The 288,358-nt window shown below is 46.3% G+C and overlaps 1 protein-coding gene across 1 annotated transcript; it reads right to left on the bottom strand.

Annotated features, from left to right (window-relative positions):
- Window positions 1–54,652: 54,652 nt before the first annotated feature.
- On the bottom strand, window positions 54,653–251,463 carry LOC138299508 (G protein-activated inward rectifier potassium channel 1-like). The gene is made up of 3 exons (XM_069237781.1): window positions 246,297–251,463; window positions 109,468–109,684; window positions 54,653–55,722 (listed from the first exon to the last, which is right to left on the bottom strand). The coding sequence occupies exons 1-3, from the start codon at window positions 247,008–247,010 to the stop codon at window positions 55,112–55,114; spliced, it is 1,542 nt and encodes a 513-aa protein (XP_069093882.1). The 5' UTR covers window positions 247,011–251,463; the 3' UTR covers window positions 54,653–55,111.
- Between the last annotated feature and the right edge of the window lie 36,895 nt (window positions 251,464–288,358).

Below are 288,358 nucleotides of genomic sequence, written 5' to 3'. Positions count from 1 at the left end.
ATAGTAGTGTGTTTCATATGTCCTGACAGTGAAATATTGCTAAATTTGTTTTTCACTGTTGCAAGGCCTCTCATAGGTTAACATGGGGGCTACCTTTAAATCTGATTAAAGTGTAGATTACCTTTGGGAGCGGATGGACATGTGGAGTTTGGGGTCTCTGAGCTCACAATTTAAAAATACATCTTTTAGTAAAGTTGATTTTAAGATTGTGTGTTTAAAAATGCACTTTTAGAAAGTGAGCATTTTCTTGCTTACACTATTTCTGTGACTCTGCCTGTTTGTGGATTCCCTGTCTGGTTCAGTTTGACATTTGGGCTGGTTGCACCTCACACTAGATAGTGACACAAAGGGAGCTGGGGTGTAGTCTGCATTTCCTGATGAGCCATCTGTGCTAGGAGGGCGGGGAGGTGTCGTCACTTAACCTGAAAGGGCTGTGCCTGTCCTCACACAATGCAGTCTCCAACCCCATGGGGAGTGTCTGGGGCCTGGCCTGGGCAAGACCGGATTTCACATTCAAGAGAGACTTTGCTTTGAAGTAGGCCTACTTCAAAGGAGAAATTGGGTATAAGAAGGGCACCCAAAACCACAAACTTTAGAACACTTCTGGAAACCAGGAGGAACCTCTGCCTGGAGAGGAGTTGAGGAAGAAGAGCTACCCTGCCTGTGCTTTGTGTAGCTATCTTGCAGTTGCTGCTTCTGGCAGAGTAAGAGGGCAAAGACTGGACATAGGCCCTCATTATGAACATGGCGGTTCGGCCCGCCATGCCAGTAGTGGTGGCTGAAGCCGCCAGCCGGCATGACGGGCCGAACCGCCATATATTAAACATGGTGACGGCCGCCCTGCGGATAATGTTTCATTTTCCGCCAGCCTTTTCCTGGGCAGTGCAGGGGCCCCGGTACAGAGCCCAGTCACACAGGTCACTACCCGATTTTCGGGCAGTGATCTGCGTGACGGGTGCAACTGCACCTGCCGCACGGAGGCATTGACCCGTCAATGTCGTGGCCGAGCCTTTCTGTGAGCTGGCGGGCGGAAACAAGGTTTCCCCCGCCGGCTCACAGAAAAGTTCATAATGTGGCCGGCAGGGTTCCGGGGTCACTGGCGGTCAGTGTTTTGACCGCCAGAATGAACATGGCGGGTGTTTCTGCCGTATTCATAATGACCGCCTTTGTGTGCCTTCTATCCTGTGAAGATCTCCAAGGGCTTGATTTAGAGCTTGTCTCCTGTTGTTTGAAGTCTCAGGGACAGCAAAGACTTCTCTCTTCCAGCACCTGGAGTCTCTGGAGAGACTCCTACTCTGCCCTGTGGTGCCCATCCAGTTCCTGGGACCCTGAAAGGAGAAGCTGGCAGCCTAAGAGGAAGAAATCCACGCAAGAATGCCGTGCGGGGAAAAGATCGACGCGACTCTGATCTGCGGCTGAAAAATTTACGCGCTGCCAGCTTCGCGGGTGCAAATCAACACTCGCCTGCAACGTGACCAAAGAATCGACGCACGGAGCTGGAGAAACGACGTGCAGCATTGCTGATGGAGGCTGGTGAGATTGCAACCCGCGCTGCATGGTTTTCTGATTATCGTGTGGCTGAATTTCCGACGCAAACACCGCTAGGCGTGTAAAAGCAACGCACGGCCTGCCTGGACCCGAGAGTGCTGACTGGATCGACGCATCGGTCTCCTGCGGAGAGAAGAAATGACGCACCCCGAACCGATGAAAGGAGAAACAAGGCAAGGTCTCGCTCTTGAGGGAAATCAACACATCGCAAGCCCTTTTCGATGCACACTCGCCCGTGCGGGGTTATTTGTGACGCACCCAAGGTACATTTTCACACTAACAGTGTTAGTGTGTGTTTTAAACTACATAAAGACTCTTTTTGCTTTTTAATTGATAACTTGACTTGTATATTGTCGATATTTGTCATTTTTGTCTTGTTTTGTTTAGATAAATATTTTCTATTTTCCTAAATCTGTGTTGTGTCACTTTGTAGTATTTTCATTGAGTTACTGTGTGTGTTGGTACAAATACTTTACACCTAGCACTCTGAAGTTAAGCCTACTGCTCCTGCCAACCTACCTAGGGGGTAAGCTGGGGTTAGCTGAGGGTAATTCTCTTTTACCCTGACTAGAGTGAGGGTCCTTGCTTGGACAGGGGGGAAACCTGACTGCCAAAGACCCCATTTCTAACAAATATATACTGTATTAACCCATGCCTATTATTGAACGGTATCTGCCAGACTTGTGCCAATTAATATTCCCAGGATTTTTCATTGAGGCGTTGTCCTGAGTCCAGTTCCCATTTTGCCCTGGTGGCAGACAGCGAGGCCTTCTTGTTTTCTGTTGCTTCTGAATACATAAATAACACAAACCATTTCATGTCCCCTTTTTTTCATTTTGGTTAGCACTTTATATTCCGCTGGCAGCTGCGGGAACAATTGCTCTCTCTCCTTGGCTGCATGTCAGAGCCTGAAGTGTAATAATGCTAATGGTGTGCCTTCACCTTTTGTGGTGAAGTGTCTAGTGATATGTAGCATCTGTCCATGAGGAGATCGCCTAAGGTGGTGAACTGAAGGGGGCTGAGGTTCCTTTTGCCCCAGTTTCTAGTGCAGGAGGTAGCACAGGCTTGTCTCTAATAGGAAGAAGTGGTTAGTATATATGTTGCACATGGCTATTGAGTCACCAAAATGCAAAGGACCTCTCCTTTGACCCCAGTGGCATTACAGGAAGTGATATCACATGACCTTTGACCTGTTGTCCGGTTCTCAACTGTCTTTTTTTAAAATCAAATCTCGCTCACCTTTGTTTATCACCTATTGCTGTCCCTTTTTCAATCCTCCTGCCTCCCCGTTCTGTCAACTGTCTTCCTCACTGTTCTCCTTATATCTCAGACCCTTTCCTGTCTCTCTCACTGATTTTCTCACTTGTTCTGTTTATTTTCCACCTCTCTTTTACCTGCCTCTGACCTCTCTTAGTCTCTTGTCAGTCTTTTCTCACCTGGCTCAGTATCAGCTCTACATCTTTTACCTCTTCTTCTCCCCATCTGTCTTTCAACTGTTTTTTCAACCTGTCTCTGTGTCTTTATTGTAAACCTCCCTCCTATTCAGCTCTGTCACTTCATTGCCACTCTTTCAATTGTCTCCTGTCCTTCACCAGTCAGTTTCTCTCCTGTGTCACTTCCCTGGTCTCTTGTCCTTCTAACCGGTCCCTTTATTGTGCCTCTCTCTCATACCCACCTTCCCTTCTCTCTAGGCCATCTCTTTCATCATTGTGCCTATTACCTCTCTCTTCCCTCTGCCTCTCCTTCTCTCCCAACAGACTCTTTTCAGAGTTCTCTAACCTCTCTCACCTGTCTCCCCACTCTCTCTCAACTGCCTCGTTATTATTTGTCCTACCTGTTGTCCATGAGCTTTATCTTCCTTACAAGTCTCACCCACACCCCTCTCCATTGCCTATACTACCTAGTCTTTTATAACGCTTCTCACACCTATCTCTCCCCTTCTTTTTGTCTCGCTTAGCTCTGTTTCTCATCTGTCTCAGTCTTTACCACATGCCTCATACTGTTGTCTCCTTTCTCCAGCCTTCGCCTTTCTTTGCCTTTGAGCTGTCTGTTTGTCATTTAGGTGCCTATCACCTATCATCCTCACGCGTTTCACTCTATTTCACACCTGCCCGTATCTCTCACACCTATCACCTCTCTCTGGTGTCTCTTTAATCCCTCCACCCGTCTCTGCCTTACACACGCACTGTGCTTTCTTCTCCCAATCTCTCTTGTCTCTCTGTAGTGTCCTCTTCCTGCTCTTCATTTATTCCACTCACACCCCTCAACGCATTCCCCCTCCACCCCCCTTCTCCCCCCCAACTCTCTCCTGCCTTTCTTACTCACTTTACATGATCAGGGGCAGCACGAGGCACATCGTTATAAAAGGCCTCTGCTCCAGTTGCATCAAGAAATAATAAATCTGCAAGTTTGCTAGTTTCCCCTGAGGCTAGGGATCACAAGCGCAGTGCTATGGGTGGCAGGAGGCAAGCCAGGGATCGCAGCTGTGACCTCTGGTGACCCCTAACTGATGTCCTTGGTGCTGCAGTCACTGCACGCAGGCTATAGACCATGAGTTACCACAAGTTGTGTTATTGTGGAGAAAATGTTGTTTTGACTCATGCTGAGCCCTGGAAGGCAGGAACCTAATGCGGCCTGTTGCCCCTATCATATACATTTCAGTAATGGTGTTTAAATTGTCGCAACAATGTTAGCTTAGTGGTAATGGTGCATTAGTGGCTCTTGAGTAGATTGGAATCTGTTTGCACACCTTTAGAGCTATAGTAACTTTAGAATTGTACTTTATCTTACTCTTATGTCAATGTGTGTTTTGTATTACCATGGCTCCAACAAAAATAAGAGTCGCAGATGTCTTCAGACAGGTTTGTGAATTGTGTTTTGTAGTACATCATTAGTACTGTTGTAGACCTAGCTTATGTACTACAAAATGCAATTTGTGAATTGGACCCATGGAAGTTAATCAGTGTTGCCTCATCGTGATTCATTGTGTTTTTGAGATGTTAAATAGTCCCTCACGTGATACAGTGCAGGCACTACATAACAGCAGAATAATACACCAAACATCCAAACACATGAGGTGCTCTGGGTTGACGTAAGGTCACAATTTTTTTTTTAAGAATTGGGAATGCAGCAAGGTGCACTGTGAAGACAGACCTAAAAAGTGGCATGAATGAAAAGAATGAGGCCCTGATTCCAAGTTCGTCATAACGTAAAAGTAGGTGCTGTTTATCCTACTTGATGAATTCTGATACCCAAGGTTGCATTACGTGTTATAAAGAGCACGGAATCTAAGTATTTGGTGGAATAACATGAGGATTTCAGTGCATAACAGACCAAAATCCACCTTGTGGTAAAATGCCACTGTATTCAACTAATAAATTATGGTAGGTTTGACCTACCGATATTTAAAAAGGTTGAAGTAGTCAAGTAATTATGGGATGTCGTAATTCGCACTAGCACACAAAACAAGCATTTGCAATGCAATGGGTCTCGCGTTTGCTACTGTTAATTAAATCAAGTGGGTTAGTTGGGGAGATCCTTCTCTGTGGATTTCTTAGAATTCCCGTGGGACTGGAAGCTGGACCAGAATTAAAGGTGCAGTTTAATAAGGCCTGACGTTGCACTGAGTGGCCCCGGAGAGCGTGTCCTAGATGTATTCTTCTCTGTAGACAAAAAATCGAAGGTGAGACAGAGTTGCTGGAGGGGGTGAGGAGAGAGGCAAGGAAATATACACTCCTTCAGAACTGTTTCTGCCTTTGGGATTTTGGCCACTAAAATCAGACCATAACAACAGTGTTGCTTGGCATTGTCAAGGTCGGGCGTGATAGCTCAGAGGCTGCAGCCCGTCGTTAAGTTCAGTCCCCTTTTTCCGACGCACGAAGATTATCTGTCAGAAGTCAGTCTGACAGACACTTCATGATCTGGTCAGACAGCCAGGCTCTATACATGAGCTATATTTGCCCGCACCTGGCAGCACTTAATTTGAGCCAGTGTTTGCCAGTGGGGGACACAGGCACTTATTTTTGGAGACCAGCACTTATATCTCTGCATCAGATATTCCCCGAGAGCAAAAGAAACAAAATAACACAAATCAGAAGACAGAGAAAGACAAAGATGGGAAATGCCATCACAAAGGGAGGGAGTAGATACTTGTAATAAGTCAGACAGAGGCGCAGGGAGTGTATAGTAGTGGATTAAAGAGGCTGACGTTTAATTACACGAGGTGTGGATTTCTGATTTGGCGTTTCGACACCGGTATTCTTTTATTTACAAATTAAGCACTCGTACCTGGCTGCCTGAGCGGAAATTTGCCGGGCCTGGTTGGCATGACCTCCTCAGCTCGGCAAAGTCTCCTCTGAATCTCCCCTCCATGATGAGGGAGAGTGTCACTGATAGACTCAGACCTCGTTGCTTCAGTTTTAAGCCCTGAAGTGCCCAGAGCCAAGTGCCCATCAGTGAAGCTTGTCACAGAGTCGGATGAGCTCAGCAACTCTCACTGATCTCCCTCTGTGGCGAGTAAGGGACTGTTGCTTCCTTACATTGGCTTACGGTCAGCCAGTCAGAGTAGGCCGCAGTCCCGATCCCCAGGAACCACCGAGGCTTCCCTCCTGCCACCTGAAATGCAGTCATGAAAGTTTTTTTTCCTAATGTTGGATGCATGCGTTCATGTGTGTATGTATGAATGATTGTGTGTGCGTGTGTGCATGGCTTGAATGGGTTTGTGCATGTGTATGTGCTGAGTGTGAATATGGATGTGAAAGAGAGTGTGCATGTATGTGTGCTTGCCCCACCTCTGCTGCACATTAGGGGCACCAGTAAAGTTGTCTTCCATTTTATCCTGGTGGAGAGAAAGATTTTTTGAGTTTAGTTCTCCAGAGCTCGGGATATAGCTGGGGAATTCTTGTCCAGCACACTTTTTCAAACTTTTGTAGTTACACTAGATTTGATGCTCCATTAAAATTCTGATTAAATAATAGTTTGAAACAAATCACATTGACATGGCTAAAATGAATGATAACAAGGGATCGTGCTGCCCTCCAGTGGCTATTTGTCAAAGCACAGATGGTTCCATTTTTATCAACAGCCCTGATTACAGTTGTGTTTTTAGGTTGAGCATAGCATCTCGCAATAGATGCTTTTCCGCTGTGTTGGTATGTATTTGGGCTTTTAACCATGCCCACCTCACACCCATCACTATCACTATCAGTCATAAATGGGCTTGCCTTTCAAAAAACAATTGTTTTCGTTGGTAGCTGCTTTATATTTGTCCGTCATTAGGGCGGTTTTGTTACCACCTTGGCCATAGACCCTGTTAGGTGGATAACTGCACTTTTGCCAATAACTTTGTCTGCAAGCGAAAGTCTTTTTCCTTTTGTCTCTCTCTTCGTGCTCACGGCAGCTCTTTGAATTGGCTTGCTTATGTCAACGGTTTTACTTTTAATTTTCAGTTTGTGTGGCAAGAAAAGTCCAGTTAGGAATTTACAACGCTAATAGCTCTACCTCGAGCAAGCACCTTTGGCGCTGGAATGTGGCCAGGCCCAGAGGCCAACACTCCATAAGCACCCAACCTTACACCGTGCACGGCCTTCGTCCGTGTGCAGCGGATGTTCCCCGTAAGACTTGGCCTGCAGGCAGACCTGACGGCCAACCCCCTAGCCATCCAACCCCATGCTGTGTATGGCCCTTTGGCCGTGGGCAGTGGAAGTTGGCTGCGACCTCTCTGGGTGTCAGAATAGGTGTGAAAGGGTGTATCAGGGCTGAGAGTGGCTTTGAGACTCTCTGAGTGTGAGAGTCCGAACATCAGTGTTTCAGTGGGTGTGTCAGTGTCTGTGCAGGTCTGTGAGTGGGTGTATGAGGCTTTTCAGTGGGTCTGTGAGTCGGTGTGTACGAGTCTGAATGGGTCTGTGAGTGGGTGCGTATCTGTCTGAGTGGGTCTGTGAGTGGGTGTGTGAGGGTCTGAGTGGGTCTGCAAATGGGTGCGTAAGGGTCTGAGTGCGTGTGTGAATGGGAGAAACTGATTGAAAGAGAGACAGAAAGAGAGAGAGAAAGTTAGCGAGAGAAATATAGAGTTTTTTAGACTTTGATGTATGATATATTTAGAATTAGATATTTCTGTACAATTAAAAAACATGTATTTGTCATTTTTAAAATGTAATTCGTTTGTACTTTAAAAAAAATTAAAAAAATAAAATAAGAAGAGGGAAGCGAGTCTGGGTGGACTCAAACCCTGAGTACTCAGTGTGAAAGTCTGCAACCTTCACACTGAGCTATAGATTTTTTAAATTATTTTTTCTAGCCCTTTATGGGTTATTTGGGATGGCGAGGGAGCCTTCAAGGGCTCCCCCGCTGTCCCTCCCTATTTATTTATTTATTTATTTATTTATTTTATGTTTCACTTTTTAAAATTGCCTTTATGGGCTATCTGGCATCGGGGGAAGCCTTAATGCTTTCCTCACAGTGCCATTGCTTCAGCAAGCAGGGAGCTGCTTTAACAGCACCTCCCTGCTTGCTGAAACATTTAATCTCTGTCCCCTGCTTTACAGTTCCTGCTGTCAAAAACTGAAGTGTTTGCTATGACTTGGCTGCAGCTGCAGAGCTTGAGCCAAGCCACAGCAAACAGCTATGTCCCAGGGGTGGGCAGAGCTGGCCCTGAGGGGTGGCGGTCCCTCTCCTACAATTATAGCCCTGGGAAGGTGGTGATCCCCTGGGCTAAAGGGGGTCTGAAACGGACCCTCTGTAATCCTTTTTACATATGCCCCGGGGAGGTTGTGATCCCCATGGTTGCGTGGGGAGGGCTTGCGGCCCCCCGCAAACCAATAAAATGAAGCCCTGGGAAGGTGGTGGCCCCCAGGGCTTTGGGGAGGCCGATGGTCCTCCTTCATACAATTGACACATTTTGCCCTATATATACACATTTGGATTTTCATTAATTTCTCTAAAACTACTGAATGGAATTACACCAAAACAAAAAAAAACAAAAAAAAAGTTGCCTTCTGGACCAGGACCTACTTTTCTGCCAAATGTGGTGTAATTGAATCCATTAGTTTCGGCGCTATCGCTGTTCAAGATCCCTATGGAAAAATGAATAGGTAAAACGTGTTCTGGGACCCCCCTTTTTCCCTGCCCCTCTTCCCCAGACGGATCACCCTGAAACTTTCAAGACACCAGCTGATGTGACTGGCAATTTTATTTTGTAAAGTTTTGTGAAGATTTGGCAAGCGGCACCAAAGATATAGGCAAGTAAAAAAAAGCTTTTTTTATAAAGAAACTATGTCCTAACTATAACTATCTAGTGGTGACTGCTACTAATATATGCATATATATATATATATATATATATATATATATATATATATATATATATATATATATATATATATATTTTCCATCAATTTCTCCCTATCAAAGAGAAAAGTGCCAAACTCCAGTTAATGGTGAAGTGAGGTATTTTCATTATAAATCACAGAAGCAAATGTTCTTATAGTTCTGCCGCGTTTCGGTTGTCCATTGCAGCCTTAATCATAGATTCTCCTGTTGAAAAATACCACATGATGTAGCCTTTCTTTTATATCGTGCCATTAAAGACCACTTTAACTTTTAAGTCTTAAATGCAATTGAAAGTTTTTAAATTTCGCTGCCGTAGTGTCATTATTTATCCCATAAATCAAAGAACACTGTACATCCATTCTTATCCTCGAGTTATTGCATATATTTCTGCTTCTCACTTTCATTGCTCCGTTTCCGTGACAATGTTACTTTCATTATTTAGAGTGCATAGCAATAAACATCTTCCAGCTTACTCGGAAAGTGTCTTTGAAAGTCAAATTTCATTTTGAAAACACACTGCAGCTGATTTGATTTTATATACTTTTCCAAACGTATTTCAAATGGCCTGCGCTTTCTTTCCGTGCCCCACCACCACAAATTAACCAGTGAATGGGATACCCATTCACATCCCTTGCCCAATTTTCATTAAATAAGCAGTTATAATCCATTACATGGTCGGAATTTCCATACCTTACATTGTTTGACATACTGAAAAAACGGGCGGATCCGGCTCAAACAAATTAAATCACCAACACATTTCTCCGTATGAGAGCCTAATCCAGACAGGGCGGTCACAGCACAGGAGGGACGGAGCGCCCTCACAAAAACATTCCATCAATTTCTCCCTATCAAAGAGAAAAGTGCTGAACTCCAGTTACTGGTGAATTCACCAATTATATTTTTGTATTATATTGTATTGTAATAGTATTTATATAGCGCTTAATACCCCTGACGAGGCGTTGAAGCGCTTTTCGGCGAGTAGCACGCTACTCCAGAACCCAACAAGAATTAGTGATGGATTAGTATCAGGAAATATGAGTACAGTTTTAGTATTAGTAAGAGTTAATTTGAGCCGTGTATATGAGAGCTTGTTAATTAGATTGACTGGAGTAATGGAGGGGTGGAGGAGGAAAGAAATCCAGAAGTGTTAATTGGGAGTATATCCCTCATTTACTCATCCCAAAGGCTTGGGATGAGTAAAGGGGGATGGAGGAGGGAAGAGTCTGTGGAAGGGTTAGGAAGATCATAGTAGCAGGGTGAGATAAATGAGGGACAATTTAGTTGGGTTGTTTTGGAGGTCATGGTAGTAGAGGGATGTTTGGTGAGTTAGATGTGGAAGCGGAGGGAAGAGCTTAGGCAGAGTTATTTAGGAGATGAAAGTAGTAGAATGGATTTGGGATGAGTCAGAGTGGGAATGGAGGATAGATTGATAGAGACATGACATATGACAATGGGTAGATAAGTGTGATAAGATGAGAGCAGGGATTCATAGATATCTAGTATAACGATCCACCCAGGAGCCATGCAATGACCCACGAACATGCCAAGCACAGAACAACATACACACATACATACATATATACATACACACACACATACATACATGAATTTACACACATATGCACATGTATAAGTACATACAATGTATAATCAGAACCATGGGTAAATATACTTAGTCAAACAGGTTTAAAGAGTGTGTGTGTGTGCATTTTATTGTTATGACATAGTATCAATACATATTTTCTAAAGAACTATACATAACTAGAAATAGACACATAAACAGAAAAAAAATATTTAGCAACATAGGCATATGCAGTCCATAGTTGTTTGAAAATGGTGGTTATGAAGGAAAGAGCCAACTCTTGAGTAGTTTTCTGAAGACAAGAAAGTTATCTGTGGCTCTTATAGTTGGGGGTAATGAATTCCATAGTTTGGCTGCTTGAACGGATAAGGATGTACCACCTTTAGTCTTTTTCTTGTATGGTGGTGTTCTAAGGCGGGTTGCCAATCTTGAGCGGAGGTTTATTTGTTGGATGCATTTGGTTATTTTGTTTCTGATAAAAAGTGGTCCTGTTCCATGTATAGCTTTGAGGGTGATACAAAGCAGCTTGAAAGTGCATCTTCTGGCATCAGGTAATGAGTGTAGTGCTCTCAAGGCAGGGGAGATGTGGGCTTGAGGCTTTACATGTAATAGTAGCCTAGTCAGTGGAGTTCTGAATAGGTTGTAGTTTTTTTCATAATAGATAGAGATGATCCATGGTAGAGGCCATTGGCATAATCCAGTTTGGATAGTACAAGCGAGATAGTAGCTTGCACCTTGTGTGGAAATCTGAGGTGGGGGAAGATGTGTCGTAGAGTCTTCAAGGTGATGAAGCTTGTTTGTGCTAATTTGTCCACTTGGGCATTCATAGTTAACTTGGAATCCATGGTGATTCCAAGGTTTTTAACTTCCTTGGATAATTGAGGAGGTGGTCCGAGATCGTCAGGCCGGACGACAGAGGGTCATAATTTTTCCAGTCACCACATATGAGTATTCCTGTTTTGGAGGTATTTAGTTTGAGATGGCTCCAGGTCATCCACTGATCAACGGCTCTGAGGCAACTGAAGATTTCTGAGTTTTCAATGTTTTTGGGGCATTCTAATTTAAGTAGTATTTGTGTGTCATCTGCATAGTTGTAGCATGTGAGATGAAAATCATTGATGAGTTCTGGTAATAATATCATGTAGATGTTGAAAAGCAAAGGTGAGATGATTGACCTTGGGGGATCCCTGCTTTTGTGAGGTAGGGCTTGGATGAGAAGGGGGGCGAGTAGATGATATTAGATCTTTTTTGAAGATAGGAAGTAATCCAGTCGAGAGCAGTCCCTTGTATGCCGGCTTCTTGGAGTCTTTGAATTAGGGTGTCATGGTCAACCGTATCAAAGGCAGCCGAGAGGTCCAAGAGAAGTAGTGCAGCAACTCCATTGTGGTCGACTGTGTTTTTAAGATCATCCCAGATTGCTATGAGTGCCGATTCAGTGCCTCTTCCTGGGCGGAATCCAGTTTGGAAGTCTGAAAGTATAGAATTGTCTTCAATGAATTGTGACATCTGGGCGAATGCTTCTCTTTCTAACAACTTGCCCAGGAAAGGTCCATTTGTGATTGGTCTGTAGTTGTTGGGGGTCTTGCGGGTCTTGGTTTGTTTTCTTTAATAACAGTCGTATGTATGCCTTTTTCAGGTCTACAGAAAAAGTTCCTGTAGTTAAAGAGTTGTTGATGATTCTTATTACCGGTGTGGCAGCAGAAGTAGATAGAAGAATGTTCTTGAAGATTTGTGGTGGGCAAGGCTAAGAAGAGCAACCGGAAGGTCTGCTTGCTTTGACCAAATCCATAAATTCACTTTGGGATATTTATCTCAAGTAACTACAATTCATGTTCTGAAGTTGATATACGACACGCCCCCTGCCATGCACAGTGTTGTCATTAATGATGTCATTTCAGATGTTGCAGTGACGTTATCAATAATGCCATAGAGCAAGTTGTGAGTGATGTGAAATGTGAGCCAATTAGTACTGCATGGTGAGGGCGGGAGTTATAGCTACTTAAGGGCACAAAGTATAGTTACAACTGGTGAATTTCTGTGGTTTTATTTGTTTAAAATGGTATGTTTAACTGACATTTTCACCTAACTATAATGTCCATTTAATCAGTGTTTTTAAGTAAATTTTAAAGGTTTTTTAATGTACATTTTAATGTATATTGAGATTATTACAATTCCTAACTGTGAGGTTAAACCTTTGTTTTTTCCAGTGAATTTTTAATTTTTAACATAAAGTAAGCTGCACATCTCCGCACAGTGTGGGGTTAGATGCCCACCCCAAGGCAATTCCCTAGGGGTCTGCATATCCATAAAATGTGTGTGACCCCCCTCCCTGCCCACATGGCCAAGGAAGTCAGGATATAGCTACTATGACCCCTTCTATGTAATTGTAAAACATTTTTCAAGGACTCGGGGACCAAGGCCCTGAGTCTTGAGATGGTGGGCCCAACATTATTTTTCAGGTTGCAGCCAGCCAATGGGATCCTGCGGTTGGTCTTTCACATCCATGGATCCAATGTGATTAGTCGCGGTCAACCAATTAGAATGTAGTAGGATCCACTGATAAATTGGGAAGGATCCACAGGGTGAAATATGCATACATTTTAAACCTTAATTTCTCAAAAACTACTGAGCAGCTTCATACCAAATCACAAAAAACACGCTTTTCTGGACCAAGAGCTAGCTTTCTGCCAAATTAGATGTAATTCTGTTCAGCTGTTTTTAGTGGCATCGCTGTTCAAGTTTACTTTGGAAAATTGCATGGGAAAAATGCATTTTGGGACCATGGGGAAAACCCATTTTTGACGGCCATTGCTTGATGGCCCATCCCAAAAGTGAGAGGATTAAATTATGGGAAGACTTTTTTGAGTCTTGTTTGAACATTGCACTCAAAGTTACACAAACATACGCTGAAGGAACAGTGGTTTAATTAGTGTACACTCATAGGCCTGGCAGTGATAGTCCTGCTGGATCCATCTGTTCTAACCGAAACTGCTGGCTATAGGACAGACTAGCTTTAGCAGTAAACGGAGTACAGATTTTGTTCATATTACAATACTGGGTAGCAGGCAGATTGACATACATGGCACAGAAATACCATGGATAGCACTTGCATGCCCTTTGTGAGAAAGTGGATTATTAGTTTGGGTGGATTGTAGTCCACCACAGATACTAATGATGCCAGTAAAGATTACATTGATTTAAACCTGAGATCAATCCCTGGTAGCTATGGTACAGAGCAGATGGGCATAACTCGAGAAAATGTATAAAGCATTTAGAAGCACAAAAGCAGTTATAAAGCCAAAAACAGAAGATAATAAAATTTTCACTCAAAGTTATACAAATATTGAATATTTTAGTGAACACGATGACACCAATACAATAAAAATTCAATAGGGGAATCACAGATATGATTTGTAAAAGTTTTAGATACACATAGCACAGAAAAGCACAAAGCGCCAACCGCGGGCACCTTTTCATGCTAGACTGGGACAAGACTAAGTTTTAAGTCAGACCGTGATGGAGCACAGGCTGAATACCAGGACTGGGCTGGTCCCAGCCCCGGTCAAAAAGTTACCTTCAGACTTAAAAACCTTTATTGAAAAAAAGTTGGTAGATTGGATTTAGAATAGTAATATCTGACCAACTTTTCCCAGTGTTTGTTAGGTTGAAGTTAGAATAGTACATTTTAGTCCCCACCGAATGTATTAGCGTTATTTCGTTGTAGGATTTCAGTTAGGATAGAGTATTTGAATTGTTTTTTACTTATTTAAATATTTTGAGCATATTTAATTTAAAACTACATATTTCTAAACATTTTAATTTATTTTGCATTATGTCCTGTTGTCTAAAACGATTTAATCTATTTTCTATTTTTAGTGTTTTAAAAATGTATATTTTTTCTTAAATATTTTTCAATATTATTTATAATTGTTAAATAAATGTAATTCTTTAATATAAATGAAATATATTATATAATTTGCTTTAAGGAATTTTTTATGTGTTTCATGCATTTACTGTAATTTATCTTTTTTTTAAACAAAAATCTGTTTATTGAATTTTAGATACACTAAGGACAAGTACCAGTCAGGGAAAAGAGTTTACAGAATCATTTGCATAAGGAGCCATAAAAATGGACCCCAGTATGGCACAAGTGAGCTAGAAAAGAGGGACACAAAGAAAATAGCCATCAGGAGAGGTCAAGGGTACAAAGTCAACACAATTCAAACATGTCGTTGAAGCAAAATCAATGTAAAGCATGAAGTGGGATATACTGAAGTCTCATCATATGTCAACATTAAGAAAACAACAATAATGTAGAACCTGATTTCCCCACGAGGTGTACATCTGGGAACAGAGGCATATGGATTACAATATGTCAATCATGCAATCCCGTATTAAGCTGTGCACATGCAGGTAACTGAGTCCATGTTAGATCTACTTTAGTGCTCCAGTTCTGTACTGTCCGTACTGTCACATAGAAAAAGAAATAACTACTAACCCAACAAAGAACAGGGAAGGGGGAAATAATCCACTGCTGCTGAAGCTAGATGGGGGACTACACTGCCAATTGTAAAAGAATCAAAGGCAAAGCGGCTGGTTGACCTGAGGATCGCTCATAGAGTTGAAGAACGCACAGCCTAGGTGGCTGGAAGCAAAGGTGTTCTAATTTTGAGAAGTATTCAAGGAGGGGTTGCCATAGTCACAGGAATTTCTTATCCGTGAAGGAGAGCTTATGCTATAAGTATTCCAGTGCCATTGTGTGCCAAAGCCTAGTGAATCAGGAGGCAATAGGAAGGAGGAGCAGGGGACTTCCAGGCCAGGGCAATCAATTGTTTGGCAGCACCCGTCATATGACAGATTAGATGCCAATTAGAGTGAGTTAGTGCCTCAAGCGTGATTGGGCATAAGTCTAAGATAATAGTTTGCCAGAATAGGTAACCCCAGGGTGCCCTTAATATGGCTTAAGACTTCTTTTAAAAAAGAGTGAATTGTGTACACATCCACCAAATGTGTTTAAAAGTACCATCTTGTCCATCTCCATCAAGTAGTAGGAGCTGTGGGGAACATTGAATGCAGGTGGACTGGAGTGTAATACCACTAGAGCATTATCTTGTATGCTGATTCCTAGTGGTGTATGCTATGATGTGTCTTAGGGATTTCCCACCATTAAAGCTCCCACTGTTCCTGCAGGATATCTGTGTCACCCTCTAGTTCCCACCTCATCTGATATGGGTGTCTCGGCAGGATTGTTGGAGGACACTGTAGGTCCTAGAGACTAGGCACCTAGAGCCATCAAAGTGGCGGGCCAGGTTCTCAAAAGGTGTGAAGGGATGTGTCGCTCCCTCCAGATTAGGGGGGTGAAGTGCCCAGAGGTGGAGTTGGAAGTATTGATGTCTAAGTTTGTTGGGTATATTGAATTCAGATATGCATTGTTCAAATTATTTAATTTGTTGACCCTAGAACAGGTCCCACAGTGTCCTACATTCAGTGTTCTCCCAGGCAGAGAGGGAAGACAGAAGCAATCCTGGTGTGAACTCTGGGTTGAATGCAATGGGGGTATTTGGGGAGGAAAACGAGGTAAGGCCATAGGTAAGCGCAATTCTAACCCAAATCTCCAGACCAGTCCTAGTAGGGGTTGCGAGGTAGGCACTATGATTGCGGTGAGATTTGGCTACCAAGCCACGTCTCAGAGAGACCTGCACGCCACTGCTCGGTCCATGTGTAGCCAATGTTTTTGGCTCTCTCTAACCACCCATTCGGGAATAAACCTTAGATGTGCCACTTGGTAGTAATTGAGAAAGTTGGGGTAGGCTAGGCCTCCCTGGTTTCTGGGCAGCATAAGTATGTTATTGGAAATGCGGGGCTGCTTTCCATTCCAAACAGAGGCACAAATATCCTTCTGTAGCTGGCAGATATCCTCTGCTGTAAGGACCTGGAACAGATAGAATATACAAGGTCAAATGTTCATTTTGACCACGTTAATCCAGCCCAACCATGAGATATGTAACGGATTCCATCTGCACAGGTCCTCTGAAATAACCTTACAGTAATGGGGCCAGATATCATGAGTCCAGGTCTGCAGGGAGTTTGTGATATTAAGCCCCAGGTAGCAAATAGACTTCATGTCCCATTGAAAAGGAGCCAAGTCCTTTAAAGCTAGGAGGAGCTAAGGTAGTATAGTGAGGTTTAGGACCTGCAATTTTGACAAGTTAATTTTATGTTTTGAGGCAAGTTCAAACACTTGCAGTTTTTGCACGACGACAGGGAGGGTCAACTTTGGTTTAGTCAGAGTCAGTAAAAGATCATCTGTGTAGAGCAGAACTTTATGGTCCTGGCCGGCTAAGGGAATGCCCAGTGATGTCTGGAGTCTGGCAAAGGCGATTCACCATGGGTTCCACAACGGGGCAAAAAGAAGAAGGGACAAGGGGCAACCTTGACGAGTTCCCCGCTGTATCAGGATAGAGGCAGTAGAATGGCTGCTCACTCTGATGTTAGTAGTCGGGCAGTATGAGAGGCCAGAATTTTGCTGATCATGGCCAGTCCCAACCCAATTTTTAGGAGGACAGCGCATAAGAAATCCCAGGTGACACTGTCAAATGTCTTCTCCGTGTCTAACAACAGGAGATGGGCAGGGATGTTATGCATGTGCACCTTTTCTATCGGGTGAACAAAACTCCTGGTGTTGTCAGGTCCTTGTATGAAACTCCCCTGATCAGGGTCAGTCAATCCCAGCAGGAGGGATTCTAAGCAATTGGCCAGTATTATGGTATGTATTTTAGCGTCATTGTGCAAGAGGGATATAAGCCTGTAAGAGGATCATTGAGCGGGGTCTTTGACAGTCTTAAGAATGAGTGATATTTCGGCCACTGATATCGTAGGTGTAAGGCCAGTGATAAGGGTGAAAGTGTTAAATAGCAGAAGCAGATGTTCTTTCAAAGAGGGGGAGAAAATCTTAAAAAAGGAAACTGGCGGTCCATCCGGGCCCAGGGTCTTCCTTACTGACAGCCCAAGGGCTTTTTTAAGTTCGGACATTGTGAAAAGAGTTTCCAAGTCTTGAGCAAGCTGGGAACCCAAGGTCCTCTATGTACACTCCCATAGATAAGCCTGAATAGTCACTGGATCCTCCCACACCAGCAAAGAGAACACAATAATAGTCGTGCTTGACAGTTTTTCTAACTGTGTAACCTGAGTGCACTGTGTGGAGTTTAGCAATGTGAGAGCAAGCATATTGGTGTCGGAGGAGATGGGTCAACAGGGTACCAACCTTGTCCCACCCATTGTAATACCATTGTTTGAGAGCTAAAGCGAATGTTCCACCTTATTGACCGTATGTGCCCGTAGCTGTCCGCATAACAGCGCAAGTTGTTGTTTAGTATGCCGTGAGGCTTATCTATACCCTCCAATGTTCTAATTTCATCAGTTAGCTAAGTCTCAAAGAGGTAAGCCTCACGGGAGCATGCTGTTGCTATGGAGGTAATGACACCCCACATTGTTGCTTTAAATCCATCCTATAGCATGTGAGGAGGGGTGGCAGGTAAAACGTTGAGTTTGAAATATTCTATGATCGCATCATTGATAATAGCTCTGTCTACCAGGTCACACAGGATATGAGGTGGGAGTCTCCAACAAGGGGAGGCATCTGGAGCCCCTGTCCGAGAGGGACAGGTCAGTGCAATGTAAGCATGATTGGAGATAGAAATATCAGATATCTGAGCAGTTTCCAAGTGGTCTAGGAGGGAATGTGTAATAAATACATAGTTGATGCACAAATATGATTGATGTGCATGCAAATAAAAACAATAGTCCTGCATGTCAAGGTGCAAGTAGCGCAAAGCATCTACTAAACCTGAATCTATGATTTCCATCTTGAGCTGAGCAAACATAGCCACCGTACCCTGAAAATGGGCAGGTCTCCTATCGAGCGCTGGATCCCATACCAAATTGAATCACCTCCTAGTATTATCTCACCCGGGGCCAGGCTATGATGGTCATTAAGAATCCCTCGAAGAAAAGAGTCTTGTGACTGGTTTGGGGTGTACAAGTTAAGGAAAGACAGGATATTGTGTCTCTTTTCTATTATCACCAGCAGGAAGAGCCCCCCTGGATCTCTGACCACCCTTGTCAATGTAGTTACAAAATCCTGCCTGAAAAAGATACCCATTCCTGATGTTTTGGTCTCAGTGTGCCCCCAATATTGGGATGAGTATCTGGGATGGGACATGCAGTGACAGTCTTCTCTGAGTGAATGGGTCTCCTGCAAGAAGATTATGGGGGTCATTCTGACCTCGGCGGTAAAAGGCGCTTACCGCCGGTCAGAAGACCGCCATAACACCGCCGGAAAGCTGCCACGGTCATTCTGACCCACAACGGCCAAACCTCCAAAAATCCGACCTCCACTGCAGGCCGCCACATCAGCGGGCAGCGATAAACTGGAGATGACCAAACCTCCACCGTCACGCCAACAGAAATACGCCCATGCCATTTCGACCCACGAATCAACGCGGCGGGCTTTCCAACGCGGTATTCCATTGGCGGTACACACCGCCGCGGTCAAAATACACACACAGCACCAAAACACAGGCACATTGGACAATTACAAATACACACACCTGATACACATACACAACCCACTCCCACACAATCAATCAACTATAAAACACACCCCCACATCACCCACAAACCCCTACGACCACAATTACTGAGAGAAGGAGAGAGAGACACAGCAGACAATCCATAGCAATACACACTGAGGCACACTACACCATCACACACACCACATAGTAGCACAAAGCACCACACACCAACATACTCATCATCACATACACCACCCCACACCTCACCCACACCACCCCATGGCACCCCAAAGGCACCCACGCTTTTCGGACCAAGAACTCCGGGTGATGGTGGAGGAAATCCTAAGAGTGGAACCCCAGCTCTTCGGCTCACAGGTGCAGCACACCAGTATAGCTAGGAAGGCGGAGCTATGGCAGCGGATCGTGGACAGGGTCAACGCGGTGGGACAGCATCCCAGGAATAGGGAGGACATCCGCAAACAATGGAACGACCTACGGGGGAAGGTCCGATCGATGGTCTCCAGGCACAACATCGCGGTCCAGAAGACTGGCGGCGGACCCCCACCCACCCCTCCCGAATTTACATCATGGGAGCAAGAAGTCTTCAACATCCTCCATCCTCAGGGCCTCGCAGGAGTAGCCGGAGGAATGGACTCTGGTAAGTCCAATCTCAACTACTATATCCCCCCCACCCCACCAGCATGCCAACCCACACCCCCACCCTCACCCCCAAACCCCCAGCACACATCCTCCCTGACAATGTCTCACCAGCACAACCCACCAATCCCAACACCAACTCCTGCATGCCAACACAATCCATGGACACCCATCACCCAAGCATGACCACTGCACTTACCCCCCCCCCCCACTAACTACCCTCACAACACCTCCCTCAAGGGAATGCCTGCACTGGGGGACGAGGGCACCCATAACACGCACGCCATTGCACACACAGAAACAATAACCAAACTCTCTTACCCCATGCAGGACCCGAACGCCAACACACCAGCCAGGAGGGTCCAGAAATGTCCATCCCTCCCCCGGAACAGGCCCACAGTGAGGACAGCAGCTCTGTCGACACTGAACCTGATGACCAGCCCGGACCATCGGGGACCTCTGGGCAGTCGGTTCCCCTCAGGCAGCCACAGGCCACACCAGACCCGACCCCCTCTGCCAACACCAGCACAGCTCCCACCCAGCGGGCCCATGCCTCTGTCTCTAGGACACGTCAATCAGCGGTGTGTCTGCCACTACAGGGCACCCAGGCTAACCCAACACCCCAACAACAACAGGGACCTGGGGGCAGTGGGAGCGGGCACACCGTCCAGGAGACAGAGGCCGGGGGAAACCGGGCAGCTCGGAGGGCTGCTGTGCGACAGGGGGGGGAGGAGAGGCCCAGGGAACCCACTCTCCAAGAGGCCCTCACCACCATCATGGGGGCCTACCACCACTCCCAAGAGACGATGGCGACGGTACTGGCCAGGTTCACGGAGATCTAGGCACAGCAGGAGGAACGCTACATGGGGTTCAGGGAGGAGCTGAGAATCATCGGGACCGCAATGGGGACCATCGTCCTGGCCCTCAACAGGATAGAAGACGCGTTGCGGGACCATGTGGCACCACACAGGGCCCCTGTCACTAGCCTGGACCAGGAACAGCCTACCACCTCCGCCGGCGCAAGAGGACAGGAGGCCCCAACACCACGACAGGCCACCAGAACCCCACCTCCTGCTGAAGAACAACCACCCCGTAAGAGGAGCCTGAGATCCAAAAAAAAGACAGAGTAGGATGTCAAGACCCCCGCCAGCAGGACATACCCCCTGAACTCTTCCCACTGTCCCACATTGCCACCCTGTCCAACCATGAACTGCCTCTGCCCCATCCTTCCACAGGCAAAAGGACAATGCACCTGTGAGACTGAGAACTGGACTCTGCCATGGACATTACTCCACCCCCACCCATCACCCTTATAATCACATGTACCAATATCTAGCACTGTAAATAAATCACATATTGCACACAAATCAGTTTGGAGTCATGCTGTATTATTAGCAAATGTATTACATATTACTGTTCAATATCTGTTCTGTCAATTAGTGATGACAACATACCAATGTCAATACGCTGTAGTTCATGGGCAAACCAAGCAGAAGTCAGGCACTGAGTCATACAGCACTGAGAAGGGAAGGGAAAAACAAAAATTACCCAAAAAGATCTGGTGGGAACTACAGAAAGTACAGATGCAGGAGGCTATAAGCAATTGTGAAATGGCGTGGGTGATTCTTACCTGGGTGTTACTGGAAATACTGTTGTATCACTCTGTCCCTATTGTCTGTGTCGTCCTCTGAGTCTTCCTCCTCTTCACTCTCCACAGGCTCCACGGCTTCTACAACACCACCATCTGGACCATCCTCCTGCAGGAAAGGCACCTGGCGTCGCAAAGCCAGGTTGTGAAGCATACAGCACACCACGATGATATGGCACACCTTCTTTGGTGAGTACATTAGGGATCCACCGGTCATATGCAGGCACCTAAACCTGGCCTTCAGGAGGCCAAAGGTTCGCTCAATCACCCTCCTAGTACGCCCATGGGCCTCATTGTAGCGTTCCTCTGCCCTTGTCCGGGGATTCCTCACTGGGGTCAGTAGCCACGGCAGGTTGGGGTAACCAGAGTCACCTATTAGCCACACACGTTGTCTCTGTAGCTGCTCCATCACATAGGGGATGCTGCTATTTCGCATCACATACGCGTCATGCAGTGACCCTGGGAACTTGGCATTTACATGGGAGATGTACTGGTCAGCCAAACAGACCACCTGGACATTAATCGAATGATAACTTTTTCTGTTTCGGTACACCTGCTCATCGTCTTTTGGGGGTACCAAAGCCACATGGGTCCCATCAATGGCACCAATGATGTTGGGGATATGTCCAAGGGCATAGAAATCACCCTTCACTGTAGGCAAGTCACCCTCCTCTGGGAAAATGATGTAGCTCTGCATGAGTTTCATCAGGGCAGACAACACTCTGCTCAAAATCTTAGAAAACATAGGCTGAGACATTCCAGATGACATGGCCACTGTGGTCTGGAATGACCCACTTGCCAAAAAATGGAGGACTGACAAAACCTGCACCAGAGGGGGAATCCCTGTGGGTTGGCGGATGGGGGACATCAGGTCTGGCTCCAGCTGGGCACACAGTTCATGGATAGTGGCACGGTCAAGTCTGTATCGAAGTATTATATGGCGTTCTTCCATTGTCGACAGGTCCACCAGCGGTCGGTACACGCGAGGATTCCTCCTTCTCATCCCAAGTCCCAGCGGACGGTGCCTAGGAAGGACAACATGGAGCACAGAGTCAGGCAAACCACAGGTACGTACAGACAGCTTGCACAGTTAAAGAATGGCAATGGGTTGAAAGGCGTGTATGTGTGGCAATGCAAGGCCTAGGCCTGTGTGTCGCAGTCAAAATTAAGCCATGTAGGCCCTTGAAATGGCGGCTGCCTGACCTGTGAAGTGGGACAATGGGATGTGAGGTCAATGCGCTGGCGGGGCACACCGTGGCGGTAGGCGGTCGAAGACCGCGGCGCAAAGCCGCATTGGTTAACATTGAAGCCTATGGGTTTCAGGAGCCAATGACGAAGTGCGCCGGCGGTCGCGGTACGCACCGCCGCGGTACGCACCGCCGCGGGCGTGACCGCCATTTTCTATCTGCTTAATCACTCGAGACCTGATCATCCACAGAAGAGGACCTATACTGCAAGTGCTGCTGTGACCTCGGTCTGGAAGATACAATGGCTGCTGCGACTGGGGAAAGGGCCCCTGCCTTCACGTCTGAAGAGTTGGAGAAGCTCGTGGATGGGGTCCTCCCCCAGTATGCGCTACTCTACGGTCCTCCAGACCAACAAGTGAGTACACCGGGTGCACATGGAATGGGCTATGCCTGTGTGGATTGGGGTGGATGTAAGTTGGTGGGGTGGGGGCCGAATGAGGAGTGCAACGCCCGACAGATGAGAGCATGTGCCATATGGCAAAGTTGGAGGGGGGGGCCAATCATATCTAACATGCAGGTCATTGATGATTTCCTCCTTTCCACCCTGTACATGTCAAATAGGTCAGCGCCCATCAGAAGATCGAGATTTGGCGTGCCATCGCCAAGGAAGTCCGGAACTTGGGGGTCCACAACAGACGGGGCACCCACTGCCGCAAGAGGTGGGAGGACATCCGCCGCGGAACAAGGAAGACCGCAGAAACACTGCTGGGGATGGCCTCCCAACCTAGGAGGGGTGCCAGTCGCACCATGACCCCCCTGATGTCCTGGATCCTGGCGGTGGCCTACCCTGAATTGGATGGGCGCTTTAAGACATCACAGCAGACACAAGGGGGTGAGTATCAGCACATTCTCCTATCTTTCTGCGCAGTGGAGGCGTATGGGTGGGGGAGGAGGGCTGTGGGTGACATTAGGCCAGGGCGCTTTCTGTAGTGTAGTCCTCTCCCTTAGGCATGGCCATGTGCCCCCGGCCCCCACCTCGGTAGGGTGACAAGTACAGCCATTGAAGGTCCAGCATCTCCCATGTGCGCGTTTGACGTCTCTTGGCCTGTTGTCTTAGTCAGTAGTACTGAGTAGTGTACCCCGAATGCGCGGCTTAGTGCATTAGGCACCTGTGTCTGTCCTCTCCGCCAACGGTGTTGACATTGCATGCACTCAACCTGGTCTTCTTTTTTCTCCCCCCACCCTTTCTCTTCATCTTCTTGTGCATGTGTGCATTAGCATCATCAGGCGGAGGAGATTTGGCATCGGAGCACGAGGGAGCTGCAGGACACAAGGCCCCGGTGGGCCCAGGAACAGACACCGAGGGCACCAGTGATCCGGAGGGCGAGGGGAGCACCACGACGGGGACCGCTGGTGAGAGTAGCGAAAGCGACACGTCCTCGGATGGGAGCTCCCTAGGGGTGGCGGCAACATCTGTGCCCCCCGCCTCTACAGGTACAGCCGCCACCCAGCGCACCAGCCCCGCCCTCCCAGCAGCCCCTCAGTCTTCGCTCCGTGCCCGTTCGCCCAGGAAGGCGCGCGTCTCCTTCGCCCCAGGCACCTCAGCCCCTGCCCCTGTTGCCCCTGCTGCCCTCAGTGCGGAGCTCATTGACCTGGTAAGGACGCTCATTGTTGGGCAGACAACCCTTTTGAATGCCATCCAGGGTGTGCAAAGGGAGGTGCAACAGAGCAATGCGTACCTGGAGGGCATTCATTCGGGTCAGGCTGCCCATCAACGAGCGTTCATTGCTCTGGCCTCAGCACTGACGGCAGCCATTGTCCCTGTTTCCAGCCTCCCTCTTCTTACTGCCTCCAGCCTTTCTCTGTCTCCTGTCCCTCAGCCTATCCCATCCACACCATCAGACCAGCCTGCACACACCTCAACACCCAAGAGCAGCTCATCCAAACACAAGCACCACAGATCCCACAAACACTCACCCAAGCAACACCCAGATTCAGACAAGCCAACAGCCACTGCCACCCCTGTGTCCCCTCCTCCTCGTCTCCCTCCTCCCTCCCTGTGACGTCTACACTCACACCTGCATGCACCCCAACATCAGCCAGTGCTTCCATCCCCACCTCACCCTCCAGTACAGTCCACACTCGTGCAGTCACCACCCCCACTGCCATTTACACGTCCCCTGTGTCCTCTCCCACTGTGTCTGTCACCCCCTCTTCCAAGACACACAAACGCAGGCAGCCACCCACCCAACAGCCATCCACCTCACGACAGCCTACAGCACCAGCACCTTCACCCAATGACAGCACACCTGACTCTCCTACAACCACCTCCTCTACCTCCACTTCCATCTCCACTTCTCCTACCCTTTACCTTGGCCCTAAGAAACTTTTCATGGCTAACCTTGACCTCTTTCCCCCCGATGAGCTCCCCCATCCATCTTCAAAGAGTCCCAAGAGCACCGCAGCCACCACCAGCCCAGCTTCGGGTGTCACTGTTGTGCATGGGTTCTGGAGCCCACCCTTTGCCAGCAGTGACACATCGATCAGCAGCAAGGACACGTCCAGCCCCCCCCCCCCCCCCCCGGCAAGAGGACCCGCAAAAACAAGGGCCGCCGTGCGAGGACCGACAGGGCTGCCCCCAAGGAGCAATGTGCGGCCACTTCACCACCCACACCATCTAGGGGAGGCAAGGGCCCGAGAGCCCCATCAAAGGAGCGGAAGGGCAGCAGGAGCGCGGAGAAGGTGGACCCCACATGCCACATCCCAGCTGGGAAGGAGGACACTAAGGAGGCCAGGAGTCCGTCCCCGAAGGGTCCAGAAACGTCACGGTCCGAGGGCGACTGAGCAGGGAGTCCAGGCCAGGTCTGGCTCCCTTGACCTGCTGGATGAGCACCGCTGAACAGGGCCCGCCGTGGAGAAGAGCACCGCTGAACAGGGCCCGCGGTGAAGAAGAGCACCGCTGAACAGGGCCCGCCGTGGAGAAGAGCACCGCTGAACAGGGCCCGCGGTGAAGAAGAGCACCGCTGAACAGGGCCCGCCTTGGAGAAGAGCACCGCTGAACAGGGCCCGCCGTGGAGAAGAGCACCGCTGAACAGGGCCCGCGGTGAAGAAGAGCACCGCTGAACAGGGCTCGCCGTGGAGAAGAGCACCGCTGAACAGGGCCCGCCGTGAAGAAGAGCACCGCTGAACAGGGCCCGCCGTGGAGAAGAGCACCGCTGAACAGGGCCCGCCGTGGAGAAGAGCACCGCTGAACAGGGCCCGCGGTGAAGAAGAGCACCGCTGAACAGGGCCCGCGGTGAAGAAGAGCACCGCTGAACAGGGCCCGCCGTGGAGAAGAGCACCGCTGAACAGGGCCCGCCGTGAAGAAGAGCACCGCTGAACAGGGCCCGCCGTGGAGAAGAGCACCGCTGAACAGGGCCCGCCGTGGAGAAGAGCACCGCTGAACAAGGCCCGCCGTGGAGAAGAGCACCGCTGAACAGGGCCCGCGGTGAAGAAGAGCACCGCTGAACAGGGCCCGCCGTGGAGAAGAGCACCGCTGAACAGGGCCCGCCGTGAAGAAGAGCACCGCTGAACAGGGCCCGCGGTGAAGAAGAGCACCGCTGAACAGGGCCCGCCGTGGAGAAGCACCGCTCCGCTGGGCCCTTCTTCTCAAGCACCGCTCCGCTGGGCCCTTCCTCTCAAGCACCGCTCCGCTGGGCCCTTCTTCTCAAGCACCGCTCCGCTGGGCACCGCCGTCTCAAGGACCGCTCCGCTGGGCCCTTCCTCTCAAGCACCGCTCCGCTGGGCCCTTCTTCTCAAGCACCGCTCCGCTGGGCACCGCCGTCTCAAGGACCGCTCCGCTGGGCCCTTCCTCTCAAGCACCGCTCCGCTGGGCCCTTCTTCTCAAGCACCGCTCCGCTGGGCCCTTCTTCTCAAGCACCGCTCCGCTGGGCCCTTCTTCTCAAGCACCGCTCCGCTGGGCACCGCCGTCTCAAGGACCGCTCCGCTGGGCCCTTCCTCTCAAGCACCGCTCCGCTGGGCCCTTCTTCTCAAGCACCGCTCCGCTGGGCCCTTCTTCTCAAGCACCGCTCCGCTGGGCCCCGCCGTCTCAAGCACCGCTCCGCTGGGCCCTTCTTCTCAAGCACCGCTCCGCTGGGCCCTTCTTCTCAAGCACCGCTCCGCTGGGCCCTTCTTCTCAAGCACCGCTCCGCTGGGCCCTTCTTCTCAAGCACCGCTCCGCTGGGCACCGCCGTCTCAAGCACCGCTCCGCTGGGCCCTTCTTCTCAAGCACCGCTCCGCTGGGCACCGCCGTCTCAAGCACCGCTCCGCTGGGCACCGCCATCTCAATCACTGTTTATGGTTCACTGTGCCCACCATGCCTCCTCCTTGACCAGTGGAGACTGTCATCCACCTGATGGACCAGTGGGCAGCCCACCCACTGTAGAGACATTGAGAGACTGTGGCTTTGCACTCCCCAGGATGGTACAGTGGGCATGGTGGCTCCTCGTGGATCTGGCGTCGTGGACTCATGTGGCTGTGGTGCACCCCCCTTCCCTTCCCCCTGAGGTGCCTGTAGTTTTTACATCTGATGCCCCTGCAGTGTTCTCTCCAAAGGACTCAGGTCTCCTGTGTGGGCTTTGCCCTTGTTTCTCAAAACTTTGGCCCACGGACATGATGATTTCGTAGGATGTGCAGGACTTGTTACTTCAGTTATACACTGATGTGTATGTCATTTGTTTTCTTGTGAATATCTTTCATGGTTGTACGATATTTTTCAGGACCTTTTTGGTACATAAATATTTATTCCAAATTTGATTATGTCCTAGCATTTTTCTGGGGTGTTTGGGTGGTGTCACTGTGACTTGTTGCTCTGCATTGATGTGTACATAGTTGGGGGGGAGGGGAGGTCGCATATGTGTGTGCCCGTAACCTTTCGTCCTCCCCCCTCCCGTGTGTCGTAGGTGCAGTACTCACCGTTGTCGTCTGCGCCGGACTTCGTACTCGTGGTAGATGAGAAGGTAGACGAGAGCAGGTAGGATGTTTAATTCGGGTTCCATGCTGTCCTCCTTCCTCCTGGAGTGCGTAGTGGTGAGCGTTTTCCCGTTCGTAGTCTGTTTCCGCCGTGTTTTTATCGGCGGTGCTCCCGCCCCGGAAAAGGTGGCGGATTGGTGAGTTGTGATAGGGTGGGCGGTACATTGTCTGCCGCCTGGCTGTTGGCGGTGACCGCCGCGCTGTTTGTTTGTACCGCCGTGGCGGGCGGAGTGTTAAAGTGGCTGTCTGTGTTGGCGGTTCCCGCCAGGGTCAGAATTCCATATTTTTTACCGCCAGCCTGTTGGCGGGTTGGCCGCCGCTTTAACACCGACCGCCAGGGTTAGAATCACCCCCTATGTCTGGATTTTGTTGGAGGTGATAGCGCCATATCTGCTTGCACGTATTTGGGGAATTAAGCCTCTTCATGTTTAGGAAAAGGAGCTTCATCCTAGTTAAGGTCCCTATGTGTTGGTGCATAAGGAAAGAAAGAGGGAAGATGCATCAGTATCAGAGTGGCAGGTGTCTCACAGCAATCAGCAAGTCGGGCTAATGGGAGTAGTCCCCCTGAGTAGAGTTCTTTCCCTCGGGCATCCTAAGGATACTGTGGGAGAAGCGCATTATGAACCAAAGAAGTACAAACGGGTCAGCTGGGCTCAACACAGTGAGGCTCTCCATCCTCAGACTGGCGAGAGTATCCTCAATGTCCTCAGACTGTCACCTCTGGAGGAGAAACTCCCCAGCAAGGGGTGAGACCAGGCAGGAGATCAAGAGTAATTGAACCACAATATGAGTCTTAGCAATATATTTCGACTGCACAGTCCAAAAATACTACAAGTAGCACCTGGAAGTCTGGCTCCAAGGCTGTTGGCCCTGCTAAAAAAAAAAAAAAGGGAAGGTAAGAATAAGACAACAACATAATACAGTGCTCCGATTAGGAAGTGAAGGTCTGAGACATCCCACTTAGGTAACATTAAAGTGTCTGGGTCAGCCAATTGGGAGGATTCCTGCTTCATCTTCTATAGGTGGGAGATAATGTCATCTTTGACTTTGCGCAGAGCCGTCGCCTTAGCCTGATGATCTCTACCTCTTCTGTCCACTGTATTCCAAGTCAGGTGTCATCGATCTCCATCTTCCGAGGGTGCAGGTATCTGGAGACCCCTGTGGTACACCCAGTAGGTGATGGGCTTCAGTTAATGAGTGGACATGCTGTTGTTTGCCACTAGCCTGGAAAACCAGATTGAAAGGATGGGTCCACTGGTATATAATATTAATCTCCTGGAGTTTCTATGTTACTGGCCTGAAGTCTCTTTGTTTTTTAAGAGTTGCTGGTGAGGGGTCTTGAAAGATCTGCAGAGTATGGCCCCCAGAAGACCAATTCAACTTTGCTCAGGCTCACTCTAAAGAGTGCCTCCTTGTTTTGGAAAAAATGTACTCTAGTTAAGATGTCAGGGGTGGCATCAGGTCTGCCCGCCATGCAGACACATAATGGGCTTGGTTCAGAATCAGTGCCCAGTCTCTTTCACCCCCTCAAATAGCATGGAGTAGGACTCTTGTAAAGACCATGATATCGTCCTCATCTGCACCCAGGGGGATACCCTGGAGGCGGATATTGTTTCTGCTGCTGCAATTTTCTAGGTCTTGTTTAGCTTGGAGCTCAGTCTGTTGGTCTTCTAGGGTGATGACATGGAGCATTAGCATTTCTTTGACTTCCGGGCAAGAGCCATCGTGCACTCTAGATCATCGATACGTGTGGCCAGTTCTACTACATCTCTGCAAAAGTCCTGTATGCAGGTTTTGAAGTCTGTCTTCAAGGAGCCAATTCAATGCTTAATATCACTGAGGAATATCACTGAGGAATTGGGCCGTGTAGTGCTGAGTGATCAGTGGAGCTGCAGAGGTTGGAGGGAGGGTCCCCTTTGGTGTACATGTTCAGGCAAGAAGATCTGGACCACAAGGAGGCCACTGAGCTGTCTCTAGAAGATTTAACCATTGGCATAGTATCATGAGGTCAGGCAACTGATGAATGTCACCAGAAGGCTGAAGAATTCAGTGCTAGACCACAGCCCAGGCGGGTCCAAAGGACGTCCCATGGAGAGGCATCTTAGGTGTTATAGGGGACCCAAAAGTAATGCTATCCAATGTCGGGTCAGAGAAGAGCGCCGCTGCACCCCGAGGAACAGATCCAGTGATCTATGCCACGAGCGGAGGGGATGGGATCCACAGCAACCTGGGGTATAGCGAATGGGAGGCACACCACTGCCTGGGCAGCATGAAAGGATGTCCAGGTCCAGGGGCCCCTGCGTATGTAACCACAGAGCGCAAAAGGCCTCACGCCACAGTCGTGGCGTGGGAGGCAGCAGCCACCCCATGAGGTCAGCATGAGTCCCAAACCAGGCACACCCCTCTCAGACTTTTTAGAAGCGATGCGGCTGCTCTAAGCAGTCTCTTCCTAATATGTAGGCTGTGCCGCTGAGTCAGTCCGTGGCATGGCACTCTGCTGGGCCCCATGAGCAGCAGGCCTTGCTCCTCTTATGTAGGTTCCCCATCACCGCAGGCGAGAGCAGCACACATCCATGGGGCTCCTGGGGCAGCAAGGCAATGCAGGGTCACTTTATGGCAAGCTGAGGTAAGGGCCCCAAGCCCCACTGCAGGGCGTCCGGCAGCAGAAATGTATTTATTTATATTTACTAATATCATTTGGACATTTAGGACTGAGACATTTTAGCCGCAATAGCTTTGTATTATACATTATAAGTATGTAAAGTCTATATTTTTTTGGTTGATACTTCTACCGTGATATATTTATGTGCTCGTTATTTTATAATACAGCCAACTCAGCTGGTGATCGGCATCTCTCCTTTAGCAGAGAAAGAATGAGTGGTATTTTCCTCGTATTTCTGAGCTACCAAGTCGGATGAGTCACAATTATGTGATGATGGAGCTAGCAAAAACTGAGAATATTGTGGTCCAGGCTCATTCATTCATTTCGCCATCTGACAACTGGCCCATGGTCCTTTATCCTTCTTTAGATTCTATTATGTTTCTAAAGAATTTTGGAGTCTTAAAGGTCTGCAAGTTTACACTAGTTTATAAAATCTCAGGCATGTTAAAATCGCCGCATGTCAACATCTATGGAAAGATCCTATCATTTCTTCTTGAGTCATCAACTACATGTTAGAAATGTGCTTGTATTTTTCAGACACATAATGCAGGCGCTGTAGCTCTTTTGTTATTCCTCAATTCCATAGGTGCCATTTATAGCACCTTTGCAGAGTGACTCTCCAGTTGTGACTGTATCTGGATACTGGGATGAGGTGCCTCCCTGTGCATTGGATCTTAACATTTGCTTCCAGTGTGTATAGGTGTCAACACCCAATCCTTGTGAACGCAGCATGGTACATAGGGCACTACTTAAATAGAAACGCCTTTTCCATCCTCCCATTAAGCCAAAGTAACTGTACGCTCTACCACTCGGGTAGATAACTATGATCTGCTGCCTATGACTCAGTCGTGGTCTGGGCACGTAGGAAAGTGCACACGGGTAGATGGGAGGTTTCATAATTTGACAACAGGAACTGCTGGTCCTTCCATTTATGGCTGATTGATAGTTATCTGGTATTCCAGCATTTCTGGCAGTCTGATTGTGGGTGAGTTTTCTGTTGTATACTTCAGAATTGCAATGGTGCTTTGGTATGGACTCAGCTAGGTAGTGGGATGCTGTTGTTGGTATTCTATTCATGTTGTCATTGGAATGTTTTAGTGGCAGTTGCTGTGTGGTGTTTGACCTTGCGCGTCACAGAGTTTTGCTTCTGAATAAAACTGAACTTCAGTCAGCATCCTTGTGTACCCTGCTGTTATCCACTACATTTTCCCTCCCATTTTTTTTAGCGTCAACAAACTTTATTCCTCTCATTTCGCACATAAGTCAAACACTGGACATCCAAATGCAATTCTTCCATACAGTTTCCAAAAACTAAAGCAATGGTATTCCAAATTGCACAGGTCTCTTGCAATCCTTGATACATCTACATTCTGCCCCGTTACGTCACATGCTGGTAAAATCACGAAGACCCTATCCCTTCCTCATTGGAATTGTGGCATTGCAGTATCACACACAGGCCTGTTGCCAAGAGGTCAATACTTCATCCGAGCACTTTTCACATAACTCAGTCACAAACAACCCAGGGTAAAAGACATTTCAATGGACAGATTATACAAAATAAGGAGAAAGCTCGAACTCATTGCTTCGGTTGCCTGTTAAATTGGATTTATTAAAAGCAGTTTTGATCACAGGAAAAAGTGGACAACAGTCCCTATTGGCATTCTTGAGGAGAGGAGCTTCCGGAGGGGAGTAATACACGTACATTTTTAGTTCACGACAGAACTTTCTAGAATACGATCACATAGGTCTCATTTTTGCTTCTCAATCAAGAAGGTGCAAGCATTGAGTAATGAGAGTAGAGAAATTTGGAGCAGCTGCCCTACCAAGTCTACTTGGGAATGAGGCGCTTATAAACATAGCTGTTTGTTAAAATTCATGCTTCCGATGCCGAGATACAGCGTCTTTCTGCAAAGCAAAAGAGCTTTTGGTTAATACATTACAAATAAGACCAGTAGTGTAACAAAAGGTGAGGGGGCCCTCCTCCCCGGGCCACCATCTACCACTTTGCTGAGGGGGCCCCCTGTCCCCACCCGGGAGCTGTGGGAGCCTATGTTACACCACTGAAGATGACTACAGCAGACTGTACACTGAGTCAGGTAGCATTATCAAAATATGTCAGTTCCTTTTTTTATGATCTGGATAACCCTTATTATTTTCACAAATACAATATATTCCGTATGCCAAGTATTTCTTGTTTTCCCCTTTAATTTAGTTCAATCCATCGACAGAAGAAGTTGAAGGGACAGGGAAGGAGCGAGCAGAGGAAGGTCCGCAATGAGTTTAACAATCTTTATTAGGACAGTTGACTCCCAATTCAGAAAATAAAGAAGATGGCAGCAAGAATCATAAGGTCAGGTTTCAGCAATTTCATTCCACAGCCGCTGATCCAACTTCTCAATCCTGGCCACATTACCACCATTCTGATTATTATCAATAGTATGCAGCTTCTGGTACCCACACTGACACTGCCATGCCATTCATTGCAAACTACTCCTTTAGCATTTGATGCTAGCTGAATAGTGGAGGTATTTGTGTTGCTTATTGATGGGTCACTCAAGATCTTTAAGTATTTTATGGTACACGTTTCTTTCAGTTCATCAATGACATTGACATGGAAGTCATTCAAGAGGAAACAATCATGGGCATCCTTTCCCCCCTCTGAGTTAGTTGGTATATGGGATTAGATTCAGGCTTGATTAGACCACTCCTTCCTCCCCGGGAGGACGCAGAGGGTCAGACTCCCACCCTACACTTGCAGATCCACAGGAGTCAACTATGGAGTCCCCCAAGGATCCTCACTGTTCAATGTATTCATGGCCCCTCTTGCTGCCATCATCAGAAGCCACGGTATGAACATTGTGTCATATGCCAATGACACACAACTCATCCTTTCCCTCACCGAAGACCGGAAATGGCCAAAAGGAACTTCCACTCAGGAATGAAAGCCGTCGCCACCTGAATGAGAAAAAGCTGCCTCAAGCTCTACTCCGACAAGACTGAGCTCATCATCTTCAGAAACACCACCTCAGCTTGGGATGACTCCTGGTGGTCCACATCCCTCAGTCCCCCCCACTGCATCGACCAAGCACGCCCACAACTTAGAAATCTTCCTCGACTCCTCCCTATCCATGACCTGCCAGGTAAACTCTGTTACCTCCTCCTGCTGGAACACACTCTGCAAACTTCAGAAGATCTTCAGATGGATCCCAGCAGACTGTCGCAAGGCAGTCACCCACACCTTAATCACTAGTAAGCTCGACTATGGCAATGCCCTCTATGCCGGCATCTCAACCAGGAACATCAAAAAACCTGAACTCATCCAGAACGCCACCATCAGACTCATTCTGGACCTCCCTCGCTGAGAACACATCTCCCAACACCTGAGGAGCCTCCACTAGCTACTGGTCGAGTGGCGAATCACCTTCAAGCTTCTCACCCACACGTACAAGGCCATAAACAATGAAGGACTAGCCTACCTGAACCACCGCGTCTCCTTCCACCCCCCCGCTAGATCCCTCTGCTCTGCCCAGATGGCCCTGGCCATCATCCCTTGCATCCGCAAAATTACGCCGAAGGACGATCTTTCACCTACACTGCAGCAAAGAGCTGGAAGAACCTCCCCCTGCACCTCAGACAAAGCCTGTCACTCACCATCTTCAGGAAGAACCTCAAGACTTGGCTCTTCATATGAGGCCCTCGCCTCCTCCCCTGCGCCATAAGAGTGAGTGAGTAGCCGCGATTTACAAATATTGATTGATTGATTGATTGATTATTTCAGGATTTCTCAATGTATACCAGTAGCCTCCCACTCTCTTCTGTGAACAGTTAGATGATGTGCAAGTTGTGAAGAGGGCTGCCCACACTCACAGAGAAACAAACAAAGGCAGGGTGCCACTTCCTAGCGGGGTCACAGATTATAATCATGGATCAGAGTATGGGGTACAGCATCTTAATCTCCTTTAGGCTCTGTAGCAGGAAAGATTTTCCTCAATCTGTGGACCCCTTTTAAGCAGGTTCTATGGTTTCTTTGCAGTATGATGTGTGGATTCAAGTCGGCAGACCTCAATAGTTTACTGCTATGTAGGTGAAAATGATAACTGTTGAGACAGCAAATAGTTGTTTGCAGTAAATTAATATTACATCATCAGACAAGTGTATATTTAGCAAAGCTGGAGACACAGGCTAAGTAGAAGGCAGAATCATGGGTGCGCCATTCCTCTGTCAGGAATACGCAGCTTACTTCGTTCATTGGTTAGGGTCTCATTGACATAAGGGCTAAGGGTAATGGATAGGGCTACATCAGACCTGTTTCAGAACATAGTTTTTAAATTTGGTTTTTCAATTTTCTGTTGTATCGTTACACTTTGCGTGCTGATTCAGGTTGATAAGCACAGTGAAATTTTGTTAAGTGTGCAAGGCCTTGCACGGTTTTTGATATGCAGATGACACAATTCGACACGTAAAGTGACGCTCCGGTGGTGCTAGGGGATTATAAATATGCCCCTTACTTTGGACCAATAAATAAAAACAAAGACGAGTTTAAATCGAAAAATCTGTATGACCTGTCTGATGAGCTAGTCCTAAGCTGGCTTCCACTAAGGTACCTTTCAGAACAATCCCCTGTCTTACCTTTTTTTTTATCATACCCTGAGTTTTTTGAGTCAGACCCGATCCTTCACAGTTTGGTTTCTCTATCAAGCAGGGGTAAGCATAGAGTTGTGAGAATTGAAAAATTTAGAGCAAGTGGCTTTCAGACTATGCATCGGAATGAGGCTCGTACACACTCAGCAGTTATTGGAAATTTATGCTACAGGTACCAAGATCCAAACTCTGGCCCAGATGTACTAACGGTTTGCATTGGGACTGTGTTGCTTTTGTAACGCAAACCCGAAGCAAACCTATCCAAAACAAATCAGAATTTGCTTTGGATAGTTTCTAAAACGAACACAAAGTTGTGCAGTGTGCTGCTTTGCATTCTAATGAAAACACACATGGGTCTTGATGCAGATTCCTAGAAAGAATCATAAACAGGGATTAGAGCCAAAATTCTCTGCCTCCTGAAGTCAGGCGCAATGAGGAGAAGTGTTTTCATTCCTCCTCGTTTTACCTACTTTACTTACTTTGCATTCATACAATGTAGGAAACGTGTTCAGGGACAGTTTTTGTATTGGTGGGGTCCACTTCCGGTACAAAATACTACTCCGCACACACCTGTGCACAATGGCACAATGGTGTGTGTTGGTGCATAGCAGCCAAATGTGCATCAGCGCAGAAAGAGAGGAAGAGCACCACTTCTGATTACATACAGCGCTTTTCTGCTCTTTCTCATTCAGCCACTGCTTTAGTTGCGGCGCTGCATTGCGTTACTTTCTAGTAAATCTGGGCCCCATCTCATTGTAAGACAAGAGCTTTTGGTTAATGAACTAAGCAAGCTGTAATTAAATTAAGTAGCAAAACTATAGTTTCTCAAACAAAATGCTCACTTATGCTTGTATGTGGCATTAACCATCAGGATCATGTGCATCACTGCACCTTGGGGCCTCCTACAGCAAAGATCTTAGTTGTCAACACAACTCATACTTCACAGTGTGCTTATTCCTGCCGCTATGTAACCACCCACAGAATCCAGAGATACAACTTGAATCTGCTAGAACATGTTCTGGCAGAAAAGCTTCTTTAATTTACAGAAGCGGTGTTCAACTGTCGCTTCTCGTCCCATATAGCCTGACCCATGAGCCCAAGCTGCCTTACGATTCCTTAACCTAGTACTTGCTGACACCTACCACCTCCAACTGCACATAGTCGGATAACATTGCCAGGGCATTCCATGGACCACCTCGCCATGGGAATCGAATGCTGCAACCTGCCAAGGTTAAAGCACCAGTCTAAACACACCCCACCCAAATTCACTAATGTGCCCCCACTGCTGGCCTGAACTTGTGAGGCACAGACATACTGCTCCCTCTCCGGCTATTGCACTTTACCAGTACCCAAGCACCTGCACCTCCCTGCTCTTTTCCAGAGGAAGAAACAGAAGAAAATCAAGCTGACCCCAAGCCTGCACACACCCCTACAGGCTCATGCTGTCAGTTCAGTCCACTGACAACTTCAGAGTATCAGTCCAACACTGAGGCCATCATCTTGGCAGTCCAATCTAAATTCCCTAAAGTCTGCCCCTATTTGAGAATGTTATAGAGAAGCAACCTCGTTATAATTCCACAAATATTCTACTTCTCCTATTCCCATGAAGCGTGTCCTTCGGAATATGGCAGTAGAAGGGGAACATCACATGATTCTCTCACATATAGGACAGGTACCACATGGGTAGCTCACTCACTAAACAGGGAATGAGAGGAGTCAAAGGACTATTGTACACTGAGCATAAGCACACACAAACATACAAGAAGCACAGCACACCCAGAAGAAATAGAAAAACCTCTAATAAAATTACAATATTCTCGTATAGGGTCATTAGGATCATGAAACCCATCTACCTAGCATGGTATGGTTCATCGGTGGGTTCCATAGCTAGCACATCAGCACTACTGTTTACTTGTACAGCCTCCTTCTTATGGGTTCCCTAGTTGTGGTAATGTTATGTCTCTTATTCCAACATTTAAGTTCTCCCTTTGTTAAACTCTCAGATCTATATTACAATATTGTGTGGGTGAGCTATAAATGTTTTGACTGGTGTCTTCAAACCACCAGATTGGGAACAAAGGGTAGAGCAATGAAGCCTGCGTCCCTTTTATGCCATGATTTGGTGCTCGAACCTTGCCCCCTTGGGGCCAGTAACTTCCTCAGGGCTACAGGCATCTTCCCATCAAATATTGTGGAAACGTCCCTGTTCATAGGGCATACTAAGCAAGGGCATTCTTTATATCCTTTTTAATTTATAAGCAGGGGAAACACCTTCATTCTGCAATGGAAAACCCCCTCCTACATAGAACAGGTACACCTAGGGCAGAAATAGTCCAAGCGCCACCCTGGCAGAGGACAAATATTGGTAGGGCAGCAGCAGTGAAAGCTTTCCCCATACCAGGACACATACAATTCAGGCAGAAGCAGAGCAAGTGTTGCCAGTAGCAATGGAAGATTCCCTCTCTCACAGACGGTAACAATTGCTCTCTTTTATTATCCGCAGAAAAGACGCAGTAGGGCAGACTAGTACAAGCTTTTATCACTCTCAGAACATGTACAGTTAAGGCATGCTGTCTAGAGACAATTCTCTGCAGCGGGTGCTTAACTCTATGAGGGGAAATGTACATGGATGAGTTGAGTAAATTATGCAATTTCAGACACCATTCTCACTTAGTTGATATTCCACGTCAGCATCTCGAAAGACTAAAGTTTTCCACATATTGAGAAGTAGCTGTTTAACCATAGGTCATTTTTATTTGGATCAGCCCAGATAGAGTAACTGTTCTATATATAGGCATACAGGTGTCAACCTCTTCAAAAAGGTTTTGAATGTGCATGCACCACGTGCTGTGCAATCCCAGCATTGGTGCTGCACCTGCTAAAAATGTTGAGGGTTGCCAGAGTTAACATCCCATGTGCAGTAGTTTTCCAAGTATTCATGTATGCCAAATGTACCACAATTCAAATGAACTCTGACTTGTGGCCCATCCTCCTTCAACAATGTTTCTGCACATGTAGGTTGCCTGCTTTTAACACTTCCTCATTCTTTAGGACTTCAAGACATGACATCAACCTTTACATATTGACTATTTGCTTGGCACACTTCCTACTGAAACATTGCACGGAGGAGCTGCAAACTCTACCTGTCCTCAATGTTGCGCACTTTGTTGACCTGGAAAATTGCGGTTGTATATTCAGTGTTAGAGAATGACCCCTGCAACTGTAACATGTGGCCTGTGGGCAGCTTTCGGTATATGTTTTACTGTCCACAAGACCATGTTTTCTTGTAATCTGGCCCTAAACACCTGGCTAGGAGGAGCTGAGATTTTCTTTGTAAACTTTCCATGCTCCTTTTTGTGGTGGGGTTGTGGAATATTAATACTGAGTGCATGGTTTATTATGACTTTGGCTGAAGTTGAAGTCAAATTATTTAATTTCTATAATAACTACAGTGAAGATTCCAGCCACCACAGATAGTCTATCTGAATCTAAGCTAACTACCAGTCATTGTAGTAAAGTTACCCTGTTCTATGCCAATGTCATGAGTCCATCAGCGGACGTGTTGGTGAGGGTAGACTTGCCAGATGTTACTGCGAGGCTTGGGGCAAAACTTTAATGTGATGCTGTTGGATGCCTTTTCCTTTCCGGTCTGGTATGATAAGCAGCACCTTCTTTTAAGTATTAAAAAACAACAATGGCAAAGCCGATAGATCTCACCTTCATAATGTGAGTGCTGAGCTTGTGTTTTTGCAATGTTTGTTTGTAAGGATTGAAAAAAGTGAAATTAAAAAAATCTGAACACTGGAGGAACAGCAATCAATCAATCAATCAATCACTGCATTTGTAAAGCGTGCTACATACCTGCGAGGGTCTCAAGGTGCTGGGGGGGTGGGAGGGGGGTGCTACTGGTCGAAGAGTCAGGTCTTGGGGAGTCTTCTGAAGGCCAGCAGGTCCTGGGTCTGTCGTAGGATGGTGGGGAGAGTGTTCCAGGTCTTGGCGGCGAGGTAGGAGAAGGATCTGCCGCCGGCGGTGGTTTTTCGGACGCGGGGGACTGTGGCGAGGGCGAGGTTCGCTGAGCGGAGGCTTCAGGTGGGGGTGTGGAAGCTGAGTCGGTTGTTGAAGTAGGTGGGTCCGGTGTTGTGCAGTGCTTTGTGTGCGTGGATCAGGAGCTTGAAGGTGATCCTTTTGTTGACGGGGAGCCAGTGCAGGCCTCTCAGGTGGAGTGTGATGTGGCTGCGGCGGGGGACATCGAGGATGAGTCGGGCCGAGGCATTCTGGATGCGTTGGAGTCGTCTCAGGAGCTTGTTTGTAATTTCTGAGTAGAGGGCGTTCCTGTAGTCGAGTCTGTTGGTGATGAGGGCCTGGGTAACAGTTTTTCTCGTGTCGAGGGGGATCCATTTGAAGATCCTGCGGAGCATACGGAGGGTGTTGAAGCAGGACGCGGAGACGCCGTTGACTTGCCTGGTCATGGAGAGAGTGGAGACGAGGATGACCCCCAGGTTGTGTGCGTGGTCCGTGGGTTCCGGGGCTGTGCCTAGTGACGTGGGCCACCAAGAGTCGTCCCAGGCTGATGGGGTGGGTCCGAGAATGAGGACCTCCGTCTTGTCTGAGTTCAGCTTCAGTCTGCTGTCCTTCATCTAGTCCGCTACGGCCTTCATTCCTCGGTGGAGGTTAGCTTTGGCGGTGTGGGGATCTTCGGTGAGGGATATGATCAGCTGGGTGTCGTCGGCGTAGGAGATGATGTTGAAGTTGTGTTGTCGTGCGACGTGGGCGAGGGGGGCCATGTAGATATTGAACAGTGTCGGGCTGAGGGAGGATCCATGTGGGACGCCGCAGATGATCTCGGTGGTTTTAGAGCGGAAGGGTGGGAGGCGGACGCTCTGGGTTCTGCCGGAGAGGAAGGATGTGGTCCAGGCCAGGGCCTTCTCTTGGATACCGGCGTCATGGAGGCGTGCTGATAGGGTGCGGTGGCAGACCGTGTCAAAGGCTGCTGATAGGTCCAGGAGGATGAGGGCGGCTGTTTCTCCTTTGTCCATCAGGGTCCCGATGTCATCAGTGGCGGCGATGAGGGCGGTCTTGGTGCTGTGGTTACTGCGAAAACCGGATTGGAAGGGTCCAGGATGTTGTTGACTTCGAGGTAGCGGGTCAGCTGTTTGTTGACAATCTTCTCGGTCACTTTTGCCGGGAAAGGGAGCAGGGAGATGGGCCGGAAGTTCTTGAGGTCCTTGGGGTCCGCCTTAGGCTTCTTCAGAAGGGCGTTGATCTCGGCGTGCTTCCAGCTTTCTGGGAAGGTTGCTGTCTCGAAGGAACAGTTGATTGTTTTCCGGAGGTGGGGCGCGATGGCTGCGCTGGCTTTGTTGAAGACGTGATGAGGACAGGGGTCCGATGGGGATCCGGAGTGGATGGAGTTCATGGTTTTGATGGTGTCTTCGTCGCTGACGCTGGACCAGACGGTCAGGCGACTGGTGCGAGTGGTAGTCGCAGGGGTGGTGGACTCAGTGGTGGGTGCGGGGGGGTCGGGGTTGAAGCTGTCATGGATGTTGGTGATCTTGCGGTGGGAGAAGGTGGCCAGGGAGTCGCACAGGTCTTGAGATGGCGGGATGTCGTTGGTGATGGAGCTGGGGTTGGAGACTTCTTTCACAATGCTGAAGAGCTCTTTGGTGTTGTGTGCGTTGTTGTCTAGGTGGTCCCTGAAGGCGGTCTTCTTGGCGGTCCTGATGAGTTGGTGATGTCTGCGGATGGCGCTCTTGAGGGCTATGTGGTTGTCCGGTGTTCGGTCGTGGAGCCATTTCTTCTCCAGCTTCCGACAGGTGTGCTTGGAGATCCGGAGGTCCTCAGTGAACCAGGCGGCTTTCTTGTTGGTGTGGTTGGTTGTAAAGGTCTTGAGAGGGGCGAGGGTGTTGGCGCAGTCATTGATCCACTGTGTGAGGTTGGTCGCGGCGGTGTCTGGGTCGGTGGGGTCGGTGGGTGGTCTCAGGGCGAGGGCGGTAGTCAGTTGGTCCTCTGTGACCTTGCCCTAGCAGCGGCGTGGTAGCTGTTGGGTGCGGTGGTGTGTGGTGGGTTTTCTGAAGGTGAAGTGGATGCATCTGTGGTCGGTCCAGTGTGGTTCGGTGGTGTGGTTGAAGGAGACGTGAGGGCTTGCGGAGAAGATGGGGTCGAGCGTGTGTCCAGCGGCGTGAGTGGGTGTCATTACGAGCTGTTTGAGTCCGAGGTTGGCAAGGTTGTCGATCAGGGCGGTGGAGTTGGCGTTGTTGTTGTTCTCGAGGTGGAAGTTCAGGTCCCCGAGGAGGATGTAGTCCGTGGAAGCGAGGGCGTGGGTGCTGATGAGGTCGGCGATGGTGTCACTGAACTGTGGGCGGGGTCCGGGAGGTCTGTAGATGAGAGTTCCTCTGAGGGTGGTGTTGGGGTCGGTGTGGATCTGGAAGTGCATGTGCTCGGCGGTGGTGAGTGTGTCATCGGTGTTCGTTGAGATTTTGATGGAGTCTTTGTGGATGATGGCGATTCCTCCTCCCACTCCGTTGGTGCGGTCTCTGCGGGAGATCTTGTAGCCCTGTGGGATGGCTATGGCGATGTCTAGTGCTGAGGTGGCGTTCAGCCAGGTCTCCGTCAGGAAGGCGACGTCGGGGGTGGTGGAGTCTAGGAGGTCCCAAAGTTCGATGGTGTGCTTGCGAACGGAGCGGGTGTTGAGGAGGATGCAGCGGAGGTGGTTGAGTTCTCTGGCTGGTGGTGTGGAGGGTTGGATGCTGGTGAATCTGCAGTTCCGGCAGGTGAAAGGCCCCTGGGTGCGTTTCGGGGTGGCCCGGTAGCAGGGACGGTCTCGTCTGGTGTTGAGTGTGTGGAGGGTGCTTGCGTCGTAGTGCAGTCTGACGTTGCGGGGGGTGCAGGTTCCAGGGGTTCTGGTGCTGGGTGCGGTACTGGCGCAGACGGGCGCAGACGGGCTTGCCCTAGGCGCGCCCGCTTTGCGGCCTCCATATGAGGACAGAGGGAGGGAGGAGCAGCTGGGAGGTGGGAGCAGGGCGGCCAATGGGAGTGAAGGGGGCGGGGCAGCAGGGGCTCAGCAGCAAGGGAAAAACCCGGGGGAAAACCCGGAGAAAAAACGGCGGGAAAAGACGGCGGGAGAGGGACAACAGAGCACAGGGGTACAGAAAGCAAAACACAGGGGCACAGAATGAAAAAACGAAGTGGCACAGAAGCCAAGCGCAGGGGTACAGAAAAAAGGGAGCGAGTAGTCAGGCGGCAAAAGCGGCAATGGAGGTTCAACCCACAGGGGGCTGCGTGGCAGATGGGGGAAGCGACCTGCCTGGTGACAGGGTCAAAGGTCGCTCTCTACCACCGCTTCGCGGCCTCCATATGAGGGCAGAGGGAGGGAGGAGCAGCTGGGAGGTGGGAGCGGGGCGGCCAATGGGAGTGAAGGGGGCGGGGGCAGCAGGGGCTCAGCAGCAAGGGAAAAACCCGGGGAAAAAACGGCGGGAAAGGACGGCGGGAGAGGGACAACAGAGCACAGGGGTACAGAAAGCAAAACACAGGGGCACAGAATGAAAAAACGAAGTGGCACAGAAGCCAAGCGCATGGGTACAGAAAAAGGGAGCGAGTAGTCAGGCGGCAAAAGCGGCAACGGAGGTTCAACCCACAGGGGGCTGCGTGGCAGATGGGGGGAGCGACCTGCCTGGTGACAGGGTCAAAGGTCGCAAACATATATCTTATGGAATCTCAAAACTGTACATTGTATTCAATGTTTTTAATGTTTGTAAATGGCATGGCTTATTTTTCAAATACTTTTCATGCTTTTCACACAGAAAACTCGGAACAGAATATCAAGAGAATAAGGAAAAGGCATAATGCAAGTCAAACACTTGCCCACGCAGAATTGACTTTTCCCAGGATTCAAACACTTTGTAGTAGCCCACAGTGAAGATTTAAGGTCCCTCCAGCACACCTTCCACCTCAGACGTCAGCTGAGTAAGTGCAGCAGATGGTCCTTGTGTGCCAAAGCTTGTGCTTTCATGCAGTGTGTGGAATGCATAAAATAAAATAAGAACAACTCTTAAAGTTTGCTCTTGAGCCATACTCATGCAAAATTATCCCTATTTATGTGCTTTTTCATACAAGCTGGCAGGGGTCAGGAGCAACACAGCAGGAGGAGGGTGATTATTCAAGGGAGGCAGCAGCACAGGAAGAAGAAGGCTGAAAAAACATGCACTTTCATGGAGCTCTGAATGAAAAAGAAAACACGAATTCCCAATATGTGAGCAGTGGAAGGAAGGCAGTTAGTAAACCAAAAGGCTCATAAAAAGGATATGCTCCAGGGCAGAGACAGACAAAAAAAAGGAAGACACGCCATCAAATAAAAAGCAAACAAATAAGAGTGCAATAAGCCCAACAAATGCAAGCACATTGTAAGTTCACAATACGTCTTTCACAACAAGATAGCTTGCACTGTCTGGAGAGGCAAGTCCTAAAAATGTACTTCAAGGAAAGAGAAAACATAGTGTCTGGTGCCCTCTAGTGGTGTACTTACAGAAGCGGTCTTATTAATGAAGAATTTGGTAGGCTTGCTTGCAGTTAAAAATCTATGAATACATGTTGCTGAGAGAGAGGGAAACCTTGAAGAGCATAACACCTGGGGCATAATGCCCCCCCTTCCCCACCTTGCGATGACCCAGTTTGTGGGGCTGTGTTTGTGTACCACCTGGGGAGGCCATCTCACCGGTAGAGGTGTAGATGCTGTACTAAATGTCTGCTAAACTAAATTCATCTCAAGAAGTTCAACCTCTTGATACTAGGTGCCTGGTAACAGGTGTGGTGTCTACCAGTCAAGGTATATTTTTTTCTTGATGTGTCTTCACCAATGAGTAACACTATTAATCAAAGCACCCTTAGGTTCGCTCATATTTTTTCTTAAATTGAGATCAGATGACGAATATTCAACAATTTCAGGTGTTGCTTGATGAAATAGAAATCAACATAGGTCATTCATTTTAGCTTCTAAATTTAGCCGAACCGTCTTTAAAGGTGGTATTCTTCTAAACGTATGACTTCACAGATGGAATTTAAGAACAATAAAATATCTCAATATTAAAAACAAAGCAATAGTTTTACAGAATTGTAAAGGACGAAATTGGAAAACACTAGAATAAAACAACAGAAAGGAAAGAAATAATCCGAAGAGGCAAGGTACATTTTAAAAGAAAATTTGACAATGTTGGATTATTAAAATTGTTGTCATGTTTTCATGATTGCCAGTGTATAGTGTCCCATTGAAATGTCAGTACTGAAAATACCATTGAGAGTTTCTACCACTTAGGAATAAGGGACTATTATCCAAGTCACGGAATTTACATCCTTACCAACCACACAACAGAGTGAGCGAAGATAGTGGAGATTGAGCTCTGCATAGTCACGCATCCAGGAAATATCTTTTGAGATCTGCTTCTAGGCACCGATGTGCTGTTGCCAGATCTGAATTTCTTGTGACGGGGGTTATTGGACTATCATTGTGCCAATGGGGGAGACCTTTTCTAAATATGAGATTGAGGGAGCGGGAAATAATAAGCCACACTGCATCATGCATTGCAAATGATGAATTAAATGGCTGACTCAAGGAGCTATTGACATTACATTACCACTAATGAATTAAGTCCTTGACCCAAGGAACTATTGACATTGCTGAAAAATGGAAATGTTGAGAATCTATCATTAGCTCAACTACCGTCGATGACCTTGTGGTGGGTTTGGAGAAGATGAGAATTGATCGTGTAAGGTCTTGTGGCCTAGGGTAAGAAAATAAGTCAACAGCATCGATGACATCTTGTTGAAAGAGAATTGATTAAGAGTGCCATGATATGCAGGCGCACAGGCAGCCATGATGACATGCGTCATGCCCAATCACTATCAAGGCGCTGAGCCGATAAGTATTATTCTTGCTTATGGAAGTTGTCATCGACCAACAACAGGCTGTAGAAAAAAAGCGCGCAGATGATTGGGCGTTTGCTGAAATTGGCTACCTTTCCATTAATGGCTGACCTGCATTAAAACATTGTGTAGAACATCAGAAGATGACGAAGCGCCAAAAACACAGCTGTTGCAAACAGCTGACACCAGCTGCACATGTTCTGTTCATTCAGATTGTTCCTGGGCTCCTGCCATGGGATGTTTAACTGAACAGTCTTTAATTACGTGGCCAGGTATAATGTTTACATGCAGGAATGTCAGTAACAAGTGTAACGCAAAATGCAAGAAAATAAACTAGACTCCACCGACCGAATACAAAATCTGCCTGCTTCTAGTTTGAATTCTCTTAATGCATCCCTCAAGCACTTCAATAGATGTTGCGATGTAAGGGAGGTTTCTAGCACAGATCGTGCGCGTTTTTTTAATCCACGCTGAGTAAATACAGCTAAACATGCAGCAGGGCGTTTCTTTCATAAGCAAATGCGTCATTGCACTACTTCTAGGGGGCACCTAAAGGATTTCTTATTAGCTAAACACTGACCTTCCATGGAAAGAACGTTTAAGGTTGAGCGTTTGTTTTGCTGAAGGAGCTGCTTTCACATTCTGCTGGCAGTGACGTCAGGCCGCTAGCATAATACAGTTTTACATAAAATTCGTTCTCAGTCAAAGGTCAGATAATTCAAGACAAATGTACTTTTAAATGATCTCCTTGAGGAACAGAAAAAGAAACCTTTTTCCCCTTTATAAAGATACTTAAGGATGACACCTTCCACGTGCCTCACGATAGATTAAAACAAGCATCTGCAATACACTTGGTCTCATATTTGGCCGAGTTAGAGCTATTAGCCTTGTAAAGTCCTAACCGGACTTTTCTTGCTACATAAAATGATAATGAAAAGTAAAACAGTTTCACATATGCGAGTGGATGGTCTCCATGAACCTCAAGGAGACACAGAAAAAGAAACAGAAGTTCACTTGCAGTGAAACGTATCGGTAAAAGTGCAATTATCCATGTAACTGGCAAAAGTAGAATTATCTATGTAGCCAGCAAAAATAGAATTATCTATGTAACAGGGTTGATGTCATGCAAACTGCTCCACTACTGCCCAGCAAGACCGAGCTGCATAGGAAATAAAAAGAAATAGCTCAGAAGCCATTTAGAAAACATGGAGCCTCGTATGTTTTCAGTAATTTACTGGTGTGCTCGAGGAGGACTAAACACCGGAAAAGGATTGACGTATTCATGCCTTTCCCTAATGAAATCAAGCTAATTATAAAAGGCAAGCCCACGAACCAACCAAACTCGTGGGCCTGGTTAAAAGGCCAAAGAGAGATTACAACAGGGGCCAGAGTGCTTGCGCGTGCTCGACCTTAAAAAGAGTCCCCCCACTATACTTTATAGCAAGTGGAAAAAAGAAAAATTAACAGCAGGAGCCTTTCTCATTGGCGGGAAGTAAGAGAATCCTCCTTCCCGCTCCAACTCAACTCACGACTGCCTAGTAGACCCCTCCACAAGGCCACCAAAGCACACCCAATGGCTCTTTTTCCCCAGCTTAAACCCATACACTCTATGTTGGTTGGCCTTGTTACTGTCCCCAGAAGCTCCCGCTTGTCCCCACAGCAGTGGACGAAGTGTATTAAAGTCCTAATAGGACTTGTCTTGCCACATAAATTGAAAATGAAAAGTAAAGCGGTTGACATCAGCAAGTCAATTCAAAGCACCATGGCCGCCATGAGCGTGAGAGTTATTGCCTCCCTATGTGAATGTCTAGAAAGGATAGCAGCTGGGATGAAAAGCAAACTGAAACCGGAGGAGGGGCCATTACACGCTGTAACAGGAGAAAGCGGGACTTAGTGTGATGGCCAACAAAAATGTCCACTTAGTGAAATGGCCTGAGAGTGAACTCAGCACACAAAAGAGGGACATTTCACAAAATGCACCAATAGAAATGAAGCATTTAAGACAAGCACAACAAAGAATGAATAGCAGTAGTGGGCGTGGTTAAAAGGCCACAGAGAGATTAAAACTTGCCAGAGTCCTTACATGCTCACTCCTAAAAAGTATAGGAACTCTGATGCTGTGCACAAAGGGGCGGGGTAAGTAAACATGGGGCGGGGTTAAGTTGATGACTAAAAAAAGCCCAAATATTCTGTATCGGTTTGCTGTATTTCACCTTCAGGTAACTACATATACAATTAGTCACAATGTATATGAAAAATAAATGCAAGTTAAGTTAATCAGTGGGAAACACATTATCATACATTATGGAATCATTTAAAGCACTGCACAGGTCTGCGTCTGTAATCAGGGAGTAACTGGTTTGAGTCCTGGTTGGTGCAGTGGAGACTATTGACTTGTGTATGCTTAGTGCTCCAAAACCCCAGAAAGTGCTGGTAATATGTATGTCATTATTTTAAGCTTGCATTACACACAGTCTAATATAGGCTGCTACAAATTGCACAAAAAGGTTTAAGATAAAAAAGTGCTTCCAAAATAAAATTTTAGTAATATCTAGATTATACCATTTTTTATAACTGTCATTCAAAAGCACACATTTCAGCTGGTAACTCTGTTGCAATACCACTTAAACATCTGTGTTATCAGGACGTTTCAAATCATTCCATCAATTAAAGGCAATACTACTTCCAAACACCATTTACATTTGCAGATTAACCAGTTGTGCTCATTTGCATTTCTTTCAGACAAACAGCACCATGGGAAGAAGGCTTGTTTAGCTGTTCACCCCTCCATTGATTTCACAGCACGGGAGACTCCCTGCATTACAGTTCAACTGAAGCATTTCAACTCTCAGAATTAACCATTCCGGGACAGTTGTCTTTTTGCAAAAAAGTAGGGAAACAGTTTTTCATAAATTAAAAACATATGGACACGTTGTGCCTTTCAGATTCCACCCATTTTGACCACTGCCCCACAGGCACCCCCCCCGATTGTTGCCATACAAAGCACTTCCGTCCACTTGTCCCTCCTCCAGAAATCCCCTATCAGGATCACCATCCAGTTATGTGGCAGAGAGGAATAGTAGCCTGGGGCAGCAGCAAGAGTTGGAATGAAAGCTCGTCAGCAGACAGTACATTTGTTTTGCAAATCTTGATGCCATGTTTGTGTGTGTTCACAGGTATGTATGTGTTTGTGCATTCATGTCTGTGTTTGTGTGAGTGTGTGAGTGTTGTGTGCACTGCCCAACCTAATGAAATCTGTCCCTCAATCATGGTAATTTTTGGGAAATTGTGGGGAACAATGGAATGATGCTTAGTTCCTACCCTGATAAATGCTGATCCACAAACAGAGGTGGTAATTCTTGGCAACTTTTGGGCATGTATGAGTTGACGCCTGTAGCCCATGCTAGTCAAAAGAAAGCAGTTGCACGTTGCACCATGATTGTAATTCTTGGCCACCTGTGGCATCTTTTGGACGATACGCCTTGCTCAAAGGCTGATCCTTACATAATGGTGGTAATACTTGGTCACATGCGGTCATGCATGACATGATGCTTAGTCCTGGTAATATGCAAGTTTTGTTATAAAGAAGGCAATTACTGGCCATAATGGTGCCCAATCCTGCATAATATCTTCTTTGGCACACTTATTGTTGGCATCCTTGATACAGTGACAGTTGTGACTGCAAGGTGGTCATTCCTGAGATTGTGAGCTTGATTGTCAATCACTCCAGCTCTAATGCTGGGCCCCATGTTGCATTCCTTCTATGGCATCAGGCCTGGGCTTCCAAGTAAAGGCCAGAAGGTTAAGTAAAAAACAGAAGGTTAAGGGTGTCTTCCTTTTGTGTCATTCCCTGTTTGGCCCTGTTATTGTCTAGAAAGAGCATTTGGACAGAAATTCTGCTTTGCATATCATTCCCTGAACCTATCCCTACTCCATTCCTGGTGAACACCACACATTACTAATTAAGGGGGTTACCAGTACCTCAAATGGGTTGCTTATCTGTTGCTTTTCATTTGCTTCTGGGTAGATGCCATATAACTCTCCTACATATATGCCAACAGACCTGAATCCGACGGGAGGCTCCCAATTTTTTAAGCCCAAAACATCTTTATTTTACCTCTTTCCTGCCTAAAAGTGCCTCTGTTCCCATTTAAGTCACATAAGAAAATAAATTCCCCTATTGTTTTTCAAAAACTCCCTCTTTGCAGCTTGGAAATGTTGGCATGTATGTACCCATGATCATTTAACAGTGTTCAAAGTACATTGCTCGTCTGTTGCCGTTCATTTCTTCCTGGATAGATTTCATATAACACTCATCAGGTTGGGTCCTTCAGGATAGACTCTGTATTATTTTCTAGTACTCAGTGGTGTAACATTGTCTCTTCTAGGCTACTTCATCTCTGTTGCCCCTGAGCAGTTGTAGAAATACAACTTCTTGGTGGTTTGAAAGTGCCTCTAAAGTGTCACTCGAGTGTTGCCCCACAGTAGAATCCATATAATACTAATTTCTTTGCAGATTCCATATCATGCTCTTTGGTGGTTTAGCGATGCCTCCAATGGGTTTCTCCTCCGTTTTCCATAAGCACACCCCCATTTAAAACTTACTGGTTGTTTAAAAGTGCCTCCAAAGAGTCGTGCCACTGTCTCCTATAGGCAGACTCCAAGCAATACCCTTTGAATCATACACTTCAAATGGTGCCCATGAACTGGATGGTAATGAAAGTGCGTAGAAATCTCACCAGGGGTATGAAGGGATTTATAACTAAAGCAACCGGACTTCCCTTAAAAGTGCTTGAAGCCTACTTCTCAATACAGTTACAGGCTTATGTATGCAATATTTATATATTGTAACCTAGCCGGAGGCAGGAAAGCACTATACAGTGCCAAAACACAAAGCAATCCATTCAGTGAATGTATCCCAGGGTAGGGGGGGTGAAGCTGCTCTATAGGAGAGGGGCCTCCCAATGTATTCTTGCATAGTGTTCCAGTTCTTGGGTGCTTAGATATTAAAAGGCCTGTTTCCTGTTTTGTTTTTGTTTTTTTTCATTTACATTTCTTCGTGTTTAGTCTGGAGGTGCTCTGGCTTCCAGTGAATCAGGAGCCACTGGTAATTGTCAGCTTGTCAATCACATAGTTAGGCATTCCCATAGTGATTGCTTTGTGGACAACATGCTGGTCTCGGAGGTGGTGTGTGCCAGTTGGGGATGATGAGAATGAATTTTTTCAAGCCATGATGAGTCCTGCTTCAATGTGTAAGGTGCCTTTCAAAGGGGCCAGTGTGACTCTGAGAGGACTTGGAGCAGGGTGTCTGCACCATCCATTGTGAGATTACAAGTGACTGAACTGCCATTCAGAAGTCACATTCTGAGAGCTGGTACCAGGTCCTGATGGTCTTATTGACTATGTGTTCCTTGAAGGGCATATCAGTATACAAATTGACTTCAAGTGACTTGGCGTTGGGTGCTAGCTGGGGCTTGAATCCATCCATGTTTATGTCATTGAGCCAGATTTGGACTAGTTCAATGTTGTTTTGGGTGAATATGAGGAATCTGTTCTTAGTGGGTTTAGTTTCATGTAGCAGCTAGACATTCAGCTCTGGTTGCGGTGCTTGAGATGTTGGATATTTTGGAGAGAGGAGGCTTAATTTGAGCCGGTGATTTCCAGTGCTCGGCACCAGGACTTAATTGTTACCACTGCCACTAATGGCAGACTGCACATACACTGTTTGTCTAATTTAGAGATTAGCACAACAAAAGTTGTTTATTAATTCAATACACATTAAAAATGACTAATGCCTGCTGCCCATGCCAATCACTTAGCTTTGGAGGCCTGGAATAGTCTGAATTATCACACTTGTAGGAGTGTGATGAAAAGCAGTTGTGTTGGTACTGTCATGGGCAGTGCTGGCAGGGGCACACTGTTGTGCAAGCTGCAGTGGCCGCCTGATGAGAGCTCTGCACTTTTTTTTAATTTTTATGAATCAAACCCTGAATGTAGTTATATTGTGGCCAGCTATGATATGATAATGTCAAGGCTGGAATGCAAATACGATTGAATACATTAAAATTCAAGCAGGGTTTAAAATGAGAGGACCACTGCAAGTGAAAGAACATAACAATATAGAATTTTCACTAGTGCATAAGGTTAGCTGACACTCAATCCAGGCGTAGGAAGACACTTATTTATTAATGTACAGATTTTTTAGAGAAGTTTGGGAATCCCAGAATCTAATGTATTTGTGAACGCTTGTTTTAAAAATGCATAATTTCTGAGCTATGCCACAATGGCAGAATTTGTCCGAGAGCAAGAACTGCTTTCCAGATATTAAGCAGGAGGGGTCTAGAAAAGACCACAACTGATTTGTGTAGGTTGGGTAGATTTCAACCCAGTGCCTGCCACAGCTTCTAATACGTGAAGGCATTGATTACCTCAGGGAGGAGAGTTGAGGTGGTAACTGAGTTCATCAGTGTCACATGTCTGCAGTGGGGTCCACTTCGGGATTAACTCTAGTAGAGTTATACAGCAATGTGAAGGATTTCTGAGAGATTTCTCGAAAGATTTTGGGATCACACAGTGGTAGAGCATCCCTACTGTCCAAACCAAAAGGTTCCAAAATCTCAGACTGTCACCAATTCTTGCTACATCATCAAGCACTCCCCATTTGGAGTCACAAAACATGTTCTTTCAGTTGATTAATCACTTATAGTTAATCCACCTTCAGCATTCCTCAATTAGGCCTGGGCCTTTATTCATTTGCAGAGATCCAATTTGGCGAAACTACATCCGTTATTGAACCAATTATGTTTTTTTGCAGCTCTGTACCCGTTCATTTGTGGATGGGACATAATGGGGCAAAAAGTGGAGGCAGTCATGTTGACCCACTTCTCTGTTCTCATATCATTTAGGTGTTAGGAAATGTGATTTTGGTGATTGCACAGCCATCACCAGCCCCACCATCAGGAAACTCACTGTCCAGTCCTGATAAAGGCAGGATGGTATCACAGGAACCATCCAATATAGGATGAGCTCCATGACTCCATATGTGTCAGTGTTTTTCCTGTCCAAGACAGTCATGTAAATTGTGGTAGCTCTGTTATGTTATGTTATGTTATGTTATGCTATGAAGATTTATAGAGCACACTGTCACTTGGGAGGGTATCCTGGTGCTGACTAGGTGTGAGTCCAGTCAAACCTAGGGCCAAGTGGGACCAGTTGAAAAGCCAGGTCTTCAGCTTCTTGCAGAATGCAAAAAGTAAGGAGGAGGCTCTTATGTGTAGCCACAGGTCATTCCATGCTTTAGGAGTGGTGTAGAAGAAGTTTCGACCACCAGATCTGGAGAGAAAATACCCGAATGTAATAGGCGACACTCCCTGCATATGGAACAGCGATTATGGCCCTCATTACGACCATTGCTGCAAATGCCGCCTACCGCCACGGCATCGGCCACCAACATACCGTCACCGTGGCTACCGACCATCCATGCCATTATGACTGTAGCTGGAATTCCACCAGATGTCTGGCTAAATTCCAGCTGCGGTCATGGCAGTGGACGGCAGTAAGGTGGTACTGCTGCCAGCAGCAGCGCCACGCCAGCAAAACACCGCCTACCTGTTCCATGATACGGCTTGGCGGTGCTTTGCTGGTGGATGCTGCTGCTGGCAACAGTGCTGCGTCCCGTCTCCTGCTGGAGGACCCCCTGCAAGCAGGTAAGTCAGGCTCTCCAACAGGAAAGGGGGGTGGGGAGTGCTGTGTGCGTGTGTGGGGGTGTGTGCGACTGTGTGTGAATGCGTGCATGCGTGTGTAATGTGTGTGTGCATGAGTGGGTGTGTGTGTACGTGCATGTTGTATGTTCGTGAGTGTTGCTGTGAGTGTGTATGAATGTATGCATGTGTGGGTGAATGTGTGTATGGGTGTGTATGTGCGTGTATGTGTGGATATGTGGGGGGGTTGAGAGTGGGAGGGTGGGGGCGACTCTGGGGAGAGGGAGGAGGGCATGGGAGACCCCTATCAGTGGCAGGGAAGGAATTCCCTGGCACTGATAATGCCTACCACCATGGTTTCCGTGGCGGTACAGAAACCACGGAAACCATGGCGGTGGGCGGGGTCAAAATGCCATGGGCGGCCGCCGTGGAGGTCGGTGTGTTGCCTTGGCGGTTTGGCAATAGTGGAGGTAGGTACCACCAGCCTGTTTGCGGTATTACCTCCACTATAGCACCGACCGCCAGGATCGTAATGACCCCCTATGTCTTTTATGAAGAATGACCCACTCTATGAGAACCTGTCTTTGGGAATTACATATAGGCCAATAGGTCGGTCAGGAAGCCCAGAATTTTAGCCCCCCCCACCCCGAATCAGGTCGTACTGTGGAAAATCTATGTTGGCTTCACAGTCGAATGGCCCACCGAAATTCAAATGAGGCTCTTAGTTCCATTTGGTTTTAGTAAACACTAATTGGTGCAAATTCATATAATTGTCTGATGTTTGTGTCACAGGAGCCCAGATTGGGAGGGGGGAGCAATACAATAGGATATCCAAGCCAAGTACATGCCGTTTGCCTGCTCTGAGGTCCGAGATCAGAAAAATACCACTGGTATCCTTCTCAAGACCCTGATTGGCTCTTCATGGGGAAATTTGAATAGATCATAGTCCCTCTCAAGAGGCATGATTACTTTGAAGTAGCCTGAAACAACACTGGTCCAATGGAAACATGAAACTGAGGGCTACACAAGGACTGTCAAACAGAGGCATGTCAGACTGTCTATATGTTGATTGACCCCATTAATTTAGCAGTAGCCGTCATCACTGTTATGCTGTGTTATTGGTTAAATGCATGGATCACAACTTGTGGACCATAACAGCTGGAGAAAAAGAGGTTTCACTATTGATCAGCATTTGAACTCTTCTGTTGATGTGCCAAATAAAAAAGGGATTTTCTAAGTAACACTTCTGGTTGGACATTGATCTTTATTGGTTAGGCCATGATTTCTTGACCGCATCTGCCACGGAAGAGTTTAAAAAAACTGTAGAGTGTAGAACCATTGCAGATCTAGCACTTAAGAGCATGGGCAAGCTGGCGAGTAATAACAATACGCAGTATCAACTATTAGTGGACCCCCAAAGAGCATATGGAAAAAAACGTAATTATTTTATTGGTTTTACAGTGCTGAGAATGTGTTGTTCTCTCATTTCTTGATAGATTCTAGATCCTACTCTATGGTGGTTTAACAGTGCCTTCAGTGGGTTTCTCCTCTGTGTCTCCTAGTTACACCCCCACACTGTCTCTCCTGAGGAGACTCCAGCAACACCCCTCTCAGCTCTTCCTTTTGTTTGCGATTTTCAAGTCCGGGCCTTCAGTTTACCTCCCCAGTTCTTTTGCTTATTCAGTGGTTACCTTTCTCTTCTGATCTTCGATCTTCCTCTGGCTCCTGTCTTTTGGTTTTAGGTGCACACACGCTCTTGTTCCTCCAATGTTTTCTCTTATTACGGCAAGTTTATCCCATGTAGGCACAGGGCTTTAGAAAACACAAAACTAGCTACAAAGCAACAGATTGCTGTACAAAGTTGGCAGGTTGAGGAACACAGGTGAAGTGGATGTTTTCTCCTCGTCCACCATATACTCAGTCTCGCCCCTATTCTTTGTGTTAGTTTGGTCCTCAGCTCTGGTATGGTCAGTTCTTGTCTATCAATTTGATCTCGACCATTAATTCCTTTAACGTCCCTCTATTCTACTCTTGAATGATCATCAAGGCTTTTCTTGAACACTCCCCCCTCCTTTCTGCTACTTTTAGTCGTGAGTGTTGCTTGTATTAATCATTTTGTTTTTTTTGTAGTGCTGTATTACACTTTGGAAAAAGCCTTATAAAAATTCAGTATCATGAAATAGTAGAATAAATCAAATAACAATGATTTATTTGCAGTGAGAAACATTCTTTATTAGAAATCATAATTTCATTGATCTAAATTCAAATTAGGAATTTCATGTGATGCGTGTCAGATTTCGTATCTTTAAAACTAAACAGTACATTCGTAGTACTGAATTTCATGCATTTAGATTTTTTTAAAGATATCTTTGGCAATCATTCTACCATGTCGGCTCCTTGAATGCCTGACATCTTTCTCAATAGCACAGCTTTGTTAGGATGTATTGCCTTATTTTTTCCAGAGCTTAGAAGATATTGTAGTATATTTAAATTTCAAGCATGGTTTTGTTCTCTTCTTTGTAGGGTGCGTAATCCAAGCAGGCATAAGAAAACTGAGAATTAAAAATATTACGAACAATCCCTTGAAACGTCTACAGTATCACAGTAGCAGCCATAGTCAAGCCCTAGATTAGATTGCATTTCTATTGCGATTGCTAGGCTTCCCTTAGGCGAGGCGGCTGGAGTTCATTTTCCGCAACTTTGCAGGTAAATTGTCCTCATATCGCGGCCCTATGGTGAGCAATCCTTGGTGCTTGTTCGGCACCTGGAGGTCACCAGTGGATTGTGTCATGCAGTCTGATTTCACTTTGAAAGCTTTCAGTTCGAGCCTATCCCCACCATCGTTACTACAGGGGATGGAGTTGAGCCGTTGAATTTTCAGTGGGAGGTCTCCCGTGCTGCAGGCCCGCTCAACGTTGCTGAAACTCATGCGCAGGAGCTTTTTCTGCAAGTCGTCCTTGCCGGAGCTCATCTTTTGCAATTTGATAGGCAACTGACTCCCCCGTTCCCCAAGAATGTCAATGCAGCCTAGGGAGCCTAGCCGCCCTCGCCCGATGTGGCTGCTGCCGATGCGTGGGGTGCTCAGAGGGGAGGGGAGAGCTATTTTGTCTTCCAGCTCCTTGACACTGTAGGAAGGTGTAGGAACTTCAAAGGTAGCATGGAACTGGGAGTAGTCCACACGGAAAAAACCTTCTTCCAAGGACATCACAGGGAGGAACCTGTGGCCCCAAAGGACCTCATCTTCTGTGTAGGATGTCCTGGCTTGGCAAGTCATTCCTAAAAAATAAGATCAAGCATTAATGGAGAATTTTGTGACTAGATCTTTTTAAGCAACACGCATTTCCACAACAAAAGGAATAAATTCTCAATTTGATGGCTGGAGGTGGCCTATCACTGAGTGAAACAGCAAGGTTTCCCGAATAGGCTACTGTTACCAGTCGCATTCAATCAAATGTCAGATTTACATAAGGAATCTATTATGGCAGTTCTCTATCATGCCTCATCTAAATTCCATTTCTAAGACAAATTACTTGTAATAGGTTCATGTCAGGTCAATAACACAGTAGGAGACTGATTTACAAAGAACATTGTGTAATTTAGGACTGGCCTAGATCGGTAACTAGGTCTAACTTACTCTTGCGTAGGTTACACCATAAGCCATTGAATTAGGCCAGGGTACTTTAAGCATTCTTAAGTTGCATTTGTGGGGTCCTTCGGGGTGTGTCCGGGAAATCTCATACAGATGTGAGACACATCCACTTAGCTGTAACTTTTTTGAATATTACAAACATTTCCAAATGCATTTCGAACACTTATCTATATTCTTAGACTGCCACTGGAAGCATCAGGTAGGAAGGAACACCATTTACCCCAGATTTTACATGGGACATGGAGTTAGAAAGAGTAAGCTAGGGAAAATATGTTTAAGCAAATGAAGAAAGGAGTAATGCAATTAATTTAGAATTATGTACATTTCTTAATCCTACATTTGTGTATATTACAAATATGCATGAAATAAACTGTCATATGTACCTTTTTATTAATGAGCAACAGACATTTAGAACAGTTCTTTAAGACAGTGGTACATTGAACATGAGAAGGGAAAGTTATTGAATGCTCCAACAGATGTACCTGAAGAGCAGACGTAGGCCTCATAATGGGGCAGGATTTTTCACACCCAAGGAAGAACTGATGTTGGGGAGCTGGTAACTCCATGTGTGGGGAAAATGCAGCCAATTATCAGTTGGCGCTCGAGAGTCCATAAAGAAATGAGAAATTACCTGGGCAATTAGAAATGTTGGGTCTGATTCCCTTGGTAATTTCTTGTATTTTCCTAGATTTTCACACAGAGATTTCTGCTGGTTTCAGCAGCCATAATCTCCACGTAGAAGTACAAAACATATTTAAAATGCTTTAATTCTGATGGGTCAGATAACAATAGTTAAGGGCTTTACATCTTAATTATCAAGTGCACATAAACTGGCAGCCATCATGTACACAGTTATAAAATTACAAACACGTAGAAAAATACAATTTGCAAAACAATATACAATCCCTTGCAATAGAGCCTAAAAAGAACTCCCGGTATCCATTACATGTAAGACAATGTGATAACGACCAACTGTTAACAGCCTACTACGTTTAACAAATTCTTTTCACAATAAATAAACTAGGCATACCGCGCTTGTCATAACTTTTCATAATAAACAGCCCAGACCTATGGCAATAGATATAGTGTTTCCTAGTGCACCTATCAGGCCTCCAACTAGTCACCATAACTACCTCAGGCCTAATGTTTTGATCGTGAGCTTTTCCACAACTCAACTATCACGCACACAGCCATAAAAAGATATACAAAATTATAATTGGCTATGCAAAATACTAGCTCTTCAAAGCTTTAGAAGGATTCTCACGGAGCAAATCTTCTATATCAACAGATTGTCACAGGAGGTAACCAACACCAAAACCATTGCCTACTAGAGTAATCTGTGAGGTTCAATGCAACAAAATACTGATCTGTAGGTTTTATTATTGAGTAATAATCCACCATTAAATGTCTATGGACTTTAACATATGCTTGTTACAATGCATGTATCAGGCCAGCTTCCTTATTTGAAACTTTTGATAATAGTCAAATGAGGCTTACAGCCATAATTATTTTGCCACCACAACCAGTTCTGTCTGGCTGTACTGAGTATAGGCTTTCCTCAAGCCTCTCTTCAGCCCTCATGAAAGGTATTTTTTTATTTTGATCATGCTGTCATACCAGGCTTAAAAAATAATTGAGTGTGTTCCTGCCCATACCTAGAATACTCATTGAAGCAGTACAGCAGAAACGTCATATTTATTTTGCACTCATGAAGTAACTTAACATCAGTTCTTCCCTCTCAAATTACCTTATCAACCCAACCCAAGCTCTCACCCTTTCTCACATTGCCTATTCATACTCCCCATAGGAGGGATTAAGTTAGTAGTCACACCTAAAGCAACAGAAACTGGCACAAGACTGCCAGCCTGACTGGTCACCAGATGAACAAGTGGAAACTAGATTACTTTGAGGCGGCTCGACTGGCACTCCATGACAGCATGCTTGACCTTCCAGCGTGTGCACTTAATATGCAAACTCATTCATACAAGCTTGCACAGATATTGCAGAAAGTGGTCTATGACAGGCCACACTTCCCTAAGATACACACATCTGAGCAGGTCCCATCACCACCGTTTCAAACCCCAAACTCTACAATCAATGCTGGAAATATAATAAATATCCTCTGGGAGTGCAGTATCAGATGCAAGTGTGAGAAGGCCATGAGCGTGGAGAAGGGTGGAGCAGAGATACAATGGTGACACGCATCTGATAGGGTGCATACGTGAAATGTCCTACAAGAACCCACCATGTCACCACTACATTTTTACTTACCCATCTGAACATTTGTCAATACTGGCATTATTACAGTACTTCTTAGCAGAGCTGCTATACTGAACAATGGCCAGAACCAGCACTTCTCTTTGCCGCCCTGCAGTATCACTAATGGGCAAGACCAGCCTTCTGCTCGTGGAAGACATTTACGCATTTTCGGTGTCTGGCAAGGCTATGCTTTATGTGAGAGACCCAGACAGGAATGAAACTGGCAGACAGGCCACCAAAAGGACCTCCCTGGGTAGGGCAGCTCTTCTGATGTCCACTATTGGACGCAGTGATAGTGGAGCTAGGTTAACTCGATTGTAGGTGAGTGACAAGAGGTGCAAAAGGTGGACAGATGGGGCAGCCATTTTGTTTTGCATTTTTATATCGCAAAGTCGATCCAGAGGTGTCGAAGCACGTTACATGAGCACCACTTGCATTACTCAAGGTCACATTATTTTATTTGGGTATGGGGCGATTATGTGATGCACCCAGAATTACAGGAAGTTGAGCCGATGCGAGACTCGATACGGTTCCCCAGTTGAAGTCGACAGCTCTGGCCAAAACACCACATCCTCAACCGCCAACTTCTAAATGAGGGTATATATAATTGCAACTGTCCCCTGGATTTAGGACTTCGACATTCAGACATACAGAAATAGCATATCACAGTTCAAAGTAGGAAAGCAGTATATATGTATATCAAAAGACACTATTTTAAAACCAAGCACACTTAATATTCTTTCTTTTTAAACAACGTCATAAGAGAACTATTCCATATTTAACAGTTTCTCTAAACTTAAATTAAATCACCCAAAAAAGAACAGTTCCATCAATGCCATTAATTGTCATCAGTCCACAGCCATTGTGCTGTGTAGTGCCTTTAAAAGGCAGACCCAGATAAGGTCACATTGTACACGTCTGCTTGGCCATCTGCTCTGAATGAAGGAGATTTTCTTCATGCCAAAGCTCTTGGCTGCTTCACAGTCAAACAGCTCAGTTTGCATGGGAGCAGAGCCATAACCAGGCTGTGCGAGGGAAGGAGTGGCACTGCTGCAGGGAAAGCCTCTTTCCTCTTCATAAAGGACACTACCCCACCAGCAGCGGCCGCCGCAAATCTCATAGAGGGGGGTGTGGTGGTGGGGGGACAGGGATGGGTGGGGGGGGGGTTGTTAGGGAATAACAACTAATTAAAATAAAAGACTTAACTCTTTCCGTCGCAGCCTCCATCCTCTCCTGCGCCTCGTACGTCCTTCTTGCCTGTTCTGGTGTCCCAGTATTTGCTGGGACACCAGAAGAGGCTCCCCAGCAAACCTGGGGCTACTTACATGCTATACGTAGCATGTAAGCAGTGTCAGGATTGGTCTGAGTGGCAGTCACTGCCGCTCAGACACAAGCCTGGGGTTTGCACAGTTTCTCCAGCTCAACTGTGCATGCAGCCGGGTTGGAGATAAGTGCCATATATGTTTGGCCCGCCTCAGACGGCCAGCCAAACACACATGTGCACTTAGTGCACTCTCACTTCCTCCCACCTCCCGTGGCACAAGCCCTGTCCCTCCCTGCACTGCTGTGCCAGAAGCAGAAAAAGAAAACAATAGAAACTATCATTTTTTTTTCTGCTTCTGGCACAGCCAGTGGGCCAACGCTCCTTCGCCATAGTGAAGGAGCTGTCCCTGTACCCCACTTTCTCCTGTTTTATCCATCATGGTAACTGCTCATCACAGTTGTGACTCTGGCCTGGGTCAGAACTGTGGACTCAGGCAGGAATGTGTCCCTCGTCTGTAAATAAATTAAACAGGATGCTTCAGGGACAGTGCCATTTTCCTGAACTACATCCAGGTGCTTTAAGCCAGAATAGTTCAGCCGTGGGGCTTAATTTGTGTTTTTTGCAGGTTTTTTTTAGCATCAACTTCGCCGAAGCACATTAGAGCAGTTTATATGGGTACCAGATTACACTACACAAGTTCAAATTCATATTTTGATTTGACATGGGGAGATTAAGAGATATACCCAGAATCACAGATTGAACTGATGCCCGGACTTAAATTTGGTTCTCCATTTCCAAAGTAAGCAGCTCTGGCCTTCCCTGACCTTCCTCATAAGTTATTCCTGGTTTGCCTTACTTGGAAGAACTATCAGAACTGTGACATTTCATGGATGGTTACAGTGCCCCTAAAGAAACGTGGCATGTAGACTGGAAGTCAGAGCATGTTCTTTGATGACATCATGACATTTTAACTGCAGGTTTTTGTCTTTTTAGGGTCGAGCCTGCGTCGCATGCGCTTGCGCATGCGTTTCGCTTGCGAGACGCTTTAGTAGACAGAAAAGGGCTCGGAGCCCCGTCCATGTCACGTCAGTGTCTTTCATTGGTTCGAGGGCTTGCCTTTCAAAATCAGCTTGCTTTCATCAGTGGAAGGCACGCATACGTCATGCGTTTTCCGGTGGTTAGCCCTCCTCGAGCGCAGCGACCAAGTACTGAAAACATGCGAGGCTCGCTGTTTCCCGTCACGTTTGTGGACTACTTTTTATCTTTTTTCTGCAGCGCGATCTCGCTTGGCAGAAGTCCAGCGCTTTGCATGACATCGACCCTGTTACATAGTTAATTGCACTTTTGCCGGTTACGTAGATAGTTGTACTTTTGCCGATAGGCTTCACTACGAGTGAACTGTAGCAGTGCGATCGCGCTCTTTTTTTGCATTTAATGTGGCAAGAAAAGTCCAGTTGGGAGTTTACAACTGCTAATAGCTGTAACTCGGAGAAATGCAAGACCCTATTGCATTACAAATGCTTGTTTGTCTGGGAAGCAGTCCTGTTTATTTTTATGATAGGCTAGGGTTAGTCACTAATTGCGCTTGCAAGTCCATTTGTTTTACTTAGACATCTTCATAACATTTTGTTGGATTTACAGCTTTTGTGTTCTTAAAGTAAAGTCTGAGCCTCAATAAGCTTCTTACACCAGTACCAAAAATACTAACTACTGTCAAAAATATTTGCCATGCAATATTTTGCTTTGCATAACTTTTAAGTTCACCACTTAGAACACAAACAATTTTCTGATTCTTGTTTAGGTCTCGCCTCCTACCAGACAGCACAACTTATTTGTTGGCCAAAAGACCTATTGTCACTTTACAGTGTGCTAAAAGCTGGCCCCTTCATTACCATTGGTTGGCTTTAGTGACACACTCATATGCTTGCTTTTTATTCGACAGCTTGTGTGGGCTTTACCTACTCGTCTTGTGTTTGTCTCTTGCCTGGAGCATGAACGTATTACTTGTGTCCTTCCACTGCACACTTTGAAGCGCTACTTTTATTCTTTTGTTTTAATGAGAGTTCATGCGTTTTCCAGCTGTTTCCCTCATTTTCTGCTCTTTCCCTCTGCTATAGCCCATGTTGATCTCTCTCTCTCCCCTTTGCTGTCCCCTGCCACCTTCTGCACTGTGCTTGCCCTTGTGTTTCCCTCTCCTTCACATTGCTTTCTCGCTCATGTGCTTTCAAACACATAGCTTCACGTTCCTCTCTCTCACTCATGTTGCTTCCTCTGCCCTCTGTATTCCTTCCTTCACTTGCAACCTTCATGTTGCTTCCGCCTCGCACCCTCTGTGCTATGTTTGCCCTTGTGTTGCGTCCTTCCCCGCCCATGCCTCCCGTGTTGTTCCCTTCACCCGTGCGCTTTGTGTTGTTTCAACCCACTTGTGCCTCCTAATAAGAAAAGTAACTTTTGCGCAACTTTTAAAAACTGTTTTACTTACAGATCCACATCGGATCGGTATATCAAAAGTTAAAAAAAACACCTGGGTCATTTTGTATGCATGCGTGCTAACAAAATGCGGTGGGCGGGTGTGTCATAGAGTCTTTTTTGTTTACTCTTAAGACATGATTCACAGCATTGGGGATGAAGTACAGCATCAGTAAAAATCATTGGCAATGGCAATAGGTCCCAAAGACGAGACCTATTGACATTGAGCTTTACTTGAGGGTAAAACGTAACTCTGCTGTAGGGTACGATTACAAAATTCTAAATTGTTGTAGTCCTAGAGGGTTCATTGAGGAATTTTGTTTCTTGGACAGCTGGAGCACACAAACACACACACTTTCCCAAATATTACCAAACATATCTACTAACAAAAGCTAGACCTATTAGCTTTGCCATTGCAATTTACAAAGAAGTGAGACCCATTGGCTTTGCCAAAATCTGTTTTGCTTTTATAGCTGGAGGCCCTTGCCTCCCACCATTCTCTTTCCATGAACCTAGCCATTTGCTTTTCGTTTTATCTTTAATTCTTCTTGTATGCTGTCCTGAGCCATAAACCTACTACCTACCCTACAAAATGTATCTGTACCATTCATAATTTCTTATTACAATGTTTCTGTTCTGTCATTTTTATTAGCTTGAGATTTGTGTATCCCAGGATTTTGATCCTGAAAAAAGTATTTGTCACCCTCAGGTATAGCCACATGGTTGTTGATGGTCCCACCTCTGCACTCACTACTCCCATGCCACAATCCACTTCCAAATCACAGATCTCCCGTTCAGGATGGTTTTTAAAATTCATCTTTTCTAACTATTCACTATTCATGAGACGCACCTCTCAGCACCTCCCGCTCCCCCCGCACTCCTGTCCCAACCACTCGCAGCCATTGCCATGCGCCACCGGGCCTGCAGATATCTAAAAGTGACATATTTTTAATGCGACTGTGGCTGAGAATCAAAGCCCATATTTATCCAAGTAAAGTCTCACTCTGGTCCAAAATGTACAAATTAGATCCATCAAATGAGCTCTGGCTCCTAATCAGGGATATAAAGCACCATGAAGCTGCAACTTTAATCTAACACAATTAATACCCTTACACCCCCATCTGCTTACTTTATTAATTAATAAATGTATGAATGATCGGATTTATAAAGCGCACAGCTACCAAAGAGAGTGTCCCGGCGCATATTCCAATATCTGGGTTAGTCAGTAACAGAAAGCACGTCTCAACTGAACGTAATATGGACATCTCCATCTACTGCATCAAAGCACAAAGCTGTGAAATGTAAACGCAATAGTTCAACCCTGACTACACCTCTGGTAAAGTTCGATAAATTATGATATAGAAGTAAGGTGGATTGTACTTAACTATGACTCTTGCTTTGAATTTACTTTGCCATTTGTATACAGCTACAAAAATGGTTTGATGGCATTTGATTTACGATGGATGACATTTTATTTCTAATATACACTGAAGAAGAAATCGAGATTTTCCCTAGTTGTTATATTGTTCATAATGAATAATCCTTATTATTAAGGAAAAAAGTATTGTAAAGGACCACTAGATGGCACTATTACACTTTCATTCTTAATACTATGAACGAATCATCCCTTAGACTTTGATTAAGAGTTAGGTTGTAAAAAGCACCCAACTTGCACATAGGTTAAATACCAATAACACAGGGTTCGGGTAAATAACACATTTAATAACAGATTATGAGTTTATACTTTGCATTGCAGAATCTTTATTTAGCACGTGTTTCAATCTGAATAACTGTTATTTTGAGCATGTGGTAAATATTGCACCCAATAAATAGTACGTGCACAAAACATCAGGAAGTGCCCATTTTCAGGCACTGGAAGTAACTATAGTGAGGAAATTAAGCAATAACGACACATAAAATGACAAAATGATTTTAGGACATCCCAAAAGTACACCAACGACGCCTTCCTATGTGTGAGTATACAGGCATTCATTTTATGTGGACAAATCACCTTGAAACAAGACAAACAGAATCCACTGCCATCCTCAGATATCAATCAGTCATCACAAGCAGAAACTTGCCAGACTGTTGCATCCTGAAACGACATTCAAGGTTAGGGATCCTGAGCTGGAGGACCTCGCCAAGGAGGTGTGAAGACACCATGACCGTCTAATGTGCCATGTCATGCTGAAGATGCCACCAAAAAACACCAATAACATGCTTGTGGAAGGAGATAGTGGAAAAAACAATACTGAATTAACATGTCTATATGATACTGAGAACATTAAAAACAGCTTCTTAACCTTGAAATTCTAGGTACTTAATCAAGTTGCCGAGTAGGCACTAGAGCATAGATACTGGTGGGTACTTCTCCACCTCCACTCTAAATCAAGCTGTAGGAATAAAAAATTAAGATCATCCTCGCCATGTCTTCCACTACAGACATGAAAACAGGTCTTGTAGTCCGAGGAATCCAAGGTAAGAGACATGAGAATTGTAATGCAAGTACATGTGGTTGTTAAAAGATGATGGGAGGTTGATTTGTCCGCCTAGTATTCTAAAGGTGATGTGTCACTACAGTATGCGTAATGCTGTTTCTCTTCAGGACCATGTCATTGTGGTTTCAATGCCATGCTAAAAGAGTGACAGAGAAATGCCAGGGGATCCACCATATATGTAATGATGAAAATATGTTTTGCATGTTGCCATATCTTCTGGCTTGCATGCTGACTCATGGTTGAGGATTCCAGCCTTACTGTGTCAATCATGGTGTTGCTGCACCATTTGACATTACTGGTCAGTGGCCTGGTGTCCATCCTCAAGCTGCATGGTTTGCTGCAGCAGAATATAGATCTGGCATTGCATGATATAGCTGCCCAACAGTACTGCATCTATGGTAAGGGTACTGTGGAATGGAAGTGTGAACTGCTGCAATCAAACTGTACGAGGTTTACCTGTCCATAGCTGTTTATGTAGGTCTGGCCTCGTGCGCAGGTGTGTGTGGGATGTTATTTTTATCAGCTCAGTGCATGTACTGTGGGGCATATTTACAAGCCCCTACCATCGTCTTCACCTCCCTATCATAATTTTTTTTACGCTAAGGCAGCATTAAGGAGGCCATTCCCCCTGCCATATTTACAAAGTGGCACAATGCATGCATTGTGTCACTTTGTAACCCCTTGTGCCACATTTTGCCTCCTCCAGCAATAATGTATGAAAGGGGGGTGTTCTCCCACAGGGAGGCCCAAACAATTGTCACAGTGAAATTTACAAGGATTCACTGCACCATTTTTTCCCTTCATTTTTAATGCCTGCACAAGGCAGCCGTTAAAGTGACACTCCTGCATTGGCTTACGTGCCTTCCTGTGCTTTGCTGCACTAGCGCCAACATTTTTGTCACTAGTGCAGCACAATTTTGACGCTGTTGTGGTAACAACTGCCATGGTACACCATATTGTAAATATGGAGCAACCATGGCGTCATTAAGGGGCACAGGGGGGTGCAAGAAAAGTGATGCATCGAGACCGATGCTCCACTTTCTTGTAAATATGCCCCATGTGTTTTAGTATTTTGTGTTGGTCTTGGATTTTTTTGTATTGGTTTACAGCTTTTTTTCATTCCCTACAATCTCCAGAATTTTACCACTTCCTTTTGACTGGAAGATATTTTAAGGCAGTGTTTTCCACTGGTTTTAAATTATGTATCTTGCTTGTAATTGGTGTTATTTACCAAACGCTTTATTTTACAGATGTGGTAACTATCACATACAGAAAATAGCATATGTTACATTGCGCCAAATAGTGCATGTAGACCACAGACGTCGTATTTAGCATGTGCTTCATATCACACGGGTTTTAACTCATGATTAGACCATTTGTTAAAGTAATGCGCTATTTACCCTTGCGTACATTAGTTACTACTCTCTCTAACGCATAATCAGGGCCTCAGTATTTGAAATTGCTTTGGCTGGGTTATCACTGCAGAGTAAAGGCAATAGATGAAACGTAGATTTGTAATTTCTGATGGATATGTCTAACTAGAGATTCCTCTCCTTCAGAATATTCCCCGAGCACCACACTGGATTCAGAAGCTTTTTCAATAATACCTTAATTCCTGGGAGGACTTCAGCCGTGACATTGACCTTTTGAGGGAGCTGCCTCAGGAGCAAGAGTGAGTCAGCTCCCTTGACTTGGAGTGGGAGCAGGACTCACTCCTGGCCCACAACTACTTTTTTTGTTCAGCTGTTCAATGATGTACAGCTTCACTTCTCAGATTGCCTTTGGTTGCATGAAGGCACACTTGTCCCACAGCTTTGATTTATGCCCCATGCTCAAACCCCAGAGACCCACCTTGCGCGGGTCTGTGACTGACTACTGTTTTCAACAGTCTCAGGATGGTTTAAAACCTGTTGTCTTAGAAGGGGACATTGTTCTATAGCACACAGGATTATTATCTGTTTTAGGAGTTGGGCAGCAAAATTGGGAGCAGAGCATAAAGAAAGGTTCATGTCCGAGCATAGGGTGGCACTTATATGTGGCTCTGCTTAATTATTTTCAGAGCCAGCAGGGATAAGCATGATGCTGTCACCTAGCAGCCCATTGGAATATTGCTATAAAAGTTTCCGGATGGAGTCTGGTACCTGTGAAATATTCTAAAGGTGATGAATCTGCTGTGAGATAGTGTCCACCACCAAGAGAGTTACCGAAGGTGAGTAACTTGTACTAATCCCCCAAGAAAACACCCACTCTGCATCTTCAATTGTTCCAAACCAAAATTTAAAATACGGTCATATTCTAGGACAAACTTGACTTTGACAGCTCAACTCTGGGTGCTGTTATAGTCCCATCCATATTTAGTAATAATAATAAGATATGGAATAGCCATTAGACATCATGAGCTCTATACAAAGCAACAAACTATATCTCTGTGGTGAGATCAGTTTACCGATGTAAGAAACATAAGTTGCTGAGACACACCAAACAGAAGTCAGCCCTACAGAGTGTAAGCCTCTGAAAACGAATGCCTTACCCAGATAATTTATTTTACTATGTGTAATGTCTTGTATTGCAGCTAGCGGGGTGGATCATTGTGTCTGTTCCATAAAACTATGTACAATATTCAGGTGATCGGAGTAATCCTGGTGAGGCTGACAGACGTTTATCCTTCCGCTGTTGTTGTGTAGCCATTTTAGCTATAGTTTTATACACATTATTTTAGCAAACTAGACCTGCCACTGTGCACTTTAACCTAAATATTTTTTATTTTAGCTTCGTTATATTTTAACAGTAACCAAATTTGTGGTCTTGTTTTATTTTCTCTATCTAGCTTTTCTTCACCTAGGTCAGCTCTACGTTCTTAAACAAGACATTTCTTTCACTCTGTGCTTTTCTGAAGGCTGCAGTAAGATAGGTTGCTGGCAAAAGTAGTACACTTTGTCTCCAATGTTCACAGAAATATACACACTGTTCCATGGGGATCCTTTCTTGGAACATCAGCTCTTTTATTACAAGAACACTACTTTGACCCATGTATGTTAGAGTGAGATTCCAGCCAGATGACCACGACTGTATGCTGATTGCTGATTGCTTCACTGCAGCTGCTTATGTAGACTACAGGCGTCTTGCTCAGGTACGAGGGATGATGTCTTCCCAGGCGGTTCTGAAGGGCAGAATCAGAGCCTAACATGCTGTGCTCTAACATAGCCTAGGTAGGAACTATCTCTACAAACTCTAGTGACAATATGGCAGCTTTATTCTTGTGTTTTACTCTCCTTGCCACACTTTTAGTCTTAAAAAACTAGTTCTACGGCATTGTAAGATCTTCCTGCATTAGCTCCCTCTCTCTCTCTTTACACATTTACTTAAAGCAACATCATCCAAAAAAGGACGTTATGTTTATGTACTAGGATGAGTTACTAGTCAATGTTATACAGAACGAAACGTAAGATATTTATAGAAAACAGAGTTCAGGAGAAGAAGCAGATGATTACAATCAAACCACTCGAAAACGCCCACTGCTCATGACCCAACACATGACATTACAGATGGCTTGATAAACAAAGCCATCAAAGACATAACTGGTGACGTCGTATGTGATATCACCAGTGGTATGACTGACGACTTTAGTGACGTGGCTTTGTGCTTCATCTTACATCGAAAGAAAAGGCCGCAGAAACGTGTACATGCATCAGATGTTCTCACAGATGTTCCGATAAACAGAGGCTGCATGTCTCTGGACAGCATCTGGATGTCCTCACAGAGATACTGTGAAGAAAGGCAGCAGTTTCACTAATGAAATGTACCCAAAGATAGTGTGTTGTGTCAAGCCTTAAGTACCACTATCAACAAGTAAATACACCTGAAAAGCTCAGGAGAGGAAAGGCTGCTGCTGTTCGGCTCACAAACAGACATCCTCATAGGCATTAAGTGTGGGTATAAACCTGTCAGACAACTGTAATCTGGCTGTGTCTAAGAGAAAACAAATTAGAAATGGTTGGAATATCTGAAAGAATCTGAGGGACAAATTAGTATTTTGGCCTGCCCCATTAGAGATAACCGAGCCTCAAATATCTAGACTCCACTAACCGAGTCATGTTTCAGCCTTATTGGTTTCAGTGAGGCGCAGCGATCAGCATCTGGCCATACTCTCACTGTTAGGGCATCTCACTGAGGTGAACAGGAGGAAAGGGAACATGCCCCTGGCTGCGTTTAGATGATTTTGATGCACTATTCCTATCCTGTGTGCCTTAAGGCATGAAAAAATTCAGACCCATCTGTTGTATTGCAGTGCCATCTGCCATGACACTCATGGTCTGTACTGACATCCCTCACTTACAAACATTTCTCGATGGTGATCATCTGCGAACCGTCATCCCCGTCCACCACATGCAGCTACTGAACAAATCTGTACCTAGGAATGAAGAATACCACAGAAGCACTTGAACTGCCCTAACCGGTCCCATACGCTTGCCTACCAAGCGTGTAAACACAGAACCATCCACAGAGGATCAATCCAGTACCCAATCCCCAGTCCAAGCCTTGTACTGCTTGCTGGGGCCTACAGGTAAACATTCCACATCACACTAGACCCTTAACCCTAGCTGTGTCCCATCCTAATATGGCTCAGTCACCCACCCAGGTACCTGTGAATAGTAGCTTTTTCATGTCACCGATTCATGTTCCATCTAGTACAATGGCCACCTCGGACATGTGCATGTCTCGACCTTACCTCTTGCTTCCATAACCAATCCCCAAATCCAGGTAACTCTGTGAATTGACCACACCACTTTCTCAACCTATCCCAACATGAATAATTACTTGAACCAGGTGTTATTAAAGAAAGGGAGGACTGGGGCAAAGCACTCCTGGTCAGTGGAAAGAGACAAAGGACTAGTGGTGCGTGCCCTTCCCTACACCTTGTTGTTAATGGCGGCTATCTTAAAATGGTAACAGAGTTTAATCTTAACTACGTCATCACCATTCACTCATGTCTGGATGATATACATAGCTGTATATGCCCATGTGTGAGCCTACCTTGTTTGCATGTCAACCAAGGGCAACTATTTAAGATCCACTCAGGGAAATTAAACAAATAATCAAAATCTAGTTTAGCAGATGTATGATTGTTGAGTTACTTTAAGGGTCATGTTACATTACACACAGAGAGAGTCACAGTCATCATGACTTTAATGCCAGTACACGAGCTCCTGGCACTATCAGTGCAATAAACATCACTGACACATAATTTAGGAATCTAATAAAATAAGAGCATGATCAACTTGCTACTTTGAGCACCTACTGCTTAGCATATCTAGAACCTGGAAATAACAGCTGTATTTTTCTAACCACTGCACTGAACTCAAAGTCACAAACACTACATCTCAGTGGAAAAGTACTCAAGTTCCATAGTCTGGAGAAGTATGCTGATCACCACCAACACCAACCAACTAGCCATAATTCTATCTCACCCGTAAAATCCAGAAGCACACTTGGTGACCTTAGAGCCTCAGCCCACCAGACCATTAACACATGCCCTCAACATCACAATGCTGCCCTGCCCGTTGCCGCCCACTCCATTCTGACAGCGCCTGTATTTGGCTCCTACAGTGCCATCGTTTGCATCAGCACCAGAGTTACCACTTGAAACATCATCGCCATCTACTGTGGCAGAACCATTGATTCTGAAAGAAGAGTGTATAATGCACACCTGACCAAACCTTAAGCTATCTGGATTCAAAGTCATTCATCAGATTACACCTAAAAGCGGTGTGCGTCACTGGACTGGGTTCTGCCAAACACCCAAAGAATAATATCAAAAAGCGAAACCGCTCACGCGGTTCCGAACCAGTCTGCACAACCCCAAATACATTTTTGCACGTGTTTGTTAAAAATCAACATTATGACATTTATTGATTACTTGATTGTCACTCTGTGTTACTCAAGAGTTAGTACACTAGGCAACATATGCCTTATTCATCATATGCATAGCAAATTATTATGAATAATTGTTGTTGTGGAAACGTTATTCTTCAATAACATTCACTTCAGTAGCGGAAGAAGACCCAATGCATTTCGGGAACTGATGTCTCTTCTTCAGGGGCGACTGAAATAAGAAAAGAAAACAAAACACAGGAGTCCAAGGAGGAACTTTCGACACAGTTTAAGATCACTGACCCATTACTATGCAAGACCTATAAACAGCTTCCATATGCAATCACACCAATGTGGATACAAAAACCATTGTGACGGTAGGTGACGAGATTAACCATAGTGCCTAGAGACCAAGGTGGAAACCTCATTATACTCGAGGTACCTACAATACCCCTAACGTGATGAACCAACATGCATGAGCATGCAATGTGCTGTGCTCTTCTCACATGTTCTTATTTCAGTTACCGACGTTTTTACAGACATCACAGGATGGACGTCTGGGCCACGCAGTATCCTGGATCAAGTCCTTTCCGGTGGAATGCTCCTAAACAGTGACCCTTCCTCCTTTATCGTCTGCTTTGCGTAATCTCTAGAAATCTAGGGATCATATCTGATACCTGGCTACTGTGGGCACCTCAAATTCAAAGTTGTAGAAACGGCGTAAATTTGCTATCAGTGCTCAGGGACATTCTCCGGGTCCGGCACACCCTTGGGTGCAGATGATGAGGGACGAGTCCTAAGGGAGACTGACTGCAATGAAGTGGATTACTCTGGATCTCCACAACCACATAGCCAAATTATGCCTAAATCTGGGAATGGAATCATGTGAAACCGGCTTTAAAAGCATCCACTGGCTCCCTGTGGAGTCTGAGACACAATTCAAAACTCTGTGCATCATTCACAAGCCTTTCTGGAACAAAGGACATGGCCACTTGTGTAATATGGCTCACAGTTACATCTGTGCCAAGAACCTAACTTTGACCTCTTCCGTAAATACACTAGTCAACTTTCAGAAGACAGAAACATGGAAGTAGATCACTGGCTGCCAAAGTCCACATACTGAGGAATGCCTTGAGCCTCATTTGGTTCAGGACCCTCACGAAGACTGAACTCTTTATGCTCACGTCCAGTTAAGTTTTACGGCGACATAGGTAGCAATCGAAGAATATTGAGTAGTAACGGTATACTTTGTATCCAGCTTAAATCTACCCTTGGGCTGAAAAAAAGTGAGCAAGGAAATCTATGAGATTTTCTTGCTTCATTGTTTTCCACACTTTTAACGCCTATTCTGAGCAGGCATTGAAAGGGGGCATACCATTATTTAGAATGAGCCCCTATGTACTCCTCAGGAGTAGCGCCAACATTTTGGTGCCACTCCTGCAGAGTACATCAATTGCATCACATAGAATGATGCTATTGCCCCCTACCCTGCTCCATGGTGCACCGTATTTCAAATTCGGTGCACACATGGTGGCGATAAGAGGGCACTAAGGGGTGCAGCGAAAGTGGCGCTGCACAGGGCGCAGCGCCACTTTCTATAAATCTGCCCCTTAGGGGCATATTGACAAGGAACTGGAGCATCAGGTCTGATGTGCCAGTTTCCTTGCGTCACCCTGCGAAAGAGGAAAGTCTCCCAGGATTGTTTGTGTGCAGGAAAGTGACCCCTCCTGCACAAAAACAATCATGTTTACAACGCAGACACCCTTGCACATGGTGCACCAGGCTGCCAAAACGGCACCAGTGCAGTGGGAATGGACAAGAATGTGCCGTATTGCTTAATACAATACATTCCTGCCCTTTCCCCTTGACGCAGGGCAGCGCAGCAAGGTGACATGCTGCACTGCCCTGCAGCAAAAGCCTGTAAATATGGGCCTAGAGGTCTCACCATCCTCCTTTTTTGGCTAGGTGGCCTTCTTTCTATCCAGTGACGGGTCTAATATGAAATAGTTCCACTAACTACTGTAGAAACTCATTACCCTCTTGCCTTTTCCTTTAGGTTACTTATTGTTACATGTGGGTAGTGTGTTATACTTGTACTTATTTCTTGTGCTATGTTTATTTTAAGGGATCCCTTACTTCTAGTACTCAAGACATTAGCGTGGCCCAGTGCTTAATTTGTGCTTGTTGATTCCGGTGCAGAGCACCGGCACTTATTTTTTAGGGCCGGCACTTATTTTTGAGGGCCGACACTTATTTTTCTGCCTCAAGCATTTACTGTGAGCGAAAGACTCATATGGAAAGACTGGGGAAGAGAAAAACGAAAAAGCACCACAAAGGAAGAAAGGAGAAAGCAGCAAGAGTGAGCTGAACGGGCAGGGAGTGGCCATAAATGGATTAAAGAGGCCCAAGATGGCTTCACGATTACGCTGCCTCAGTATTCGGTATTCGCACATTTAATTGCAGCAGCCGCTTGTTTCAGTGAAGAACTTTCGGCACTGGCACGTTTTTATTTACAAATTAAGCACAGATCTGGCCTCTTCAGTTAGGCTTTGGTCCACACCAGTAGCAGCTGCTCACAGTCTAAGCTTCTTCGAGGATTCTCAATTATCCATGACACCTCAGACTTCTAAGCTTGTCCAAAGTCATTTCCACTAAGTTAAAACTTCCTAAAATGCATTTGAACCAATGTAACCTTTCCACCCCAGAGATCATGCAATTATGGCTCGGGTTCCATCAAGATCAGGCCTTTGTCACAGCGCTTGTCTGGAAATTTCAGTCTGCCTACTACAACAAGCATCTGCAATACAATGGGTCTCGTCTTTGCTCGAGTTAGAGCTATTAGCGTTGTCAATTGCTAACTGGACTTTTCTTGCCACATAAATTGAAAATGAAAAGTAAAACAGTTGACATAAGCAAGCCACTTCAAAGCACCATGGCCACCATGAGTGTGAGCGCAAAGGAGAGACACCAAAGAAAAACATTTCTCGCTCTCAGTCAAATTTATTGGCAAATGCACAATTATCCATGTAACAGGGTCGACGATCAAGGCGATAACAAAACTGCCCCAAGGAGGGGCAAACGTAAAGCATTTACCAAACAAACAAAGGATTTTTGAAAGGCAAGCCCATGAACGAGTGATAGTGATGTGCATGCGGTGGGCGTGGTTAAAAACCCACGGATAGATTACAACACGTTAGAGCACTTGCTCGCTCAACCTAAAAATTCAAAACACAGTGTTAAGAACTCACAGCCACCTGAAGAAACGATGGAAAGTAACCAATCACATTGAGGAGCTACACTGGTTGCCACCATGGTCTGACTGGCCTACAGAGAAATTTGGTAGTGCCAGAAGGGTTGGCTTAACGGGTCAGAGTGTGGACTGAGTTTTTGACTGTTTGTAGGCCTGTCTTATGGCCAGGTGGGCAGGTTTTACTAGCCATTAAGGCAATCAGGCAGTGTCCGAGGGGATGGTCTGAAAGGTCAGTGTGTGAGCCTGTGTTTTGGATGTTTGGGGGCCTGTTTTATGGTCAGGTGAGCTAGTTTTTACTGTTGTTTTCTCTGATGTTAAAACAAACATTGCCTGCAGCAAGCTCAAATGCATGCAGTTTTTCACATCTGGCAAACAACTAAAACTGCCCGAATTTGCAAACATGGGCCACTTTTTTAGCTATCCAAGTTGATACTGTGAGACACTTTTATTTTGGTGCCAAGACTTATTTTGTGTCCCAGTCCAACCCTGCCTGTTATGACAAACATTTCCTGCTGCAAGTACAAATGCATGCAGTCGCTGATACCTTGCAAAATACAGTATGTCTATAGCATGTCTTTACAAGTTCAAAACTGTCCAGATTTTTACCTATCTTATTAGTTGACAAGAGGCACTTTTTTGATGTATGTGCCTATTTTCTGTCCCAGTCCTACCCTGGTTGCCACCAGCAAAGAAAATGAAATTTTAGTCCTTGTGCATAGTCCACCTTGTGACTAGGCTCTATTTTTAGGTTTTGCCAGCACGCGCCTGCTTGCTCGCTATGCATGTGCAATCTTTTGCTAATAAGAAAAACTTAAAAAGGGGCTTAGAAACCACCCCTTTTGTACATGAACTTACCATTGGCTTGGTCCAAATTTGCTCTAATTTACATGCTTCTGATTGGCCAGTACGTCATCTGCATGTCTGCAGCTTCACTTCCTGCTGTCTTCTTTGCCATTCATGCCATCGTGTTGCCTCTGAACCAAGTACTCCTTCCGGTCACTTGCCATTGGACATTAGCCAGTGTTCTTCCTCTAGCTACAACACTGAAGGTACTTCTTTTTTTCTTTCTGCATGCCATATTCTTTCTCCGCTGACGTCTTCTTTCTTTGCTGCCATCTTCTCTGTCTTCTTTGTTCGCTGGCGTCTTCCCTCTTCTTTGCTGCGTGCCGTCTTCTCTGTCTTCTTTCTTCTTTGCCGTCTTCTTTCCTCTTCACCGCATGCCGGCTTCTCTGTCTTCTTTCTTTGTTGTCGTCTTCTTTCTTCATCACTGCATGCCTTCTTCTTATGTCTTCTTTCTTCGCTGACATCATCTTTCTTCGTTGCTGTCTTCTTTCTTCTTCGCCACATGCCGTCTTCTCTGTTTTCTTTCTTCGCTGCCATCTCCTTTCTCGTACTCTGCATGTCGTCTTCTCTGTCTTCTTTCATCACTGCCGTCTCCTTTGCTGCATACCATCTTCTCTGTCTTCTTTCTTCGCTGATTTGTTCTTTCTTGTTTGCCAAATGCTGTCTTCTGTGTCTTATTTCTTCACTGATGTCTTCTTTCTTCGCTGCCGTCTTCTCTGTCTTCTTTCTTCTTCTTCCTATCTAACTGGATATTAAATATCAGAAAATGTTTATAATAATGTTTGTTTTAAATTTGATAAACCTTTAATAGTTGTTTATGTTGTGATGTATTTTGAATTAATAAACAACAACATAAACAACCTTTAATTGTTTATCAAATTTAAAACAATTAATATAACATATTTCTAATATTTTGTAATCCAGTTAGATAAAAAGGAAAAACAAAGGCGAAACTTATTGGCTTTGCCAATGCTTGCTTTTAAAGCTTCCTATTACTTTCCTTCAACCATTTGGTACCTTTCCTGTATCAGTAAGTTCTTGAAACTTCCTACGGGAGGTCTGGCCTGTTCACTGTAAGCCACCCAACTCCGGAAGTTGCTCATCTAAGGACATGCTAGATAATTTCCCATTTTGTACATTTTAAAGAAGCGTGCCTCTACACAAACTCTAATTGAATTATCTGTCCTTGCTGCCCTCTAGTCATGCAGCTCAGTTTTTTTTAGCGCCAAGGGGCCACAATTAGCAGTGATAGGTTCTCTCTATAAAAGTATGCTACCATGACACGACATTGCATAACAATACTTATTTTTATTATTTCGTAAACACATGGGTTTCTTGGCACCATGAGTGCTTGTGGTTACAGGGTAGTGTATACAACTAATAGGAAAAAGGCCAGGTTCCCAACATTTTTCTGAAACCTATTCGATTGCTATTTGTGCCTTTTATTAGGTAGAAGTGTTCCAGAGTTGAGAGTCTTGGAATCTAAGAACTCATCCATCCATGGCAATTTTGCGGAAAGAGTGTATCCCTACGGGATGGTTAGTTGCCAATTGTAAATTGCAGTTTGGCCCATGATTGCATGATATGGTCCTTAAGAGTCCCGGACCACTCTCTGACCATCATTCGTGCACAATGTAGACAGCTGAATATTTAAACATAGCATGTGATCTGTAGGTGTATTTTTCTCTTTCAAATTACACTGAATGTTGCTATGGCTGTGAACGTTGTTAGCTTAAGAGTTAATTGTGTTTGAAATTTCTTCCAGTGCCAGTTTTATTTTTATCTCAAGGATTTATAGCAAGAGGCATAAATGAAACAGGATCGATCTTAGAAGCTTTTAGAGCAAATCAAATTACCAGAACTCCGACATACATATAATGATTTACATTATCCCTGGCGTAATGAAATATCGGAAAAAATATGACATTTTCAGGAATTTATCACCCAGGAGGATATCATCTATTTAACGACCATAAAAGAAACAAGCAAGGGGAATAATTCTGAAAGAGGAGAAGCACCCTGTTATGGAAAGAAGAACATGCTTGGCACAATTTTAAGATCCTTTTTTCGAAAGAAAATAGTGAAAGGTAACATCAGAAATGAGAAAAATGAGTCCTGTGAGTGGGTGATACTTAACCTAATTAAAATACTTCTCACATTAGTGTGGCACATTCATTTTGTGCTGCAGAAATTGTACATTTAAAATGATCACTTATTTAGAGATTAAGGGGGCCATTATGACTTTGGCGGACGGAAAAGGCCCCATTACGAGTTACCTGCTGGGTCAGCGGGCGGAAACAGTGTTTCCACCTGCTGGCCCAGTGGGGAACAGACCACAACATTGATGCCGGCTCATAACTGAGCCAGCGGCAATGCTGCGGTGCGTAGGGTGCATCAGCACCCGTTGCATTGTTCAATGAATGCAGACAGTGAACAGCGCAACAGGGCTGGCCATGGTGGCCCCTGCACTGCCCATACTAAGAGCCCTGCACCCTATCTCTGCCAGCCTTTACATGGCGGTACTACCGCCATGTAAAAGCTGCAGGGGGGGGGGTCGTAATCCCCAGAGCGGCGCTGCTTGCAGCGGTGCCCTCGAGGATTAGGACCACTAGGATCGCCAGTCCATCCTGTGGCGAACTGGCAGTGCTAGCGGTCCAAACTGTCAGACCGCCGCCAAAGCCGTCGGATCACCACTTTGGGGGTGGTCAGACCACCACCGCGGTCCTAGCCGTCTAAAGACCACCAGGGTCGTAATGACCCCCTAGTTCTATGATTTGCTGAGCAAACATAGTGTTCAGCTGTACCACAACAATTCAGTACAGGTGCTGCCCAGCATTTAAAGAGGGAGCTAGAATCTTCCTAGTGATAGCGCGTCAGAGCCTTGGTAAGTAAACTTACAAGGAGACAAACCTAGGTCGATGAACCTTTTGGACCACGTTCGGGGACTTCCCATTACGAGATGTCTTTTGGCATCACAAGTCAATAGATCAATATCGCAACAACAATCACAATAACCAATCATTAAACTAATCAGTAACCTTTAATGAGAGTCAATAAAGTGAACACACCATGACCTTTCAGTCATGAATGACCACACCAATTCAGTTAAGTGTTAGGATATTTATTTCCCTATTAGTTACAATCTAAAGTCATTTCTGTAAATCTCATTAGCAATTCATGTCTTTAGTAACTCTTCAGATTTGCAATTTGAAACGCAATTAATCAATGCACAGAGAATATTAATTCAGTATTAACACGCCATTAATAAGAAGCAACTTAGCAAAGTCTCAGTAGTGCATGATTCAACAAAGCAAGAACTCCGTCCTTTGTCTATTTGCGTCAAATATTAGTGAACACCTTAACTAACCTTGAATTAGCATCAGCATGTTGGGCTTCATGCAAAACAATTTAGCAAACACAAATTTGGAAAACATCTAAACTATGGCCTCTATCAAAAGAGCAGTTGCTACATAGAAAGAAAAGGCAAACAGACAATTATAATTTTCCATCAGATAGTTACCCATCCCACAGATCAGCAAACAGCGTCAGTCTTCATCCTCAGGACATCAGTCGTTTTCATCATCAGCAAAGATAGGACAGGACAAAGTCTCAGTATGGCATAGCTAAGGAACAAGAACTTCCCTCATATGGAGGAGAAGTAAGTATCAGGTAAGGAATAAGTACAGGATGGTTTAGAGTATCAGGACGAACAAACGACAAAGTCTCAAAGGAAAAGGCCTAAATGGCTCAGTAGAATGGCAAACAATGGCTTAGAGTGGAATGTCCGATTTCTCCTCAGATCATGCGGTTGAATCAATACTGCCTAATTTACTCCTAATTCCTCATTGGATAATAATTGGTGCATCGTTATCTCTGTCCAATAATTCCTCACGCACTTCACTAGAATTTTCCACAAAACACAGTTCTCATGTCGTTGATTGGCCCATGTTATTGACGTCTTCATTGGTTGGAATGTCAGGTAAGAAAAGTTACACTTTACGCTCCAGTCAGTAGCTCTATTGTTTTCTCCTACTCCAGGCAGCCTTGCACCTGTTACGAATTACACTGTTGCATTCAGCAAGAATGTCTCCTTGAGCAAGTCGAGTCTCATGAGAAATAATTTACTACGGCTACACACACATCTAGCTTCTGGAAAAGTGCAGTTTTGTGTCCTTTGGAAAACAGCACAGTGCAAGTTGGAAAAACACAGTTTAATATGAGACCAGGCAGCTAGGCCCAGACCCTCGCTAAACTAAGGCCTAATGCTTAATGAGCAAACTCCTAATACATGACTCTAATTATGATATATAAATTCAAAACATTAGTACATAATTAATTCAGCATTAATAACTTTCATTTAGTCTTCGTATACATTGCTAGCCACTCCCCGTGGGCACATTTCAAACGTGTGCATTATTTTCTAAGTTAACACATTTTCTATGCAGCTATATTACACAATACATTGTAAGCTTTTCATATTAATATTGCTTTTAAAAGACACACTCCAACAATCCCTTCTCTGATGACTCTTGTCATCACACAGACCTTCCCCACGAATTGTACATACTAAAATTCCCTCATCTCAATCTCTTCCCTTATTGGCTTCCCCTTTGATCTTGCCCTGAATAATTTTTCCCTTTGTTTTTCTTCCCTCCTCTTATTATTTTTCACCATCTCCAATTTTATTCTTTTGCTAATTTTACATGCCACCAATAATACAAATAAGCAAGCTATAACAATCAAAATCCCCCGTATTATTTTAGACAATATCCCATGCCTAAAGTTACTAAGCCAATTTCCCACTGAAGCAAATCCTTTCCCAACCTTTTCCCAAACACCTGTTTTTTTCAAATCCTTCAAGTCCGTACTATCCCTAGTCAAGTTAGTAAGCATACTTCTTATCTCATTACTATTATCTGGTATGTAAGCACAGCAATGACGCTCATTGAGCATCCTACAAACTCTGCCATTTTTCACTAAAAAAATGTCTAACTCAAGTCTGTTTTGAAGAGTCATAGCCCTCTCCGCAGCAAGTTCAGTATCCATCAGGAGAATAGCCCCTGAAAAGTTTGACAGCATGTTATCCACAATAGTAGACAACTTTAAAATTTTTATGGAGTTTAAGATAACTCCCACTGAAGGAATTATCACCCCAAATATGTCTCCTACTAAACCAGCAGCAGTCTCTCTCTTTTGTCTAGTACGATGTAATTCAGACAATTATATAATAGATCCCGGGGATTGCTGGATCCTGTCCATTTAACATGAACGTCCATTTACTCTGAAACAAAAACACATGCTTACGTTCACTCATTCCCACAAACACATTGTTGTAATATGACTTCGGCCTGGATATGCAAAGCTTGCCTACGTGTAGTGCATCTAAAGCTAGCTTCCCCTGTTCTCTAATTGCACTATAACCCTCACTACTATCGAAGGCCCGTTGCTGTAACCCTTTCTCTAGTTTACCCTTCAATGCCCTTCTTCTATCTTCTGTGTGATCTAAAAAGCTTTTCTCAGGTGTAAGCAAGCATGTCAAATTATTGCGGTGTGCATAAGATGTACTAATTGTTAATGTCGCCTCAAAGAATCCTGTAACTAACTTTATGCTATAGTATCTAGCTACCCCACTCAAAACCTCTATGATAGGCACATAAGAAAAAACAAGATCATAATTCGAGTAAAAATATTGAATCTCTTCCTGGTTATAGAATCTTGTTAGGAACAGACTACAGCTTATCCCATATGTTAGGGGCAGACTATAATAGGTAACCCCCTCTTGTACCGAAACAAGAATCTGTGTGCACACAAAACAATCTTTCGCATCCATTGTGTCAACATACTCACTCAGCAAGTGACAGAAAACATTAGTGGTTAGTTCCCCTTTTGCGTTAGTTCCCTTGTGCAAATATCTTGTATCCAGCTCAAACCTCTCCCAAGCTGTTAGTGCAGTGGTAGTCTCAGGAATTGTAGCATTTTTAGTCCCCCTCTTATCCATTAGTGTCATACCCACAACCACAACCATAATGAATATCACACACACAACACCTAAACCAACACCCAGATATTTACAACGCCTACTCCCTCTATTATCCTCTCTAATGTTAGCCATGATCTGTAAAGAATCAGAAAGTGAAGGATGATTAATTCAAGCAACAACAGGGGGCCGGTTAGAATGAATATATATATATATTTTTCTCGCAGCAAAAGTCAAAACAGGGAATTATTTACAGCTCTCAGTTTCGTTCCCAGGATCCTTGTCAATTCAGGTTAGCAGCTTGTCAAAATTGGTTTTCAAAAGTCAATTTAGGTTTTCAAAGTCTCATTCGGTAAATTCTCAGTCTCTTTTCTCAGTTGTCTTTTCTTTTTTTTTTTTCAATTCTTATGCCAATTCAGTCCCTTTGGCCAGACTCAGGTGCCAACGTACTGACCTGGAATTTATCGATCAAACCAAACGCCAAGAACTCTTGTTGCCACTCAGCTGTCGTTGCGTACGCCCATTCAGGACCCACGTATCTTCTGTTTACTACTCTCTTTCTTTTCAACTTGCGATCACCTTGCAACTCTCCCTCACTTAGATCTTCTCTCCTTGTTGTATCAACTTCTTCCTCTATTGCATCTTCAACAACCACTTCTCCCCTTTTCACTTGCAATTCTGGCCACTTGTCTCCTTTCAGTGTCGCTCTAGTCTTTGATCTTTCTTGTGGCAACCCTTCGCCCTCCTCTGGCTCTGTGGTGTTCTCTCTTGATGGACCTGCAATCTGCTCAGGAGGAATTTGGACACTCTGACTCTCTTCCACCTCACTCCTTCGCCTTCTTGGTCTGACAATTGCTCTAGTTCATTTCCATAATTGTCTGCTTCTGGGAGAACCTCCCTCTGATTAGGCTCTCCTGTTGCCTCAGTTGAGATAGGCTCACCGTCACCCCTCTGGATCTCTTCTCCTTCGTCTCTGACTGGAGTGACCAAGCCGTCCTCAACGGGCTCTCCTTCTGTCTCAGTTCCCTTGCGATCACTCTCCGGCTCTGAGACTTCCTTCTGTTGTTGGTACTTTCAACAACTCAACTTCCTCATCAGTTGGACACGTCACCTTTTTCGTGTGACTGGCATGGATCCAGTTTGGAATTCCCACACACTTCACAGCAGTAGTAGTCGCTAATATCACTTGATATGGCCCCTTCTAACGTGGCTCCAAACACGACTTCCTTACGTGTTTCTTGATGACAATCCAGTCACCAGCTTTTAGATTGTGTCCTGGATCATTTATCGGTGGCAGGGTGGTAGCTTCTACCTGGTGAGAAAAAGAGCGGACCACATCAGCAAGACCCCTGCAGTAGTCCAACACCATATCATCCGTGATATTCACAAGAGCATTCGCAGGCACTGCGGGCAGTCTCATAGCTCGGCCCATGAGAATCTCATGAGGGGACAGTCCTGTTTTCTTGTTAGGTGTATTTCTCATTAACGTTAGCACTAAAAGCTACGCATCGGGCCATTTCAAATTTGTGGCTGCACACATTTTTGCCATTCTCGACTTCAGGGTACCATTCATCTGCTCCACTAGTCCTGTTGCTTCAGGGCGGTAACTACAATGCAACTTCTGCTCAATATTCAGTGCTGTACACAATAGCTTAACCACCTCGTTTCTTTTTTTTTTTTATATTGTTTTTATTAGCATTTTCAACTGTTTGGTGTACAACATCAGTTCCGTTAATTGCATACACTTGTATTAATACACGCAGATATGGTCAATTGCAGTTCAGCCCAATGTTGGTTTCAGATGTGTTATTAGTGAGTTCCCTTGTAAATCTGGCAATTACGTTTTGTATGTCCTCATCTCTGTGTCTCTGTGTGCTGCGTATGCAGTAGTTACATCTATTCCTGTGGCATGCATTGTAATATCTTATCTCATTTTCACACCAGCCTAACCCTTCTTAACTATAAAAACTGTCAACTTGTGGTGTGTCGTGAAAAAGGGCAGTCTTTGACCACTACTTTGCAGGGAGAAAATACCAAGGTCCCAGCGCCGAGGAAGGCACCACCTCAGACATGTCTTCCGTGGCTCCGCAACTGTGCAGGAGTGTCCCCAGGCAAGGAGTGGGGCAATCCCTCCACCCGCATCCACTCAAGGTGTTCGCATCCTCTGTTATTCTCTAGGTCTGCCCGTCCCCTTTCCTATCCTTGTCCTTGGTTACTCCAAAGTGAGGTACAATCAAATGTATCCCTTAGTACTACGGTTCAGTATGTTCCACCTGCTTCGGTTCCTCCCCTTCCTCTCAATCTGTGTTGGGTCCTGTCCCTCTTGTCGGTGTCCCCCTTCCCATTCCCTACTTTCCCATTTGATCAGAACTTCCTCCCATCAGGGAGCTAGGGGTGTCAAACACAACCCTCAGGCCTCTTCACTTCTCCGCACCCGCAGTTCAGCTTTCGCCCATTTTGTCAGGTCCCGTCTCCAGTCCTCAATAAGTGGGGGCCTTGACAACTTCCATCCCAATGTGATTTGCCTTCTGAACAGTACTAAGGCCAAATTAAGGAATCGATTGCCCACCTTCCCAAGTGAGGGTCTGGTGTACAAGCCCAGAAGACACACAGAGTGGGCCAGCCCCAAAGTGGTGTCCAAAAGGCCCTCTAGGTCGGTCAGGGCTTCCTCCCAGCTCCTCAGGAGTCCAGGGCAGAACCACATCATGTGGTCCAGATCCGCGCCCACTTCTCCGCATCTAGGGCATCCCCTGGGTTCACCCTCGTATATCAAATTCAGCCTGTGTGGGGTGAGGTATGTCCTATGTGTGTAATTGTACTGTATGTATCGAAGTCTAGTATTCCGCAAGACCACCCGTGGGTATGCCAGGACCTTTCTCCACTCTGCCTCCGATAAATCTTTACCTAATGTCTTTTCCCAACTCTCCCTCAGTGTCCGCAATGGGTCAAGTGTGCCCTCACTCTGGGTCTTATACAACCCGGATACCTGGTGTCAGTCAGTTCCAGAGGTCAACAGGAGAAGTAAGATCCGGTGTGTGGGAGGTTCTGCATTAACTGTGTCCCAATGTGTCTTTATTGGGTGTAACAGGTGGTGATGTAGTAGAAATTGCCCAGTTGGTATTCCTTTCTGACCATCATTGAAGAGGTCCCGTATATTCTCTACTCCAGTTTTGGCCCAGACTCCCAGCCCGGAGCCCAGTAAGAAGCCCTCCTTGGTACCCTGGGTCATCACACCCAGGGGGAGTGCGGTAGAGTAAGGGTGCCCGCCCCCTATGCGTCTCAAGCATCGTTTCCAGCATGACAGGGCTACCTTCGTCATGATGCTCTCATCCTGCGCCTCCACTCGTCTGCCAGTCATTTGTGCTATGATCCGCTCTGTGTCTATCACACTCCTCTGGGTGCACCTGTCCAAGCGCCCCCCCTCCTAAGAGCACCATCTGGAAATCCACTGTAGCTGGCATGCCAGGTAGCAGAGCTCAAAATCCGGGACTCCCAGACCCCCTGCACTAGCCGGTCTACACATGATCGTGAGTGCCGTGCATCTGCATCCGCCATCCCAAATGAGGTCCCTCAGGAGACCGTTCAGTTCCCTAAACCACGACAGCAGGAGTAATACCGGCAGGTTAGTGAAGTAATAAAGGAGGCGCGGTAGCATGACCATCTTGGATAATGCCCCTCTGGCCAATATGGACAATTTAAGAGATCGCCAGAATCCCACAGAGGCGCGGAGAGATCGGAGTGCCCTTCCCACATTACCTTCCCGTAGTTCCCTGAGGTCATGAAATACCTGTATGCCCAGGTATTTGAAGGTGTGTGGTGCCCATACCATATCCTCTGGGCATGACTGGGGGAGCGGCCCTCCCACCACCAAGGGAAATACAAAGGTCTTACCCCTGTTAAGACGCAGGCCGGATAAGCTACCAAAGCAGTCCAGGATGTCGAGTGCCCACTGCAGTACCGAATCGCCATCTCTTAAGTAGATCAATATATCGTCAGCATAGAGGGAGACAATGTGTTTGTCCTGTCCCCACTCGATTCCTCTTCCCTTGCCCTCCATCCTTAACCGTGCCGCCAGGGGTTCAATCGCCAATGCAAATAGCAATGGGGACAGTGGGCACCCCTGCCTGGTGCCCCTGTGTATAGGATAAGTTTCCGATATCGTCCTGCCTGTCCTAACTCTAGCCAGTGGGGCTTCATATAATAGGTCTACCCATCTCACCCATCCCTCCCCCAGTCCCATCCGGCGCATGACAGTCCTCAGGTAGTCCCATCCAACCGAGTCAAAGGCCTTCTGAAAATCAATGGCCAAGAGTGTCCCCGCAGGGGGCCACTCTCTGCGCTGCATGTGCAGGATGGCAAATAGGCGTCTAAGGTTTAGTGAGGTATTGCGTGCGGGTACGAACCCGTTCTGATCCTCAAGGATCCGACTGGATATATGTAGGAGCAGTCGGTTAGCCATGAGTTTGCTGAGGATTTTAAAATCATTATTCAGGATCGATAGTGGGCGAAAGTTGGTCTCAGACTCGTCACCTGAGTCTGTCTTGGGGAGAGGGATCATCAGTGCCTCCCTCATTGAGTCCGGTAGTCGGACTCTCTGGAACGCTTCTGTGTACATTTCCACCAGCTGGGACGCCAGCAGGGTTGAGTACTTCTTATCTTATAGAAGTCCATCGGGAGTCCGTCCGTACCTGGGGCCTTCCCTGTTGCTAATTGTGCAAATGGCCTCCTGTACCTCCCTCAGAGCCACTGGCCCACCCAGCTCTTCTCCCCCTCTCTGATCTAGTCTACTCAGAGGCAGTGGATGTAGGTAGGTGTCTAGTGTTTCTGTCTCGAGTGCTTCTGGGCTTCTATAGAGGAAGGTGTAATATTCTCTAAAGGCATCATTTATGGTTCCCGGCGTACTTCTGTGTTCCCCCTTCAGGTCTCTGACTCCCACAATGGGTGTCTCCCCTCCTCTTGGCCTCACCAGCCAGGCTAACATCCTGCCCGATCTGCCCTCCTCCACCTGCACAGAAGCCCAATGTCCCTGTGTACTGTGGCATCTCAACTGCTTTTCGACCTGTGAATAGTTCTTCTTGGCCTCCTTGTATCTATCTCGCTCAGTCGCCTCTCTGCTCTCCTCTTTTTCACCCTTGTGTATGACCCTCTCTAATTTATTCAGTTCCTGTTCCAATGTGTGTCTGATTCCGACTGTTTGCCCCAGGCAGTAACCCCTAGTCGCCACCTTAAGAGCCTCCCACTCTACATGTCTTGCAGATGCCGAGCCCTTATTAATAGTGATATGGTTCGCCAGGTGAGAACGTAGCATCTCTCTATACGCTTGGTCTTCCAGTGCTGTTGGGGACAATCTCCATATTGGAATGGGGGGGTCTGTCGCTGATCGCTTATCATGTATGCAAGAGGGGGCTGTGATCGGAGAGGGTGCACCCTAGATATTCCGAGTGTGTCACCTCCATTGCAATTGCGGTCAAGCATACTATCCTATCTATCCTGGTGTGGACCCGGTGGAGGCAGGAGTAATAGGAGTAGTCCCTTTCTCTAGGAGGCTGACTACGCCATCTATCAGCTCCCAGGCCTTCACCCACTCTCTCAGATTCTTGGCTATTTTATGCGTTACGGCCCCCATTAGTGGTGGAATGGATCGGTCTAGGGAAACGTCCATTATACTATTAAAATCTCCACCAATCATTAGCTCCTCCCCTTGGTGGCGTGTAATATGGCTTGATAGGTGCTGCATGAAGGGGAGATGGTCTTGGTTAGGGGCATATACACTGGTTAATGCAATCGGAACTCCATGTAACTTCCCCCTTACTATTACAAACCTACCCTCCTGATCAATGTCTGTCGAGGTGGCCTCAAAGGGGACTCCTGCTCTAACCCACACCAGGGCCCCCTAGCAAAAGCCGAATATTTGGTAGCGAAAATCTGCCCCCTCCATCTCCACCTTCATTTTTCAATCTCGGTCGCCACAAGGCAAGTTTCTTGTAGTAAGGCCACGTGTATACCTCGTCTTTTTAAGTAGGCGAGCACCCTATGTCTTTTGGTGGGCGACCCTATTCCCCTTATATTCCATGTTAATATATTGTATTCTGTCATGGCAACTTGCCTGTAGTAGGCCATGCGCCCCCCACCCCGCCGGGCCCTATGACCAACCCCCTGCCTATGTGTCCTATATATCTGTGTCCCCCCGCGCTACACCACTATTAAAGACATAGGTGGTCATTCTGACCGCGGCGGTCGACGCCCGCCAAGCGGTTCCTGCCGAAAGACCGCTCCGCGGTCAAAAGACCGGGCGACTGCCAGAAGACCGCCGGCCGTTCCCAGCGAGAAAACCCCTTCAACAATGAAGCCGGCTCGGAATGGAGCCGGCGGAGTTGCAGGGGTGCGACGGGTGCAGTGACATTTCCTTGCTAATGGAGGCCACAGCCTCCAAGGCTGCTCTCTTAGCGAGGTCCTTCTGTGCTCTGTACGGTTCACCCTGTGTGCGGCACCTGTTCCGTGGTCTCCTCTGTCCCCCACAGGGGTTCCACCCGGCCCGGCGGTCATCTCTTCAACGCCCCTCTCCCATTCCTTGTGACTCCAGCCATTCCCATGCATCATCGGGTTTCAGAAAAAACATGGTTTTGTCGTTAGCAATCACCCTCAACTTAGCCGGAAAGAGCAGCGAATACTGGATCCCCTCCTCCCTAAGCACTCTCTTCACTGCCAAGAAGGAGGCCCGTTTGGTCTGCACATCCAGCGTGAAGTCCGGGAACAGTGTCACCTCCCCGTTCCCTACCTTGAAGGGTACAGCCTCTCTGTCTCACTGGAGAAGGGCATCTCTGTCTCTGTAGTGCAGCAGCTTGGCTACCACCACCCAGGGTGGTCTTCCCGGCTCTAGGGGTCTCGAGGGCACCCAGTGTGCTCGCTCCAGTGAGAAAAAAGGGGTCAGGCCCTCGGGGGCCACCACTGTCCGCATCCATTCCTCCAAGAACCCCACCATGTCTTTTCCTTCTATGCCTTCCGGTAGTCCAACTACCCGTACGTTGTTCCTATGATTGATCCCCTCCGCGTCCTCTGCCCGCCTCTCTAGGCGCAGGACTCGGTCGGTCAGGTCAGTTATCCTGGCTTCCAGAGTCTCTTGTTTCGGGGCAATTTCCAAGAGTGTGTTTTCTGCCTCTCGGACTCTGTCAGTTAACCTTTGGTGGTCCGCTCTCAGGAGGCCCACCTCCACCGCCACCTGGCTGATATCATGCTGCAGAGTTGTTTTGGTGTCTTCGATGGCACCTAGTATTTTATCAAGAGTGGCCTGCACTGATGGGTGGTCGGGGTCTCCGCTGTGCTCTCCGCCGCGCTCAGTTGGGGTTCTGCGACTCGTCATCCTGCCTCTCTTCCAGGCTCTGGATGGCATCTGCAGATCGCTGCTCTGCAGCTTAATTACCTGTTCATGACAGGTCTCCTTTGTTGTAGGCTCCGGGTCTTGACGTTCTAAGCACACTCTACCAGGGCCTGCTGCTGTCTCAATCACCTTTCTTTAAACTGAGGCGTTCTCCCTCCGTCTATGCCCAAGAACCCAGTGCACTTTCTGTTCACTCAATGTGTCTTTGCAGGTCGTTTTATGGGTGGCTGCTTCCATCCCCCCCATCCCCTCTGTCTGCACGGTGTTGCCATGGACCCTCGTGGCGGGGTCAGCGCCCCGGAGTAGCCAGCAGGTCCCAGCCTGATCTTGTCCACTTCTCTCCAGTGCCAGTCTTGGCCGTTGTCCTTCCAACTCGGGCTGCCTCCTCACCTCTGTTCCAACACCTCAATTCTCCTGGGGAGGGCTAGGGGGTGCCGATAGCCAGTTTTCTCAGCTCAGGAGGGCACCCCTCGATGTCCGAGAGGCCCCCCTATTTCCCTGCCACTCTCTGATGGGCGCTCGGGCCTTCCTCCACAAGTTTCAGGGCCCCCGCAGTCCAATCCGGGGCCCGTCCGGGCGTTGCGGGCCTGCCCGGCATGTCCGAGATCAGTGCCCCAGCAGCTGCCTCCACAGCTCTGGGAATCAGCTGGGCATCTCCGCGGCAGCCTCGGAGACCCGCCACAGCACTCGGCCCCTGCCTGCCTCCTCCGCTGGGCGTTCCGCTCCACACAACGGCGCGCCAGCCGGGTCGGGGAAAACAGCCCCGGGCTCCTCCGCTCCCCGCCGGTACAGCCTCCCCCGACGCAAGCGGGTTAACCCGCTAGGTCCCTGGGAGGGCTGTTTTCAGCAGGATCTTTTTTAGGCCCTGTCGGAGCTACGCGTTTACGCGTCCGACATCTTGTCTGGTTCGGCCACGCCCCCCAACCACCTCGTCGTTGAAGTGACTTCCCCAATCTGATTCTAAAGAGATCAGAAACCCGAAACGTGGTATCAATTCTCTAAGAAGAAGCTTCGCTACTGTGAGGCTGTCATTCCTGCGTGTAGGGTATGCTTCAATCCAGTGACTAAAGATACACACAATCATCAACACATATCTCAAACCTCCACACACGGGCATCTCAATAAAATCCAACTGGATTCTGCTAAATGGACCTCCAGCTCTCCCAATGTGGCTCAGATTCACCACTGTCCCTTTCCCCGCATTCATCCGTTGACAGATGATACACCTATGACAAATCACTTCTGCAGCTTGTCTGAACTTCGGGTTAAACCAGTCAACCTTGAACAACCTGATTATGGCATCCCGCCTAATATGTGCTTGACCATGGTAAAACCTTGCAAATTGTGACAGGAGACTGTTCGGCAAGACCATTTTGCCGTCGTCTGAGACCCATAAGTCATCTGGCCTTTGCACGCATTGCATCCTAACCCAGGAACGCTTCTCATCTTTGCTGGCACGTCCCTGCAACAATCTCTACTCTTCCGACGTGTCAATCACCCTTAATGCGTAACCTGTGCATGTCTCATTTTCTGTTTCAGGTAACAATTCCCACTGATCCTTAAACGATATACAGTTCAATGGGCAAAACCTTGCGACTTGATCTGCATATCCATTTCCCATTGAAACAAAGTCTTGTGATTTCAGGTGTGCTCTGCATTTCACCAAGGCAATTTCATGAGGTAACTGAATCGCGTGAAACAACTCCTTAATTCTCTCATCATTTTTTACTGGAGAGCCAGAAGAGGCCAAGAAACCCCTCTGTGACCATAATTGGCCAAAATCATGGACAATTACGAATCCGTATTGGCTATCAGTATAGATAGTCACTCTCAGCTGGGCAGCGGCATGGCAAGCTCTAGTAAGAGCAACCAATTCAGCCACTTGAGCAGAATATACTCTTTCAAGCCAAGACGCTTTCAGGATACCAGAAATCGTACATTCAGCATATCCGGCTCTCAGCACTCCTACTGAGTCTCTCAAACATGAGCCATCGACAAAGATAATTTGCCAATTTTCTTTCAATTGGGTATCTTTAATATCAGGCCTCGGTTTCGTGCACATTTCTGTTACCTCAAGACAATCGTGTTCTACATCTTCGACATTTTCAACCTCTATGTTTTCATTTGGAAGCAAAGTTGCTGGGTTCAACACTGTACATCTTTTCAACGTTACATTTGGTGACCTCAATATAATCGTTTCATATTTGGCCAGTCTTGCATTTGTCATGTGCTGCGTTTTAGTACGGGTCAACAGTATTTCAACTGAGTGAGGGACCATGACTGTTAAAGGATGTCCCATCACTATGCCTTCACACTGTGTGAGGCTTTGTCCAACTGCTGCTACTGCACGCAGACAACCCAGTAAGGCTGCTGCAACTGGGTCCAAAGTAGCTGAAAAATATGCTACTGGTCGGTTTACACCTCCATGAACCTGATCCAGAACAGACAAAGAACATGCATCACGTTCATGACAAAACAGAACAAAAGGCTTCGTGTAATCAGGCATACCTAGAGCTGGATCCCTGCACATGCTCTCTCTTAATTCAGTAAACACTTTCATTTCCTTCTCTTTCAACATTATGACATCTGGCCCTTCCTTGACTGTCAGTCTCACCAATGGCTTGGAGATGATTGAGAAATTCGGGATCCACTGATGACAGTAACCCACCATTCCTAGAAACATCCTAACATCTCTGCGTGTTGTTGGGGGATTCATCTGTAATAGTGCAGTTACTCTTTCCCTGGATAACTTCCTCGACCCTTTCTCAATTAGATGACCCATGTACTTCAACTCTTTCTGGCAATATTGCAATTTATTTGGGGACACCTTGTGTCCATTCTTTCCCAGGTGATTCAGTAAGGCAATCGAATCATACTTGCACTCATCCCTCATTTTGGAAGCAACCAACAAATCATCAATGTACTGCACTAGAGTCGATTGAAAAGGCAATTCTAATGACTCCAAATCCTTCTTCAGTATTTGATTGAATATGGAAGGTGATTCCGAAAACCCTTGAGGAATTCAACACCAACTGTAAACTTTGTCCAGGAATTTAAAACTAAAGAGAAATTGGCTGTCCTCATGAAGAGGCACAGAAAAGAACGCTTGGGACAGATCAATTACTGTGAACCACTCTGCATCACATGGAACCTGGAACATAATGACAGCTGGATTTGGCACCACTGGGCAGCATTTCACCACTATGTCATTGATCTTTCTCAAATCTTGGACAATTTGAACCTTCCCACAAGGCTTTCTCAGTCCCATTATTGGTGAATTACATGGACTGCGCATCACTTCTTTCAAGACTCCCTGTTTCAAAAAGTCTGCAATTAATTGCGCCACCTTTATAAGGATCACTGTTTGTCTGAACCTCAATTCCCTCATTGGAACAGGTGATTGAACACCTTGTCTTACACAATAAGTCTCTCCCCAGTAGGGACACGGGACTTGAATCGCAAACCACAAATCGGTGCAACCCCTGAAAAGTGCCAAGCTCAACCTGAACCGGATCTGTGATCGGGTTTGTCAGGAGTTGGTTTGCCACTCCTACTACCTTGACTGTATGTCCCGAAAGGGGAAGTTTTGGAACCTCTGCACTTCTGACTGTAGAGCGTGTAGCTCCTGTGTCAACCAAGAATGAAACCTTGTGACCCATTACCTTCCCCTGAACATAGGGCCCTTTCTGATCTACCTCTAAAGACGCTGCAAGTCTACACTCCTCGCTATCTGAACTCTCATTCAACCATTCATCATTTATTCCATTCTCGCCATGCAATGGGAACTGTTGCACTGTGTTATTTTGACTCATTCTTTGACTTGTGACCTGTTGAGGAAGCATCACCTGTTGCTGTTCCATTGGCACTAAAGGCACTTGCATTTGCTGTCTAGGTACCATGGGAACCTGCTGCTGCATTTGTTGCATCTGCATCTGCAGTATACGTGGCATCTGCACCTGCTGCATGGGTTGAAAACCCTGCATCTGATTCACGTTGTTCTGAAAGTTCGGATTAGGACTTCTCAGCCACGGTCCTTTCACATTTTGAAATGCACTGACATCATTGCTTTGTTGAACAACACCTTCCTGCACCATCATCGGGCACTCCCACTTCCAATGTCCAATAACCCCGCAAGCATGACAAGGTAACATCTTCTTCATTCCCTGTACATCATTTTGAACTACTACAGTGTTCAAATCTGGACTTCTGTTCACAAAACCTCCTTGACCTCTGCCTCTCACTTGCGCCTGAAACGTCCCATTTCCTTGTGGCTGTTATACCATCTGCTGTAGACAACCTCCCTGCATCCCTGACTGTGCTGTCTTAATTTGCATCACCATCTCTTTCTTCTTCAACTTCCTCTGCTTTAACTCAATCTTGTCACTACAGTACTTCGCATACTGCAACACCTCGTCAATCGGCTTTGCTTGCCAGCAAATCAAGTGACTCTTAATCATCTTTCTAATCTCAGGCCTCAACCCTTCAACAAACCTAAACACAAGGTGATTCATGTCCTTCACCTCAACAACCTCTGTACCACTGTAGTGCTTAAACGCCTTCAACAACCTCTCATAATAGGCATGTATCGACTCCTTGGCTTCTTGCGCCGTCCGATCAATCTTTTGCCAGTCAATATTCTTCGGCGAAACTCTCTGTTTCAAGAATTCAATCACCTTATAGTAGTACTTCATCACGTCTCTTGCCGGTTCCTCGGTCAGCCAATCCACACCCCTCTTGCACTCAAGCCACAGATCAGCTGGAACTATGATCTCAAAGAGAGTATTCAGGTCTTCCCAGAGACATTTCGCAAGTTTCACAAACCTATCCGTCTGCTGATACCACTCTATTGGCTTCTCCCTCAGCCTGGGAAAGTCATTTGTAAATGACAGAATATCACCTCTAGTCCACGGCACATGGACAAGAACCCCTCCAGCTGTCTCTCCCATTGGTAACATTTTTACCGTACCAGCATCCTGTAAGGCTTTTGCTGGCTGCTCTAAGCAGTCACTTTTGCTCTTGTCTCTTTTCTTCACCCATCTGCCCTCCCACTTTTCTAAGGCTCCCCAAACTTGTGCACTCTGCAGTATTTCCTTTAGGTGTGCCTTCATCCCAGTAGACCTCATGTGTTCAAAATCCTTAGGCTCAAAGTCTAACCTGTAACTCCTCTTCAGATGTTTGGTATTTTCTATTCTGTATTTATCTGCCAAGTTTGCCAACCTCTGGTGTACTCTGCTCACTTCTTTAGTTATCTTTGGACACAGGTATCTCAACTCTGCTTCCGTGTATGATTCTAACCTGTTCACTCCCATGGTCCCTTCAATAAGTTCATTTGCCTCCATGCCTAACCTCACAAAATTCAGGTACTCTTCCCCTTGCGTTCTCCCTGCTGCTGCAGGAGTAGTCTGTGGAGTATTAATCTTGTCTAGCCAGTCATTCAGCTTTTGGGCTGTCAAACCCTGTAGTGAGATATTTCCAGCCTGCGCTAAAGGTGTCTGCTGTTTATTCGCACTCAAGATCAGCGGAGTTAACAGTCTCAAACCTGTCTGTCTCATTGCTTCTGGAGGAGCCCCAATCGGACTGAAGTCTAACAAAGATCTAGATCCTTCGAATGTCGATTCCACTGGAGTCATCCCTTGAGAGCTCCCTACGAGCCCTCCTCTTGTCATCTCTTGAGTCATTATCCCTAGGTTTCGCCTGCGCATACAATGGTACTGGTGGACCAACTGTAATGGGCAAAGATATGGTGGCTGGCGTCTGCCTGCTTCCCAAAATCTGTGGAGTATTAACTCCAATATTCTGGTTCATTACTGGTGCCATAGTTGACTGCGGTCCTGTGACCGAAGTGTAATTCGGAATCATTTGTTGCTGTACCTGGGGCAGTAAAGGTGGAGTGGGATCAGTCTGAATAGGCTTCAGTCTTGAGTATGCTGGCTCTGTCGGCACCATCAGATTCGTGGTGGTCTATAAGATTGGGACATCAGGGTAAAGCCTCTGAACCTGCAGTGGCTGCAGCTGAGATTGCATACCTGGAGCAGTGGACACACTAAAACTACTCTGCACCGGAACTGGTGTTGAGACAGGACTAACCTGTACCGGATTCGTTGTCACCTTGTCTTGTGTCGAACCTGCAGGACATGTACTAGTACTCGGTCTATTATCATCTATTGCATATGGCGGTGGTCGGTCATTCAGTAACTGATTAAGGTACTCGTTATCGTCTGAGTCCTCTACCTCTGCCCAGGGCTTCCTAGTCTCTTTGTCTTTTGAAGGACTTTTGTCCGTCTTACAAATGGCTTTCCCCCCTTTGTCTTCGCCTTCTTGAGCTATGGCTGGAAACAGCCTGACCCCGTCTACTGTTTCTCTCATCGAAACTCTCTGTACACTATCCTACCTAGCCTCTGCTAGTGTCTTTTCTGCCTTTCTCATTCTCCTCTCAAATTTCTGTTGCTGTTGTCGTATGGCCATCAGTTCCCAAATTGCTAACGCCTCAAACTGTGCTGGCCTCGGAGGTGGCTTTAGCTCATTTAGCACCCTGTGCAAATTTTCCAATATCCTTAAATTGAACGTTCCGTGCTCCGGAAACACCAAACACCCTTCTTTCTCTGTCGCTCTGCACCACTGCTTTAGCCAAAGACATGGCGCGACACCATTTTCCTCCATTACAGCATAAGCCGGTGTATCCTCTGGTGGTGTAACTTCCCCTACACTTGCCTCCACGTGTCTCCACTCAAAGCGCTCTTTAAAGCCTTGAAAAATTAAATTTTTGCGTCTTTTAATGTGCTCACAATCAATTCAGGAAGTGACTTTAATTCCCAGAACTCCCTTCGCCTACCTTCTCAACCAATTGCCTCTCACGGACCGCTGCCAATCCGTGCGCGACCCTTCTCACTAACCGACCTATCCCAGCGCGGCTCCAATTACGTCACACTCACACACACTGCAGCTGACAAAGTCTTGCGGCTCGTCTTCCTCACTCTCGATTCACACAAAACGAATGCAATATATTGCGAACACCAACAAAAACTTAAATTTGCTGGTTCACTACAGGAAAGGGTGCCACAATCGCTTCAGAACTTTACAGAGATTTTGCTTAGCCTTGGCCGCTCATCTCTCCTTCTCAGATCCCGCACTCGCAAGCAAAATTTGACCTGCAAATTTTACTCTCGACTTGTCAATGGGTTGTTCTAGTGCACTTTAGAACTCACCAAATCTCCATCGAAGTTTTCATTCACACACTTTGACTCATACTCGACTCGTCGATTTCACCATCGACCTATTAAACCGCGCAAATTACAACAGAAACCAAGTGTCTCACACACTTAAGAATATACTCCGGAGTCTTAGACCACGCAGGGTCCGTACATCATCAACAACCATGTGGAAAATTGTTTTAGCACAAAGTGCCACACTCACATGAAGTTCGCCAACTTCCCTACTCTCATACTGCGGAGTACGCACACTCCTACTAAAACATCATTTGGCCTAAAATCCTCACAAACTTCACAATTCACCTGCGGTATGCATAAGCTGTGCAAGCGCAAACCGTACTTCACTCACGCTATCACTAGAACGCCGAGAACATTTTCGAACTCCCTTCAGCAAGCTCCGAGATTCAGGGAAAGTCATTCGGGACTTAGGGGCACATAATTTCTCCAATTTGCATCATTAAAAAAAATAAAAAAATTCCCCAAACCCAGTTTTCTGATACACCTTGCTTACTCCCAAACAACGCTCATCAATTTCTACCAGACCCTTTTGAACCATCAATCCTATCAAACAGTTGTCCCTCGTCCTGGGGCCCCCAAGGGCCAAACCATCTGCGCTGCTACCAAGACTGTTACCAACCGTAATCTTCCGTACTGTGGCCCCAAAGTGCCGAACTGTTCTCTGCTACCAGAAACTGATGGTGCTTCAGAGCCTTGATAAGTAAACTTACAAGGAGACACGCCTAGGTCGATGAACCTTTTGGACCGCGTTCGGGGACTTCCCAGTTCGAGATGTCTTTTGGCATCACAAATCAATAGATCAATATCTCAACAACAATCGCAATAACCAATCATCAAGCTAATCAGTAACCTTTAATGAGAGTCAATAAAGTGAACACACCATCACCTTTCAGTCATGAATAACCACACCAATTTAGTCAAGTGTTAGGATATTTATTTCCCTTTTAGTTACAATCTAAAGTCATTTCTGTTAATCTCATTAGCAATTCACGTCTTTAGTAACTCTTCAGATTTGCAATTTGAAACGCAATTAATCAATGCATAGAGAATATTCATTTAGTATTAACACGTCATTAATAAGAAGCAACTTAGCAAAGTCTCAGTAGTGCATGATTCAACAAAGAAAGAACTCAGTCCTTTGTCTATTTGCGTCAAATATTAGTGAACACCTTAACTAACCTTGAATTAGCATCAACATGTTGGGCTTCATGCAAAACAATTTAACAAACACAAATTTGAAAAACATCTAAACTATGGCCTCTATCAAAAGAGCAGTTGGTACCTAGAAAGAAAAGGCAAACAGACAATTATAATTTTCCATCAGATAATTACCCATCCCACAGATCAGCAAACAGCGTCAGTCTTCGTCCTCGGGACATCAGTCGTTTTTATCATCAGCAAAGATAGGACAGGACAAAGTCTCAGTATGGCATAGCTAAGGAACAAGAACTTCCCTCATATGGAGGAGAAGTAAGTATCAGGTAAGGAATAAGTACAGGATGGTTTAGAGTATCAGGACGAACAAACGTCAAAGTCTCAAAGGAAATTACCTAATTGGCTCAGTAGAATGGCAAAGAATGGCTTAGAGTGGAATGTCCGATTTCTCCTCAGATCATGCGGTTAAATCAACACTGCCTAAGTTACTCCTAATTCCTTATTGGATAATAATTGGTGCATCGTTATCTCTGTCCAATAATTCTTCACGCACTTCACTCGAATTTTCCACAAAACACAGTTCTCATGTCGTTGATTGGCCCATGTTATTGACATCTTCATCGGTTGGAATGTCAGGTAACAAAAAGTTACACTTTACGCTCCAGTCAGTAGCTCTATTGTTTCTCCTACTCCAGGCAGCCTTGCACCTGTTACGAATTACACTGTTTCATTCAGCAAGAATGTCTCCTTGAGCAAGTCGAGTCTCATGAGAAAGAATTTACTACGGCTACTCACACATCTAGCTTCTGGAAAAGTACAGCTTCGTGTCCTTCAGGAAAATAGCACAGTACACGTTAGAAAAACACAATTTAATATGAGACCAGGCAGCTAGGCCCAGACCCTTGCTAAACTAAAGCCTAATGCTTAATAAGCAAACTCCTAATACATGACTCTAATTATGATATGTTAATATAAATTCAAAACATTAGTACATAATTAATTCAGCATTAATAAGTTTCATTTAATATTCGTATACATTGGTAGCCACTCCCCGTGGGCACATTTCAAAGGCGTGCATTATTTTTTACGTTAACACATTTTCTATGCAGGTTCATTACACAATATATTGTACGGTTTTCATATTAATATTGCTTTTAAAAGACACACTCTAACACTAGCTTTAGACTGCCATGTTGCCTTCTGTCAGCCAAAGGAGGCCAGTATGGCCTTCAATTGAAGTAAACAATAAGAAGGAAGAGGCATTCCTTTGTGTAACTCCGACTGATAAAAGGAAATGGCTGAACTTTTACTTGTAAAACCATTTATTCTCAATATTACACTTAATGGTGTAATATTGGACATGACCAAGGTTTGGAAAATGGGCAATTCAAGGGAATAGTTTCTCTTGAAAGTTTCGCAACTCTTCTCTGACTACGTCCTGGAAATTGAGGAAATGTATTCTTGCAAAGGGCAGGTGTTTATGCTTTACCAGGTTGAAAGGGGAAGTGGACACCCTCACCTGTGGGTATGTAGATGAAGGTATTTCTCGCAAAGAAAAAATTTTTGCCATCGCACAAAGATTATGGCATCTGACCATATGAAAATGCCCAACAATTACAATTAAACAGAAAGAAATACATATGTACAGGTGAAACATGAATTCATTAAAGTTTTTTCTGAAGTATGCATAAACACTAATATTGGCAAAGCTTTCCAGGCCTGCTTCTGGCATATTTTGGTAGGCATCTGCAGCCATTTAAAGGCATAACTCTGCAAGAACAAGTTTCTTAGGAGGAATGCCTACAATCTTCGTATCATTTGATTTTTTCTATTTGCTAATATCTGGGACCATGAATAAAATGTCCTGCCCAAAACAATAATTTATACTGCTATGTAACTCCAGCCATGTATTTAAGTTTATGCAAATCGGTTTAGTGTCACCCCAAAACAGGACCTAGTTTTCTAGATTGCGGAAGTTGGTCGAGGGGAACTAGAGGAAAACAGGCTGTCAAAGTTTGCGCACTCCCTCCTAAGTATTAACAGGGCCGTAGCCGGGTGCATAGGTTTTGGGGGGCCTGGCCAGCAGCCATGATAACCATATAAAAGAAGTAAATAGAAGGTTCCCAAACAATGCTGTTTGGATCATGGGTTCGGGTTCTTCTAAATGCAGGCATGATTTCGAAAATAGTTTGCTAATTGCGATTAGGATTTAACACAGAAATGCATTTTCTACTCTCATTTGAAGACAAAGGTGAGTTGCTGCAGATTCACTCTCTCTCGATTGACCAGCACATTCTGGGAGAATCTCTTTTACATCATCTCACTTGAACGGAACATATATACAAGTAAGAAATGTAAATTATGAAAATAAAAGCTCTACGCCGTACAGTCCAATCTGCAATGTACTGTTTCTTTGCCCCTTCACAAAATCCTAGTCTCTATCTTGTCACCTCTTTACCACAAATACAATATAATTCTCAGTACAGCCTGTCATTTTTTAGACTTGCATGCACACAAAATGTTATCTGCAAAACCATCTACTTCTCTTTGGGGCTATGTCTGCATGCATTGAACCTACATATGGACTATCTCGGTCTTAATTATCCCTCATCCACGTTCATTTCAGTGGGCAAATACAGTTCTCACTCCTAATCACTTAAAACCTGACCATGCGTCAGGCAAAATGCAGCACACACACAAGTACCAAAGTATTATTGTGAATGCTTGTTTATGTGCAGGAAAGGTGTCCCTTCCTGCAGCAGAATGCAGCACACATAGAAAAAGCAAAAAATGAGGAGGAATAAAAGCATGCCTCAGTGGCGTTAGTTTTTGGCGCTGCCTCAGGTTTACAACAACTCGTAAATCTGAGACACCGTCAAAAGCAATGTGTGTTGCAGTGGAGCGCCCACAGCAACACCCATTGCACACCCCTCTGATGCAGAAAACTGTGTTGGAGGGGCCCATATTTACAAGGAGGCGTAACGCCACAAAAAAGTGGTGTTATACCTCTTTGTAAATATGGAGCAGTGCTTAGCGCCACCGGAGGGTCACGTAATGTGACGCTCCTGTGGCACTTGGGGCTCTTAAATATGCCCTTCCACGTTTTTTCTTGTCATTCAAGCTATAACTACAGAGAAGGAGTACACTGTTAATGCAGCTGCAACAAAAGATAACTTTGTAGAGATCTATATTGGTAGATAAAAAGAGAACAGTAATGTCCATCAGCTGCTTTTAAAGATCATTTTTTGCACATTTTTGTAGCTAAGTAAGAACCGAGCAAAAGTGACCCCCGCCTTACTCCATAGTTAGCCTTTGGTAATAAAGATACATAAGGTAATGATGCAGAGGTGAGTTTAGGCAGTTAAACTATTAGATGTTGACTATATCATGTAGTGCAGCAACCAAACTTGGTGCTCCCTTTTGTGAGACGGAGGGAGCAGGACAGTACCATATTTACTACGATAGGGCACTCCTGCTCTTTTCCATAGCACTGACGCACAGTCTGCCTAGTGCCATGCAAACCTTTGCCACAGCACATGTTACTAAACGGTTTAAACTGCAAAGGTACCCTTCCAGTACAAAATACCATGCCTAGACCAACTTTAAAACTGTTTTTACTCTGAATGTGTGCTTTATGGTACAACTTATGTGTAAAACTGGAAAAGTTTGGAGAAATAAAACATTTCTATTTGTCAGCATCTGAATCAAAAAGGCTTTATTGTTTGTCACTATGACCTGTCTAATATTAGTAGATAGGGCTTTGTGTCACATCCCATGCATGGGTGGTTGCATGGAGACACCCATGTACTACCTATGGGACACCCTTTTTATGCAATATAAGTACTTTTGCACTGGCAAATAAATCTCAAATAAACACTTTGCACCAGTTTACATCACTTTTATGATGCAAAGCCAGTGCAAAATATTTTAGTAAATCCGCTCCCTATATTCCTTGCTTAGAGCAGAAGTACTACTACTGACCTGATGATATGCAGCGAAAAAAAATCATGGCTTAACATTAAAAAAAAAAAGCTTAGCGAATTAACACAATCATTTAGTCTGGATGGGCAAAACCACTACAAACATTTTGAATAGGGAACTGACAGTAAGGGAAGTATGATGAAATATGACTGGGGCTTTCCTAACCTTCACACCAATCTGCATATTACCTATTGGGTTGTTTATAACAATCATGATAATTCTTATAACACTGGTCATGTTGACAATAATCCATATTAAATAATCGTAAAGCAACCGTATGTGATAATTGTGTTGGGGTAGGAGAGCAGGGCTCTATCTATTATCACCTGGTGATAAGAGATTCTCTGAGGTGATTGTCTGACTTCCAAAAACGCTTTAATAGAGCACAACTCGCTAGAGGAGGAGTGAGAGACACCTGTCAGGTCTCATTTTTTCCAAAAAAAAGTACCCTTCCCTTTGGGGCTAAGTAGGACTTCTGGGTGCGATTCCAATAAAATAATGGTTAATACGACATTTGTGACAGGCATAATGGAACTAATACTACAGTCAATGGACTGTGATCTGGACGTTGCTTAAAAAAAATCATCAATACAGTGGCATTGATCCCGATCTCCTTGAAAGAAAACAGCTTGTCTGTCTATCACCACGCTGCTTTCGAATTAGGCAGAGGAATCGAATACACCGCCATCTAGGACAGACAAAAGACCATAGTCGACAGTAAAGGAGGGGCTGCCATATTACTACTGGACCCATCTATTGGTCCTGATACAATCCATTGCTGCACACCACTAGCTAGGCTACAATGTCTCCGTTTTAAAGCAGCTATCTTAGAATGTATCTCCTCCCGCCTTTGTGAGGAACTTTCCATTCTCACTTTGGCTACCTGCATTGTTTCATTGCCTCATCACTACATTGCAATGCACATCTTAGCCCACTACTGGACCTCATCAGGTCCTTCAATGAAACCTGTTACAATTACATATGTGACACCCAGATCATCTTTAGTTCAGAAACCTGACCTCTCTTCTTGCCCAGACAATCAGCTCTGAGTCGTGGAGCAATAGATACTGATAAACAATTTAAAACTCAACTGGGGCACTTATCACCCTACGGCCTGGCCTCAGTAACTTGGTTCACCTTCGAAGATAAGTAAGAAACCTTGGAGTGACTGTGGATGATGACCTAGAGCCACAAGGAAAACAAATTGCAGAAAGTGTTTCTTTTGTTTCTTTCATGTTGTTTCTTTCATGTTTTCCTCTGAAAATTCAGTGACAACTACTACACCTATTTTTATGCAACCACATCACTCCAGTCATAGCACTTCACCTGTTATCCACAGCAAGATGGTTCTCCTTCAGAGCACTCTGCTTTACCTACAGAGAAATTTACGGCATTTAACCACCCTCCACACAAGTAAAACATTAGTCATACAAGCAACATGGGACTCTCCATTCAAGAATAATACCCTTATTGCCTGTTCCACCCTTTAAAAAATAGGTGGTACATTCTTGTCTATTCAGACATCCGACCCCAAGTCCTCACTACTTTTAAAAATAAGAAAAATCCTCCAACACCTGCAATGAAGGAAGGGAGTAAAAACCTGGGTCTTCCTTAAATGCTGAACATCTTATTGTAAACACTACCAGCCCAGTATCAGACAGTGGCAACCTCACTGAAGGAAGGTTCTGTAATGCACACACAACTCCATGTAACCCATATTTTCCTTATGTCCATGATAAAGCTCAAGTACAAGCTCACCGTGTCACAAAAGGAGTATCCATGTGGCCCTCTTGCACAACACCAAAACTGTTCTGACATAGGCAACATTTTAAACCTAAACTCTAAAGAGCTCACCACAATAAACAGTGTAGTGGTCTTGAGTTCAAATCCCAGAAAGGCCAACATAGTCTTCAATCCTTATGAGGTCAGTGAACTGAGTAATAACAACACCTGGTATTTACAGTATTTAGATGCAAAGTGTGCCATCATTTGCTGTTAAAAAATGAATTTATAATTTTGAAAGATAACATATGTCTGCCACACCATTGTCAGGACCTGACACCTCAACTATACCCTCAAGTAGTTGCTTAGTAGACTGCTTCTGCCACACAGATACTTCTCATATGTGATCCTACAGTGAGGTTCTCGGTTTGATACACTAATCACAACTTTAAAAGGCTTTATACCTGCAAACCTAGCAACCGTTGAACCTGTTGTGTGGAGAAGGCAGCAAAATAATGCAGAATGCACCATGGTCACTTCTCAAATGACGATCCTTTCAAAGGTGTACATGTTATAGCAGTTTCTTATAGCATACCCAAAAAACAGATATTTAGGGGTAAATACTGGAGTCATGCACATTATTTTGAATGCAATCTTATCTAACTCTAATGTATTCCAGTAGCTGTTTGTACAGAGATATTTCACCTACCACAAGACCCTTCTTGACCTCTAACAAAACAACCAGGTCTCTCAACATTGTCTTCAAGGACGTGAAGGTCAGCTGGGTTGATAACCCTTCAGGCTAGCGATTGAGGCACTTATGCTTGGATATGACTCAGACATGATGTAAGATCCCATTTGGGCGGCCATGGGTGGGCAGGGACAACTGGAAACCAGCCATGGGGGTCTAGAGTGGTTTGACTTTACTGTCCTGGGGTCCATCCTACAATTGCTCTGCAAAATGTCAGCACTTGACTCTCAGTGACAGCAATGGTAAACAGGCTTTTCAGGTAGGTTAGTGAGGTGGTACAAAAGACTCAGCACTCCAACATGCACCCAGCAGCACAATAATGTGGTTGCCCATCCCACTATTTCTCTTTTAGGGAATAAAAGTACTTTGTTCTACTATAGGACACAAATTTAAAAAAGGTTTTTGATACCTTATGTACGGGTGCGAGTCCAATATGCTTCAAGGTTACTAGTTACTCTACCCTTCTTTCCTTCTCTGATAGTCTTGGGCTGAATGCCATAGTTTCTAGTGCAGGTGCTGTTCTCTCCCCTCTTTTATCATATAGTTTCTTTCTGGCTTGGAACAGCCAAATAGTCCCTTAACCACCCCCCTGTGTGGAAGAGGGCCACAGTAGGCCTTCTACTTACTGTCTGCTTCACTGGAGTTGACAGTTCATGTAGTGGAACTGCTTAGGATGCGTAAGAGCAGGTCACTCAGCAAGATACTGAACATAGCAGCTGGAGCAACAGGCTCCTGACAGTGCCCTCTTCTGGGATCTGGTGGGGTTGGCACTTGGCAGCAGACAGCCCTCGCATTGGTCCAGGGCCCCAACTGTTCCACTTTGTGAAGTTAAGATGGTAGTTGCACCGGGGCCTCCATGAGAAGCTAAATTTTGCAGTCCTCTTCTCCAGTGCTGGGTGCACAGTACTGAATTCTGATCTGGTCCATAGGCCCCTAATCCCATGGCAACCAGGCAGACACAGAGGGCTAGATTTACAAGGCCCTAGCGCCTCCTTGCGCCACACTAGTGTCATTTTTTTACGCTAATTTGGCTCAAGGAGGCAATTTCCACCATGCCATATTTACAAAGTGATGCAGTGCATGCATTGCGCCACTTTGTGACCCCTTGCACCACATTATGACTGTGCCTGGCATAATGTATGGAAGAGGGGCATTCCGGCATTAGAAGGCTCACAAAAATGATGCAGTGAAATCTTGTAGATTTCACTGCACCATTTTTGGCATAATTTTTAACACCTGCTGAAAGCAGGCATTAAAGTGACACATCCATTTTAATCAGTGGGCCTTCTTGCACACTGCTGCACTAGAATCAAAAATGTTGACGCTAGTGCAGTGAAGCGCCACAGTAACTGAAGCATCAGTTTCTTGTAAATATGCCCCAGAGTGCCTTGGGGCAACAGCATTGTACTTTGGAATAGGCCGGCTAGCCACTCAAGCTAGTGGGTGAACTTCCCTGGGGTCAGCACCACAGGCTGCCAGCTCCTCCTTCTGGGGCAGTAGGGACTGCTTGGGCACAGGGTATATAGTGCTGCAGTTGTGCTGACCTCAGTCATGTGCACATTGTGGATGCCACAGGGCAACATCAATCCCAGCTTCAGTCAGGCATAATGCACAGTGCACGAGCCACACCTTCCACAACAGTGGAGCCTACTCAGGTGAGTTTGGGAAATGCTGCGGTTCCTAAGATGAGTTTATGGACTGGTTCCCAGACCAAAGCAAGACAGTGATGTGGGTTGTGACTCTCTGGGTCAATTGCTTCTGTCCACACCAATAGTCAGCCCTTCCTGCAAGGTTGGCTAGCTTCTTCCTTACAGCTTAACCAGGACCCCTTAGGCTTCCAGCACAAGACAGACAAGTGTTCTTCAAGATCAGATGTCACCTCAGCTCTGGGAAAATGGCTGTCAAGCAGACACCAACTCTGGTTGTGCGGTAGTCCTCTGGTTACTCTGTGGATCATCACCTCCTTGCATAGGTAGAACTTGAAAATGGAGCAACAAGTTGGTCAGCAGTTCTTAATCTTTTACTGGGATGGCAGGCGGGATGTGGATTCTTTGTCTGCCCTCTCAGAACCAGGTTGAGTCAGTTCTATTTTCATATGCCTTTCTTAGGCTGTCTTAGGCTCAGCAATTGTCTTAAGTGATGCCCTTCACAATAGGGCTGTGTCCAGGATGAAGCACCCACAAAAAAGGCACAAAGAGATGTGAGCAGTCTGCAGCCATCAACAATCATACCAGAGAGTGATCAGGAGGACGCAAAGAGCTGCTACTCTTTTAGAGGACCCTTCCCACTCTAACAACAGGAAATGCAGTCCCACCCATTCACCCCTGCCCTGCCATACACAAAAATGACAGTTTCAGGAACACTAATAAGCAGACATCTGTATCAGAAAGGACCCTATTGAATTTCTAAAAAGAAGTCTGAGTCCCCTTACCCCACTTCACTGTCCAAGTTCCCACCCTTCAGCGTCAGAAATGTAAGCAATACACTTGTACAGTCGGGGAAACTCACATCACATCCATGCAACTACTCATGAACAGCCCAGAGCCTTCATTAAGGGAACTCACAGGTCTGTCTCATTCTGGTTCATTCAGACACTCATTCAGTGTGTAACAAGCTTCTCATACGTTTTTCTTAGGGTCTCAGAACAAGGATTCAACGTTCACCTTTAGCAGCAAACATTTCTATGAGTGGGCCAGTATGCTCTCGATCACGATGCAGGTAAAGAGGCCTGGTCACATGAGAACCACTACAAAGCAATCTATGCTGCCATCAATGCACTACACTCATGTACCTGTGAAAGGGTAGTAGTATGGGGGGCTTCTGTAGGTCTGGGACTGGTCCAAGGTCAAAGGCAAGTCTAGACATTTGCACAGCCTTTAAGATAGCATGAGAATAGGGCCAGGAAACTCAGAAACCAGGAAGCCAGATACTCGCAGTGGGGCTTGCAGGGTAGGGGATTCCATTGTACACCATGCAGGGGATATTCCCATACCAACACATGACAAAGATCAGTCCAGTGTTTCTTCACCTGTTCTATGGTGTTTGGTAAGCAAGGGTGACACTAGCCTTGTCAAGTATATCATACAAGAAACCTGACCTGGTGGGGGAGGGTTTTAGATTTTTACAGACCCATCCGCTAGGCCTTTTTAGCAGGGGGGTAGGTTTTACAGACTCATGAGCTAGTATAGTCAGGTGTTCATCAAAATATTGGAACATTATCCCTTTTTACAGGGGCATCCATGGACTTTACTGGTCATCATCTCCTTACTGTTGATTGATGTTGGAATTCTTGCTCATTGGAGTTCTCACTCCTCCTAAATGATAGTTGTAATTAGGGAGGGTTTTTCAAGTAGCTTTGAAAGCACTACAATGACTAATAGCCAATATAGCTAAAAGACCTTATGGCACACAAGAGCTCCCTCTGTGTTCTCTCACTTCACTTCCTGCTGTCTCACATTTGTGTCAACACACTAAGAGAAAATGCAATATTACAAAGTAATCCTTGCGCATGTGCTACAACCACAGTCTAATGATATGCACTAAAACCAGAGCCAACACAATCATGCGACTCTGTGATTGTGGCGTTTTCCGCATAGTTATGGATTTGTCACATTTTTCATATAATACATCATCTGCTGCATTATCTGTAGATTGTAACAAAAAAATCGTTCCTAGCTGAAATGGGTCAAGACTTTCTAAAAAATATGGCAATGTGTTGTACGGGTCAGCTTTCAGTTGCTTAGTGATATCTTTGGGTGCTAACTGGTACAAGTAAGGTGACATTTTTGCTTAGACAGTGTCGCCGTCTGTAATAATGGCAAAATAACAAAGTAATGCTATCACAAAATGGGCTGCATAATGCCACATAATGTGTCTTTTCTTGCTACATAATTTAGTTAACCATGCCACATAATTTGGTCCTACCTGCCACACTAGTTGCTCTGACTAAAACAGTACAAGTTTAGCACATGCACACAAATAGCATGATAGCCAAGCCAGTTCCTAAATCAGCCACAATCTGAAGCAGAGAACTGGTTCATAAATTATCATCCCATTTACCAAAAACATAGGTTAATTCCATGTTACTCCAAATGAGCCCCGAGTGTTATGGTACCTTCATCCAGCAGGTCCAATCTCTCCAACACACTGGCTTAGTGCCCTTTGAATTACCGAGCTTATGGCATGTTTCTTTAAAGATGAGATAGACTACTGGTGTACTCTGAATGGTGTTAGGAAAGGTCTGTGGGTAATCAACATAAGGATGGGTTAGGAGTTTGGACTAGTTAGTATGTTGATAGGATAGGGCCATGGCATACTTCAAATGGAGACTAGACAAAACTGCAAGGGAGGCCATATGGCGCTGGAATACCAAATTTGGGAGCTCTGTGTGGTGACACGGGATGCAGCTGATGAAAACATGGTAATAAGATAGGACCCTGTGATGCTTCATATCTTTATTAAAAAGAACCTTAAGGTTCTCTGTACTAAAACAGGAAAGAGCCATGATGTTCTCTGTTTTGAAATAGGAAAGTGCCTTGGATTTTGCAACTGAAAAGAGAATTTGGGTACTGTGTACTGAAATAAAGTATATGCTGGCCTCCTTCCTCTGCACCTCTGAGCACTGTTGAGAGTCGAAAGTTGTTCTCCCCAACAAGAGTCGAGGTACAGATGTTTTTAAAGTAGGAACGATTTTTTAAAGCACCATATTTTACAGAACATCGCAAACAAGCAGTATCTATGAAATTAATCATTTAAATTATACGTTTTACTAATAGGAAGACACACATTAGCAATCACCTCAATGATCCAAAATAGCTGAGTGAGGGTCAGCTCATCAGACAGAGTGAGAACTGAAACAGCTGTGATTGGTTAAAAAATATTGGCAAAATATCGATAGCTGCAACAAAAAAAATATGAACAACTATAATTTGCAACTCCATGCAATTAATACAGCTTGGACCCAGCAGCTCTTTACATACCTAGGTTTGAAAGACCGACCACATAGGTGTCACACAATCTGAGGTCCTTAGAACCTATGGACAAGTCAAACACATGTGGGCACAAGACCATGATGGGAGGGAGATGAAGTTCAGCCACAGTGATGCTGAGTCTTTGTCACTTCCTGAGAACTTGCCCCCGACTCCATAACAACCTTTCCCGGCTTTAAATACAGCACACCTGACAAGCTTTTCATTTCACAGACAGATGGACGTCAAAACCAAGCAAGCACACCAGAGACTGGTCGCTCTCTAAAAACAAAGTATCAGTGACATTCAGATCTGACATTTGGATATCTTATGTTGTTTTTTTGGCCCCTCTTACATTGTGGTTCTTGTGTTAGTGTATTGTTTTGTGTTTGGACGACACTTGGTTCAAACCTAATGCATTCAGAAATATATGCATGTGCAGTTCAAAGGGCACTTCTGAAACTTAATATAGTCAGATTTGTAGTAGATGGTTCTGAGGCAACAGTCGAGTCCGGTCAGGCCTAGATCTCATATTGCAATTTCCCATCATTGTTTCCCCATAGGTGACTGGCATCAAAACAATCAAAGTGTTATTGCGTTGTTCAAACATTAAAAGTAAACTACGTTATTTCATCAGATAACTTTGCATTATTTTGGAAAAAAACTAACAGTTTTTCTCTTCAATTGGAAAAAACATTACTTCCACAGGCCTTGGTTTATGAGTTAGCTGATATTGCTGGAGTTAAATTAAGTAACTTCTATTCAGCAGGAGATGTTCTTACCTACCAGTACTATTCTATCTTCGGTGGCTGGAGCTGCTCCTTCAACTCTTGCTCAAGTCCCATTAGGTTCCCATCTCTGCTGGCATTGCAAGATGCTGGCGTGATATTAACCAACCCAGTACTAAATGATGCACTTTCCATTCGTGCTGCTGTTAAGGCCGTGAGGCTGCCTAAAACCCTGGTGCGCAGAGCTGAATAGAACTCATGCCAAGAGGCCCGGTCCCACTGTGTTTTACTGCGCCTGCGCAACACTGCCTACTAGGAAGTGTGGAAACTAGCCAGCCGAAAGGTGCGCAGCAAAACAATCTTCGTAGGAGTACAGACAGAGCCTCCAGCCACTTTAAACTTTAAAAGGAAGGTTGGCAAAAATAAAAAATGTTATGGAAAGTTTTAAACGAACAGCAATATGAGAACCTCAAATATAGGGAGGGGCAGTCTGAAATAAGAGCTGGCCTGTCCCCCTTGGTTATGGCCCTGAATTCCTGGGTGCAGGTCATAGGGATTTTTACGTTTTCTAGATCCTAGTTCCATTGCGGGCCCCCGCCCCACCTCAAAAAAAGTACTCCCGGTAACCACGAGGAGCTGATCTTCCATGGGCGTGGCTACTTTCTGTCTCTCAGCCGCGGGGGGCATTATGGTGCCAGTCGCTTCCTTGGAAAGGTGCATGCCCCTTTGGTATTAAATTTCAGATCATTGTAGCCTTTAATAAAAACAAAAACATTAGTCCTATTAAAGCCAGTGCCAGTTTAAGTGATTCTCACCCAGAGCAATGGCACATGTAACCGACACGTACTACCAGAGGCTGAGTGACCTTTGGGAATGCTTATGGTCGCACAAGATGTCTGATGTCTATGATGACAAACTAGTAGGGAACCAACTGAGACTTAAAATAACACCAAGTACATTCACTCTTGCATGCACATGGGATACATTGCAGTAAACCTTCCACATATATTGCACACATCGAGCTTTATCTTACCTGTGGTTTCAACAATCCCTTCCAAGATGACGACAATCTCAAACTGTTCACTTCTTAGAGATCGTTGTGAGAGATCGAAAAATGGGCTTTTGGGGTTAATTTCATGACAAATCGTTAAAGGGGAAACCAGGAAAAGTTGGTCCGCTCCAGTTCCAAAACCCACATCCAGCTCACATTGGTCTAAAGGTAGGAACTCCCCCTCTGGGGTCTGTCGAGACTGAAACGAGAGAGTAGAGAGGTGGTTAGGAAGCAGCAGTGTAGTATAGGGATAGCTGTGCGCATGTTGAGTCTAGTAAGGATAATGATTCTTAATAAGACAAACCTCCCATACAGAATTCTCTGTAGTTGCTTGGTCAATCAATGATATTGTTACCTAATGGTATGCAGTTTATCAACTTTGGAAAGATGAAAGGCGGCATCCTCTTTGCCAGGACTTAAACCTGTAAGTGCAGGCACCCTGCCCACTGAGCTGCCTTACTCTTACAAACGCTCCTGTGCCTGGACACTTTATGACATAACCTTACCTGCGGCTCATGACATCAGTACTCGTATCTGATTATTTGATTGTGGGATGGATTATTTCATTAATTATTTGATTTACCGACTAACTACAAATCAGGGAAATTATTTCCAGGCAATAGCTCTCAGGAAGAACTAAGGATGTCCCAATAGCAACCTAGAAATCTTGAAAACAGTAGTAGATATTGTCATTAAAATTATAACCACTAGTAAAGTTAAGAAACAGTTCATAGTATCAAGTGGTAGAGCCTGGTGTGTCAAACACGTGACTGTAAGAGAAGCACCAAGTGGCCCAGAAATGTTGAACAGGACCCCAAGGACATAGATGTCCACGCAAGAATTCCTGCCTTGCGCCACCCAGGATGCACCATCAAACACTTATGCCATATGGATGTGTGTACAGTTCGGGGATGCTTAGGACCAGAGTCAGGCGGGTCTCTGGACACCGAATATGGTTGTGTGCCACACTGTGTACTAGTGATTCCTATTGAATCAGTGTGGAAAATGATGTGCATGGACGTGCAAGTGTTTGCTGAAGGATGCTGTGAAGTGTATAACACACAACACGCCATACGTTTAGATGTGAAGACAACGGCGTCATTCACGAAAAAAACGTAAAAGTACAGGTGGAAATATATACCTGCACTTGAATATGTATTTACTTTTTCCACAACCATTGCTTAAAAGTACTCCTACAAAGCTACACCACGCGTGGGTTTCAATGCGTACTTCTGGGAATGCTGTTTCACTTTTTGGGAAGGTTCCTATTCATCCTTTGTGGAGAGGTCTAGAGTGGAGAACTCCACACATGGAGAATAGAGCCACACATGCAGATGCACTGTCTTCGATGGGAAAACCCTTTTCCCTGTGGCGAAAGCCCTTCCCTTACATTCCCACCAGATCTAGTTATCTGTTCACCTTCCCTTGTTGGAAAAGGAGATATGTCAGCTCTTGGCGTGGGGCAATTGTAGGGCATGGGTGCATGTTAGCCTCCTAAATGTTATGCGAGCTGCAAGCATCAGTTTTTCAGAGGCTGGGGTAGTAGAAATGAAATCATGCACCTCAACCTGAGATGACATTAAAGCCTTAACCTCAAGTCCTTAGCCCCTCAGCAGCCTTCTACTTGCTGTTGAGGGGTTCTGGTAAGGTAGAGTAGAAACTGCAGACATTAAACACCCCTCCCCTGATGACATTAGAAACTTTATGGAACAATAAATTGAGCTGGTATCTTGCATTCCCTTTGTATGTATGGGGATAATATGAATTCAATTGTCATGCTGGATGCAAACCATGAGTAACATGTCTAAAACCAAAACAAACCCACAATATTTACTACCCTTATTTATTTCACCAAAAATACTTTCAGCGATCTCCATCTATTAAATGTAATTTCTGTAAATTCTATCCAGGTTTCAACAATGTTACAAGTTTTAGGCACAAAATGTGCCACATATTTTCTAAAAGATCCTCGAGTAAGAATCGGGCCACGATTTCCCTTTAACAGTCTGTTCAGTTTTGGCGTAATTTTCTTTATGCCACTTTACACCACTTTACATCCACATAGTGCCAAAATGCTGCATTACATGAAATATGAATAATTTTCACTCTTTTGCATAATGCCAAACTTTGTGCAAATTTTTTTTTTTTGCAGCAGAGGAGACATTTTCTATTTCAACCACTCTCCTGTGGTACCTCAAGTAACATTTCCATTCAAAATATTTCCTCACCTAGAAGGTTCAGGCCCATATTTATACTTTTTTTAGCGTCGCATTTGCTTCATTTTTTAACGCAAAAGTGGCACAAACAAAATACAATTGTATTTTGTAAGTTTGCGTTGCTTTTACGTCAAAAATTGACGTAAATGTGGCACTAAATATGTATAAATATGGGTCTCAGAACTTAACTTTTTTCAACACATTCTGGGAAATTTCGGGAAAAAAACTGATTAAACATAGGTCTAAATGAGCTTCAAAGAACATAAGTTACGAAGCTGATGGCCTACAGAAATTATCAACAGGCCTCCTTTTGAGGTTTGGCCTGCACCGCACTTGCACTATGCTTGTGAAAATCTTTTATATTCAATATACATCTTAAAGGGGGTTTACATCCCACCCCCCCTTGCTTTCCTTGCTTTTCATTGGTTCCTGTCCTTGCCACACACCTTTCCTCCGTTTTTATTGGCTGTCACACTATTTTCTTGCATTTACCAATGCTTGTTCCTCTGTGTTTGTACTTATCAGTTTACCACCGACCAAGTACTGTTTTCATACGCTTCGTGAGGACATTTTTAAAAACTTTTGTCTGCTCGGCGCTTGCGCGCTGCTTGTTTATTGTGCCCTACGCTGTATTTTATTTTTACCTGTTCACTGAATCTGCCCGTGGCTGCACGCATTTCAAGTTTTCTTTTAAAATGCACGCTTGAAATGCGTGCAGCCACGGGGAGATCACAGCGCTTGTCTCTGGTGGACATATAATCTACCCGGTGCTTTGCCTTGGATGTAAACTAAGAAGCCCCGATGAGTTGGGCCCTGTTGTATCTTTCCTGCACCTTTTTGGAGCAGTGCGTTACTTCCGGGCAGTGAGATGCAGGAGAATGGCGAAGAGGTGATCTGTTGCTTAGGTCATCGTGCGCACCTTCCAGGGTTGCATGCTAAACTACCCCAGAATTTCCATAGATCACTTCTACAGGGAGAAGATAGAGGCCAAAGCCTACTTTCTCTCCCACTGCCATAGGGGTGAGTCTTGGAGCCCAATCGAAAACCGTTTCCCCCCTCCCTGCCAGTTGAGGAAAGCTACCTTCACACCTGATGGCTCACTCATCACCGACGAACCTAATTGCAGCTTTCTAGTTTTCTTTTATTTAATCTCAAAAGGCAGCTTTCATCGATTTGAACAGACCCAACACCAAGGCTTGTTATTACATTCCCTTTAGTTACGATATTGTTTTCGTGTAAGAACTATCACTTAGGGCTGCACTTTTACAGCTGACATTCCTTGTACTGCAACTTTATTGAATTTTAACAAATTCCCTTTACAACGATAAATATTACCTTTTTCAGTGCTTAATTTGTAAATAAAAACGTGCCGGTGCTGAAAGGTCTCCTTTGAAACCTGCTGCAATTAAATGTGCGAGCACATAATACTGACGCAGCGTAATCCCGAAGACATCTCGGGCCTCTTCAATCCACTCCCAGCTATTCCCCGCCCCTTCATCTCACTCCTGCAGCTTTCTGCTTTCTCCCTTTGTGACCCTTTAAAATTTTTCCCTTCCTCGGTCTTTCCCATATGCGTCTTTTGCTCGCAGCAAATGCTTGAGGCAGAAGAATAAGCCCCGGCCCTGAAAAATAAGTGCCGGTGCTTAGCACCGGAAACAACAAGCACAAATTAAGCACTGCCTTTTTTACATACTTTATTATATCAATGTTCATGAGGTACCCCTACTATGACTTTACAAATGCGTGCCCTATTTTTATGTCTGCTATGTGGTGACTTCAGGTAGTGAGGAAGTCTCCTGTCTTGTTAGGCTGTTCCCCACCCCGCAGTTCGGCAGAACAAGGAGGAGTGGGGTTAGGACTAGCCTAGAAGAGCACAGTAATGCGAGCAAGGGTTGGATATTGTCACAGCCAGTTCACTGCTGGATTCCAGATAGACCTTTGAGGCCTTTCTTTCTGGGGCTCAGGTCTGCCAAACTTGGCACTCCGGGGACCCTTTTGGATACTGTCTAAGGTGTGTGTTATTTATAAAAAGTACCTGGAATTATTTTGGTTTACTGATGTATTTTATGACATTTCTATGTGACTGCTTTATGTATGGAATCGCGAGTGACACATAATGAATAACATCTGTTTGATGCTATTGAGTTTCAGACATGACCTGTCCCCATCTGCGTAATGTAGCGGGCTTGTGAAAGAATTAACGCCATCTGCCGTACCCCTCGAGTACATCATGCAAACCTAGCCAGCTACTTCCCTCTTCTAACATGGTCATCGCTGTAACAAAATGAAATATTCCGATTTTGTTGCAGTTGAACTTAAGGTCCAGCTTGCACTGATGGCCGAACTTGGTCGCCTTGGAAGATGCTATTCTAGAGTGTTGCAGCTAGCGAACCTGCCAGCTCTGCAACCGGTGGAGCGATCTCCACGAAACATGTTTGCGAGAGAATGGCCAACATCCACACATGACGACTAACAACTTGGAATCTGTCTGGTGGATCTTTTTTCTACCTAGAATATGAATCTGTTTTTGGGTCAGAATGGCCAGGCCTTGTTAACACATGGACGCTGACATGTCAACTTTATCAAACTAGTGGAATAACTATTCTCAAACAGGGCTTCTCCCTGTATAATTATTTTCCATTACACCTCACACTTGAAAATGACTTTCTTAAATAGAGAAAAAATGCTTACTGATCGCCTGTCCAATCTGTCCTACCGGTTGTTCATCTGAGACCAGCTATTATTTCATTCCAGATGTGGCATTGTTGAGCCATCTAAGACTTTAACATCATACCTCGATGTATTGAATAAGGACGGCATACAGCAGATACTTTCAGTTCACTAATTCATTACGCTCTACTCGCAAGGCCTGAAGTATTCCCGATCGCGTCCCCCCACATCTAAAACTCTTCAATTCTGCCCCTTAGTTACATACACTCTTGAAACATATACATGAGCAGTTAAAAAAGGAAGTAGCCAAGGGTGACCAGATTTCAGAACCATAATGGCACCAGGCACATGCTGGTAAGCGCTATAAAAATGCACTGGGATCTGCAGAGTGGCTGATGGGAAATAAGTGTGACTGAAAAGTGTATAGAAGCCAATGTATTCCATAACATCCCAGTTCTGCTGCAGGGATGATCCTCTTTGCTGCACACAGTATGCCCAAAGTGCTTCAGCGAAGAAGTGCAAGGTGTATTGTGAGCAATTACTTCCATCTCTCTCTCTCTCGCTCTCTCTCTCTCTCTTTTTAAGTATAGATCCACTTTCTGGATTCTTCCCTCTTCTATCCCTCCCTTATTCTATTCACATGCCCACCTCTCATATTAACTCACTGTAAACACTGTACTCATATTTCCTAATCCAAGTACCAGATTCACATGTCCACCCCTCAAATTAACTCACTGTAAACTGTATTCATATGTCCCTATACTAATCCACCACTAATCCTTTTGGGTTCCGGAGTAGTGTGCTACTCGCTGAAAGGCGCTTCAACACCTCGTCAGGGGTAGTAAGCGCTATATAAATACAATTACAATAAAATTACAATTTCCAGACACTGATTCGCCTACTGAGGGCAAGGCCAGTGTCTCCATGCAATGTTTTTTCTGTGGACATGGCAGTTTGGTGAACTATGTGTTGCCACTGAGGGCCTTACGTGCACTGTTCTATTTCTGCAGAACGTCTTGATTTATCCACATATCCTAACTACACAACTTAGTTGCCCTATATGTAGATGGACTCAGGCACCAGTATAGTTCCTCAAATGTATTTTCTGTTCTCGCCCTTTGTATATCATGTCGTTTTTACTTTTTGCGTTAATTTACTCGTTTAGCGATTAATCATATGAACATTCATTTTATGGCACGCTTCCTTTTCCCCTTGAGTGTGTTTTGTGCCCACGGCCTTTGCATATTATGGTGATTTTGTTTTTCGTGTTTGATATGAGTAGTGACTATCCTCATGAATGTTTGTTTTGTGGCATTTTGCCTTGCTGACAGTATTTATGGACCGTGATCATCACTGGACTATTCTGCCAAATTTTCAGATTGCCAGGATTGTTTCTGAGCAACAGGCTTTAATAGTCACATTCATGTTCCACAAAGAACAAAAGGCAAGGTATAGTGCCTCGCACCGAGTGAGGATGAATGTGGGAGCTATCTAGTCTTTTGTTCACCAATAATTTTACTAGTGCTGACATTTCTCTTTTCTCCGCACTTCTCCATCTCGCATCCAATCATTTTAGAAATTCCGTACTCTGCGCTGTCACTGCAAAACATACATTACGGCAGCCCCAATATCTGGCAATAATTCATCACTGCGGTGTTCTGTATCTGTTATTTCTTCTTGGCACTAAGGCCCAGCCTGTATAAGCCGGGCGTGCTCCATGGGCGCCCCTGGCCCACGCAGGCTGTGGGTCAGATGAGCAGAGCCGCTATTGAAAGTAATGCTCTAGGCTCCACGAGGGCAGCACTGTTGCTTGTCTATATCTATAGCCGCTGACGCCCCATCTGCTTGTAATCGTGTTGTGCAGCAAGGTTGGCCTGCGTTATGCAACTGAAGTCTTTACTAAGTGCATAAGTGCTGCTTATTGTTTTTATTGTACCACAATGGGGAATGCAGGATTGATGGAAATTCATGTTTTTTCTGTTTTTTAATAGAGCACAGCTCCTGTTGGAGGCCATAGAACACATTATTAGGTTTCGCCTGCACATTTCTTTTCTCTTTGATTTTTTACTTGCTTGCTGACCCTCCCTTTCTTTTTCTTAAATCCTTACTTATCTTCTTGCTTCCTTTCTCGGTCCCTCCTTCACTTGTGCTTTCCTTTGTTGATTTCCTCGTTACTTATCCCTTTCTCTCTCTATGTTACATAGTGCCTTCTTTCCCTGTTTCTTTTGCACCTCTCACACTCTCTGTTTTACTATTTTTTCCACTTGTTTATCTCTGTCCTACCTCTCTCCCCCTATGCGCGGTCCTTCCCGCTGACATACACTCACTTCCCACCTGTCCCCCCTCCTCGCCTCTGCATTCTCTCTGTTGTCCCCACGCAAATCGGCTATTCTCCAGCAGTGTCCCACACAGAGTAAGGTATTATTATTTTCATTACATCTATCAGTGAGCATGCCCACCTTTTGCATCTCACACCCATACATTCTGGCATTCAGGTACCCCGGTTCAAATATTAGTTTACTATATCAGTTTTACATCTGCTCATCAAGCTAAATCTTACAACAACAAAAAAATAATAATATTCAGATAGGCGAAACCTAATGCATTTACCAATGCTTGTTTGACTTGCGCCTGGTTTATAACTGTGCTGTAAATTGCTCTCTCATAAATCCTGGTACAATTCGTGCAGGCAAACTGTGTGAGCTTGCACAACTCTGAAAAGCAGAAAACATGTGATACCAACTAGTTCTCTCCTCATTCTGAGGCCTCAATAACAGAATGATGCGGCACTTGTGCATCTGGTAAATAAACTACCTGGCAGTATCAGCATTTAGCAATTACGTCCCAGGATACTGCAGAAAGAAGAACGAGCACCAAGAATTCAAGGCGCTCTATTGCATAATTATTAGCCCGCCTAAGCCTTGAACTCCAGTGCATAAACCAACACATGTTAGCAATTGTACACCATCTTCCTAAGAGCAGATTCAGGCCTTATTTAGAGCTGAATGTTCTTTTTATAGGCTTTTGTAATCCTGAAGAAAATTATATAATGTTCTGTACTGAAATATTGGATAGCATCCCAAGCACACAAAAAAGTAAACAACGTCAAACAATTGGCTGCAAGTTAATGGTAGCACCTTCAGAGAGTCCTGGTTTTTTAATGAAGTGAATTTCGAATTTTGTTACTTTGCCCAAACGCATATTGTAAATATGGGGGTCACAAGTGTCACCATGTAAAGTGTGGCTGCCCACAAAGTGAGGATTGACTTATGTGTGGCGCAGGATGTGATGACAGTTCAAACAAATGAAACATGCCGCAAATTAAATACGAGCAGATATATAGGTATATCGCCTTAGGACATCCATTTATTTTAATGTATATTCTGAAGATCAAATGGCGTGGCGTAATACTAAATCAAGGTGAAATAAGGCCATCTTTCTACATTTAGTTATTCTGGGGCAGATTTATGGAAGGTGACGCTGCACACAGTGCAGAGCCACTTTTCTTGCGCCCCTTAGCACCCCCTACATCCACCATGTGTGCGCCGTATTTACAATACAGCGCACCATGGCGCAGGGTAGGGGGCAATAGCATCATCTTTCACGATGCTATTGATGTACTCTGCAGGAGTAGCTCCAAAATACTGGTGCTACTCCTGCAGAGTACATAGGGCCCCATTATAAAGAATGGAAGGCCTCTTATACCGCCTGCTCTTGAGCAGTTGTTAAAAGTGCAGTAAAAATGGTGTAAGGGAACCTCATAGATTTTCTTATGCCATTTTTCCAGCTTCCCTAACGGGGGAATGCCCTCTTTGCATAAATTATGTCTGGCGCAGGCATAACTTAGCTCAAAGGTTTACAGAGTGGCGCAATGCATGCATTGCACCACTTTATAAATATGGCACAGGGATTTTGGCCTCATTGGGCCACATTAACGTCAAAATAAATGATGTTATTGTGGCGCAAGGTGGCTCTAGGGGCCTATAAATATGTCCCTCTGTGCTTTGCGGAGCACTAGGATGTTGCTCGGTGGCGCTTCAGAGCGCTAATTCATCACTTGATTGTCAATGTTTTTGACTTTGTGTCACTTACTTTTAAAAATAAACCTTAGCATATGCTTTTCAACGAAGCACCTTAATGCTAGCATTCCCCTATGTTTTAGCCTAGGATAATTTAAGGAACGGATGTGTGTCTGACAGCAAAGCCTCGGCCGGCTCTGCAGGCGGAAATGACTTACTTCCGTTACATTCACCTTAAGGCCACTGAGTTGAACACTTGGACCCATATTTATACTTTTTCACGGAAAACTCCGCTAACTCAGTTTTGCATGAAAAAGTTTACTGCCAGCTAGTGCCATTCCAAGACGCAGTCCGGGCGTCTTATTTATCGAATGGGGCAATACAGCGCAAAGGGTGGTCTAAAGTCATGGAAAATGGCGTTAGCCGGGTGGGGGTGGTAGTATGGGAGAACGGTGTTTAGCACCAAAAATCGCGTTAGACTGGTTAGAGTAAAAAAAGATGGCTCTAACCAGCCTAGCGTCATTTCTTGATGCAAAACCTACCATACCACATGACTCTTGCCTTAGAAAAGACAGGAGTCATGCCCACCACCCCAGTGGTCAGCAGCGGGGACAAGGGTCCCCTGGGCATGGCCATTGCACCCAGTGCCATGTAAGGGGGCCCATTTCAGGGCCCCCAATTGCACTTAAAAAAAAAAAATACCCACCTCTACTTACCTATACGTACATAGGATGGAGTCCCCCATCCTCTGCTGTCTCTCTGGTGTGGGTGTCCCTGGGGCCTGGGAAAGGCACCTGTGGACTTATTCCATGGTGTTCCACCATGGAAGTAGGCCCACAGGACCCCTAACGCGTGCCCGGACCCAGGCGTTAAATAATGGCACTAAGCAAGCTCAGCGCCATTATTTAGGCCCTCCTGTGCACCATTTTTGCACGGGAGGATAAGTAAGGTGCCTGGGCCTTACAGTCATTTTTTTGCCTGTGCACACCTACCTTGCAGCTCATTGACACAAGGTAGTTTCCTGCAGGCACAAAATGACTTTAACTCCAAAACGTTGGCGCTAGATGGGTCTAGTGCCAAAGTATAAATTTGGAGTTAGGTTTGCGCTGAATTAGTGTAAAAAAAATTACTCTAATTCAGTGCAAAGCAAGTATAAATCTGGGCCTTGTGTGCTAACAATGTCTTGGGGACATTTGCCTTCCGGGGGAACTAGGTGTTTACATTTCTTTCTCTGACTTCAAAGTGAGAGGATTTATGTGACAATCTTGCTGTGAAAGGAAATAATTATTACTAGCACACAGCACAATTTAAATGCTTGTAAATTACCTTTGCAGATATTTTAGAATATACCATAATTAAGAGAGCACAAATGAAGCACATTTTTTAAATAATTCTGAAGTGCGGTAGGAACATTTTTTTTCAAATGATTAATACATATCATTACACAAGGTGATTCCATTTCCACAAATTATCCTTTGTGCTCTGTATAGTTTTATCATTAAAAATGTATATCTGTGCAAATACAATGTCAATTGAAAATGTGTTGGCTGTAATGACAGTACGCTACCACACCATGCATACTCCCCTTTACACCACTCCACTCTACACCACTTCACTCTTCAACACTCTACTCCACTTTATGCCCTGCCACTCTAGGACACGCCACTCCATTGTACGACACTCCGCTCCTCTCTATGACACTCCACTCCACTCTATGACATTCCACTCTGTCACTCTACTCCAATCCACTCCATGACGCACCACTCCACTCTACGACACACCACTCCACTCTACAACATGCCACTTCAATCTACCCTACGACATGCCACGCCACTCTACGACATGCCTCTACACTCAGACACTCAACCACCCAGACACTTTACTACATGCCACTCTACGACATCCCACTCCAGTCTACTCCACGATATGCCACTACACTCTATGCCACTACACTCAATGCCACTTTACACCCCTACACTCTATGCCCCTGCACTCTATTCCCCTTCATGCAACTCCACTTTACACCACTCCAATCTATTCCACACCACTCTATGAAACAACACTCAACACAACACTCTGCTCCACTCTACGCCACTCCATTCTACAACACTCTAATGCATTCTACACCACACAACTATGTGACACTTTACTCCACTCTACGTTATGCCGCTCTACAACACTTAACTCCTCTCTACATCACTCCACTCTGCGCCACTCCACCTTATCCACTCCAGTCCACCCCATGGTACTCTACTGCACTCTACGACAGTCTTCACCCCTCCGCTCTATGACACTGTGCTCCACTCCATGCCACTCCACCCTGCAACACTCTACTCCTTCATGACACCCTACTCCACTCTAATCTCACTCCACTCTACTCCACTATGCCACTCTATCTACACCACTCTATGCCATTCCAGTCTATGACACTCTATGCCACTCTACTCCACTTTACACTACTTCACTGTACAACACTACTCCACTCTACGACACTCCACACTGCGACACTCTACTCTATCAAACACAAAACTCTACTCCATGACACTTCACTGTATGACACTCTACTTCACTCTACTTCATTCTACTCCCCCCAATGACACTCTACTTTAAGCCACTCCACGCTGTAACACTCCATGCCACTCTGCTCTCTGCCACTACATTTTAACAATGCTGAATAGCAGCAACGCTGGTGTACAGCGTGGCTAAAACACATTGGCAAAGCCAACAGTTCTCGTGTAGGCAAGACCAATTAGCTTTGCCAATGCATGTTCACTGCTGGGTCCATTTCTTGAAGAATGGCAGACCCAGGCAGGGGAACTCATTCATGCCCATCTTTTCATACAAAACACCTGCTTTGGAGGTTTGTTTCTGAAATATAATTGAGATTTTGTTGACCGTAAAGGCCTGCCTCACCGCTTCCCCCACCCCGAGTACACAATTTGTGATCATTGCCAACGACAATGACCAAAAAAGTATGCTCTTAGCAATGAATCTCAATGACTTCACTCCTTTATTAATTAACAGTGTCAAATCAATGCCTGTCTACGTTGATAGCATCCTCACTGCAAAAAAGACAAAACCTGCTTTCCCACAAGTTTTGTAGCTAGTGGGATGGTGTGGGGAACATGTTTGTCTCTGCTTTCAACACCATCGATGGGACTACAGGCTTAAAATTCGTTTATAATTTTTAAGGGATCATTAAACTAGCAAAACATTTGGTAAGCCAGTAGTGTGCATAATTATTAACCAAATAATTTATTTTTCCAGAAGTATGGGGCAAGATTCTTGTTCTTAAGAACGAAAACGTGTATGGCTAGACAAAAAGTAAAGAAGAGGCATAAAGCCAGGTAACCATTTGTTTGGATTTGGGTAGACATTCATGAAAATGCTGAATGAAGTTAATAAGGGCTGGCATATGGAGGGGCCACGGTTGTATACCTTAAGGCATAGGTAAAGAGAAGATAGAATAAGGCAGAGGTCTTCAAACTGGGGGGCAGCCCCCCTAGGGGGGGCCTCAAGTGATCCCAGGGGGGGGCGCCAGCCTCTGGCCAAAAGAAGCATTATACAGATTATAGGCCTTTGTTTAAGCAGACGCATGTTATTGCATTTCTTAAAAAAAGGTAACAGTACTTAACTGCAATGTTTAAATAGGTCTAGACACATTTAAACATTGCCATCTTTATAAAATAATTGTGAAAAATTCTGAGGGGGTCCCAATGATTTTTATTTTTCAACTGGGGGTGGCACGGCATTAAAAAGTTTGGAGACCACTGGAATAAGGCATTGTTTTATCCTCTATAAAATACAAAATGATGAGCAAATGGAAAATATAATAACCCTGGCAGCCATCAGCTGCGCTTGCTGTGCAGAGTGAAAGCTTTCTGCATCTGTACTTTCAGTAAAGTTTCTATAATCTTCATAGATATTCACTAGTATTCCCACTGGATTTTCTAACTCTAATTGCGGATCTAACTTTAGTATCGAGGCTACCATCTTTTTACAATTCCATACATGATGCCTGTGAATCTTGAAATACGAGTAATTCAACTCAGAAATGAGGCTAAGTGCCCGGTGCATTGGTTTCAGGAGCTGCATCAGGTGGCAGGGCATATTTGCTGACCATGGTTACTTGAAAGTAGGCTTCCCCACAAAAGCAGCATATTGCGAGTTATTAACAATTACTTGAGTTTTTCTCTTAATAAGTATGCAAATACACTATATTTCTCAGTAATTATTGTTCAATGCAAGCATTTGCTTTTAGGAAGAATTAAACTATATTATAAGACTCAAAAGGTTTTATTAAAAAAAAACACACCTGAGAATAATTACAGTTTCATTACACACTTGAGATGATCCTTCAGGTGAGCATTTCTTATGCGCCTTATGTTGCTTTAGTGGACTTTCCAATATGGGTTCATAACCCATGGATGCTTTTCTTTTACCTCTCCCTGTGTTTACGACCTTTTGTAATGATTATTACCGAGAAGGGCTTTAGATTAACCTCCGGCAGCCATATGTGTATCTCCTTCCAGCAGTCACATCCTATGGGGTAATTTCAAAATGCTGCTAGAAATGCACAGTGCTCCGGAAGAGGAGCTGGATGAGGGCAGGTGGGTCAGCAGCTGTGTCAGTGAAGTGATCAGTCCTTACTGATCCGCATGTGTATTTCTGCACTGAAAACCTGCTCCTACACACCCACTCTCATGGAGGGATGTCATGGTTGCAGCAGCTGACACCACTGCCCTATGTAGAGCATGTGCTCCTGAGAGCTGCTGACGCCCTTCAGCAGAGCTTCTATCCTCCTCTGAAAATGCTGAATTAGTCACCGTCACAATTGCAGTTCCCCAGGGCGTGACCACTGCACTCATGAACGTCACTCCCTCGTCGTTTTCATTAGAAGGGCCACTCTGCCCTCTGTGGCTCTCAGTGACCCTCTACACATGCGGAGGGCACGCCACTCATTCACTGTTTGGTCGCAATCCATGGGAACTCTGATAATGATGGAGGGCAAGCAGACTGAACTTCAGTCATGCTGACAAAGCACAGAACACCGAATCTGTTTGCGATTCACCTCAACACCTGCTGTCTATCACTCACATCAACATCAGCATCAACATCAACATGGTGGCATCTGATTCAGTTAGACATCATGTGGCATGCATCTCAAGTCCTGAGCTGAGAGCATTCCCTCTGACTTAGATATACCTCAGGTGCAGGATTCTTTGTGAGCTGCAGCTCCTCTCCCCGAGTGCCACAAGTAAGCAGACACGGGCATCTTCCAGACAATTGCCCAAATCTAACGTGCAATGGGAGGATGGCTGCGTCAGGAGTAAAATGACCATGGTGCTTGAGGGTTCCCAGTATCCTAACTTTTCAAACATTGTGAAAGCCAGTAGGTCTGGCCTTAATGTATTAAACCATTCAAACAGCATTTGTGCATGCTTGCGTTTGTATGTGATAACGCATTAAGAACAAGCACTGGCAAAACCAGTAGGTCTGGCACTGGCTTTGCCATTAATGTATTTTTATAGAATCTGTCACTTAATGGTTGCTTGGTTATTTTAAATTAAGAAGAGGGTTGATACAGGCAGTGCGCCGATGGGCACACATGTGTAGGAGGGGAGAGTGCGAGGCGGTCACAGTTACATGGTGGTTTTCTGGTATTTTACAGCTATTCACTGAGATGTTCGGGAGTACTGATAATCATCAGTTGTGATTTTAGTGATTCACGATTCGATTTTGCCTCTTTAAACATATCATGTGGAACTAAAGGTGCGTGTTTGTCACATCTGTGTTGTTTTCAAGAATTGAAGGCACAATAGGCATATGGTTTGTCCCCAATACAATGTCCTGGGTTTAGATGTCTTTAAAGTGGAACCGTTCAAAATGTTGCAGTGATGATTCTCCTTAACATGCCCTTCACCCATCGCCATTCACTTCCTTACATCCATCCTGCCCAGTTCCACCAATTTCCCTCTCTTTGCCCTTCCATAGCTCATCTCCCCTTCATGCAGAATTATTTTTCTGTAGCTTTCTTTCTGGTCAGAAGCAAGAATGGTCGGCCATAAGCTATCACTTTTCCTTGTGAAGTATGAAGGGCAGGCAGCGTGGGCCTAGTGAGTAGCCGAGTTAATTCAAGATGGGCACAGCCTGCGGGTGGACCACAAGACCAGAGCCCACCCAGACAAATGCGACTTGAGGGCCACCAGAAGGAAGCACTGCAAGTAACAGCTGCATTGTAATGCCATTGTGCCTATAGACCGTAATATCTGGATGTGTGATTCACAAAATATTCAACTTTAAAGGCATCAGAAAGTATCCATCCTTAGACTGATTCCCAATTGCAATCTAGTTGGGTGAGGGGGTCAGGAGGGAAGTAAAAAGTAGCAGCAAACATAGAATGCAGGCCTCAGTGCAGTGTCACTCGAGGAGACTCTACAATGTGCTAAAATAACAAGCTTTGACAAAACAAATAATGTGGCTTTTTGTTTTGCCTATTGAAAAGGTTTTCTCAAGCTTCCCTGACTCCATGCCCGACTTGGGAACCAGAATCAGCTCTGCCGGAAATGTTGAAAACAGATCTATATTTTAAGTGTGTTTAGGGAGAGAGTCAGACTGTATGCAGGGAGGCGATGATTTCTCCCCGACACAGAACATTTAGAAAAGCGGTATATTTTACCTCAAATATATTGGCTGGCAAGGCATAGAATGTCCCGGCAGTTATGAAAGGAAGCTAATGAAATATTCTAACACTTCATAGCCAGCCTGGGTATCCAGGAGCAATATTTCTCAAAAAAGAAAATCATGTTAGGAGCCTAGAAATAAATCATGTATCAAATACAAAAAAGACAGATTTATAGCTGGCAAATATATGTGCCACCGGGGATGCACAGTCCACCCCAGAGAAGGAGAGACCAACTAATAACACATCACAAATAACACCAATTTTACATTCAGTGTCAGAACACAATGGCCATCACTGTTCGCCTACAGTTAAAAGTCCATAAAAATCTATTTTTGCTGCCAATAGAAAGATATTTTCCATACGCCCAGCCTGCTAGTAGTGCCACTCAAGTATGACAGAGTACTTTACAAAAGGCCAGCCTGTCAGGGATACCCCTAATGGCCAGAAAGGTCAGAGTTGCTCATTGTGGCCAGCCAGATTACTGTGTCGAATCGCTGCACAGGGTTCCAGGATTTTTTTCTTGGGTCGTTGCAGGTTTCTTGTTATACAAACACATGCTTCAAATATTAGAGTTATACCTTATAGCACAGGTACTGCCATTATGTCAGATTCCCTGCTGGCAGGTCAGAAATGTACAGATAGCCAGGTTAGCATCTACATTCGAAGGGTATGTAAAACACGACTGACAAGAAAGCATTAATGTGTAAATAAAAATGTGCCGGTCCCGAAAGCTCTCCTCTGAAACAAGCAGCGGCTTCAATTAAATGCGCGAACACGGAATACTGAGGCAGCGTAAACGTGAAGCCATCTCGGGCCTCTTCAATCCATTTACGGCCACTCCCTGCCCCTTCAGCTCACTCTTGCTGCTTTCTCCTTTCTCATTTTGTGATCCTTTCTCGTTTTTCTTTTTCTGTATGGTATTTGGACTGAAGAAAGATGAGCGGAGCAGTGTGTTATTTGAACCCAAGAAAGATGAGTAGAGCAGTGTGGTATTTGGACCAAAGAAAGATAAAGAGAGGAGTGTAGTATTTGCACCCAACGAAGATGAGTGGAGCAATGTGGTATTTGGACCCAAGAAAGATGAGTGTAGTATTTGAACCCAAGAAAGATGGATAGCGCAATGTGGTATTTGGACCCAAGAAAGATGAGTGTAGTATTTGAACCCAAGAAAAATGAGCAGTGCAGTGTGGTATTTGGACCCAAGAAAGATGAGTGTTATATTTTCACTCAAGAAAGATGGATAGAGCAATGTGGTATTTGGACCCAACAAAGATGAGTGTAGTATTTTCACTCAAGAAAGATGAGCAGTGCAGTGTGGTATTAGCACCCAAGAAAGATGAGCAGTGCAGTCTGGTATTTGCACTCAAGAAAGATGAACAGAGTAGTGTGGTATTTTCACTCAAGAAAGATGAACAGGGCAACATGGTGTTTGGACTCAAGAAATATGAACGGAGTAGTGTGGTATGTGGACACAAGAAAGACGAGCGGAGCAGTCTAGTATTTAGACCCAGGAAAGATGAATGAAGTAGTGTGGTATTTGAATCCAATAACGATAAAGGAAGTAGTGGTATCTGGACCAAAGAAAAATGGACAGAGCAGTGGTATTTGGAGCAAAGAAGGATGAACGGAGCAGTGGTATTTGGAGCAAAGAAGGATGAACGGAGCAGTGGTATTTGGAGCAAAGAAGGATGAACGGAGCAGTGGTATTTGGACCAAAGAAGGATGAACGGAGCAGTGGTATTTGGACCAAAGAAGGATGAACAGAGCAGTGGTATTTGGACCAAAGAAGGATGAACGGAGCAGTGGTATTTGGACCAAAGAAGGATGAACAGAGCAGTGGTATTTGGAGCAAAGAAAGATGGACGGAGCAGTGGTATTTGGACACTGCACTATGTATGATGCAATGGTGGGCGGAGCACTGGCAATTTCACTAGATCTGTACTCATGCACTGCAATTCTCTTCACCCACCAGTGAAACTGTGCATTTCAGATGTGAGGCCAGAGATACCGGGTGACCTTTGCGTGACCGTTTGATTCATCCACGATTTACTCCCACATTGCCAAGCCTGCTGCAGTCAGGGAGGCGTGGAATTACACTGCTTTATACAGCTTTAAGAACAGATGTGTCTTCAGCGTCCGTCTAAAGGTTAATAGAGTTTGGCACTGTTTATTGCACCTGCATTGATTCAACCATTTCAGTCCTGGGCATTAAAAAAGCCATTTTCTCTTGATTTTTCCGATTTCTCCTGGTGAGTGCTTGGTAGACAGACACCTGCACCCCTGCAAACATACCACCACAGATGAACTAATACACTCTTTCACAATAAATTTAGGACATTTTCATACTGTGTGGAGCTGCATCGAGCTCAGTGCAAGATGAAACCCCAACCTAAGAATGTCACAGGAAAACCAGCCCCAGAAGGGAAGCTTAGTTGCTATTTTCGAAAGTCACAGTTAACAAGACATGGTTACTGTGCAAATGAAAACTGACAACCTGTTCCAGTGGGAACAATGGAGCTCAGTGTCATGGCTGCACTGTTGTCACTCCCTGGTGGAGGATTCAGCCATGTGTCTCCCAGGAATTTCAGTAAATGGACAGAAAAATAAAAAATAAGTTAACATCTAAGGTTAGGAGTGAGTCACGCTATTTATATTGTAAGTTTCGAAAATACATACAATACATAAAATCAGTGATACAAAGAAATGTCATTTCAATGAGCGCTATTCAAGTAGCAGAATGAGAATCTGGATTATTCACTGGGCGAGATAATGGGTGAGCTCCCACAAAGTGAAATACCTCACTTCCTAAGAAGTAGTGATTAAGTTTCATTAAGCCATCGCAGATTTTCTCCTAAATAAAATGAAACAAAATACATATAACTACTATAAGTAGAACTATAACTGCTGAATTTCTATGGTTTTGTATGGCTAAAACTTCAACCTAACTATAATGCCTCTGTAACCTTTGCTTTTTCAGTGAAAAACTGCTACTAGGTAATCTCTCTCTCTCTCTCTCTCTCTCTCTCTCTCTCTCTCTATATATATATATATATATATATATATATATATATATATATATATATATATAGATATATATATATGTGTGTGTGTGTATATATCTTTATATATACAAACACACACATATATACATATATACACACGTATATATATAGCTATACACATATATATGCACACACATGTTTACACACACACATATATTGTTTGATCAGACTAATGGTTACAAAGAGATTAATAACATATCACAATAAAAGTTTCGTAAAAATTACAATAAAAAGTCTGATATAATTCTCATAAATATCATAATAAATTCTCATATAGTTATTCCAGTTGAAAGCACACTTTACCCAATTGATTGCCTGTAGTGTCTATTCAATGAGTGGCAGATAAAAACATATTTAAACAGCATTAAAGCATCATTAAAGTAAAAAAATGAAACAGTAAAATCCCTAAACTAATACAGACATAATAATAATAATAATAATTATAATAGTAATAATAATAATAATAAGTAAAACAACAACTCACAGGAAAAAATATTTGGGGGAAAAAGGAATGATGCATTTATAAACATGTTGAAAGCTCCCATAAGAACCAATGGAAAGGAAAACGTCCACGTTAATCTATGAGAAGCAGGGGACCATGCCATAGGACCCTTTTCAGGCTGACTGCATTGGAGCACAAGTTGGGTAAAGCCTAGTAGGTCTCCCAAGTCAACAGTTATATCTTCAGACTTAGGGGATTTTTTAGAGTGTTTCCAAAGTTGGAAATTCACCAAACATTGACTATTCTCGCAGATGGAAATCCAAATCACCAGCAGGGCAAGACATGACGCTGTGGGTGGTGGGGGCTCCACAAACCTGCATGTGCTGATTTTGGGGTTGCTTCACTACTAGGGTCACTTGACTGCCTTCTTCCGCTGACTTTTTTTTTATGTGACATTTCGGTTACACTTCTGGAATTAAATCATCCTGCATGAAAAGGCAGGACAGGGTAATCGAGGTTGCTTCCACCATGCTGGATTTACAGATTTAGGATTACACCAAACTCTTGGGTTTAGCGCAAAAAATTCAGGGTGGAAGAAATTTGATGGCCAAAGTTCTATCACTACTAGAGTCACTTTACCACCTTCACCCATTCTCCCTCTCAACATCTGGACTCAGTCAGTTTTTTGGTGCTTGGAAATCTTCAGTGGAACAAATCCAGGAACGATGACCAGACAGGGCTTCAAGAAACTAGATACCTTCTGCACAAGGTCCACTTAAACGTTTGTTTCTTGCAACAAATAGCTCCGAGTGGGATAACCGGAGAAATATTTCTTGTCGAAGTCGTACTTTTTGGAGAAATCCCATTTGGACTCCATTTGATACATTTTATTCCTCTAAATTAATCCTTTTTAACCAGCCATTAGGATGATCACTCTGAAAGTTTAATAATTTCACAGAAGTCCCAACTAAGTTTGGATTTTATCTCTCCGAGTATAAGGGCTTGAATGAAAAGAGATTATCTGGAGTCTGTGTAGGATTCCTTAAGCATGGAAATTGTTAAAAATAACATGGGTAACACGAGGTAACTTCCCTGCTTCTAAATATTACACTGTTTTCAAATGTCTTGAGTCTCTGCCAAGATGACCAAATCAGAGAGTCTATAGAGGATGATAATGTTGAGAATCCTTATGAGGGAATAGTTTCAAGTTTCTGATGTCGTCTTTGTTTGCTGGAAGTTAGTAAAGCACTTGGTGAATGAAAGAAGGGGAAAGATCTGGGACCAAAATTTACTGCCAAGATGGTGCAGGTCATGATCTCTGCGACCCCGACAGATTACCGTCTGATGTATTTAGAGATCCCTACATCAAGGCAGGGAGCTCTCTGGTGTAAAGGGAGCCACCGCTCAAGAGTTGCCCACTTCTCAGCAGTGGAATTTACGAAGTGAGCCCCATATTTAAAGCACTTGCTTGGCAAACGTTATTTTGTTTTGAGAGAACAACCTTCCAAGAAGGGGAACAAGGGCTGCAGTATTAAATATAATTCATAATTATGATATGTACACTAGAACAAGTTACCACATATATCAACATTTATCAGGGTACTCAGAATCGGAGCCTGAATGCCTAGAGAATAACTTTTGAGAGAGCTTCGTAATCTCTCAATTCTTCTACCACCTAATTAGCCCTGAAAAAGGAAACTGATATTAAGGGGCATATTTATACTCTGTTTGCGCCGGAATTGCGTCGTTTTTTTTACGCAAATCCTTCGCAAAGCTAACTCCATATTTATACTTTGGCGTTAGACCCGTCTAGCGCCAAAGATCTTGGAGTTTGCGTCATTTTTTAGCGTGGACACCTACCTTGCGTTAATGATATGCAAGGTAGGCGTTCCCGTCTAAAAAATGACTCCAAGGCATGTGCGCCTTATTTAAACTCCCGTGCAAAAATGACGCACGGGAGTGGGTGGGTCAAAACAAATGACGTCCAGCCGCTTTTGCGTCATTTTTTAACGCCTGGTCAGGGCAGGCGTTAAGGGACCTGTGGGCTCGGAAGGAGCCCAGAGGTGCCCTCCCATGCCCCCAGGGACACCCCCTGGCACCCTTGCCCACCCCAGGAGGACACCCAAGGATGGAGGGACCCATCCCAGGGAACTTAAGGTAAGTTCAGGTAAGTATTTTTTTTTAAAAAAAATTGTGGCATAGGGGGGCCTGATTTGTGCCCCCCTACATGCCACTATGCCCAATGACCATGCCCAGGGGACATAAGTCCCCTGGGCATGGCCATTGGGCAAGGGGGCATGACTCCTGTCTGTGCTAATACAGGAGTAATTTCAATGGGGGTTGGGAGTAAAAAAAAATGGCGCAAATCGGGTTGAGGCCAATATTTTGCCTCAGACCTGACTTGCCCCATTTTTTGACACCCAAGCTCCATTTTCCCCTACGCCGGCGCTGCCTGGTGTGGGTCATTTTTTTTGACGCACACCAGTCAGCTGCGCCGGCTAACGTCATTCCATAAATAAGGCGCCCGCATGGCGCTTTGGAATGGCGTTAGCCGGCGTTACATTTTTTTACGCACAACTGCGTTGGCGCAGTTGTGCGTCAAAAAGTATAAATATGGCCCTAAATGTATTTCAGACATGAAACGTGTTCTTGTTTGGCTACACACTTGGCCCAGTCGTGCTGGTAAGATTTTTCAGCACTGATTTACAAACGTCTTGCCACAGAAACCATGGCCCGGGTTCCTTCTTTCTCCCACATAAGCAACATTTTAGTTACTCTATGTAGGGCGGATTTATGGCATGCACAGGATAACATAAATTGCCTCTCTGCACTGGGGAAAGCTGGCAATCCGGGTCCTATGGTACTAGAATATTGAGGTGTGACTATTGTCTGGCGAAAATACTGTGTCTTAAATATGGTTAACAAAAATATTACCCCATGGAGTTAATAGCACATCTAAACTAGGCCCCGGTGAGTTTTCAATTACGCAAGGGTAATTTGTGTAATTTCCTGTTACACTTGTTGTAAATCGGAATTCCCAAAGTTATACTATTAGACCACTTTGTTTAATTACACACCATTTATGGTAAAAAGTTACGACAGAACACATACTTTACGGTAAAAAGTTACTACAAACACATGAAAACAAAAATGCGAGTGGCTGTTGTTCACTGCGCTTTTGTTTAATTGACACAAGAACTTCACATACTTACGCGAAAGTGAATAATATGGATTTCGCACACCCATATCCCTAAGCCCAATAGGGCTTTACTTTTGGAAACAATGTTTAGGCCACAATATGTATGTCAGTCAATATTTGTTGTTATTCTCGACATACAGTCATTAAGTAATGTAGGGCATTTTGCCGTTGCAAACCAGCGGTTGTGATAAAAAAATGGCTTTTTGGTATGTAGTAAAAAAAACGAATATGCTGGCTTACAAACTCAGACCGAACTGCAATTAAGTAGGGGTGTGAAAGGAGCCTCCCTACCTCACTGCAATTCAGTATATGTGCCGATATTTTGAAAGAACTTTGATGGGATAGCGACACCTCTCGGGGTTGGTATTTGATTTGAAAAGGGAGCAGTCCGCATGGAGCATCTTCCCGTTGGAAATCATGACAGTGGTCTTGAGAAGGGAAGCAGGCAGTGGTCCAAGGAAACACTGTCTGCTCTCCCCGACGTCGTCCCCAATGGGAAACCTTTTATAAGCCAACCGATTGCTTTAAACACGGGCTGCTTTTAAAAAAATTTATCCCATTTTTTAATGGAAATTCTCCTGCAGATCGCCATTCCTGCATTTGCCGCCAGTCACAGGGGTCACAAACTGCGCCTGGCTGATAGGTTATTCATCATGCAGGTCATTTTGTGACACTCTGCTAATGTGCAATTTGCGATGCTATTAGTACATAGGTTGTATTCCAAATTGCATTCCCATTTGTAAACTACTCTGTGTCAGTGCTTAATTTGTGCTTTTTATTTCCGGTGCTGAGCACCGGCACTTATTTTTGAGGGCCGGGGCTTATTCTTCTGCCTCAAGCATTTGCTGCGAGCAAAAGACACATATGAGAAAGACGGAGGAAAGGAAAAACGAAAAAGCGTGACAAAGGGAGAAAGTAGAAAGCTGCAAGAGTGAGCTGAAGGGGCAGGGAGTGGATGTAAATGGATTAAAGGGGCCCGAGATGGCTTCAGGATTACGCCGCCTCAGTATTCCGTGTTCCTACGTTTAATTGCGGCAGCCGTGTGTTTAAGAGGAGGGCGTTGGGTACCAGCACGTTTTTATATACAAATTAAGCACTGTTCTGTGTACACATTGCACATCCATGTCTTGCTAACTAGAATAGTACATCAGGCCCATAATGTGTTACTGAGTATGGCTCTGAGAGATTGATACCTCTAGCGCTGCAAAAGCCAGGAAATGTGGCTTGCCTGGGCCAAACTTTCACAATTCAGATCTGAATTGTGACGGTAATTCCACTGAATCCATATCAGCCATTAGATCAAAAGAACATCATCCAATGGTAACTATTAATCTAATTGTGAGGACAAGAAGCATTTTTTATTATCCTGCCCCCATGGCAAGTTGAAAGATGGTCAACATGCGCTTATTTGATGGAAAGATTCTCCAGTACTGTGCATCCACTTTAGCGTGGGAACCTACACTTGGAGAACCTGGAGTTTAGACTCTATAACATTGTCTCTGTTAAACCGTGCTTTATATGGGCGGTTTTGTGCATTTGTGCATTGATGGATATTTATCCAATATAAATAATAAAGTGAATACTGAAAGCTTAGCAAGTTGGGTGCTACGTCCAGTAAACAAACTTGCTTAACCCACTCTGAGTACCTTAATGAACCATGGTGAATACATGGTGCTGTCCCCCAGTTTTGACGGAGGAACAAAAATGTGCTGGGACTGTTCAAGACCTAAGACCAGCACGGATAAGTAAAGTGAAATTGAAAGTATTCGGTCCTTCTCTGTCATCAATTGCTATGCATCCATTTCCAGATTGTAGAAAGGGCAAGCCTGAGCTCCCTGGTGTCCCGCCCTTGATCAGGCTTGCCAGATGTTACAGCGACGCTTGTGACCAAAGCAGGGCAGGGCCCTCTCGACCCTTCCGTTTTTGGCAGGTGCCTTAAGGTCAGGTTTCTAAGTGAAAGTATGGCCTCTGGCGCCATGAATGGTCACGTTAACATTACAAATAAAGGAGGCATTCTTGCTTAGAAATAAAAATCTATAAATACATTTTTTAAACAGTGGGACCCTTGAAAGTATGTCTCCTGGGGATATAAACCCCGCCTCCAGCTCCCGTTTGATGGCCCTCTTCTGGAAAACAATTACAAAAGTGAATGTGCCTATGCAAGTTGAGGTAAATTTGGAATTTGAGATCCCACCTGTCTGCCCACTTCAGAAAGCTTTCTCCATCAGGGATAGCCCATGATGCACAGTGTTGAGTGTCTCTGTTCTATCTTCACGCTCGGGACGCATACAGGTAAGTCTTGGTGGTGCATGTAGAAGGGCGAAGTGATTGTTTGGGTTTGATTTAGAGTTAGGGGGTAATACAAAATGATCAGAAATGTGGATGAACTGGTAACCCTCTATTGTCAATTCTCTGCTTGTATTGAATCTGCCAGAGGTAGTGCGTCCACAATAGGGAACACACATGGGCGGCGGGGTGGTGGGTTGGGGGGGTGCACATCTCCTGGAAAATTCTCCAGTGGACGGATTACTGCAGCAGTATATATCACTTTCTTTATATCGCTTCCCTCACAGTCAGATGAGTTTATGCTACAACCTAACTTTAAACCACCCCTCTATTCATATCTCATTATATGATCATAATATTTATATCTGTATTCAATATGATTATGTCTCCAAGGTCTTTAATCATCATATGAAGTTGCAGGGATAGCTTCTGGAGGACCTTTGCATCACTGCACGCCACTATGTAGACAATGGTGATTATTTACAAAGATAAGTTCAGTAGTAAACGTATGTTTAAAACTGAATTTACCATAGTTATGCCTTCTAGGTATCCACAAAGGGATTTCAGGCAGGCGTGAATAAATGTATGTTTGTGGAGCTCTCACACCTGTTAATCTCACTCAAGGGTTGGGAACTGGGAATTCCAAGGCATGCTTAGACTTGTTGGAAGCTCATGAATGCCCGCAAATATGACTGTGGACATTTGCAAACGCCTAGAGAAAGGGTATGAGATGTATGCCAGCCAAGAGGATGGCATGACTCCTTCAAGAGTGGGAAGGGAAATGGATCAACCCCAGAGCTGCTGAGACTATAGGGGAAAGTGTTTATCCACAGAGAAAAATATTTTCCATGGGGAGAAAAAAAATGTGCTTCTGAACAGAGGATCCTATATCCCCTGTGTGGAGTTCCCTACTATGGAGAACTCAGCACAGCAGGAACAGAATCCCGCTGACAAAATTACATGAGCTTTCCAAGATTTTGCATGAAAACCTGACCCTGATGCAGATTTCTTTGCATGTTCTTGGGAATGTTTGCGAATTCCAGAAAGTCATAAATCTTCACCCTCACATGGGTGTCATTTCGCAGAGTTATGACTTTTTTCATCATACTCAGTCTATATATTTGGTAATAATATAATGCAAACCTATATTAAAGGTAACAGTGTGAAAGGCGAAGATGCGTTTCAGTGATTGGGGTAGTTGGGTTCAGTGAAAAGCAGTGGACTGTTACTGTGCCAAGTTGTAGTGTTCATTATAGGGAGAAGTCTTCAGCTCTTTCATAAATTGGAGCAGGGTGGGGTAGTCTTGATGGATTTGCAGCTGTTGTTTTAGATACTGGATGCATAGACCTAGGTCTGTTGCCTTTTTGTGCTCTTCGTTGTCACCAGTGAGATGGAATCCTTTCTGCTGGTATGCTGAGCTGCGACAGATGACGAGCTTGTCAGGCACATAGGCGGTAGATGATGGCCGTGATGACTTTCCAGATGACGCAGCTGGTTTTGAAGATGGTACAGAGAGGCAAGGGGAACTCTATCTTAGTTTGCCCGCTGAAGATTATCTTCTGTGCAGGGCCACTCTCCGGAGTTTTTTCCATCTTCAGCGTCCCATCGCCAGTTCAGCAGCAGCTCTCTGAGGTGGCTGTCGATAGTCTCTCTCAGGCCACCCCTTCGTTAATCCTCAGCCTAAAGATGGAGGCCTATGTCCAGCATCTGACCATGTCTTCTCATTACCAGCTAAAGAAGCCATAGCCCCTCTTGAGGCTGGGAGAGGAAGCGTCAAGTTTGATAACAACATTGTGGTTGTCCCTCCACCGTAAGCATCGCCTGCAAGGCAGGCTCCTTTTATGCTTCTGTAGCAGGAACACAAAGATACATAATGAGAAAAAATTGAAAAGTTCCTCGGAAATATCCAGGAGTTGCACGATCTTTTGTCTACATAACTATATTTTTGCAAACAATACACAACTTTTCAGACCTTTCCAGCGTTTTCTAGTTCTGTTTGGAATTTAACGTCATGCAGTTGCAACACAATTAATGTATATTTGTGACTCGTGATGTTTAAACCATGTAGTGCAATGTTTTCTATAAATGTAAAAATGTTTTATCCTATTGTACAGCACTTGAATGTGTTTGGTCCATTATCTACTCTATAAATATGTCAAACAAAATAGCAATACATTAAATTGCTCTTTTAAACTGCACAGCCAGGCAGAGAATGGGACGCTGCATGTGTGTGCTTTAAACAGCAAACAAACAAACTCAGAACACTGCTGATTGGAACGACTGTCTCTACTGCGGTAAGATTAACTTGCCTTTATCCTCCGAGGAGCTTCTTTGGAGCACAAATAAAACACTGCTTGACTACCGCCCAAAAGAGCTTTCCCTCCTCAAGATACAAGCCGTTTTCGATACAGGCACTAAAACTTTAGACAGTCTTCGTATTTGTTTTCCAAACACCACCACTTTCAACTTCAAGTGTCTTCCCTCTGGGTCTTGACTTATCCAAAAGGGCGACAGCTCCTGCCCAGGGTGCATAATGACCACTTCTTGGACACAGAGTGCATCATGACCACTTCTTGGATGCAGAATGGATCATGATCACTTCTTGCACCGAGTGCAGCATTATCACTTTTTGGGTCTCAAGTACATCATGATCACTTCTTTGACGTACGGGGCATCATGGTTGCTTCTTGGGCTCAGAGTGCATCGTGATCACTTTTTTGATGTACAGTGCATCATGTTTGCTTCTTGGAGCCAGAGTGCATCTTGATAACTTCCTGGGTGCAGAATGGGCCATGATTGGTTCTTAGACCCAGAGTGAATCCCAATTGTCTCTTGGCCCCAGAGTACATCATTATTTTTTCTTGGGTGGAAACGTCTCATGATTTGTTCTTGGACCCAAACACCCATGGTGCACATTTATGAATTATATATAAGCAGTGCTACATTGGTGTATCAAGGTAAGGAAGGAGTCCTCCACAGATACCAGCATACATCAATACAACCATATTCCAGGTCCCCAATATATTCCAGTACATACCATACTGTGCCCTAGATATGTCCATAGCCAGTTAATGACATGATAGTCCATATCTATCTCTATGTACTAGTCAAAATTCAGGGCCTCATTTACAAGCCCCTTGTGCCGCCGATGTGTCATTGTTTTTTTACGCAGTGACGGCATTAGCAGTGCACTACACTGCTTCATATTTACAAACTGAAGCATTGGGCCCAATGCATCACTTTGTAAAGCCCTGCATCACATTATTCCTGCACCAAGTATAATGTATGCAGGATATGTGTTCCCAGATAAAATGCCACATAGAAATGACACAGTGAAATTTACAACTTTTCACTGCATCACTCTATAACTTCACTGCATCAAAATTGTATTGCCTGCCCAGACCAGGCGTAAAACTGCTGCAGGGCTTTTTCCAATAGGACTCTCCTCGTATTGCTGGTATTGAGTCAGTTTAACGATGCAACTCCAGCAATGTGTCACTTTAGTGTGAACAGATGAATAAGAACTCTGAAAACGTGCGCCATGGAGCTCTGTATTGTAAATACAGCATATCCTTGGTGCCATTAGGGGATGTGCGGCAGGTGCAAGAAATCTGATGCATCAATGACGATGCGAGAGTTTTTTGTAAATGAGGCCCTCAATGCTTAAGTTTATTGGATTAACCTTAGTTATAGATGTACCACAGATATCTCTACTATGCCAGTCAGTGCCACAAAGTGCAATTATGTTGCCATATTATACCTCATTTACATATCAATACCACAATGGGACATGGTGTGCTCCAATTATCCTCAGTCAATGACATGATGTGCACCAGTTATTGCTCCAACAAAGTTGGAAAAGTCTTAAAGGATAGGTTTTGTACTTCAAGGTTCTCCTTCAAGTACAAAACATATGCAAGGGTGTACGCATTGGTGGATGGCTGCTAACACTGCACCTGCACTTGGTGGGGGAGCAGAGAAAAAATGCACCATATTTTACTGAATATGGCACGATTTTTCTCTCTCTCGTTGACGCAATGCGGCACTGCAACTTTGGTTATTATGCTATTTTGCATCAAATTTAGTAAATGCAATCTTATGTAGCAATGGACCGCAACCTCCTTACATTCTGTGTGTGTGTGCTCAAAGTTTCCCATGCTCTCTGTACGTGTCTTTTCACTTTCTTCACGTGCCTCCAAACTCTCCACTCCTCTATTTTAGTGCCACAAGTGCCTTAAACTCTGTTAAAGAGTCCTAGTTCTTTAAACTGCCAATAGACATACACTACCTGCCTTGTACCCCTGAGATCCTGAAACCCTTAATGTACTACAAGCTCTCACACTATGTGCCTCAACCTCTCCATACTGCACATGCCGAACGTTATGCATAACCTGAGTCTGTTTGCTGCAAGCTTCTCACACTTTCTGCCTAAGTTTCCTAAGCTCCTTGGACTACTTGTCTATGTGTCCCAGGCCTGCTCTGGTGGATGAAAAGGACTGTGCTGGTACTCTGTGAGTACAAACAGTGATAGCTGCCATTCTGACCTGCTTTGTAAAGGTCTGTGACAGGCATTCCGCTCTCTTTCAGGCCACCATGTGGGTACCAAAGCCTACTTCTGTGCGTACTCAGTTACTTAGGCCAGAAAATCATTAATGAGTAAACTGGGTAACAGTAAAACCTGTTATTTTCGCTGCTTAGAAAAGTGTGGTACATAGGGATATATAAAATGTTATTATGATTTTTATTATCATTCTTCTTCTTCTTCTTCTTCTTCTTCTTCTTCTTCTTCTTCTTCTTCTTCTTCTTCTTCTTCTTCTTCTTCTTCTTCTTCTTCTTCTTCTTCTTCTTCTTCTTCTTCTTCTTCTTCTTCTTCTTCTTCTTCTTCTTCTTCTTCTTCTTCTTCTTCTTCTTCTTCTTCTTCTTCTTCTTCTTCTTCTTCTTCTTCTTCTTCTTCTTCTTCTTCTTCTTCTTCTTCTTCTTCTTCTTCTTCTTCTTCTTCTTCTTCTTCTTCTTCTTCTTCTTCTTCTTCTTCTTCTTCTTCTTCTTCTTCTTCTTCTTCTTCTTCTTCGTAGTAGTAGTATCATATAATTTTGTTATGATATGACAGTGGCCCTTAGCTGGTTCATGCAAATAAGTCGTTGACCCTGGTTGCCTGTTAGCTCTCGATTTCTGCTCGAAGCCTTGTAGTGAATTATGGCAGCCAAAAAGTAGTGGGGCGGGTGGAGGGGACAAAGGGGGAGTGTGCGGGGGTGTATGGAAGCACGCAGTGGGATGCTGGGGGGGTTTAATAATAAAACAAATAAAACTTACCTGGTGCTGCCGAACGCCTCGTACTCCTCTTCCTGGTCCGAGCTGTCCCAGCAGCTTCAGAGACTCCCTGTGAAATCCCCTCGCTGCTCTCATGCTATTATCAAGCATGAGAGCAGCGCACGGGGGTAGGCCTGAGTGGGCTGGTTTACCGCTCATTCAGGCACAGGGAGTCTGTGCTGTTTCTCCAACCTGGCTGTCCAATACAGCCGGGTTGGTGAAACCTAAACATGCATGCCTGTTTAGCCAGCCTAAGACGACCGGCCAAACTGACATGCGCACTTAAGTGCACTACACTCTTCCTCCCCACTCCCATGGCCCATCCACACCCCTCCCTGCACATGCTGGCTCAGCCAGCAGCTGAAAAATAAAACAATAATAAAATATTGTTTTATTTTTCAGCTGCTGACTCTGAGCCAGTGGGGTGACGCTCCTCCGCCATTGCGGAGGTGCCGCGGCTGGTAGTGAAAGATGAAAGTAGTTGGGAACAGCAAAGGCTTGTTGGATGCGGCAATAATAAAATAGAAGCTGCTGCTAGATAAGATAAACAACTTGGAATAAAGTTTGAAAAAGCTCCAGCTACTCCCACTTAAAGGCTGAGGTCATCACACCAATAATAGAAATATTTGTCACTGACAAGAAAGGCCTCTCTTCTCTCCATACAGGTACAGACATCTGTCACAAAAGGAAATGGCTTTCAGTGATGGTGGTCACACGAATTATATCCATAATTGCACAAGTGAGATGCCTGCTATTTGCCATCTTGTTTCTGTTTTCTTCAGATGGTAATACATCAAAGGAATTTCACTGAAGGGATGGGGAAAGAATGTTGGCAGCTCAAGCATGGGAAAAGTGCAATGGCACAAGGTCATCAGAAAACCAGTCCTTAACTTGAGACGGTGGTTGCTGGCAGGGACCCCCGGCACTCATATTTTGATTTCCGAACTTATTTTGCTTCATCAGACATTTACCATAAGAAAGAGAGGGAAAAGAAACAGAGGATACAGAAGGAGGAGGAGAAAGATTGAAAAACCATCACAAAGGTAGAAAGCAGGAACCTCTAAGAGTGAGGTAAAGGGACAGAGAGTGTCTGAAAGTGAATTGTGTATATATATATATATATATATATATATATATATGTGTGTGTGTGTGTGTGTGTGTGTGTGTGTGTGTGTGTGTGTGTGTGTGTGTGTGTGTGTGTGTGCGTGCAATGTATATACATACATACACACACACATATGCATTTGTCTATATATGTAGACACACACACTAACAATTTTGTGCTTAGAGTGGCACATACATAATACCATTATACATATATTATACATAAAATAAGCAAAAAGGAAAGCAGGGACCTCTTGGTAGTTCCCAAGTTTAGGGGTAGAACAACTACTTTTTATAGAACATCCTACAACACCACTGTTATTCTAAACGTAACCACCCCAAAGGTATTTTTTTCTAGCAGAGGTTTTAAGCATAGGATTAGCATAGTGCAATCTACACTGAGCTAGAAAGTGACAAAGCCTTTTGGCATTTTTACAGCAACGTCTTTACTCATGTGATTAGCTACGGCCATCCACACCAAATTGAAGGTTGGCTTGGGTGGTATTTTACCAATAAAACACTGTAACGCTCTGCCTGGAGTGGTAAAAGGCTTTAGTCATTTTTCAGCTTGGTTTGGATGATGCTAGCTAATCCTATGCTTAAAGACTTTGTTGTAAAAATGTCCACGTTATTATAAGCTCTTTATATGTCACTGAGAATGAATGTGGGGAGATGGACCTTAGGTTTTAAGACACGAGAAGCTGGTATGGTGGAGGGGATATTGGATGCGAAGTATGAATTAGCTTGCCTACTGGTTATGAAAGTGTTGGCAAAAGCCTGATTCAAACTAGTATAGTTTAACATATTACACAACACATATATGATACTTGTTATTTTTCACAGCATAAACAGGGGAATGGTGGAGAAATTAGCCGAAATGTATTTGGACAAAAGACTTGTTTTTACGACTTGGCACAAGAGTGTCCCAAAGTGCTGGGGTCCTCGTGAAACATAATGGACAGATTAAACAGCGCAACTAGAGATCTTTATGGGTAGGAGACGTTATATAAGTATGCTAAGTAGTAGTAATAATAGTGGTAGTAGTGACAAGGTTTGGGGCTAGAAAAGCTGACACCAAGTATGGCTTAATATGGATGATAGCCAAGTCCATAAAGAATAGTCATTCTTAAAAATATTATTGTGAAGAGATGCCACATCATCAAATGGCTTTCTCTTACACCACTGACAATGGAAATGTCAGTACAAGATGCGGTAGAATCCGTGGAGACTAAAGACATTCATATGACTAAAACTAGAAAAGAGACAGCATGGTTGTATGTTGTCACTCTCACTGTCCTCGTCAATTTGGCAAACTGAGATCCATGAGGTTTCTGCAAAAATGCAGTGCTACTTTCTACTGAGAGTTCTAGATAGATCATTGATGCTGCAGTGCATTTCTTTTCTAGGACTGTCGGCTTGAAACTGACCCAGGCCATACTGACCAAAATTCATGACTAACACAAAGGCTTCAGTAATAATTACAAAGCCACACTTTGTGGGGTTTCGTAAACAAATGTAATGCAACGCAGCAGCTTGTGCTGTGTTACGTTGCATTTCAAGCTGGGAGGTGTTCCGTGGGTGGAGCATTGGCCTTCCCATGGATCCACCCACGGACTATGGCGCTTTCCCAGATTTACTAAAGCTACTAAACTTGGGAATGCGTCAAAAGGCGACACCTTCCCCAGTGAGGTGTGATGAGGAAAAACATGGTTATTATTCCTCGTTGCTTCCTCTTTCTATGCGTGATTCATTCCGCATCACACATAGAAAAAGGAAAATGCCTCCAAGAATTGTTTTTGTGCTGGAAGTTGCCCCTTTGGGCACAAACTCAAACCTGTCCATAATGCAGGCACCCTTGCACTATGGTACAAGGGTGTCTGCCTTGGCTCTAGGCAGCACACAGTGCACCAGTGCAAGGAGAGAGCAGAAATGCTCCACATCTTCATAAATATGCAGCATTCCTGCTTTCTTTCTTTCACATAATACAGTGACTTTGCTTGCTGTCCTGCGTTGCGTGAACCATTAGTAAAAAAGACCCTAAGGGGCATATTTGAGAAAAAGTAGCATTGCACACAGTGCAGCGCCACTTTTCTTGTGCACCTTATTTAAAATACAGCGCACCATGGTGGTATTTAGGGAACTAACATCATAAATTTTGACACTAGTCTAGCGCTTTGCAGGATTACAGTAAAATATTCTGATGCTAATCCTGCAAAGCATCCAGAGGGCTATTGTAACCAATGGAAACCTCCTTTTAATGCCTGCTCTGCACAAGCATTGAAAATGCAGAAAAAATGGCGCGAGGGAATCTCTTAGATGTTCTTGTGCCGTCCCCCCCCCCCCAACGGAGGAACACTCCCTCTGCACACATTATGCCTGCCGCAGCCATAAAGTAGCGCAAAGGGTTACAAAGTGGTGCAATGCATGCATTGCGCCATTTTGTAAATATGGCGCAGCGTTTTTGGCCTTCTAACACCACATTAGCGTAAAACAATGATGCTAATTTGGCACTCGAATGGTGCTACGGGCTCTTAAATATGTCCCTAAGTTTGAACAACCACCTTTGTGTGGGAAGCCATGTCTAATACCTTGTAAGGATACACACTCACTCGTACTTTGGCTGTCCAGTTCCCAAAGGCAGTAAGCCCTAGAGGGAAATTGGGGCGATATCTCAAAAATTCATCATTTTATTAGACTTGACACCCTGTTGTAGTAGTATATGTAGAATAATGTACCCAAAAGTGTATGTTAATGTGATTTTGGAAGTCAATGAGGGGTTCCATAACCATACAGAAGGAAAGGTTGAGAGCCTTTATAAAGCCATGGAACTCTGAGCTAAATTTAATTACTTTTATAGTGGGGTACATTGCCATATAAGACGCTCCCGGCCACTTCCAACCTTTCAAGGCGGACAGGGTGCAGTAGGAAGCTGTGCTGGTATGCACAACCTCTCCTGGCTGACAGGCTGCAGGAGGAAGGTGGCCGAACATGTGCAGTCTCTTCAGTCATATGCCGGTCTGCTGTTTCAACAGTCTGTCTCGCAGCATGAGGGAAGTCGTAGAGAGGAAGAAAGGGAAATTTGTCAACCGTAGCAGGAGACACACATGAACTGTGAGGTTACTACTCATTCGTAATAGGATATTACAGGTGGGTAGTGAAGCATAGTTTCTTATTACAGGCAGAGTCTCACAACTGAACGTGCCTGCATAAGAAAATAAACCAGGCCAATGGCCAGGGGCTGCCCCCCCGCCAGAAGCAGAACTTGCAAAACCTTTGACAAATGAAATGATAATAAACCCTGTTTATTATCATTTCGTTTGTTAAAGGGGCAAGGCCACAGGGTTGAGGAGCGGTGAGGGGGCTGCACTGTGCACTTCCCTCAGTGCGCATGTATGTTCAGCCGGCCGTCTCGGGCCGGCCAAACACACATGCTCAGTGTGCTCTCTCCAGCTCGACACTGTGCTACTGGGCTGGAGAGAGCCTGCACAGGCTCCCAGTCTGCCTGGCAGCGTGTTCCCAGCCAATCCTGACGCTGCTCTGAGCAGCGTTAGTATTGGCCGCAGGGCAGGCTGGGAGCCTGTGCCTGCAGCGATGACGGGAGAAAGAGGAGTGGCGCAGCTGATCCAGGTAATTGTTTATTTTATTAAATTTAGATTCCCCGTGCACCGCACCTGCCCCGCTCCCTATGGGCGAAGCGAGACACAACTGCCGGCCATATTATAAGGAGATTAGTGTACACCACTATTAGGTGTTGCCATTCATTAATCCCTATATTATGCACTAGGCTGATAAGACTGAGGGGGTTTAGTCACATGTCAGAATTGACCCTGCACCAGTGTTCCCATCCTTGCAGAGACAGAGTCCTTCTGGTATATGTCTTAATTTCCAAGTAGGCTGCCTGCCTCTGAAAAATAACGTTGCACAGTGGAACAGAACATTTCATTATCTGGTGACACAGAAGCAGGATACATTGGCAGTCACAGGGAGGAAGATAGGTCCAGGAGTTTGATGTAAGGAGCTTGTTTGGGTGACAGGCCATCAGATTTTTAAATTATGATACAGAATTCTCAGTCATGCAGGCGCGTCTTCCCTGTTGATTTGTAGCTGAAAATCGTATTTATATTCCACAACAAATCCAAGTAGATCGTGTACTTTCAGGACTACGAAGGGCAGAGGACTCAGAGAAAAATTAGATGTTCTCTTGCTGCCTGACCATATTGTCTACAAGATGAAATTCACTTGGTGGTGAAAGGACAGAAACATAAGCGAGGGCAGCACCCAGGAGACAAAATCCCTGACCTGCTCTTCCTTAGTAAATCATATAAAAAGATCGATGATTGCTGCCTTGCAAAGTAACTGCTTAGTCAAAATGTAGATTTATATTGTCATAAAATGCAAATCGTTAGTAAATGTGTTTTGGCATCTGGAAATTTAGAGGCATATTTATGGGCCAGATATACTAACCTCCGGGTCCTAAACTGTGCACCAAATTGTTGCGACCAGATTTTTTTTGCAAACTGATTTATGTATTAATAGGGTGGTTCTCAAAATAAAGAATCACAACAAATGCAGAACAACCTGCCTAATTAGTATTCATTAGGCAAGTCGATTGCGACCCCCTGTGAATTGTCCGCAGGTACAGGGATGGTGGCTTGCAAAGGACAACAGGCCACCATTACTGCAATTGCATTCTAAAATGGAAAACATATTTAATTAAAACAGACCGAGTTTCCGATTTGGAAAAAATCAATGAGAGCAGGCAGTCGTTCCCTGAGCCACTGACTGCCAACTGCCTCGCCCCCAAGAGGTTGCAACCCTAATTCACATAGGGGAAGGGACCCTAAGGGGATCCCTTTCCCTTTGCAAATTCATTACCAGGCCAACTTCGAAGTTGGTAACTGATCAATTGTTTACAAACGGATTTAAAGTTCCATATAACTTATATATACCATACTCATTTGGAAGGAATACACTTTATATGCCCTTTACAAATTGCGATTCTGCATGGGTGGGCAACTTCATTTCGTGATTTCAAAAACTTTTTGAAATCGCAGACTGGGATTAGTACTTTTGAAAGAGGAATTTTGCAGTTGCAAACCCTGTGATTTTGCAAGTAACGGGACAGCAAAATCCCTTAGTACATCCAGCTCTTAATTCACTAGGCTGTTAAAATGGCTCACTGACTGTAGGGCATACTACAGATATGTCTGGGTACTATGTCAGTAGTATCGAGATTCTAACAGTACCCACATAGCATGGCATCCTTCCAAAGTGGGTACAATGATTTTTTTTTTTTAAATAGCAAATATATTTACAAAAAAGTAGGGAGATAACGCATGCCAGAATTGTGCATGCACAAAAAGACCTGCACACATTTAATTGCAAAAATGTTAGCCCTAAACCCATTTTGAAAAAAAAAATGGGTCTCTAAGATCAACACTCAAATTTTGCATCACATTTTGTTTCATTAATACTGATAATCGCTGGTCTGGTCTGTCCCACTAAAGGCTCCTTACTCTGACAATAATGTACTGCCAGGAGCTTCACCCTCGAGTCTAGCTCAGTTTTTAATACTCTACAGAGTACCACCATTTGCTCAAACCTCATATAGTTAATAGAAGACTATAACATCCACCACCACAAGTTGGCGAGAACTTGAGTTGGGCGAACAGTTTGGGTTAGGCAGAGGGCAACAAGACCCTGAATATGCGAAAATGAGACACAACCTCCTACATATATGCCGTTCACATGAATTCAGTTGGAAGGTCGTAAAGGCTATAATCTGCCCTTATGGAATATCTCCATAAGGACAGCTCATACCCTCCAAAATGTATTCGATTATCCGAACCGCAGACCAAAATCTGTACAAGTCATCAAGAGGAGGAATAATTGTGGAATGTTGTGAATTATATATACCCAGCAGTAATATAACGTGATGGTTCTGTCATAGTGCACTCCTTCTGGGTGCAACACAAGCGGTGGTTCCTTCTGACGCTTCTTTCATGCTGGTTACCAGCATTAAATCTGCTCCAGGGTTGCTTAAGGAAATTAGCTTGAGCCTGAGAGGAGACCGGAGTGAGGAGGACACTGGTCATCATGCAGCAAGCAATCAATCAATCAATCAATCAATCATTTAATTTGTAAAGCGCACTATGTACCCGTCAGGGTTTCGAGGCGCTGGGGGGGGGGGGTGAGCTGTTAGCGGTCGAAGAGCCAGGTCTTGAGGAGTCTCCTGAAGGTGAGGAGGTCCTGGGTCTGGCGTAGTGAGGTGGGGAGAGAGTTCCAGGTCTTGGCGGCGAGGAAGGAGAAGGATCTGCCGCCGGAGGTCTTGCGCTGGATCCTGGGGACGATGGCGAGGGCGAGATTGGCAGAGCGGAGTTGACGAGTGGGGGCGTAAAAGTTGAGTCTGGAGTTGAGGTAGGTAGGTCCGGTGTTGTGTAGAGCCTTGTGAGCGTGGGTGAGGAGTTTAAAGGTGATCCTCTTGTCCACGGGGAGCCAGTGGAGGTCCTTCAGGTGAGGGGAGATGTGACATCGGCGGGGTATGTCGAGGATCAGGCGGGCGGATGCATTTTGGATACGCTGGAGTCGTTTGATGTCTTTTGTTGGGATGCCTGTGTAGAGTGCGTTGCCGTAGTCAAGTCTGCTACTGACGAGGTCTTGGGTCACCGTCTTTCTGGTTCCTGTTGGGATCCACTTGAAAATTCTGCGGAGCATTCGAAGGGTGTTGAAGCAGGAAGAGGAGACGGCGCTGACCTGTTTGGACATGGTGAGGGCGGAGTCCAGGATGAAGCTGAGGTTTCTTGCGTGGCTGGCTGGGGTGGGTGGGGGTCCGAAGTCGGTGGGCCACCAGGAGTCGTTCCAGGCCGAAGGGGTGCGCCCGAGGATGAGGACTTCCGTCTTGTCGGAGTTGAGCTTCAGGCGGCTGTCGTTCATCCACTCGGCGATGGCTTTTAGTCCCTCGTGGAGGTTGGTTTTGGCGGTGAGTGGGTCTTTGGTCAGGGAGAGGACGAGCTGGGTGTCGTCGGCGTAGGAGATGATGCTGAGGTGATGTTGGTGGGCCAGTTTAGCGAGGGGGGCCATGTAGACGTTGAACAACGTAGGGCTGAGGGAGGAGCCTTGGGGGACGCCGCAGATGAGGTTGGTGGCTTTGGAGCGGAAAGGGGAGAGTCGGACTCTCTGGGTTCTGTCGGAGAGGAAGGATGAGATCCAGTTGAGGGCTTTATCTTGGATGCCGGCTTCATGGAGGCGGGTCAGTAGGGTGCGGTGGCAGACTGTGTCAAAAGCGGCTGATAGGTCGAGGAGGATGAGGGCCGAGGTTTCGCCGTTGTCCATTTGAGTTCTGATGTCATCTGTGGCGGCGAGGAGTGCAGTCTCGGTGCTGTAGTTTCGTCTGAAACCGGATTGAGAGGGGTCTTGGATGGAGTTGTGTTCGAGGAAGTGGGCGAGCTGTGTGTTGACGATCTTCTCGATGACTTTTGCTGGAAAAGGGAGGAGAGAGATCGGTCGGAAGTTTTTGAGGTCGTTGGGGTCAGCCTTGGGTTTCTTGAGGAGGGGTTGGATTTCTGCGTGTTTTCCAGCTGTTTGGGAAGGTGGCGGAGTCGAAGGAGAGGTTGATGATCTTGCGGAGTTTGGGGGCGATGATGGCGTTGGCTTTGTTGAACACGTGATGTGGGCATGGGTCCGTGGGGGAGCCTGAGTGGATGGTGTTCATGGTTGTTATTGTTTCGGTGTCGTCCACGTGGGTCCAGGCGGTGAGGCGGCAGGCGTCTGTGGAGATGTCAGGGGTGGGGTCTGGCAGCGGAGTGGCGTTGAAGCTGTCGTGGATGGTTGTGATTTTCTGGTGGAAGAAGGTGGAGAGGTCGTCGCAGAGTTTCTGGGAGGGCGGGATTTCATTGGAGTTGGCGTTGGGGTTTGAGAGTTCCTTCACGATGCCGAAGAGTTCTTTGCAGTCGTGGGCGTTGTTGTTGATGCGTTCAGTGAAGTGGGCGCGCTTGGCGACTCGGATCCGTTGGTGGTGTTCACGGTTGGCGTCTTTGAGGGAGGCGAGGTTGTCGGGTGTGCGCTCTAAGATCCACTTCTTCTTGAGCTTCTGGCAGAGGCTTTTGGAGGCGGTCAGTTCGTCTGTGAACCAGGCTGGTTTTTTCTTTCCTTGGTTGGCGGTGGGTTTCTTGAGTGGGGCTAAGGTGTTGGCGCAGTCGAGGATCCATTGATGGAGGTTGATGGCGGCAGTGCTTGGGTCGGTTGAGTCGGGTGGTGGGTTTTTGACGAGGGTGCTGGTTAGTTGGTCTTGGGTGGTTTTTCCCCAGCGGCGGTGAGGAGGTAGAGGGATGCGGTGGTGTTCGGTGATTTTCGTATAAGAAAAGTGGACGCAGTGATGGTCGGTCCAGTGGAGTTCGGAGGTGTGGCTGAAAGAGATGTGGTTGCTTGAGGTGAAGAGGGGGTCAAGAGTGTGTCCGGCGATGTGGGTGGGAGTGTTGACCAGTTGACGGAGTCCGAGGTTGAGGAGGTTGGAGGTCAGTGATGCAGTGTTGACGTTGTTGTTATTTTCCAGATGGTAGTTTAGATCTCCCAGGAGGATGTAGTCTGGGGAAGCGAGGGCGTGGGTGCTCGCGAGGTCGGCGACGGTGTCGCTGAAGGGGGCTCTTGGTGCTGGAAGGCGGTATATGAGGGTTCCTCTGAGGGTCGTGTTGGGGTCCGTGTGGATCTGGAAGTGGAGGTGTTCGGCTGTCTTGAGGGTGTCATCCGTGTGGGTGTGGATTTTGAGGGTAGATTTGTGGGCGATGGCTATTCCGCCGCCGATTCCGTTGGTTCGATCTCTTCTGGTGATTTTGTATCCCTCCGGTATGGCGATTGCGATGTCCGGGGCCGAGGAGTCGTTCCACCAGGTTTCGGTCAGGAAGGCCACGTCAGGGGCGGTGGTGTCGAGTAAGTCCCAGAGTTCGATGGCGTGTTTTCGTGCGGAGCGTGTGTTGATGAGGATGCAGTTCAGGTGGTTGGTGTTGGAAGTTCTTGTTGTTGGCTGTCGCAGGAGAAGTTGCAGGTGCGGCAGGAGAAAGGTCCTTTTGTGTGCTTCGGGGTTGCAAGGAAGCACTCTGCGGAGGGGCCGGGGTTGAGTGCGCGGAGTTCGTTGGTTGAGTAGCGGACGCAGGGGATGCGGGGGGCGTGAGGACCAGGGGGGGTGGCGCTGGGCGCGGTCCAGGCGCGGACGGGCGCAGACGGGCTTGCCTCTGGCGCGCACCCGGCGCGCCAGCGGCGCGCGGACGCGCAGCGCCAGCCATTAAGAAGGGAGGGGGGAGGGAGGAGCAGCTGGGAGGCGGGAGGGAGCGGCGAATGGGGGCGCGAGGGGGGCGGGGCCGCAGGGAGGCAGCGGCAGGGATCGGAGAGCAGGGGGAGCGCACAAGGGGCAAAAGGCACAAAAAATCGAGCGAAATTAAAGGCAGTCACAATATGAAAACACACAGTATGAAATACAGTAATGGCACAGTACACGATCGGGGAAACAGCAATCAGAGGGGCACAACGGGGGCAGAAGCGCCGGAGGCGAGGCGCAGAAAAATGAGAAAAACAACTTACAGGATGGCGGAAAGCGGCACACGGGTCAAGTGAAGCTAGTCAGAGCCCACTAGACCCCAGGGATGAGGCGCAGGAGGATGCCTGCGGGTGGAGGAGGGCCTCGAACACGCAAACAGCAGCGTGGTCGGGGGACAGAGGCAGGAGGCAGCAGATTGGTGCTGCGGTCGTGGGGGGCGACCTCAGGACCTGAAACAGGTCAGAGGTCGCTCACTCGCGACGCGCAGCGCCAGCCATTAAGAAGGGAGGGGGGAGGGAGGAGCAGCTGGGAGGCGGGAGGCGGGAGGCGGGAGGGAGCGGCGAATGGGGGCGCGAGGGGGGCGGGGCCTCAGGGAGGCAGCGGCAGGGATCAGAGAGCAGGGGGAGCGCACAAGGGGCAAAAGGCACAAAAAATTGAGCGAAATTAAAGGCAGTCACAATATGAAAACACACAGTATGAAATACAGTAATGGCACAGTACACGATTGGGGAAACAGCAATCAGAGGGGCACAACGGGGGCAGAAGCGCCGGAGGCGAGGCGCAGAAAAATGAGAAAAACAACTTACAGGACGGCGGAAAGCGGCACACGGGTCAAGTGAAGCTAGTCAGAGCCCACTAGACCCCAGGGATGAGGCGCAGGAGGATGCCTGCGGGTGGAGGAGGGCCTCGAACACGCAAACAGCAGCGTGGTCGGGGGACAGAGGCAGGAGGCAGCAGGTTGGTGCTGCGGTCGTGGGGGGGGCGAGCTCAGGACCTGAAACAGGTCAGAGGTCGCTCACTCGCGACGCGCAGCGCCAGCCATTAAGAAGGGAGGGGGGAGGGAGGAGCAGCTGGGAGGCGGGAGGCGGGAGGCGGGAGGGAGCGGCGAATGGGGGCGCGAGGGGGCGGGGCCGCAGGGAGGCAGCGGCAGGGATCGGAGAGCAGGGGGAGCGCACAAGGGGCAAAAGGCACAAAAAATCGAGCGAAATTAAAGGCAGTCACAATATGAAAACACACAGTATGAAATACAGTAATGGCACAGTACACGATCGGGGAAACAGCAATCAGAGGGGCACAACGGGGGCAGAAGCGCCGGAGGCGAGGCGCAGAAAAATGAGAAAAACAACTTACAGGACGACGGAAAGCGGCACACGGGTCAAGTGAAGCTAGTCAGAGCCCACTAGACACCAAGGATGAGGCGCAGGAGGATGCCTGCGGGTGGAGGAGGGCCTCGAACACGCAAACAGCAGCGTGGTCGGGGGACAGAGGCAGGAGGCAGCAGGTTGGTGCTGCGGTCGTGGGGGGCGAGCTCAGGACCTGAAACAGGTCAGAGGTCGCTCACTCGCGACGCGCAGCGCCAGCCATTAAGAAGGGAGGGGGGAGGGAGGAGCAGCTGGGAGGCGGGAGGCGGAAGGGAGCGGCGAATGGGGGCGCGAGGGGGGCGGGGCCGCAGGGAGGCAGCGGCAGGGATCGGAGAGCAGGGGGAGCGCACAAGGGGCAAAAGGCACAAAAAATCGAGCGAAATTAAAGGCAGTCACAATATGAAAACACACAGTATGAAATACAGTAATGGCACAGTACACGATCGGGGAAACAGCAATCAGAGGGGCACAACGGGGGCAGAAGCGCCGGAGACGAGGAGCAGAAAAATGAGAAAAACAACTTACACAACGGCGGAAAGCGGCACACGGGTCAAGTGAAGCTAGTCAGAGCCCACTAGACCCCAGGGATGAGGCACAGGAGGATGCCTGCGGGTGGAGGAGGGCCTCGAACACGCAAACAGCAGCGTGGTCGGGGGACAGAGGCAGGAGGCAGCAGGATGGTGCTGCGGTCGTGGGGGGCGAGCTCAGGACCTGAAACAGGTCAGAGGTCGCTCACTCGCGACGCGCAGCGCCAGCCATTAAGAAGGGAGGGGGGAGGGAGGAGCAGCTGGGAGGCGGGAGGCGGGAGGGAGCGGCGAATGGAGGTGCGAGGGGGGCGGGGCCGCAGGGAGGCAGCGGCAGGGATCGGAGAGCAGGGGGAGCGCACAAGGGGCAAAAGGCACAAAAAATCGAGCGAAATTAAAGGCAGTCACAATATGAAAACACACAGTATGAAATACAGTAATGGCACAGTACACGATCGGGGAAACAGCAATCAGAGGGGCACAACGGGGGCAGAAGCGCCGGAGGCGAGGCGCAGAAAAATGAGAAAAACAACTTACAGGACGGCGGAAAGCGGCACACGGGTCAAGTGAAGCTAGTCAGAGCCCACTAGACCCCAGGGATGAGGCGCAGGAGGATGCCTGCGGGTGGAGGAGGGCCTCGAACACGCAAACAGCAGCGTGGTCGGGGGACAGAGGCAGGAGGCAGCAGGTTGGTGCTGCGGTCGTGGAGGGCGAGCTCAGGACCTGAAACAGGTCAGAGGTCGCTCACTCGCGACGCGCAGCGCCAGCCATTAAGAAGGGAGGGGGGAGGGAGGAGCAGCTGGGAGGCGGGAGGGAGCAGCGAATGGGGGCGCGAGGGGGGCGGGGCCGCAGGGAGGCAGCGGCAGGGATCGGAGAGCAGGGGGAGCGCACAAGGGGCAAAAGGCACAAAAATCGAGCGAAATTAAAGGCAGTCACAATATGAAAACACACAGTATGAAATACAGTAATGGCACAGTACACGATCGGGGAAACAGCAATCAGAGGGGCACAACGGGGGCAGAAGCGCCGGAGGCGAGGCGCAGAAAAATGAGAAAAACAAATTACAGGACGGCGGAAAGCGGCACACGGGTCAAGTGAAGCTAGTCAGAGCCCACTAGACCCCAGGGATGAGGCGCAGGAGGATGCCTGCGGGTAGAGGAGGGCCTCGAACACGCAAACAGCAGCGTGGTCGGGGGACAGAGGCAGGAGGCAGGAGGCAGCAGGTTGGTGCTGCGGTCGTGGGGGGCGAGCTCAGGACCTGAAACAGGTCAGAGGTCGCTCACTCGCGACGCGCAGCGCCAGCCATTAAGAAGGGAGGGAGGAGCAGCTGGGAGGCGGGAGGCGGGAGGGAGCGGCGAATGGGGGCATGAGGGGGGCGGGCCGCAGGGAGGCAGCGGCAGGGATCGGAGAGCAGGGGGAGCGCACAAGGGGCAAAAGGCACAAAAAATCGAGCGAAATTAAAGGCAGTCACAATATGAAAACACACAGTATGAAATACAGTAATGGCACAGTACACAATCGGGGAAACAGCAATCAGAGGGGCACAACGGGGGCAGAAACGCCGGAGGCGAGGCGCAGAAAAATGAGAAAAACAACTTACAGGACGGCGGAAAGCGGCACACGGGTCAAGTGAAGCTAGTCAGAGCCCACTAGACCCCAGGGATGAGGCGCAGGAGGATGCCTGCGGGTGGAGGAGGGCCTCGAACACGCAAACAGCAGCATGGTCGGGGGACAGAGGCAGGAGGCAGCAGGTTGGTGCTGCGGTCGTGGGGGGCGAGCTCAGGACCTGAAACAGGTCTGAGGTCGCTCACTCGCGACGCGCAGAGCCAGCCATTAAGAAGGGAGGGGGGAGGGAGGAGCAGCTGGGAGGCGGGAGGCGGGAGGGAGCGGCGAATGGGGGCGCGAGGGGGGCGGGGCCGCAGGGAGGCAGCGGCAGGGATCGGAGAGCAGGGGGAGCGCACAAGGGGCAAAAGGCACAAAAAATTGAGTGAAATTAAAGGCAGTCACAATATGAAAACACACAGTATGAAATACAGTAATGGCACAGTACACGATCGGGGAAACAGCAATCAGAGGGGCACAATGGGGGCAGAAGCGCCGGAGGCGAGGCGCAGAAAAATGAGAAAAACAACTTACAGGACGGCGGAAAGCGGCACACGGGTCAAGTGAAGCTAGTCAGAGGCCACTAGACCCCAGGGATGAGGCGCAGGAGGATGCCTGCGGGTGGAGGAGGGCCTCGAACACGCAAACAGCAGCGTGGTCGGGGGACAGAGGCAGGAGGCAGCAGGTTGGTGCTGCGGTCGTGGGGGGCGAGCTCAGGACCTGAAACAGGTCAGAGGTCGCTCACTCGCGACGTGCAGCGCCAGCCATTAAGAAGGGAGGGGGGAGGGAGGAGCAGCTGGGAGGCGGGAGGCGGGAGGGAGCGGCGAATGGGGGCGCGAGGGGGGCGGGGCCGCAGGGAGGCAGCGGCAGGGATCGGAGAGCAGGGGGAGCGCACAAGGGGCAAAAGGCACAAAAATCGAGCGAAATTAAAGGCAGTCACGATATGAAAACACACAGTATGAAATACAGTAATGGCACAGTACACGATCGGGGAAACAGCAATCAGAGGGGCACAACGGGGGCAGAAGCGCCGGAGGCGAGGCGCAGAAAAATGAGAAAAACAACTTACAGGACGGCGGAAAGCGGCACACGGGTCAAGTGAAGCTAGTCAGAGCCCACTAGACCCCAGGGATGAGGCGCAGGAGGATGCCTGCGGGTGGAGGAGGGCCTCGAACACGCAAACAGCAGCGTGGTCGGGGGACAGAGGCAGGAGGCAGCAGGTTGGTGCTGCGGTCGTGGAGGGCGAGCTCAGGACCTGAAACAGGTCAGAGGTCGCTCACTCGCGACGCGCAGCGCCAGCCATTAAGAAGGGAGGGGGGAGGGAGGAGCAGCTGGGAGGCGGGAGGCGGGAGGCGGGAGGGAGCGGCGAATGGGGGCGCGAGGGGGGCGGGGCCGCAGGGAGGCAGCGGCAGGGATCAGAGAGCAGGGGGAGCGCACAAGGGGCAAAAGGCACAAAAAATTGAGCGAAATTAAAGGCAGTCACAATATGAAAACACACAGTATGAAATACAGTAATGGCACAGTACACGATTGGGGAAACAGCAATCAGAGGGGCACAACGGGGGCAGAAGCGCCGGAGGCGAGGCGCAGAAAAATGAGAAAAACAACTTACAGGACGGCGGAAAGCGGCACACGGGTCAAGTGAAGCTAGTCAGAGCCCACTAGACCCCAGGGATGAGGCGCAGGAGGATGCCTGCGGGTGGAGGAGGGCCTCGAACACGCAAACAGCAGCGTGGTCGGGGGACAGAGGCAGGAGGCAGCAGGTTGGTGCTGCGGTCGTGGGGGGCGAGCTCAGGACCTGAAACAGGTCAGAGGTCGCTCACTCGCGACGCGCAGCGCCAGCCATTAAGAAGGGAGGGGGGAGGGAGGAGCAGCTGGGAGGCGGGAGGCGGAAGGGAGCGGCGAATGGGGGCGCGAGGGGGGCGGGGCCGCAGGGAGGCAGCGGCAGGGATCGGAGAGCAGGGGGAGCGCACAAGGGGCAAAAGGCACAAAAAATCGAGCGAAATTAAAGGCAGTCACAATATGAAAACACACAGTATGAAATACAGTAATGGCACAGTACACGATCGGGGAAACAGCAATCAGAGGGGCACAACGGGGGCAGAAGCGCCGGAGGCGAGGAGCAGAAAAATGAGAAAAACAACTTACAGGACGGCGGAAAGCGGTACACGGGTCAAGTGAAGCTAGTCAGAGCCCACTAGACCCCAGGGATGAGGCACAGGAGGATGCCTGCGGGTGGAGGAGGGCCTCGAACACGCAAACAGCAGCGTGGTCGGGGGACAGAGGCAGGAGGCAGCAGGATGGTGCTGCGGTCGTGGGGGGCGAGCTCAGGACCTGAAACAGGTCAGAGGTCGCTCACTCGTGACGCGCAGCGCCAGCCATTAAGAAGGGAGGGGGGAGGGAGGAGCAGCTGGGAGGCGGGAGGCGGGAGGGAGCGGCGAATGGAGGTGCGAGGGGGGCGGGGCCGCAGGGAGGCAGCGGCAGGGATCGGAGAGCAGGGGGAGCGCACAAGGGGCAAAAGGCACAAAAAATCGAGCGAAATTAAAGGCAGTCACAATATGAAAACACACAGTATGAAATACAGTAATGGCACAGTACACGATCGGGGAAACAGCAATCAGAGGGGCACAACGGGGGCAGAAGCGCCAGAGGCGAGGCGCAGAAAAATGAGAAAAACAACTTACAGGACGGCGGAAAGCGGCACACGGGTCAAGTGAAGCTAGTCAGAGCCCACTAGACCCCAGGGATGAGGCGCAGGAGGATGCCTGCGGGTGGAGGAGGGCCTCGAACACGCAAACAGCAGCGTGGTCGGGGGACAGAGGCAGGAGGCAGCAGGTTGGTGCTGCGGTCGTGGAGGGCGAGCTCAGGACCTGAAACAGGTCAGAGGTCGCTCACTCGCGACGCGCAGCGCCAGCCATTAAGAAGGGAGGGGGGAGGGAGGAGCAGCTGGGAGGCGGGAGGGAGCAGCGAATGGGGGCGCGAGGGGGGCGGGGCCGCAGGGAGGCAGCGGCAGGGATCGGAGAGCAGGGGGAGCGCACAAGGGGCAAAAGGCACAAAAATCGAGCGAAATTAAAGGCAGTCACAATATGAAAACACACAGTATGAAATACAGTAATGGCACAGTACACGATCAGGAAAACAGCAATCAGAGGGGCACAACGGGGGCAGAAGCGCCGGAGGCGAGGCGCAGAAAAATGAGAAAAACAAATTACAGGACGGCGGAAAGCGGCACACGGGTCAAGTGAAGCTAGTCAGAGCCCACTAGACCCCAGGGATGAGGCGCAGGAGGATGCCTGCGGGTAGAGGAGGGCCTCGAACACGCAAACAGCAGCGTGGTCGGGGGACAGAGGCAGGAGGCAGCAGGTTGGTGCTGCGGTCGTGGGGGGCGAGCTTAGGACCTGAAACAGGTCAGAGGTCGCTCACTCGCGACGCGCAGCGCCAGCCATTAAGAAGGGAGGGAGGAGCAGCTGGGAGGCGGGAGGCGGGAGGGAGCGGCGAATGGGGGCATGAGGGGGGCGGGCCGCAGGGAGGCAGCGGCAGGGATCGGAGAGCAGGGGGAGCGCACAAGGGGCAAAAGGCACAAAAAATCGAGCGAAATTAAAGGCAGTCACAATATGAAAACACACAGTATGAAATACAGTAATGGCACAGTACACAATCGGGGAAACAGCAATCAGAGGGGCACAACGGGGGCAGAAACGCCGGAGGCGAGGCGCAGAAAAATGAGAAAAACAACTTACAGGACGGCGGAAAGCGGCACACGGGTCAAGTGAAGCTAGTCAGAGCCCACTAGACCCCAGGGATGAGGCGCAGGAGGATGCCTGCGGGTGGAGGAGGGCCTCGAACACGCAAACAGCAGCATGGTCGGGGGACAGAGGCAGGAGGCAGCAGGTTGGTGCTGCGGTCGTGGGGGGCGAGCTCAGGACCTGAAACAGGTCTGAGGTCGCTCACTCGCGACGCGCAGAGCCAGCCATTAAGAAGGGAGGGGGGAGGGAGGAGCAGCTGGGAGGCGGGAGGCGGGAGGGAGCGGCGAATGGGGGCGCGAGGGGGGCGGGGCCGCAGGGAGGCAGCGGCAGGGATCGGAGAGCAGGGGGAGCGCACAAGGGGCAAAAGGCACAAAAAATTGAGTGAAATTAAAGGCAGTCACAATCTGAAAACACACAGTATGAAATACAGTAATGGCACAGTACACGATCGGGGAAACAGCAATCAGAGGGGCACAATGGGGGCAGAAGCGCCGGAGGCGAGGCGCAGAAAAATGAGAAAAACAACTTACAGGACGGCGGAAAGCGGCACACGGGTCAAGTGAAGCTAGTCAGAGGCCACTAGACCCCAGGGATGAGGCGCAGGAGGATGCCTGCGGGTGGAGGAGGGCCTCGAACACGCAAACAGCAGCGTGGTCGGGGGACAGAGGCAGGAGGCAGCAGGTTGGTGCTGCGGTCGTGGGGGGCGAGCTCAGGACCTGAAACAGGTCAGAGGTCGCTCACTCGCGACGTGCAGCGCCAGCCATTAAGAAGGGAGGGGGGAGGGAGGAGCAGCTGGGAGGCGGGAGGCGGGAGGGAGCGGCGAATGGGGGCGCGAGGGGGGCGGGGCCGCAGGGAGGCAGCGGCAGGGATCGGAGAGCAGGGGGAGCGCACAAGGGGCAAAAGGCACAAAAATCGAGCGAAATTAAAGGCAGTCACGATATGAAAACACACAGTATGAAATACAGTAATGGCACAGTACACGATCGGGGAAACAGCAATCAGAGGGGCACAACGGGGGCAGAAGCGCCGGAGGCGAGGCGCAGAAAAATGAGAAAAACAACTTACAGGACGGCGGAAAGCGGCACACGGGTCAAGTGAAGCTAGTCAGAGCCCACTAGACCCCAGGGATGAGGCGCAGGAGGATGCCTGCGGGTGGAGGAGGGCCTCGAACACGCAAACAGCAGCGTGGTCGGGGGACAGAGGCAGGAGGCAGCAGGTTGGTGCTGCGGTCGTGGAGGGCGAGCTCAGGACCTGAAACAGGTCAGAGGTCGCTCACTTGCGACGCGCAGCGCCAGCCATTAAGAAGGGAGGGGGGAGGGAGGAGCAGCTGGGAGGCGGGAGGCGGAAGGGAGCGGCGAATGGGGGCGCGAGGGGGGCGGGGCCGCAGGGAGGCAGCGGCAGGGATCAGAGAGCAGGGGGAGCGTACAAGGGGCAAAAGGCACAAAAAATTGAGCGAAATTAAAGGCAGTCACAATATGAAAACACACAGTATGAAATACAGTAATGGCACAGTACACGATTGGGGAAACAGCAATCAGAGGGGCACAACGGGGGCAGAAGCGCCGGAGGCGAGGCGCAGAAAAATGAGAAAAACAACTTACAGGACGGCGGAAAGCGGCACACGGGTCAAGTGAAGCTAGTCAGAGCCCACTAGACCCCAGGGATGAGGCGCAGGAGGATGCCTGCGGGTGGAGGAGGGCCTCGAACACGCAAACAGCAGCGTGGTCGGGGGACAGAGGCAGGAGGCAGCAGGTTGGTGCTGCGGTCGTGGGGGGCGAGCTCAGGACCTGAAACAGGTCAGAGGTCGCTCACTCGCGACGCGCAGCGCCAGCCATTAAGAAGGGAGGGGGGAGGGAGGAGCAGCTGGGAGGCGGGAGGCGGAAGGGAGCGGCGAATGGGGGCGCGAGGGGGGCGGGGCCGCAGGGAGGCAGCGGCAGGGATCGGAGAGCAGGGGGAGCGCACAAGGGGCAAAAGGCACAAAAAATCGAGCGAAATTAAAGGCAGTCACAATATGAAAACACACAGTATGAAATACAGTAATGGCACAGTACACGATCGGGGAAACAGCAATCAGAGGGGCACAACGGGGGCAGAAGCGCCGGAGGCGAGGAGCAGAAAAATGAGAAAAACAACTTACAGGACTGCGGAAAGCGGTACACGGGTCAAGTGAAGCTAGTCAGAGCCCACTAGACCCCAGGGATGAGGCACAGGAGGATGCCTGCGGGTGGAGGAGGGCCTCGAACACGCAAACAGCAGCGTGGTCGGGGGACAGAGGCAGGAGGCAGCAGGATGGTGCTGCGGTCGTGGGGGGCGAGCTCAGGACCTGAAACAGGTCAGAGGTCGCTCACTCGTGACGCGCAGCGCCAGCCATTAAGAAGGGAGGGGGGAGGGAGGAGCAGCTGGGAGGCGGGAGGCGGGAGGGAGCGGCGAATGGAGGTGCGAGGGGGGCGGGGCCGCAGGGAGGCAGCGGCAGGGATCGGAGAGCAGGGGGAGCGCACAAGGGGCAAAAGGCACAAAAAATCGAGCGAAATTAAAGGCAGTCACAATATGAAAACACACAGTATGAAATACAGTAATGGCACAGTACACGATCGGGGAAACAGCAATCAGAGGGGCACAACGGGGGCAGAAGCGCCAGAGGCGAGGCGCAGAAAAATGAGAAAAACAACTTACAGGACGGCGGAAAGCGGCACACGGGTCAAGTGAAGCTAGTCAGAGCCCACTAGACCCCAGGGATGAGGCGCAGGAGGATGCCTGCGGGTGGAGGAGGGCCTCGAACACGCAAACAGCAGCGTGGTCGGGGGACAGAGGCAGGAGGCAGCAGGTTGGTGCTGCGGTCGTGGAGGGCGAGCTCAGGACCTGAAACAGGTCAGAGGTCGCTCACTCGCGACGCGCAGCGCCAGCCATTAAGAAGGGAGGGGGGAGGGAGGAGCAGCTGGGAGGCGGGAGGGAGCAGCGAATGGGGGCGCGAGGGGGGCGGGGCCGCAGGGAGGCAGCGGCAGGGATCGGAGAGCAGGGGGAGCGCACAAGGGGCAAAAGGCACAAAAATCGAGCGAAATTAAAGGCAGTCACAATATGAAAACACACAGTATGAAATACAGTAATGGCACAGTACACGATCAGGAAAACAGCAATCAGAGGGGCACAACGGGGGCAGAAGCGCCGGAGGCGAGGCGCAGAAAAATGAGAAAAACAAATTACAGGACGGCGGAAAGTGGCACACGGGTCAAGTGAAGCTAGTCAGAGCCCACTAGACCCCAGGGATGAGGCGCAGGAGGATGCCTGCGGGTAGAGGAGGGCCTCGAACACGCAAACAGCAGCGTGGTCGGGGGACAGAGGCAGGAGGCAGCAGGTTGGTGCTGCGGTCGTGGGGGGCGAGCTTAGGACCTGAAACAGGTCAGAGGTCGCTCACTCGCGACGCGCAGCGCCAGCCATTAAGAAGGGAGGGAGGAGCAGCTGGGAGGCGGGAGGCGGGAGGGAGCGGCGAATGGGGGCATGAGGGGGGCGGGCCGCAGGGAGGCAGCGGCAGGGATCGGAGAGCAGGGGGAGCGCACAAGGGGCAAAAGGCACAAAAAATCGAGCGAAATTAAAGGCAGTCACAATATGAAAACACACAGTATGAAATACAGTAATGGCACAGTACACAATCGGGGAAACAGCAATCAGAGGGGCACAACGGGGGCAGAAACGCCGGAGGCGAGGCGCAGAAAAATGAGAAAAACAACTTACAGGACGGCGGAAAGCGGCACACGGGTCAAGTGAAGCTAGTCAGAGCCCACTAGACCCCAGGGATGAGGCGCAGGAGGATGCCTGCGGGTGGAGGAGGGCCTCGAACACGCAAACAGCAGCATGGTCGGGGGACAGAGGCAGGAGGCAGCAGGTTGGTGCTGCGGTCGTGGGGGGCGAGCTCAGGACCTGAAACAGGTCTGAGGTCGCTCACTCGCGACGCGCAGAGCCAGCCATTAAGAAGGGAGGGGGGAGGGAGGAGCAGCTGGGAGGCGGGAGGCGGGAGGGAGCGGCGAATGGGGGCGCGAGGGGGGCGGGGCCGCAGGGAGGCAGCGGCAGGGATCGGAGAGCAGGGGGAGCGCACAAGGGGCAAAAGGCACAAAAAATTGAGTGAAATTAAAGGCAGTCACAATATGAAAACACACAGTATGAAATACAGTAATGGCACAGTACACGATCGGGGAAACAGCAATCAGAGGGGCACAATGGGGGCAGAAGCGCCGGAGGCGAGGCGCAGAAAAATGAGAAAAACAACTTACAGGACGGCGGAAAGCGGCACACGGGTCAAGTGAAGCTAGTCAGAGGCCACTAGACCCCAGGGATGAGGCGCAGGAGGATGCCTGCGGGTGGAGGAGGGCCTCGAACACGCAAACAGCAGCGTGGTCGGGGGACAGAGGCAGGAGGCAGCAGGTTGGTGCTGCGGTCGTGGGGGGCGAGCTCAGGACCTGAAACAGGTCAGAGGTCGCTCACTCGCGACGTGCAGCGCCAGCCATTAAGAAGGGAGGGGGGAGGGAGGAGCAGCTGGGAGGCGGGAGGCGGGAGGGAGCGGCGAATGGGGGCGCGAGGGGGGCGGGGCCGCAGGGAGGCAGCGGCAGGGAACGGAGAGCAGGGGGAGCGCACAAGGGGCAAAAGGCACAAAAAATTGAGTGAAATTAAAGGCAGTCACAATATGAAAACACACAGTATGAAATACAGTAATGGCACAGTACACGATCGGGGAAACAGCAATCAGAGGGGCACAATGGGGGCAGAAGCGCCGGAGGCGAGGCGCAGAAAAATGAGAAAAACAACTTACAGGACGGCGGAAAGCGGCACACGGGTCAAGTGAAGCTAGTCAGAGGCCACTAGACCCCAGGGATGAGGCGCAGGAGGATGCCTGCGGGTGGAGGAGGGCCTCGAACACGCAAACAGCAGCGTGGTCGGGGGACAGAGGCAGGAGGCAGCAGGTTGGTGCTGCGGTCGTGGGGGGCGAGCTCAGGACCTGAAACAGGTCAGAGGTCGCTCACTCGCGACGTGCAGCGCCAGCCATTAAGAAGGGAGGGGGGAGGGAGGAGCAGCTGGGAGGCGGGAGGCGGGAGGGAGCGGCGAATGGGGGCGCGAGGGGGGCGGGGCCGCAGGGAGGCAGCGGCAGGGATCGGAGAGCAGGGGGAGCGCACAAGGGGCAAAAGGCACAAAAATCGAGCGAAATTAAAGGCAGTCACGATATGAAAACACACAGTATGAAATACAGTAATGGCACAGTACACGATCGGGGAAACAGCAATCAGAGGGGCACAACGGGGGCAGAAGCGCCGGAGGCGAGGCGCAGAAAAATGAGAAAAACAACTTACAGGACGGCGGAAAGCGGCACACGGGTCAAGTGAAGCTAGTCAGAGCCCACTAGACCCCAGGGATGAGGCGCAGGAGGATGCCTGCGGGTGGAGGAGGGCCTCGAACACGCAAACAGCAGCGTGGTCGGGGGACAGAGGCAGGAGGCAGCAGGTTGGTGCTGCGGTCGTGGAGGGCGAGCTCAGGACCTGAAACAGGTCAGAGGTCGCTCACTCGCGACGCGCAGCGCCAGCCATTAAGAAGGGAGGGGGGAGGGAGGAGCAGCTGGGAGGCGGGAGGCGGGAGGCGGGAGGGAGCGGCGAATGGGGGCGCGAGGGGGGCGGGGCCGCAGGGAGGCAGCGGCAGGGATCAGAGAGCAGGGGGATCGCACAAGGGGCAAAAGGCACAAAAAATTGAGCGAAATTAAAGGCAGTCACAATATGAAAACACACAGTATGAAATACAGTAATGGCACAGTACACGATTGGGGAAACAGCAATCAGAGGGGCACAACGGGGGCAGAAGCGCCGGAGGCGAGGCGCAGAAAAATGAGAAAAACAACTTACAGGACGGCGGAAAGCGGCACACGGGTCAAGTGAAGCTAGTCAGAGCCCACTAGACCCCAGGGATGAGGCGCAGGAGGATGCCTGCGGGTGGAGGAGGGCCTCGAACACGCAAACAGCAGCGTGGTCGGGGGACAGAGGCAGGAGGCAGCAGGTTGGTGCTGCGGTCGTGGGGGGCGAGCTCAGGACCTGAAACAGGTCAGAGGTCGCTCACTCGCGACACGCAGCGCCAGCCATTAAGAAGGGAGGGGTGAGGGAGGAGCAGCTGGGAGGCGGGAGGCGGAAGGGAGCGGCGAATGGGGGCGCGAGGGGGGCGGGGCCGCAGGGAGGCAGCGGCAGGGATCGGAGAGCAGGGGGAGCGCACAAGGGGCAAAAGGCACAAAAAATCGAGCGAAATTAAAGGCAGTCACAATATGAAAACACACAGTATGAAATACAGTAATGGCACAGTACACGATCGGGGAAACAGCAATCAGAGGGGCACAACGGGGGCAGAAGCGCCGGAGGCGAGGAGCAGAAAAATGAGAAAAACAACTTACAGGACGGCGGAAAGCGGTACACGGGTCAAGTGAAGCTAGTCAGAGCCCACTAGACCCCAGGGATGAGGCACAGGAGGATGCCTGCGGGTGGAGGAGGGCCTCGAACACGCAAACAGCAGCGTGGTCGGGGGACAGAGGCAGGAGGCAGCAGGATGGTGCTGCGGTCGTGGGGGGCGAGCTCAGGACCTGAAACAGGTCAGAGGTCGCTCACTCGCGACGCGCAGCGCCAGCCATTAAGAAGGGAGGGGGGAGGGAGGAGCAGCTGGGAGGCGGGAGGCGGGAGGGAGCGGCGAATGGAGGTGCGAGGGGGGCGGGGCCGCAGGGAGGCAGCGGCAGGGATCGGAGAGCAGGGGGAGCGCACAAGGGGCAAAAGGCACAAAAAATCGAGCGAAATTAAAGGCAGTCACAATATGAAAACACACAGTATGAAATACAGTAATGGCACAGTACACGATCGGGGAAACAGCAATCAGAGGGGCACAACGGGGGCAGAAGCGCCAGAGGCGAGGCGCAGAAAAATGAGAAAAACAACTTACAGGACGGCGGAAAGCGGCACACGGGTCAAGTGAAGCTAGTCAGAGCCCACTAGACCCCAGGGATGAGGCGCAGGAGGATGCCTGCGGGTGGAGGAGGGCCTCGAACACGCAAACAGCAGCGTGGTCGGGGGACAGAGGCAGGAGGCAGCAGGTTGGTGCTGCGGTCGTGGAGGGCGAGCTCAGGACCTGAAACAGGTCAGAGGTCGCTCACTCGCGACGCGCAGCGCCAGCCATTAAGAAGGGAGGGGGGAGGGAGGAGCAGCTGGGAGGCGGGAGGGAGCAGCGAATGGGGGCGCGAGGGGGGCGGGGCCGCAGGGAGGCAGCGGCAGGGATCGGAGAGCAGGGGGAGCGCACAAGGGGCAAAAGGCACAAAAATCGAGCGAAATTAAAGGCAGTCACAATATGAAAACACACAGTATGAAATACAGTAATGGCACAGTACACGATCGGGAAAACAGCAATCAGAGGGGCACAACGGGGGCAGAAGCGCCGGAGGCGAGGCGCAGAAAAATGAGAAAAACAAATTACAGGACGGCGGAAAGCGGCACACGGGTCAAGTGAAGCTAGTCAGAGCCCACTAGACCCCAGGGATGAGGCGCAGGAGGATGCCTGCGGGTAGAGGAGGGCCTCGAACACGCAAACAGCAGCGTGGTCGGGGGACAGAGGCAGGAGGCAGCAGGTTGGTGCTGCGGTCGTGGGGGGCGAGCTCAGGACCTGAAACAGGTCAGAGGTCGCTCACTCGCGACGCGCAGCGCCAGCCATTAAGAAGGGAGGGAGGAGCAGCTGGGAGGCGGGAGGCGGGAGGGAGCGGCGAATGGGGGCATGAGGGGGGCGGGCCGCAGGGAGGCAGCGGCAGGGATCGGAGAGCAGGGGGAGCGCACAAGGGGCAAAAGGCACAAAAAATCGAGCGAAATTAAAGGCAGTCACAATATGAAAACACACAGTATGAAATACAGTAATGGCACAGTACACAATCGGGGAAACAGCAATCAGAGGGGCACAACGGGGGCAGAAACGCCGGAGGCGAGGCGCAGAAAAATGAGAAAAACAACTTACAGGACGGCGGAAAGCGGCACACGGGTCAAGTGAAGCTAGTCAGAGCCCACTAGACCCCAGGGATGAGGCGCAGGAGGATGCCTGCGGGTGGAGGAGGGCCTCGAACACGCAAACAGCAGCATGGTCGGGGGACAGAGGCAGGAGGCAGCAGGTTGGTGCTGCGGTCGTGGGGGGCGAGCTCAGGACCTGAAACAGGTCTGAGGTCGCTCACTCGCGACGCGCAGAGCCAGCCATTAAGAAGGGAGGGGGGAGGGAGGAGCAGCTGGGAGGCGGGAGGCGGGAGGGAGCGGCGAATGGGGGCGCGAGGGGGGCGGGGCCGCAGGGAGGCAGCGGCAGGGATCGGAGAGCAGGGGGAGCGCACAAGGGGCAAAAGGCACAAAAAATTGAGTGAAATTAAAGGCAGTCACAATATGAAAACACACAGTATGAAATACAGTAATGGCACAGTACACGATCGGGGAAACAGCAATCAGAGGGGCACAATGGGGGCAGAAGCGCCGGAGGCGAGGCGCAGAAAAATGAGAAAAACAACTTACAGGACGGCGGAAAGCGGCACACGGGTCAAGTGAAGCTAGTCAGAGGCCACTAGACCCCAGGGATGAGGCGCAGGAGGATGCCTGCGGGTGGAGGAGGGCCTCGAACACGCAAACAGCAGCGTGGTCGGGGGACAGAGGCAGGAGGCAGCAGGTTGGTGCTGCGGTCGTGGGGGGCGAGCTCAGGACCTGAAACAGGTCAGAGGTCGCTCACTCGCGACGTGCAGCGCCAGCCATTAAGAAGGGAGGGGGGAGGGAGGAGCAGCTGGGAGGCGGGAGGCGGGAGGGAGCGGCGAATGGGGGCGCGAGGGGGGCGGGGCCGCAGGGAGGCAGCGGCAGGGATCGGAGAGCAGGGGGAGCGCACAAGGGGCAAAAGGCACAAAAATCGAGCGAAATTAAAGGCAGTCACGATATGAAAACACACAGTATGAAATACAGTAATGGCACAGTACACGATCGGGGAAACAGCAATCAGAGGGGCACAACAGGGGCAGAAGCGCCGGAGGCGAGGCGCAGAAAAATGAGAAAAACAACTTACAGGACGGCGGAAAGCGGCACACGGGTCAAGTGAAGCTAGTCAGAGCCCACTAGACCCCAGGGATGAGGCGCAGGAGGATGCCTGCGGGTGGAGGAGGGCCTCGAACACGCAAACAGCAGCGTGGTCGGGGGACAGAGGCAGGAGGCAGCAGGTTGGTGCTGCGGTCGTGGGGGGCGAGCTCAGGACCTGAAACAGGTCAGAGGTCGCTCACTCGCGACGCGCAGCGCCAGCCATTAAGAAGGGAGGGGGGAGGGAGGAGCAGCTGGGAGGCGGGAGGCGGGAGGGAGCGGCGAATGGGGGCGCGAGGGGGGCGGGCCGCAGGGAGGCAGCGGCAGGGATCGGAGAGCAGGGGGAGCGCACAAGGGGCAAAAGGCACAAAAAATCGAGCGAAATTAAAGGCAGTCACAATATGAAAACACACAGTATGAAATACAGTAATGGCACAGTACACGATCAGGGAAACAGCAATCAGAGGGGCACAACGGGGGCAGAAGCGCCGGAGGCGAGGCGCAGAAAAATGAGAAAAACAACTTACAGGACGGCGGAAAGCGGCACACGGGTCAAGTGAAGCTAGTCAGAGCCCACTAGACCCCAGGGATGAGGCGCAGGAGGATGCCTGCGGGTGGAGGAGGGCCTCGAACACGCAAACAGCAGCGTGGTCGGGGGACAGAGGCAGGAGGCAACAGGTCGGTGCTGCGGTCGTTGGGGGCGAGCTCAGGACCTGAAACAGGTCAGAGGTCGCTCACTCGCGACGCGCAGCGCCAGCCATTAAGAAGGGAGGGGGGAGGGAGGAGCAGCTGGGAGGCGGGAGGCGGGAGGGAGCGGCGAATGGGGGCGCGAGGGGGGCGGGGCCGCAGGGAGGCAGCGGCAGGGATCGGAGAGCAGGGGGAGCGCACAAGGGGCAAAAGGCACAAAAAATCGAGCGAAATTAAAGGCAGTCACAATATGAAAACACACAGTATGAAATACAGTAATGGCACAGTACACGATCGGGGAAACAGCAATCAGAGGGGCACAACGGGGGCAGATGCGCCGGAGGTGAGGCGCAGAAAAATGAGAAAAACAACTTACAGGACGGCGGAAAGCGGCACACGGGTCAAGTGAAGCTAGTCAGAGCCCACTAGACCCCAGGGATGAGGCGCAGGAGGATGCCTGCGGGTGGAGGAGGGCCTCGAACACGCAAACAGCAGCGTGGTCGGGGGACAGAGGCAGGAGGCAGCAGGTTGGTGCTGCGGTCGTGGGGGCGAGCTCAGGACCTGAAACAGTGTAACAGTAAGTGTTTTTTTCTTTTTCTTTACACACACCACTCCCCTTGCTTGCATGCACGCATCCACCAACACCACATTTACCCACACCCCCACTCTGCCTACATGTCAGCCGCCCCAGTGTAGCACCTACCCCGATCCTCTTTTTCTTCTTAGTGGTGCACTTTGCCATCAAATTTCTAATTAACTGTCCTGTAAATTTTTGTCTATTTGTTGAGCAGTTGAAACGCACTGGTGCACAATCAAATGAAAGTATTTCCAATTGAAACTCTTATTACACAGGTTGAAACGGTAACAATACAAACAGGTGAAAGCCTGCATGTAAAATAAATGTGAATACAGATAATTCCTACGTGCATCTTCTGATACACAGATAGCTTATGTACACAGAGAGCGAGGGCTAGGTGAACAGGCCATAGACTTGCGAGTGGATATATCATGGTGGGAGTCATTTACTTAGCAGTTCTCTGCTCATACAGAGACGAATGACAAGCACTCCTTACTGGAGAGGGACTTGAGTGATGCTTGTGAGCCTTGGGGAGATGACTTGGGTGTGGCATCATTGGGTGCCCCATACGCTTAGTGTACGAGTGTGTAGAGCAGGATGGTGTGAAACTCAAGGACAGTGTGAAGGGGGTAAATGGCAGAGGTTGTTGAACAACAGTGGTGGCATCCCTGAAACAGGGTGAAGCAACCATTTTAAGGTGCCAGGCGAGAGTATTATGGGACGATACAAGAGTATTTTTTAAATTTATTTTTTCTCTCTGCTGCCCATTCATATTTACCCCATACTACCCCATATGCTTTCACATCCCAGTATCTTTAAACCCTTTCTAACCTATAGCCTTACACATACTGGAGCCCTTAAACTCCCTTACTACCCCATACCGTTACCCATCGCTGAACCATAAAAAACTCTCAAACCCTTTATTACCCCATACCCTAACCCATCTCTTCGCCTACCCAAACCATTACCCATCTCTTATAAAAAAAACTTTAAAACTTTTTTGGCTCTGTAACCTTTCACACCCCTGAACTCTAAAATGTCCTCTAAAATCCTTACCATTCTGACCCCTTACCGATCCTATAACCCTTAAAGCACCCCCTCTTAAAAAAAACCCACATAATTATGTAAATTTTAAAAAAGTATGAAAAAATTTACCTGCATGAATGATAAAGTACCACGTGGTAAAATACCAAAAACAGTCCTGAATTGTACCTATCTGCATGGTAAAGGCATACATTGTAACATCTTATGGGGTAAAAACTGTAAGGGTTATATAATATACTGTTTCAGATCCGTAGTTTCATGATATTTTTTATGTCATTTATTTCTACAGACAACCTTATAACTGACATACATTCATATATGAACTGAAAAAGAACATGCCTATGGATCTCCGCATGATGACAGGATCACTAAAATTGGATCTCTAACCTGAATACAGATATCAATATATAACCATAATGTGTGCATTGATATCCTTCATGGTCAAGCAAAAGCTTGAAGCTCCTCAACGATGCCTCATAAGCAGCATACCATGAATCAATAAGCTAGGAATAACCTTATTAAAATATCAGCAGATAGAAAATTGCAGCATTTCACCCTACGTCAACACCATCAACTTCAGCCTCCTAGCAGCTCTAAAAGTACAAGAAGGTTTATAGGTTGATATATAAAAATCCTCAAGAAGTCTTGTTAAATTGGAAGATGGTATTTTCACCATTCTGGTATGTCCCAATGCATCTTTGTCTGAACATAATAATTTTTTATGAAAATGTTGCTTAAGTGGCTTAGAGAAAGATGGGGTTTATACACCATGACTGTCTCAACAGGGGAAATGCAAACACCATATAAAGCAGTCAATCCCAAGGTGACAAAAGCGTGTGAAAGTATCAGACCGTGGAATTGAAAAATTAAGTTTGATGATGCTTATCAACTGCAGTTCCCAAATGTCAAAGCTACCTGAAATTCCTAGCTAATTGCACTATCCTCTCAAGGATCTGGATAACAAGTATCTACACACCTTCACCACTACAGTACCCGATATGCCTAAGAGAATATATGTAGAATTTCTATAGGCCCTTCCTAGATCATTGCAGATATGTGTGAACCAAGGTGATTGTCTTGGTTTGGGAAAATACAATAACATTGCATCAAATTGTAAAAGAGCTGGTGGATACAAACCCATATTGGTGCAGACCCTGCAATTCAGGAAGGGGGCCCTGTGTTTTGACTGTGGTAAGGCCCTATTGCTAGACTGCTTTCACAGAAAACAAAAGGAGAATATATGCTAATTAAAACAAAAGGAGAAGCCAAAGTGAATGGACGCATGGAAGCCTCCAGACATTGGAGAGTCAGATAATGTGCCCATTTGAGGAAGTGGAAGAAAATGAGTAATTGAGTAATTGGGTATACACAAGGACATCAATTGATACCTTATTTAAAATTCAGTATTAGGCATGTACACAAGAGCTAACGATTAAAGCCGGAATCCTGATTACAGTAATAGAACAAATAGTGTTAGGTATAGAGCCTATGTGCCTTAGAATTCCGACCTAATTTCAAAGTCTGAAGATAATGATAGTTGCAAGCAAGTGGTATTCATACTTCAATAATCTGAAATAGAAAATTAGAACCTGAAAAGGCATGTTTTTATACAAGAGGAAAATAAGAGAGGGCTCATATTCTATATCGAAAAAGTCAACATAGCATCATGTGAAGAAACACTAACTCTAGTTCACTGTTCTTAGTGTTAACAGATGCTACAGTTGGCTCACAGCCATAATAGATGGAAAAAATATAATACAATCAAGAGAACCTTTCTAAGAGATTCCACCCACCTGTGATCGATACCCAAAATAAAGAACAAGACAAAAAAAGCTGCCTTGTACTTCAAAGAACAGAGGAAACACTACCTTAATCACCTTTAGACCTATGTCATATTTGCGTTATTTTTTTATGCAAAAGCGGCGCAAACGTACAAAATATAATTGTATTTTGTAAGTTTGCGCTGCTTTTGCGTCAAATAATGATGCAAATGCGGTGCTAAAAAAGTATAAATATGGGCCTTAGTCCTTTTATATCTATACCCTCTCTTCGGACCTCTTTATTATTTTCTTGGCTGCTATGTTTGTTATCTTTATGGACACCCAGGTGTCGGTTTAGTCTTAAGTAGATGACACAAAGACACAGCTTCATTGGCTGACCCCTCAGAGGGTGCTGAGTGACATTGAGTCTTATCTTCAAGATACTTATCTTTAAGTGAACAGTTTCAAGACTGCACTTATTATATTTGGGACCAAATGAGCCATAAAGATTTCACCCTTGTTATCTTCTGCAATGTTTGAGCACCTGTTTCCTGCTTCTCAGAAGGTAACAAACATTAGCAACGACAGCAGGTTTGATGCTTGCCTCAAGTGTTGATAAAAGCAACAAAAATGGCTGCTGCAGCACAAAACAACTTACAACAAGCATTTGCAATGCAATGGATCTCGCATTTGCTTGAGATGGAACTATTGGTGTAGTAAATTCATAACTGAACTCTTTTTGACACATAAATTGGTCAACCCTGCCTCATAATTTGATCTTTTCCTGCCACATAATTCCAGTGGCCCAGCATATAACTAAAGCACTTCCATTTGCCTTCTTCCTCTACCTGCAGAGAAAAATGAAAAAATGTTGCCATTTAGCATTCTGATTTAAATCTACCATGCTAATTCCACTACCATGCAAAGATCACTTACATCACCCATGATCAGAGTTGCTGGCTGGCTAACACAATTCTCAATAAAAAGGCAGAAGACAGCCACGGAGGAGTAACGAGAGACATAAACTAGAAGGGTCACCCAAACATATCAAGAGTGTTCAGTCATAGTGTAATAAGGATGTTAAGTTGGCCTGAATCATGGTCAGAATTAGAATAAGGAGCGATTTATAAAACATATACAATTTTCATGTAAAAAAAAAAACCTTTATCAGAAAAAAACTTTTGCCATTAGACTGCAATGCTCAGGATAGACCCTAGAGAACACCAGGTGGTCATTCAAACATATAGTTAGCCCCTAGAGAGCATAACCACATGAAAAGACAACGGCAGAAGGTAATGCAGTGTAACCATATATTTAGCCCCTAAAGAGCATAGCGCTTTACACATTTTCAGAGCTAGCAAACTTACTACAAAAAAATTTGAAAAAGGCCTTTAAAACACAAACTACTCCAAGCTGTAAAACAGAAGTTATGACCATAAGAATGCTTAAAAAAACAAAAAGCACTGAATGGTGGGAAGGGGTTATTATTTTAGGATCCCCACAAACCTAGTGTGGAGACCCAGAGATGTAGGCAGAAAGAGCAGAGTGTGGTGAACGTTTTGAAGGCGGTCCCATTGTCCTAGGACCACCACAGGCTGAGTTATGAGCAAAAATAGTTTGTAAAAGTAATGACCTGCAAAGCATAATGGGGTGAGTTTTGGTCCCTGCGAATATTGTATTTTGTTGACTATAATGCTCAGAACAGCCCCTAGAGGGTCCCACAATAAAAATAGAACTTGTAAGAGACATAGGGGGTCATTACAACCCTGGCAGACGGTGTTAAAGCGGCGATAAGACCGCCAACAGGCTGGAGGTCTTTTTTTTAGTATTGTGACCATGGCGGTTACCGCCATGGTCATCCGCCGCTTCTCCGTTCCGCCCCCCAGGGTGGAGACGACCGCTGGGCTGGAGACCTGGGTCTCCAGCCCGGCGGCCGTCACAATACCGCCACCGGTATTTTGACCCGGCTTACCACCGCGGATTTCCAGCGGTATGAACCGCCATGAAATCCATGGTGGTAAGCACTATCAGTGCCAGGGAATTCCTTCCCTGGCACTGATAGGGGTCTCCCCCACCCCCCACCCCCACCCCGACTCCCTCCCCTACAACCCCCACCACCTTTGCCACCCCCCAAAGGTGGCAGTGCCCCCCTCCCCACCCCGACCCCCAACATCACATCACTCACACACACACGACACGCATGCAGGCACCACCAACACACACACACACACGCACCGACATACATGCCTACATCCACACACTCAGTCAGACACGCACACCCATATACAGACATACACGCACACATCCATACAGACATACATACAGACATACATGCACTCATTCCCAAAACACGCAACACACCCGCAAGCATACACGCACTCACACCCCCCCTCTACATACACAGACGCACACCCCCATGCACCCACACGACACACAACAGCCCCCCACCCCCTTCCCCTATCGGACGATCGACTTACCTGTTCCGTCGATCCTCCGGGATGGGACGGGAGCCATGGGGGCTGCTCCGCCGACACCACACCGCCAACAGAACACCGCCTCGCCGAATCACTGGACGTGATTCGCTGGGCGGTGTTCTGTTGGCGTGGCGGTGGAGGTGGAGCAACCTCCACTTCCCCGCCGCCCGCCAGTATGGCTGTTGGCGGCTCTCCGTCCGAAAAAGGACGGAGAGCAGCCAACAGTCATAATACGCCGAGCGGCAAACCGCCACTACTGGCGGTCTCCCGCACGGCGGTCCCTCAGCGGTCTTGTTAAAAGACCGCCGAGGTTGTAATGACCCCCATAGTCATGTAACCATATAGTTAGCCACTTGAGGGCATAAGCAGTTGAAAAGAGAATGGCAGAAAAGAATGCAGTGTAACCATACGTTTAACCTCCAGAGAGCATAGTGCATTACACATTTTGAAGGCTAACAGGCATATTGCAATGATATAACAAAAAAAGCTCTTAAAACAAAAACAAAAAGAACTTAAAATGACACTGCATGGTGGGAGGGATTATTATTTTGGGGCCCTCACTAACCTAGTGTGGGGACCATGAGATGATGTAGAAAGAAAGAGCATGTCATGGTGAACGTTTTGGTGCTGGTCCCATTGTCCTAGGACCACCAGAGGCTGAGTTATGAGCAAACATGTTTTCTCAAAGTAATGCCCTGTAAAGCGTTATGGGTTGGGTTTCCAGAGTGCAGTGAATATTTTAGTAGTGACACTCCTGCTCCGGCAGGTGAGACGATTTGAGGATCTCTGTGTTTTTTACGTAAAGCATTTATCAATTACATGTTTTTTTGTGAAAGCTGTGGAGCACAAATGGGAGAGCCAAAAGAAATGACTGATTAGGTAACAGTGTTAACAATATGAACAGCACTTCAATACCTCTGAAGGAGTTTGCTCTGTTCTGGCTGTTCACACTGTGAGCGCCATGGCTGCCATTGAGCATGAAGGGGAGAGACAAAAAAAAAAATTGTTCGCCATGTAGAAGTATATTGGCAATCATGCAATAATCCATGTAACAGGGTCAGTCTGCAAGGTGGTAACAAAACCGCCCCATGGTGGGATAAACGTAAAGCATTTACGAATTACATCAAGAGATTTTTTAAAGGCAATCCCACGAACGAGTGAAAGTGATGTGCGTGATATTCGCGTGGTTAAAAGCCCACAGAATACTTACAATAGGTCGAAAAGTGCTTGCGCGCTCAACCTAAAAAGGGCTACTTCATGTATTCAATGCATAGGTGAGAAAAAGAATGACATGTTATGGTATAGTGTACTATAAAATAATACTTCATGGATGCAAATAGAGGCTACCCAAAGATCCAAAAGAAGGAAGGTGAGGCTTAAATAATTATGTTCCCCATGAAAGCGTCAAGCACCATTACGCAACAAACCTATAAACCTTATCTCTGACCTTTCCTGATTGCCCAGGGTGGATCTGCCATTGGTAATTGCTTCTGCAAACTCAAACCCAGATTTAAAAGGGCGTTGCACCATTCTAATGCCACATTAACGCCATTTTTTTTATGCTAATGTGGCGTTAGAAGGCCAAAAAGGCCACGCCATAGTTACAAAATGGCACAATGCATGCATTGTAACCCTTTGCACCACCTTATACCTGCGCACAGAGCAGGCGTTAAAAGGAGGCTTCCATTGGTTTCAATGGGCCTCTGGGTGTTTTGCAGTGTTAGTGTCTACATTTTTTATTCTAATCCTGCAAAAATTATGACGCTAGTACCCCTGACTACCGCCATGGTGCGCCGTATTTTACATGCGGCGCTCACATGGTGACGTTAGTGGTGCGCTAAGGGGCACAAGGAAAGTGTCCATGTACTAGATGCAGCGCCACTTTTCATAAATCTGCACCTCAATACTTTAGGCAAATCCTTCTTGGGTCTGGTGTTGGCAGTTGCTTCTATGAAGTTAGTACTTAAAGGTTAACCATGCTTTCACCATCAAGCTGTCCCAGAACCTTGGAGGTGAGAGCAGCTATCAACTATAGAATCAACTATGTATGACGGTGTCCTTGCAGAATGCTGTCATCCAACTAGGACTACGGCTGGCCAGGAGAAATCACATCATCTATGCAAGATGTTCCCTTCACTGTCTTCCTGCTAGGCATGAAATCCTCTTCGAATTCTATTCGAAATTGACTGTCTTAATTTCAGTTGTTTTAACCCACTAGCTCCCTCTTCGTTGTTGAGAATATTCTTTCTTTATCACCCAAAATGATACCTTATGAGCAAAGTAATACATTTCCATAGAGTCCATCAAATACAACTTAAGTCCAAAGGTGAGAGTGCCTTTTGATTTCAGAGCCCATCTTTGTGTAATTCCTTACCCAGTGACCCCAGGCAAATGTCTTGCCAATCCTTATTTACAAAGGAACTAAAAATGTTTCTGTGTTAGGTAAATTTAAGATTCATACCAAGAAACCTCCGGGCAAGGACCACATTAAAAGTGTCATCAGTCAGTCCATCTGGTCATTGATACACAAGCATTTGAAAGAATTTTAAGTAGACATAACCAGATCCTTGGATCTAGCATGTGCTGTATATTATTATACTCTAGCACTAGCCAATTACACAGCTGGGTATCCTATGTTGAGATATTTCAGTTATAGACTGTGATCACCCACATACATGATAAAATGATTTCCTACCTCTCCCTTGTTGGCCTACCAGAAGTAATTGCAATAAACCAGGAACCATATCACGATTCTGTTTTCCGTGCTGCACTGGCACAGAAGATGCCTGTGTGTTTCTTTTTCATATTTTCAGTGCATACATTAAAAATAAAAAGCTCCAAGTTAGTGCAAGGGTTGTAGACAGCAGAGCTCTGAAACACAGGGCAGTAAGATATCCTGGGACAAGACTCCAACTCTGCCCAACGCCCCTGCAGCGTTTACTGAACACTAATGGGCTGACAAACAAGGAATTCCACACACCCTTAAAGAGTAGCCGCCACTGCTTCTGCCGATTCAACATGCTACTACTGATGTTATCATTACCCAACATGGGGCACAACATTTTCTGAGCTCAGAAATATGGAAGACTGAGTCTGCCTTCCTGGGACTCAACTGCATGACACCCAGAACACTGCTTGTCATAGTGGACAGTGGTGGTGAAGGTAAATTGATCTATGAGTTGGTTCTTGTTTACACCAAAGGCAAAAAGAACCTGCAGTTTGACAAATGAATGCGCTTTTCAGAAATCACCTCACTGCTCTCCACTGGCGAACACTCCTACCAAGTGGCAGTAGTCAAACTAAAGAAGGAGTTTCTTAGGGGGCCTGACATGGGCGTACAACTGGCTGGAAAGAAGAATCTCAAGCTATAGCCAATATTACAAAACCAGCTGACAAACCCCTCTTTGTTTTTAAGTGGCTTCTAAGAGCAAGGGTGCCCTTTGACTAGTTTTGCAGTTGCTTTGTCCAAAAACATTGCAACCCCAAATAAGGGTTGAAATATCCATCCTGCTGCTCAGTGACAGGTCAGTCTGTTCCGCTTTCTGGTCTTCAAAAGCCTGCTATTCTTTGGAGTCCTGCACGCATGTGAAGCTGGGTTTGGGAAGACTGCATGCCAGCTCACAGTGGGCCTCGACAGCAAAGCCCCACATGATGCATGACTTCTGTTGTCCTCTGATTCAGGATTCTGCAATGGCTCTCTGCATAACATGAGACCTCACTGTTAAAGTCCTCAATAAGAATTTCCCATAATAGCACTTAATGAAAAAAATCACCATCTCAATCCTCTAGAGTTCTTCAAATAAGAACTGAGATTAAAAGGAGTGTTCCTTTTCAATAGCATCATATACAGACTGGGTCCCAGGGCTCAAGGATGATTTTTTTCAAGACGAAAAGGAAGGGGTACGTAAATATTGAGTTCCCAGAGGGATACACAGGATATCATACTCTACAAACATACTTCAGATTTCCGAGAATTCACAAGAATACATTAACTTGGCAATTCTATCGGTCTCACATTCTATGGCTGTTGTAATGTACTAGGGCTGAATTCTCATTCCTCTGCCTTCAAAAGTACAGTTTCAGTTTCTCACTCGCCAGGTCGCAGGAGGGAATGGAGCATAGTTATTGCACCCCTATTCCTGGTCAGGCACTCCTTGCATGTTGGACGAGCAGGTGTCAACCAACATGTGTTGACATACTGTACTTGTGCCACGTGAATTCAATGACAGACAGCTGCTGATGTCAGCAGACTCCCGCCCCATCATTCACGTCACACAAGAAGCTGCATTCACATATATGGGCCATGTATGTGGCCATACCTCTGAATGACCTAAATCACATTACTAGCTGTTTCATTTTTTTTTAAATCTCTTTATTATTTCGACAGTAACACACAAGGTGAAAGACTCCTGCATCAACTGTTTAGGTACCCGGGAACTGGTACATTCCATACATCATATAAACAGAGGTACAATTTAAAACAACAACAGTAAACTATGCCACTTGTCGAGAATTACGCTGGCACTCTACAGAATGGAAGAGGTGCTAGGCAGAGAGCTTCAGGGAGAGGAGGGGCGCAGGGTGCCCAAACGTGCTAAAAGGGCGCAGTATTTTTGTGGAGCGGCGTCGAGCAACAGTAATATGAACTAAAGAGTGGGATGGGCCATGACTCCATGGAAAGGACGATGAGTGTGTCGAGGACTCCCACGTGCCAATCCTCCACTAGTGCCACATCAAGCCTGAAGGCCACAACAACCCCATCAACCAACCACAAAGAGCATACCATCCTAGAGGAGCACAATTTTATCATATGCGTCAATGTCTGCGATAATTCTAAGGCGGACATGTGTCGTCCTTGGCCTCCATGCTAACGATGAAGGCGTCCCAAATGTCCGACCCACCCTGAACCAAACCCCTTTGCTGTAAATTGTGCAGTGTCTGGGCTTCCGCATGAGACTGCTGTAACAAGACTCGCAACCAACTGTCGTGATTGAGGGGGTGTGGTGCCTTCCAGTGGGTGGCTATTTGTCATTTGAATACAATGAATGCTAAATCAATGAACCTATGCAGTTGCTTGTCCTTATTGGCACGATGTCGCAGACCTACCAGACAGGACTCAGGTGTCGCCTACAGGGCGTGAGCAGTGATGTCAGATACCGCATCATTAAAGCTCTGCCAAGCCACGGATAACGGAGGGCAACTCCACACCATATGATAGAAGTCTGCCAGAGGGTCCGCGCAGCGGGGACACACTGGGTCCTACGAAGAAACATACATTTTATACGGGAGGGAGACAGGTAAGAGTGGTGTAGATAATTAAAATGGGTGTAGCGGAGTCTAGCATTCCGAGAGACATTCCTAACAGAGGAGAGCGCAGACGACCACGCCACCGAGGACAGAGGCGTGGGTAATGTAGCATCCCAGCGGGATTTATCATGGTCCAAGCCCTGAAGTGCACCTGCCAGCAATACGGAATACAACCCTGATATCGCTCATCTTGTGCCACCCATCAAAAGGACCAGTGTAAGGATCTGTGACGTCGAAGGCTCAACATCGCCCATGACCCATGTGAAATGAAGTAGGTGTCGTATAGTGCAATATTCTAAAAAGTTACCAGCCGGTATCCTTGCGCTCATCAACAGTTCGTCGAAAGTCAGTAAAGTATTATCTGAATAAAAGTCCCCAACAGTAACTAGGCCCGCTTCCCTCCATGGAGACATATTATGATGTGTTAGCAATGTCCGCGCTGCAGGTAGAAGCCTCAGAGGATATAGAGGAGAATATGGTGTGCGGGGACACCTACCATGAACATACCGTAGCCAGCATGACTTTGCGGCAGCTAGTATAACATTGCCGCGTGGAGAGGGGAGAGATTTATCTGACAACCAAGTCAACAATGGCAACGATGCCAACGCGTCAGCCAGGATTGCTTTTTCTGCTGTGCGACGTTCGCCCAGCCAAACGGCTGGCCATTGTATTTGGGCAGCTGCATAATACATTTCAAAATTGGATACACCCAAGCCACCCTCGGTCAACGGATATTATGTTGTGGACGAGGCCGCACGGCGTCTATCTTTCCCCACACAAAATCTATCACCATGCCCTGTAGTGTCTTAAAGAATGTGCGCCGTAAGACAATCGGGAGCGCTGCAAAGTAATAAAGTAGGCGAGGGAGGATGAGCATCTTAGCGATGAAACTCTTCCCATGGGAGACTGGGGGAGTGCCCCCCAGAAGGGCAGAGAGCCCTGTATGGAGCAAAGAACTCTGCCCAAATTGCCCTCTCTAAGGTCCTCCAAAGAGTGGTATATCTGTATGCCCAAGTATTTAAAGGTGGTATGGCACGATGGCAGGTGATACTCCGGTAGTGCCGACTGGAGCACCGGGGGAACAGGAGACAGGGGGAAAATGCAAGATTTAGACCTGGTTACACACAGGCAGGAGATGTCGGCTTAAGAGTCCAAGGACTCCAAGACTCGACTCGCGGATGTCGTATGGTCGCGCAAATAGATCAGAGCATCATCTGCGTACAAGGAGATTATGTTATGATTGTGCAATTCTGGTATACCTCATTGCTGTGCATGTGTTCTGAGGTGGGCAGCCAAGGGCTCCATAGCTATGGCAAACAACATGGGAGATAGCAGGCATCCCTGTCTAGTGCCCCTGGAGATGGGGAATGGGTTAGAGACAATCTGCCCTGTCTTGAGGCGGGCCAATGGTCTAGAGTATAATGTTCTAATCCATGTTATGAATCCGTCACCGAAGCCCATTGCAGAAAGCATTTGAAAAAGGAAGTCCCAGCTCAATGTGTCAAATGCCTTTTCTATGTCTAACGACAAGGCGACTCCATTATGGTTTGGTACGGGTGCGGTGCTATGCAGTATGCGGATCAACCTCCTAATGTTCAGAAAAGTGTTCCTGTCAGGTATGAAGCCTGATTGATCCTCGTGTATATCTGTATGCCCAAGTATTTAAAGGTGGTATGGCACGATGGCAGGTGATACTCCGGTAGTGCCGACTGGAGCTCCGGGGGAACAGGAGACAGGGGGAAAATGTAAGATTTAGACCTGTTTACACACAGGCAGGAGATGTCGGCTTAAGAGTCCAAGGACTCCAAGACTCGACTCACAGATGTCGTATGGTCGCGCAAATAGATCAGAGCATCATCTGCGTACAAGGAGATTATGTTATGAGTGTGCAATTCTGATATACCTCATTGCTGTGCATGTGTTCTGAGGTGGGCGGCCAAGGGCTCCATAGCTATGGCAAACAACATGGGAGATAGCGGGCATCCCTGTCTAGTGCCCCTGGAGATGGGGAATGGGTTAGAGACAATCTGCCCTGTCTTGAGGCGGGCCAATGGTCTAGAGTATAATGTTCTAATCCATGTTATGAATCCGTCACCGAAGCCCATTGCAGAAAGCGTTTGAAAAAGGAAGTCCCAGCTCAATGTGTCAAACGCCTTTTCTATGTCTAACGACAAGGCGACTCCAGTATGGTTTGGTACGGGTGCGGTGTTATGCAGTATGCGGATCAACCTCCTAATGTTCAGAAAAGTGTTCCTGTCAGGTATGAAGCCTGATTGATCCTCGTGTATCAAATGTGGAATATACGGGAGGAGCCTATTGGCTAATATTTTCCCGAGCACTTTACAATCTGTGTTTAACAATGAGAGAGGGCAGTATGAGCGTACATCTAGGGGGTCGCAGCCAGGCTTTGGGAGTACCACTATAAGGGCCTCGCGCATCGAGGTCGGCAACTGTCTACAGGTCTGCGCTTCATTAAACACCTGGAGCATGGGTTGTAGGAGATGGGGTGCCAGAGATGCAAAGTACTCGACTGGAAGACCATCTGAGCCAGGGGCCTTGTTCCGGGACATTTGGGATAGCGCGAGGCGCATCTCTTCCAGGCCGATAGGGCCTTCCAGTGTGTCCGCCTGTTCCGGGAGCAAGCGTCTCAGCTGTAGAGAGCTCAAGAAGCCAACCAAGGGGGATGTGGGGGCGTATATAATTCTCCATAATAGGCAAAAAAAAGCTTTGTTAATCGACTCCTGGGTGTTTACTATCTCTCCATTGTCCAATCGGATCGCCCCGATGGGCGAAGATTGAGGATTATTGCGTATTAACCAAGGCAATAAACGTCCAGCTCTGTCCCCCTCTGCGTATTGTTGTGTAATATAATCCCGATAATCGTGTTTACTCAGCCTATCGTCGGCTTCCCTGTGGCTTGCGCGCAAGGGTGCAAGCATGTCTGCTGTTTCCTCACCTCTAGCCACCGCAACCTCTACCCTGCGCAGTTTAGATTCCAGCTCCGACAGCTCCCTGACCAATACATGAAGGACCCCGATGGAAGCAGCCATGCAGTGGCCCCGTGTCACTACCTTGTGAGCATCCCACTCTGTTGCCCTATGCAGTGTTGAGTTCTGATTTTGTATTTTGTGAAAAGTAAGTGGTTAGGCATTGAGCAAAAGGGGGATCCGCCAAGGCCTCTGGCTGTAGGCGCCATGTAGGTATCCGAGCTCTCGTGCGGCCCCAGTCCAGAACTACCAGCAGGGGACAGTGATCTGACTCAGTACGGGCCAGATAATCGGAGGCGCGAATCCTATGAATCATGGAGGGCAGGGTGAAAATCAGGTCTATCCTGGTGTGTAGGTAATGCACCAGGGAGTAGAATGAGTATTCACGGTCCGCCTGGTGCCGCAAGCGCCAAGCATCACACAAGTCATTCTTCACTCTTCATGCTTCAAACTCATGCGAGATCTGCCTGCCCCAGGCAGAAGGCAGGGGGGGAAAAGAACGATCCAAATGGACATCCAAAACACAATTAAAATATCCTCCCCAGAAACTCTCCACAGAAGGTACACTACATAATCAAGCCGACATTGCATGAAGAAAGCTTTTTTGGGTGGAATTGGGTGTGTAAAGCGCCACAAGAGCCAAGGGAGCACCGTCTAGGGAGCCCTCTATCACCACACGGTGAGCATCTGGGTCTATCTGTGTGTGGGAAATCATGTATGGCACTCACAGTGCAATCCAAACTGCTACGCCCCGAGCAAAGAATAAGGAGGTAGTACCCTGGGTAGGACTCCGATGGGAGTCCCCGGCATCAGAGGAGTCTGCATGGTCAGCCTCGACATTGCCTAGTTCACTCAAGGTTGAATAAGAGTTGGATACAAACTGCGTGGCATCGCGCAGTAGTCAGGAGCGCTCTGCCACCGACTGCGCCCTGGTAGGTTTAATCCCAGAGTGAGCCCTGCGTCTTACTTTAGGGAGGGACTATGACTCCTCTGCTTCCCTCTGGTGTGCGGGCTGGGCAAACCCCTTAGCGTGCAGCCAGGTCAAAAACATCATCCGAAGAGGAAAAAACGTGCACTGCCAAACCATCCTGTACTCGCAGATTCGCAGGGAAGATAAGGGCATATTTGATATTATGCTCGCTGAGACGTTGTTTCGCTGTGTAGAAGGAACTACACCTTTTTTGGACCTCTGCAGTGAAGTCAGGGTAGGCAGATACTGACGCGTTCTCAAACTTTTGCAGGCCCTCCTTACGGAACAGCTGCAGCACCAAGTCTCTATCACGGTAGTTGGGGAAACAGGCAATCAAAGGTCGAGGATGAGCACCCGGCGACGCGGGCCTGCCCGGCACTTTATGAGCACGTTCGACTGAAAAAAGGTTTGGGACCTTGTTCCGTAGAATGGTATCTGTCAGCCAACCCTCTAAAAACAATTCCGCACTGGGGCCCTCGGCTCTCTCTGGAAACCCTACTAGGCGTATATTGTTTTGCCTCGATCTCCCCTCTGCATCTTCAACCCTAAGTCTGAGTACGTCCACCTCTGTGGTTAGTTGATTCATCTTCTCCTGAATGGCCTTCACGCTGGGGGATAGCGTCGCCGTTTCCGTCACTCTTTCTGCCAGTGCCCGGTGATCGGACCGCAGGAGGTTGACGTCCAGTGTTACGGTATCAATCTTCGTCTCAAGAGTGGTTTTGGTATCCAGTATGGCCTGTAGCACCGGCTCAAATTGTGATGTGTGATTATGTAGTGTGACTTCCATCTGGTGCAACGCCTGGGAGGTCGAGTCCGGGTTCACAGCTGGCGTCCCCGTCGTTTCCATGGTCGTCGCAGGGTTCTTAGCGGGTCTCGGTTTACCCATCTGGCCTGGCCACAAGTGGACCCCCGACAGTAGCACCTAGTCAGGCACTCACCCTACTGGTCAGCGCCCAAGGGGGAGGAGGCAGACGCTATATCAAGCAGCCAAGAGGCCTCCAGTAGTTGAACCACTATGCACGGCGCCAGTTCGCTGACTTGTACAATATAATGTCCCCGTGGAGTAGCACAATGTGAATTTGGGGGCAGCTCAGGGGCTGCCCGCCATAACGCGGTATGAAGGCAACTCAAGGCAGTGCTAGAAGGAGAAATCAAATCACAGAGGCAGTGCCACATTAATAGTGCCAAGTAGCTTGCGAGTCTGGCAGCTGCTAGTGGGTCAAAGAAGACAGTCTGTAATGAATATCACAATGTGGCTGCCAAATCAAAGCCCCAAGGTGGCGTGAGTAGGACAGAAGTCGTCAGTCCGGCCCCATATCTGCTATAATGGGATACAGGAGCAGCAGGAGAGTGAATGGCGTCTTCACGGACGCGGGCTGGAGCTCGTGTGAAGCTATAAATTGGGTAGGACCCTTGCGGGCCTTGCATGGTCTGAGCCGCGGCTCGAGAAGTACCGCTGAGTCACTGCCTCACCATATCGGAGCCCACGTGCTCCCAGCCGTAAGTTATCATCTCACCCCTGACTTCTCCCGCCTGGGGGGTCACGGCACTCGTGTCTTGTCACCGTAAGGTGGGGGGGGCGTCCTGCGTCGTGAGACTCACGGCGCGCTATCCCCCAACGTCCAGGAGGGTGTAGGCCCTCACACAGGCCGCGCTGGTCAGGGCGCCACTCTCCTTGCGGCGAGGGCGCCGCTCAAGCTGCCCGACTCCGCCACTCACTTCTCATTCCCTGGGGCTCTGCAAGGGTGGCAGGGCATACCGCAATCCCCCAATTGTTCGGGGGATGCCTGGATGACGGATTATTAGGTGGCCGGGAGCGGAGCCGCAGATTATGCTGTCGTTCCGGTCGCCATCTTGAACATGCCCCATTACTAGCCGTTTCATAATGTAACATTGTAACCCATCGCTCCCAAAAAAGTGGGGAAAGGTTTTTTGTGACTCTTTTCGAGTGCCTTTTTCATTCCATGGCACCATTAATAAAACACAGGGAAGACAATACGTTAATTAAATATACATCTGTTGTTGACAAAATGTAAAGGTCTGATCAGCAAAACCACAGGAGCAAGCGTGTGACTGGCTGCGGTACGTAGTTTAGTACAAAAAAAATACTATTATGACACTACTTTGTTTTCTGAGACATTACATTTTTTATAACAAAGAGAGGGCGGATAAAAAGGAGAGAAAAACAGGGAGTGGAGTTTCGGAGGTCTGTTAATAAGAAACGAAAGGGAAAGGAAAACGGAGCACAATAAGAAGGGGTAGCAGAAAAAGGGAATATATATGTATATATATATATAATATATAATATAATATATAATATATATATTTGTGATCCGGTAACAAAAACAAACTTATAGAGTGAACTGTTGAGGTAAAAAAGCATTCAATAAATTGTCCTTTACATTTGGTGGATCATATTTATCTTGAAAATTTGCAGGGCAACTGTTTTGTTAAATGGTTTCTCAAACCCTGTGTTCTACCAGTATACTTTTCTTAGAGATCACATACAACCTTGAGTGGCTTATGCCAAGTTAGGGAGATGTTCGTATAAGATTAACGTGCCCGCGCACACACGCACGAGCACGCCTATATTTGCACACAATGGGCATTTAATTTTTGCTACTTTTGGACTCGCACATTCTTGCTCGCCTATCTTCAGGGAACAGCTGTGTCCATTGGAGAGGAACGGATTCACGGCCTGTGACTTGTTTTTTTTAGGGGGAGTCTGTGGCTGCACAGTGTGCTGTGTACTTGAAATTGATCCTTGCTTGAACCCGTCACTGCCTGCCAGCGCTAGAAGCTGGTGCAGTAAATGATAAGAGGAACCAAGGCCTGGTTTCTCTCGCGCCATTCTCTTGAGCCATTCTAAGACCTCTCTCCCCGCAACCCCCACTGTCATTCCCGGATTTCTAATTCACAGTCCCTTCCTGACCGGGCTAATTGGTATGCCTTTTAGGTTTTTAGATCATCACATGTCCTCTGTTGCAAAAAGACGTGTTGTCAGCTTACAGTTGGTTTAGAACACACCTGTTGCTTACCAATAGTTGGCTCAATTCCAGGGCGTAGCTTTGTGAGACTCTGGGGTGTGAATCTCAAATTTCCCAACTTAAAAAAGAGTGGGCTGTAGGGTTGAAGGATGAGATGACCAAGGTTCAGGATGGACTGTTTTCATGGAGAACAGGGTCAGTAGTAATTCACATTAGGTGTGCCTCTGTCTAGACTGGCACAGTGGACAACAATAATGGGTTGGGATGATGCCATGAACTATTGCCACTAGTTAGACTACCTGCAAACATCCATCCTATCACCTTTTGGTTGCATGATTGTCTTATGCCTGGAAACTTGAAACTGGTGCTGCTTTCCAAGCTTACTACAGCCAATGTTTGTGAATCCCAAAACCTAGTTAATTTACACCCATGCAAGGAGTATTTTTTTGGGTGCAGATTTACTACTTTTTTGGTAAACCAGACACTATTTATATTTGAGATCCTGATCCAAAAAATGAACAAGTTAAAACCTCTTAGTGATGTGAGAAGGATGATAAAAACTTCCACAGACACACCAGACCTTTTTCAGGGCCACCAGACCCAGCTTCCAAACCAAGAATGTATTTGAGGGGTGTCACACCCAAAACAGCCGAGCGGAAGTAACGCCCCTGCCTGTCCTATTTGGGTGGGTGGGTGGGAACTCATGACTATGGTCACGCACAGCACAGCAGCTTGGAACCCTTGCCCGGAGATCATCTATTTAGAATATATTTACATTGCAAGCACTCTTCTTTGTGTCTGCTACAAGAAGCCTTTATGGTACAGATGTCTACTCAGTGCATGTTGGAAGGGGTCCCTCCTTCTGAACTAATGGGTATTTCTAAAGAGCTCTGTCACTTGAAGATGAACATCCTGGCACTGTGCGAGGCAGTACTATGAACCTAATCCACAGCCTGATTAGAACAATTAACTGAGTGCATGGCAGAGGGCCTCCAAGCTTGAAAGAGCCATGTCTTCATTGACTTTTAAAAAACATTTTCCATATTTATAAATCGGACGTGAATCAGAAGTTGGTTCCTATCACCGTGAAAGATTTTCCACCTCGCATTTTTAGTCTAAAGGAGGGGGGCTTCAGCAAATTAGCATTTGAAGATCTCAGTGTTTTCAGGGTCTTGTGGTGGCTGAATCTGTCCATGAGATATTTTGGGCCTGTGACCTTAAAAGCTGTAAAGACTAGCAACAATATCTTGAACAAGATTCTTTTGTGTACAAGTAGCCAAGGGAGTATTTTTAATGCAGCTAATGCAGAACTCCGTTTGGGAAGTGTTAGACTTTTCATCCTTGGCATGGTCTCCCTTAACTTTTTGCCTCTGTTTCCCAGGTTGTAGATGTGTGCTGGACTCTGATTTTGCTGTTTTTGTTACTCTGGGCACTTTACCACAGCTAACCAGTACTAACGTGCAAGTGCTCCTTTACAAAATGTGTATGTAATTGGCTTATCCATGATTGGCATATTTGTTTTTTTAGTAAGTCCCTAGTACAGTGCACTAGAGGTGCCCAGGGCCTGTAAATCAAATGCTACTAGTGGCCCTGCAGCACTGGATGTACCACCCACATAAGTAGCTCCATAATCATGTCTCAGACCTGCCACTGCAGTGTCTGTGTGTGCAGTTTTAACTGTAAATTTGACTTGGCAAGTGTACCTACTTGCCAGGCCTAATCCTTCCCTTTTCTTACATGTAAGGTACCCCTAAGGTAGGCCCTAGGTAGCTCCAAGGGCAGGGTGCAGTGTATGGTTACAGTAGTGTGTTTTATATGTCCTAACAGTGAACTATTGCTAAATTCGTTTTTCACTGTTGCAAGGCCTGTCCCTCTCATAGGTTAACATGGGGGCTACCTTTAAATCTGATTAAAGTGTAGATTCCCTTTGGGAGCGGATGGACATGTGGAGTTGGGGTCTCTGATCTCACAATTTGAAAATAAATCTTTTAGTAAAGTTGATTTTAAGATTGTGTGTTTGAAAATGCTACTTTAAGAAAGTGAGCATTTTCTTGCTTATACCATTTCTGTGACTATCCCTGTTTGTGGATTCCCTGTCTGGGTCAGTTTGACAGTTGGGCTGGTTGCACCTCACACTAGACAGTGACACAAAAGGAGCTGGGGTGTAGTCTGCATTTCCTGATGAGCCATCTGTTCTAGGAGGGAGGGGAGGAGTGGTCACTCACACCTGAAAGGGCTGTGCCTGCCCTCACACAATGCAGCCTGGTGAGTGTCCGGGGCCTGGCTTGGGCAAGGCAGGATTTCACATTCAAAAGAGACTTTTCTTTGAAGTAGGCCTACTTCAAAGGAGAAATTGGGTATAAGAAGGGCACCCAAAACCATAAAACTTTAGAACACTTCTGGAACCCAAGAGGAACCTCTGCCTGGAGAACAGCTGAAGAGCTGAGGAGGAAGAGCTGCCCTGTCTGTGACTGTGCTTTGTGGAGCTATCCTGCAGTTGCTGCTTCTGCCAGAGTAAGAGGGCAAAGACTGGACTTTGTGTGCCTTCCATCCTGTGAAGATCTCCAAGGGCTTGATTTACAGCTTGCCTCCTGTTGTTTGAAGTCTCAGAGACAGCAAAGACTTCTCTCTACCAGCACCTGGAGTCTCTGGAGAGACTCCTACTCTGCCCTGTGGTGCCCATCCAGTTCCTGGGACCCTGAAAGGAGAAGCTGGCAGCCTAAGCGGAAGAAATCCACGCACAGAACGCTGTGCGGGAAAAAGATCGACACAACTCTTATCTGCGGCTGAAAATCGATGCTCGCCTGCAACGCGACTGAAGAATCGATGCACGGAGCTGGAGAAACATCGTGCAGCATCGCTGACGGAGGCCGGTGAGATCGCAACCCGTGCTGCGTGGTTTTCGAATCATCATACGGCTGGATTTCCGACGCAAGTACCGCTGGGTGTGTAACCAACGCAAGGCTTGCCTGGACCCGACAGTGCTGACCGGATCGACGCATCGCTTTCCTGCGGAGAGAAGAAACGACGCACCCGACCCGACGAACGGAGACACGATGCAAGGTCTCGCTCGTGAGTGCAATCTACGCATCGCATGCCCATTCTGACGCAAACTCGCCCGTGCGGGGTTATTTTTGACGCACCCAAGGTACATTTTCGCGCTAACTGCGTTAGCGTGTGTTTTAAACTACATAAAGACTCTTTTTGCTTTTTAGTTGATGACTTATGTATTGTGGATTTTTGTCGTTTTGGTCTTGTTTTGTTTAGATAAATATTTCCTATTTTTCTAAACCTGTGTTGTGTCATTTTGTAGTGTTTTCATTAAGTTACTGTGTATGTTGGTACAAATACTTTACACCTAGCACTCTGAGGTTAAGCCTACTGCTCGTGCCAAGCTACCAAGGGGGAAAGCAGGGGTTAGCTGAGGGTGATTCTCTTTTACCCTGACTAGAGTGAGGGTCCTTGCTTGGACAGGGGGTAATCTGACTGCCAACCAAAGACCCCATGTAGGAGGCTGGCCTGGTTTGTAGTGGGTACCAAGGGGTACTTACACTCTGCACCAGGTCCAGTTATCCCTTATTAGTGTAGAAGAGGTGTTTCTAGCAGCTTAGGCTGGTAGACGGTAGCTATAGCTGAGCAGCTTAGGCTGAACTAGGAGACATGCAAAGCTCCTGCTATACCACTGGTGTCACATGCACAATATCATAAGAAAACACAATACACAGATATACTAAAAATAACGGTACTTTATTTTTATGACAATATGCCAAAAGTATCTCAGTGAGTACCCTCAGTATGAAGATAGCAAATATACACAACATATATGTACACAATACCAAAAATATGCAGTAATAGCAAAAGGAAGTAATGTAAGCAATGTACAGTCACAACAGATTGCAATAGGAACATATAGGTATGGGGGCAACGCAAACCATATACTCCAAAAGTGGAATGCGAATAACGTATGGACCCCAAACCTATGTGAGCTTGTAGAGGGTCGCTGGGACTGTAAGAAAACAGTGAGGGTTAGAAAAATAGCCCACCCCAAGACCCTGAAAAGTAGTTGTAAAGTGCACCTATATTCCCCAGAGAGCACAGAAGTCGTGATAGGGGAATTCTGCAAGGAAGAACAACACCAGCAATGTAACCAAAGTGGATTTCCGGATGAGAGTACCTGTGGAACAAGGAGACCAAGTCCAAGAGTCGCGACAAAGTCGATATTGGGCAGATGCCCAGGAAATGCCAACTGAGGGTGCAAAGAAGCTGCCACTGGATGGTAGAAGCTGTAGATTCTGCAAGAACGAAGAGGACTAGGAACTTCCCCTTTGGAGGATGGATGTCCCACGTCGTGAAGAAGCTTGCAGAGGTGTTCCCACGCAGAAAGACCGTAAACAAGCCTTGCTAGCTGCAAGGGTCGCAGTTAGGGTTTTTGGATGCTGCTGTGGCCCAGGAGAGACCAGGATGTCGCCAATTGCGTGAGGAGACAGAGGGGGTACCCAGCAAGATAGGGAGCCCTCACAGAAGCAGGCAGCACCCGCGGAAGTGCCAGAACAGGCACTACGAAGAGGAGTGAACCGGAGCTCACCCGAAGTCACAAAAGAAGATCCCACGATGCCGGACGACAACTCAGGAGGTTGTGCACTGCAGGTTAGAGTGTCGGGGACCCAGGCTTGGCTGTGCACAGAGGAAATCCTGGAAGAGTGCACAGGAGCCGGAGCAGCTGCAAATCACGTGGTACCCAGCAATGCAGTCTAGCGTGGGGAGGCAAGGACTTACCTCCACCAAACTTGGACTGAAGAGTCACTGGACTGTGGGAGTCACTTGGACAGAGTTGCTGAGTTCCAGGGACCACGCTCGTCGTGCTGAGAGGGGACCCAGAGGACCGGTGATGCAGTCTTTTGTTGCCTGCGTTGCAGGGGGAAGATTCCGTCGACCCACGGGAGATTTCTTCTGAGCTTCTAGTGCAGAGAGGAGGCAGACTACCCCCACAGCATGCACCACCAGGAAAACAGTTGAGAAGGCGGCAGGATCAGCGATACAAGGTTGCAGTAGTCGTCTTTGCTACTTTGTTGCGGTTTTGCAGGAGTCCTGAGCAGTCAGCGGTCGATTCCTTGGCAGAAGGTGAAGAGAGAGATGCAGAGGAACTCTGATGAGCTCTTGCATTCGTTATCTAAAGAATTCCCCAAAGCAGAGACCCTAAATAGCCAGAAAAGGAGGTTTGGCTACCTAGGAAGGAGGATAGGCTAGCAACACAGGTAAGAGCCTATCAGAAGGAGCCTCTGACGTCACCTGCTGGCACTGGCCACTCAGAGCAGTCCAGTGTGCCAGCAGCACCTCTGTTTCCAAGATGGCAGAGGTCTGGAGCACACTGGAGGAGCTCTGGGCACCTCCCCTGGGAGGTGCAGGTCAGGGGAGTGGTCACTCCCCTTTCCTTTGTCCAGTTTCACGCCAGAGCAGGGCTGGGGGATCCCTGAACCGGTGTAGACTGGCTTATGCAGAGATGGGCACCATCTGTGCCCATCAAAGCATTTCCAGAGGCTGGGGGAGGCTACTCCTCCCCAGCCCTGACACCTTTTTCCAAAGGGAGAGGGTGTAACACCCTCTCTCTGAGGAAGTCCTTTGTTCTGCCTTCCTGGGCCAAGCCTGGCTGGACCCCAGGAGGGCAGAAACCTGTCTGAGGGGTTGGCAGCAGCAGCAGCTGCAGTGAAACCCCGGGAAAGGTAGTTTGGCAGTACCCGGGTCTGTTCTAGAGACTCGGGGGGTCATGGAATTGTCTCCCCAACAACTCCATGATCTTAGACATGTTACATGGCCATGTTCGGAGTTACCATTGTGACGCTATACATAGGTAGTGACCTATGTATAGTGCACACGTGTAATGGTGTCCCCGCACTCACAAAGTCCGGGGAATTTGCCCTGAACAATGTGGGGGCACCTTGGCTAGTGCCAGGGTGCCCACACACTAAGTAACTTAGCACCCAACCTTTACCAGGTAAAGGTTAGACATATAGGTGACTTATAAGTTACTTAAGTGCAGTGGTAAATGGCTGTGAAATAACGTGGACGTTATTTTACTCAGGCTGCAGTGGCAGGCCTGTGTAAGAATTGTCAGAGCTCCCTATGGGTGGCAAAAGAAATGCTGCAGCCCATAGGGATCTCCTGGAACCCCAATACCCTGGGTACCTCAGTACCATATACTAGGGAATTATAAGGGTGTTCCAGTATGCCAATGTGAATTGGTGAAATTGGTCACTAGCCTGTTAGTGACAATTTGGAAAGCAAAGAGAGAGCATAACCACTAAGGTTCTGGTTAGCAGAGCCTCAGTGAGACATCACACAGGGAACACATACAGGGCACACTTATGAGCACTGGGGCCCTGGCTCGCAGGGTCCCCGTGACACATACACTAAAACAACATATATACAGTGAAATATGGGGGTAACATGCCAGGCAAGATGGTACTTTCCTACACAACCCCCCCCCCCCAAACGAAGGACAATAAGACTAGCCATGACCTGATGAGTCTTCACTGTCTAAGTGGAAATATCTGGAGAGTCCATCTGCATTGGAGTGGGTACTCCCAGGTCTATGTTCCACTGTATAGTCCATTCCCTGTAGAGATATGGACCACCTCAACAATTTAGGGTTTTCGACTTTCATTTGTTTTAGCCAAAGTAGAGGTTTGTGGTCTGTCTGAACAATGAAGTGAGTGCCAAACAGGTATGGCCTCAACTTCTTCAGTGCCCAGACCACAGCAAAGGCCTCCTTCTCTATGACAGACCAACACTTTTCTCTAGGGGTCAACCTCCTGCTGATAAAAGCAACAGGTTGATCCTGGCCCTCAGAATTGAGTTGTGATAAGACTGCCCCTACTCCTAATTCAGATGCATCAGTTTGGACAATTAATTTCTTGGAGTAACATGGGCTTTTTAGGACAGGTGCAGTGCACATGGCCTGTTTCAGCTCCTCAAAAGCTTTCTGACAGCTAGCTGTCCATAATACCTTTTTAGGTATTTTCTTTGAAGTGAGGTCATTAAGAGGGGCTGCTACGGAGCCATAGTTCTTTATGAACCTCCTGTAGTACCCAGTGAGGCCTAAGAAGGCTCTCACCTGGGTCTGAGTTATAGGGGGAACCCAATCTATGATAGTTTGGATTTTCCCCTGAAGTGGTGCAATCTGTTCCCCACCTACAAGGTGTCCCAGATAAACCACTTTCCCCTGCCCTATCTGGCACTTTGAAGCCTTGATAGTGAGGCCTGCCTTTTGCAGGGCCTCCAAAACTTTCCACAGGTGGACCAGGTGATCATCCCAGGTGGAGCTAAAGACAGCTATATCATCTAGATATGCTGCACTAAAAGCCCCTAACCCTTGCAGGACTGTATTCACTAACCTCTGAAAAGTGGCAGGTGCATTTTTCAAACCAAAGGGCATTACTGTGGATTGGTAGTGCCCTCCAATAGCCAAAAATGCAGTTTTTGCTTTAGCATTCTCTGATAACTTGATCTGCCAATACCCTGCAGTCAAATCAAAGGTGCTTAGATACTTGGCAGATGCCAGTGTATCTATTAGCTCATCCGCCCTGGGTATAGGGTGAGCATCAGTTTTAGTTACCTGGTTGAGACCTCTGTAATCTACACAAAACCTCATTTCCCTTTTCCATTCTTTGGAATGAGGCTTTGGTACAAGTACCACAGGAGAGGCCCATGGACTTTCAGAGTGCTCAACCACTCCCAGTTCAAGCATTTTCTGAACCTCTTGTTTTATGCAGTCCCTGACATGGTCAGGCTGCCTATAGATTTTACTTTTGACAGGCATGCTGTCTTCACTATATATAGCGTGCTCACACCAAGAAGTGGTGCCTGGCACAGTAGAAAAGAGTTCAGAAAACTGACCCAGGAGATTTATGCAGTGGTCCTTCTGCTCAGCAGTAAGACAATCTGCCAAAACTATACCTTCCACTAGAGCATCTTGTTCTGTGGAAGAGAAGAGATCAGGGAGAGGGTCACTCTCTTCTTCCTGTCCTTCATCTGTTGCCATGAGCAGGGTGAGATCAGCCCTGTCATAGTAGGGTTTCAGGCGATTGACATGGAGCACCCTAAGGGGACTCCTGGCAGTGCCCAAGTCAACCAAGTAGGTGACTTCTCCCTTCTTTTCAACAATAATGTGGGGTCCACTCCATTTGTCTTGGAGTGCTCTTGGGGCCACAGGCTCCAAGACCCACACTTTCTGCCCTGGTTGGTACTGAATCAGAACAGCCTTCTGGTCATGCCATTGCTTTTTGAGCTCTTGGCTGGCCTGAAGGTTTTAACTGGCCTTTTTCATATACTCAGCCATTCTGGATCTTAGGCCAAGTACATAGTCCACTATGACTTGCTTAGGAGCTTTTAAAGGTTGTTCCCAACCCTCCTTTACAAGTGTTAGAAGACCTCTTACAGGGTGCCCAAATAGGAGTTCAAAGGGGCTGAAGCCCACTCCTTTCTGGGGTACCTCCCTGTAAGCAAAAAGGAGGCAAGGTAACAGGACATCACATCTCCTCCGGAGTTTTTCAGGGAGTCCCATTATCATTCCTTTGAGAGTTTTGTTAAACCTCTCAACCAGTCCATTTTTTTGTGGATGATAAGGTGTGGTGAATTTGTATGTTACACCACATTCCTTCCACATGGCCTTTAAGTATGCAGACATAAAGTTGCTACCCCTGTCTGATACCACCTCTTTTGGGAAACCCACCCTGGAAAAGATTCCCAGGAGGGCCTTTGCCACTGCAGGTACTGTAGTGGTCCTAAGAGGAATTGCTTCAGGATATCTTGTGGCATGGTCCACTACCACCAAGATAAACCTATTGCCTGTAGCAGTAGGTGGGTCAAGGGGGCCAACTATGTCAACCCCTACCCTTTCAAAGGGAACCCCAACCACAGGCAGTGGAATAAGGGGAGCCTTTGGGGTGCCACCAGTCTTGCCACTGGCTTGACAGGTGACACAGGACTTACAAAAATCTTTTGTGTCCTCTGACATCCTAGGCCAATGAAACAGGGGGACAAGCCTTTCCCATGTTTTAATTTGCCCAAGATGTCCAGCCAAGGGAATGTCGTGGGCTAGAGTTAGGAGGAACTCTCTGTATTGCAGGGGAATGACCAATCTCCTGGCTGCTCCAGGTTTAGGGTCCCTTGCCTCTGTATACAAGAGGTTGTCCTCCCAGTAAACTCTATGTGAGTCACTGACATCCCCATTTTGCTGTTTGACAGCTTGCTGTCTTAGACCCTCTAATGTGGGACAGGTTTGCTGTGCCACACTCAGCTCCTCCCTGGCAGGCCCCCCTCCACCCAAAAGCTCAGCAGTATCTGCTTCCAGCTCCTCTGGTGAAGGTTCTGCACAGGGGGGAAATTCTTCTTCCTCAGAAGTTGAATCATCTGTAGAGGGAGGGATAGTAGGTAGGGATTTACCTTTACTAACCCTAGCTTTAGGGAGCACTTGGTCCATTGTTCCAGGATCCAAGTCACCCTGTCCTTTGTGCTTTTTGGCCTGAGCCCTTGTCAAAGCAAAAATATGCCCAGTAATGCCCAGCATTGCTGTATGAGCCTCCAACTCCACTTCTGCCCAAGCTGATGTCTCTAAATCGTTCCCTAGTAGACAGTCTACAGGTAAATCTGAGGCAACCACAACTTTTTTTGGACCAGTAACCCCCCCCCCCCCCCAGTTGAGATTTACAACAGCCATGGGGTGGCTAAGAGTGTTGTTATGAGCATCAGTCACTTGGTACTGGTGACCAAGTAGGTGTTGTTCAGGGTGTACCAGTTTCTCTATTACCATGGTAACACTGGCACCTGTGTCCCTGTAGGCCTGAACCTCACCACCATTTATTAGGGGAAGTTGCTTGTACTTATCCATATTAAGGGGACAGACAACCAAGGTGGCCAAATCAATGGCACCTTCAGAGACTAGCACAGCCTCTGTGGTCTCCCTAACAAGACCAACCCCAACTAAATTACCAAAAGTGAGCCCAGCTACTCCCTTGGATTGGCTATTAGTAGGTTTGCTCCCACCACCACTTCTATTACTAGGGGCACTAGGTGTAGCAGTAGGGGTTGTGGTTGTGGGAGGCTTGGTGCTTTTCTTTGGACAACTGGCATCAGTTGTCCAATGGCCTTTTACTTTACATAAATAGCACCATGGTTTCTTTACTTGATTAGAAGAGGATTTGGACCCACCACCCCCACCAGAGTGTTTTTGTGGGCCTGATGAAGACTCATTTTTAGATTTTTCCCCACCCTTGTCTGAAGACTTACCATCCTTCATCTTGCCATCCTTGTCACCCCCTGTATGAACTTTTCTGTTCACTCTTGTTCTGACCCATTTGTCTGCCTTCTTTCCCAATTCTTGGGGAGAGGTCAGATCTGAGTCCACTAGATACTGGTGTAACAAATCAGATACACAGTTATTCAGAATATGCTCTCTTAGGATCAGATTATACAGGCTTTCATAGTCAGAAACTTTACTGCCATGTAACCACCCCTCCAAGGCCTCCACTGAATAGTCAACAAAGTCTACCCAGACTTGTGAGGACTCTTTTCTGGTTTCTCTGAACTTAATCCTGTATTGTTCAGTGGTTAAGCCAAATCCATCCAAGAGTGCATTCTTCAAAACTGTTAAATTATTGGCATCACTTTCGTTCACAGTAAGGAGCCTATCCCTACCCATTCCACTGAAAGATTGCCATAGGATAGCAGCCCACTGCCTTTGAGGGACCCCCTGTACAACACAGGCCCTCTCAAGTGCAGCAAACCACTTGTTAATGTCATGCCCCTCCTTGTAAGGGGGAACTATCTTATGCAGATTCCTAGAATCATGCTCTTTCACAGGATTACTATCTGTAATACTGCTGCTGCCACCATGGGGTCCTAACCCCAACCTCTGTCTTTCTTTTTCTACGTCTAAAGATTCCCTGTCTAGAGCCAGCTGTTGCTGTTTAAGCTTCAGCCTGGACTCTTCCACTCTCAATCTATTGAGCTCCCTTTCTAACATTCTGTCATCAGGGTGGGTGGGTTGGGCATGCTTTGACACAGAAGAATGATGTGAATGAACAGAGGGAGAAATGTCCCTAACAGTTGGCACTCTAACAACTTGACCTGCAGGAATGACAGCCCTACTGTGATGAGAACTCACATTAGTACCAGTTATGCTAGGTGGTCTGCTAAGGGGCAAGTTGGAAAGAATACCATCTAACATTCTTGCTGGGGCTGCCCCAGAATCAGAGTGTGAACCATCTCCTAACTTCTCAACAGATGTGCCAGCTAAGGCCTTATCATTTTCAATGAGCATGTTAATCAACAATTCTCTAGAGGGATTCTCCCCTACCCCTAAACCTCTATCAATGCAGAGACTACTTACACCTTTCCAGCTAAGGTGGTCATAAGCAGAGCTGACCAGATCAAGAGTAGGACCTGTACCAGACATGATAGAAAAAGGTTTAAGGGACAGAAAAAGAAAGAAAAAGTTTCAGAACTTTTTAAGGAAACAGAAAAAAAAACGTTTTCAACTTTTTAGAACTTTTTGAAAGTTTTAGAGGTACTTTTCAGCACTTAGCAATAGAGTGAGAGAAGAAAAGCAAAACTTTTTGGTTAGGTGTACATACACTGAACTTGTTTTGTATATTTTTCTCTTATGAAAAGTACAGAATGACAAAGTGGTAAGTAGTTGCAAGTACTTATCCCACCGCTGCACGACCAATGTAGGAGGCTGGCCTGGTTTGTAGTGGGTACCAAGGGGTACTTACACTCTGCACCAGGTCCAGTTATCCCTTATTAGTGTAGATGAGGTGTTTCTAGCGGCTTAGCCTGGTAGAAGGTAGCTATAGCTGAGCAGCTTAGGCTGAACTAGGAGACATGCAAAGCTCCTACTATACCACTGGTGTCACATGCACAATATCATAAGAAAACACAATACACAGATATACAAAAAATAAAGGTACTTTATTTTTATGACAATATGCCAAAAGTATCTCAGTGAGTACCCTCAGTATGAAGATAGCAAATATACACACGATATATGTACACAATACCAAAAATATGCAGTAATAGCAAAAGGAAGTAATGCAAGCAATGTACAGTCACAATAGATTGCAATAGGAACACATAGGTATGGGGGCAACACAAACCATATACTCCAAAAGTGGAATGCGAATAACGTACGGACCCCAAACCTATGTGAGCTTGTAGAGGGTCGCTGGGACTGTAAGAAAACAGTGAGGGTTAGAAAAATAGCCCACCCCAAGACCCTGAAAAGTAGGTGTAAAGTGCACCTATATTCCCCAGAGAGCACAGAAGTCGTGATAGGGGAATTCTGCAAGGAAGAACAACACCAGCAATGCAACCAAAGTGGATTTCTGGACGAGAGTACCTGTGGAACAAGGAGACCAAGTCCAAGAGTCGCGACAAAGTCGAGATTGGGCAGATGCCCAGGAAATGCCAACTGAGGATGCAAAGAAGCTACCACTGGATGGTAGAAGCTGTAGATTCTGCAAGAATAAAGAGGACTAGGAACTTCCCCTTTGGAGGATAGATGTCCCACGTCGTGAAGAAGCTTGCAGAGGTGTTCCCACGCAGAAATACCACAAACAAGCCTTGCTAGCTGCAAGGGTCGTAGTTAAGGTTTTTGGATGCTGCTGTGGCCCAGGAGGGACCAGGATGTCGCCAATTGCGTGAGGAGACAGAGGAGGTGCCCAGCAAGATAGGGAGCCCTCACAGAAGCAGGCAGCACCCGCGGAAGTGCTGGAACAGGCACTACGAAGAGGAGTGAACCGGAGCTCACCGGAAGTCACAAAAGAAGATCCCACGATGCCGGAGGACAACTCAGGAGGTTGTGCACTGCAGGTTAGAGTGTCGGGGACCCAGGCTTGGCTGTGCACAAAGGAAATCCTGGAAGAGTGCACAGGAGCCGGAGCAGCTGCAAATCACACGGTACCAGCAATGCAGTCTAGCATGGGGAGGCAAGGACTTACCTCCACCAAACTTGGACTGAAGAGTCACTGGACTGTGGGAGTCACTTGGACAGAGTTGCTGAGTTCCAGGGACCACACACGTCATGCTGAGAGGGGACCCAGAGGACCAGTGATGCAGTCTTTTGTTGCCTGCGGTTGCAGGGGGAAGATTCCGTCGACCCACGGGAGATTTCTTCGGAGCTTCTAGTGCAGAGAGGAGGCAGACTACCCCCACAGCATGCACCACCAGGAAAACAGTCGAGAAGGTGGCAGGATCAGCGATACAAGGTTGCAGTAGTCGTCTTTGCTACTTTGTTGCGGTTTTGCAGGAGTCCTGAGCAGTCAGCGGTCGATTCCTTGGCAGAAGGTGAAGAGAGAGATGCAGAGGAACTCTGATGAGCTCTTGCATTCGTTATCTAAAGAATTCCCCAAAGCAGAGACCCTAAATAGCCAGAAAAGGAGGTTTGGCTACCTAGGAAGGAGGATAGGCTAGCAACACAGGTAAGAGCCTATCAGAAGGAGTCTCTGACGTCACCTGCTGGCACTGGCCACTCAGAGCAGTCCAGTGTGCCAGCAGCACCTCTGTTTCCAAGATGGCAGAGGTCTGGAGCACACTGGAGGAGCTCTGGGCACCTCCCCTGGGAGGTGCAGGTCAGGGGAGTGGTCACTCCCCTTTCCTTTGTCCAGTTTCGCGCCAGAGCAGGGATGGGGGATCTCTGAACCGGTGTACACTGGCTTATGCAGAGATGGGCACCATCTGGTCCCATCAAAGCATTTCCAGAGGCTGCGGGAGGCTACTCCTCCCCAACCCTGACACCTTTTTCCAAAGGGAGAGGGTGTAACACCCTCTCTCTGAGGAAGTCCTTTGTTCTGCCTTCCTGGGCCAAGCCTGGCCGGACCCCAGGAGGGCAGAAACCTGTCTGAGGGGTTGACAGCAGCAGCAGCTGCAGTGAATCCCCAGGAAAGGTAGTTTGGCAGTACCCGGGTCTGTGCTAGAGACTCGGGGATCATGGAATTGTCTCCCCAATGCCAGAATGGCATTGGGGTAACAATTCCATGATCTTAGACATGTTACATGGCCATGTTCGGAGTTACCATTGTGACGCTATACATAGGTAGTGACCTATGTATAGTGCACGCGTGTATTGGTGTCCCCGCACTCACAAAGTCTAGGGAATTTGCCCTGAACAATGTGGGGGCACCTTGGCTAGTGCCAGGGTGCCCACACACTAAGTAACTTAGCACCCAACCTTTACCAGGTAAAGGTTAGACATATAGGTGACTTATAAGTTACTTAAGTGCAGTGGTAAATGGCTGTGAAATAACGTGGACGTTATTTCACTCAGGCTGCAGTGGCAGGCCTGTGTAAGAATTGTCAGAGCTCCCTATGGGTGGTAAAAGAAATGCTGCAGCCCATAGGGATCTCCTGGAACCCCAATACCCTGGGTACCTCAGTACCATATACTAGGGAATTATAAGGGTGTTCCAGTATGCCAATGTGAATTGGTGAAATTGGTCACTAGCCTGTTAGTGACAATTTGGAAAGCAAAGAGAGAGCATAACCACTGAGGTTCTGGTTAGCAGAGCCTCAGTGAGACAGTTAGTCATCACACAGGGAACACATACAGGGCACACTTATGAGCACTGGGGCCCTGGCTGGCAGGGTCCCAGTGACACATACACTAAAACAACATATATACAGTGAACTATGGGGGTAACATGCCAGGCAAGATGGTACTTTCCTACACCCCATTTCTAACAGGAAGCTGTAATACCACTCTGGCAGCTGTGTGTTGGGTCAGCTGAAGTTTGTGGATAAGTTGTTTTGTGCAGCCCACATATAAGCTATAACAGTAGTCGAGTCTTGATGTAATGAGGGCACATACTACATTTTTCCAAGCAGTGAGGGGAAGGAATGAAAATAAATTCTTGATGGATTTCATCAGATTTAAACACGTTCCGGCTACTGACACTGCTTGAAATTGAAAAGATAATATGGTGTCAAATTTGACTCACAAATTTTTTGCTACTTTAACCGTGTCTGGTGGAGGGGGGACTGAGTTTGGCCAACAACATATAGGAAAGCAGAGATTAGATTTCCCAAAAAAGACGATTCCTGTTTTCTCAGAATTGCACTTAAGATGATTGTTTTGCATCCATGAGATGATGTTGGAGAGACACTTTGAAAGTTCACATCTGGACCAGTTGATCCATATCAAAAGAGAGGATCAAGTGGATGTCATCCATATAGGAGGTGGCTACAATTCCATCGGAGTTAATTAGAGAAATAAGAGGGGCTACATAGATGTTAAAGAGAGCAGGGCTCATAGATGATCCCTGTGGAACACCCCTTGTGATCAGGGTTTCTTTAGAAGAGAATTCTCCTAGGACATTTTGTCGCCTATCAGTTAAGAAAGGTTCATGCCAAGATAGGGCTTTATGGGAGATCCCTACAGCTTGAATATGCTGAATGAGGATGCCATGTGAAATGGTATTGAAAGCTGTGGAAAGATCCAGAAGTATCAATATTGCATCATTACCTGTGTCCAGGGTCATTTTAATAGTTTCTGAGACATTAAGTAGTGCCAGCTCAGTAGAGTGTTTAGGCCTGAAACCAGATTGATGGACTTGGAGAGAGCTGGAACTTTCCAGAAAGGTGGTAAATTGCTGGTTCACAATTCTTTCCAGTATTTTAGTTAGCACTGGCAACAGGGGAATAGGCCTGAGATTGGACAGAGTGGTGGGATCTGCTAGTGGCTTATTTTGCAACTGCCTAACAACTGCAAATTTCCATGCTGGAGGAGCTTCAGCTGTAGCTAAAGAGGTATTAAGAATTTGATTAATGACTGGGTTTACCATGTCAGTGGCCTCATGAAGGGTAGCAGGAGGACACAGATTGTGGGATGAGCCTAATTTGCAGGAAGGGATCATTTGCCATGAAAGTGGTAGGGAAATAACTTCAAATGTGGTCAGATTAGCCTTAGTCTCATTATCGGGATTGTTTGACACTGGACCCCCTATGGGGACAGTCATGGGGTAGATATGAATCCCTGCTGTATAGCCTGGATCATGCTGTTCTGTGGAGGCAGGGGGGTGTCCACAATGGCCCTCAAATGCTGGTATGTTTCCTGGGATCCTCCCCACAGGTGGAGTGAAGGGAGGGAATTTTACACTTTCTGTGCTAGTTCTCAGTCAGGAATTAAACCTGGCGGGTCACCAAGGAGGCCTCCTCCACTAGATGACGGTCTCAACCAGACCTACTTGCTTTATCCTGGTGGCCCCACCTGGCATAAAGGGTCACTGTCATCACTCTCCACACAGGTATGGTCCAATCATCACAGAAGCAGTCTTTACAGTGTCCCCAACTGGCATATGAGGTCGCCGACTTCATATCACACATGGGCTAAAGCCCGATCGGCACAGCAGTAATCTTCATAGTGGCTCAACCAGGCATACTGGGTCACCGACTCAAAAGTGAAAACGGCAATGACCCAATTGGTGCAGTAAAGTTCAGTGGTTCACTTCACAGCCCTCTTTGGCATACAGGGTTCACTGACTTTAAACTGTATATGGCCAGCAACCCAATCGGTGCAGCAGCTGTCTCTTCATATCTCGCTATAAGGATCAACTCGCCAGGATCCCCCACTAGACCTTGCTCCCTTACAGCACTCTCCTTTCCTCACAGGGCACCCTGTTCTTGGCAAGCAGACAGGCATTGATGCTTCAGGCTCCACAGGCAGGTGATCTTGGATTCCTTGGGTGATGTTCCCTCATCCAGCTGGGAGACTGGCAGGTCTTGGCTTCCAGTCCTGGTTACAGGTATAAGTCTTGCAAAGCTTCTCCTCTTGGTACATCCCAACTGGATGCTTGACAGTTGACAGATGTGGGGCTTCAATCCCCTTCTTATTGTCCATTTACAGATACAAAGGAGCTCCTTTACAAGAAACTGGTGCATCATGATCGATGCACCAGTTTTCTTGTGCTGCCTTGCGCCCCCCCATCCGACACGACTGGAGCACTGTATTTACAATACAGTGCCCCATGGTGCACAGTGTCCACCGCTGTGTCAGAAATTCTGATGTAGTTGTGGCACTAAACCGTACGGGATTAGCATCAAAATGTTGACTCTAGTCGAGCAATGCTAGGGAGGGCCCCATTGAAAATGGCACAGCGACACTTAACGCCTGTTCCGAGGAGATGTTAAAAAAACGAAGCTGTGGCGTGGCAGAATGGTGCAGAGAAATATTATAGATTTCTCTGTGCCATTACTGCGGCCCCTTTTGCGGGGGAAGCCTACCTTGCATACATTATACCATGTGCAGGCATTACGTTATACCTGGTGCAGGTATAATGTGGTGAAAGGCTTTACAAACTGGAGCAATGGTACCATTGTGCCAGTTTGTAAATGCGGCGCTGTGTGAGGGACTGTTTGCACCGACGTAGCATAAATAAAAATTACGCTACGGCAGTGCAAGGGGCTTGTAAATAAGCCCCCAAATGTGATTTAGAGTGTGAGTCTTTTAAGTGTACATTGGGGCTCTGCTTCCTTTTGAAGTGCCCTTTCCTCTGCCTTACCCTTCCTCCAGAAAGCAGCCTGTTACAGCCACTCCAAATCTGATACAGCACAGGCTACTGGAGTGACTAGAGGTTCACACCTGGATGTCATCCCGAGTGATATGTGTATCAAATGTTTACCCCAGGGTCTCATCCGTACTCTTTATGATTCTCTTATCAGCTCCATCTCCTTCCTGAGATGAGCCCAATCCCCTTCCCAGTGATCTCTCTCTGAAGGAAAAAGCACCCTTTGAAGTAAACTGAAGAACTTGGCTCTCCCTTTCTCCAGTGTGTCCACCCAGCTCCTAGGAATGCAGCAATCCACAAATCTGTCTGGGGGATTTCTTTAACTCCTTATGTACCTCCAGTTAGCCCTGGGTCTCCCAAAATAGAACCCAGAATCTTCCAAGTATTTCACAATTCACAGGCACACATACACCCAGAATATGTAACACACAGGTATGGCTCAGCACTACACACCAAACTGATGAAGGCCAAGGGTGAATTAAGCACACAGCAGCGGGACTTTAAACAAGTGAGCCAGCTGGACTCACTCTAGTGACAGAGGTAAAAAGGGCTGTTCACTACATAATATGCTGCCACCACTTCCCTCATGCTGTTTAACTCCTGGCAGAGGCAGTACCTTTCACCACCAGGAGGATAGAACTTTTGGTGCCCATCCCTGTCGAAAAAGACCACAATCCGTAATATAGGCCTATGTCATGACGCACAAGCATGTTCAGTGTTTATTGATGACAACAAAAATCAGCACCAGGGATCCAGATATCATTGCAGTTGGGGGACTCAGGGCAGGGGTGCACATCCATCACCATGTGAGGGACTTTTGAGTCACAACACATACAATCTCTTCGAAACTCAAAGAAGTGTATTTCTTTAGCAGGCGGAAGCGTTTCACCTTAGTACATCTGATTATAACAGTACATAGAATGGCATTTATTAAAAGTGATTGTTTTAAGAAACATTCTTGGCTTGCTCCCAACAACAATGCAATGAGGGAACTAAAGGGCAAATCAGTAATTATGTCATCCCTAAACCTGGCCTAGATTCTCATTACAGATGGAGCAACATTGCAGTCTATTAAATCAAACATAAGAGGTGCTTGTACAGCACACATCCTGAACTCAAGTATATAAAAGTGCGCTCATATATAATAAACAAAGAAAAAGTGGGCTCTGTGAAATAAAATACTGGTCTAGGATCACACAATTTGGAAAAGCAGGGAAGCCGCCACTGATTCTAATTTATCTGGTTTCACATTTTAAATTTCAGCCCCCAGATAGGTATCATTGTCTCTCTGTCCTTACAGTTTACATCAAAGGTCACTGTTTAGTCTTTTATTCTTGGCTCACAATGGCAACAACTGACACAGAGATAGCAGACCCAACTCAGAGCCCCATACCCAACTATCAGACTGAGAATGCATTTATTTGGGGGGGGGGTTTCAAACCCCAAACAACTCCCCAAAGCTACACCTTTGACATCATTATCACTATCATTTGCTTACTTCTTATTCATTAGCTTGTGTGGGCTTTACTTTGTGTGTTTGTTCCTCCCCTGGAGCATGGATGCATTGCTGGTGGCCTTCCACGGCTCCATTTTCAGATGCTACTTTATTCATTTTAAGCACGGCACAAGACTGCATGTGTTTTCCATTTGTCTTCCTCATGTACTTCTCCCTCTGCTGCCCTTGTATCATTTCTTCTTTGCCCATGTGTTTCTCCCCACCCCGTGATACCTCACCCTTGTGTGTTTTTCTCCTGTGTTGCTTTCTCTCCCATGTGCTTATTTCCCTAGCTCCACGTTGCACTCTTTCTCTCATCCATTTGTTTTCCCTGCTTCATGTCCTTCTCTCACCATCTGCTTCCCTCCCTGCACGTGTGGTGCTTCCCCTGACCCACGCCCTTGTGTTGCTGTGTAAACTTCCCCGCCTCCTGTTGCTTTCCAAACCCTGCCCTTCATGATTTCAACCCCTCACCATGTTCCTCCCCCACATGTTGTTTCTCCTATCTGCTTGCCGTAATGTTTTTTTTCTTTTTATTTACTGGTCAAACCCAGATTGGTAAACAAAAAGAAAAAAAATGTCACTTCATTTTGTAGGTGCGTACGTGCTTGGTGCACGAGCCAACAAGAATACTTTTTTGTCTTTTTTTAATCACGTTGCACAGAATCCACCATGGCTAGAAACATTTGTAAAGCCTATAGGACCAAACGGTGTGAAAATTGGCTTTGCCAATGTTTGCTTTTATCCCAGTTTCAACCCACCCATAAGTCTTCTTTCTTTCATTGATCCGAGTCATTAAAAGCACTGTTTAATGCAACGTTCGATCCACTCCATGACACCTCTTACCACTTCCTCAATCCCTCTGCATTCTCTTTGCTCTTCTCCACTAGCTGCGCTTTGGCATTCCTCTGTGCCCCCTTAGTCTCTAACCCCACATTTACTCAAACCTCCTACTCCTTATGTCTCACTCGTCTCTCCCCATTTTTACTTTCACCCACTCGCTTCTTCTTCCCCCACCTAAGACCCATTGATTGCTCTAAGCTGGTGCTCTACCGCTCTCTCACTCTCCCTGATTGTGCACTTCTGTGTCTTTTCCCAACCCTGTTCCTGTGCTCCCCACATTACCTATGACCTCCGTTTTTAGGTGGTGTTTGTCAGACAGCACAAGATATCTGGTTGAAAAAGACTAATAGTAGATTTAGGTCCAGATGTAAAAACATTAGGAATACTGATTCCCTAATTGCGATTATCTTCAAATTGCAATTAGGAAATCTGCATACCTAATGTATGAATTTTTGTATTCCCACATAGCAATTCCTAGTAGGTTGCAAATCAACCTACATCATGTATAATAATGAGGTAGGCCACAATTTTTGATCCATAAAGAATCACAGCCATCACAGGGATGGTGGCCAGCTGAGGTCAGCAGCTAACCTTGTCTTTGCTTGCTTTTTATTAAAGTAATCTATTTTTTTAATGCAGCTAATTTCCCTTAAAGGAAAACATGATGTGTTTAAAAATGTAAAGTATTAACTTTGAAGTTTCATTTTTTAAGAGTAGGCAGTGTTCAGCAGAAGCGCTGCTTGCCCTTAAAAAATATTTTTTCAACATTCTCAAAGGGTAAGGGGTTCCAAATGGACCATGTCCCATCACTTTTACAATGGTGGTAAAGTATTACTGTTTTGCGACTGAAACCTGGTCGCAAAACAGTTATACATACCATTATGATTTGGCATTTGGAAGGGATGCCAAAACACGCCTCTTCCAAATATTGGATTGCAAATACAAATTGTGATTTGGTAACAAGTTACTGTATAATATTTTGCATTTTCCACATTTGAAAAAGTATCTTTGTGGTCCAAATGGCCAAATTCTGCGAATCAGGCAGCCATTTGCGACCAGAAAAAATACTTTGTGCATATGCCCCTACTATCTGCCCTTTGCTTAGCTATGCGTAGCTTTATTGTCACTCTCCTCTCATGTGCTTGCTTCTTATTAAATGGCGTATATTCCTTTTCTTGTGTTTGTCCATTCCTATAGAACATAGCCTCTTCACGATCCTTTTCATTGCCTGACTTGTAGCCTTCCACTGCTCACACTTAGGGAACTACTTTTTTCTTTTTCATTCAGCAAACCAAGAGAGTCTATAAAAGTATAGCGACAGGGCTATTTTTTCTGGGGTATGGCTGATAAGCAGATTTTAAGGGTTGTTTATATCTGCTGCATACTACATATTTCATGAAAGCACAAGCTTTGGCACATAATGGTTTTCATGGCTCTGGGGGAAAGGCCATCTGCTGCACACAGCTGGAATCCATGACAGAAAATGTAGTTAGCATGACACTTCTCCTGAGGCCCATAAATCTTCTCCCTGGGCTACTGCAAAGTACAAATGAATGAATCCTGTAGAAAGTAATTAAGCCTTGGCAGGCATTTCACTTTATGTTCTGAAACATCCTTATTCTTTGTAAATTTTGTTCAGAGTTTCCTCATTAACATGCATTTGAAAAGTCAACCATGCCATTGATAAAGCCTGCAATCCCTACATTCAATGTACAGTTTTGAGACACCATACTATAGGTTTGCTTTTTTTTTTCACAGTTTTTAAAAAACTTTTTTAAACAGTTCTTTACATGCAAACATTGGCAAAGTCAAAAAATCGGCACTCACATTATAAAGGCGAAACCTATTGGTTTTGGCAATGCTTGTTTATTCACTTTTTACTTCCATTTCCAGAGGCTTAATGTACTCATAGGTTGTTAAAAGGAGATGTATAGATCTACATAAAGCCCCCAAATGTCACCTCAATGGATAAATGAATGAATTACATAACTAAATTAATACATGAATGAATGGATTAAATGAATTCATCGACAAAGGGATAAACAAAGGAATGAATAAGTAAATAAAGAGGAAGACATTGCCACTTTCGGGTACTAGGTGATAGAAACCTCTAATACGTGAACTCAATCTAGCTGTACATATTTGTGAATGAGGTTTGGGATCAATGGAGCTCTAGCTTTCAGTTGCATGCAGCAATATATAAAACACTACATATAGGCCCTCATTGCCCGCCAATATCTGGCCGCCGAATGACCGCCCAGCGGTCAAAAGACCGCGGCGGCCATTCCAACTTTCCCGCTGGGCCGGCGGGCGCCCTCCAAAAGAGCGCCCGCCGGCCCAGCGGGAAAGCCCCTGCAACAATGAAGCCGGCTCCGAATGGAGCCGGCGGAGTTGCAGGGGTGCGACGGGTGCAGTGGCACCCGTCGCGATTTTCACTGTCTGCTAAGCAGACAGTGAAAATCTTTGTGGGGCCCTGTTAGGGGGCCCCTGCACTGCCCATGCCAGTGGCATGGGCAGTGCAGGGGCCCCCAGGGGCCCCACGACACCTGTTCCCGCCATCCTGGTTCTGGCGGTGAAAACCGCCAGAAACAGGCTGGCGGGAAGGGGGTCGGGAAACCGGCGGAAAACCGCTGGTTCCCCATTTCTGACCGTGGCGGTAAGAAGCACCGCCAGCCTGTTGGCGGTGCTTCCGTGGTCCCCGGCCCTGGCGGTCATGGACCGCCAGGGTCGGAATGACCCCCATAGTGGGCTTTGGGTTAGCACATTATTCAAGACTGTGGCCCTCATTCGGAGCTTGGAAAGCGGTAACCGCCGAATGAACGCTCCGCGGTCAACAGACCGCGGCGGCCATTCCAACTTTCCCGCTGGGCCGGCGGGCGCCCTCCAAAAGAGCGCCCGCCGGCCCAGCGGGAAAGCCCCTGCAACAATGAAGCCGGCTCCGAATGGAGCCGGCGGAGTTGCAGGGGTGCGACGGGTGCAGTGGCACCCGTCGCGATTTTCACTGTCTGCTAAGCAGACAGTGAAAATCTTTGTGGGGCCCTGTTAGGGGGCCCCTGCACTGCCCATGCCAGTGGCATGGGCAGTGCAGGGGCCCCCAGGGGCCCCGCGACACCCGTTCCCGCCATCCTGTTCCTGGCGGTAAAAACCGCCAGGAACAGGCAGGCGGGAAGGGGGTCGGAATCCCCATGGCGGCGCTGCTTGGATTCCCTGGGCCAGGGGAAAACCGGCGGGAAACCGCTGGTTCCCCTTTTCTGACAGCGGCTTTACCGCCGCGGTCAGAATGGCCCTGGAAGCACCGCCAGCCTGTTGGCGGTGCTTCCGGTCGGAATGACCACCTGTATGTCATTCTTCCCCTGATTCAATGGCTTTCCTGTGTATTATTGAGTTTGTCCCACCCCTGCTTTCTGCTTTAACCCTGGTTTTTCCTTGAATTAGTTGTATCCGTCCAGGACTTGAGTCCGAAAACTATTTTATCTTCTTTTACAAGCACTTGTAACTTAGCACTCCACTGGAATCCATGTCCTGCTTCTTCCTGGTTCTCATTCTCTCTTTTACGTGTGAGCTTCTTAGACACTGTTGACTCTATCACCCTCTCCCTTGTGTCTCTCTTCACCACCCCATGACATACTTTGTTGCTCCCACCAGCTTCCCCAGCCTTAGTATTTCTATTTCTCCCTCCCTCTTACACTGAGCAATGCTTTGGCTTGGTGTCTCTCTCTTTCTCCTTCCATATCTCTCTCCTGCATCTCTGCTTTATAGCTACACTGCCTAGAGAAAATGTAGGGCCCATCTTGGTACTATTCAAAGTAACATTTGACGATGGCCAAACAGTATTTTGTATACTTCCAAGGTGGTACCCTGCTGCAGCTACATGCAATATGATGGCCAGTTTGGAAGTGGCTGGCCATTCCTACTGGCTTTGCCAATGCCGGCGCAGTATGAAAAACGTCGGTAAAGCCAATAGCTGTAAACTGAGAGATTTGACAAAGTGAGACTGTTTGGCTTTATCAATACTTATTTTTAAATTTACTGAATTCCAGTCAGCAAAACTGCTCAATTGGTCAACATTTCCTCTGCTACCAAAATCTGATTGAATACTCTGGGACAGAAGCTTGAATCCAATTAGGATTGTCTCAGTCTGTCATCCTTATGAAGTAACAAAACGTGACCAATATTGAGTTGGCCAATAATAATGCACTAGATTCAAAGCACAAATGGTCAATTCTCTTTGTGATAAGAGATATATTAGTAGCAAGTATTATTATTTTGTATTGTGCAATGTGCCCAGAGGAGTATACTGAATTGTCTCACACTGGGCATCAGACCTGCTCAAGCAAACATGATGATAGCCCACTCTCTATGTCTGTGTTTTACTGAAGTGGCTAGAGAGATGGTCACTGAGCGACAAGTTTAAAAGTAGTTTGAGTTTTCTAAACTAAGTGGACACTAGTCTTCCAAGAAGTGGACCCCAGCAGGTGAAACTCATGGTATATTTTCCAGATGGTAACCAGTACCAATCTTTCTATACAAAAATAGATGTTTTGGGGTACTTTTAGTGAGAATCCAGTAGGCTTACAGTTTGATTCTACCAACAAATCTGCATTCTATATGAACTTTCTATTGTACATTTTTAGATGTCACCTACAACACCCATGTGCAGTCTTCAAAAGCTATTGTAATTTTTTTTTTAAAAAGCTCAAAAACAAGCTTAGAGCCTGGTCCATACTTATCGATATTTACCAATGGTTGGCTTCCACGTCAATCTCATCTCCTTGCTTCTCACTGGTCAGGGTACCCTGCTTCTTCCACTTTCTCTTCAGTTCTTTCGTCATTTGGTGTCCATGGAGCATGGAACAAGTACTATTTTATGTGCCTGTGGCCAGTGTCTTTCCATTGGGTGCTGCTTGTAGACTTACTTTTCAAAAAATTTATTTGGGCGCTCCTTAAGAGTGCATGTGTTTACAGGTCCTCTCTACTCCTCCTTGTTCCTCCCATATCCTTGTTGTTTGCACTGTCCCTTCTACTACCTCCTGCTTCATTGGTGCCATCCCTCCCGCCCCCACGTGTGTCTTTTTTTGCCTCCCCCACCCCTGCCTCAATCAGTCAATCAGTATTTGTAGAGTGTGGCGCTGTCACGCCTGGGAGTATCTGGGTGCTGGGGTGCGAGGTCTCTGTTGAAGAGACAGGTTTTGAGTCGCTTCTTGAAGTCCTCAAGAGAGGGTGCTGTTCAGAGGGGGAGGGGCAGGTCATTTCAGCATTTGGTGGCGATGTAGGAGAAGGTGTGACTGCGACGGATTCAGGGTGTGTGTGCGAGGGACAGTGAGGAGGAGCACGGGTGTCTGGCGGTGTGGTGTATGCAAGTGATAGATCGTGTAAGGCTTTGTAGGCATGCGTGAGGAGGTTGAACTGGCATCTCTTCTGGATGGGGAATTAGTGGAGGTTTCTGAGGTGGGGGTGATGTGGGTGCCTCTAGGGAGGTTGAGGACGAGTCTGGCTGCCGAGTTCTGTATTGTCTGGTCTTTTGAGGAGCTGGGAAGAGATGCTGGCGTAGAAGATGTTGCTGTAGTTGAGGCGACTGGTGACAATGGCCTGGGTGATGGCTTTCCTGGTGTTGACGGGGACCCATCTGAAGGTTCCTCAGAGCATGCGGAGGGTATGGAAGCAGGAGGAGGCACGGAGGCCTCAGAACAAAAAGCGCTATGACGGCCAACACTGGCTGTGCCATAGTGTCTTGTTTTATTTATTGTGCTACATCTTTAAAACATTTACAACACCAATAGGTTTTGCATAGGCGAAACCTATTGGCTTTGCCTATGCACTATTGATATATTTTCTTGTCTTTCAACTAAATGTTCCTCTCATTAGGTTAGTAGACATTTAGCATAACTATACTCATTCAGATAAGACCTCATGTATGTAGCTTCAGTAGCTAATTGCACTGACAATGCACTCCCTTAATATCATGTTAGTTAACCATCAATTAATAGTGAATTGATCATTTAAAAATTGACGTTTCCATTCCTTTCATTCATTAGACGATCTTCATGAGGATGACACAAGAATCTTGGCAATGCAAGTATGATTTATTGTCACACAGCTATACTTTGTCTTGATGAAAACTAACTATTAAATTATTCAAAATTTAGAAGCAGGCTGACTCATGCTGAATGAGTCCCAAACTCACTACTATAGGATATGGATCATCAAGATTACATTTATACAAAAAATAATCCTTTCCTCTATACTTTCTCTAACATCATTTGCTTTCAGAAATTGTATATGCTCGCCAGTTTTCTCAGTGTCCTCGTTGATAAATATTTTTAGTAGCCATAAAATGCTCTAAAATACACGCCATGATCATTCAGAGACGTCGGTTCTATTAGCAATTCAGAAAATTGTTTCCAACAGAAGAAACATACATTGGAACTCCACCCCATGCTATTATTGTTATGCGACTATTTATTGAATAAACATGTGTCACAAGTATGATGCTGTGGTGTTAACAATATAAAGGAAATTAGGGAATGTTGCGCACTTGTCTTATCTCAGAGCTGCAGATGAAACGTTTTTGCAAAACTGCCATTACTAGTCCCATGCAAAATGTAAGCCAGGGTAATTCGCGCATTTTGGGAATTTCACTTTACATTTGTTACTTGAAATTTCTGAAATTACTCTAGTACACATCATATAATTATGCTGCTGTTTACAGCAAAATTATAGTGCTGGAACAACACAAACAACTAGAACGTAAGTGGTTGTTGTTCACGGTATTGCATTTTTCTTTCTACCTCACATCTCTCACTCCCTCACTTACCCCACACTCCTCTCTTTCTCTACCTAACTTCTCAAGTTATCTCACCATTTGTTTGCCACTTCACCACCTTGGTTCTCTCCCTCTCTTTCCACCTCTGTCCTCTTCATCTTACCTATCTATGCTAGGGCTACCACTCTTATCCTATATCTACCTACTTTTCTTTCTCACAAACCTTTCTCCATCATTTGTCTGCGTTTCCTTCTCTATTCCAACTCATACTCCTTACCTCACCTTTTTTGCTACGTCTCTTTACATCTCATAGGACTCTACTGCACCTCTTTTCTCTATGAACCGTCTCTCTTTCTACCCACCCCCATTTCTACCTTTCTCTCTGCTTCCCTTCTCTTGTTATCTGACCTGCGTTTTCTCTGTCTTCTCAGTTTGTCACTCTTTCGACCTTCATTTCTCACAATCTTACCTCTCTCCATATCTACATCTACCTCTTTCTACTTCGCCTCACTTTTTACATTACCTCTCTCTTCCTCACCTATCAGTGCATTCCACCACCCACCCTCTTTATATCACCTTCTCCTTATCTCTAGCTCTCTGTTTCTGACTCTAGAACCCTATCTCTGCCTGTATCTTTGACAACCTCATCCTACTTCTACCTCTCTGCATCTTTCTTTCCAGCCGCCTCACCTTTCTCACAGCACTCTCTTTACCTCTCTGACTTCTCTTGTCTCGAGCGTCCTCCTCGGTAATGTCTAGCCAGAGAAGTGCACACACACAAAGAAATGCGGGTGAGAGGAAGAGAATTAAAGAGAAAAATATTATATTAGAATTCACCCTACTGAATGGTGAAAATTCTGAAAGCAGTGCTTTGATTTTCACTGTTGCAGAAAGAATATTGAGCTATTAAGGGGTTTTTATTTGTTATTATGAATATTGACCAATAAAAGGTACAATTTTAAGCACTATATGCATATGTCTTATCTTAATATTGTGCACCAGATCACTGAACAGCTACCAATTTGCCACTACCGTGGCCATCCTATAAGCCAAGGAACAGATTTGGCTACACACTGAATCATACGTAAAATACTGTATGACAACACTAAGGGCCTGATTCTAACTTTGGAGGACGGTGTTAAACCGTCCCAAAAGTGGCGGATATACCACCTACCGTATTACGAGTCCATTATATCCTATGGAACTCGTAATACGGTAGGTGGTATATCCGCCACTTTTGGGACGGTTTAACACCGTCCTCCAAAGTTAGAATCAGGCCCTAAATCTAGATTGAAAAACAGAAAGAAACGTCTTTGGCAATGCTTACTGAAGCTTTCTTTAGCTACTACTTGGTTGGAGAACGTCTACCAGCTTGGACCTTCAGCTGTTTTGCCATGCCCCTGTTGATAGACCAGTGGACCTCAACATTTCGTTTGGGGGAAAAAACCTAGAAATTTGACGTTTGATCAGTTCCACAATTCACGCTTATTACACGCTGGGTAGGGATGGAGTCAATGACTAGCCACGACCAGCGTTACAAACCGATGAGGCACCCTTTTTCGAGCTTAATTTAAATAATCTTTTAATCTGTGTGGTAGTAAAAATGTGAAAATGACGCCTCTGTATGTAGAGTGGTAGTTACATTGTTGGCAGATTCATACAGCGTCGAACTTCATTAGAATCGCTGCAATTTGCAAACTTGTAATCAATTCAAACACATCACCTATTTTTAAAGTGACTTATTGGTAACCTGCCTTGTGGCGCCTGACCTGGGGAGGTAGAGACAGACTCCTCCACCTCCCCAGATACCCCCCCCCCTTACACACACACTCACACAGATGACCATTGATATGTGTACGTCATTGGCGCGTCTAGTTCACCTCCACAGCTATCTGTAACCTGGCACGGCTGCTACGTGTGTCCTCGTCGCACGTAGGTTGGAAAGAGCACAGCTGTTCTAGGGGCGAAGTCCACGTTGCGTAACTACCACAATAAAGCAAAATAAATACTGTCGACCAGCTTCTCACGTCCAGTTTAAACCAGCCACATAAAGGGAATAGAGCCGCACACATTTACACATATGTAGTCCCATGTAGTCCCACGCCTACCCACTGCTTCATTTGCATATATGTAAATATATATATATTTTGTATGGCAGAAGAGGCAAGCGTTGGGAAAAAAGACTAGGCAGCCAAATATTAATATATCATGGTAATATAGTGGTAGGGACCCAAAGTTTTTCTTAGAAGCCATCCGCCAGTGGTTCTGAACGTCATGGTTGTGGAATACCAGGCCTCCTAGTCTTGTTTGAACTCATGTCTATTCTACATACAACGCCGGCCTCTTTTTCTCTCCCCTGTACGTTCTTTCTGATCCCTGCTTGCTGGTGTTCTCTGTGTTATCTTTATTTTCCTCCTTCTTTTTCACTTTTCACTCTCTCTGTCGCTCTGGGTGAAAGTCTGATGATGAAACAGAAGTCCCAGACCCCTAAAAATGAGTGCTGCCGCCTACCACGTACAACCACTGGCACACATTAACCACTGCACCCATCTAGTGCAAATCCTAGGAATTGCGTGGCTAGTGTTTGTGTGAAACTGGAAGAGGTTGGGAAAAGATTTGTTGGTTTCTTAGTGGACTAATGAATCCACTAGTCTCATTTGTGGTTGGCTTCATTATCATAGGTTCAAATCCCAGTAGGTCCATTCAGCCTTTCATCACTCCAAAGTAGATAAAATGAGTGCCATTGAGTTGGGTAACAATAAACATTGGTTATTGAAGTGCCAATCAACCCACGATTTGGGTGAAGGTGTTCTTTAGAAATACACATTGTGATGTGTCATTTTACGATGTCCTTCGATGGGCACAGTTGTGACAAATACATGGGGTGTTTGCTGAGCAGACCTTAGACACACACAGTGGGGACCATTAGTACAATCTGATGACCATGGTATCGTGATGTTTGGATAATCTGTTAAGAAAATCATACCCTTCCTCAGTGATCACGGTCACTTTACATTCACAAGCTCAGTGACAACATACTTTCCTCTGGACTATGACTGTTTAGAGGGGAAAATGAAGCAGGAAAGCTCAAAGTACTTTTCTAACACTAGTGAAAGGCGAGGCCCGATTGGGAACTGATGACGCAGAAATAGAAGGTCCGACATATATTCATGTACACCGTGTAACCGACATATATAATGAAGTGTGATTTTAAGTAAAAGAAATAATGTACAAGGGAAATTGTGCCCTCGGGGTAGTTCGCCATCATTATAAACGAGCTTTATTAATCATGAAGTATTAAAAATGTACTAATCCGTCATAATCGCAAAAGTATGCCATGATTTCTTGCCTGAATACTGTTTTGCTTAGCTTAAATTTAGTACAGGCTTTGGCCTAGTTGCTTGGTTTCAAATTCTAACTGCGTGATTCTTTTTTTCCTTGAATTAATGAAATATATTCTTGCTTGAAGTTGTATTTTTCCAGTAGAAACTGGCTGGTACACTTATCTCCAAGGTTTCGTGCTAGGCCGGTTACATCCCCTTTGATACAAGGTCAGTCTCTGCAGGTGCGGACAATGAAGGTACAGATAGTAAAATAATTGGCAAACCATGATACAATTTGTGTTCCAAGGCTCCAAGGACAGTGTATGCATAAATGGGTGCTAGTAAAAGACAATTTTTGATTGGACAATTTGAAGCCAACCTATGAACCCTCCAATGGAAGACCCTACAGAATTTGCAATGTTTCTTACTTAAACCCACCGGACAAAGAAAAGTCAGCCATTTTCCTCGATGCCAGTTTGAAGCCTGATGCCAGACTCCATTTTGGACGACACCCTGATGCCCTTTTCTCTATCTGAGAGAAAGAGACTTTAAGAATTCTCACCCTAGAGACTTTAACTTTGATTTGCCCCCGTCTTGCCCATGCAGTAACTTTGCCCTATTCTCCTTGCCGCTGCAAGGAAGCTTGCCCTTAACTTTGCCCCTTTTGAAATTTGCCCCATGCTGATCAACCGGTACCTGAAGGACGAAGACTTTTCTTGAATGCTGATTGTGTTTGGTAAATATGAAAGGATAAATGTATTATGCATTGTGTTTTTCCTTTTAGGTACCAACTGCTACTTTGATAGGATCCTAGCTAGAAGTTTTCCAAATTTGTGTTGACTAAATTCGTTTTGCATGAAGTCCCACATGCCAATGCTAATTAGAGGTTAGTCGAGGTATTCATTCAATGTATCATGAAGAATTGAAATCTTGTTATGCTGACCGAATGTATGCAATTAGTCAAATACAGTTAGTCACATTGGTGATTTGCATTGCTATAACAGAGTGTATCATCATTCAGATTTTGCGTAGATTGCGTTTCTTCTGCCGTTATGGACAGCTAGTAATGTTCATATACATATATCAATTGGTTTTGAGACACATATATATCGTGCTAGCTTTGTTAATATAGGGAAATAAATCCACTAACTTTCAATAAACTGGTGTGGTTATTCATGACTGAAAGGTCATGGTGCGCCGAAATACCAACTGTTATTGATTTCTGATGTGTTGTATTGATCTATTAATTGAATACTGATTACCGATTACAACAGTTAGTGATTATTGATTTGAGTGACCCGACTATTTAGGATGAGGAGAGCCCGACTCGGTTAAAAGATTCACCGACCTCCAACGTGTCCAGGTACAGGTAATTTATAAGGTCTGGACGCATTATCAGTAGATGGTAGCAGAGATTGATGGTTTAGCCCTTTGGGACCCCATCCGAACAATAGACAGAGTCAGGTTAGAATTTTCTTTGATAAAACAAGTTGGAGAGATGATGATGCCCTAAGTCCCCGATGACTTTCCCGGGATCTCGGAGCTTGCGAATGAGGAACATGGAGGTATGAGAATGGCCTCAGCATTTCTAGTGACGGTATGAGTGAAGTTAGGGTTTTGCGCTTGCACAGCTTATCGCCGCAGATTAATTGAGAAGTTTGTGAGGATTTAAGGAGTTAAAAGATAATAGAGGAGTGTTCCTCCAAAGGTGTGAGAGTAGGGAAGTCGTCGAACTTCACGTGTGTGTAGCGCTTTGAGCAGAAAAATTGTCCACGTGGTTGTTGATGTTGAGACGGGCCCTGCGAGGTCAAGAGACTCCGGAGTATGTTGAAAAGTGTATGTGACACTTGTTTGATGTTGTGATCTGGTCGGTTTAATAGGTTGATCGGGTGTGGTCAACAAGTCGGTATGAATGTTGCAGGGTGAAAGAAAACTTCGACTTTGAGATTTGACGAATTCTAAAGTGCACTAGAATAATTCATTGATCAGTTGAGAGTAAAGTTTGCGGGTCAAATTTTGCTTGCGAAAGTGGGAAACCGAGAAAGATGGAATAACTGCCGAGGCTAGTGAAAAATCCCTAAGGTTTCTGAAGCGATTGTATTACCTTTCCTGTAGTAAACCGACAGATCTGTTTTATTCTTTTGGTTAAGTGCTCGCGTTGTAGTGCAGAAATTAGTTTATGAGTGAAGCCGAATGAAAAGAGGACAAGCCGCGGGACTTTGTCAGCCGCAGTGTGTGAGTGTGACGTCACTAGGAGCCGCGCTGGGATAGGTCGGTTGGTGAGAAGGGTCGCGCACGGATTGGACGCAGTCCGTGAAGCGCAATTGGAAGGGGAAAGGCAAGCGAAGAGTATTCCGGGAATTAAAGTCACTTATTGATTACATATTTTAGAAAAACAAAAGACGGAAAGATGAAATTTTTCAAAGCATTTAAGAGTGCCATGAGGGGAGACGTATATATTAAAGCAAATGTAGGAGAAGAAACACCGCCTGAGGGTACACCAGCTTACATCGTCATTGAAGAAAAGGGTGTAGCGCCATGTCTTTGGTTAAAACAATGGTGCAAATTAACAGAAAAACATGGAAGTGTAGCGTTCCCTATCCATGGGTCGTTTAACCTAAGGGTTTTTGAAAATCTGAGATTTGCGCTATACGACATGAAAGTACCTCCAAGGCCAGCACAGTTTGAGGCATTAGCAATTTGGGAGCTAATAGCTAGAAACCAACAACAAAAGAAATTTGAGACAAGAATAAGAAAAGTAGAAAACACAGTAGCGGATGCTAGATGGGACAGCACACAAAAGGTTTGGAGATCAGACGTATTGCAGGGGATTAAATTGTTTCCAGCGATTACCGAGGAAACGGAGACGGAAGGAAGGAAAGCCACCTGTAAGACAAACAGGAGTCAGTCCAGAGAAAGAGAGAGCAATAGAAACTCGAAAAGGGGAGACGAGTCAGATGATGAGGAGTTCATTATACAATTGCTGAATGATCGCCCACCACCATACGTGGAAAGCGAAAAAGGCTCAAGCATTAGTACTGCCCCTCCTGAACCAATACAGGGTAATGTAACACCAAATTTGAGAGTATCTCAGAGACCGAGCAGCTCTGACATGCCTTTCTCACCACGAATACCACGGATTCAGAGAATGTACCCAGACGTGCCAACATTGAAACCTGCTGATAACTATCAGCCACAGGTTCAAAGGCACTGTTGCGATGAGCATAATGTGGGAATGTCTTCCGATTCAATGGCGCAGGGAGGACAAAACTATCAGAGACCGACATTGATTCAAGCTGAATCAACACAGTTCTCGATGCCCCAAAAGCAGACACCAGAAGTGCGAGTGGTAGAAAGCCAGTTAGGTATGCCAGCAATGATGAACCACAATGTGGGGATTAACATGCCACAGAATTCGGGGAACAGACAGAATCCAGATGCAATATCTCTACCTATCACTGTAGGTCCACCAGTACCACTGTACATACAGGCAAATTCAAGCACCAGCGACCAAGGGTTAATGATACAGAATGGGACAGGGAGAAGATGCATAGAAACCACTCCAGAGACAACTCCGATAGCTGCACTGCCAAATGGATCTGGGTCCTTGTCGGAATTTAGTCCAATTCCAATTTGCGCTCCGTCAACCGTGGTAAGGTCACATCCACCACTATTAGTACCGTTAACCTCACAGACTGAAACATTACAGAAACCGTCGATGGCAGTTGATGTAACTGCTACATTGATGGGACTGAACGCGCAACAGTTAACACAATGGTTCAACAGCCTGAATTCCCCACAGAGTACATCTAGTGGGAAGGGAGAAGAATACCTGAATAAGATAAGGTTGGGTATGGAGGCAGATGAACTGGTAGAGGGAACAATGGGTCTGAACCGATTAGAATCATACACAGAGGAAGAACTAAGATACATGTGCCCTAGGATTACAAGAGAAGTGAGTAACATACATAAGAAGTTACAAGAAATTGCAGACAGAAACGAAATCGATATAGGTAAGACCAAACACCTGAGCAGAAGTTACAGGTTAGACTTCGAGACAAAAGATTTTGAACACATGAGATCCGCAGGGATGAAAACACACCTTAAAGAGATACTGCAGAGTGCACAGGTTTGGAGATGTTTAGACAAGTGGGAAAGCAGGTGGGTCAAGAAAAAGGATAAAAAGAGGGAAAACACTTCAGAACGAAGTGAGAAAAAACAACAGAATGACGATCTGATAACCATGCTACCAATGAGAGAGACAGCAGGGGGAAAACTTGTGCATGTACCATGGCACAGGTGCGATATTCAATCCTTTACGGATGACTTTCCCAAATTAAGAGAGAAGCCGATTGAGTGGTATCAACAAACGGATAGATTTGTGAAACTCGCGAAGTGTCTCTGGGAAGACCTGAATACCTTATTTGAAATTGTGGTTCCGGCTGATTTGTGGGAAGATTGTAAAAGGGCTGTAGGTTGGCCGACGAGTGAACCAGAGAGAGATAGGGACACAGGTGCGCCATCACCTATGGTAATGAGTTTGTACCACAAGGTGATCGAGCACTTGAAAACCAAGGTTGCGTCGAAAAATGTGGATTGGCAAAGGATTGACAGGACCGCGCAAGAGGTTAAAGAATCTATACACACGTATTATGAGAGGTTGTTGAAAGCGTTTAAAAATTACAGTGGCACGGAGACGATTGAGCCAAAAGACATGCTCCATTTTGTGTTCAGGTTTGCGGAAGGGCTGAGACCCGAAATTAGCTAGATGATTAAATCGCATTTGATTTGTTGGCAGTCAAAGTCGATCGATGAAGTGTTGAATTATGCAAAATACTGCAGTGATGAGATTGAGACGAAGCAGAAAAGATTGAAAGAAAAGGTGATGGTGATGCAGCTCAGAGCAGCTCAGACAGGCTTACAAGGTTTGCAAGGATTTCAACAACAGATGCCGCAGCAGCAGCAACAGGGAAATGCTATGTTTCAGATGAGAGGCAGAGGCCGAGGAGGGTTTGTGAATAATGGTCCTGATTTGAATACTGTTATGATTCCAAATGGTATACAGGCAATGAAGAAGGTGATGCCATGTCACACGTGCGGAATCGTCGGGCATTGGAAACGGGAGTGCCCAATGATGGTGCAGGAAGGTGTAGGTCAGCAAAACAATGATGTCAATGCATTTCAGACTATGAGAGTACCGAAACTGAGAGGTCCGAACCCAAATTTTCAAAACAATATGAACCAGATGCAGGGTCTACAACCCATGCAACCGCAACAGGTGCAAATGCCTCGTGTGCAAATGACACAATTGCAGCCAATGCAACAGCAGTTTCCTATGGTACCTAATCAGCAAATGCAAATACCCTTAGCACCAATGAATCAGCTGCAAGCAATGCTTCCTCAACAGGTCACGGGTCAGGGAATGAGTCAAAATGACACAGTACACCAATTCCCACTACACAGCGAGAATGGAATAAACGATGCATGGGAGAATGAAAGTTCAGATGAGGAGGGAAATTGTGTGCTTGCAGCATCCTTGGAAGTTGATCAAAAGGGTCCGTATGTGGAGGGAAGAGTTATGGGCCATCGCGTTTCATTTTTGGTTGACACAGGAGCTACACGTTCCACTGTTAGGAGCATTGATGTACCAAATTTGCCACTTTCAGGGAGAACAGTTCAAGTAGTGGGAGTAGCAAATAGGTACCTGACGAACCCAATCACAGATCCAGTACAAGTCAGAATTGGTAACTATCAAGGGTCACATAATTTTGTGGTATGTGACTCAAGCCCGATATCACTGTTAGGGAGAGACCTATTGTGCAAATTGGGATGTTCGATTATGTGTTCGAACGATGGAATTAGAATTCAGACGAGCAGTGATGGGGAAGAAGAGGACAGTGTAGAAGGGGATGAGATGGAAACTGTCTATGAAGAGTATCCTCTGATTACCCTTTTTCCGATGATCACTGAAGCAGATATTCCAGCTGAGTTACAGGAAACAGTCGGAAAAGAAGTGTGGGATATGACAGGAAAAGAGGTGGGATTGGTGAAAGGAGTTGAACCGGTGAAAGTGACTGTAAAACCCAATGTAACCTTTCCCCAGACCCCACAGTACCATATGGCACAAGACACCCTCATGAAAGTCACCCAACTCATTGACGAGTTTGTAAAACAGGGAGTACTGAAAGAAGTGTTAAGCAGTCCATGTAATTCACCAATCATGGGACTAATAAAGCCAAGTGGAAAGGTCCGAATTGTGCAGGACTTGAGGAAAATAAATGACATCATAATTAAATGCTGCCCTGTAGTGCCAAATCCAGCTGTGATAATGTTTCAAGTCCCTTGCGATACCGAGTGGTTCTCAGTCATCGACTTGTCACAAGCATTCTTTTCGGTGCCTCTTCATGAGGACAGCCAATTTCTCTTTTGTTTCAAATTTTTAGACAGAGTCTACAGTTGGTGTCGAATTCCTCAAGGGTTTTCGGAGTCACCGTCAATTTTAAATCAGATTCTAAAGAAAGACTTGGAAGCGTTAGAATTGCCATTCGAGTCAACCCTAGTACAGTACATTGACGACTTACTGATTGCATCCAAGACAGAAAGTGACTGCACAGCCGACACCATTGCTCTATTGAACCATTTGGGAAGGAACGGACACAAGGTGTCTCCTTCAAAATTACAGTTCTGTCAGAAGAAAGTGAAATATTTGGGTCACCAAATAGAAAAAGGGTCACGAAAAATTATGAAGGAAAGAATAACAAGTGTACTTCAAATGAGTCCCCCAAAGACGAGGAGGGAGGTGAGGAAGTTTTTGGGAATGGTGAGCTACTGTCGCCAATGGATTCCCAACTTCTCAACCCTAGCAAAATCTTTACTGAAACTGACCCAGAAGGATGCATTGGATGAAATTGAACTGAAAGGAGAAGAGATGGATGCTTTTATTGAATTGAAAGAATGCATGTGCAGGGCTCCAGCTTTAGGTATGCCTGACTACACAAAGCCTTTCACATTGTTTTGTCATGAACGTGATGCATGTTCCTTGTCTGTCTTGACCCAAGCCCATGGTGGCGTAAACAGACCAGTAGCATATTTTTCAGCTACTTTGGATCCGGTCGCAGCAGCACTGCCAGGGTGCTTGCGCGCCGTAGCCGCAGTTGGTATCAGCCTCACTCAGAGTGAAGGAATAGTGATGGGACACCCTTTAACAGTCATGGTCCCTCACTCAGTCGAGATACTTTTGACACGTTCCCGAACACAGCACATGACTGGTGCTAGACTCACAAGGTACGAAACAATAATTCTGGGATCACCTAATGTGCAGCTGAAAAGGTGCACTACGTTGAATCCAGCAACCTTGTTTCCCAGTGAAAATGCTGAAATTGAGAACGCTGAAGACATCGAGCACGACTGTCTTCAGGTGACTGAATTTTGCACCAAACCAAGACCTGATATCAAAGATACCCGATTGGAAGAAAATGATCAAATTATTTTTGTTGATGGTTCATGTTTAAGAGATGCACTGGGTGTATTGAAAGCAGGGTACGCTGTATGCACAGTAACAGGTGTTTTGGAAGCATCTTGGCTTCAAGGAGTTTACTCTGCACAGGTAGCAGAATTGGTAGCCCTTACTAGAGCTTGCCAACTCTCTGCATTGATGAAAGTTACCATTTACACTGACAGCCAGTACGGGTTTGGAATAGTGCATGATTTCGGACAATTGTGGTCACAGAGAGGCTTCATGACCTCTTCAGGATCACCAGTGAAAAATGGTGAAAGAATAAAAGAATTGTTACATGCCATCCAACTACCAGGAGAAGTAGCAGTGGTAAAATGCAGTGCACATTCGAAGGGACAGGATTATGTTTCTCTGGGAAATGGATATGCGGATCAAGTCTCAAGGTTTTGCGCATTGAACTGTATATTGCTTAGGGATGAATGGAATTCGATAAGTGAACCAGAACTCGAACCAAGCGAAATATTTGCTCTAAAGGTGATAGATACGATGGACGAATTGAAATCCTTACAGAATGATGTCAGTGAGGATGAGAAACTCTCGTGGACCAAATCACAATGTGTAAAGAGACTAGATGAATTATGGGTTTCAAGTGAAGAGAAATTCGTTCTTCCAAATAGCCTTTTCACACAGATAGCCAGATTTTACCATGGACAAGCTCATCTTGGGAGGGATGCCATGATTAGGTTGTTCAAAACTGATTGGTTTAACCCCAAATTCCGTCAAGTTGCTGAAGCAGTTTGCCACCGTTGCGTCATTTGCCAACAGATGAACGCAGGGAAGGGAACCGTAGTAAATTTGAGCCACATTGGAAGAGCAGGGGGTCCATTCAGCAGGATGCAAATGGACTTCATTGAGATGCCTGTGCATGGAGGCTTGAAGTATGTGTTGGTGGTTGTGTGCATTTTTAGTCACTGGATTGAAGCATACCCTACACGCAGAAATGACAGTCTCACAGTTGCAAAATTACTCTTGAGAGAGTTAATACCACGTTTCGGATTCCCGATCTCTTTAGAATCAGATAGGGGAAGTCACTTCAATAATGAAGTAATAAAATTGCTTTGTGCAGCACTGAACATTGAGCAAAAGCTGCATTGTAGCTACCGCCCTGAAGCATCAGGTCTAGTGGAGCAAATGAATGGCACATTGAAATCAAGAATGGGGAAAATATGTGCATCAACAAACTTGAAATGGCCTGACGCATTGCCTTTGGTACTAATGTCAATGAGAAACACCCCTGACAGAAAGACTGGACTGTCCCCATACGAGATTCTCATGGGCAGAGCTATGAGACTTCCAGCAGTTCCTGCAAATGCGCTCTTGAATATTACAGATGATATGGTGTTAGACTACTGCAAAGGTCTAGCTGATGTGGTTCGATCTTTCTCTCACCAGGTGGAGGCAACCACCTTGCCACCGATCCAAGGTCCAGGACACACCCTGAAAGCAGGTGACTGGGTCGTGATAAAGAAGCACGTGAGGAAGTCGTGTTTGGAACCCTGTTGGAAAGGACCTTTTCAAGTGATTTTGACGACTACCACCGCTGTGAAGTGTGCGGGAGTTCCCAACTGGATTCACGCCAGTCACACAAAGAGGGTGTTGTGTCCCACAGATGAGGAAGTTGAAGCGCTGAAGTTACCAGTTCCTGATAACAAAGTACCGAGCGCTGAGGCAGAGCAAAACAGAACTAGAAGCGAACAGGCAGAAGTAGAGGAGGGAGAAATATTCTCTGAGGACGAAGCAACTGATTCACTTGGGGAAGACCAAGGAGGAGCCTCAGACAGCGACGAACCAGCTGAAGGTAACAAAGAGCCTGAAGCAGCTGAAAGTGACAAAGAGCCTGAAGAAAGTAACGGTGACAAAGGGCTCGAAAGAGGTGAAGAAGCAGGAGAGCCTGATCAGAGGAGGGCTTTCCCAGAAGCAGACGATACAGAAAAAGAAAAAGAAAACCTGATTGACTCCCCAGAAGGAGGGGACAAGGCAGAACAGAACGAAACTGCTCAAACTTCTTCAGAAGAGATCGCAGGTCCATCAAGTGGACATAGCGCTAAAAGAAGACCAAGCATATCACCAGTAAAACTAAGAACTAGAGAAACGTTGAACGACAGTGAAGGGCCAAGAGTGAAAGAGAAAAGAAAGGAAGTGTCTGTCGTAGTACCAACACCAAGTGAAGAAAAGGACTTGGCCAAAGAGGAAAGTACCAGTGAGAAAGAATCAAAGAGAGATGCAAAACTGAAAAGAAAAAGGATACCGAGCAGGAGGTATTCCGGTCCGGAGTGGGCATACGTAGCCAATAACGATTGGTCAGACGAATTCGTATCCCTCAGTCTTGAGAACGAAGAGGCAGAACTTCATTTTGGAAATAAAAACTTTATGGACTCTGTTGATTGAAACCATTGATAACTTGATTGACTTTTCAACCGGCTAAGACATTGCTAACTTGATTGACTTTGAAACCGATTTTGAGACAACGCTGCTAACCGATAAGAGACTAAGCTGCTAAAGAAAACTGTGTGAACATTGAACTCGTTCAGCTTTGTAAAAAAAAAAACCTGCAAATACGCTTTGATAAGGTGTCTTCGACTTTCTGATTCTATACAGATCATGACTAGCTTCACTACACAGGGGCGTAAAATGATGTATTGTAAATACATGTGTATAGGCTTAATAACCGCATGCATACTAATAATTGTAGCAATAGTTCTTGGAATGCATGGTAAAAGTGAGAGTGAGACGAATGATGCTTCTACTTCTAAACCTATTATCGTTACTGAACTAACAGCTCTGAAGAGACTCGAGCAAGACGAGAGACACTTGCATGATAAGAAGGAACTTTCATCTAACGTTTTCTATCGCTTACTGAGTGATTATGTTGAGACCATGGATGCGAAAGATTGTTATGTGTGTACACAAATACCTACCTCAGTAGTGGAAGGGGTAACATATCACAGCATGCCTCTTACATATGGGATTACATGTAGTATAGTAGCTTCCAGATTTTATGCTCAAAAAGACATTCATTATTTCTATACTAATTACGATGTTACTTTTGCATATGTCCCCATAATAGGGCACCTAAGTAAGATAGCTAGAGATTGGTCTGCCAAATTAATGAGGGAATTTTTCGAACCAATGTCCCCTTTCCACACAGCTCACGCACATAGGGAGAACCTTACATGCTTGCTTTCACCAGTAGAAATAGAATTTTTAGACCGCACTGACGACAGAAAGAACGAAATGAAGGAGAAATTAGAGAAGGAATTGCACGAAAGGACGTCTGTAGATAATTATGCTTTTGCCGCAATAAAGACACAAGGGAAAATAGCTTTAGATACATTGCATGTGGGAAGATTTTGTATACATAGATTTCCATCATATTATGACACAGTTTTCGTGGGAACGAGTGAATGTAAACACACATACGCATTCCAACAAAAGTGGACGTTCATGCTGAATGGACAAGACCCAGTTATTCCTGGAGTGTATTATATTTGTGGACTCAACGCCTATTATCGTCTTCCTAAAGGATGGTATGGGAGGTGTTATTTGGGAATAGTGTTCCCAAAGGTTTACCAACTAGATGACTTAAAGAAGTTTCCAAGGCTGTCTGAATCACATCGTGTTCAGAAAAGGAAGACAGCTGCTGGTGTGGTAGGAGATATATTTGGAGCTCTGATTCCATCAGTAGGAGTCATATTGAATTCAATCAAAATACGAAAGTTGTCTACTATTGTGGATAACATGCTGACAAAGTTTTCAGGAGCTATAATCCTGATGGATGCTGAACTCGCTGCAGAAAGAGCTATGACTCTTCAAAATCGGCTTGCCTTAGACATTCTTTTAGCAAAGGATGGCGGCGTTTGCAAAATGCTTGGCACGCGTCACTGTTGTACATATATACCCGACAGCAGTGGAAAAATTAGAACAATGCTTACAAACTTAACTAAAGAAAGTGTAGATTTAAAGGAATTGAAAGAACCCGGAGTTTGGGAGAAAGTTGGAAAAGGATTTGCTTCTGTGGGAAATTGGCTCAGCAACGTTTGGAACGGATTGTTACTAAAAATAGTAAAGGGAATATTGATAATATTAATTTGTTTATTAGGCTCTTGGGGAATATGGAAAGCTTTCAAAATGTTAAAAGCAAGGAACAAAAGAAAAAGAGAAGAGAAAATAGAGAACAAAATGGTGGAAATATATAGGGAGAAGTCAAAAGGGACTAAAAGAAAAAGGGAATTGACTGAAGTGCCAAATTACGATACAGAATTTTAATGGAATAAAATTTGTGGGTAGATTTGATGTGATGACATAATTAGTCATCAGAGGAGGGATTGATGACGCAGAAATAGAAGGTCCGACATATATTCATGTACACCGTGTAACCGACATATATAATGAAGTATGATTTTAAGTAAAAGAAATAATGTACGAGGGAAATTGTGCCCTCGGGGTAGTTCGCCATCATTATAAACGAGCTTTATTAATCATGAAGTATTAAAAATGTACTAATCCGTCATAATCGCAAAAGTATGCCATGATTTCTTGCCTGAATACTGTTTTGCTTAGCTTAAATTTAGTACAGGCTTTGGCCTAGTTGCTTGGTTTCAAATTCTAACTGCGTGATTCTTTTTTTCCTTGAATTAATGAAATATATTCTTGCTTGAAGTTGTATTTTTCCAGTAGAAACTGGCTGGTACACTTATCTCCAAGGTTTCGTGCTAGGCCGGTTACATCCCCTTTGATACAAGGTCAGTCTCTGCAGGTGCGGACAATGAAGGTACAGATAGTAAAATAATTGGCAAACCATGATACAATTTGTGTTCCAAGGCTCCAAGGACAGTGTATGCATAAATGGGCGCTAGTAAAAGACAATTTTTGATTGGACAATTTGAAGCCAACCTATGAACTCTCCAATGGAAGACCCTACAGAATTTGGAATGTTTCTTACTTAAACCCACCGGACAAAGAGAAGTCAGCCATTTTCCTCGATGCCAGTTTGAAGCCTGATGCCAGACTCCATTTTGGACGACCCCCTGATGCCCTTTTCTCTATCTGAGAGAAAGAGACTTTAAGAATTCTCACCCTAGAGACTTTAACTTTGATTTGCCCCCGTCTTGCCCATGCAGTAACTTTGCCCTATTCTCCTTGCCGCTGCAAGGAAGCTTGCCCTTAACTTTGCCCCTTTCGAAATTTGCCCCATGCTGATCAACCGGTACCTGAAGGACGAAGACTTTTCTTGAATGCTGATTGTGTTTGGTAAATATGAAAGGATAAATGTATTATGCATTGTGTTTTTCCTTTTAGGTACCAACTGCTACTTTGATAGGATCCTAGCTAGAAGTTTTCCAAATTTGTGTTGACTAAATTCGTTTTGCATGAAGTCCCACATGCCAATGCTAATTAGAGGTTAGTCGAGGTATTCATTCAATGTATCATGAAGAATTGAAATCTTGTTATGCTGACCGAATGTATGCAATTAGTCAAATACAGTTAGTCACATTGGTGATTTGCATTGCTATAACAGAGTGTATCATCATTCAGATTTTGCGTAGATTGCGTTTCTTCCGCCGTTATGGACAGCTAGTAATGTTCATATACATATATCAATTGGTTTTGAGACACATATATATCGTGCTAGCTTTGTTAATATAGGGAAATAAATCCACTAACTTTCAATAAACTGGTGTGGTTATTCATGACTGAAAGGTCATGGTGCGCCGAAATACCAACTGTTATTGATTTCTGATGTGTTGTATTGATCTATTAATTGAATACTGATTACCGATTACAACAGTTAGTGATTATTGATTTGAGTGACCCGACTATTTAGGATGAGGAGAGCCCGACTCGGTTAAAAGATTCACCGACCTCCAACATGTCCAGGTACAGGTAATTTATAAGGGCTGGACGCGTTATCAGAACCAATACCAGCCCAGGCAGAAAATGTCCAAAAGAGCCCCGCACTGCACCACGCAAGTGAGCGTAAGAGACAGTCTCTCCCTCATGAGCTTAGCGAGGCAGTGTCACTTGAATCGGTGCAGGAGGGCAGCCTCACTCGAATGAGCGTAGCAAGGCAGTCTCATCCACGTGAGCGTAGTGAGGCAGTCTCCTCGCTTGTGTGTGTGTAGCGAGGCAGTCTTTCCTGCATGGGTGCAACGAGAGACAGCCTCTTCCGACTGAACGTAGTGAGACAGTCGTGAGTGTAACCAGGCAGTCTCACCGGCGGGTGAAGCGAGGCAGTCTCATCCAAGTGAGCCTAGTGAGACCAGCTCACCATCTCCAGGATGGTTTGGAAGTGAACATTTGAGAGACACAACCCTAAAAATGGCAGCATAAGTGTTTAAACATATCGTCTGTGTGATTTCCGGGCTGGCTTGCAGCAACCAATCTGAATGAGTTTTTTAAAAATAGTTAGGCTTTCCTGATAGGGTATTGTACTCAGTCCTTGATGCCTGACCTGCAGCTTTCTTCAATACAATTGTAGGCTCACTTGGAGTACTGCATGCAGTTCTAGAGCCCTCGAAATTACAGCCCTTCCATTCATGGCCTGCATAAGGTTTCCATTGGTGTGGCGCGTGCGTGTGCACTAAACTGATATGTTTGAACCTTATATAAGTATACAGGAAACCTCTGTATCATCCTGATACATGTGTGTGTGTGTGTGTGTGCAAGTGGACAGCACTTACAACTTACAAAGAAGTAGTAGCTCTGGATAGATCCATTAGTAAACAGAGAAGGCATTTGCTCTTTTCTACTGCTTGTTCAATCTGCACACAACTACAAGGAAATGTAATTGGCTCCTGTGTGTATTCATACAGATCTGCCAGAGGGTCAAAGGTTATAGGGATGCATCAAAGTGGAAGAGTATAAAGAAATTCATCATGTCAATTGTTTGGGAAAAGCTACTTCTAAGAAATGGAAAGGGTTTAGAAATTTCATTACAAGACCAGAGGCTACCATTATGCATACAACTTTTATTGCTGCCCCAACATGCAGCCCTTTGAAGAACATTAAATACATGATAAACAAACATTCCAGGTTGGAAATTTCAAAACAATATAAGTCTATATTATATAGGCACATTCCTCTTTTATTGGATGCTCCTTAATAAGATAAATACTATATGGCTTATTTTACCTTTTATGTTTTGCTTTACGTTTAAATGTTAATTTTAAATGCTTATCGTGATTACTTCTACCGGTAAATACACCCCTCCAATTTATGGTTGGGTTTTTCCATTTTCTTTAACTTGTGCCCTAATTTGTATTCCTTTTTATTTTACACCTGTTATTTGAGTGATATTATTCTTAATGGAGATTGTCAGGTAAGTGGTTTAGCTTTATATACTGGCCTACACCAGGCCTGGTGAGCCTGTCATGAGCTGCGAGTACTTCTCTGGGGATCACATCGTCTTTTGAAAGACGCAGGCTTTGAATGACACGCTCCTCCATTCTTCGGGAGAGCGCACCTGCCTGTGGCGGAGGCCCACTGTAACTGTGGGTTTCGGGGGTGTCGCTCCGCGCTTCAGGAGTGCATCAGCATGTTTACATGCTACACGGCTGAGTCCTCATTAATAATAGAAAGAGGACCCAACATTTTGGGCACAGCACACTTCGGCGGCCATTTTTGTTTGGGCTTTTAAGCCCTTCATATAATGTGTATGGCACGTCGTGGATGTTGCCATAGCATTGCGATTCTATTTCAGGACCAGAGGCTTCATATTATGTTTCTCTCTCTATGCTTTATTTCTACAGCAGCCAATCAAAAGAGAGTATCAAAAACAAAACATATCCCAACATTCAATACAATACGTCATAACCATAGAGACTGTCCATACATATATAACTCAACGAGGATAATGAACTTCCTCTTCCTTTGCTGCTGCCGCAGCCAGTTAAGTGCTTTTCCATTATATGTGTTTACCTTGTGCTTCACTTGAAACTTGTAGCGCGCTCTCGCGTTTACTGGCACCTTCGTGTGGAGCGGGAGCTGTTTTCTACGAGGCTCTGCCCATAGTTAATTCGGTCCTTTGGACCTGAGTACCGGCCGCATTTTTCACACGCGCACAATCGTTCCGACCTATTTCCGCCCATTACCTTCCTTTTCAAGGTTTTGGCGGTCTGCCAAGCGGAACAATCGCGCGCTAGAGGCGTTCTGCCTCTCCTTTGATTCCCCTGGCCAGCGCTGCATCCCCTGAGCCGGCAATTCAAAATCCTGACCTCCTTTCAGGATTTTTGTGCTCCCTGACGCCCTGGGGCCATCTGGTCGGCCCAGGTTTGAAATAATTTGCATAGGCTCTGCCTAGAGTGCTGCAGGCTGCTCCCTCCACGTTATATATTTTATTCTGGTGCCTTACAGCCTGCTGGGGTTTCGCACTCCCCCTGATTGTAGTCTTTGACTACCCCAGATTACATTTACCCATACTGTCTATCAAGATGGCTCACTCATTTTCATATGAGGAGGAGGAATATTTTGGCGACGACGCCACTTCCTTGGAAGAAAAGTTGGTGGGTGCCCTGGACAATAGCGTTCAGCTATCTGTGAATGAGGCTCTGGCTAAAGCTTTGGGACCCCTTACACAACATTTTGAGAGCTTTGCTCGCCAAAAGTGATGGTTTCCTCCCATACCCCCGGCTGAAGATGCCCATAAAGATGCACATCAAGATCTCCCCTCTACCTCCAAGGGAAAATCTAAACTAAAGAAATGGGCTCATTCAGATCTCTTTGACAAATTAACCACCTCTATCCACAACGAACATGGTTATAGCTCTGCCAAGCCTACAGGAGGCCCAAGATTCAGATCAGTCTTCTGATCAATCCTCTTCAGATTCCTCTTCAGATTCAGAATCTGACTCTGCTAGGAGTGGGCTCCCGGGCCCTAGTAAGCGCAAGAGGCCTGACAAGGCTAAGAACCTTGCCTCCAAGACTCTTCGAGGTCTCAACTTCAATCCTGAGGACTTTGTCCACCCTCGATCCTCCAGCTGGACCCCTCCCCCTGAGGTAGCACTTTACATGCAAGAGCATATTAGAGCTAGCTTTGACAAGTAAGTAAGGGCAAGACTACGTGCGGAATGCCCTAGACCGGATTTGGAGGGTAAGGTCACTGACACACCGGACATTGATCCCACAATGGTCACGTTCCTGAAGAAGTTGGCAAAGGACCCCAAGAAGGGCCTAGATGGAGCATGGAGATCGTATCAAGACAAACTGCTTGACCTCGCGGGCCTGCTAGCAAAGATTCTAGAACTAGCATTAATTTCTAAAGAATCGAACACCCCCATTGACCCGGATATCCTAGTGGGTTGGGCCCAACGATCTATTTGCCTCCTGGGTAATGCAAACGTTGCAATCTCGACAGAAAGAAGACGCTCTATCTTGATGGGCATTGATCCACAGCTCAATGAACTGGCTTCCTCTGAAGCAGGTCAAGTAGCCCAAGGTCTCCTCTTCGGTGCTCCTTTCATTAAGGATTTGTCTAAATTCGCAGCTACCTTTAATTCCATGGACAAGGCTCAGTTATCTCTAAAAAAGGTTTTCAGAGAGACTCTTTTTCGGAGGGCCGGACGTATGCGGGTCGCTCGTCAGGCCGCTCCTACTATCAAGGCCCCAGACGCAATTCCTTCTCCTGTGGCTGGGGTTACCACAGAGACCAACAAGCGGATTCCACTTTCTACCCCTCTCGCCCCTGTGGAGGGAGAGCCCGCTTCCGCAAGAACTTCTATAAGGGACAGCAAGGATCCTCCCAAGATGCCTCCACTTCAGGTGAGACTCATTCCTTTCTCAGATGTAATTCTGGGTGGCAGGGTCCAAACATGTCTATTAGAATGGAAGAAAATAACCAAGGACCCTTGGGTGTTAGAGACCGTTCACGGTTTCAAGCTGGAGTTTTATCATTCCCCTGTTCAACATTTTTTCCATCTCCCTCCCCATTTTTCCAGTCGCGAACAAGAGGTAATAGATTCAGAGATTCTTTCCCTTCTCAAGAAAGGAGCTATTTGCCTTTCAGATCCCCACCCAAGAGGGTTCATCAGCCCCATCTTTCTGGTAGGCAAGAAGGGCGGCGGTTCAAGACTGGTTCTAAACCTCAAGGATTTCAATGCCTGGATAGTTTACAGCATTTCAAGATGGAGGGAATCCACCTCCTAAGAGACATCCTACAGGAAGGAGATTGGATGGTCTGTCTAAATTTAAAAGACGCTTACCTAAGCATTCCTATCTTTCCTCCCCATCGACGTTTTCTTCAGTTTTTCTGGATGAACCACTGCTTCGAGTTTCAGGTTCTCCCATTTGGCCTTTCATCCGCTCCTTGGTGCTTTACCAAGGTGATGAGACCAGTAGTGGAATCCCTGTGCGGCAAGGGAGTTTGCCTAATCGTCTATCTCGATGATCTGATAATTATGGTCCAGGACCTGATGGTCATGCAAGATCACTTGTCTTGGACAATCAACCTGCTTCAGAATCTGGGTTTTCTGATCAACCAACCCAAATCTTGCCTCATTCCCTCCCAACAGATGGAGTTCTTGGGATTCCAAATAGACTCAGTGAAAACTCTTTTGATTCTTCCTCCCCAGAAGATTCGCAATATAAAGAAAGAGTTGAGGCTTCTTCTATCCAAACAGAGTGTGTCCTTGAGGGGCTTAGCCGGATGGTAGGTCTTTTATCCTCCTTGATTCAGGCCATTTTTCCGGTCCCCTTTGCTACAGGGCCCTGCAGCGTCTCAAGATTTCTCCCCTTCAGAAGGGCCTTTCTTATTCAGACAAGGTTCCTCTGTCGGCGGAAGCTCAATCAGAGATATTGTGGTGGTTGAACCACATGGAAGCCTGGAATGGACGGGCAATATTCGGCTCCTCACCGGATGTGATTCTGGAGTCGGACGCCAGCAGATGGGGCTGGGGAGCTCGTTGTGGTTCTCTGACAACGGGAGGTCGTTGGTCGCAGGAGGAGCTTCACCTCCACATCAACTGCCTGGAACTACTTGCCGGTTCCTTTGCGATATGGAGTCTGTCACCCCTGAAATCAAATTGTTGCATTCTTTTGAGAATGGACAACATACCTGCGGTCAGGTATGTGACCAAACTGGGTAGTACGAGATCTCAGATTCTTGCGCAGATTGCCAAAGAGTTTTGGCAATTCTGTCTTCAGCACCGCATCTCAGTGATTGCGGAACACCTTCTGGGAGTGAACAACACTGTGGCGGACTGGAACTCCAGATTCCTGCGGGATGGCAGTGACTGGAGAATCCTCCCAGGGGTGTTTCTTCACCTCCACCAGTTGTGGGGCCCGTTTTCCATTGACCTCTTTGCCTCGAGACTGAACCGTCATCTCCCATTATGTTTCAGTTGGAGACCAGATCCGGAAGCAGCGGCCACGGATGCCTTCCTCCAGGACTGGTCCCTCCATCGGGGATATGCATTTCCTCCCTTCAGCATGATCTCTTGAGTCTTGTCCCAGGTTCGCCGACAGAAAGTGGTAATATCCCTGGTGACTCCCCTTTGGAGAGCTCAGGCCTGATTTCCTCTAGCTCTGGAGTTGTTGTGCAATTTTCCTCTTCTGATTCCTCTTCAGTGCAATCTGTTGCTGGACCCTCTCGGGAATCCTCATCCTCTGATTATGTCGGACCAGCTACAGCTGGTAGCGTGGAAAATTTCCGGAGACAATGGCTTATGCCAGGCATTTCTAAACAGGCTTCAATCTTCATCCATCAGGCATGGTCATCTTACACACATAAACGTTATGCCTCCTCCTGGAAGCGATGGGTTAATTGGTGTGCGGAACAGGATTCCGATCCATTTAAAGCGGATGTCAATCTCGTAGCTAATTATTTAGCTTCCCTGGCGGCTTCAGGTCTAGCTTACAGACCTGTCAATAATTATAGATCTTCCATTTCGGCTGGCCACATTCCAGTATCAGGTAAACCTATTGGTGAACACTTTATAGTTTGCAAATTGATGAGAGGTTTTCGTCTTGCTAAACCTCCTCTCTCGTTACTCATCTCTTTGGGATGTTAACCTTGTTCTGTTGTTTGTTTCCTCTTGGCCTGACAATAGATTGTTGTCACGTAAACAACTTTCGGCCAAGCTTGCTTTACTTCTGTGTCTAATTTTGTGTAAAAGAGTTTCTGATGTTAGAGCTCTGGATCTTGCTGGAAGAATGTTCACTCCGACTGAAGTCTCCTTTGCTATTTTCAGACATACTAAGACAGGTACCTCTTCAGTTTCCTATCTTGCATTCCCGCACAACCCCAAACCTTGTGTGGTTCAGTGCTTGAAGGCTTATGAGTCGTGTACAGAAGAGCTCAGGAAAGACCCGGGTGGCCAGCTTTTGATTGCTCTTCAAAAGCCTTTCAACCCTGTCTCGTCAACTACTCTAGCGAGATGGATTAAATGGATTCTCGTTGAAGTTGGTGTTGACGTTTCCATCTTTGGAGCTCATTCTGTTCGTGGAGCTATGGCTTCGAAATCTTTCTCTTTGGGAGTTAGGTTATAAGACATTATGAGAGCAGCAGACTGGTCTGCTGAGTCGACTTTTAAGACTTTCTATTACAAACCCATTGTAGATATAGCATCAGTGGTGGTAAGTCAGCTTTAAACTAGCATAATACGAAGCCTCCGGTCCTGAAATAGAATAAAAAAAATTCTAGCTAACGCGTCAAGACTTTTCAATTCTATTAAGGACATGGAGGCAAGGATTATCCCACCCAGATTACAGGACTAACTATATTTAAGAGTTGAGTATTTTAAGATTTATTTATTTATATTCCGTTTTTTTCTTGCATTCCCTCCCATTGCATATGTTGACTATGATATTGATGGCTATGATATTTCCGTAGTCTATGACTGGCTATATTTCTGTTCTCTAGGTTTTGACCAGAAACAATGAGACGTTGGACATTTGCTGGATTCACGAGTCGTTTTTCTCCTGGACTCTTGCTTGGGTTAACAACATGATCTGTGGATTTCATTTGGGATCCTTCCTTTATTGGCTTTTCATATTGAGTTTGGTTCAGCATTTGCAAAGAAAGAGGAAGTTCATTATCCTCGTTGAGTTATATATGTATGGACAGTCTCTATGGTTATGACGTATTGTATTGAATGTTGGGATATGTTTTGTTTTTGATACTCTCTTTTGATTGGCTGCTATAAAAATAAAGCATAGAGAGAGAAGCATAATCCTCGCCTCCGTGTCCTTAATAGAATTGAAAATTCTTGACACATTAGCTAGAAAAAAAAATATTGTTGAAACTGTTGCTGTTACCTAAAACAAAGCGGCAAGGTTAAACAGCTGATTTCTAGATGTCTTTTATCAAACAAACAAAAAAAGAAATAGAAAGAAAGGGAACAAAGGATTATTAACTTTGGCCTTTGAAGAAAAATATTTGAAAAGACCTTATGTAATATTTAGTAACTGCTACAGCCACACTGAATGTGAATCTTGAGACTATAAACAACAATATTTTGACAATGGAAGCACTAAAGAGGATGTTAAAAGCCCAAAGCAAACAAATATCAAGTGAAGGAGACCGTAGTAAAATCAAAGGTCTCGGTGGATTACAGGCCTAGTACAGTCATATGAAGCTGCCCACTTACAACCATGTTTGAAAGCTGCCCTGGAGAGATAAGCTTTAAGGAACATACTAATCGCTCAGCTACTAACTATGCCCATAAATGAATACGGGGCACATTGGAAGGACATTCCCAAATTACCGGTAAGTGTCGTTGATGTGCAATCTTTCCAGAATCGACTATTCACGTCATATGTTGTAGTCCTGCACTGCTCGATCAGAGATGGGTTTATCTTAGGCCCGTTTTACTTCAAACGGGTATAAGAACATGTAACAAGGTCATGAAATTCATTTATTCATTTGTGACTCTAAAAGGCCTGATCCAGATCGGTAAATTCATGGCCATTGCTGGGTGGAGCCTGCATGACGCCACAGTGGCAGATCAGAGACATTAAAAAGCCCTTCTTACACGCTTTTTCCATGTACTCCAGTCCTCAATGTTTCCAGCTGTACAAATACATGGTTAATTGGCAGGAAGATGCGAGCTGCATTATAGTGATCACCTACATACTCACCGCCTCCGACCCTATGCATAAATTGGTTGCTACAGTGAACTTTACATAAGGGGCCATTTTGTTTTATATATCTCACTTTAGGGTATGGGCCTGTAAGCATGTCAGTTTTGTGATATGCTTTTAAGTCTCTCACCTGCATTTTTATGCATCAATCTAGTTTATCATTCTCATATTAAAAATGCCTTTGGGTTTTTATTGACAGTTTTGTAATCCTAGCAGATTTACAATGCTGGCTGCTGCTCTAATGCAAAGTAATAATTCTTCAGGGAACTCAACCTGTCCCTGAATTATCGTCATCTACATGAAACAAGGAACAAGGTTATATGTTATCACTTTTAAATATGTCTTGCTGTTGATTCTTTTTATCCTGAATATGATTCTGACTTCTTTTGTAATGGTTTTAAGTAACTATATAGTAAACAAACAAACAACATAGACCTTGTGAATTATGGCTAAGGAATCTACTTCTCAATGTTTCCCTGTGTCTGCCTTCCATGAGGATGTTCTTAAGAGATACTTTGACTGGGAACTTAAATCTACCCTAAAAGAGTCTGTGGAAGCTGTTTTCACAAAGAGGAAGAGGGATTCTCCCTCTCAGGTGGACTTTTTCTCCTTTTCTGAGGAAGAGTCTCTTGATATTGTTAAGAAAAGAGATATGGGGCCTCATTATTAACATGGCGGTCCAGACCGCCATGCTGGCGGCGGATATTACCGCCACCGGCATGGCGGTCTGGACCGCCATATAAACAACAAGGGAAGACCGCCACAGGCCGCCCTCCGCCACCGCCAGGCTTCCGCCGACAGGCAGTCTGACGATGGCGGATTTCTCTATCCGACAGGGCAGCGCTACAAGCAGCGCCGCCCTCCGGATAGAGAACCCTTGTTCCTCCAGCCTTTCCCTGGTGTTTTTCCCCACCAGGGAAAGGCTGGCAGAAGGGGTGCTCTGGGGCCTCCCTGGGGGCCCCTGCACTGCTCATGAACTTGGCATGGGCAGTGCAGGGGCCCCTGTGCACAGCCCCGTCGTGCAGGTCGGCAGTGATCTGCGCAACGGGTGCTGCTGCACCCGCCGCACTGTGGCATTGACGACGGCTCCATGTGGAGGCGTCGGCAATGTCCTGTCCCAGCATTCCGCTGGGCCGGCTGGTGGAAACACTGGCCGGCGGAGTCTCAAGGGGGCTGGCGGTCTATGTTTAGACCGCCAGCATGAACACGGTGGGGAATCCCCCCGTGTTCATAATGACCCCCATAGTCTCTAAAAAACCTAAACATCTACAAGGGTGGTACCAAGAGTCGATAAAGACCTGAGACAAGGTAGCCTAAGCGCTACAACAGGCCATGGTGACCAGTGCGGCACAATTAGTAAGAGCGACCATGTTGGCGCAATGTAGTTAGGTGTACCTTGCAGCACAAGTTGAATGAGTGGTGTTCATGGCACAAAAGATAGTAAATATGCCCAAAATACAGATACTGATGATTTGATTTATGAGAGCGATTTAAAACAAATGTGCGAATATGTATTTGATCCACAGGAGATTTTTGGAAACTGACTTCCTAGATGAGGATTTGTAACAGCCTTCAACATCGAAGGCTATCAAAGACTTATCGGGTGCAGATATGTTTAATCCTTCTCTCATTATTCATCCAAGAGGGTCAGACTTTTGGCCTATGGAACACATGACTTCCTTCATTACGTTGTGGATTCGTAAGTCTCTTGATAGGAAGAGTCGTAATCTGATGAGGTTTGAATGCCCAAGACCATTCCTGGATAACAAATCAGGAATAACTCGAAAACTGGAGCCACAGTTAATGACTTTCCTTTTTAAATCAGGGAAAGACCATAGGAAGGGCCTGGAGCACTGCCTTAAGCAGTGCCAGGATAGAGTATTGGACATCCTGGCTCCAGTAGCCAGAATCTTAGACATGGCTGAGGAAGCTAGCTTTAAGGAAATGCCTGTGAATGTTGAACTACTCAGGGATTTGAGCCAACAGATATTATGTTTGCTTGGAAATGCCAATGCTGGGTTAATAGCTGAAAGGAGAAGAGCCATCCTTATGAGGATAAATCCTAGGTTGCACAACCGAGCGAACAAGTAAACTCCAAGTGGCCTGATTGGTATACTTTTGGTGAAAGTTTTGTTAAAATATTAGGCAAGTACATTTCCACGTTTACTGCCTCCAGCAGGGCCCAATCTAATATGCACAGCATGTTTAACAAAAATATTTTTGGAAGCGCTAAAAGGGGGAGAATGGCTGTCAGCTGTGGGTCACAAAGGTCCCAATATTACTACCAAGATCAAGGGGGCTATGGAAGGAGTTCCCATTCCAATTTTGGCTTCTTCCCACAGAAAGGACAAACCTCTCACTCCTGTGGCAGTGGGGGAAGGTCCCAAGGAGCTGGAGATCAAGGTAAGTTTCAACCCTTTACTTGGTTCTCCCCACAAAAAGGTTGGGGGAAACTTACGATTCTTGGCTCATAACCGGTTTGCCATAACAAAAGATTCCTGGATGTTTCAGACCATGAAAGGTTTCAAAATAGAATTTTGGGACACTCCTTACTTAAGTTATCATCCAAGAGAGTTATCATTAGATCAGGACCAAATGACACTGGTAGATACAGAAGTGACTCAAATGTTACTCAAAGGGGCAATAACCAAGGTTGTGGAGTCAGAGAAGAGTTTTATCAGTACTATTTTCCTAGTCAAGAAAAAGGACAAAGGTTGGCAATCTGTAATAAACCTAAAGGTATTAAAACATTCTTAGTATACAGGCATTTCAAGATGGAAGGGATCCATCGCTTGTGAGACATTTTACAGGACAAAAAGTGGATGGTGAAATCGGATCTAAAAGACGCCTACTTCACAATACCCATAGATGTAAGTTCTCAGACGTTTTTACAATTCGTATGGAGGGGTATTCTGTACCAATTCTTCTGTCTTACCTTTGGTCCATCATCAGCTCCCTGGTGCTTCACAAAGGTGATGTGCCCAATAGTTGCTTTCTTGAGGAAGAGATGAGTGCGCTTAATAATTTCCCTAGACAATATATTACTGATGTGTCAAGATCAGGGGAATTACTGAAGCACATGATGTGGAGAAGGTATCTCCTAGAGGCCTTAGAGTTCGCTATCACTGTAGAGAAGTCAGTTTTGATTCATACACATTTGGAATTTTTGGGGTTTCAGGTGGATAGTAGTATGGCCCAGCTCTGTCTCCCTCAGAAGAAACGTATGAAAATAAAGAAGAACGTAGATCATGTCCTAGCAAAGGAAGTGGTGACCTTGAAGGATCTGGCAAGGGTAGGACTTCTTCCATCCTCCATTCTGGCTATTTTCCTAGGCCTATTACTTGAATTTGGTAATATCCCTTCTGGAAAGTTTGGGTTGTGTAATCAACAAGGAAAAGTAAATTCTTCTCCCTTCTCAATCACTAGAATTTCTAGGTTTTACGATAGATACAGCGAATGTGCTTCTTCTCCTTCCCTTGAAAAAGATAACCAAAATTTGAAAGGAAATAGAATATGTTCTCAATCAGGATTCCTTAACTCTGAGGGAGCTGGCAAGACTTTTGGGCCTATTGTCCTCTTCCATTCAGGCAATTTTCCCAGGCCCCTTGCAGTACTCTACTCTGCAGGGAATAAAAATGAGTGTTCTCCGATAAAGCTTATGGTGTGGGAACAAGGTTTCACTAGCTCAAGCGGCAAGGACAGAACTAACTTGGTGGCTACACAATTTGGATGCCTGGAATGGTTGTTCTCCAGATTTCTGTTTAGAACACAAAATCAGCTTAAATGCAGAATATTTGCCTGGGAAGGTGAATGTTTCTGTGGACTGGATTTCAAGATTTTTAAAGGACAACAGCGATTGGAAACTGAACAAGAAGTGTTTCAGGAAAATATTCCAAGCTTGGGGTCCATTAGAGATAGATCTTTTTGCGAGCAAACTGACTTTTCAATGGAAGTAATACTACAGTTGGATGCCAGACATGGGTGCTCTAGCGGTGAATGCACTCCTTCAGAGCTGGAAGGGAATGAATGCATAAGTGTGTCCACCCTTCGCAATGATCCAAAAAGTTATTCGGAAAGTGAGACATGAAAAAAACTCCCTTAGTCTAATAACTCTGTTTTTGGTCTGCAAGTGCGGTTTCCAATTACTTTGAAACACGCTTGCGACATTCAATTTTTTCTACCTATCATGGAGGGTCTATTGAAAGACATAGATGGAAGGGAACATCCGCTTGTCCAGACAGGACTTTGAACCTTCTTGCATTGAAGGTGTCAGGCGATTCTCTGAGATGTCAGGTCTTTCGGGAAGAGCTACAGAGCTCCTCGAGGAATCTTGGACTCCAGGGACCCGATACAGATATAAAGGAATTTGGAGGATCTGTATACGTTGGTGCTTGGAAAGAAACTTGGATCCTGTGGAGGCTCCTGTAGTTGAGGTGGTTAATTTCCTGGTACACCGATTTGATGGAGGTCTAAGTTATAGGACTATTAACTGCTACAGATCTGCTATATCTGCTGGTCACAATATGGTTAATGGTAGAAGTTTAGGGAAGAATGTTTGGGTTGTCAAGTTCTTAAGAGCATCAGGTTAAGTAGACACCCCAGACCGAGATATCAAACTTTGTGGGATGTCAATTTGATTCTTACCTTGTTTTCTGGTTGGCCATGTAATAGATATTTGGAAACAAAGCAACTTACCATGAAACTTGCATCCTTATTGTGTTTCATTTCTTGTTGTGGAGTTTCAGATGTCAAAGCATTGGAGGTAAGTAACAGAATTTATGACCCAATTGGGGCTACATTTGATATAACTAAAAGAACAAAGACTATGGGGCTCATTATGACATTGGTGCTAAATACCGCCTACCACCACAGTGACGGGCGCCAACATAACGCCACAGTGGCTACCATCCGTCTGCCATATTATGAGCACTGCCTAACGGAAACCCGGCAGTGCTCATGGTGGTGGATGGTGGTAAGCTTGTGCTGCTAACATCAGCACCGCCCCGCCAGAAGGACTCCACCAGCCGTTTTATGACCAGTAATACAGCCTGTCGTTGTTCTGCTAGCGGGGCACTCCTGGTGGTAGCAGCGCCCCTTCCCTGTCGGACGAACTCCTCGCTGGACAAGGTATTTCGGGCGTCTGACAGGGGAGGAGGGTGGGTGGGTTTGGGTGTTGTGTGTTTGTGGCTGAGCATGTGCATGAATGTGTGTATGTGAATGCATCTGTGTGTTTTGTATTGTTTGCGTGGTTGTATGCGTGTGAGTGAATGCGTGTAGAAATGGTGAAGTGATTGCGTGTCTGCATGTCAGTGTGATTGTGTGTAAGAATGTGTGTGAGTATGTCTGGAAGTATGCATGTATGACTGCGTGTATGCCAGTGTGTGTATGAATGCCTGTATGCCAGTGTAAGTGAATGGGTGTATGGATGGTGTGTGTGGGTGTCTGTGTGTGTGTATGCGGGGTGGGGGGGTGGGGCACTGTGACACTAGTGGGGTGGGGGAGGGGGGCTGAAGTGTGCAAGTGTGGCTATAGGGGGTGGGGTCAGTAGGGTGGTGTGTGCGTTTCTGCAGGTGTTTGCGTGTATGGGGTGGAGGGGTGTGAATGGATTGGAGGGGGTGGGGAGGTGAGTGAGTGGATCGGAGGGGGTGGGGAAGTTAGTTTGTGTATCAGGTGGGCGGGGTGAGTTTGGATGAAGAGGGAGCCACCTGCAGGTGACAGGGAAGGAATTCCCTGTCACCTGTACGGTTAATGCCACGAAAGCCATGGTGGTAGGCCGGCTCATAATGCCATGGGCGGTACTATGTCGGTCGCCGGGCTGGAGCTAGACAGCCAACCCGTCAATCTCATAATGTGGCGGTATGTACCACCAGCCTGTTGGCGGAAATACCGCCACATTATCCCTGGCGGTCAGAAGACCGCCTGGGTCATAATGAGGGCCTATGTCTGATACTATCTTTTATACAAGATATGATGCATGCAGAAAATTGTGTGTGGTTGATTGCATGAGGGAATATGATTCCCATATGAATGAGTTTCGACCTGATGGTGTTAATCAATTTTAATCTGTTTTGTGAAACCCTTTCAAGCGGTCACCACAGCAACAAATGCTAGGTGGGTGACATATACTATGCAACAAGCTGGTGTTGACGTCCAAACCTTTTGTGCACATTCATTAAGAGGCGCTATGGCGGAAGATTGGAGGACATTATGAAAGCGGCCGATTGGTTAAATGCTTCCACATTTGATAAACATTATTGTAAAACTATCAAACACATGTCTGATGTGGTTTTGGAGGGCTACCAACATGAATAATGGTAGCCTCCAGTCTTGAAATTAAATAGCGATTCTCAAACGTTTAATGCCAAGATGATCTGAATTTCATTAAAGGCACGGAGGTTAACACTGTACCTCCCTCACCTCCCAGTTATTAAGTTAAAATTGAAAAAAAAGAGAAACACATTAATTTAAAAATGCTATTGAACTATGTTATTTGTTTGTTATATACTTTCTTTGGTTTGATTCCTCTAACAATTTTCTCTTTCAGATAATTCTCAGAAATTTGGCTCTTCTGACCCCGTTTTTAGTCATTGGTCCCAAATTTACACGCAGACTATGATTTTAAATATTTTTTTAGGTTGAGTGCAAGCGTTTGACCTTGTGTATACTTTTAGTATACTTCTTATGGCTTGAAGTGGTTTAATTTGTTGGTTGCAGTGTCCTTTAAAACTTCCTGCTTGCTAGTGGTCAGTTCTGCCTTTTTCTCCCTCCTTTTTCTGTTTCAGCGCAGTGACCAACTACTGTATTATTCCACTTTGGTTTCTTTATCTGTTCCTGGGACAGACTACTTTTGTCATTTCTTAGTTGCTCACTTTTCACTGTTGGTGTTTTAGGCTGGTAGATGCCTGTGTTTTATTGCAGCATTTTGTTCCTCCCACATCCTCCCATGTCTCTGACATTTGTTTTGGCTTTATTCCAGTGCTGTCCTAGTTCACCTCTGGCTCCTAAAATAAGGTTATTTTACAAAAGAAACACCAAGTGCCTAAACATTTAGCTTACTGCTGCGAAAGCAGCAATATGCCTTTCTGGTAAAATGTAACTAAACCTAAAAGCAATGATGTGAATCTTGCAGAGCATCATCTGGAGTCTCTCTCCAGCCCCCCTCCCTGCCAGCCCTCAGAGACATCCGCACACAGGGCATTGCTTTTCTCCTTTATTGGGGCCATAAATCTTCTCGGACTGCTCTGCTATTGTTAACTTCATTAGAGCTTTGTTGAAATGCAAGGCAAAAAATGCTTGCAAGACTTTTCATTCTGTTCACATAAAAAGAAAAATACTTTTCCAGAATTATTTTCTGATTTCTGTTCAGACGTTTACACAAGCTAGTGCAATCATCTTCTCATCTCTCCTCAGGGACTTGTGATTTCTGATGTCATTAGCTGCCAGTGACCACCAAAACATGGCAGGAAAAGATGAAATTATGAGGCAGGGTTGATCAATTTATATGGCAAGAAAAGACCAGTTTGGAATTTACAATGCCAATAGCTCTAACTTAAGAAAATGCGAGACCTATTGCATTGCAAATGCTTGTTTTAGGTAGTTGGGTGGAAATGGCAAATACTCTGCAAATAGTTGCAGTGCCATGGTGCACTCTGATTGGCTGTTATAAAATGAATATTTTGGAGATTATTTAATAAGGTTTTCTCTGGGTGCTCACATGGTGCAAAACAACGCAAAGCATTGTGTCTAGTTATTTATTATTATAATAGTGTGTGGGGACAGCACAAGGTCGTGCAGCACTCTATGAGCGCTTATGCCTCCAAATCTAGGCCCTTTTTTTAAAGTTTTCAAACTCCATCCTGTACATGAGAGTATATCAGCCATATAATCACCTCTGTGGCTATCAGTGCTCATCCCACACACCTAGAAAATGTCAATATTTACCACTAAAATTAAGCGTCCCAGCGTCCAAAGATTTGGAACTTCGGTAAATAGCGTCCAAAGATTTGGAACTTCGGTAAATAAAGGCTGAACACGAGGATTTCATACAAAATTGAAATGCATTTTATAGTACCATCAGCTTGGTCCAAGGAGTTTTGAAGGCTTGGCAAAAGAACATTTTTCTATTTGGGTGCTACATTTTATTAGCAACAAGGTAACTTGTTGCACTCTGGGGCCCTCTTATGACCGTTACCAGTGGTGCCATAAACAAGCTGCTTCTATCTGCCTTAAAGCCGCATCTGCACTGATTACCATAATTACACATCTAGAGGGGTATTCTATTTTACAAAAGCTACTAACTTTCAGCTTGTCTCATTATGTAATTGGAAAATACAAAAATGTACAGATAAAACTTAAATTAAGTAACACTGTTGTTACATCTAAGAATTAAGAACCTTGGAAATTGGACTGTTATGGCTGGCATTGAAACTTTGAGGTCATGGACATCAATTCATCAAAATTTCAAAAGTAGCGGAGGTGACATCACACGCCCTTTGACCTTCATTTCATTTACACACACATGCTTACACATATACTTACACACACTCTCTCTCAGGTGAACACTCTCTCACCTGCAAGCATGCACATTTAAAAACATTTTTTACTTACCTCAGCTGCCAGTGATGATCATATCCAGCTAATTCTACTACATGTTGTATTACACTAATAGTGAATACTGCAATATTATTCACTATTAGTGCAATAACAAAATGACAGAAAACAAAGAGTGTAGCCCCAACCGACATCCATAAGGAAGAACTGCCACTGTGTTCCTGGAACTGATTTTGCCACCTCTCAGTCCAGGGGTCGCATTGGCAGTGCCAGGGGCCACAAGGGGCAAACCAGGGGCCTCAGCTGCAACCTCTGACGACCCCTAAAAGACATCCATGCTTAAGGTCCTCATTGTCAAATACTAATACAGAGAAACATGGAACCCAGGGATCACTACAGTGGAGGTGAAGACTATAAATGGCTAATTTCGGAGGTTTTTAAATGTGGCCACAGAGTTCATTAATGTAATTTTAGACACACACATTCCCGCACACCAAATATCATACCTCGAGGTAGACGATTTGGCCAGGCACTGTAGTGGAATTTGTATTTGCTGCTCTAACTCTTTCTGCCCCTTGATACTGGGGTACGTTGTACAGTGGATTAAAGCTAATTTCACTGCACTTTTGGTAAGTGCCTAATACATTAAAAGAGCTAGTCAACAAAGAACGATGGTGCTCACAGATATAGTGCTTATCTGTTTTTTTCAAGGTTTACCAACGCTACGAGGACCAGTCCGGTCTTCACGTTGTAGATTAAACATGTCCACACAAACGCACTCACATAGATATGTGCGTGCAGGAATATATTCAAAAGCTCAAACAGCCAGACATCTGAACAGTGAGTAAACACTCGCATAATGAATCTTGCTGCGAATCTGGACGGTATATGGTATTTCGAGTTTTGGGTTAAATTCACCCATTATGAGCTCCAACCGTCACATGGCTGAAGAGAACTTTTCCAAGAATATATATAACTTTTATCGCACAAGATGCAGCTGTATTAAAACTCATATTTCACAGGGAACCATGGCAATGCGAAAAATATTTCACAGCTCTGTACTAGCGTCATCATAATGATACCCCCAAACCACTTTTCAGAGCTTTACCATTGTGAGCTGTTTAATCAACATTCTTTTCTTGAAAGGTAACCACAACCTGAACATTCTAATTCGAAACAGGGTTAATTGTGAGCTGCACGACTTCATAATCTCTCCCTTCTACAGATAGAATATGCTTTTAACAAAGCAAAGGATTTTTCTTTAAAGTTCTATATCCTTACCTTGATTACCTTGCATCTGATCTGTGCTGACACCATGTGGCTGTTCCGGAGATTGCCCACCCTGAACATCAGGCATAGCCGCCCATCACGCTGGGAGATGACCGCATCATGGCTGAACATGAGGGTCTCTGCCCTCTTCTTGGGCTGGGACATCTTGATGAACATGCAACCGATGAGGAAGGCGTCGACTATAGAGCCCAACAGTGACTGGAAGAGGAAGAGGATGATGCCCTCTGGGCACTTCTCTGTGATGTACCTGAAGCCATAGCCAATGGTGGCTTCGGTCTCGATAAAGAAGAGAAAGGCAGAGGGGAAGTTGTAAACGTTAGCCACACAGGGAGTGTAGTTGTGATCATGAGCGCGGTTGAGGTCTCCACGGATGTAGGCAATGATCCACCACATGGTGGCCATGACCAGCCAGGCGATGGTGTAGGTGAGGATGAAGATGAGCAGGTTCCATCTCCACTTGAGGTCCACCAGAGTGGTAAAGAGGTCACTCAGATACCTGCTGCTCTCACCCCCCAAGTTCCCGTGCTGCACGTTACATCGCCCATTCTTGTCCACGAAGCGTTGTCTCTTCTTCCTGGCTGAGGGGGTGTACCCACTGCTGCCTCTTGAAGTGTTCACCACCTGGTACTCCTCCCCAAACTTCCTCCTCAGGGCAGACATTGCTCCGGTGGACGGCCGGACACTGGCTGGGCTAGACGTGGCCATGGATGGATTTGACTGCTTCCCAGGGGAACAGCATGTTTATTGATCAGATGGTGCTCAGTGCTTATCTAGATGGGTGCAGGTCAACTTAGATTCTGGTCTGAGCGCCATCCAGAGGAGTCAGTAAAACCAAATGGGGGGGGGCTTGCTGCTGTGTGTTGGGGCATCATGATTGCTCCCAAAAGTAACAGTGAGCTCTCAGTCCCAGACGGAGTGGGACACACATTCCTCTCAGTCTGTGATGTAGCGCGGTGGGTATCTCTTGAGCAAGGATAGAGTTGAAAACACAACCAAGATATATCAGGCTACAACGCTCCAAGTCCAAGTGATAACTTGCCTCACCCTTACCGCCCAAAATATAACACTCTACAATTCTCCAAGCCCTAATTATAGACCATTACAGCTTGTCCAGTGCCAGATATGTCACTTTATAATTTGGGCAGTCCGGCAGAGCTGCATGTTAAAGCTTCTCTAAATCAGATGTTGCATGCTAGAGGTCTCCCACCCAGTCTATGAAGGTTAGAGTTTTCCCACACAGACTACGAAGGTTAAAACTCTCCTGTCCAGATTTCGGATGTTAGAGCTCGTCCACCCAGATTCTGGATGTTGAAGCCTCCTTAGATCCCAAATTGTGAAGATTAGATCTCTCTTAACCAGATTGTGAAGGTTAGAGCTCTCCCATCGAATTTGTGAAGGTTAGAGCTCTCCCACCCAGATGTTGCGAGTTAGAGCTTCACTAGAAACCATATTGTGAAGGTTAGAGCTCTCCAACCCAGATTGTGAAGGTTAGGGTTATCCCACCCTGCTGATTGGCGTTGGAGCTTTCTTAGAACCCAGACTGTGAAGGTTAGAGCTCTCTCATCCAGACTGTGAAAGTCAGAGTTCTCTCATCCAGATGTTAGATGTTGGAGCTTCCTTAGATTCTAGTCTGTGAAGGTTATAGTTTTTCCCACCAGGACTGTGATGAGCAGACTTTCCCACCCAGATGATGGGCGCTAGAACTTCTTTGGAACCCAGACTATGAAGGTTATATCTCTTCCACTCAGATTGTGAAGGTTAGAGCTTTTCCCACCCTTATTGTGAACGTTAGAGCTTTCCCAACCAGATGATGGGCGCTGGAGCTTCTTCAAAACCCAGACTATGAAGGTTAGACCTCTCCCACCCAGGCTGTGAAGGTTAGGGCTTTTCCCACTCAGGTTGTGAAGGTTAGAGCTCTCGCACCCAGATGTTACACTTTGGAGCTTCCTTAGATCTCAGATTGCGAAGGTTATAGTTTTCCTACTCCGGTGTTGCAGGTCAGAGCTCTGCAAGCCCAGGTGTTGAATATTACAGCTCTTCCAAGCCGGATGTTGCACGTTACAGACCTTCCACTCAGATGGTGCGTGTTAAAGCTCTTTCAGCACTCACATAAGCCGAACGTCACAGCTCTCCCGGCCCAGATGTTTCACGTTGGAGTTTTCCTACTCTGATAAAATGCACGCCTGAATTCACCCGGAGCAGAACTTGCACGCTAGAGCTCCCCTAGCCTGAAAATATACCTCAATGTATCCCAAAACACATTTTGCTCGCCGGATTTCTCTTCAAGCAGGTGCTGGCGGGTAGAGGTCTCACAAGCCGATAAACCGCAGTCCAGATATCTCCCACCCTGATGTAGCACTTTACAGTTCTACTGCCGGCCCAGCTGTTGAACATCGGTGCTCTCCAAACACGGATGCTGCAGGCCGGAACTCTCCCACTCCTATATGTATCATGTCAGAGCAGAGCTCACCCTCCGCCCTTCCCAGACACTGCACTTTGAAGCTATCCCAGATCATTTCATTGTACGTGACAGTGAACCCACCATTTCAGATAATACACGTTGCTTTCCCACCAAGTCGGTATGCGCCTCACAGAGCTCCCACAGCGCAGGGCGCTACGTGCCAGAAATGCAGAAATGTATAGTGCTTCCAGTCGTACGTGCACAATCATAAAGCGCTCTTAGAGCACGCAACAGCCCGATGCTAACTTCTGCGCAGATATACGCTAAGGCATAGATCGCTCCCACTTCAGTGGAGCCTCCCAGGCAGGGACCACGACATGTAAAGCTCATCAGCCTTCAGATGCAGCAAAAGACAAAGCCCCTGGCCCCATGAATAAAAAACACCGCTCCAGTCTGAGACGGAGCAGCTCCCCCTCCCAGCAGTGAAATAGAAGGAGCTGAGGGGTGTATGGAGTTCGCGAAATGGTGTCTATTCCGTGGCCCTTGCGGGAGCTCTCTTTGCTGGCTCCATCAGTCGCAGATGATCCTCAGAGCGCCCCTAGAAGCGGTCCGTCGTATACCCGAGGTGTCACAGCTCCAGGCAGCACAATAGAGCTCTCTTTCCGAGATACTCCGAGGTAAACCGCTCTTGGCAACAGAAAACTCCCTAGCCCATTTGAGCCCAAGATGTCCCTTTCCTGACACCTCTCCCAGGCAGTATACGTCCAGGGACAAGAGACACTCGCTGTCCCGCTCTTCCGCCCTGAAATGCCCACAGAGGGGGAGCTCTTCCGCCCTGAAATGCCCACAGAGGGGGAGCTCTTCCGCCCTGAAATGTCCACAGTGGGAGAGCTCTTCCACCTGAAATGCCCACGGTGGGGGAGCACTTCCACCTGAAATGCCACAGAGAGGAAGCTCTTCCTCCCTAAGATGCCTACAGTGGGGGAGCTCTTCCGCCCTGAGATACCCGCAGTTGGGAAGCGCTTCAGCCCTAAGATAGCCACAGTGGAGGAGATCTTCCGCCCTTAGATGCCCACAGAGAGGGGGCTCTTCCGCCCTGAAAAGTCCACAGCGGGAGAGCCCTTCCACCTGAAATGCCTACGGTGCGGGAGCTCTTCCACCCTGAAATGCCCACAGAGAGGAAGCTCTTCCTCCCTAAGATGCCTACTGTGAGGGAGCTCTTCCGCCCTGAGATACCCGCAGTAGGGCGAGCTCTTCAGCCCTAAAATACCCACATTGGGTGAGATTTTCCTCCCTCAGATGCTCACAGAGAGGGAGCTCTTCCGCCCTGAGATACACACTGTTGGGAAGCTCTTCATCCCTAAAATGCCCACAGTGGGGGAGATCTTCAGTCTGATATGGCCCCAGAGGAGAATTCCGGCCGCTGAACACCCCTCGCCCCCGTAAAGTGCGGCCACAACTACCACTCTTAGAGCTTACTTCCAGCCTCAGGTGTCCCCGGCGGAGAGCTCTCTTTAAAACTAAATGCCCCTCCCCATGTTGTACGCATCTAACCCAGATGCACCCACCTCTCGTGGGGCTCCCTCTTTCGGTGTCCCCAATGGAACAATCCTCGAGTCCGTGGGGCCCCCAGTGGGACACCCGTTAAACCTGTGAGCCTTCCAGCCCGAGCTGCGCCAGCGGGGTCTGCCTTCCAGTCCGAGTTCCCCACGTAGGGCGCCTTTCAGTTCAGATACCTCAATGAGAGCCTTCCTGCAGTCTGGATGCCCCGATCCGAGATACTGGTCTTGGGGCGCTCTATGCCCCCGTTGAGCAGCCCTCTTCTCAGGAGCGCTCTGTGCCCCTGTTGAGCATCCCCTGTGCAGCAGCCCTCTTCTCAGCAGCACTTTATGCCCCGGGCGCTCTACAGCCTCTAGTCAGGTACACTCTGCAGCCTCTTCCCAGGAGCGCTCTATGCTTGGGCGCTCTACAGTCTCTTCCTAGGTGCACTATATGCCCGTTGAACAGCCGTCTTCCCAGGAGCGCTCTATGCCCCGTTGAACATCCCCCGTTGCTCAGCCCTCTTCTTAGGAGGCTCTATGCCCCGTTGAGTAGCCCTCTTCTCGGGAGCGCTCTATGCTCCGGGCGCTCTACAGCCGCTTCCCAGGAGCGCTTTTTGCCCCTGTTGAGCATCCCCAGTTGAGCAGCCCTTTTCTTAGGAGCGCTCTATGTATCCGTTCAGATGCCTCTTCCGAAGAGCGCTTTTGGCCCAGTTGTGCCGCTCTCTCTCCGTGCCTGTCGCGCCTCGACGGGGTACCCCATCTTCTATCTATGCCTCGAGCTGCCGGTGCCACTGCAGGCTGTTTCAAAGTAAGGGGCAGCTTCCCTCCACGCCCCGCCGCCCCCAGCGGCTCCGGCAGAAGTACCTGTAGTGCTGCCCTCAGCTGCCCCCAGCCTGCTCTCTCGCAGCCCAGCCTGCACCGCGTCTGGGCTCCGGCTAGGGGTGCTCTGCCTTCCCCGTGCTCAGGCAGAGGGTGGTGGGGGTGGAGGCTGGGTGGGAGGGGTGCTGCTTTCAGCTTCCTTGAAACCGCTCATCCAGTCGGTGCGCTGGGAGCAGGCAGCAGCCTCTGATAACGGGCCTGTCCACCCCTCCTCCGGCTGCACACAGGGGGCGGGGGTACCTTGGCGGGGCCTCGAAGGGGTTCGTGCACTGCACATATGTTCACGCCAGGAGGAGAGTGTGCAGATCTCCCCCCTACCCATGCACGTACTTATTCTGGTCTGTTATTTCTACAACCACCCTGTTCCCTCAAGACTCCTGCCTTCGCGCGACAGTAGCCACAGTGATGAAAGAAACTGGGCGCACAGGAATTGAGCCACACTCGAACGAACACACCTAAGCACGTCCCTCTGGCTCAAATAATTACAGAGCGTAAGGAAGGATGCAATATAAAAAAGTTCTACAGGTGGGAAAGAAACAGGCATCGGATTGTCTAGGTGTACTCTCTGCACACTCCAATACCATTTTTTACTCAATTTTTACTCTTTTCTTTGAGTTATAAGTCACATTTATTATACGAACATGTCATTGTCCAAGCTACAATTAGTGTGTCAGTGTTGTTGCAAAGGTTTCTACTCGAAGGTAATTTGTTTTGTATGCAAACTGAGTTTTAACAGACAGCAGTGTTCACCACCGTGGAAATGTCCCACGACAACTGTTAAACCACAAAGGCTGATCTGTGAATGCTAATTAGTCTCAGGACTAGTCTTAGTGTGTATCAACCTGGCCTTCAAGCTGGGGCACTTTTTAAAATCAAACACTTGGGGCCATATTTATACTCTGTTTGCGCCGGATTTGCGTCGTTTTTTTTAACGCAAATTCGACGCAAAACGAACTCCATATTTATACTTTGGCGTTAGACGCATCTAGCGCCAAAGTTCATGGAGTTTGCGTCATTTTTTAGCGTGGACACCTTCCTTGTGTTAATGATATGCAAGGTAGGCGTTCCCGTCTAAAAAATGACTCCGAGGCATGTGCGCCGTATTTATACTCCCGGGCAAAAATGACGCCCGGGAGTGGGCGGGTCAAAAAAAATGACGTCCAGCCGCTTTTGCGTCGTTTTTTAGCGCCTGGTCAGGGCAGGCGTTAAGGGACCTGTGGGCTCGGAAGGAGCCCAGAGGTGCCCTCCCATGCCCCCAGGGACACCCCCTGCCACCCTTGCCCACCCCAGGAGGACGCCCAAGGATGGAGGGACCCACCCCTGGGACATTAAGGTAAGTATTTTTTTTTTTTTTGTGGCATAGGGGGGCCTGATTTGTGCCCCCCCTACATGCCACTGTGCCCAATGACCATGTCCAGGGGACATAAGTCCCCTGGGCATGGCCATTGGGCAAGGGGGCATGACTCCTGTCTTTGCTAAGACAGGAGTAATTTCAATGGGGGTTGGGAGTAAAAAAAAATGGCGCAAATCGGGTTGAGGTGAAAATTTTGCCTCAGCCTGACTTGCCCCATTTTTTGACGCCCAAGCTCCATTTTCCCCTACGTTGGCGCTGCCTGGTGTAAGTCATTTTTTTTCACGCACACCAGGCAGCTCCGCCGGCTAACGTAATTGAATAAATACGGCGCCCGCATGGCGCTTCAGAATGGCGTTAGCCGGCGTTAACTTTTTTGACGCACAACTGCGTTGGCGCAGTTGTGCGTCGAAAAGTATAAATATGGCCCTTGGTGTCCCAACTTTGTTTTCCCAACATTTAAACGAATCAATGGTATTTCGGATTCTCTTCTTTTTCCCTTTTTTAATATTTTTTTTAATCTAAAATGTTTATTGGATAGAAATAATGTCTCAGATATACATACAGGCCCATATTTATCAAGGTTTTGGATTGCTCTTGCCACACGCAAGGGGTGCAAAGGTGAAGCACAACGTTAGTGAGCTTTATCAAGCTACGCAAGGCCACCTTGCGTGGCCCTGCATGGCTTGATAAATGTATAGAAACACAAGGCAATGCAAATCTGGGCCTTGAGTTATGCGGCAGGGAGGCATTCCATGGGTGGAGCACAGTCCCCGATCTACCATTAGTGGTAGACCTTTGAATGCATCAAAATGCTACGCCTCCGCAGGTGAGGCATAACAAGGAGAAATATCTTTATTTCTTCTTGTTTTTTCCTCTTTCTACTTGTGCTGCATTGTGCAGCACACATAGATACACATAGATACAGGACGATACCTCAAAGGATTGTTTTTGTGCAGAAAGATGCTTTTTCCTGCACAAAAACAATCCTGCCTACAACGCAGGCACACTTGCAACGTGACGCAAGGGTGACTGTTTTGGGGTAGGCAGCCAAAAGTAGGCCAGTGCTAGAAAAGGACAGGAATGCATCATATATTGTTAAATACGTGCATTCCTGCCGTTTTCCTTTCCTGTAGCACAGCTCAACGAGGTGGCTTGCTGCGTTGCGCTGCGTGACAGAATGGTAAATCTGCCCCGCAGTATTCATTTCAACAAGGTCGTTCACTTCCAGTACAATATTTGAACTAGAAAAGGAGTCGCCAAACACAACAAAGAGCAAGACAAGGCATCTAAAAGGACCCCATCAGAGCTTGGCATTAACAAGTTGTCCCCTCCCAATCACGCCCATATGCTTCAACTGACTCAATACTACTCCAACCACCTGAACATCACTTTTAGTTCCTAGTTTGCATATTTTGGAAACCAACTTTCAGTTCGGTCCGTAATCTACGAATTAAACCAGAAATCTACGACGAGTTATTCCCTTAACCTCAGCTCAGGGCCCCCCCCCAGGGTTCCTTGTTTTGGATGGGCCCCCTTCACCCTCTAGCAAATCCATTACATGGCTTGCAAAATGCGTGCAATAGCATGGAATAAGAAACAGTTCAACGCTCGGGAAAAGCAAGGCTGCTTTCCTGAGCAGAAGCCTGCAGCGTAAGGGGGCTCCAAACCTTTCGGGGGGTGGGGGGCATTGAGCCCAAAACCAATAAATATGTGTGTGATCTGGGAGACGCAGAAGGTGGTGTTGCCAATGGTGACTCCGAAAATTGTGGCACTCTGCGTTTGGTTTGTATATTGAATATTCAAGGATTGTCAGAGTTTGTGCTTCTTCCAGCCAGTGATTATACGTGGGAAGAGCTTTAGATTTCCAGAGACGCCGAATGCCGATCTTAGTCACTATAAGACCATGGCTACCATGCTTATAGAGTCACATGGGTGGGGAGTCTGAATGCAGGACTGAGATCTGGGTGGGGGTAGTGTCAGTGCATTCACATGCCAGTTATAGATTGTGCCTCTCGCCAAATCCTGCCCCAGAACTGTTTTATCTGTTCTTTATCTTTGCATATTCCCATACAAGAGTGATGCCCAAACTACAGCCCAGGGCCGCATGCAGCCCTCCTGACCTTTACACGCGTCCCCCTCCTCAACAGCAGCACTGGGCTGCTGTTTACTCTTCTCAGCACTAACATAAACAGTTTTTAAATAAAGGTGCAGGCATGTATTGAAAGGTTAATTGAAGTAGCTCGGAAGTACATAGGGTGTTCTGCAGCGCTTAATTTCAGGGGCACCTTCATTTATCAACACATATTTCAGCAAATACTTTATTAACATGCAGAGACGTTTCACATTAGTAGATCAGAAAATATCTGTGCATAGAGAAGTATTTTATTTAAAGTTAGTTTTCACACTTGAATTCAGAAACTTTCATACTTTTACCCACCCTAACAAAAATATAAAAAGTGACCTAAGAGGCAAGTCAGTTGTTATTCAGGGTCATAGGAGCGTAGCTTGTTCAGTAAATTTGGGGGGGGGGTTGAGTTTCAGATTTCCCAACAGTCACGCTGGCATATAATGCTGCAATACATATAATAGAACATGCGACAATCAAGGGGCATGAGAGGGGCCTAAGGGGCAGTGGAAAGGGAGGAGTGTGGTTTGGTAGGCGTAGTAAGTGAGACAAAACATAATGGGCCTGAGGTTCGATAATGCAATTTTGCATTTTTTAAATAGCAAATTCATAGAAGTCACTATTTAAGAAATGCAAAATGCTATTTACAAAGATACCGATTTCCTAATAGCGATCCCTACAAAGTAGGGATTACTATTAACAAATCAGTATTGAGAAATCCCATTGTATTTGAGTCAATGGGCTAGTTTTGCATTTCCTAAATAGCAATTTCTTATTAAGGAAATGCAAAACTAGGGATGGCAATGGGAAAAAGGCCCCCATTGGTGCACCCCAAAAATAGGGATGCACCTGTAAAGCACACATATGCCTAAGGGGCATGTGTGTCCTCTATTGCAATAAAAAAAGCACCCTGGGGTGTTTCTTTTAAATTGCACCTGGTTACCATCAACTTAAAGTCGGCAGTAGTATATGCTTATCCAAAATGCCAAAATCACATTTTGGAAATGCATGGTACATCAGAATAGGAAATGCAATAGGAAATCCCTATTTGCATTTGCTATTCTGAAAATCCTCATCATGCCCATCTGAAAGCCCCTGCACCCAACTGTATAAATCAGAAAATACATTTATTGGGGGTGTAACACCCTAGACACCCCTGTCCCCAAAAGCTAAGACCCTGCTGTTATGTGCACCCTCTGGCTGGGTTGCTATTGTACATGGACAACATTATAGTTTATTGAATCAAACTCTGGAGAAGGTTTTGTACAGTGCACATCCTGAAGTCATGTATTTCGAGGTTCTCTTTTATGTTATAATGAAGAAAAAGGACGGAAAGGGAAATAAAACAATTTGCCTAGGATTACTCAATTTGGTAAAGTAGAGAAGCTAGGATTGATCCCAGGTTTTCTGTTTTCACATTGTGCAATTCCGCTACTAGACGTAATGCTTCACTTTTACTACACCCACCTTACACCCCTCTCCATCTGCCACCCTACTGTTATCAATGGAGCCCTCGGCCACAACACAGACCAAACTTATTGACCCCTGGGAAAATGTTGGTGAATACTCATGCCATACTATGGGGACAAAACTGCTTTCTCCTTCCTCATATCTCCAGCATGTCGCACTAGCTGCCACTTTTGCATTATGTAATGTGGGTGGCATCCAGTGCCACCTATGTAGAATATTAGAATACAAGAATTCCAGCCGAACCTGTCTTAGTAGTTTATTATGGCCATTTATTAACTCTGATCAATTTTCATCATCAAATTGAGTCTCAAGTCTTGCTTCTCTCCACTGTTTGAGCAGCAAGGAAGTCAAGGAGGAGGAAAGTGAGCCACTTATGATATAAACCTGACACATACCCTCCAATTCTATCTTGGTATGTATATAATGCAATTATCAGTGACTTCTGAATTGGCATGTCTATCCCTTTTAGAAAAGGGAGTAGTGATGAGTGAGCTCTATGTAGTTCCAGTGCTAGTGTGTATTACTGTTGTCGCACTATGAAAGATTTAGGACAGCAGTCTTCTAAAAAGGGAATCCAGTGTAAGAATACCCTTATCAATCCACATTGGTCAGTATAGTTCTGTACTGCCTATCCGTATCGCGCTGCCATGTGAATATGTGCAGAGGATTTGAGCAATGAGTGTCTTCAGTTCCAGGCATATTGAGATGTGTTAGGTTTAGGATTTTCCTCCCGGCTGCCCACTCGAAATGCTGTTTAGTAAACACCTATGGCACTGTGCAAATTCACAAGCTGTCTCTCTATTTTAACCCAGGGGTAGTTTCCTTGTGCTGTGGGAGGAAGTAAACCCCCCTTGCCAATTGCTACACAGGTCAGTACATTTCCATATGTGGCAGTTTTAGGCTCCCTGTCTTGGCGTAAAAGTTTACCCCTGTAAGGTGTGGTCTCTGTCCATTCCTGCCGAAACATTTAATTGTGACGTGTAATGTGGTTAATAGTGCTTTTGATATGTGTAAAAGCGGCAACCCAAACACATAGTTAAACCTGGGATCTATGTTAATTTCAATAATTTGCATTTTGCCCCACATGGACAGCTGAAGTGAGGACCATCACATGAGGTATATTTCTATTTTATCAAGGACGGGTTTTATATTGCCATTCATATATTGGGGAGCCGGTATTGATGTACTTCCTAGATATTTCAGGTTGGCGGGTGTCAGAAATTGGGTTGTTAGTTGTGAGGAGTCAGAGCTCCACTTAAGTAATAATCACCATCGTGTTCAGGGTAAACCATAAAAGTCATTAAATTAACCTGTGCTTAACCCTCTGGTCACTTGGTACAAAAGAAGTCAATCAATCAATATTTGTAAAGCACGGCTACTCACCCGTGAGGGTTTCAAGGTCTCATGCTTAACTTAAAGTCAATGTGTAAGTATTTATGCAGCACTTAAACAGTAAGAAAGTGAAAGCACTACATAAGAAACATCCCAAACCAATTTAGAATAATAGATTACGTTTTAATAAATGAAATTACACCAGAACTACAAAAGTCCAATAGGTGGAACAAGAGATATGTTTTTTTAAGATTGTCAGTAGAAATAATGCTCTAAAATTCAAAGCATTAATCAAGGTTAGCTGGCGGAGCTGGTCCACATCAATGTCAAAAGTTAAAACCCACCATGATGGAGCGTTCCTAAAGTTTACCTTTGAACGTAGCCCAATTTCACACCAGAAGGTCTCATCGACGAGGTTGTCACTGGACTGGCTGCAAATTGATCTGTAGAGGGACTCATTGACAGCAGGGCGCTGAAGTCCTAGACTTCAGTAGGAAATTTACATTGGAAGAGTATAATGGTATGGTTACTGTCAGTGCAAATAGCTCGTCAATGATCAGCACTTTGCATTGGCAGGAAATGTGGGGCAGCCATTCACGAGAATACCTCCAGGTGGTGAGGAATGGGGTCTGTGTTGGGGAAAGTCCCACCAGCAGTTAGATAATGGTACCACATTGGCCATGGTGAAGTCTGTTCTGGCTTGCAAGGAGACCGGGGACAGTTTTTTTCGACACAACGTTCTCATAACTGTTGTTTTTTCACCTGGAGTCCAGTTCTTGCAGTTTTAAGGTTGGAGGTGTACACTTTAACAACAGTCAAGGGTCCAGGACCATGTTTGGTGTTAGAGTGTCCTAACCTCCAAAAGGGAAGCCTCTTGGAGGTTAGGACTCACTCCAGCAGAGGCCAGCAGCAGGTCCAGGCAGATCCAGTTGGTGCTGGTCAGTTGGACAGTTGCAGGAAATGTCTCCTAGAACTTTATTGTGTTCGTGTAGGTCAAACAGGAGGTCAGCCAACTGACTCTAGCAGGCACTTCTGGGGTCCTGGTTTTAAGGCTTGCAGGCCTAGTCTTCCTTCAGGCTTCAGAGAGCAGGAGAGTCCTACTTCCAAGGTCCACAGGTCAAGGAGTTTTGTGATTTCAGGTTTTGAAGGTGACATTTTTATACCCAGTGCAAATCTCTGTGTGAGGGACACCCTCCTTGCCTAACCCTAATCTGGTTTTGGTCAGGTGAAGGCCCAGGTGTGTACTGCATTTGCCAGTTACAGGGGATCATCCTCGGAAGTAAGGAAGGGAATGGGTACAGCTCTTAGGCTACCATTTGAAGCTCAGGAAGGGACTAGATGAACCACCACAGGTCATCCTGCCCAGGAGAGGAACACCCTTCCCCACACTCAAGACCCTTTTGTCCACTGACTGGAAAGAATACACATCACACCAGAGGAGCGCCATTAACAGGCATGTAACCCTGGACAGTGGCAGAAAGGAATATTTTGCTTAGGTAAAAAAGGTCAACTTTCTAAAAGTGGCATTTCCGAAATGTAATAAAAAAACAACTTTACCATTTAAGAGGATTTTAAATTACAATTCAGATGAATAGAAGTATTTCTATAGCTGTTCCCAAACTTAAGTTATCACTTAATAAATGTAATAAGGTAACCCAGTGTTAGTCTTTAAGCGAGCTAGGCCTTGCTGCAGAGAAAACAACTTTGGGTTGATACTAGGAAGTCCTCCCCCCATCATGGCACAGTCATTTCCTGAACCTGAACTCCCTTCTATGTTCAGGGTGAGCTGCAGAGGGGAGGAAGGTGTACCGTCAATGGAGCCATGTGCCGCCGAGGGCTCATTTCACAGGTGTGTCCCTCTGGCACACTCAACACTACCGAAAGGGTGTGTCCTACAGGAGCTCCAGATAACTGCTGTCTCTTCCCCCATTTCACCACTACAGTTATAACTTCCATATCATCCTGCCCTTCCCCTTCTTCTCTTTCTCACTCTTACACCTTTATCTGCAGCTTCCTTTCCTCCTCTTCATCCTACATTCCACTGTTGGTTTAATCTTTCCCCCTTTATCCTTCACTTCCCTCTCAGAATTCAGTCCCTTCTCCCTTTCAGCTCTCTTTCTTTTTTTTTTATCTCTCTCCTTTCCCCAATGTTCCTCCACACTCCGTTGTGTCCTTCAGATATCCCCTACTCCCACTTCTCTATTCTTTTGTGTGATTAATATTGGCCTACAGAGGCCTAAAAAAGAGCATAGACTACAGGTGCTAATTTTGCAGTCATCAACTGTCTGAAATTACTGGGCTATGCAATTGGTGTAAAGTACACCTAGGGGCTTGTTTTAATGCCAGGAGACATTCAAAATGGTCCTATCAGTGAGGTGGCCTTTAACAGAGGGGCGGCTTTATGGTGGTGCACCCTGTGCAGGCGCACTGGGCGCTGACCTGGAGGGGGGCATTGACCATGGGGTGGGGACGGGGGTGCTGTGTTTAGCAATAACTTGTGATTTAAAAGCACCTGCCGCAGAGTTCCTTGCCTTCAGCATTCGGGCAGAAATAAAAATGTCAAGATAAGTTCTGTGATTAATGTTCCTTCTAGAGAAAGATAACAGTTTTGTCCATAAAGTAGCACAGAGGGTTAATACTACTGCAAAGAACAGTTCAGTATTTTATGTGGATAGTTGAGTGGATTAGTAAAGCCAGCCTTTACCAGTGCTTTAAACAAATGAAATGCATTTCAGAGAGGGGCTCTGGAGAGATTAGGGGCACTTTTGCGGGGTAGTAGTGACAGAATTCGAGGAGGAGGCTGTGGGCAGGAGGGTTGCCAAAAAATATTGTTGCACCCGGCGCTACCTGGGCTAAAGCCAGCCGTGATTCAACATTTTGAACAGGTGCAGAACAGAGGCTGGGACTGCACAGTGCCTGGTGTGCTCACACTCAAAACCTTTTCGAAGAGGTTGGTACCAGTGTGCTTGTCCAGAATTTAATATAAGCATTACTCCATAACCATAGCCTAATGGGTAATAACTTCTTCTCAATATGTGGAAAACCAGAGAATTAGCACATAAAGTAAGGGGCATATTTATGAGGTTCTCACACAGTGCAGCACAGCAAGTCACCTTGTTGCACTGCACTTCATGACAGGGAAACGGCAGGCAGCAGGGCATTCCTGCCTTTTCCCCTGCACTGGCATTCTTTTGGCTGCCTAGCGCTAATGCAGGCAACTTTGCACTGTGGTGCAAGGCTGCCTCCATTGCATGCAGGATTATATTTGTGCAGGAAGGAGCACCTTCCTGCGCAAAAAAATCCCCTGATGCATATTCCTCTATCTATGTGTGCTGCAGAAAGAGGAAGTAATGAGGAGAAATAAAGATATTTCACCTCATTACATCTACACTGGGAAGGCACATCATTTTGGGCGCACTCCCAGCCTCACCAGTTCTGGTAAGTCGGGGAATGCATAAAAATCCACTGGAGTTGCATGGAAACACCCACATAATGCCAATGGAATCCCTTGCCAGGGCAGAGTAAGGCAAGACAGCAAGTTGCGCAGTGCTGCTTTACTCCATATTTATGAAGCCACTCAGGGCCATGCAAAGAGGGCTTGCGTGGCTTCATAAATCGCATTTGGGGTTTGCGTCACGTATGTACCACCTTGCGTGGTGCAAACACGACACAAACCCCCTCATTAAATGCCCCTAAGGTTTTGAGTGACAGCAGCAGGCCTCTTGGTATCATAAGCGCTGGAAGTTGGGGTCTAGCGGTGCTGCAACAGCCACAAAATAACCATGCTGGAGTCCAGAAGCTGAAAGAGCAAAAACACGATGTCTTTAAAAAGTGTTTTTCTATCTTGTCACATAGGTCAAATGTCACATGATTTCTTCTGAAAAACTGCTTCTTATTCTTTTAACATGAAGATTAATATCCACTTTTCTTTCTCTGACTGCAGAGTGAGTGGAGTTTAACTATATGACATTCATTCCTGTGTGAAATGAAAGGCTGTGTGATATCATTTTTTTCTAACACAACAAAATTTACATACCTGTAAATGGACTGTACTAACAATTTAAAGTATCAGCTGTTAAGGAACTACACATGACATTTATTTTGTAACACAGTAGTGTGGTGAAAACAAAAATAATAGCATACAAAAAAGCAAAATACTTTACTTGGTGATGCATAAATGATGAATATTTGTGGAAACTCTTTGTGCATTGTATAGTTTTATCAGCACAACCACATCTATGCAAATGTAGTGGTCATTTCAATGCAAAATGTGCCTTCTGTAAATGACAGTGCACTACCACGCCATGCTTTAGTAACATATTTGAGACTTTGTTCTCTAAAATGCTTCTACATGCCACACCTTTACGACTCTCATGATGAATCAACTTGGCTCAATTGCTACACTTGTTCTTAATGTGACGCTTGAATTTTTCACTATCCCGGACTTTAGTGATGTAACATTGATGGCAGCACCTCCACCCTGAAAATTGTTCCAGCATCACTGCTCGGGATTCTAAAGTGGAATATCAGCAAAGTGAGAATGCTGTCAGGCATTGGTCATTTACTAACTCATCCACCGATAAATTTCTCACAGTGAGCAAAGTGCCATATCCATACTGTTCTGAGCGATGGAAGCTTGTACTGCTCTGCCCTTCTCCATCTGCCTTGTAGGTAATGGAAGATTGCATTTACTGCCTTCTGGGAGAGAGGGTACCTTGCTTTGCAACTGCCATGCTGTACTTTTTCTATGAGGATGCAAAGCTTCCACTGCTGCCGCCTCAATTTATTGCTGTTTTGTGATGGGCAAAGTTAGTGCTGCTGTTGGTCTAGGTGTGACTTTCTTCTGAAGAAGTAAAGATTGTGCTATTTCTCTCCAAGGTGTACCTGTACATTGATTCCATTGCCGTTGCACAATCTTATTAAATAACAAAGGGTATATTGAATGCACTTGCATAATATGGTTTATGAGCCAGGGACTGTTTCACAATATCTGATGTGAGATACCAAGTATAGTCCTGAGGAAGGTGCCTCTCGCCAGAGGGGTATTAGTTGAGTGCCGAAACATGTCCCCGGAAAAGAGAAACAAGGTCCATAATCCAGCAAGAGGTTTAACTGTTTCTTTCTGGAGGTTTGTACTTATTGTACATTTCTGTCTGCTTTTGAAAACCTACAACAGTCCTCTAGCTCCTCTCACTCCTTTATTGTGTGAGCCACCTCTGTTCTACCTGTCCTGCTACTGCCAAATGTCTTTTATTATTAATGTTAGGGTAGCCTGCACTGCTGGTGTCCATATTGCACTTTAGTTGGGAAGCTCGATATAAAACTTTATACTACATAAAAGACAAAATGATTTTAAAATGTATTTTTTATTGTGTGATGTGAATGAAAGACGGAACACTCACAAAATATGTGAGCATAGTTTATGTCTGATTCTACATGTAAAACAAGCATTTTTTTTAGGTGGACTAGAACTTTGTAAATTTTTTTTACATAGCTGGCAAGTGTCTCCATCTCATGCATATTTAGCAAGTTCTCACATTTTAAACAGCAGTACTTTGCACGCTGGGGTTCGAGTCTGCAATGTCAGTGGTAATAACAAAACTAGTAGCCTTACAATGCAACATCCTATCGTTGGAAAAGCCAGGAATAGCTGATGGTTAAGGGTGTGTAAAATTTGTGTAATTTGCTTTTCTGTCATTTCGTGCTACATTTTAGCATGAAATGTTTCCTTGTGTCAGTGTTTGATGTGTGGGTACACTTGGCTCGTGTTTTGTTGTTCCTGTGCGTTCATGGTCAATATTTACATCAGATAGTACTTTCATTGTAAATGTTTATCACGAATAATGCGTAATTATGCAAAGTGGCATAATGGTGTAAGTCCAGGAATTTCATTTAACAAGCATTGGATGAAATTCCCAAAATTGCGCGAATTACACCATTGTGATGTAAATTTCGCCAACGCCTTCTGATGCTATCATATATCATCATGGCATTACGAAAGCCTGTGAAAGGCAAAATAAAACAGAGTTCTGTACTTTCCACTTGTTTTCTTGCAGGCAGACAAGGTAAACAGCACAGTGGGCCGGGGGCAGAGATAGCTTTTCAAATGCAAGTCCGAGCATCTCACTGCTAATGGGCTAACATCAACACACTTTGGGAAAAAAATAATTGGCATGTTAAAAAGATGATCCCTGCAAGCTGGCAGCAGATGAACCGACGACACACCGCGAAAGTAAAAAAAATGTGCTAGAACCACTCTTCCAAATCAATCCGTAGTCCGGAGGGTGATGCCATGTAGGTAGGGTGTCAGCAACACCACTGTAATTTGCCCTGCTTTGAACAAGTGCAGCACGTGCTGCCTTTCAAGGACTGCCATTGTACCACGTGTCCCTATTTATATTCTTTGAAAGGTTCTCTTTGTTCGGGACCTTGCGCGTGGCTGCTGGAAGGCAATCAAAATTCCTTTGGGCATCACTCACTACTTTGGAACACATTTTGTTGCTAAATGAGGAGGAGGCAACCCAGACACATGCCTTTCTGTGTCCAGTTAAGACATCTACACCTTTTTAAATTCATTTGTAGGGCAGCTTTAAGCATTTCTTAAATCCCAGTTTCACTTAGGCCAAGTTGAAACAAGCATTGACAAATCTAATAGATCTGGAATTGGCTACCAGGCTTTTGACTTTGTCAATTCTAGTTATGTTATGCCTTTTGGCAACATTTATGTTGGGAAAGCTACTGGTACATTGTCAATCTATACAAAAAGCATTGGCAAAAGCAAATATTTTGTTTGGTCTCAAAGAGCACACATTACCATAGTAGTCCCTGCACTGAATGGAACTAGTCTGTGTGTAGGTAGGTTTGTTGTGAAAGGGCAGAATGCTGTCACTCACATCGAAGTTAGCAAATGGCTGAAGTGGGCTGACCCATTGACCCATGATGTATACAATGCTGCGTAGGACAGAAGGAAAATGTGAACCATACAATAAGCTACTACTGCACTGGAGGAAGAGAACAGGTTGAAAGCCTCTATAAATAGGTACATTATACATATAGGCCCCTATTTATACTTTTTTTAGCGCCGCATTTGCGCCGCTTTTTTGACGCAAAACGGCGCAAACCTACAAAATACAATGGCATTTTGCAAGTTTGCGCCGTTTTTGCGTCAAAAAACGACGCAAATGCGGCGCAAAAAAAGTATAAATACGGGCCATAATTTTAGTAAAATCAAAAGGGCTTGGCAAATGCGAAACCTGAAAAGAGGCTGTTTATGCTTAATTCACTTTCTGGTAAGTATTTTCGCCTAGCATAACTGACTGTTTTGCACCCCTTTTCATGCATGGATGGCTCTAGGAGAATGCACTCTGGGCCCCACCTGCAGACAGTAAGCACAGACAAGTCATTGAGTTGTTTTGGGTATTGGAGAGCATTTCAAAAACAACAAATAAAATAAAATAGGATGCATTTGATGCCCTGTGACTTCTAGTATAAGACCACAAATGTAGAAGTAGGTTTGGCAAACATTAATTTACATGGGACCAGTCTTTGCTATCTCCCTCCTGTTGTATGGTATCAGAGGCTTCACATATTTGCTTTCAGTGATCTGGATTAAAATGACCCTTTCAACGGAAGACCAAGGTCTCTAAACAAAACACACAGAGAAGGCCGCAATCTGACAACAAGCCACACCCAAAACTGTGGAAGAAGAACAGTGTAGCCTGAGCTAGGTACAAATGGCAAAGCAGGAGAACAATTTACAGATGGGAAAAATCTGGCCCAGGTTCAGACCTACCGGGGGAAATACTTCAAGATGGCTCAAGGGGAGAACACCCCATGCAAACGCCTTTCTCAGTAAGCAGTATAAGCAGACTAGCCTAGAAGGCAATAGACATGGATGCCATGCACCAAGTAATGCTTGCTTCCCCCTAGCATTGCAAAGCCAAGCTAGTCACATGCAGGACCTCCAAAATCAAGGTATGAGGGGCCTAAAAACATTTAGTCCCTGCTGCTAGGAGGTTCATTTCTTGCCATATGCCCAATCATGAACTCATGATAGAACCCCTGGACAGGCCCCACAAAAGCAGGGAGAGGTGGACCCCAAAAATCTAAGATGAAGACATACATTATTAGTTAAACACCCAGGGCAGACCAAGACACAAGCCCATGAAGGAGGATAGAGAGTGTCCACCACCAGAACCCACATCAAAATGGGGAAGGGAAGCACAAATGTCTAACAAAAAAAGTGCATCCGCCACAAAAAGAATGACCATATCAGAAAATAATCTCAGAGGAGCAAAGAAGGAGTACCAAAGCAGAGAACTCACTAGATGAGCAAGAGTCCAGGCAGCATTGGAAGTAAACGTTTTCAGCAATAACCAAGCAAAGGCTACAGACTGGAAAAGATAGGGCCATCACAGAGGTTACTAACATCACAACCTTAGCACATTGTGAAGGCTCACATAAAACATAGACCTCAGTAATGGCAACCCACAGCCAGAATCGTGCACCCCAATTAAAAAGCCTTCAACATGAGAGTCAGTGGGGAAGGCAGCAGAAGCAAGAAGTTAAAGGGCACACTAAGACACCCACAGCCACCCAAGCACATGGAGGCAACAGGAAATGGGATACGTAGAGGCAAGAAAAGAAGTGATAACCAGCCTGGGTCTCAAATGGCGAGGCGTTCAACACCAGGACCACAAAGAGCAAAGAGAGATACCAGACATGAACCCTGAAAAAGGAAAGGATGGTGAAAGAAGTCCTCAACACTCCCACTAGAGCAGTTGGGAGAGAACAATCAACTCAATCAGACACGGGGAGCATTCCCAACTGGACAAATGTGCTCTACTCCTGGAGAAGGTCAGTTGCTACCGTAAGCACATGGAACAGCCTACCACCAACCCATTATACAAACAAACTGGACGTAGCAAAAGCGACTTAAAAAGCTGCAAATCCACAGAAAGTTTTATGTACAGTCAATCAGTCAAATGACTAATCATGGTGGTTACATGCCTTCTGCTCCCACAGCACCCAAAAATCAACAGAAAGCTAAGCAAGGTTACAGGAAGACGCAACAAGGAACACAAAACCAACCACAAGTCCCAGGTCGAACAGGAGGGGAAAATAGCACACCCAAAAGAGAAGAAGGAACCCAAAAAAACAAGGCAACAGTGCTGATCTGAAGCAAAAAGGAGGGGATAGCAGGGCACACCACCTTTAAAAAACAAGCCAAAATATTGAGGGGGTGTGCTAGCTACCCAAGCTTGTAGGCAGCAGTACCTCCTGGAAGCGAACTCTGACAAGCCAATTCCACTGAGAAAGTACTGGAAAAAATAAAAGAAGGATCCCAGAAGAAACAAACCGAACAGAGAGTGAGGGGGTTCCCATAATAAGAACAATCCATGCAGCAGCCCCCACCACTAGGACATAAGGAGCCAGCACCAGGACCATGCCTAGCTACAGCAGAAAGCACAAGCAAAAATCACCAAAAGGCAGAAAGAGCTACAAGGAGGAATGGGAAGGCAAAGCCCCAGCTCCATAAACACCAAACCATTGCCAAGAGAAATGGTGGAACACCATTTCAGCCCTTACCTTCAACACCAGGCACAGAAGAAGACCAGGTAAAAGCCAAACCAAAAAATGCAGGATTGTGGCAAAGCAGGACACTGGTGGGACAGCAGGCAAAAATAAGACTTCTCAAAGGTGCCATGATTTGCATCAATGTAAACAGAGTAGGCAGGGCAAAGACTCTCTAGGAACAATAGACAGTCCCATGATGAACCATGAACCTATGGACAAAAAAACTAGGGGTGCACAATTCAGACTTTTAGAGATGTTGTAAGGGCACACATCACACAATCCTCTAAATCAGCATGGAACACAGTGGGATGCCCAAGTCCATGCGAACCTCAATCATGGAACACAACCCAATCCTATGCAAAACTGAGCCGAGAGTCAGGGGAGAACATTCTAAACATTAACACTAAAACCACACGGCACACAACAAACCCATCAAAAATACAACACACTGAAGAATAAACAGGAAAAGGAGACAGGGAACACATCTTCCAAGCTCCAAGTCCCTTAACACAGAAGTAAGTCCAAAACATTGGACATTAAAAAGCCCAACATTGAGGTAGGGGCAGACAGACACCCTAAACAAGATGGAGGCACCGGTAGACAACACACCTCCCACAAGCACCTAGCCAGGAATAAAGCATATGGGAAAGTTCAAACTCAGCCGGCATCTAGGGAGAAAAATGTGCAGCACTTACCTGTCCTCCAGAAAGGGGTCAAAGCACCAGTCAGACACATCTCAACATCTAACTTAGTAAGGAAGTGCGTACAGTGGGCCAGCACCCATCTGTGGTAGCCTGGTAGGGGTCAGCATCCATCGACTGTGGACTGAGCAATATTAAGGGGAGCAACCATAATTCAAGCCCAGTATGGAATTAAGGAAGAAAAGGTCAAACACCAGAACCAGAACTACACACCCCCAAACAGGCCGAGTAGAGAGGTGCCGGTGCATATATTTCCAAATGATTCAAGATCACATGGCTAGTAGAGGTCCATGACACCAGAAAACGGAAGAACACAATCCCAATAGAACAAACTGGTAGCAGTACCAAGTTGGGCAGGAGTTTGAAATTTACGAGTTTAGGTAGGCAAGGGGGTGGGGTGCGTGTGTATGGGGTGTGGATACACTTTGAGATGTAAGGACTAGGATGTCAATGTGATTTTGAGGTAATATCAGACATGCCTGCTAAGAACCAGTGACATCCACTCAAATAGTAGGCAAGTAAAACCCCTCACATGTCTAGAAACTGTCCTTTTTAGGTCTCGCCTGCAGACAGCTTTAGCAAAGTCAAAGAGCTATTGTTTGAAATACAGTGATATAATAATACATGTTGTGGGTTTTGAGACAGCCCACTGCTCATGATTAGATAGCTTTATTATCTACCTCAGTTACAAACTCCTGATTCATTGGTTTTCCTTCCTGTTCTTGTGTTTGTCCCCATGCAGACCGTTTTTTCTTTCCCATTCTTTTCATTAAATGAGTTGAATCCTTCCACTGCTGCTGACATAAAGGAACTGTTCTTTCGGTTGCCTTTTAGCGCTCCGTGAGTGCACATATTTTTCTCCTATCTCTCTCACTCTCTCTCTCTCTCTGACAGTGCTTAATTAGTGCTTGATTTTTCCAGTGCTGGGCACCGGCACACATTTTTTGAGGGCCGGTGCTTATTCTTCTGCCTCAAGCATTTTAAAAAACTTTCCAATTTTTTTCTCCAAAATTCATTGTACGGGGAGCAGACAACTTCACACTGCTACTGCTATGGTCATTTCGCTGTTTTGCATGGCTTCGCTCATTTATTGCTCTTGCTATCCTCATCTCTTTGTTCCCCCTTCACATCGCCATTCCACCTCCTGGCTCCCACTCATCTGTTGTTTCCTCACTCCATCGCACTCCCGCTTTACTGCTTACATTTTCCTTTTTTAAGACAAATATTTTTTTCAGCGGGCCCATCAACTGTTATTTAATTTATCTCTCAGAAATGGTCACTGGCAATCTTCAAATTCAGATTAAATTTAAAAACAAAAAGTCAAAATGGATGCTGGGGTGTCACATATGCACACATACTGGTGGCCATTGTGAAAAGCTTTTCGTTTCAGAAATCCCCTTTCAGTAAGGCTGCCGTGCGTCATCATGCACCATTGGTCTGCTTGGAACGAGTTCCCTCAAACAAAACGCAACCTGAGATGGTCTCTGGTGCATACTTATGTGTCGTGGTCTACCAATGGTCAAGTATTTTCTTTTTCTTTTTTTTTCGAACAATGCTATATCAACAAGCTTTGACAAAGCCATTAGTTTGGCCCTCACATTTTAAAGGCGATGCCTTTTAGCTTTGCCAATGCATTTTATTCTCAGTAGCCTCAAAGAGCCATACACAAGAACCAAGCTGTCTACTCTTAAAAACAGTGAACACTCAAATGAAGTCGTAACTGCGAAGGATTTGTAGCCTGTGAGTGCAAACAGTGGTTGAACAAGTGTGTCATGAGCCCTAGTGCAAAAAAGTTCGCAATGCAATGGGTCTCGCATTTGCTCGAGTTAGATAGAACTATTGGCGTTGTAACTTCCTATCTGGACGTTTCTTGCCACATAAATTAAAAATGAAAAGTAAACAGTTGACATAAGTGAACTGATTCAAAGGGCCACAGCTGCCATGAACATGAGCAAAAACAAGTTCGCTCACAGTCAAATGCACTGGCAAACGTTCAATTAGCCGTGTAACAGGGTGAGAGTCCAAGGCGGTAACAAAACCGCCCCAGGAAGTGACAAACGTAAAGCATTTATCATTGATGACAAAGGAGTTTTGAAAGCCAAGTCCATGAACGAGTGAAAGTGTTGGGCGTGTGGTGGGCATGGATAAAAGCCAACAAGACTTACAACAGGTCAAAGCGCTTGCAGGCTCAACCTAAAAAATCGCCCCCTATTTTATGGTTTCCTAGTAAGAGACAGCTTTAATTAGGACCAGTGGGTCCTTTTGTGCCCATAAAGCCCTCTGCTACAGTACCTTCTGCACCTTTGACAGCTTGATTGCAAGTTCCTGGCATCCTATTAGAACCAGCATTAAACTGCTGCAAGCACCTGGACATCAATGGCCTGTTGCTTCAAATGCTTCACAATGAACCATACTAACGTCTTCCAAAGAACTTCCAGAAAGACCGCACAGACACCAAATAGTCCAGGGGAACAGTGTGTGTTCCTCTAACAGAGTGTGTTTACTTCATTGGGCCCATAGGATTTGTTCTTCAAAGGGAACAGAGTGTATATACTTTAGGGGATTACAGAATGTGTACATTTCTTGTTTCAAAGAGAGCTTATACTTCATAAGCACAGAGGGGTATATGTACTAACTTTTGGGGCAACGCAGTGCTGCAATCAGTGTCTATGCAGATGTTTTGCTAACAAGAGAAAAAATATCTACTAAAATATGATGCTGTTTTTCTCATCCCCAGCTCGTAGGAACTTTAGGCTGCCCTGCATTTTGTCAAGAATAGCTTTTATATTATAAAGTGCAACAAGTGTATCGTTGGAAAAATGTGGATACATTTAAAAGATTCTCCACTGTTATGCCTACCTCCAGGAGGCATCATTTTTTGACGCAAATCCCTGTCTACAGATATTAAATAATATGGTTTGGTGTAAAAAACCTTGGGTGATTGAGTGTGAATTTCCACGTAACACGTTTGCGAACCACCCGCACAATGAAAAAAGTATGTACAAAGTAGCACATACTTTGTGTTTCGTTAGGGAACCTTCCAATACATATTGTGATTTGTATTGAAAAGTACATCTCAAAACAATACTGCCAGGTTTATGTCACTTTTGTGCCACAAGCCCGCACCTGGTGTTAGCAAATGTCCCCCAGAGTGCAGTTGCTTTGAGGTATAGAAAGCATATACCCCCAGGGGGCACAGAATGTATATGTTGGAAAATGGGTTATTGGCAAGGGCAGGTAAGTACCTACAATTAGCAAAAGGCCACTAACCTCCCCTTAGGTCCAGTTAGGTCTCAATAAATTAATCCCAGCTCAACCGTTCGTAGTTTGGCAAAGAGCGACAAGGCTTACCTTAGGAGACAAAGCGTAAAGCATTCAAATATCACAAAACAGTAATTAAAAAAAACACAGGAAACAGTTTAAAAATCCACAACCAATTTATACAAATAGGAAAGGAAATATTTTTAGCTTTAAAATAACACCAAAACGAATACAATTGGATAAAGGGAACTGGAGATATGAATTTTTAAAGAATTAATGCTTTTTAGCACTTAGAAATGAATAGCGCCAATCTGGTCATCTGGTCGCACCTCGACCAGGGCAAAGTCAAAGTTTAAGGCTGACCGCGATGGAGCCCTGCTCAGCTACAGCCCGCGAGAGACCTCGGTCAAAAGTTTACCTCAGGACTTAGTCGTTTTTCTGGAGATTTTTTTTCAGCTGGACCAAGTCGCCAGTCCAATCCGACCTCCTGGAACTCTTCCTTGGATACACATCGCGAGAGCCCTCTGTGGAGATTTTTACCTTCTGATTTAGCTGATTTTTCGAGACGAAAAACCCTTGACCAGGGCAAACCTGAATCTTGGTCTGACGTCCTTGGAGCCCTCTTTGGATACACTGCCTGGGAGGTCCCGGTCAACTTTCTATGTTCGGACTTAGTCCCTTTTTCAGAGATTTTCTTCATCAGAATGAACCTGCAAGTCAGGCCAGGTCGCGGTTGAGGCAAGCCGACTAGAGTTGCCACGGCGGGTTGGTCCCTTTATGGAGCTTTTTCCCAAAAGTTCTCCAAATATCTCCAAACTTCTGGATCTTCTCCCATATGTTCTTTTAAGGTTCTTTTGAGATCCACAGCTCACCCCAAGGTTCCAGAAGCTCTTAGACGTTCCTTGAGGGTGGACTACAACTCCCAGAATGCAGCAGGTGCCAAAGTTGGCCACTGGACAGTGGTCAGCTGGACAGTTTCTTCAGGAGTTGGTGTAGGAGACTCTGGTTAGCAATGTTTCACCTGTAACAAAGAGGGAGTCCCTCCTTGAACCAGTGGAACTCAAGCAAAGTCTTTATTGTGGTGAAGCCAAAGTGTGCAGCTGGTGCAGTCCTCCAGAGTGCAGTGTTCAGGTACAGGCCAGGGGTCCAGCAGGGCAGTCCTTCTTCTCCTGTAGTTCTTCCTTGTAGGGATCTGAGATGTGGGTGCAGGTCTGCCAGTTGTATCCTTGCTTCTGGGTGAAAGACAGGGGGGTCCTGGTTCTCCAATCAGGTGCAGAGTCCTTCCCCCTGTGGTGACCAGTTCCTGGGAAGTGTGGCAAAAATCAGTCCCAGGGAGCAACATTCCTCAAAAATCCACCCTGGCTGAAAATTATTTTTGGAGGTTACATCTGGCTGAGCCGACCCACTGGTGTGACTAAAAATCCTAAACACATCCCTCTCCCAATCTAATCAAGGGGACATCTAATTGTCTGAGTTTGTAGGATGTGCGGGAGGTGCTGGGTTGCTCCAAATGTCCTTCCCTGCCTTTGAAGACCAGTTTGGCAGCCCTCTCCCTTCCTGTTTCTCCATCTGCTGAGGGACAATCACCTACCCCAGGCAGATCTCTTTGTGTTTAGCCCAGGCTACTTCACACCTCATCAAGGCAGCCTGGCCAGGCTGCCAGAGGCTGGCCAATCAGAGCAAAGCACTACAGTGCTGAAGCTGGTAACTTTTTAGGTAAAGTTTAAAACTATTTACCTGAACAAGTTATATTAAAACCAACAATTGTAAATTGTGGGATTTATTATCCCAATTAATTTGATACCAAACTTGATGTATCTGTCACTTAAGGGGACTTTATAAATTAAAATAGAGTCTCCCCAGTCTAGCCTATGGAGGCCATTCACTACAATGAAGGAAAAACTAATTTGGCTGTTTTACCTCCCCAGGGCTTATAAGACTATTTTATAAGGTCCCTGCTTATAGTTATATGGCACCCAACCCCATTGGCAAATAGGGCACACCTTAGGTGCAAGGGTGTCATTGCATGCAGGGTTGTTTTTGTGCAGGAAGGTGCCCCTTCCTGCGCAAAAACAATCCAGTAAGGCATTTTCCTCTTTCTGAGTGTGCTGCAGAATGCAGCAGACATGGAAAGAGTTAAAAATGAGGAGAAATAATAATATTTCTGCTCATTACGCCTGCTCTGGGGAGGTGCAAGGTTTTGCTCTTTCCTCAGGTTTACGTGATTATGTAAATCTGGGGCAGTGTCAAAAGTCAAAATCCATGGATGTTGGAGGAAAACCCAACACCCATGGAATGCCTCTATGGTGCAGAGTAAGGCAACACAGTGACTTGTGCTGCTTTGTCTTACTCCATACCAACGAGGCCATTCAAAGCCTTGCAAAGTGGCTGTGCGTGGCCTTATAGATGTGGTTGAGAGGTTTGCACAGCCAGAGCATCAGAAAAAGGGATGCTCCAGAAGCACAAGCCTTTCATAAATATGCCCCTGTATTTTTTGTGTGTGTATTTCAAGAGATAGAGCACATCAGGAGGCAGAGAGTGAGTATACTTTATGGAACACAGGGTGTGTCCCCACCAGACAGGTACAGCATTTGTATGTGTGTCAATGTTTACTTCAGGTTCTCAGAGTGTGCATACTTCTAAGGCACATAAGGCTGCCTTGCATGGCTTTGTAAAAAAATTTAACGCAACATTTAATTTTAGGAGGAGTTCCATGGGAGTTCCGATGCATCCACCCATGGGTTTCAAGTAATCCAAGATTTACAAAGGTTTGTAATCCTGGGATTGCATGAAATCGCAATGCCTCCCAGAGGATGGCATAACAAGAAGAAACATATTTTTTTCTCTTTGTTATTTCCTCTTTCTATTTGTGTTGCAATCTGCAGCACACATTGGAAGAGGAAAGTGCCTGGAGAAACTGTTTTTGTGCAAGAAGTAGACCCTTCCTGAAAAAAACAGTTCTTGTAAGGCAGGCACCCTTGCACCATGACGCAAGGGCGCCCGTGTTGGCGCTTGCCTGCCTGAAGAGTGCCAGTGCTATGAGAGAGCAAAAGTGCATCATATCTTAGTAGACATGGTGCATTTCTGATTTCCCCCTTTCACGCAGCGCAGCACGTTGCCTTGCTACACTGCGTTGCGTGAAAGGTTATTAAAGATGTGTTAATACTATGTGTGTGCGTACGTATGTCTGTGAGCGTCTCTCCATATCTCAGGAATTCAGAGTGTGTACACCTCAGGGGGGCACAGGCTCAGTCCATTAAGGGAATGTGCAGGGGCAGGCCCTGATAACACATTCTGAACACATCCACGCCATGTTTACAGCCTGAAGTGTGTCATTCGGTGGTCCGCCGAAGCAGCTGCTCGCGCGTTTTTATCACGGTATTTTAAGAAAATGCTACCACTACTGCAAACGAAGGAGAAATAATAAAAATAATAAATGATATGCCACATTGAACATTTCGAACCCCCTCCCCTTGTTGTATTACCTGAATGTTATGTTTAGATTCATCGAGCCAAGACGTGCGCTGTTTCTATAACAACACAGTGTTTATTTCTGTAAAGTAGCATTCATTTAATTTGGAGGCACTCATAGCTCACGTCTTGGGACGCTGATGTATGTCCTGGGTAATCTGTTCAGACTAGAGAGAGTTTGCGCCCTCTTGTGGTCAGAGGACGCTCCTAGAATACTGGTACTTGTGTATTTCAAAATTGGTTATATTGTCATTGAACGTGTTTGTATTTGATGGGACCTAACGAGGAGGGCAATGGATCTTTGCGCTTTGACAAGGACACAGAGGAATATAAACTGGCATAGTGATGATGAACATTGCTGGGCAATCAGGGCATACTGCCTTGAGTCAAAAACTACAGAAGAAGTAGATGTATTGGTGCAGGTCAAAAATTAAAACACGATCTGTCACACCCCGGTGTGCCAGGTCCCCTACCACTGAATGTGTCAGGTGAAAGTCACCCTTAAGACAGGGTGCATCATGACAATTGAAGCAATTTCCTCACTTGCTGGCCGCAGCAGGGAGTGTGATGTTGATAAGCCGACTCCCAGAAAACAAGAGAATTACCCTGACTGTTCCTCATCGTTGGTGAGTGCGAGAATAAATGACCCGTAAGTGCTAATGGAAGGACTAGTTGAGGGACTGGACTAGTTACTGTTCCAATGGCGTTGTCACAGACTTTGACAAAGTCACATGATCTGGCTCTTTGTTGTCTACTTTAGGTGCCTCTTGGCTTGTCCTCACCTTACTGTTTCTTCCAGTCTTCCTATCCCACTTTTTCTCCTGTAGGTACCCTTTGGATCCTAAGGTTTTTCTCTTACTCATGTAGTCCCAAGTGTCTCGAGTTTGACATTTTACCCCCTTCCCCTGTTTCCCAAAACACCTTTGCCTTTTCATATCAGGTTAAAAACTGTTTCCCTTCTGTAGCGCTGTCCCTTTTACTGTTTATCCTCTCAGGTGCATTCATTCCTTTACAGTGCTAACATATGGCCCACTTCAGAATGCTTTGATAGTCTGAAAACAATGGGAGCAGAAAACTCAGAGGGGGAAATAAGAACTCAAGTCTTAAAATTACCTTGTTTCCTTTTCAGGATAACTATTATATGTAGTTTTAAACTTATGTACATCTGTTAATTCCGGACCTGTCACTGCAATCCTTCATTTGAGACTTCATTGTAAGTACTGTCTGTCAGCCTCATGTTTTACAAAAAATCCCCCCCAATAGCTCTCTTTAGCTACATTTCTCTCTCTCTCTCTTTCTCTCTCTCTCTCTCTCTCTCTATATATATATATATATGTGTGTGTGTGTGTACACATATATTGCATATACCACATCTAGCTCACCCCAAATCTCAGTTTACTACCATGATCTCCTAAACAACCCTACTAAATTCTCCCTTATTCGTATCACCTTTGACTCATCCAAAACCCCTCCTGCTACTATGCTCTCCCTTTCCACAGACTCTTCCCTCCTCCATCTCTACTTTACTCACCCCAAGCCTCATCCTATTATTATAAGCTCCCAATTAACACTTCTGGATTCTTCCCTCCTCTATCCCTCCATTACTCTGGTCATTCCAACTAACAAACCCACATATCTTCTGCTCAAATGAACTCCTAATAATACTAATACTGTGCTCATGTTTTCCTATACTAATCTACCACTAATTCCTCTTGGGTTCCGAAGTAGTGTGCTACTCACCGAAAATCGCTTCGACACCTCGTTAGGGGTAGTAAGCGCTATATAAATACAATTACAATACAATACAATATAAAGGCATTGGTCGTATTCATTTACAAACAGCAAGTCTCGGTAAATAAATACTGAGCACTGATACACCCACACAAATGTTGCTGCACACTGTGGCTCTTAAGACAATACATTCTATGATGTAATCCATTGTCAGAAAACACAATACCTGTCCTGCCATAAGCAACAACCAGTTTTGGCCACTCTCGGCACTGCCAGGCTTCCACCAACATACTTTCAGTAAGCAGACCAGTGCTAGAACTTGGGGGACAAAGGCCACACTTGCTTGCAGCCCAACCTCTACTCGGACAGCTTTGGACAAAACCACAACTGTGGTAACACAGGGAAAAAGAAAACAGTTCATAAAAAGGAAGTCTACAGTCCCATAATTTCCACCAAAGCACACAGGCAAAACACCATGTAAACAAAACTTTAGTTGCTCTCATACAACTTAAGAAATAAGCTGATTCCTTCCACAACCATGTCATTAGGGTGGGAAAGCCACGGTGCTGCGTTGGAAGGCAGAGACGTTTTAAGCCATGGGCAAAGTGGCACCTTGCCCAGGGACCCAGCCTCTCAGGGGGCTCCGAGATAAAGTCAGCCTTGTTCTGTCGAGAGTCTTGCTCTCATTCATGGCTCGCGGAATGGAGAAGGGAGAAGGGGTGGGGCGGTGCTGGGGTCGGGGAGCGACCGAAAAAAATATAATAACTTTTAAAAACTTACCTGTTTCGCCATGCCACACCACTGCCGCCTACCTCAGCTGTAGGCACAGACTCAGGCTCCCAGCCTGTCCAACGTCCAATCCTAACACTGCTTTCATGCTGCCTTATTATGTTTTTACTGTAAAAGTTTTGCAGTTGCTGCTGCTGGCTTAAGTGGAGGCGGGGGAGGTGGGACGCCCCTGCTTACTCTAATGATCTTGAACATTTAAAAAAAATATTGTTTTAAATACAGTTTTCCTTTAGTTTATTTTTAATGTGTGTGATTTATGGAAGCCAATTACAGATATTTTTGCAGAGAAATGCTGTTTTGTTTTCTACACCATGTAACATCCATACAAATTCTTTTAGATCAAAACAGAACTTCACATATTAAAAATGGGAGGGGTCGCAATTTCTTTTGCAATAACATTAGCTAGCAGATGTTGTATTATAATATTGAAAACACACTTGACTATCCCTGGATATTAGATCTAAACACATTTAGAATTTGGATCAGTGTGCCTGTGCACTGTCAGTGACCTGGCCAAAGAGGGCATGAAGGAGCTGAAATCGGATCATAAATTCAAAGCTGTTCTGACCAGGGGACCCCAAAATACACTTAGCCCAGTGCCCCTGAAATCCTTAAGACATCCCTGTTAAAAGAGTAGGTGCAAAGAGGCTAAACCCTGGAGGATGATAGCTGAAGTATCCCTAGCACTCGGACTGTCCCCCCAAAAAGGAGGCCACGCCCAAACTCATCCCTGCCCCACCCAGGTTTCACCATCTAAGGCGCACTGGACCTTATTCATCAGGGGTGTAGCTTCGAAGTTGCAGCAGATGTAGTGGCAGCAGGGCACCAAGGCCTGCAGATCCCACTGCACCCAGATTATTGCTGTTTTTAGTATGTCACAATGGGTTAATAGGGCCCATATTTCATGATTGTATTAGGGCTCATAGCACCCTGGCTATGCCGCAGCCACCCATCACCTCAGGCTTTTAACCCACACAACAGTAACTAGTGTTCCTACCTGAGATGTACTTTCCTGCCAAGGAGACACACAAACAGCAACCTCTAGATGTTGCAGGCTCCAGCATGCTTTTTAATTTTCCTCTTTACTTACGTGGATTGCTTCACGCCAACTTACTGCAGTTTGGTCTCTCCAGAGAGACTTGAAGCATGCTAAACCTACAGAAATGGAAAATGAATTTACAGGGGAATTTCTGGAATAAGGGCAGTTACACCAAACACATCCTGCCCTAGGCTTTGGGTTTTCATTGTGTTTACCCTCATTTTGTGAATTGTTTATTTTACCTTAAGCATTTTCTTTTCCATACCAGGCCTTCAGTGTGCCAGGTCTGCAGGGTGTCCACATAAGATACATTTACATACATGGAATGCAAATGAAACTCATTTACATAGACAGCGGTAATTCTGACCTGAACATCTGGAATGGACCAGGCCATCTTAGGTCATAGTTAGACGACCTTGGAGACTGAGCCACAAGCAATAACTAGGAGCACAGCCAGGGCTGGTGGTGCAGTGGACTAATGTAGCCCCTTTAGAGACCTATGATTTATCTCATAGTCACAGATTCAAATCCCAGCAGATCCACCCACATAGCCACAGATTCAAAACCCAGCAGATCCACCCAGCTTTTCATCCTTCCGCAGTCAATAAAATAGGTACAGTTGAGTAACAATGTACATCTGTTATTCACTGCTAAGAAGTCCCGGTGCGTGAATGAGCAATTACAAACACATATTTTGTGTTATAGCAACAGATAATAATGAGAGTAGAACCTAGAAACCTTTTCACACACCGGATTGCCCTTGCCTCTAGGAACAGATTCATTAGAACACGGCAGTAACTCCTGAGCTGCAGGCGTTTAACAAACCTTCCACCAGTGCTGCAGAACAAAGGTGACAAGAAACACTAAATGGAAGGCCTGCAGCAGACCTGCCAACCTCTCAAAGTATTTACTGAGTGAGGAGGGGGCGTTGCTTTGTGGCAAACACTGTCGAAGAAGCACTCAGCAACTACTCACAGAGACAGATACATCTTGCATTTGTACGGTGCAATCACAGCTCTTACACAGAGAGTTGAGCAAAGTTAAAAACCTGCCTCCAAATCATAGTTTCTCTCAAGTATGTATGCAGTGATAACATGCTGTGTGCCTTTGTTTTCTTCAATTGCTTTGGTTTCTAGATGTTAGTCTCCAGGTAGCTGCCATTCAGTATGCAAACAAAAGGAGGGTTGATGGCCCTTTAAATTAAATTAGGACTTTGTTTGTGCCCAGCTGGAAGTGTGAATAAGAAAGCACTCTCACCCACTGCATGTCGCTGCTTTGACAGAATGCAGACAACATGCAGGAGCTACTGAGTTGTGTCCTTGTGTTTAAAAATGACATCAAGGCAGATTCACCATGTTTTCCTGGGTCGGTCAGATCTGACTAGAAAGAGCTCCTGGAACCGGGATCTGGTGTGATCCCCCACTTTCCAGCACTGAGAAAATCTGGCTTTAACTCATCACAGACAAAAAAGTAAGTGGTACTCTTCAGCAAAGACACCTTGCTATGGAACATCACCTGGTAGCCATCTGACCTCAGACCCACACCCTGTCTGAGAACCCAAGCCAAGAACCTCAGAATTGTGATTGACTACTAGCTTGCAAGAACTAGCTGAAATCACGCACCCACACCCTCCAGTTTTCAAGCCCTCAAAATCCTCAAGAAAATATACAAATGGCCCACTCAACACTCGCAGAACTATCACCCAGGTTTAGCAGATAGATGGACTATGGCAGCTGTATGTTGGCATCACTGTTGAACTGACCAGAAGACTTTTGACTACATAGAACGTAGTGGCTAGACTCACGCTAAGGCTTTCTTCCTGCACTCACATCACCACGCACATCAAAAACCTCCAGTGACTCTGTGTTCCCAATCAAGCACTCTTTAAACATCTCACTCACACATGCCAAGACCTGCACAATCTTGGCCCCACCTACCTCAACAGCTGTATCTACTTCCACTTATCCAGCCTCCTGCTCGCACAGATCACTCGCATAGGCAGAACAACATCCAGCAGTCATGTGCTCTTCTACTCACTCCATAAGCCTGGATCAACCTGTCTTTACACATTAGAGCCACCTCCTCAGTTCTTGTGTTCCGCAAGAAACTGAAGACATTCATAACATAACATAACATTTAGACCCTTGTTGGAAATGGCCCTTTCTGCAGCGTTATCCCCAAACTTTTTGCTTTTCTCCACCTATTTTTCTGACCCTCTTTTTGTTGGCTATAGAGCTCTGGGTAATTTACAGCTGCTAATCAGTGCTAACGTGCATATGCTCTCTCCTCTACAACTTGGTATAATTGATTTGCACCTGTTTGGCTTATTTAATTTACCTATAAGTTGCTTGTTAAGTAGTATACCATGTACCCTGTGCCAGTAAGTTAAATGCTACTAGTGGGCCTGTAGCGCAGATTGTGCCACCCACAGAATTAGCCTTTCAAACCTGTCTCAGGCCTACCAGTGCAGGGCCTGCGTGCACAGTTTACTACCACACTGACTTGGCAAGTCAAACTACTTGCCCAGGCCTAAACTTCCTTTTGCTACACCTAAGTCATCCCTAAGATATGCCCTAGCTAGCCCTATGGGCAGGGTGCTGTGTATGTAAAAGGTAGAACATATGTCTTTATATACTGCATGTCCTAGTAGTGAGAAACAGCCTATTTAGTTTATCACTACTGTGAGTGCTGCTCCTCTCATAATAATGCATTGGAAATGCCTCACATATGCCTAAGTGGTATCTTCTGAACTACAAGGAGTGCCCTGGGCGTGTTTAGTATGTTTGGAATGGTAGGGAGAAATCCTGCTTACTGGTGTAGGTGGATTTTACATTACTATTTTAGAAATACCACTTTTAGAAAGTGGGCATTGTTCTGTGCTTATAACTCTAGTGCTTTGCAGCATGATGCCAATCCATGTCTGGGGCAGAGTGATAGCTCTACTTGGTGTATGCTTTCCAGAGAACCATAACAAAGGAAGAGCTGGGCGTGACAGCAGAGGCATCTGCATAATGACAGGCTTCCTGGGTTGGGGAGAGGGAGGGTCGTTCACACCTTACATGTGAATAGGCTGTGTCCTGCCCTCACAAAATGGACTAATTAACTCCCTGCTGATATCTGGAGACAGGGCTGGTTTGAAAGGGTGCTGTGCTTCACTTGAAAGGGCTCTTGTGAAGTTACCACCTGAACAAAGGCATTTCTGAGTAGAAGTAGAAGGGCTGCAGCCCCCTGCGTGAGAGAGCACTTTTGGAACTAGGACAGAACTGCTCTAAGAAGGACTACTGGACTGCACAAAGGACTCATCTGGACTGCTCTTCTGTTTGTTGCCCTGCTGCGTGGTGTCTGCTGGGGAGCACAAAGGACTCATAAGGATTGCTTTTCTGTTTGTTGTCCTGCTGCCAGTGCTCCCTGACTTGGGCTTCCCTGGCACTGCTGGACTGCAAGGAAGAACCATTTTGCCTTGGTGTGCTGGCCTGCCTGGCCCTGTGTGCCCCAGTGTTTCTCCCAGGATGCCCAGTGCGTGAAGGGTACTGGTTTTGCTCCTGGTCTCCCTACAAGTTTAGCGCCTGAGGAGCACTTCCTTTTTCTTTTCTAATTTTTACCTGGTGCTGGGGGAGCACTTCCTTCCCCACACCAGGGCCACGAGCACAAAGTGAGTGTGGCCTTATTTTTCCTCAGTGCGCGCAGCCCGTACTCCGGTGCTAAGGAGGAACGCATGGACAGCATCTTGCTTTCCCTGTTATTTGGTGCAAGTAGAAATGTGCAGAGTTTTCAGCGGGGCCCACCAGGCAGAGGAGCTGCAACGTGCAACCATCCCAGAGCTAAGTGCCCTGTGGAGACACCATCCCACTGAGTTCGACCTGGCGGGAGGCCTCTGAGGGTGAGGTGCCACCTCTGGAAAGTAATCGGACAGTCACTGTAGGAGCCCGGAGTATTGGCTGTCTCGTGGCTCCTGCCTTGGAGACAGTCACACTGTGGGTTTACGGGCAGCCACCTACACACACTCTCGGCCTCCCGGAGGAGAAGCCCCGGGGAGGTTAAGCAGTCCCAGAAGCTCTGGAGGGTTTCCGGACCGACTGTGGCACCCTAGTAGCTCCCTCTGGGCCAAGCAAGGCTCCATGGATCTGGATTATTGCACGAGGGATCCAGGGAGGTGTCCCTGCTGAACCAGACAGTGTGTGTGTGTGTGTATGTGTGTGCCCCCTCTGGTTTGTGGCATACTTCTCAGGCGCACTCGTAACTCAGCTAACGGGATGGGAGGGGAACCCTCGACGGAGGCCCCATTCCTGTTGGGCTGTCTTGGTACCGCATTCCTGATAATAGGAGCGCAAGAGCTCGACTGTACGACGAAACAACGACTTCAAACACAACTACTGCCTTAAGAATGAGGTCGGAACACCGACCTCGTTGCTACTACTAATGATTTTACCACGAATGCCTTAACAACAATATTTCGTTGTTAAGGCATTCCTGATAAAATCATTAGCAATAGGCACCATTCACCCTACATCCCTCACCCCACCCCCCCCAACCCCACCCCAAAACCTAAAACCCTCTGACCCCCACCCACTCCCCAAAACCAAAAATGCCCCACCCCCCCAACCCCACCCCAAAACCTAAAACCCCCTGACCCCCACCCACTCCCCAAAACCAAAAACGCCCCACCCCCTCAACCCCACCCCAAAACCTAAAACCCCCTGACCCCCCACCCACTCCCCAAAACCAAAAACGCCCCACCCCCCCAACCCCACCCTAAAACCTAAAACCCCCTGACCCCCCACCCACTCCCCAAAACCAAAAACGCCCCACCCCCCAACCCCACCCTAAAACCTAAAACCCCCTGATCCCCCACCCACTCCCCAAAACCAAAAACGCCCCAAACCCCCAAACTGGATTTCCCCACCATGTTCTTGCCCTCATTATGTTGCTGCATTTCTTCCTATGACCTGATTCATACTACATGTTGTGCTTGCCATGTTGGGTGGGGACATACCTGTTCTCAGGGCCTAGTTGGTATACATTCGGAGGGTAAGGTTAGTGAATGACACATACAATATGAGAATGTACTCCTGACTTTTGCATACATAATGATGATCTGACAACTGCTTGCTTAGCAGAGTAATACTGATTCGTGTTGTTTTTGGTCTAATGATATTTCATACAATGCAGGTTATTTTTATAAAACTTCTTGTGCTGATGTTTTATACATTGCCTCTGGGCATAAGCCTGACTGCTCTGTGCCAAGCTACCGGGGGTGAGTACAGGTTATCTTTGGTGTGTAACTTACTCTCCCTGACAAGAGTGGTGGTTACTGCCTGGCTGATGTGCCTACCCTAGCCAACACAAAACTCCATTTCTAACAACCCTCTACCCTCCACATAAAAAAGCAACAAAACCTTCTGAGGCCAACTCTGATGTCCCAAAGAGGTATAAGTTTAAACACCTATAATGAACATCAGTAGTGCAGAGCACTGGTAATCTTTGTAGCATTACTTCCATTTCAAGCTCTGTAGGTAAAGAAATAGTACCTGCCAGGACCCCTTTCAGAAGTACTAGCTCTTCAGTTCTTGACTCTCTGTGGTAAAGTGGGTTGAGTATTCCAAGGTTTTTCGGGGAAGATAGGTGCAAGGTTTACACAAGCACAAAACTCAAAGTGCACTCAGCAACTAGTTCCTTCAGAGGCTCTGCAGGTTGATGCTCAGTTCAACCCACTCCTGCTTGTGTAGAAATACAGAGGGCTAGGGTATGTCAATGGCCCTAAATTAGCAGTGCAGTGGTCTGGATGCTGTGGTGGGGCAGCAGGCATCCTTGGCACTCCTCCGGTCATGCGGTAAGTCCTTCTGATTCTAGGTGCTGGTCTCAGGTAGTTTCTGGGTTCTGGTGGTTGAGTCAATGCTCTGCTTACACAAGTTGCAACCCACCATTCTTCACTTTTGCAAGCTGATCAAGGGTGATAGCCTTCTTCTTTTACCGATGCTGACACCTGGCATACAGGATCACAAGCAGCAGCACACAAGCTGGCAGATGCTTCAGGTCACGATGCTGCACTGGCGGAAGGCCCTCTTCAGTCACCTCACTGCATTAGGGCAATAACTCTTAATCTTCATCACAATCCACATCAGTCATACAGGGATCATGAAGAGCAGCACACAGAGTGATGGTCCCTCTCTTTGGTCACAGCGATGCACCAGGACAAAGGCCTTTAATCCTCAATGCCACCCACGTGAGACTTGTGAACAGCAGTACCCGAGCTGAAGGCCTTATAGGTGCGGCGGTCACAACAGGACGGGAATCTCACACTTAGCTTCAGGGATACACTTAACAGGATCCCCACTGGCCCTCACTCTCTCCAGGCACTCTCTTCCTCCAGGGCAAATGGTCTTGATTCTCCTGGGTGATGTCCACTCACCTAGCAGGGGGACCTTATTCCCCAATCCTGGTCACAATAGGCAGAACCTGAGCTAAGCTTCTTCATGCGGCTCTACAGCCACGATTGATGTCGTTAACCAATTTGGGAGATTCAGCCTCCCCTTTTTTATAATCTGTTTCTAGACACAGCTGTGATTTAGTGTCTCAGTCTTTGAAGTTCGGATTGAGTGTTTTTCGCCTTTTTTGAAGTGCCCACTGCTCTGTCCTGTCAGTTGCTCAGGAAGCAGTCTGTCACAGCAGGTGCGACAACAACACATGCCATGGGAATGACTTGAGTTTCATACTTGAATGTCAGTCTCACTGATATATGCCCAATAAAAGACCCCAGGCCTTCACTTTATGATTCCCGTGTGCTTTGCTTTTCAGCCCATCCTCTTTCTAACATGTGGCAAGGCCTCACTGACCAGTGATCTTTTCCGAATCAAAGAACATTTTTTTTCAATCAAGACTTTATTGATATTCAAAGTGACATGTATACATGCAGCTACCAATATTTTGACTGCATTCTCAAATAGTAGTTGTCTGTGAGAACAGTTTAAGACATATAGGCCCTCATTATGACTTTGGCAGTAAGTGCACTTACCACCATGCTGACTGCCACCAACATACCGCGACCACGGCGCTATACCGCTACGTGTATTATGACCCACACATAGAAATCCAACGCTATACAGACACACACACAAGTCCGGCAGTCCAAAGATCAGTGATAAAATGGCGGTTACAAAACCCACACCGTTACGACAACAGAAATACGCCCACAGCATTATGACCCACGAATCACCGCAGCAGACATTCAACCGTGGTAAACCATTGGCGGTACAGACACATACAAAACAACACCACATTGGACAATTCAAACTACACACACCTGACATACATACACACACCACACCCACAAACCCACACCACTAAAAAACACACACACACATTACCCACAACCCTTTACAAAAAAAACAACTGACAACTGAGAGAGAGACACGCCAGGAGCACCCACTGAATCAGAGCCGCAGAACACCATCACCCAAACACCATCCACGTACCTCACAGCACACACCCCAACACATCACCCCACATACCCTCACACACACCACTCACACTACACCCATGGCACCACAAAGACACCCCAGGTTCTCAGAGGAGGAGCTAAGGGTCATGGTTGAGGAAATTATCCTGGGAGAGCCACAGCTATTCAGATCACGGGTGCATCAGACGTCCATTGCTAGGAAGATGGAGCTATGGCGGAGAGTCGTGGACAGGGTCAACGCCGTGGGACAGCACCCCAGAACAAGGGATGAAATCAGGAAGAGGTGGAATGACCTATGGGGGAAGGTGCGTTCTGTGGTTGCAAGACACCAGATAGCTGTACAGAGGACTGGACCCCCACCTGCTCCCCCACAACTAACAACATGGGAGGAGCAAGTCTTGGCGATCATGCATCATGAGGGCCTGGCAGGAGTAGCAGGAGGACTGGAATCTGGTAAGTCAAATCTTTACTACTTTATTCCCCCCCCCCCCACCTGCATGCCATCACAAACTCCTACCCCTACTCTCACCCCCATCACTCCACCACCTCACATATACCCCAGCATCACAGCCCACCCACCCCAATACCAAGCCCTGCATGCAACACCAATGCATGGACCCCCATCACAGACCATGCATCACCACAGCATGCACATTAGTGACAATCACTTAGCCAACCAAATCACAACTCACACAAGCCAAAGCTGCCTTGGTAATAACAACCATAGAGGGAAACATACCCATGCACAAGATGTCACACAAAAAAACAACAACACTGCATTTACATCCACACAGGACCCCAACATGTCACCGGAGAGGAGGTGCCAGCAATATCCAGTCCCTCCCCAGAAGAGGCCCACAGTGATGACTGCAGCTCTGCACGCCTGGATCAGGAAAACCAACCTGGCCCATCAGGGACTTCTGGACAGTCAGTGACCCAGCCACAGTCCCAAACCACCACAGAGCCTCCCCCCTCAGGAAACACCACAACAGCAGGCCTATCCCTCTGTCGTCAGGACATGTCAATCAGCAGTGTGTCCACCACTACAGGGATCCCAGGCAACCCCACAAACACAGGATGATCACGGAGCTGGGGTCAGTGGCAGTGGGCACACGGTTCAGGGGACGGGGGTACAGGATAACAGGGAAGCTGGGAGGATTGCTGTGCGACAGGGGGAGGACAGGCCAAGGGAACCGACTCTCCACGAGGCACTCACCAACATCCTGGGAGCATACCACCATTCCCAGGAGACCATCGGCCAGATACTGGCCAAGCTGCAGGAGACCCAGTGGCTGCAGGAGGGCCAGTACCTGGGGATCAGGGAGGACCTGAGAGACATCCACATCACCCTGGTCACCATTGCAGGGGTGCTGGCAGACATGGCCAACACCATGAGGGAGGCAGTGGCACACCAACGGGCCCCTGACACTAGCCACACCGATGAACAGCCCTCCACCTCCGCTGACGCTAGTGGACAGGAGACCCCGCCACTGGAACAACAGGCCACCAGCACCCCTCCCCCTGCAGAAGGAGAACCACCACGCAAAAGGTCCCTGAAATCCAGGCAGAAGCCAGAGAACATTGCCAAGACCCCCGCCAGGAAAATAAGACTCTCCTGAATGTCACCCTTGTGACCCACTCTGCCACCCTGTCCACCTTGAACTGTCATTGCTCCACTTGCAATGCCCCCTTGGACAATGCACCTGTGATACTAATAGACTGTACTCTATCCTGGACATTCCTCCACCATCAACCCAGCCCATTGCAAACCCCCTACACTTATTATCACATAAATAAACACCCTTGGAACTAATACAAGTATGGAGTCTGTCAATTGATTGAAATATATATTAGTTTAACAAGCTGTAAGCATTGCAATTCAAATGTACAGTTAAATATACATAGGCATGACCTGTAGTGGGCAGCAGTAAGCACACCAGGAGCCAGAGTGGGGCACAGATATCTGAAAATAGAAATGCCAAAGGGTACAGTAAGTGGTCATAGAAATAGGAAAATCAGGATGCCATGTACAATGTCCAACACAAAACTGCAATGGAAGGTGAAGTTACAGTGTCTTACCTGTGTGTCACTGGAAGTACTGTTGAATTATAGTAGTTCTGTTGTCCACATCCTCTTCCTCTGCCTCCTCTTTGTCACTGTCCAAAGGCTCCACCGCTGCCACATGACCATCTCCAGCCTCCTGCAGAAAAGGCACCTGGCATCTCAAGGCCAGGTTGTGCAACATGCAACAGTGATCTGGCACACCTTCTTTGGTGAGTAGTACAGGGATCCACCTGTCAGATGGAGGCACCGGAATCTTGCCTTCAGGAGGCCAAGGGTGCGCTCAATGATTCTCCTTGTTTGCCCATGTGCCTCATTGTAACGTTCCTCTGCCCTTGTCCTGGCATTCCTCACTGGGGTCAGTGGCCATGAGAGGTTGGGGTAACCAGAGTCACCTGCATTTATCAAAGGATACCTGTTAGCCAGACACTCACCCTTGGGGCCAACCCCACACCCATATATCTACATCAACTGTGTGGAGACCATGGGCTCACCTATTAGCCACACCCTGTGCCTCTGGAGTTGAGACATCACATATGGGATGCTGCTATTCCTCAAGATAAAGGCATCATGCACAGAACCAGGATACTTTGCATTGACATGGGAGATGTACTGGTCTGCCAAACACACCATCCGCACATTCAGAGAGTGAAAGCTTTTTTGATTTCTGAACACCTGTACACCTGTAGTGGCTCATGGGCGACGGAAGGGGCGGGAGGGGCTGGAAGGGGGAAATAAACATTTTTTTTTTTTAAATTACTTACCTCCTCTGCTGCTCCTCTGTCCCTCGACGCTCCCCGCTGTAGGCACAGGCTCCCAGTCTGCCCTGTGCCCATCCTGATGCTGCTCAGAGCAGCTGTGTTGCT

The sequence above is a fragment of the Pleurodeles waltl genome, chromosome 6 (assembly GCF_031143425.1).
Source record: "Pleurodeles waltl isolate 20211129_DDA chromosome 6, aPleWal1.hap1.20221129, whole genome shotgun sequence".
NCBI lineage: Eukaryota > Metazoa > Chordata > Amphibia > Caudata > Salamandridae > Pleurodeles > Pleurodeles waltl.
This window is presented reverse-complemented; position numbering and strand designations above follow the sequence as displayed.

Bases quoted from the DNA above. Each gene is read 5' to 3' on its own strand.
- LOC138299508 (XM_069237781.1), bottom strand. From the start codon at position 247,010: ATGGCCACGTCTAGCCCAGCCAGTGTCCGGCCGTCCACCGGAGCAATG. The intron at 109,685-246,296 runs GTAAGGATATAG...CTCTCGTTTCAG, and splicing joins TCAGATGCAAGGTAATCAAG to TCTCGACAGACCCCAGAGGG. The intron at 55,723-109,467 runs GTAAGATAAAGC...CTTATTTTTTAG, and splicing joins AGGGATTGTTGAAACCACAG to GAATGACTTGCCAAGCCAGG.